This window comes from Euleptes europaea, chromosome 16 (assembly GCF_029931775.1).
Source record: "Euleptes europaea isolate rEulEur1 chromosome 16, rEulEur1.hap1, whole genome shotgun sequence".
NCBI lineage: Eukaryota > Metazoa > Chordata > Lepidosauria > Squamata > Sphaerodactylidae > Euleptes > Euleptes europaea.
Window position 1 is genome coordinate 44,022,856 of NC_079327.1, and position 232,527 is coordinate 44,255,382.

General features: G+C 43.5%; 1 protein-coding gene and 1 non-coding gene across 7 annotated transcripts; one reads left to right on the forward strand and one right to left on the reverse strand.

The window, feature by feature from the left end:
• The first annotated feature begins 40,979 nt into the window (after positions 1-40,979).
• On the forward strand, positions 40,980-201,882 carry GLRA2 (glycine receptor alpha 2). 6 transcript variants are annotated; one of them, XM_056861773.1, is made up of 10 exons: positions 40,980-41,511; positions 43,576-43,709; positions 66,552-66,619; positions 79,989-80,212; positions 94,730-94,812; positions 95,981-96,118; positions 101,068-101,282; positions 164,433-164,582; positions 165,380-165,499; positions 201,489-201,882. In XM_056861773.1, the coding sequence occupies exons 1-10, from the start codon at positions 41,444-41,446 to the stop codon at positions 201,765-201,767; spliced, it is 1,479 nt and encodes a 492-aa protein (XP_056717751.1). In that variant the 5' UTR covers positions 40,980-41,443; the 3' UTR covers positions 201,768-201,882. The 6 variants fall into 6 exon arrangements, with proteins under 6 accessions (XP_056717751.1, XP_056717750.1, XP_056717752.1 ...); XM_056861772.1 differs by lacking the exon at positions 66,552-66,619 and adding an exon at positions 66,718-66,785 and having other exon boundaries at positions 40,989-41,511; XM_056861776.1 differs by lacking the exon at positions 40,980-41,511 and adding an exon at positions 66,718-66,785 and having other exon boundaries at positions 43,641-43,709.
• Positions 174,971-175,084, reverse strand: LOC130488529 (small nucleolar RNA SNORA5). The gene has a single exon (XR_008933820.1). It is a non-coding gene; the product is annotated as a small nucleolar RNA SNORA5 (small nucleolar RNA).
• Positions 201,883-232,527: the final 30,645 nt, after the last annotated feature.

Here is a 232,527-nt window from a genome sequence, read left to right on the forward strand (position 1 = left end):
GCACAAGGACACAAAGAAAAAATTAACAAGCCAAGAAAAACAGATTGAAACAATACAAGCGGATCAGATGGCGGCAAAAAATCAAATGGCAATGATGGAGATGAGAGTGAAAGAGACCAACCTTCGTATACGCAATTTTCCAGATATGATGGGAGATAATAAAGAATCTGCAATACCAAATTTGGCCTACTTATTTCAGATAGATGAACAAGAATTAAAACAAGCCATTAATAGAATATACAGGATACCACTACCTGCTAGAATGAGAAGATCTAAGCCAAGAGATTTGATGATAGTGTTCTATGACACCAGAGTTAAAGACAAGATTATGAAGATTCATTATGAAAATCCAGTGTCAGCAGGAGACTCCTCTCTTATACTACTGAAGGATATTCCAAGGCATCTACTTTCACAGAGGAATAACTACAAAGACTTTGTGTCTATACTGAAAGCTAATGGCATCAAATATCGTTGGATTATGCCACAAGGTTTGGCTTTCACCTATAAGGAAGTGAAAACGACAATTCTATCCCAAGCAGATGTGGGGAAATTTTTGAGAAAATATAAAATGGACCTTAAAGAATTACCTGGAGAGAAGGAGGAAGAAGAAGAGGAAGAAGAAGAGGTACAGGGTGCAGAAGGTGGTACTAAATTATAGACTTTTTATTTTGCTAAAAAATACTACATTATGGCAAAAGCAATTTCTTGGAATGTAAATGGACTGAATGAGAAAACTAAAAGGGCCAGAATCTTCAAATATCTACAGAAATATAAATACTCCCTAATTTGCCTACAAGAAACCCATATAGCTTCAAAGCATAAAAAATACTTGGAGAAACAGGTGCTTGGACAAGCATTTATTGCTTCTGCTAAAACTAAAACAAAGGGAGTGGTAATCTATGCCCACCCCAGTCTCTGTCCAGAACTAGTATATAAAGACAATGAAGGAAGAATTGTAATTATCAGAACTAAAATATTGGGACAAAGGACAATAGTGGTTGGAATCTATGCACCCAATGAAGGGAAAAAATCCTTCTATGAAAAATTACATGACCTGATAACCCAGTACGCACAAGACCAAATTTTATTGATGGGCGACTTCAATGGAATTATTCTCCCATCTCTGGACAAAAAATCAAAAGCAAAAGATATCAATGATGGATGCTTGCCTAAAACTTTCTTTGCCATGGCTTCAGAATTAGAATTACAAGACATTTGGAGAACAATGAATACAACAGCTAAAGAATACACCTTTTATTCAGCAAGACACGATTCACACTCCAGAATCGATATGATATGGGCCAGTAAATCAATTTTCACGCAACTACGTAAAATTCATATTTTACCTAGAACTTTTTCTGATCACAATCCTGTTATCTTTGATTGGAACAATAAACAAGCATTTAGATGGCGAATGAACGATAAACTTTTAAAAGACAACAAGATACAAAAGGAATTACAGGTTTTAATGAAAGACTTTTTTGAAATTAACCTTAATGGGGAAACTTCTTTAAATACAGTTTGGGACGCATTCAAAGCTGTTCTGAGAGGTTTTATGATACAGAAACACTCGGCCTGGAAGAAGACTCAATTGCAATTTACAAACAACATACTTTGGAATTTACAAAATTTGGAGCAGAAATTGGTAATGGTAACACAGGAAGAGGAGAGAAGAGAAATTCAAATACAGATTTCTGCATCTAAACACCAATTAAATTTGGTAATAATGGAGGAAATGAATAAAAATCTGAAACTTGCTAAACAAAAGTATTTTGAATATGCAAATAAACCAGGAAAATTTTTAGCAACACAACTGAAGGACTCATTTCAAAAGAAGATTATAACAAAAATCCAAACTGCTAAAGGACCAGTTTATTCAACTTCAGAAATTCAGAAAGAATTTGTTTCATTTTACTCTAAGTTATATCAGAAAGAAAATATTCCAAAACAGAAAATAGATAAATTTCTAAACTCAATACAGATGAAAGCTTTGTCAATGACCCAGAGAGAATGTATTGACTGCTTATAAATACTTGGTGGATCTAAAAACTAGAGGAGGTTTAGCACTGCCTAACTTTCAACTCTATGCTGAAGCGGTAGCTTTAGTATGGCTAAAAGACTGGATGGATTTGTCAAATGTACGTTTGCTAGACTTGGAAGGTTATAATAACTTAAGTGGATGGCATGGTTATTTGTGGTATGATAAAATTAAGTTACAAGCAACATTCCGTAATCATATAATCAGGTCCTCTCTACTTCGTATTTGGATGAGATATAAACACATTTTGGAACCAGAAACACCGATGTGGATATCGCCCCAAGAAATGCTAACTTTGCGCCCACTTAGACCAGACAAATTTATTACTTATCAAGATCTAATTAATTGGGAAGGAAAGAAATGCTCACTAAAAGACTTTCAACTGCTTAAGGATGATTTACAATGGCTTCAATATTACCAAATCAAATCAGTTTTTGTACAAGATGCAAAAAAAGGTTTCTCTAAAGAAAAATCTCCTTTTCAAAGGATTCTACTAGACAATAATACAAAGCTGATTTCTAAAATGTATAATCTCCTTTTAACAATATACTGTGAGCAGGACACGATTAAACCAACTATGATCGATTGGGCTCAAAATGTGGGACATGATATTGTTTTAAATAAATGGGAAAGATTATGGTCTAAAGATTTAAAAGGAATAAAAGCACAGTCAGTGCGAGAAAACATCTATAAAATGATGTATAGATGGTATCTAACACCCAAGAAAATTGCAAAGATTTATAAAACGATGTCCCCTACTTGTTGGAAATGTAACAAAGAAATTGGTTCCTTTTATCACATGTGGTGGACCTGTGACAAAGCCAAAGACTTCTGGGACATGATTTATAACGAACTGAGATTAATACTACAAAAGAATATATCCAAAACACCAGAAATGATGTTATTGAGTATGATTCCAGACGACTTAGCAACACAAAGAACCTTTTTGATATATGCCACAACAGCTGCGAGACTGCTTTATGCAGCGAAATGGAAAGGGCTAGAAACTCCAGAGAAAAAAGACTGGATTGTTAAAATGTTTGAAGTGGCAGAAATGGCAAAACTCACAGCTATTCTAAATGAAGAAAATGACGTTCGGTTTTTGGGGGAATGGGGGGCGTGGATGCATTATTGTAAATATGAGTTAAAATTGGGAAGAATGGAAGAATATTTTCTAATCTGATCCAGAGGATTATTTTTGATTTTTTTTTTGAATAAGCATAATTATATTTACTAACAGATTATGGTTTTTTATATATGGTATCGATATTTTATCAAGTTTAGATTACCTATGACGGGAGGAACTTTTTATTAAGAGGCAGATAGAGGTGATGGGGAAGTCAAAAAATTTTCCATTTCTTTTTTTCTTTTTTCTTTTCTCTTTTTAATTATATGATATGGAATTATAACAACTTTAGGTTAGAATTGAAATTCGATATTGTTATAGATGTTGTTTAATGCAATGGAAAATTTCTATCATAAAACCCAATAAAATTTATATATATAAAAAAAGAAAGCATGCGTGCCAGCTGACTGTGTGTGAGTGCATGATGCTGTGTTAGACACGCAGCCATCCAGAGAACTCAGAAGAATAGCTTGGTGATCACAATATCTGATCATTGACCAATTGGGGGGATTATTGCAACTGATGAGTGTCACGATAGTGAGAGGACATTGACGAACAGTTCTGCTCTTAACCAAGGCTTGACTGAACTGCCTAGTGCTGGCCCAAAGAGGCAGAGCTCTGTTCCCTTAGAACCATCCCCCATAAGAACACAGTTCCGGTTAACGTAGGGGGTTACCGCACTTTGTATTCCCAGCAATGTATTAAGAGTTTGAAAATGTTATAAAAAAACATCGCTTTAAAAGGGTTTTTGGATACCACGGCTTATAAATGGTTGGAAGACGTCTTCACAGCTAAAGGGGCCGAACAAAGTGCGAACAGTATTTTTTAATAACGTTTTCAAACTCTTAATACATCGCTGGGAATACAAGTGCGGTAACCCCCGTAGTTGTATTTATCATGATACATGTTCTCTATTTTACAAATACTTTTTAACACAACCAGAATAAAGAAATCCACTAAATGAACTGTCTGGTCTAAGTTTTTTTTAAAAAAAAAACAACCCATAGAATTTAATTCAATAAACAGATACTAAAGCAAGATCTCTTGTGCTCTTACTTAGTTACACGATCCTTATGGTATTTGGGTCTTCTGCAAGTGAACATATATCGTGAGTGCCTACTATTAGTCTCTTGTCCTGGTTCTTCTTCATTCTGCTGATCTCCTTCAGCAGATTTAGTGTCTGGAGGTATCTCTCTTCTTCAGGCAGCACTTCTTGTTGTTCTCCAAATTGTTCAGGGATATGTATCTGTTCTGAACTAGTTGTTTTCTGTTCCTTCTGCCCACCTTGTGGAATGACTTTATATGATCTGTGTGCTACTTCAACTTTCACTGTTCCTTTCGTCCATAGTGTGTGGTTCATTCCTTCTAGTTGGTTTATAACAGGTGTGCCAGGAGCCAGGGGTGGTAAGTCTTTTGCAGATGTATTATAAAAAACATTCTTGTCATCTCTGACTGTGGATCATTTCCTCTTTACAAAGTCCTCCACCTGCTGGCTGAAGGAGGTCTCCTCTCATAGGCAGCAGAGTTTTTGTCCTCTGGACCGTTAACACTTGTGCTGAACTGGTCAGACAGCCCTGTGAGGGAATATTTCTGTGTGCCAAGAACATCAGCCTGAGAGCAGTATCTGCAATAACTGCCTTCAATAGCAATTTTTGGCAGTTTCCACTGCTGATTCCATGTTACCATTACATTGTGGGTAGGCTGGAGATGAAGTATGGTGGTCAAACTCCCACTTTGTTACAAATAATTTAAAGTCTTCTGAGGAGGTACATTGTCAGAAAATACTATGTCTGGAAGGCCATACCTTGCAAAGAAAGCCTTCAGTTTATCAATAACTGTTTTAGTGTCTGACAAAGCATCAACTTCCCAAAAGCTGGATTAATACAGTGACTACAAGCACAATTCTAAAGGGGGGGTTAATCAGCATAGGAGCTGGCATGACCCCATGGCAATGTGCCCATTTATCCTGGGATAAGGGGCACTTACGCTGGCATGGGGGGCATTCACACCAGTGCCAGTAAGCCATGCCTGGAGCAAAATCCTGGAAGTGGGAGCCCGAGCCTGCATGTGTGTGTGTGGGCATTCCAGGGGGCAGAGCTAACCCTTTATGCCCTGGAAACATCCACTTGAGTTGCAGCGTTGCTACAGTATGCCACCTTTTTGGGTGGCGTAGCCTTGCTGTTTTCTATGGGGGAGGTTTCCCCCATATTTCATTTTAAATGTTTTATTTTCTCTGCAGTGGCCAGGAAGCTTCTGTGGAGGCACCTCAGCTGCGCTGCTCCTGGCTGCCGCACACCCACTCCCTCTTTCAGGATTGGGCTGCCCATACTGTTGTTCCCTAAAATTCCAACCCAATTCCCTAAGTCAACTCCAACCCAACCTTTTCCTATGGTCTGGTGGACACCTCATGTGCAGGAAAGTCTCCTGTTATTGATTGTTACAGGACTGACAAGTATTACATCTTGCTATCATGGATCATAGTTGTGAATTAATACCTGACCAATAAGTGTACAAGGAGCCCCGTGGCGTAGAGTGTTAAGCTGCAGTACTGCTGTCAAAAGCTCTGCTCACGACCTGAGTTTGATCCCAACGGAAGTTGGTTTTAGGTAGCCGGCTCAAGGTTGACTCATCCTTCCATCCTTCCGAGGTTGGTAAAATGAGTACCCAGCTTGCTGGGGGTAAAGGGAAGATGACTGGGGAAGGCACTGACAAACCACCCTGTAAACAAAGTCTGCCTAGTAAACGTCGGGATGTGACGTCACCCCATGGGTCAAGAATGAACCGTTGCTTGCACAGAGGACCTTTACCTTACACAAGTATACTTTACCTTACACAAGTGTACTCCCTTGCCCTGCTAAGGTAATTTTCAGTGCCCTGGTGTGAAGCATGGATTTTTTGCATAGACTCCTTATGTAAGGAAGCTGGTACAACGGCTTTCTGCCCTCAAAAAATGATTCCATCCTGTACCCTCAGCTCATCTTTTAGTTGAACGTATGGCTCTGCTCCTGCTGTTACCTGATGTTTGTCTTCAGGCCATCCTTTTAGTACTGTTGTCTGGACAGCTTGAAACTGTACATCCTTATCTGTGACTCTTGAATTTCCCAGAGTTTCTTTGCTGAAACGGGGAGATAGTGTAGCATCTTCATGGATTCAATGTCCTGATCCTACCATTGCCACCATGTAGCACTGTGCAAAAGAAAAGAAAAAAAATCCAGTAAATTTTGGGTTTCGGTTTATCCAATTTTTTTTTTGAAAACCTGAAATAAGCTGAATACTCATACTGGTAAATGGGTATTTTTGGCTTTATTTCCGGGTTTCCTGGAAAAATTAGGGTCCAGTATAGTATATATACAGTTTTAGAAAATGAAGTGAGAGCAATGGGGAGAAACAAATCACCAGGAGCAGACAGGATATCAATAGAGCTATTCCAAGCCACAGAAATGGAGTCCATCAAAATCTTGACAAGAATATGCCAACAGATATGGAAAACAAAACAATGGTCCACAGACTGGAAACGATCAATTTACATTCCAATTCCCAAGAAAGGAGGCGTCAAAAAGTGCAGCAACTATCGGACCATTGCATTAATTTCTCACGCAAGTAAAGTGATGCTCAAAATCTTACAGCAAAAGCTGTTACCATATATGGAATGAGAAATGCCTGATGTTCAAGCTGGATTCAGGAAAGGCACTAGAGATCATACTGCAAATATACGCTGGATACTGGAACATAAGAGAATTTCAGAAGAAAATCAGCTTGTGTTTCATAGATTACAGCAAAGCTTTTGACTGTGTGGATAAAAAAAGCTATGGCTGGTTTTAAAGGAAATGGGTGTGCCACTACATCTGATCGTTTTGATGCACAATCTGTACTCTGGACAAGAGGCCACAATTAGAACAGAATATGGAGAAACAGAATGGTTTCCAATTGGCAAAGGTGTCAGACAAGGATGTTTTTTATCTCCCTATCTCTTCAATCTATATGCAGAACATATAATTAGGAAAGCTGGATTAGGTTTAGATGAAGGTGGAGTGAAAATTGAAGGGAGGAACATTAATAATTTGAGATATGCTGATGACACTACATTATTGGCAGAAAATAGTGAAGATTTGAAACAACTACTGCTGAAAGTTAAAAAAGTGCCAAAGCAGGACTACAGCTGAACATCAAGAAAACAAAAGTAATGACTACAGGAGAATTACACAACTTTAAGGTTGACAATGAGGAAATTGAAATTGTTCAAGACTTTCTATTCCTTGGCTCCACCATCAACCCAAAGGGAGACTGCAGCCAAGAAATCAGAAGGAGAGTGAGACTGGGAAGGGCAGCCATGAAGGAGCTAGAGAAGATTTTGAAGTGTCAGGATGTGTCACTGGCCACCAAGATTAGGTTAATTAATGCCATTGTATTCCCTATTACTATGTATGGGTGTGAAAGCTGGACAATGAAGAAAGCTGATAGGAAGAAAGTAGACTCCTTTGAAATGTGGTGTTGGAGGAGAGTGTTACAGATACCACGGACTGCCAAAAAAACAAATCAGTGGGTTACAGATCAAATCAAGCCTGAACTGACCCTAGACTAAAATGACTAAACTGAGGCTATCGTATTTTGGTCACATTACGAGAAGGCAAGAGTCACCAGAAAAGACAGTCATGCTAGGAAAAGTGGAGGGCAGCAGGAAAAGAGGAAGACCCAACAAGAGATGGATTGACTCAATAAAGGAAGCTACAGCCCTCAATTTGCAAGACCTGAGCAAGGCTGTCAAAGATAGGACATTTTGGAGGACATTGACTCATAGGGTCGCCGTGAGTCAGAAGCGACTTGACAGCACTTAACACACACACACACACACACACACACACACACACACACACACACACACACACACACACACAGAGTATATATGGGATTTTTAAAAGGAGCTTTGGGGGTATTTTTCAAGGTAGAGTCACCAGATTTTCAGGGTAGTTGCAAGGGACTCTCCTTGCATGAACCCCAAAGTTTGGTAAAGTTTGGGAGATGGGGTCCAATTTTATGGGCCCCCAAAGGAGTCGCCCCCCTCCTTCATAGAAAAGCATGATAAACTCAGTTTTCCATGATTGCTTGCAATGGGACAATACAAAGCTATTGGTATTTCCCATGATTCTTGTGGGCGAAAGAGGCCTTTACAGACTATGAAAAGTAACTTTTTTAAAAATTCTCCCGGGGGGGGGCATTTTTTGAGGTAGAGTCACCAAATTTACAGCATAGCTGCAAAGGACTCTCCTTGCATTAACCCCAAAGTTTGGTAAAGTTTGGGACAGGGGATCCAATTTTACGGGGTCCCGAAAGGGTAGCCCCCCCTCCATAGAAAAGCGTGGTAAAGTTTACCCTTTGGGGCCACTGTCCCAAACTTTACCAAACTTTGGGGTTCATGCAAGGAGAGTCCCTTGCAGCTATGCTGCTAATTTGGTGACCCTACGTCAAAAAATGCCCCCCCCCCCCCACGAGCTCATAAAAGAATTCCCACAGGGGAAAGCCAAAGCCGAATAATTATTCATCTTTTTGGTGATCAGCTATCCGGCTTAGGCTTGATTCCCAGTTTTAATATTCAACTTAAATTAAACCCAAAAGAGCCAAAAAGGCCTTTTCCAGGTTTATTTTCAGTTTGGGTTTACCGATATGCACAGCCCTACCACCATGTTATGATAGTGAGAGGGCATCAACAAACAGTTGTACTCCATTGAACAGTTGTACGTTATTGATCTGCCCAGTGTATGTCCAGAGAGGTAGAGCACTGCACCCTTAGAACCCTTCCCCCAGAACACAGTTCCTGTTAACATAGTTCCATTTATCAATTATTTAATACAATGAGTATGATTCAGTTGAACCTGCAGGAGCTTATGCACCCCTACTTCATGGTCAAGAAACTTTGCTCATCCCAGCTTGGTGGCTGACACAATTAGGTAAGGGTATCTTGTGATTATTCAGAGCATACTTTTTCCTCCAAACAGATTGGAGATAAGGAAAGGGGGAAATGAAAACTCAGCAAATGAGTTATAGTCAGTTTACAGGCTCATAACAGTATTAGTTTATTGCTAGGGCAACCATTGTACTGTGGCTTTCATTAAGAAGGGCTCGTGATCCAAAGCCCACTAAAATATTCACTTCACAGTGGACTTGCAAAATCCAAGTCTGATTATTATAACTTTACCTCTCGAGGAACCAGTAATATATTTTATAGAGCTCAGTAGTGCAAGGGACTTCTATTAACATGTTGTGTATTGCTTAACTATCACAGTCCGTACTTTGCAGTGCCAGGCCTGCAATAATCAAATAGCGGCAACACATTTAAATGCCAAATTCTGGAAATGCATATTAGTCTTCAAGATATATCCAGATGCTTCACTGAAGACTGGTATTCTTTCATTAGGAACGCCATGCCCTAAAGTCTTCTGATCAGTGCACTGAGAATTGTGCTCCCAAGCAGAGAATCGAAATGTTGCTTATATATAGCTTGTTAACATTTTATGAGTCTAGTTGCCTAGTTCCATTTTTGCATACTACTATAGAGGCTGAAGCAAGCCATAATATTTGAGGGATTCTAAATCTGGTTAAAAACATCAATACATTTCACGGGTATTTTATTTTCCAAATGCCCGGGGTGGGGGTGGGGAGGCTGTCATATCTAGTGTTTCTACCTAGTAACCCTTAAGACCCAGCCACCCTCACACTTGATGTCAGAAACAACTGACTCTACAAGGTTTGTGTGTGTGTGTGTGTGTGTAAAGTGCCTTCAAGTTGCAGCCGACTTATGGCGACCCCTTTTTGGGGTTTTCAAGGCAAGAGACTAACAGAGGTGGTTTTGCCAGTGCCTTCCTCTGCACAGCAACCCTGGTATTCCTTGGTGGTCTCCCATCCAAATACTAACCAGGGCTGACCCTGCTTAGCTTCCGAGATCTGATGAGATCGGGCTGTACCATGCTGCCTTCCCTCCCTACAAGGGTCGGGATGGAGTTATTGGGAATCAGGATCTAGAGGCAAGGAGCCTTGCAATGATTTCAGCTAAATATCAGTTCATTATCTGTGCTCAGGGTAGCCTGATGGGAGCAAAAGAAGAAGAAGAGTTGGTTTTTATATGACGACTTTTTCTACCACTCAACTAGGGTTGCCAGATCCCTCTTTGCTACCAGTGGGAGTTTTGGGGGCGGAGCCTGAGGAAGGCAGTGTTTGAGGGGAGGGACTTCAATGCCATAGAGTCCAATTACCAAAGTGGCTATTTTCTCCAGCGGAACCGAAATCTATTGGCTGGAGATCAGTTGTAATAGCAGGAGCTCTCTAGCTAGTACCTGGAGGTTCAAAACAAATCCTCGTGCTTAAATATGTGGAATTAAGAAAGTGAAACAAGCACTGATGGCAAAAACAAAACCAATTATATTGATTCAGAAAGTCATCTCAAAGACACTACATATCAGTAGAATACAATATATAAATGCAAAAAGAAAGTCCCCAAAAAATGTGAACAAAGCCACATATAATTCCTAGCCTATGACATAGGAATCCTGAGCCAAGTGAAGTTGTAATCCCGGCGAAAGTCCAAGCTCCCAGCGAATACTTGCGAGGTGTGTCCTGCAATGTCCGGGAGGTGCGTTCCGCAGCAGCTGGAAAAGCACAATCTTCTACCAGGAGCAAACAAGATTCACATAAGGAAAGTGAACCTGCTAAATCCCAAGATGGGGACCTGGTGTAACACCCATTTCGCCATAGTTTTTTCCATCAGGAAAATTTTCTTTAGTGGCATAAGATGAATGTCTATCTCACAATTCCAAAAGTACGTGACTTGCAGCTCAAACGGATAGCTGAATTAATATAATTGGTTTAGTTTTTGCCATCAGTGCTTGTTTCACTTTGCTTAGTACCTGGAGGTTGGCAACCCTACACTTATGGAAGAATCAAACCGGCTTACAATCACCTTCCCTCCCCCTCCCCACAACAGACACCCTGTGAGGTAGGTGAGGCTGAGAGAGGGTGATTAGCTGAAGGTCCCCCAGCTGGCTTCATGTGTAGGAGTGGGAAATCTAACCCGGTTCTCCAGATCAGAGTCCACCACTCCAAGCAACCGCTCTTAACCACTACTCCACACAGTGGAGTTGTTCAGCCCTTGTACAGAATGTAGTTCAATCTTTCAAGCAGCTAAGGCACAACCTAAATACACTTTTGTGCAAGAGAGCTTTGATATAGTTATTTACAGATGCACATTGAAAACAGCACATTGCTTACTGTTATATCTTTCAGTGCTCCTATGGAAAAGTAGGGGATCATTAATGAATCATAGATAAATAATGGCTCTATAGCCTGATAAAACGTTAGCTCAGGAGTCAGCAAGTTAGGCTGCCTCTGGAACCCCTGTAATTTAAGCACTTATTTCTTTGATGGTGATGGAATACCGATTATGATTATGGGCATTGCTGGGCAGTTTGTTAAGGCCTTGAATTTCGAAAGGTTAGACAAGCATGGTCAGGAAGACACTCTGTGAATATAAAGAATATTGGTAGTTTCTCATTGGGAGCAATCATTCAGAAAGGAGAGTGCTTCTGAGTAATTAAAGCAAAATGGGGTAGATGAGTAGGGTTGCCAACTGCCAGGTAGTAGCAGGAGATCTCTTGCTAATTCAACAGATCTCCAGCCAATAGAGATCAGATCACCTGCAGAAAAATGGCCGCTTTGGCAATTGAACTCTATGGCATTGAAGTCCCTCCCCTCCCCAAACCCCGCCCTCTTCAGGCTCCGCCCCCAAAATCTCCCGCCGGTTGCAAAGAGGGACCTGGCAATTCTATAGATGAGTCATAGTATCAGATATTCAAAACGAGTTGCATCCTTCCTCAAAGACAGACTCTGTGATCCAAAATGGAACCTAAGAAATTTGGGGCAGTGTGGACAATGGGGTACAGTATATAAGGTTGCTTGATAAAGAACAACTGAACTCACTTGTAGGCTACCTGTGAGCAGTGGGATGTGCTTGCCTGACTCATTTGAAAAGTGTGAACCACACTACTCAGGTGTGGTGATGGCAGAACTCCCTGACCAGGGCCCAATTTGGAATGGCCTTTTATAAAACAATTTGGTGTGTGATGTTCAATTAATGGTAAAAAAATAATCATTTTACCTTCAAGTCCATTATGAGCTAGGCCTGTCATGCTCTTGATGACATCATTGGGAACATGACAATATGGCCTCAAGGCATCCCATCCCTCAGCAATCACTCTGCACCCTGTGAGTCCTCCTGCCATCCACTCCTACTCCCAATAGACATGATAGCAGCAGGCAGGCCCACAATATTTGGACCACTGCAGTTTCTGGATGCGCCCATGCATAATTTCAATCAGTGTCTAGACACACTGGAAATCACAGGAGATGTAGTTCCTAAGCTACTTGATGTTCCTAAAAGGAATATGAGTACCTATGAAAACTATACTTGCCATATCCTTGGCCTTTCTGCAAACATACTAAATTGCCATCCTCCAAAATTAGGGTTGCCAGGTCCCCCTTTGCCATTGGCGGGAGATTTTGGGGGCAGATCCTGAGGAGGGGGGGTTGGGGAGGGGAGGGACTTCAATGCCATAGAATCCAGTTGCCAAAGCGGCCATTTTCTCCAGGTGAACTGATCTCTATCGGCTGGGGATCAGTTGTAATAGCAGGAGATCTCCAGCTAGTACCTGGAGGTTGGCAACCCTATCCAAAATAGTAGGTAAAGAACAAAAATTATAATATGCCACTAGGGCTGTCGATTCGGTTCCATCCGACATGAAAAACAGCCGAATTTTCCCCGATTCGGCGGTTTCCAGTTTGGATAGAGCCGAAGTAAAAAAAGGTGGGAAAACCACACGCCGAACTCAGCGAGTTCGGGCGGACGCTGGATAAATTCGTACAAATTCGGCACCTCCGAATCAGCATTCTCCCGCGGCCAACGGTGGCCCAAGCTGGGTCTTCTTCTGGCCAATCAGAGCAGGGATTCTCCCTTTTGAATTGGCCAGAAGAGTATAAAAACACCCGTCCGTCCAGAGTCTGTATTCATTTCCTTACATTTTGGTGGTGCTGCTCTTGAGAGATCCTGAGCTGAGCTGCTGCTTCTTACTGGAATAGGATTGGGTTTACTTCTCCTCCCTGCTCCTGCTGGAAGGCATCCACACAGTTTGATTTTTGGGGGTTTTCTCTATACCTTTTCTCCTGTGTGTGTGTGTGTGGGGGAAAAGCAGATTCTGTGTGTGCGTGTGGGGAAGCAGTTTCTGTGGTTGGGGGGGAACCCAAAGGGGGGCTGTTGCCTGTTCTGCCGGGTGTGTGTGTGCCCGCTCGCTTCTGTGGGAGTGTGCGTTCTGCCTTTTTCTGCCCATTGCCACCCTTGCCTGGAGTTGAGTCAGTGCAGCGGTGTGGCGTGAGTCTCCCTCTGCTCGGCACTCGCGCCTCCTCCTCCTTGGTTCGTTTATTTGGGGTTGAGCCGAGAGCCGTACTGGTTTGAAGGGGGGGCTTTGCCTGTTCTGCCGGGGGGGTGCCCAGTCGCCTCTGCGGGAGTGTGCGTTCTGCCTTTTTTGCCTGTTGCCACCCTCGCCTGGAGTTGAGTGCAGCTGTGCAGCCGTTCCTGTTGTTTCTAATGGGCTAGCCTGTCATTCGTTTTAGTACATCCCATGTCAGTGAGTCTCTCTCTGTCTGGCCCGTTCTTCTCCTTCATTTGTATTTGCGTCTTCTGGTTCAGGAGGGGGTTGTTCTTGCTGGGGGGCTCGATTGCCTCTGTGGAGTGTGATTTTGGGGGGGGTTACCTGTCCTGGGGGGGGGGCTGATTGCCTCTTTGTGAGTGTGATTGTTGCTGTGGAAGGTTTGAATCCAGCAGCATGAAATCTATCAATACTGAAGATACGGAATTTGCGCAGGTCGCACTTATGCTAGTAGCGTCATAAGATGCACTTTGGCTGTGTTGAAATGAAAAGATATGTTACCCATGCTAGTTACGCTGTTTACTTACACTTTGAGCGTTGTAGGATGCACTTTCAGCGTAGTTACATCGGCTCTTAGAAGCCACGGACTGGCTTCTACTGTGTGTGTGTGTGTGTGTGTGTGTGTGTGTGTGTGTGTGAAGCCAAAGGGGGGGTGACCTGTCCTGGTGGGGGGGCTTGATCTCCTCTTTGTGAGTGTGATTGTTGCTGTTTTCACTGGTTGTCACCTTCGCCTGGAGGTCAGTGTGGGTCGGTGAGTCTCTCTCTGGCTGCCCCAGAAACAATGGGAGGTTTTGCCTTGGATTTGCCGCTCTGTAGATGCACGTTAAGGATTGCCGGCTCCTCTTCATTCCAATGGGAGGATGGGGGGGACCCCTTCCAGACCCCATAACTCGGGACCCCCTGACCCAATCTTCACCAAACATGGGGGTTCTTGCAAGTTGGGTCCCTCCAAGCTACCCTGAAAGTTTGGGACCTCTACCTCCAAAAATGCCCCCCAGAGCCGTGGAAAGCTGCTAATGTGTTTTTAATGGCTTTAAATTGTCGAATTTATTTGCGAACACCGAATTTCATGCCGAATTCCATGGATCCAAATAGGGGGAGTTCGGGCTCCGGCATTTCCTGAATAAAAACGGGCTGAATTTTGCAGAATCCGAATTTTACTGAATTTTTTTTCAACAGTCCTATATGCCACATGACCCAGTGCCTCTAGTGTTTCTACCTAGTAACCCTTAAGACCCAACCACACTCATGCTAACAAAAATTAGAACATATTTTTCCCCAGACTGTCTTCCCATGTGAAATGAGCAGATCCATAAAACCGAGTGAACATATAATGTGACTCTAAGCCACACAACTTTCCAGGAGTGGTTGTACCAAATGCTGTCTGTCTGAAGACAGGGGATGCTGAAAACTTTACAAAAAACATCCAAACTTTCCTCGCTTGCAACGCCTGTCTTTGTTCAATCAAACACCTCATATGATCACCTCAGCAATTTGCTCTCAATCCAAAACAAACAGGAGGTTTGCATATGCACACGTTCAGCACGGCATCTGGCAGAGCAGTTGCTGCTTATGCATGCTCATCGTTGACTGCCTTGCTTGATTTATGTATGCCCCAGAGTCATCGTGGTCATCCAGCATTTTAAATCAACACGGCTAGAGTGCATGCGCCCCTTTTGTGCCTGTGCAGTCTGGAGCGTTCTTCATTATGCTCACGCCTGCTCAGAACTGACGGGATTGAACTATACTTGCCAGGCTGCAGTGTGAGAATGCAGAAGTCCAATTAATACAATGCACTTCGCTTTGTGAATCAGACAGGGAGGCAAAATGGACATGGCTTGAGCACTAGACAGAAAAGCCACGATTCCTCCACTTCCCACTCAGAAGAATCAAGGCAACTCAATAAGAGGCAGATTCTTGTGCTAGTGTTCCTGTCATCAAGCAGCCTTTATAAAGCATTGTCCTCAATGGGCATTTTCTGCTCTCTCTTTTTTGCAGCATCACTCAAGAACAGTGCCTGTTTTTGATGCTGCTTGATGAGTTTGTGAGAAATGTGTACTTTGGGCTGAGCCCTATTTCACGTAGCATGAGTATCCTCTCCTGGTTTTTAAAATGTTAACGCTAATCTTAATCAGGCACTACAGCCTTTGCCAATGCACAGCCATTTCTATGTGAGGATGATTAACTGAGTTACTGCTTTTTGTCTGCAATACAAATGGACAGAGTTGCCTGAAATGAGATTCAGTGGCACATCTTCCATTCATTTTAATGGGGGTTGTGCATGAAAAAATGGATTGACTGGGCCCAGATCATAAACTTAGAACATGGCTGGATTTTACTGGCTTTTAACTGACTGTAACTAATTGGTACCTCCACAGGGTAGAATTACTTAATTGGAAAGCTACAGTAAGGCACTTTGGTATGATAATGCTGTATGGATGTTTGGATACACTATTTGGATTTACAAATACGAGCAATAATTTTTAACAGATATCAATGAAGGGGGAATTCTGGCTATAATGTTAGAAAATATTACGATTATTTTTTTTTGAAAACTCAGAGGACTGAGTTGAAAGCATAGTACTGAAACATATGCTGTTTCATCAGCACTGTATCTTAGCCCAGGAAAGCTGTACTGCCAAATTGCCCCTCATGCTATTCCATCTGGTTTGGAGTCTTGCAGAATACCAGTAGTACATTTTAGTGCAATCAGAGACAGAGTTACACCCTTCTGTTATTTATTATGAATGAGGAATTGGTTTGTATAGATTAGCATGAACATGTTGTGTAAAAAAAAATGTGGTGTTGAGAAGAAATGGTGAAATGTATTGCTAAAATAAAAGCTGGCTTTGGAGGGAACGTTCGTAATTACTTCTGGCAATTCCCCTAAGGAGAAAATGAGAAGTTTGCATAGATTATTGTTCCCATCCCCTCCGCTAGGTACACCCCATCAGAAAGTTCTCCTGTATGATCTCTATTGATATGAACGGGAGCTGGGTGAAAGCACAGCTAAGTGGACTTCTTGGTGGAAAAGAGAGCTCCGCAGACCATCTTTTAATCTATTCTAGACTTTGCAATGATGAGGATCTCAACCAGATGCCATCACAGAGGTAGAAAGTATAAATTGTTCGCTCCCTAACACCATGTCACCCATCTGAGAATACTGAAGAATATTTACTAGGGTTAATGCACTCCTCTTGTTTGTAAATTGCTTTGAATTGGTTTTTTTTAATTTGAAAAACACCAAATAAATTTACAACATAAATAAAATAGTCCAGCCTGTGAAAAGCAAAGCCAACTTTGTCCCACTGTCTGACAAATTCACCTTTGCAGTCCATGCCAAATAGTTTTTTGAAATGTCTGGTGCCAGAAACATATGTCAAGGTTTCTGACATACACAGAAACCTACTGCCAGTGCAATTATGAGCAGAGATACATCCTTCCAAGCCCATTCATTTCAATGGATTTAGAAGAGCGTAACTCTGCTTCAGGTTGCACTGTATGTGTATCATAGTGGAAACAAGAGGAGGAACCACAAGGACTTGTGAGGAGCATCTCATTTTCCCACCCCCACTATTTCCTTTCCTTGAAAGGCCCTGTAGTCTTTAGCCCCCTTTTCTGTTTTCTTTCCCAACCACCAGTGCCATCCCCCTGTCTTCAGCTTTTCCTCCTTCCTTCCTCTTGGCAGCCAGGGAAACTCTGACCTATCTGTGTGGTGATGGCTGCCAGGCCTGTGCTCAGTTGCACCATGGGTACCCACAAGGAGTTGTGGAGGGCACTTCACTTTCCCCTGTATCCCCCTCCCCACACCTTTTCCTCTTTCCCTTTTCCTGGCAGCCCCAATATCCTCCCCAGTTCTCTGCTTCCTTTTCTTCTTCCCACCCCAACCAACATTTTATCTGCCCCCCCCCATTTTCTGCTATATTTATTATTTATTTAGTTCCTTTAAGCTATGCCTTTCTCCATGATGGAGAACCAAGGCGGCTAAAATCATTACTTTGTAGGGCTAAACCAAGTAACTCAGTCAACAGCAAAGAAACAAGCTGTTGTATTTAGTAGATTTCACTCAAGAACAGATTCTGCTAATAGCATTGTAGCTGAAAAGTCTAATGTAATGATTTAGTTTACCAAAATATATATTGAAACAATCTGTTCTTTTCAAATAAAAACAACTGTGAAACAGCTGAAACGGTGAGTGGAGATTTAACCTCCCCTCCCCAAATGAGCTGTAGGTAAAACAGATGGTGCAGACCAATTTATGGGGATTATAAAGCAGAAACTAATCCTTTCTTAGGCAATGGATCAATAACCCCTTCCTGGAGCAATGGATTAGTTTTTAATATTGTCAAGAGGAACTTATTTACCAAACTGGAGCTGATGAAGATTTACCAGCAGGTGGCGCTACAAAGCAAATATGCCATTCAATAATTAAATGTCCTTTTAAGAGTTGTCCTGTGATGTAGCTGGTGAAAAGCATCCTTCAAGCGATTATGGAACAAAGATTAGCATGGGGTGTTATCTGCATGGCAGCCCATTTACTACCAAATTGGGGGAAGTAATACAAACCAGACTGAAAACTGACCTTTACAAATTAAAGGATATAAAATGTTTATGCCCCCCCCCCCACTTCTACAGCAGTCCGGAACATGCAATCAAAACTACGTGTGAAAAATGTACGTAAATAAACCATAAAGTGCATAGGCCACTCAAAACCAGTGATAAGATGAACCTTTTCCTGATTTTGACATGTTTGGCCTGGAAGCACCCTTCTGGACCAAAAGGCAGAACACACACAAACACACAAATGCTACTACAGATCAGCTCTCCTCTGTCGCAGCACACAAGAGCCGATTGTGTCTGAAAACTATGATACTGAGGCTTTTCGTGGAAAAGTCAAAACAAATTTGATAGGATTAATAATAATTGCTTTCCTAGCTGAGGTACAAACCTATAGTTCAGATTTTGTTAGGAAACAGAAAAATATCATTTCTCTTGTGTGTGTGTGTGTGTGTATGTGTGTGTATGTATATATATATATATATATATATATATATATATATACACACACACACACAAAATATATATATATATATATATATATATATATATATATATATATATATATAGTATTTTAAATTACGAAGACTGTCAGTAATTCTGCTTTTTTTAGTTGTTATTATTGTCATTGGTTTTTTTCTAATAAAATTAGAAGAAGAAAAAAAAGAAAGAAAAATATCATTTCTCTGATTTATTTCCTGCTCAAACCTTAAGGGCGCTGAGCAGGTTTTTGAAAGATCAATAAGTTTTAACAACAGTAAATATTAAAATGTACAGTTAAAATAAAACCCTTGAATATCCCAGGCTATGAATAAAATGACTAAACTGGGGCGATCATATTTTGGTCACATTATGAGAAGACAAGAGTCACTGGAGAAGACAATCATGATAGGAAAAGTTGAGAGCAGCAGGAAAAGAGGAAGACCCAACAAGAGATGGATGGACTCACTAAAGGAAGCCACAGCCCTCAGTTTGCAAGATCAGAGCAAGGCTGTCAAAGATAGGACATTTTGGAGCACATTGATTCATAGGGTCTCCATGAGTCGGAAGAATGAAGAGGAGTTAAGTTCTGGAAATGGTACGTATAACACCAAGAAGTTCTCCTGCATACATTGCACTTGAAAGAACTGTATAAGAGTACACTGGTCCTCTTGTGCAAATCACCTTCGTTTAAACAAAGGTGGTATAGGACTCAGTAGTTTGTGGCTCTGGGCAAGAGGAACCAGTGAGAATAGGGTTGCCAGGTCCCTCTTTGCCAGCAGCGGGAGGTTTTTGGGCAGGTCCCTCTTCGCAACCGGTGGGAGGTTTTTGGGGTGGAGCCTGAGGAGGGCAGGGTTTGGGGAGGGGAGGGACTTCAATATCATAGAGTCCAATTGCCAAAGTGGCCATTTTCTCCAGGTGAGCTGATTTCTGTCAGCTGGAGATCAGTTGTAATAGCAGGAGATCTCCACCCACTACCTGGAGGTTGGTAACCCTATTTTGGGGATGGAGCCTGAGGAGGGTGGAGTTTTGGGAGGGGAGGGTCTTCAATGTCATAGAGTCCAATTGCCAAAGTGGCCATTTTCTCTAGGTAAACTGATCTCTATCAGCTGGAGTTCAGTTGAAATAGCAGGAGAACTCCTGCTACTACTTGGAGTTTGGCAACCCTAAGTGAGAATGCTTCTTTGTGGGGCCCATTTGTTTAATGCAGCCCATGTGGTAGACTCAAGAATATCCTCCCCATTGGGCTATACAATAGTAATAAGATTTAGGAGAGAGCGAGCAGTCCTTTAAGCATATGTCCAAAGTGTCCATATCGTTTAGGGCTTTCCAGGTTGAAGAGAAACATAGAATTGTATACTGGAGCCATCACGGTCCACGCAAGGGTATTTTCTGCACTACCAGGTTGCTGCTGTTAAGCAATGACTAAAATATAGGAATCATTTTATTGTTCGGTGGCAATCAAGGTGTGGGGGAAGATTTGCTTTGGGTGGGATAGGCCTGTGCCCGCACAGAAACTTGTCGTGGCCTGCGTGGGCCAATGACGTATCAGTGTGCAATTGGAGCAACTTCTTGGCAGACTATAGCAAGCCCTGTAATTTGCATAACTGCAAATATCAGTATGTGGCTTGCCACAGCATTCAACTGTGGAAGGAAGGGAGGAGAAAACGAAATGAATTGGGTGTGTTCATATGCTCCAGTGCCCCAATTCTTAAAAAAATAAAAATGCAGATACTAAAACCAAGAGATTTATATTACCCATGCCAGCAAGGCAAGCAATACAGGCCTGTCTTGTTCTGGGTCAATACTCATATAATACTATCAGTAGGGTTGCCAGGTGCCCACTGGTGGCGGGCAAACCCCCGGCAATTGCCCCCTCTGCCCGCCGACCACCTGAGGGTCGATGGGCAAACGTGCGTGCGTGCATACCATGTGCAGCACTTCCGGTTTAGAACCGGACGTTCTGCCTCACGAGGGGCCTTTACCTCTTAGTTTGAGTGGTAAAGGGCCGCTTTACCACTCAAACGAAGTGGTAAAGGCCCTTTGCGAGGCGACACTTCCGGCTCTAAACCGGAAGAGCCTCACACATGGTTCTAAACCGGAAGTGCTGCGCACACGCGAAATCTTCCCGCCGGAGGAAAAGAGGGACCTGGCAACCCTAACTATCAGCCTCCTACCGCTTATGAGTGATGTAGTGCTATGGAGCACATGCTGTGGTGGCAAGAATGCCTTTTGAATCAGAGTCATGCACAGAAGGTTTCCGTCTTGTCTTATCTCCATCCCTTTGCCTGAAACCTTTGAACAATGGCACGGCGAGTGTGACTATCTGCCCATGCTGCCAGCAGGATGATGCTACTGACCCAACCTAATGTGCTGGGACATAGTTTTAGCTCATAATCCGGGTGCACTGTGATAGGATGAAATCATACCCATTGGCACTGCACGGAGTGCATTAACAAATCTTATTTTGTAGCAGGATGCTTCTTAAAATCTAGGCCTAAAAGCAGAATTCCAGCATGGTACAGAAGGCTGGAGCACTGATGCAAAAGACGAAGCCCTCATCCTGGTGCGAGGAGGTCTCCCAGTGCTGGCGGAGCAGCTGTTCTTGGTGCTGTCCAGCTTCTCTCCAAATCATGCACTGAACAACAGTGATGGCAAGAAGGGGCCCAGGACCCCTCACACACCCACCCTTGTGGCCATGATATGGGCCTTATGCATGGCAGGAGACTGCCATAGCTCTGCACCACTTATGTTGCGATTTTTATATGAGTTCATAATTTTATCTAACCCTTCCTGCTAGGGGTTCCAGGTGGCATACATGGTTCTCCCCTCACAGACAACAGCCCCATAAAGTAAATTACACTGATTGCTTTAAATCGTAAGAGATCTGATCAAGTAGCCCTTCTTTCACTAGATGCTGAAAAGGCTTTTGACAAAACATACTAGAAATTTATCTTTGCTACATTGACTACATTCAGTTTTATTCATTAATTTTTGAAATGGATTAGAATTCTTCATTTGCCAGATCCAGGATGCTGACTGACATATTTTCTGTGTCATTCCCTCTTAAGAGGAGTTCTAGACAGGGTTGTCCCCTTTCTCTTCAGTTTTTATTTATACTTGGAACCTCTGGCTTGTGCCATTAGACAAAATAATAATATTCATATCTTTGTTAGACAAAATAATATTCATGGCTCTCAGGAATTTGTAATTATTCTTTATGCAGATGATCTTTTATTATTTATTTTGGAACCTCAGTCTTCTATTCCTGCATTAACAAAATGATTAATACCTGTGGAGACATGACTGGATGTTCAATTAATTGGGCAAAATCTGAGTTGATGCCACCGGGAGACAATATATCACTGAGAATATTTGCTTGTGGACATTTTTGGTGGCACCCAAATGTCATTATTTATCTTGGAATACTGATTCCTAGAGATATTATTCATATAATTATGCTAAATTTTAACAAGCTGATTGCTTATATATCTTTGGATTTGGACAGATGAGCAACTTTAAATTTAGCTTTATGGGGCAAAGTAAATACACTCAAAATTTATATTATACTTAGGAGTATTTATATTTTACATGCAATTCCTTTCTATATACCTTGCAGATATGTTCATAAAATTAATCCTTTGTTTCAGAAATTTATGTAGCAAAGATAAATTTCCTTACTGCCTCGGATTTCTTTCCGTTTAATGAAAGAGGACTTTGTTTCCCTGGTCTTTGTTTATATCATCAGGCATACTTGTTAACTTGTACTGATTATTGGGATTAGTCCTTGCAGTAGGACTATCCATCTTTTGGAGACCGCTTGTCTCATGCCCCTCTCTAGGTGGAATGCATTCGGATCTACTTATGGTAGAGTGGAGTCCATTCCTCCTGCAAGAGGTATAGCAAGGACAGTTTCTTAGAGTATTTGGCTTAGGGAGGGCTTTAATCTGATTCTATATGAGCAGTGGCTTTTGTTTGCTGGCTGGTCTATTCTTTCAGGTGCTGAGCCTGCGAGGGGCAAACATTTCACTTGTCCAAGCTGCCATTTAGGCAGAAACCACTGCAGACTGGCAGGGGAGGAGATGAAGCGTTTCCTTCTACCAATGCCAATGCCAGGCAGCTTCTATTAGGATCAGTAAAGAACATTTCAGGTCGTTTATGCATGGGTACTTTCACTCACGTTCACCACCCCCCGTCTGTCTCAGTTGTTCCTTGGAGTTATGCATGAGTTTTCTGTCCGTTAGAGATGACTTTGCTGCCAGCCCTCACAAATCCTGGTACTTCCACAGCCTTCTGTGGAGAAGTTTACATCGGGACCACAAAACGTAGCATACAAACAAGGATAAAAGAACATGAAAGATACTGCAGACTGGGCCAACCTGAGAAATCAGCAGTGGCTGAACATGGACTGACACAAACAGGACACAGGGTCTTATTCCAAGACACTAAAAGACTGGACAATTCTACCAACTATTTTGTCAGATTGCACAGAGAAGCCATTGAAATTCATAAACATCAGCACAACTTTAACAGAAGAGAGTTTAAGAATGAATAAGGCTTGGCTTCCTGTTCTGAAAACCTCCAGACTAACAAAGGCAACAGTCAACAATAGCCATGCAGATTAGCTTTGGATTTCACACATTAACAGATCACTTCAGGATACAATAGTTCCATATTAACATACCACACCCTCATTAGCACATTATCTTGATACTTACAGGACAATGATTAGCACATTACTTTTGCAGGACAGTACTCAGCTCAAACCCAACCTCTTTCTGACTATATGTTACTCTTCCTACACCCTTGACACTGAGAGACACTGTCCTTCAGTGTTACTCCTCTGAAGATGCCTGCCACAGTTGCTGGCGAAACGTCAGGAAAGAAAATTCCAAGACCACGGTTACACAGCCCCGATAACCTACAAGAACCAATTTTATCCAAGTTGGATGGTGGAGGAAGTTACATCTGGAAAATAACTGAGTAAATCTTATAGAAGCTGTATAATTCTCCCATAGCAAGGCTAGGTAGCTTTTAACCAAGCCAGCCTATATATGGGGAGCTGATACTTTTGGGACAGATTTCCTTCAGCCTATCTCCACCCATATAGTTTTGTGGCTCTGAGATTCTGTGCAGCAACAAAATGTAAGCCATCTGGATCAAAGTAATCACTGGAAATGAAGTCAAGAATGATGACAAAGTTCTTCTTGTAGACACATTTTGGAATCCAATATGCACTTGGCAAAATATCTTAATAGCCTAAGAACAAAGAACTTGTTATTAGCTGCATAATCAGGCCTACAGTTATACAGTTCCTTTCTGATATGATTTCCTGTCATTTGTTCTTTCACATCTTGATTCAGAAATTTTAAAACTGAATGCATGCCCATCAGAATTCCCATTTAGGCATCAAAGTTTCACTTTTTAACGATGCCTCTCCATGGTTATGGTCCCGCACTAACAGAGCCCAAGAGATTTGATGGGAATATGTTCATTTGTAATGAGATTATTGTGAGTTTAGATCATGATGTAGAAATGATGAAAAGCGACGGCTCAGATTGTGCTGAGAAGCAATACAACACTTTGCCTAGTGCAATACTGCCCAAATAAAACTGGTCTTGTGTAAAATTCACACCACTTTTAACAAACAATTAGTGTTGGTTACAAGGCTTTGGAAGCTGTTGAGTAAAACACGTTCAGTGGGTCTTGCTAGCACAGGAATCACCCCCTACCTTAATTCCGGTAACTTTAAGGAAGTTAACAAGAAAGTACATTACAAATGGGTAAAACATGTTCAATGGGCCACTTTGGAATATGGTGTCTCCCCTACAGAATGTGCCCACGTCTCCCATGGGTTTTTCACCCGCTGAAGGCACACAAGCAAGAGGCTGTACATGTGGCAGTGATGTCTTTTCCTTGTCTCTGCCACTTTTGTACCTAGTGTCATAATGGTGAACAAAAATGTGTTGGTGGCTGCAGGCCGCCCCTTGTGCATTTGTGCTCTGTCACAGTGAGGAAGAGGGCAGAGAATCAAATGAGTACGGCAGCAAGGACAAGCAGTACCAACTGCTGATACTATTATTGTGAGGAAGAGCAGCATGTAACTGCTGCTGTTTTTGGAGAATACCCTACTGATCTGCACATTCTCTTCCCTATAGGGGAGTAAAAAGGTAAAGATAAAGTGGTAGAGGCTTAGAGAATCTCCCTAGTCCACTATTGTTTGATATACTTGCTGATTTTGTGTAGACAAGACAGTCAAGTTATCCATTGGTATTCTGAAGATCTAGATATCAAGGAAAAACATCTGACCCAAGCAAGAGATTTATTACCTGTCTGTTCCCCTACTGCCTTTCCACATCTATCATCCATAATACAGAATAACATTCCCACAACGACAAAGTGAGCCACATGACTGGAGGAATAGAGCCTTCACTTTTCACAATAGTGTTTCACAAGTCTGGGGCCTTTGAGAAAACATGAGGGTTTGAATAATGTGGAAATCTTATCCCACTCTTCACAACCAATCCCTCCAGGATTCTCTAAGCTCTCAAGGTTTGAGCAGGCTGATATCTCATCCCCCCCTTTCCCCTATACCTTCTTATAAAGGCTCTGCTGTTTTCAATGCTCTGTCCCTTCTATAATGTATTTTTCCTCATTTAGCCATTTTTATTTAGCAAGTCATATTTTTATGGATATCTGGAGATTCCCCAAATGTAGAGGCCCTTACCTTGTTTCTGTTTTCATCCTGTGCATAGCGGCCAGCCGTTTTACTATTAGATAAAGTGACAATCATTGTTATCTAATTCTGAATCAAGCCCTCAAGTGTGGATCAAAAAATCCACACAATGGAGCCATGGACAGATAGGAGGCATTTTCCTACAATTCTGAGTGAAGCCTCAGGTTTGCAGAAAAATCTGAAAAAGGTGGTTTCAAAAAAGTAAAAGATTTAAGAAATAAATGCGCACTGAGATTTTTTGAGACAACATTACAATATCTCAGATGCCATTTTGGGTGCTGGTAGGCAACCGTAACAATATTGGCAGCCTTAGTTTTGGTCAGTCAAAGGTGCGGAAGACTGTGAGGCCAAAGCAGCTTTGGAAAGGGCCCCTCCCCTGCCACATCCTCTGCTGGAGGAAGGACTTGCTTGGGCCCTGCTCAGTGGTAGCCACTGCACATCTTGGCTGTGCAACATGCTATCACACAACTTGCACAACTTGGCCAGCCCCAGTGGTGCCTACTAGGAAACGTCTTGCTGCATGTGTTGGCCGAAATGACCATGCACACTGGCTGGACTTTTCCCTCTGGCCATAATAGCCAATCCAGCTTGGGAGAGGTGACTAAAAAGGTAAACGACAGCAGTGAGGGAAGGAAGCAAAGAAGGGGGAGAGAAGGAGGAGAAGCTGAAGGGGGGAGAAAAAAAGTTATGTGGGTGGGAGAGAAAAAGGGGGCAAGGCTGTGGAGGGAGGAAGGGAAAGTTGGGGGGCATATAATGGTAGGTTGGTTGGTTGGTAGGAAAGACAGAAGGAAGCAGAGAAAGAAGAAACAGTGCGGGGATGCCCTTTAGCCCTGGCCCCTTTTCTGGGGCTGGTTTTGCGTGCAGGAGTGCTGTGAGGAAACATGAAAGTGCCACACTTGGTTCCATTGCCCATAACCCCCCTCCCCAGCTCTCCTTTTGGTCTTCTATTCTTGCGCCCTGCATAATGCTGCTGCTGGATTGGTGGTGAATGGGCAATTGTGTCAAAGAAGAGCAGCCTGAGTTGCCATTCCAACCAATATACTCTAGGCCCAGTTCTCACCATGGAATGATTGCTGCTGTTCCCCTTTCCCACCACAATGCTGTCTGTCTGAAGTGCCTAGGGTTGCCAGCTCTGGGTTGGGAAATACCTGGAGATTTGGGGGGCAGAGCCTGAGGAGGGTGGGGTTTGGGGAGGGGCTTCAATGCCATAGAGTCCAATTGCCAAAGCGACCATTTTCTCCAGGTGAACTGATCTCTATCAGCTGGAGATCAGTTGTAATAGCAGGAGATCTCCAGCTAGTACCTGAGGGTTGAAGGAAAAGATCCAAACAGCACTCACAAGGTAATATAAAGAGGAAATAAATTTATGAAAGTGCAGGTAAGTGCAAAAAGTGAACATATATACATACAAGAATCAAGAAGATACACATCCAAAATTTTTCATATGATAAGCAAAATTAGTCCAACAAGGTATGCAATGTAGCAAAGGAAATAAATATCCATTGAATCACATATAACACCATATATTGTCTATAAAAGACTTTCCTGTGCTTCTAAGTAGCTGGACTAAAGATGTCTGAGGCAAGGACCACAGCGAAGAGATGCCGAGAAGAGGTGCCAGAAGGTTGGCAACCCTAGAAGTGCCTGACATGGTACATGTGTAGTCTGAGGGAGAGGGAAGGAGCTAGTGGTGGATGGTTACAAGCAATGAAGGCCAGGAGGAGCTTTCAAGTTACTTCATTCCAGGTCTGTGCACAGCAGAGACAGGGAAGGCTGCCTTTGGAGTGGGAGTGGACCCTTCTTTGCTGCTTTGGGCACTATAGCCCTAATATTAGCAGTCTAGTTTGGGATGTTCTGGTTTACAGTGTCTCCTTACAGTGCATGGATTCCTATTGGGGGTGAACAATGCCAACTGCTGACATTAGGCCTGTCCCATATTGTCTCAAGAATAGAATAGAATAGAATCATAAAGTTGGAAGGGACCACCGGGGTCATCTAGTCCAACCCCCTGCACAATTCAGGAAATTTACAACTACTTCCCCTCCACACCCCCAGTGACCCCAACTCCATGCCCAGAAGATGGCAAAAACACCCTCCAGGATCCCTGGCCAATCTGGAAAATTGCTTCCTGACCCCAAAGTGGCGATTGGCTCTACCCTGGGCATGCAAGAAAGGGCCACAAGAGCCAAACACTGATGCAAACCTTCCTGCCCTTCCTCTCATGATCTGCCTAAGATCATAGAATCAGCATTGCTGACAGATGGCCATCTAGCCTCTGCTTTAAAATCTCCAGAGAAGGAGAGCCCACCCTCTCCCAAGGAAGCCTGTTCCACTGAGGAACCGCTCTAACTGTTAGAAAGGTCGTCCTAATGTTTAGCTGGAAACTCACTTGAAATTTCAACCCGTTGGTTCTGGTCCAACCTTCTGGGGCAACAGAAAACAACTCGGCACCATCCTCCATATGACATTCCTTCAGATACTTGAAGATGGTTATCACATCACCTCTCAGACAGACTCTTGTTTCCATTCCCTGAGTATCAATCTGCAGCTGCAAATAGCTGTAAGCAACATGTAGTGGTCGTCTAGAACTTGGTACAACGACAAAGGAGGAACTATCAAGGTTTTACATGATTAGCCATTGCCTGATCCCAAAACAAGCTATTATTTAAAACAGGATGTGACTTGAATGGCCTTACAAATAGAACTGTAGTTAATACTTTTGATCCCCACCCCCACCCTACAATCTGGGTGGGTGAATTTATATTAATTTTAGATTATTTTGCTCAATTACCCTTTTTATCATACAGTTCAACAAGCAGGCCAGACTCAATGTTTTTTCTATCCCTAGCTCAACTCACCGTCACATTGAATTACCTTCAAGTCCTCTACATTTTTTACTACATTTATTAATGGCTGTCTGTGTAAATGGCATTATTTTTTTTTCCAATTTGTGTTTGCATCCAAGGGCTGCTGTTGGCTTCTGCTGTTGCTTGGTACTGCTGGTAAACATCTGTCTGATTGCTGAAACCAAACTGCTCATTTGAAATGTTGTATTTGGAGGATTTGTTACATATGCGCCAACTGTCCTTATTTACTAGGGACAGTTCTGTTAAATCTCTGCCCATTTTGTCCTGATATTTATCTTTGGGGAAAACTTTGTTTACAATTGCATCATCGTGTCTTTCTTCAAGGGTTGACTTCCCTCTGCAGGGTGTGTAGAGTTTAAATTTTTGAGTGAGAAAGTGGTTGTACCTTGTCTCTAATGTGCATGTATGTAACTGCATTAAGACACCATGTTGTTGACCTCCTGTCATTTCACACACCAGTGAGGCACATTTTGAACTATTAATAATAACAGACTACAGGGCATTTTGGTTTTCTTGCAAATTTATAAGTTCAAAAACAAAACATTTTAAAAAATACTGCAGGAAAGGCACTTGCTGAAAGAGCCAGCTTGGTGTAGTGGTTAAGAGTGGTGGTTTGGAGCGGTGGAATCTGATCTGGAGAACCGGGTTTGATTCCCCCACTCCCTCCACATGAGCAGCGGACGCTAATCTGGTGAACTGGATTTGTTTCCCCACTCCTACACATGAAGCCAGCTGGGTGATCTTGGCCTAGTTACATTCTCTCAGCCCCACCTACCTCCCAGGGAGTCTGTCATGGGAAGGGTACTGTAAGCCAGTGTGATTCTTCCTTAAGTGGTAGAGAAAGTCAGCATATAAAAACCAACTCCTCCTCCTCCTCCTCTTCTTCTTCTGGAATACAGCATGCTGCAAATGGAACACAATCATCAGTAAAATGTAAAATGTAATGAGGGTTAGGAACTGGTTCTTGGTGTGACCAGGAATGTCCCTCTGTATTTTCATTTGTGACATGTTGGAGGGATGTCATTGTTGAAGAAGCAGACACTACCTATTTTCTAAAACAAGAGGCTCAAAGCTGTCTGGTATCCGGAAGTTGTGCCCCAGTCTCAGAATTGTGGGGCTGATAGTGGCTACTCCATGGGGAAGTAAATGGTATGTATCTGTGCATGTTCCCATCTTCTTTTCTTTGTTAATGCTGCATGCAATGTTTAAAAGTTGAGTGCGTCCTCACTATGAGAACACTTTCCATGCACAGGCCCTAAATCATGTATGCTCAGATTAAACTCTGTGGCTAGATATTCTTTGAATATCTCAGTGGGTAATTTGTTTTTCGTCTGTTGGGGGATTGGCAAGAAGCATTAACCTTCCCTTCAGTTTATCAAAATCTTATGAAAATTGAATCTTATGAAAATCAGCATTGACCTGTTCATCCTGCCCTTCCTTGAAGGAACTCAGGGCAACTTACATGGCTCTCCAGTCCTCTGTTTTATCCTCCTAACAGCCCTGTGAGATAGGTTAGACTGACACAGCGGGTGATTTGCCCACGGACACTTAGTGAGTTTTGGGACTGAATGGGGATTTGGACCCATGTCTCTCTGCTTATAGCTGGACCACACTGCTTGTAGCTGGCAGAGAACTGCTTAAATAGAGGCCATTGCCAAAATGGAGATAGGAATAGTTATGCCCCACCACTGAAGTTACTTTTGTATTGTAGCCCCCTGAGCTTGGATATAATTTGTAAGAAATAATTTTAGTTGGCATGACAGATGAGAGGTGCACTTAAAACATCACTCTAAGTCATTGAAATGCATGGCAAATGATTACAACAATTTTGTCCAGTATGAACGACCAACTGTCATAAGCATATTGTAACAAGGCCTTTCCTTACACTGACAGTTCCATCCTAAGCAGAGTTACACCCTAAAAGACAAGGGTTTTTTGAAAGGTGTAACTCTCCTTAGGATGGCACTGTGAGAGTACAATCTATGTGCAGAGGGCCAAGCTTAAAGGATCCCCAAGGCTTAGGATCAACCAGCCCCTCCTTGCTCAATATGTTTTATAGACTCTATGGGTTTTCTTATCAGAAGAGTAAGAAATATTGTATTTTATGTCTAACTTGAAAATATCAGATGTACCATCATTTCCAGGATAATGATAAAATTCACAACAAAACTGAAATGTGTAGCTTCACTTGGTAACTTGGGTCTTGTTAATTTATACATATGCAATATTTCCTCCAGGCTTTATGCATATATAAGGAGTTTAAGTGGGGAAATGTGTTCCTATAAATGTGCAATATGGCACTTTACATCTCCTGGCAAGCCCTGCTTCTGACAGAGACTGCCAGACCAAACACTGCTTGGATCCTGCAAACAACTTTTGGCAATGCAAACTTTATTAGGAGAATGAAGAATGGATGGGAGTCACTGTTTGAACAGAGAACTACCAAGATGTGGACATAAAAGTCTGATAGCTTGTGGGGAGGGCAACCCATGAGCCCAGGGTTTTGCACAGGTCACTGCTGAACCCAAATCTCTGGTCTATATGATTGATAATAGGAGAATTTACAAGGATGTTAGTTCACTTGTTCTCAAATATAGGATTTTTGGATACACACCAATTGTGGCATCTAAAGGATCACAAAGCCCATCAGCTAGAGAGTAAAAGAAATTGGAAACAAGCTAGGGCAACGGGAATGTCAAAAAGCACTAGTGATGCATTCCAGACACAAGGGCCCTCTAAATAATACTTTAGATTAGCGGAAATTGCTTTTCTATAGCTGGTGTCTGTACAGTTGGAGTAATATTAAAATGACCAACCACTGAGCAGGGGCCAAAATCATGAGGCCAGCATCATGACCAACCACAGGAAAAGGCCAAATGATGGGTCATGTAATGTGTCTGCAATCCCCTCCTAGTGAAGTGCTGATTCTTCAATCACGACTTTGTACATCATATCCTCACTTATATACTTAGTTCATATGAACGATGACTCTCGCTGCATGGAGCCACTCATAGAAAAGGTATGTCTCACCTGGCTAGGGTAACATGTAAAAGATCCCACTGCTGCGAGCACACTAGCACTAGTCCACTAGTGTATCAGTGTAGGCTAATCTGGGGACTGACCCACTAGAAAAGGACTCGTCAGGCACAGTTTTGGATTGACAAAGAAGATTTTGTTTTTACCATAGATGCCACATTCTTAAGGGTGTGATGGTTTTAAATCTAGATAAGATGTTATTTACTTAAAATTGCATTACTAAACTATGGGGTGATGTTAGGAATCTATGAATCAACCTACGTGTGATGAGGCTTTGTGTAGTATGTGAAGGAGCAGAAGTGCTATTGTGCTAGGAAGAAAATGAGCTCTTCATTCGTCCCTAATCTAGTGCCAGCCAGAAGCAAGCTCAGCTCCAGTGAAAATGAAAGCCTTCTTTGGACAAGTCCAAGATGGGACAATGTAGAATGATTTCCTAATGAGAAGCGTGCAAAGGTGCCCATATCTGACCAGCTGAAGGAAATAGCTGGTGCAGAAGTAATAGGAAAAATGTCTCTGTGACAGTGAATTTAATATTACCTATGACTCAACTGGGGCTTTGCAAATTCTTAAATGTTGTTCTTAAAATATCTAGTTTCCTTATGAATATTTAATTTTTTTAAAAAACCATACACTGAATATATCACTTTTGACTTCAGTATTCTCTTTTCTACCTCCAAATCCTCATGTGTGACAAACAGCAATTAAATAGGAATACTTTTGTTGTTTATGGGATGTTACAGCAATGCATAACAAAATATTTAAAAATCTGCCATCAACGTGATAACTACATAATCTGAAATAAACACCTGAACATTACATTGAAGTCCTAAAAGTAGAAACCCAGAAAGGAGACGGGGCTCTCTGGTATATTGCATACTACTCCCCTTAAATGAGGTGCAAGGCTATAGAATTTTAAAACGAAGGATCACAGACATTGGGGAACAAACCCTCTTGCTAGAGCCACAAGTTCCTGCTCACCACTACCCTATGGTATTCATATGACCCCGAGCTCCCTACCTGGTTACTTCTACACTCTGACCTCCCCTTCTCTCAGACGCCTTTTTATGCAAGCCTGCCTAAATATCCTTCCCACGGCCTGGACCAGGGGCAGATATGCCAAGGTCCCCTATGTTAAAAGGCTATGCTCTTGTGCCACCGGCCAAGCCAAAACAGTGGCCCACGTTTTGCTACATTGTGAGCACGGCTCACCTTTTCGAGAACAGATCATCGAACCCCTCCTGAAAGATTGCCTTGGCGGCACCGATAAGGAGCTAGTCAGATTTCTCCTAAGTGATAGTCACTCTCAGGTTACTGCAGGAGTTGCCAACTTCCTGGGACTTATTTTTAAACTACTTTAAACCACGTATATGATTCTAAGGAAGAGTCTTACTCAAGTTTTTTAAAACCTCCTTTTATCCTAATATGTATTTATTTATTTTATGCCAATAAAGATTTTTGATATTGATATTGTATATTGCATAGAGAGAGTTCCAGGGGCAAAAGCCGTGCTTGTTTGCCCAGTGTCATGAGCTCCTGATTCTCCAAGAATAAGGTTGCCGATGGGGAGGAGCTTTCAGAGGCAGCAAAGTATGATGATGAGACTTCCAAGGACCTGATACAATAATCCCACTCCCATGGTGATAGCCCATCGGCTATCCGGGAGAATGAGGATCTTGGGGTAGGGGAACGTCAGCAAATAATCCCTCAGAAGAGACTCATTCCTCAGATGGTGAGCTGATACCGTAATTCACCACATAATGGTCACAGTTTTTCTGCCAATTTTTTTTTGCAAAAAACTGGGGTTATGGAGTTCACCATCATTATTTATTTATTATTATTATTTATTTATTACATTTTTACCCCGCTCTCCCCAACCTGAAGGTCGGGTCCAGAGCGGCTTCCACAGTCTAAAAACACAATAAAACACTAACCCATTAAAATAGTTTAGAATAATTTAAAATATCCCAATAATGCTCCTCAATGGCACCAAAACTCCAGAGACAGAAATATGTAATAAAATTTAATCTAACCACACCCTTTTTTTTGTTTTATAATTTTTATTACATTTTATAACACCAAACAAAACAATACAATAATAAAAAAGATTACAATAAAAAAATAAAAAATAAATACAAAAAATACAAAAGAGTATCTTTATATACTAATTATTACTTTCATGTTTACCAAACCATAGAATCCAAAAAGATACCCCTTCATCCTCCCTAAGGTGGTATAGAAGGGGTGGTGCTCAGCAGCGGGGAAAGGGGGGGAAAGGACTAGGGAGGCCAGTAATTATAATGAGAACCGTTGCTGGCCTCAACCATAAGCCCGGCGGAATAGCTCCGTCTTGCAGGCCCTGTGGTGAAGCTTTTTAAAAATCATTGATTACAGCCAGTAATATATCTCATTACTTTCTAACCAAGTAAGAACAGGATAGAAACTAATATATTGAATCAGTTGTAGCAAGCACAATTTCTATTTTATGCATGTATATTATTGATTGAGATACTGCTTATTGCAAACGGATGCAAAACTTCCCTCCCTCCCTTTTCTTCCTTCTGTACCCCATAAAAACACAATAAAAACTAAAAATAAAAAATCATTGATTACTAAACTGTCCCAGATCGCATCGCTCCCCTCCTGCCCCCCAGGGTGCAAGCCCCAATGAGCCCCAATGAGCAAGCCCCAAGGAGCCACATCCTCCTCCAGCACTCCGCTGCCCAGCTCCCCTGTGCCAGGCGATGAAGGCACGGTAAGTCCTCTTGCTGCCTCTCCCTCCTTCCGGCCTGCCGTGCGGGAAGCGTGGCTGCAATGCCCAGGTGCCAGGCTGCAGCAGCCGGCTTTCCCCTTCGCCCCTCCCAGCTTGCGTTGCTTCCCTCCTGACCCCAGGGCACACCTGTTGCGAGTCCCAACTAGCTGGGTCCTCCACCAGCACTCTGCTGCCCAGTTGCCCTGTGCCGGGCAACAAAGGCACCGTAGGACCTCAAGCTTCAGCGTTTGCAACGTGGGTGGGACTGGAGCAGCCACGGACAACAGAGGGGGTTACCGCATTATGTATTCCCAGCGATGTATTAAGAGTTTGAAAATGTTATAAAAAACACCGCTTTAAAAGGGTTTTTGGATGCCACGGCTAAAAAATGGTTGGAAGACGTCTTCACAGCTAAAGGGGCCAAACAAAGTGCGAACAGTATTTTTTATAACAGTTTCAAACTCTTAATACATCGCTGGGAATACATAGAAAGTGCGGACAGAATTGGTTCTTGTAGGTTATCCGGGCTGTGTGACCGTGGTCTTGGTATTTTCTTTCCTGACGTTTCGCCAGCAGCTGTGGCAGGCATCTTCAGAGGAGGAACACTGAAGGACAGGGTCTCTGAAGATTGTTCAGTGTTACTCCTCTGAAGATGCCTGCCACAGCTGCTGGCGAAACGTCAGGAAAGAAAATACCAAGACCACGGTCACACAGCCCAGATAACCTACAAGAACCAATGAACTCTGACCGTGAAAGCCTTCAACAATATTGCGAACAGTATTTTTAATAATATTTTCAAACTCTTAATACATCGCTGGGAATACATAATGTGGTAACCCCCAGAGGCTCCAGGGAAAGTCCCAGGTCGCTGCGACGATTACGCAATGAAAGGTCACAAACCAAATTTTGGAGTGAAAAAACGGTGCAACGATTATGTGATGGTGGTGACGATTATGCGGTGAATTATGGTACCGTCTAATGCTTTTGGGAAGGGGGAGAGGAACTCTTGGAAGTGAAATAATTGATCCTTAGGAATATAGATAAATGGTTCTGCAATGGACATTTCGCCCCATGTAGTGCTTTGCATGCCTGGTTGTGAAGGTTGTGGCAAGCTGAAATCTAGATAGACCAGAAGTTAGGGTTGGGAGGAGCCATTGGTAATGGGGAATGTTGGCATCAATGATGTCGGGCCATGCAGTTATGAGGATGAGGATTGACCACTGATCTGATCCAACATGGGTGTTCTTATCTTCTTACCTCTGACAATTTCAACCACAGAATGCATTAGTTTGCCCAACATTACAGCACTAGTTCTATTGGTGAGCCAGCATGAAAACCTACATCTTCTGAATACATGTTCTGTGCTTCACCTACTGTGTCTATAATCAAGTATATTCTGAAGTTCTGTTCTAGAAGGTAACAAACAAACAGGGACAGTTTCTTCAGCAGGCAGAGTTTCTTCACAGCACAAATCAGGGGAACGAAAGCACACAGGGACTCTGCTGGCATATCTCAGAGATACTCAGCCTATCTCTGAGATATGCCAGCAGAGCTCCCCAGCAGCAGCCCCGCAGAGCAACACTGTTGTAAGCTGCTGCACCGGCGGGAAAAGGGGTGGACTCAGGGCAGGGCATGCAACCAACCACTCCCTCCTGAAAGGCAACTAACCCCCTCCCCACACCCAATCACAGCCTCCCCCAGAACTACATAAATACCAGCCAGGATGGCCCATAGTTCAGTAGGTAGGGTGAGCAGCACCAGACTCTGTCTCAAAGGTCTCTGTTGTGCATACTTAGAGTGCACAGTGTTGCACTCTGGTATCAGGAGAGGCACAGTGAAAGCACTTAGCACCACCAAGGGAGCACTTAGCTCTAATACCCAAAGGGGAGAGCAAAGTCCACACTGTGTGGCTAGTGTGTCCTATTTCAGTACCTTCAGGTATTGAAATACTCCATCTCTGGATGCTCAACCCAAAGGGATGACCAAACACAGACAAGTGAACAGCGGCACATTGCCCCTGCCTCTCCCATCTTCCTCGCGACAGCCTTGGAGCCACTTCAGCAATGCTGGCTCCCACTCCCAAGGCTAGCGGTGAGTGCTTATGGGTCTACCCGACACTATGCCTCATGCCATGCAGTGGGGCATACTCCTAGGGAAGGGTACTGAGGAGAGTTGCCTACGATGGGGGGTGGGGGAAGGATGCTGGCAGTGGCAGCCCTGTACTGGACTGTTAGCACATTCTTTTGCCAGGGCACCACCACCACCACCACCCCACCCCCAGGAAGGGCAAACTATGGTTTGGGGTGCCCTGTAGTGTTCCACTGTGGTCTGTGGATCAGCTGAAGCAACCTTGGGACCAATTGCCTTGCAAGATCGAGGCCAACGGTTGCGTGATATGAAGTTTCAGTCAGAGAGTTAATTTTTATTAATTTTTATTTTTAACATATTGTCTAATGTTTAGGGGGGGCACTTCATCAGGGGCCCACAGGGCCCACTTGCCATCGGGCAAGCTGACACAATGGCCAGTCCACCACTGGTTGTGGATCACTTCCTCACGGGATCAGTAGGTGTCATTTGGATGGCTTCAGCAAGCATGTCAGAGGGGTTTCCTGGCAAGTGGAGCTCCCCCATGGGGGTGGAACTGCAGACCCTGCCAGAGCCCCAGAGGCATGGCTGTGGCGGTCACAGCCTCTGATGTTTCCCATTGCTGCACATGTTTCTGTTTCACATCTCTGCAGGTGCTGATTCAACAGCGAGATATGGGAGCATGACCAGTGTAGTTCCCGCCATACTGGACAGAGGGAGTTGGCAAACCAATATGTCAGACCTCTTCATTATTTCCTGCTCAATGAAGTCTGGGCTGTTCTGCAACTGGGGCCCTGTCTGTTCATTTGTGAGTGGATGAGACCAGCTCCATTCCTCTCCTTGCCCCCCCCTCCATCTCTGATTTCTCTTTAGGGCTGCCCCTTCAAATGTCCAGGAGGGTGAGCTCTGACTCAAGCACAGCCATTCAGGGATCTCAGTTGTTGGTCTTTCTGGTGCCACTGCAGTTCTGGTTTGCTCAGCTGCAAAATATAGCAGAGGTCCAGTGGCACCTTGAAGGCGGACCCCATATATTGGTCCCACCCTTTCCCAAACACACACGCTACTGTGTGCAGCCAGCATGGGGAATAGGCTGGTGGGTGGGCCAGGGTGTGTGTGGCTACACTGGCACAAGAGGAGTGGTTTCTGGGTCCCACACTCCCCACAGCACTGCTGGCATCTGAAGAAGAAGAAGAAGAAGAGTTGGTTTTTATATGCTGACTTTCTCTACCACTTAAGGAGGAATCAAACCAGCTTGCAGTCACCTTCCCTTCCCTTCCCCACAACAGACACCCTGTGAGGTAGGTGGGGCCGAGAGAGTGTGACTAGCCCAAGGTCAGCAAGCTGGCTTCATGCATAGGAGTGGGGAAACAAATCCAGTTCACCAGATTAGCCTCTGGCGCTCATGTGTAGGAGTGGGGAATCAAACCCAGTTCTCTAGATCAGTTTCCACAACTCCAACCCACCACTCTTGACCACTACACCACTCTGGCTCTCAGATAAGCCCATGCATCTTGGCAGTGCAGTTGCAAGGGGCCCATGGTGGATGCAAGGGAGCTGCTGCCATGGGTGCAGAACTGCAGGGTTGTGGAAACACACCCCTGGCAAAATGATGGATCTCCAGTGTGGCCCATTGGCTGGGCCATCCCATTCCCCCTTTTGTGGCTTGCAGGGCCAAAACATCAGCTCCAGGGCTTTTGCCCACCTCTTACCTCTCCCCAGGTGCTGTGGTTGCAGGGTACAGGATCTTTTATACCAGCTTTTACTGGAATAAACCTCCTTGGAAAACTCTCAAATAAAGAAGCATTGTTTCCAAGTTATATGGTTTTATTAAAAAATAGTTGAAACACACACAACAACAAAATCACACACCCGATACACACAAGAGCCTAAGAAAAAAAAGGAAAGACGGGTTTGACAGAAGAACGTGAGGGGTTGAGTGCGATATTTACCTATCCAGAAGAATGTGACATCCAAATGTTAGCAGCACTGAGCGACAAAGAAACGGACAAGCGTCTCTTGGAAATAAAAGAACACACAAGTAAGGGGTGGGTGTCGGATCCCAGAAAAACATGCACACATCTGAATAGCGAAAAAACTGCATGAGGTAACTGGCAAAACAATGGACTTTGCCTGGGACAAAAGGTTTAATTACTTCTCTGGTGGCTGAGATATTGAAGTATGAAAGGGCATGAAGTAATGGCAACATGGAAGAATACCTCCGTTTGCCTGATTAAGTACTGGCAATGACTCTAGTATAGAGTTTTAGATATATGAAAATGTTGTCGAAGTTTTCCCAGGATGGAAGGGAGTGGATAGGAGAAGCTGGCTTAGTCTACTCTGCATGTAAGATGGAACTGGAGGGCAAATTAGATATGCAAAAAGATGAGTCAGAGGTAGCTGAACAGTTCCCAGATTGCTGATGGGATTAAGGTGCTGGCTATCAGTTCCCGGCATTTGCTCAGAGCACTTAATTAAGGATGCAAGGGAAGCTCAGTTTCCTCCCTATTGTTTCCAGCTTTTTCCAGCTTGAGGCCAGAGGAATGCAAACAACCCATCTCTGCCTGACAGCTCCCAAAGATTGCACAAGTCACCAGGATGGAGTCCAGAGCCCTGGATTCTTTGGTTCACCTTGGCATAGCAGTGCCCTAATTTCCCTGGCAGCTTTGCTCCCATATGCCCTCATGGAATACCAGGTTGCTCGGACAGGCCAATGTTTTTTTTTTTACTTTGTCAAGGGAGGGTGTGTGTGTGTGGCTAGGGGTAGGGATGGATGGACAGTCAGCCCCTTGTTGGGGAATGGGTGGGTGTCCTGTCCTCTACACAGTTGCATTTACCCTACAGGCTGGGTGTGTGGGGGGGTACTCAGGCCACATGCCTCTGTTGGGGTTATGTTGTTGCTGGGTATTTCCTCCCCATCCCCTGGTTCTCCATGTAGGGGGGGGGAGAGGTGTTGAGGGGTAATGGCCAGACTGGCGGGCAGTGATTAGCTGCACCTTTGTGTGCCACTCACAAGGGTGTCATTGGCTCCCATTGTTTGACTGGTGGGTGTTGCTGGGGTGGCTGTGGACTCCAGCATGCTTGCTGTGACATCTGTGCCTTGCAGAGTATCACAAGTTGTTATTTCCCCCCTGTGAAATGCCCATAAGGAATGGACCATTGGTGCTACGTTTGCCCTGGCAGCTGGCTGCCATCGCCACAGCACCCCTTAGGACTGTGCTGCCCAAGTGTTGAAATGCCAGACAGCTATTCTGAGGAAGTCTCATGGCATGGCTGGGGGTGTGTGGATTTTCAGACTCGAAGCAGAACATGTGGAGTCTTTTGGTTAGCTGGTTGAAACATCCAACCCTGTTGGGTCTGTCCTGCTTGGTCTTGCACAATATTGTCCTTTCCATCTGAAAAAAACAAAAAGAACTAATTGAATTGGTTGGAATTACATGATTGTGTATAGGAAGCAATGTTTCAAAAGGAAAGAGGTGCTGCATCACGTTCCCATCATACAGGTGGAGTACTCTTCCTTCCTTTCCCACTACCCCAAAAGTTGTCCTTTGTGCTTTCCCTCGGAGAAGATCCAGTTTATACTCTGTGTTTCTGATGAGTTCATATTTCTATCTGTTACTGCCATCAATCTTCTTATTCTTTCTTCTTATTTCCTCCCCTTTTTCATATAAATAAGAGGTGTCTTATTTCACAACAGATTAGGTGAGGATGGCTGGCCTCCTGCCAACCCACACCCCCAAACAAGAGTTATTATGAAATTTTCCTACCCACATCTAGGGAGCTTTTTGGTCCTCCACTTTCACATCAGGCATAGCCAGACTGAGAAAGGCATGCAATCAAGCAGGCACTTCTCATCACTTTCAAGTCAACCCCTTAGGAAGCCAAGCTTCTCCTTCAGTTGTGCTCCTTTCATTCTGGCGGTCTTAACCCTGGCGGAAACTGCAATGAAGTGGAGGGAGTGTAATTAACTGATGTCTTAATCTTATGGATTCCCACCAGTACCCATGAAGCTGCCTCATACGAAGTCAATCCATTGGTCTATCAAGGTCAGCATTGTTTACTCTGACCCCAGGAAGAGGTTTTTCATCTCACCTGCTATTTGGACCTTTTAGCTGGAGATGCTAGGAATTGAACCAGGGACTACTGAGCCACAACCCCTCCCCTGAAATAATGATTGCATTTTATGATTTTATGTTTTATGATTGCATTTTATGATTTTATGTTTTATGATCCCTTTTTGTAACAATTGTAATAATTTTTATGCCAATAAAGGGCTAGGAATGAATGAATGAATGAATGAATGAATGAATGCATATTTTAAATTTTGCAATTACTATTTCGATTCCCTTTATTCTCTTTTGCTCAGCGCCTGAAGTTTCCCCTCCACCCTGTTGTGCCCCCTGCTTCTTCCTTCCCATTCCCCCTATCCTCCGCAAACCCACCGAGTAAAGCAGCAGATATCTGTAAAAACATGCCCTCAATGCGATCATGTGTGTCCTCAGCATTACTGAAGCCATTTGGGTTTACGTACTTGCTGATCTGTGGCAAGCAGATGGGTTTAAAAACAGGGGATGGGACGGGAGAGTTGAGTCCCTGTTTCTGGAGGAGGAAACGTCTCTGAACTCCAGTCACGTTTGATGGAGCCACTGAAGCATGCGCACAAGCTGAGCACGGAGCTGTCCAAGTGCTGAAATTTACAGGCAGTGTAACATCACAGCTCTTTCCTCTCATTCCGGCACAGAGAGCGTAGCTTTTTCTAGAACCCAACACCAATCATTCCCTTACGATATTTACAACGTGCTGATAAGGGGTGGTGGTGGTGGTGGTGGAGGTGGGAGAGGCCAAAAGCCCTCCCCATTTTAAGGACGATTCCTACAAATACCAATCTTTAACCCCAAGGGAAATAAAACCAGCTCCTGAAGACAAACCAACGTGGCAGCGTTATCCCCTTTTGCATGATGTTAAGGTAGAGAAGCATTTGGGATTGGGGGGGAGGAGGGGATTCGGCATTTGTGCAAAAGCAGGGAATAATCAGTTCAGATGCTTTGCATCTTTTGTGTTGGCTGCTTGGGATGAGCCTGGGTTTAAGCTAACAATGATTCCAAGGACTGGTACTTCTGATTTTTTACCATCTTCAATGGGTACAAATGCAGGTCTTCTCTTTCTGCTTTTAAAGAAATTTAAATTATTGCTGGATTTGGGAATTTAGACAAGACATAGTACTTTCTCTCCCCTCCCCCTTGGTTGACTCTGGGATCGTTTCTGGGATATTTTTTCCACATTCAACGCAGAAAACAGGAGGAATGAACCGGCAGCTAGTGAACATTTTGACAGCCTTGTTTGCCTTTTTCTTAGAGACACACTACTTCAGGTAGGTGAACCCCTAATGCTCTGTAAACTGCTGTTAAAAGTATAGAAATGAGACTTATATAATAGATGAGTTATTTTGCTGAGTCTATGAATGTTTCATTTTTAATTTGTATAGGCACAGCTTTTCCATGCGAAAAGAGCCGTTGCTTGGTAACACTCTTAAAAATGCTGCACAAGTTTGTGCAATAGTGACACGGGGACGATTTCCTCTAGGGTGAAATGCTTATACATTATAAAACTTAAAATATTTTCCCCTATCAATGCCATTGAAATATTTCAATTAGTATCTCATGTTCCTGTGGGATAGTGGAATCAGTTTGTCAGAAAACCGAAATTTTTGTCTGAGAATATACACTCAAGATCACTTAAAGTGTATTAGTTACCATTTAATGTTCATTAGCCACCCCATTGTACTCACCATCAGATTAACTCAAGGGTAGGGAAAGGGTGGGTTTCCACACTCATTTGTATGTGAAATAGTAATTCTGATGTACATTAGTAGCTGTGAATAAGGAATCTGAGGGTGGCAATCACTCTGGATTAACTACCACAGAGGATAAGAGTGTGGTGCAGGAGAGGAAGATGTTTACTTGTTGGGGGAGGGAATCTAAAATGAAGGCTGATCATTTCAAGCAATATCTCTAGGACAGTTTAATGTATGCAGGTCCTACCAGTTCAGTTAAACTCTCTAGAGATGAAAAAAGCGAAAAAGTTTGATCGAGAAATTGGCATTTTAGCTGGGTTTCAATATATGATTGTTTCTTTGGGGTACATGCGTATTACAGGTAGAAAGAATATGTAGAACAAGCATGAAATATTAAATATATTAACAAGTTGAAACGTGCATATAAGTCACAGCTGGTGCATCTCAGTGAAACTATTGGTGTTTTTTGAAAGATTATTCCTTACCAGTGTAATAGGTGGTTATCAAGTTTAACTATTGGATATTCCTTCTCTTTACTAGGATATGCCAACTCTTTCATTCTAATTGTTTAAATGTATTGTCATATTCTATTCAACAATATTTAATCTAAGTAGGGAATGTTATAAAGGTACATGAGGTTGGAACATGTTGCTGTTTCATAGTGCCGGGACAAAGCGGACTGTCTTGCTGACAATCTAATATGTATATATTCTCTATATTTTATATATTAATATGTCAGTTCCTTTGATCTGTCTTCTTGCTTGATCAAGTTTATGACTTATTTAAAACAGCATAAGAACACAGCATTTTATAACAAGAATCTTTGAGAGGGTTACTTTTGATCCCTATTAGATGGATTGTTTAAGAAGGCACCAAATAAAGTAAATAGTTTTGACACAATGGAATATTTTAAAGTCTGTGAGACAGTGTTAATTTCCTTATGAATAAAATTTGTTCATTTCAAGTGCCTCTTGTTCTTTGTCTTGGGGGAAAATGCCTAACATTCTGTGTGCACAATGCTATGACAGCATGGGAGCACAATTACTACCTAATAAGATTTAAATTGATATGAATGTTATGAGAAGGAGCCATTATCCTTGCTTGATGCAGGCTGATAGAAAATTAAAATCCTCACATCTCTCTGTATCCCAGAGGAAATAAACAGAATTGATGAAGAATCAAGTCACTTAATTAATGCCTATTAAGATTTTATAGCTTTGGTGCTTGGATATTGTTTTGGACACTAACAGAGCCAAGGTTTCTGATTGCAACATGATAAGTTTTTGCCACTCAGTCTTCTGGAGCCACTATCAATCCAACATGTAGTGCAGAGTCATTTTATAATCGACTGCATGTGACACATAGTACTATGGGATGCTGCAATAATAATACCTTGGATAGGATAATAAATTGAAACCCTGGACTGAACACACCTCCTAAAAATCTTTCACATTTCTGATCTGATTTCTTGAACAAAGTGCCATGCTTTTGAAAAATTATATAGGTATATCCAGAACATAGTTATTCATGTAACCAGTGTCTGAATTTTTGGAAACTGGTGTTTGTTTCTGCCATACAAAATACCAATGTGAATATAATGGAAGCTGAATAATTGCTAATGCTAGCTAATAATGTGTTTAGGACGTCTTTCTGTAAAGAACATGATTCCAGATCTGGGAAATCCCCTTCACAGACACTGTCTCCTTCAGATTTTTTGGACAAATTAATGGGACGGACATCAGGTTATGATGCACGAATAAGGCCAAATTTTAAAGGTAAGCCCATTTATATTAATTAGGAGTCAGTAATATACAATTTGGGTTAAATGTACATGAAGATTCTGAAGTGTATTCATTTAGTCTTTTCTGTGGCTTGTTCTCAGAAGCATGTTTATCGCACAATTATTCAAACGATTCTCTGCATATGTTGAGAAGCCATCACAGACTAAATAACACAGAAACACTGCACACACAATACTTTTCAGTGGAGTCAGTTTAAACATTCAGGTATAAGGTATCAAGCCTGCTTCATACTTGCACCTTTTATTTTCCTACACTTTGTTGCCATACTCTTGAGGACTGTTGTATGTGAACTTAGCTTCATTGAAAAGCATAGTATCTGAGGTGGCGAGGTATGCTCTACATGCAGTGTTAGGTCTGTGATGTCTCATTCCTACAGGGACTCTGTCACTTGTTGCTGCAGTCATCAAATGATGAACATGTTTTGTGAACCAGCCGCAAGTATTAAGTACTCAAGTGATGTGATACCAAGGGGTTGGCATGCTGTTAGATCTGGTTTTAGGTCAGTGGAGTTCTACTGGTTTCAGCAGATAATGCTACTAATGGTACTAATCTAAAGCTGAGACAATCCATTTAACTCACATGGAAATATGTTGGTCCATAACCATGCACTATAAATGACTATTTCATTACATTCTAAAAAACTGGATACCATACCAGGATGTGTGTTTAGACACCCTTAAATTTAAATTACAGATTAATTTGCAGAAGTCTATAACAGGACTCTGTCAAGTCCACTTGGAAGCTGGTGATTGTAAGCATATGAGTGCTAAATCAGGGTGTAAAATGTATCCATGAAACACCTGGAAAGAGGATTTCATTCATCACTTATTGACAATGTGAATTAATATTGTACTCAGTAATATTTTCTAGTGTTGTTATAATTTAGATCTTTATCATTTAGATTTGGCCATTCCAGGTGTGATGCATTTGGGAATGAATCTGTTTCAGTGTCCACTGTTTCATCTCCAGAGCTGTAGATATCATCAAATTGAAAAAATGGTGTTTCCTCTCATTTTGGTTCTCTTAGTATATGCCTTAATCATATGAACTACAGACGATTGCTCTTCTGTATCTACTGAACTGATTCCTCTTCTAAGGAGGTCTAAACTAAATACATTGTTCTCCTGAAAAAGTAGCTGTGAAGTGTGTTTTTCTGCTTCTCAAGTCTGTTCCCTTCCTGAATTCTTCATTCTGATGTTCAGCATATTTGGTTTCCTTTTACTTCTAGATTGTTCCCCACTAATTCTTTTAAGGAACACTATTGAGAGACAGTTAAGTGATTGTTACAAAAATACAGGGATAAAATATGTACATCTATAGAAAATTAAATTATGTTTTAAGTGAAGAGCTGATTTTTCACACAGGACTTTGGGAATGGATTTGGAGTCACAGATGATGAGAAGAAGACATGTGATATTTATCCATTAACCAGAATCTCTGTGTGGCTTGCAGATTTCATATTTATAGAGGATGCAGGCAAAGGCTTAAATGTGTGTGTTCTTAAATAATCATTGTGGGCATGTTTAACTTTTTTGTTTATATTCCTTATTATAATAGGATTAAACATATTTCTTATTAAAGATGGAAGTATTCAAAACCAATGGTAAAACAAGATAATTCTGAGTTTTTCATTGATACCTATAAACATTTTCACCTCATATTCTGCTTTGCAGATTTTAAAGGGTGTTTTCATAGTGGAAAAAAAGAAGTATTTCTTCCCCTCTTTTCATTCAAAATGCCAAAACATAAAAGGCAGTGTTTTTAATCGTATTGTTACTCTAAGAGCATTCATGTTCTTCACTGAACAAAAACAGTCTCGTAATTCCAAAACTTACATGCTCCTTTATCAACAGAACTCGATATAATGAAAGGTATCACTTTATTTCTGTACCTAAGAGGGTAACAGCTGTCCATACTTAATCTTTAGAAGGCATGAATGGCAGAGGAAATAGTGTTCATTTTAAATCTCTAATAATTGTGAACTTGTCATCAAGACTGTGATACAAAGTATATGCATGCCTGCTGTCACATAGATCTTGCTTTACTTATACACTTCTAGTGCAATCTATAGGGTAGCAGGTGTACATTAGCATTTAGAATGTTTAATTACTGCTTAATGAAGGAATGTTACATTACATTAAAACTGAACAGTTAAATAGAAATATTCTCAGTAGGGTTGCCAACTGTCAGACGGGGCCTGGATTTCTCTCGGAATTGCAACTGATCTCCAGACTACAGAGATCTGTTCCCCTGGAGAAAATGGCTGCTTTAGAGGGTGGACTCTATGGCATTACATCCCTCTGAGGTCCTCCCCCTCCCCATGCCCCACCTTCCCCAGGCTCTACTCCCAAGCCAGATGGGGTTAGTATTTAGGCATAGGGCAAATTAATAACCATTTCGAATATCATTTTGTAAAAAAAAAGAAGCTGGTTGATGTTTATATATTCACCCATTGTTTGCTTTTTGTCAATAGCAGTTACATGATGCTGTTATTATGCCAAACCCATCACAGTTTTCTCCAAAAAAATATGTTAGTCTACACAACCCACTAAAACTACATCAGCCCATGCTAATGCGACTTCATAAGTCATGAAAGGCCCGAATCAATACAGCTTTTGCAGAACCTACCCCAGTCTCAGATCTGCTTAGAAGTCTGTTAAGCCCCATTTACAGTGGGTAGCCGTGTTAGTCTGTTTGCAGTAGTCAAAAAGGGCAAGAGTCCAGTAGCACCTTAAAGACTAACAAAAATATTTTTCTGGTAGGGTATGAGCTTTCGTGAGCCACAGCTCACTTCTTCAGATACAGCTAGAATGTGAATCCATCGGTCTTTAAGTAGAGGAACAGTATGTAAATGAGAATAGCAGGCTTGATGGGATTAGGTGTGATATGCAGAAGAGTCTGTGATGTCCAGGGGAGAGATGGGTGTGGAGAAATCAGCATTGGTAATGGGCCATGAATGCAAGGTCTTTATTCAGCCCAGGTAAATGCATTGACTTTAGTTTGAATATCAACTGTAATTCAGCAGTTTAATAACTCACATGTTCAGTGCAGGTACCCCCAGACCTCATCAGGTCCTTCTATATAGCTTCCATCATCTTCTACTGCCTTCTAATTTATTCTTGGACAAAAGCAATCTTCTGTGCCCAGGACCCCTCCCTCACCTACAGAAAGTCCTCCGTAGTTGTTCCATACCATTTCCCCCCATTTGGGAAACATTTCTTATAACGCAAAAAGCAAAATAAAAGGACTCCACAGTGGCACCATTTAGCCACAGCCCTAAAGAACTATGGCCTCTCTGTTTTTAAAAAAAATAAAGGTCAAACCTTTTGCTTGAGTCTTATGACTCTGTTAATGGCAGAGCCTTCCCCTGGTGCAGAGATCCTTATGCTAATTGAACATGCCTCTTTGGGTTGTGCAAGGGTTGACAGGTCGCCCCTGACCACTAGTGGGGGATGGAGGTAGGTGATTGCCAGATCTAGGTTAGGAAACTCCTGGGGATTTGGGGGTGGAGCCTGGGAGGAAAGGGACCTCAGTGGGGTAGAATGCCACAGAGTCCACCTTCCAAAGCAGCCATTTTCTCCAGGGGAACTGATCTCTGTAGTCTGGAGATGAGCTGTAATTCTGGAGATCCCCAAGTCCCACTTGGAGACTGGCATCCCCAGCTGATGCAAGGCCCTTTGCCATTAGTAGAATGGAGTTGTAGGCTACAACCCCATTTTCTTAAACATTCTGAGGCACTTTAGGCAATCCTAAAACAGGCCTACTCAGAAGTAATTTTCATTGTTATTCAGTGTAGTTTACTTCCAGGAAAGTGGTGGAGTGGAGCCTAATTTGTCCAGTATGGTTAAACAAGAAAATATTTTTGCACTGCCAACACTTCCAGTGTTTGCTGCTTGCCGGTATGGCCTGGAAGCTGAATCCTGTGCATTGTGTCTGTGTGAGGTAGCGGACTTTCCACCCAGTGGCGAAATACATCCTCAAATCTCACTAGGTTTCCGTCTGGTGGTGTGTGGAGTTCACGATACCATAGATCCTACAACATGCTTGAGGCACTTTTATAGTGGCCATTTTTGGACTGTTTTCAAGCTCTCAATAGCTGTCCCAGTTTATACCACATTTAGTTTAGGAGTCATAATGAAGTACATAAACTGATCTAGTTCCACTGAAGTATTTTCACAATAGAACTAAGTAGCAGCCCCTCCAATTGCTGTCAAAGCAAAGGATATATTCTGCTTGATTCTGAACGTAACGTCCTACTCACTACTTCAGGAGGAAAACAGGTGACCGGAACAACAGGATTAAACCTTTCCGACATATTTTCAAGTCTATCTTTGCACTCCTAAGGACTAGAAACATATTTTTCTTAAAGAAAATATTGAGATACTGAAGTTTCTGCATTCTACGTCCAATCCCAGTTTCTATGTTTGTGCAGTGTAGTCAGTTCAGATTCAACGGCCTCTATTGGTCAGTCTTCAAATATGAAATTTATAATGGTATCAACTATCAAAATATTGACAATTATGTCATGTAATCTATCAAACAGCTCTGATTTCTGTAATAAAACATCATATTAGTTTTTACCAATAAATCTTTACCATTCACTTTTAAACTGAATAATATCCTCTGTTCTACAGCTGCTCTAGCGTAATTTAGATTTTTTCCTTTACATGGTTTACCAAGAGTACATAACAAATGCTGCTATATAATGACAGCCATGTCCCTCAGATGACAAAGCAGACATTCTGATTGTCATGTTTACCCCAGCTTCTTTCATTTTTTCTTATCAGAAACAGTGTAACAGGGCACCTATTCTGCAGAATTACATCCAGACAGATGGATTTCAATTGGAGGTGAAAGGGTAATGAAGTGGTATGGATGTAATATAGCATGGATTTCTACTGGCATATATTTGCATGACGATCTTGCTTCCATTATGAACATATGATGCTGCCTTATAGTCAGACCATTGGTTCATTTTGCCTAGCACAGTCTACTTTTCTGACTGGCTACTGTTGTCTAAATTCCCAAGCAGATATCTTAACTAATCTCTCTAACTGTGATCCTTTTCCACTGGAAACAGTAAGGATCAAACCCCGAACCCTTCTGCATGTAAAGCATATGCTCTACTATTGAGCTGTGAGCTTTAAATTTTATGACATGCTGAAAGTTTTCTTTGCTGGTATTGCTCTGTCTTTTTTGGGGGGGTATTTTCCAAAACAAGGCTAAATCTCAGCACCAATCATCTTCCTTCACATCAAAAGCTGCCAGAATACATCTATTTGACAGTCATTTAGTGGCGATTTGCATTAAGATGCTCTCTGACTAGATTCTACAAGCTGGTGAAAAGCAATGCAAAGATCCAGAGTAAATTGGCAGCTAGTATTTCCTAGTATGAGAAATTCAGGATATGAAAGAAAAATGAATGCAATCCTCCCTGAAGTGAGGAAGTCTCTTAGTCTATGCAGAGGGAAATAATACCATGCAAGAGAGGAAACAGGTATATTCTTGAGACAGTAGGGTGAACCTGAATGGATGTAAATTAAGCATATTGATCAGAATTGGGTTAATTGGCATATATTCAGAGGATTTAAGTTTAGTTAACACAGCTAGATTTTTACACTACTTTTCGGCACACTTGTTTGTGGTGGCTGCTACTCCTTTTCCAGTGTAAGGCTTTAGGCTTCAGGTAGAGTAAGTCTGTACAGATATAATAAAAGGCAGTTCATGTGGCTCAATATTGCACTACAAATGCAATATTCTGTTTGGGAACCAGTACAAGACATGATGGACGGGCTTGCACATGCATGTCCATCAGCCAATTGGTTTATTACTTGATATCTCAGAGCTGAAGGCGAGAATTGCTTCCATGGGAAAATAATGTGCTTGCAGAGGCGTAGTGTGGAGTGATACAAAAGCCGGGTGTGGGTTTGATGTATGATGGCTGTTTTGTGTGTTCAGATCATTGTGATGCTCAAGTCTTTAAACTCATACAGATGAACAGGGTGAGCTCCTTCACCCTGGGCTGGGTTGGACATCTGTATCATTCTGGCAAGTGGTAAAATAGGATGCTGCCACATTTCAGGTGTAGGTGTGAAATGAAATACATGGTAGAATATATGGGACAATGGTTCTCTCTGCCTACCTTGTGAGTGAAGTGTGAAATCACCTTCAAACCCTGCATTTTGTTCCTTAGCCTTGAAGGTCAATGCAAGGATTCAGTTATGGTGCAAAAGCTAAGGAGGAATTGGATGCTATGCCTGTTTAACACTATGACCTTTTTCCTGAGGGAAAAAATGCTTTTCGTTATTGCATGTCAGTGCTTGTCATAGTTGCATGTCAATGCAATAGGTGCTGCTTTTACATCATTGCATTACTATGTGCTGCACCTGTTGAATTTCTGTCTTTTATGCAACTGTCCACTGCACAAAGCCTGAGTTAAGAGTAAGGGTGGTGACAACAAGTAAGATTCTGCAATTTCCAAGGGAAGCAAACAATTGCTAAAGATGTTTGTCATGTGATCAGCATCTAATCTGACCAATGAGCAGAAGTCTGGGCCTTACATTCTCCTCCTCATAACTGGGCGAAACAGAAAGCCCCGGGCCAACACATGGATTTGGATCTGCATGGAGGCTGATGGTTGTTCTTAGAAATTCTTACTGAAGCAGTTATGGAGAGATTGGCTGGGATCGTGATAATTGCTCAGAGCACATGGCTCTTCTGAGCATTAGGGTTGCCAGGTCCCTCTTCATCATTGGCTGGAGAATTTTGGGGCAGAGCCTGAGAAGGTCAGGGTTTGGAGAGGGGAGGGACTTCAATGCCACAGAGTCCAATTGCCAAAGCGGCCATTTTCTCCAAGTGAACTGATCTCTATCACCTGGAGATCAGTTATAATAGCTGGAGATCTTCAGATAGTACCTGGAGGTTGGCAACCCTGCTGAGTATGATTACCCAATACGGTGCCAAACCTCAGGTTACCAGCTCTGATATGGGAAAATTCCTGGAGATTTGGGAGTGGTGCCTAGAGGGGAGAATTTGGGGGGGATTTACCTACAATCTATGATATGCCATTGAGTTTGCTCTCTGAAGCTGCCATTTTCTCTAGTGGAACTCATCTGTGTAGTCAGGAGATCAGTTGTAATTCTGGAAGAACTGCAGGCCCCGTTTGAAGATTGGCAATGCTGCCCACATCCCAAATTACAGGAAAGTGGGTAAGACTGTAAGGCCACTGTTCAATGATGCTTGTGGTTCGCTGATGGTTCCAACCTTGAAACATCTGCCACAGAAGGACAAGCAAGTTGCAAGCCTCCCTTAGGTGTGGTCCTCGTTCCCTAGATGGAAGTAAAAGGCCTGTCCTCTCCAACATCCCACTACCCTTCTCTACAAACTTTGTGCACTCATCCCAGCACTCAGGCAGTTGTCAGGAGAAGAACAAACTGGCTTCAGAGAAAAGAGAGTAAAATCACCATCACCACAGCAACCAGTTGGCCACAGTGGGGTGGTGGAGGTTTGACATCCCTTTCTCCTTGGCCAGCCTCCATGTGCCTCAGCAATCTCACTCTTTCACCAGAACAGCTGTGCCTCATGCTGGGGGAAGGAGACAGCAACTAAGCAGAAAGAGAAGTTAAGGGTGCACAGTCTTCTCAAGATAGGGTTGCCAGGTGCCCGGTGGTGGCGAGCAAACCCCCGGCCATTTGCCCCTCTGCCCGCTGACCAGCTGAGGGTCAGCGGACAAATGTGCATGCGTGTGTGCACGTGCACATGCATGCCGCAGTACAGAACTTGGGCGGGGCCAAGGAAGTGAAGGAGGATGGCGCAGGTGCGGCAGAGCCTTGCCCCAGCCCCCGCACGTGTTGGGCACCATTATGCGCCGCCGCGGGGAAGGACAGGTGCCACCATGGCTTCCCCACCACCCGCCAACCCCACTATACTCCAGCCACTGCGCCCAGCCACCCCGATGCTCAGCTGGCTGGCCCAGCCCCACTCACCACCTGGGCCACCAAATCAGCTCCCCAGGTGAGTGAAGGTCCGCACATCCGGTTGTAAACCGGAAGTAGCGCACGCGAGATCCCCAAGCTCTGCCCCCAAAGCCTGCCGCTGGAGGAGAGGGTGGACCTGGCAACCCTATCTCAAGAGGAGAGGCTTCACAACGCTCCTGGCTGGCTCACAGCAAGAGCAGGCTTCAGCCATAGGAAGCCAGAGTACCATTTACTTCCCTCACTGCCTTTGTACTCTCTCCCTTGCATGAAGCAGAGTAACACCGGCCACCTCGCTGTCACCTGAGCCAAAAGCCTCCTGCCAGGGAGAGAAAGAAAACAGCAAGAGAAGTAAAGGGCCACAGGCTTCCCTCTGCAGGAGTATATTGTGAGCCAGTCAACAGTGTTGACTTGGAGCCTTCCTAAGGAATGCTCATATCCCAAATGGAGTAGGATCCTGCAGAGGGAACCATAGCACCCTTTCTTCTGCTCCCTTCTTGCTCTCTTCCCCTCATCGCAGATATACAAGGGCTGGCTCAGTGGCGGATCTACTATGAAACTAATGAAGCTAAAGCTTTAGGGCTCCTAGTTTTTTTTAAAGTGTTTGTTATTAAAATAAGGCTATTTTAGTGATAGAATCATAAGCCAATGGGTTGAAGTACTTAATACTGACCTTAGAATATGCTCTAATATCCATTTTGTATGGCCTCAAAATGTCCCTGAAATTTCAAAATTTTCTCAGGGCTTGCAGTGCCCGAACCCCTAGCTGTATGGGCTTGCGGAGCTTGCCAGTATCTATGCATAGCAAAAACAACCTATTATAATGTAAATCAAGTTGCCGAATCTAAGTTATAAGGTCTATTGTTATTATTACCCTCCTGGACAAACCTAAGGAGGAAAAAAATCAGTTCCTAACCTCCAGGGCTGGCCTGGAGAAAAAAATCCTCTGTTGCCATCCTCCAGGAATGACCTAGAGAAAAAAGTGTTTGCCAATCTCAAGGGCTTCTCTAGACTGAAAATCAGTGGTTGCCAACCTCCAAGGCTTGTATTTTAACAAAAACAACCTGTTGTAATTTTTACCAGGTTTTCATATCAAAGTTGCACATTTAATGATGATATTTCTACGCTATGTATACTTACTACAACTATAATGCTAAACAAAAACCAACTCAATATTATACATACAAAATCTCACACATACATGCAATACAAATACCACATAATAGGACTGTCGATTCGGTTCCATCCGAACTGAAAAACAGCCGAATTTGCCCCGATTCAGCGGTTTCTAGTTCGGATAGAACCGAAGTAAAAAAAGGCAGGAAAAAGACAAGCCGAACTTGGGCGGACGCTGGATAAATTCGTACTACTTCGCCCCTGAATCAGCATTTTCCAGCGGCCAGTAGGTAGCCAAGCTGGGTCTTCTTCTGGCCAATCAGTCACGGATGAGTGTGTGAGCCCGGCCACTGTGCGGCCCAGGGAAAGAAAGAGAGTGTCTCTCTCTGTGTGTGAGAGAGATCCCCGGGTGTGTGTGCGTGGTCCCGGGTTGCTGTGCGGCCCGGGGGGGGGGGGGAGAGAGAGGCCATTTATGCACGGGAGGTTTTGCCTTGGATTTGCTGCTCTCTAGATGCACATTTTCCCAATCCAAATTCTCAAAACTCAACAATAAGCTCCCATGCAGAATTTTGTGAATCTGGACGGGGAAAATGTGCATCTAGAGAGCGGCAAATCCAAGGCAAAACCTCCTGTGCATAAATGGCCAGAGAGTCTGTGTGTGTGAGTCTGTATTCCTTCCATTGCTGCTGCTCCTGTGCTGCTCCTGTGCTGATTGTGAGAGATCCTGAGCTGAGGTGACCTGCTGCTGCTTGCTGGAATCAGATTGGATTACTCCTCCGGACCCCTGCTTCTGCTGGAAAAGAAGACATCTACAGTTTGACCCATTTTGGGGCTTTTCTCTATAACTTTTTTTCCTGTGTGTGTGTATGTGTGTGGGGGGAGATTCTGTGGGGGGGAAGCCAAAGGGGGGAGGTTCTGCTTGGGGAGGGTTGATTGCCTCTGCGCTAGTGTTTTTTTGCTGTTTTCACTGGTTGCCACCTTTGCTTGGAGGTCAGTGTGGGACGGTGAGTCTCTCTCTCTGGCTGCCCCGTTGTTCTCCTTCGTTTGGAATTTGCGTCTTCTTGTCACGGGGGGGCTGTTATGTTTGGGTGGGTTAATTGTCTCTGTGGGCCATGTCCGTAGAATCCAAGCTTTTGCCTTCTTTTGCGCGATGGGGGGAGGGAATGGCATGTAGCGGGCGTGCATGTGTGTATGCACCAGTGGTGTCGTGTGCCATACAATGCAGCATCCTACTTATTCCCCCCCTCCCCAGCCCCCCGCAGGTGTCCCTGCTCAGGATCTCTCCTTTCCCCTGACAGTGACAGCTCAGCCACGTTGTCTCCTCCCTCAACTCCCCCCACCCCGGTCTTTGTTGTTTTTGGGTGGCCCCGGGGCTGAGGAAGCGATAACAGGAGGAAGTGAAATGTAGAGGAAAGGGCAGGCAGTCCTGATCCTCTGGCCTGCTTACTCGAAAGTAGGAACTGCGGTGGGGCTTTGCTCCCAAGGTAAAGCAGAGCGAATTGTAAACAATGCCCCTTTTATCAGTCCACAACAATGGGAGGTTTTGCCTTGGATTATCCGCTCTCTAGATGCACATTTCCCCCATCCAAATTCTAAAATCTCAACAATAAGGCAGAGTTTTGAGAATTCAGATGGGGAAAATGTGCATCTAGAGAGCAGCAAATCCAAAGCAAAACCTCCCATGCGTAAATAGCCAACGAGAAACAATGGGAGGTTTTGCCATGGATTTGCTGCTCTCTAGATGTACATTAAGGATTGCCTACTCCCATTCATTCCAATGGGCGGATGGGGGGACCCCTTCCAGACCCCATAACGTGGGACCCCCTGACCCAATCTTAACCAAAGTTGGGGGTTCTTGCAAGTAGGGTCCCTCCAAGCTACCCAGAATGTTTGGGACCTCTACCTCCAAAAATGCCCCCCCCCGGAGCCACGGAAAGCCGCAAATGTGCTTTAAATGGCTTTATTCAGCTGAATTTATTCGGGAATGCCGAATTTCATGCAGAATTCCACGGATCCAAATAGGGGGAGTTCAGACTTTGGCATTTCCCAAATAAACATGGGCTGAATTTTGTCAAATCCAAATTTTACCGAATTTTTTTTTCAACAGCCCTACCACAAAATAGATCAGTCATCATACAAAATCTCAAGGTCAGAGGGTACAGTCTCCATATTTGACAAGTGAAGTCCATGAAACATATCACTATAACTGTTTTGAACGTTCCACCAGTAAGGAAAGAAAAAAGCTCTGGGCGAACTGGGAATATAACTCGAGAATCCATGTGCATCTTCTGAGGAAGAAATCTTTGAAACAGGAACAACCAACCGGTAACCTGTAAATAAAATAAAATAAAATAAAATAACTTTACACATGGACATGTCTGGAAAAAACGATAGTAGACATAAACACTTACCTTGAGAAGTTATAGTGATATGTTTCATGGTCTTCACTTGTCACATATGGAGACTGTACCCTCTGACCTTGAGACTTTGTATGATGACTGATCTATTATGTGGTATTTGTATTGCAAGTATGTGGGAGATTTTGTATGTATAATATTGAGTTGGTTTATGTTTAGCATTATAGTTGTAGTAAGTATACATAGTGTAGAAATATCATCATTAAATGTGCAACTTTGATATGAAAACCTGGTAAAAATTACAACTGGTTGTTTTAGTTAAAATACAAGCCCTGGAGGTTGGCAACCACTGATTTTCAGTCTAGAGAAGCCCTTGAGATTGGCAAACACTTTTTTCTCTTGGTCATTCCTGGAGGGTGGCAACAGAGGATTTTTTTCTCCAGGCCAGCCCTGGAGGTTAGGAACTGAATTTTTTCCTCCTTAGGTTTGTCCAGGAGGGTAATAATAACAATAGACCTTATAACTTAGATTCGGCAACTTGATTTACATTATAATAGGTTGTTTTTGCTATAACACTATCGTTCTAACAACCTAGGTTCTTCTTTTTGAGGTGAATATCTATGCATAGCCTACATTTTGGCAACTGGATCCTCAAATCCTTTGTTGGTGCATGGCTTAATAGTTCTATAGCTCTGCCCTTAGGCTAGAGCCAATCAGAACCATAGAAAGACACCTGAATTCTCAATTCAGGCTGCACTCATCTCGCTTATGAATTTAACCCCCCAAAATCAGATTTTCACCTCTTTATCCTAATGAGCCCCTCTGATGACCTTCTACCTCTCTATTAGAGAATGAACCAGTACGTCTGCCATAGAACAACCTGACTGAAGAAGATAACAGCGGTTGCCCAGACCTCGTTGCTGGTGGGAAGGGGCTCCACTGTATGGCCCATTTTCAAGGACTCCTCCCCACCACTTTGTTCTCCATCACTTGGGCCTTGTTGGATGTTGCCCTATTGTTGCTAGTTGCAAAGCGGGGGCATAACAGTTCAAGCTTCAGGGTAACAAAAATGTAGGTCTGCCACTGGGCTGGCTAAGCTTCAATAGTGTGTGTGTTAGGGGAAGACAACTCTACGTGCTCATGGATCCTCTGAAAAGGTTATGATTATGTGTGTATGGTGGGATGGTGCACAGAGCACTCAATTGCTATGTGTCCCTTTTGGTTGATGGTAACTATGAATGTAGCTCTCCAGGAGTAGTGGAGTGAGTACCACAGCTTTAAGAGACTAAGAAGGGTGTAACTCTTTGGAATGCACTGTAAATATTTGAACAGAGATCTCAGTTATATATTCAAAGAAAAGATGTGGTACAACCCACCTGAGAGCACATTATATTTGAATGATGGTGGGAAATCACATGTTTGAATGTCCTCCTCATAAAAAGTAATTTTGCATGTATAAAAACTAGCCGATTGAGAAGAAAGCTAGGCTAGAATTCTTTCCTGTGACATGCTGGCTTTACACAGGAGTGGGGTTTTTTAGTATTTTTCATGCAAACATGCAGCCTTTCACCAGTACGCTGAAGCAATACAGCCTCAGGAAAATGTAAACATAACATATATGAATGTATAGTTCAGCCCTTATAATGCAATTATTATGCATGATTATATTTCCATATAAACAGCGCTCTCTTTTCTTTGTATAACCATTGATACCCCCCAGGCTTTTTGGATAAATGAGGTTGAACTATATATAGTGTCTTCACTGCCAGAAATGCAGTGACAGGGCTGTTCTTTCATGTTCTAGAATGACAACGTGCCCCAAGTTGCTCCTTCTGATGCAAAAGGGCATGTAAATGTTACCATTATCTACATATTAGCAAGCTGCAATTTGGCCGAGTAAGGACTGCAGTTATGAAGAAATCATGTCTGATGATTATTAATCTCTGGGTGTAATGTCATTTTCATGCTGAGTCAATGGGTTTAAATCTAGGTAATAAACACACTGGACTAGGTCACTTATTTATAATTTACCCTGACAACAGCTTCAGATAATGGCTTTTGTACTTTAACTTTCTGGCATCGGGAGTCAGATTTTTTTGCCATGTTGAAGCCTACTACTTAGTAGTTTGCCTGTTACTCAGAGAAAGAATTGATAACATAAAATACTCAGTGAGGGAAAGACAAAACAAAGTATTATATGGCAAGTCAATAACAGGGGGGAAAGTTGTTGCATGAAAACAGTTTCTTAATGAACTGAGGGGCAGCATACCAAGTGAATTTAAAAAAGCATTCCTTTATTTTTAAGAACACTGAAATGTATATTGAAAATCGATCTCTGAACGTGAATCTGAACTGGACAATTATAGTTCTGATTTATAGTCCAGATGTACATATTCATAGGTCTGGACTTCCAGCTCGCATGGTGGAGAAAAGTGTGCTCCCTTCTTTTCAACCATTCAAATATGAGCAGTGATGGAAGAGAGGCGTGTCCCCCCTTCCATGAACATAATGAGCAATGAACAGATTGGAGAAAAAAATCCATCCCCTTTCCTCTCCACATGAATTGGAACACCCAGAATGTTTTAATCAGCCCTTATTTCCTAAGACTATGTTTAAAAAAATCCTGAAAGAAACATAACAAATATTGGCAGAATTTAAATTTCCTCTGTGCACAGAGATATCCAGTCACAGGTATCAACTGGATACCATATTACCACGGCAGTGTAAAAAACATTTCTCCTGGTCAGGCTCCATCTTACAAAAGGGATCATGCAAAATCACTTCACATTGTTATTTCCAATACCAGCTAAATCTGACCACTGGTAAATAAGGGCAATCATACATTTTTTTTGAAAAAGTTTTAAATATTTCAAACTTATTCAGAGTCTGAGAGAAAGTTCCCCAATGAGTAGAAGGCACATATTATCTTTTCAGCTCTTGAAACTAGAATTTAAATTTCAGTTGCCAGTGAAAAGATGGCAGGAGAGTTCAGTGCTGGTAGATCCCACATAGATACATCAGAGTATCAGCAGTGATGTTTTTTCATCTGGAGAGAAGTTCAGACTGACACAGTAGGAGTATATATTGTCAATAAGAAAGCAGGAGGAATCGCGAAACAGTGTGAGACAAAAAGAAGGTCAAGGCATGTCTCTTACAGAAATCACTAAGCATTGCAAATCTTGCATGCACTTGAGAACAGAATTTGATGCGATAATCTGTACAACTATATTCATCTAGGCTCTTTCATTTTCTATCACCAACTAAACATAACAGTAATAGATAAATGAAATATGAAAATTTGAGCAATGGCTAATTTGAACACATTTCCCTCCTTTATATATCCTATTGAGTTTAAAATTTGCTAGATATGAGGCACAATCCAGCCAAAGAGAAGCACTCGTTCTAATTTATTACAATGGGAGAGATTTGTGTTCGCATAAGTGGGAAGAAAGGTCTTTAATTGGAATAGATAGTACCCCAGTTTTGCGGATACTTTCCTGAAAAACACTGGCTGGCATTTCCCTTTTTTACAGGAGCCTTTGTGGGTTAAATTGTATGGATTAGTTGCAGTAGTAGTTGGCCCAGCCTTACAGGTAGTGATAGTGCTGGAGAGCCTGCACATACAGCAAAGTGAGGGGGTAGTATCTGTAGGCAAACAAGCCTATGTGTACAGATTTTGAGACCTCAAGGTTTGTACAGGACAGGCCTTATTTGGGTTGTGTTTGGTGCTGTGGTTGCAGTCTCTCTTTCTGTGTTAGAGTTCTCCCTTGGCAAGTTTCTTTCGCATCTAAGCACAATAAAGAGATCTGTTGTCGAAGCTACAGAGCCTCCTGTGAGTTGACTACAAAGCAGACTGAAGAGGTGAATTGGAAGCAGGGTAGATAGACTCCCTACCCACCATGCCTCAGAGAATGCTAAAGTATTCTGAGGTAACCGAGTAGACTGTACCACTCCAGAGGGCAGAGGAACACCCTTTCTGAATGCTTCCCATATAAGAACACATGCCATAATAAAAAAGAACAAGTAGCACATCAAAGAGAAAGGTCTTGGCCCAGCCCGCACTGTGCTAATATTCTACTTGTAAGGGGCTATGTGGGAACATTCACAGACATGACTTCCCACATGTAGTTTTAAGTATTATAGACCATTCTACCATCTCAGAACTCTTGTTCAGCGTGCCTTTCCCAACATAGGACAGTGTATGAGGAGCAGGTGTTGGGACAAGTGTCTTTGGGTCCAGGTCTCTTCAGATGGGGGAAGAGCTTGTAGTCTAATGTCTTCACCAGCAGTGTTTGGGCACACATCTGTTGGCTATTCAAGTCTCCATGCATGGTCCAGCTACTTCCTGCCACCTCTAGGGTTGCCAATCTCCAGTTGGGGCCTGGAGATCTAGAACTGATCTCCAGACTACCTGACTCACTCACTCACTTGCTTATTTATTTATTGTTTAAGACATTTATTCCACTTCTTCTGGAGAAAATGGCTGCTTTGGAAGATGGACTGCATGGCATTATACCCTACTGAGCCCCCCTCCCTAAACCCCACTCTCCCAGGCTCCACCCTCAAATCTCCAGGTATTTGAAAACCCAGGGTTGACAACCCTACACCTCTCCATTATTCCTTGCATACCAGAGAGTTGCTGCTGTTTCTGTTACCTTTTCAGTGCCACTATGCTAAACACATGAGAAGTAGTTGACGCAGTAGTAGGTTGGGATACATGGTCCTAGCAGTGATGTCATAAAACCTTTCTGTGGTGGTGATGGGAAAGGAAAGGGTTTTTTGTAACACATGAGAAGATTCAGAGCCAAACAGGCCCAAATTATATATGATCACAAATAGCAGACATTTGGTGACAGATGATTTTTAAGGTAATATGATAGAGCCATCGGTACCTGCAATATTCATACCCATTTCTTTTGTTCCACTGTCATTTCTGGCTAAAGAGATTACCTGCAATACACATAAAGAGGGATATTAGTGGATGGGTGCACACCACCATGTCTGTATCATAACAGCTCTCTGGGGATAAAAATATCACCAGTCTCACTAGTTTTACTTATATCACCAGTCTCACTAGCTTTCCAGGAAGTCCTGTATTCTTTCTATGTAATAATAATTAGGTCTATGCTACAAGGGTGTGTGTGCTTCTTGATGCTGTTGGAAATGTATATACATTATTTTTGATAGATTGCAATTAAGTGGTCAAAAGGATTCCTTCATACAGAGTGAAGGTAGTTGATGATCTGATTGGCTGGGATCACTACTGGATGACTGAGGCCAGAAGCATTATGCTAATTATTTCAATCAGTTTCATTTGCCACCAAAGCTTTCTTTCAGATTTCTGTAATCCTAGTTCTGTTATGTTGTTTATTAGATGTCTCATCCTGTTGATTGAACACTGTGTAATCCGCCTTGAGTCTCAGTGAGAAAGGCTGACTATAAATGAAAAATGGGGGCCAGACGTGCCCAGATTGGACACAATGTTATTTGGATGCTCCCCTTTACTCCAGGAGGTTCCTGCTGCCAGTGTGGGGGAAAATCCATGTGTGGATGCAAGCCATGGTACTATATGTTGTTTGCTGCAAGAGCAGAAAACCATAATGTGGGAATTCTGTGCCACTTCCCCTACATGATAAATGAATTGGGCCCAGACTAAGTTTTCTATTTTCACAAGGTACTTTTTTCAATGGAACACAATGTTCCCACCTCTCCCTTCCCATTGCTGCCCAATTATCCCCTCCAAATACTGCTCTCAGGAGACAGGGGACTCTTGGAAGTAGCATGAGACCCAAAATGGGAAATGAACTTGCAATAGAAGTAATATGGCTAGAAATACTGGGCCCAGAGGGTTACTTAAAAGTGTGGGGTGTATTATTGCCTATCTGATCAAACCCTTGATGCTGATCTTGAGATGGAGAAGGAAATAAGGGAGGTGACTAAAACAGATAATGTTCTGATGCTGGGAGACTTTAACTACCCTCACATTTACTAGGTAAAGATGTGCCTCAATCAGCTGTAGAAATGAGATTCCTAGACATTATAAATTACTCTGCATAGAAACAGTTCGTCACAGATCCAATGAGAGGAGTGGTGATTTTGGACTTTGTTTTGAGCAGGACTCAAGACCTAGTGAGATCTGTAAAGATTGTTGCACCTGTTGGTAACAGTGACCACAATACTACTAAGTTCAGCATTCACGTCAATGGAAAGTTACCCCTAAAGTCCAAAATTGTAATGTTTTATTTCAAAAGAGGGAAGTTTACAAAAATGAGGAGAATAATTAAAAGGAAGCTGAAAGGGAAACACAAGAAGGTCAAATCCCTAGAGGATGCTTGGAAGCTTTTAAAACCACACTAATTGAAGCCCAGTTAGAATGATTTTCCCAGGTTAGGAAATGTTCTTCCAAGTCATGTCTACATGGTAAACAACACAAGTCAAGGAAGCTATAAAAAGAAAAGAGGCTTATTTTAAAAGGTGAAAGGTCTGCCCCAACGAATTGAACAGAAGGGACCACAGACTCTGGCAAAAGGAAGTCAATAAGCAGGCATGAATTTGAGAGGCAAGTTGCTAAAAGCGTTAAGACAAACAATAAACATTTATTTAAATATATTTGGAGCAGGAAACAAGCCAGAGAAGCAGCTGGGTCTTTGAATGAGTAAGGAACGAAGGCATTGCTAAAGGAAGATGAATTTTTTGCATCTCTGTTCACTGTGGAAAGTTTATGGCATGTACCCACACCACTATCTTCAGGACAGATGACAGATGAAGTTCTAGACCTATTGAGGAAATTAAAAACCAATAAGTCTCCCAGTCCTGATGGCATACACCCAAGAGTTCTCAGGCAAATCAAATGTAAGATGATTAGGGGGTTGGAGCAGCTTCCCTTTGAGGAAAGGCTGAAGATTCTGGGGCTTTTCAGTTTAGAAAAGAGATGACTAAGGGAGAACATGGTAGAGGTTTATAAAATTAGGCATGGGGTGGCGAATTGACAAAGAGAATTATTTCTCCCTCTCCCAAAATCCTAGAATTTGAGATCATCCACTGAAGATGATGGACAGTAGATTCAGGACAGACAAAAGGAAATACTTATTTAAACAGTGTGTGATTAAAATGTGGAATTTGCTGCCAAAGGATGTGGTGATAGCCACAGGCACAGACAGCTTTAAAAGGGGATACAATAGATTCATGGAGGAGAGGTCTATCAGAGGCTTCTAGCTATGGTGACTGAAGGGAACATCTACATTTAGAGGCAGTAAATCTTTGAATAGCAGTGCCCGGAGGTAACATCGGGGAAGGCCTCAGCCTCTATGCCCTGCTGTTGGATCTCCAGAGGAACTGGTTGGCCACTTTGTGAGACAGGATGCTGAATAGATGGACCACAGGTCTGATCAAGGAGGGCTCTTCTTATGTTCTTCTGCAGCAGGAAAAGGGAATTGGTGGAAATTACGCCACCCCTTCCATTAGTGGAATATTTAGTCTGGATGAAACCCAACGTTTCACCTCATCCATATATATGTTGGTGATTCGGAGTAGGACATTGGGAGGTAGGATCTTTGTCCATTTGGAGCTATCAGTTGGGAATGATCTTATTCTGTGTTGCAATGCTTCTGTCAGTATTAACTTTTCTACAAAATGGAAGCAGTTCCTTGGCAACAACCACCAATAATGTCTCCTCTAGTAAATGTGATATGCATGAATCGTGCTCTGATTTTCCATAGCTTCTGTTAACTTTAGTCAGGGGCATGTGGGAGAAATTGTTGGTAAATTGAGCCCACAACGAGAATGTAGATCAGCCGCTACTGCTGTTATCATGAGTCATTAGATATATAGTATGCTATTTATAAGTTGAATTCAATTCAGGAAGATATTGGTTTGAGCTTGATAAAGCAGAATAATAATTTCAGGGGTTATTAGAGCACTCAAGGAAATTGGATACCCACAAAACAGTGTCGTATAATGACTACATTTGTGAGGTCCTACAATTCTGAGTCATTGTTTGTATTTAGTGAGTGCTCCCAAATTGCTATCAGTAACTAGTGATATGTACCTAAGGAGTATAAGGCAAAATCCAACCAAAGTTAAGAACTAAAAAGTCCCATGTTTGCGTTATGGATAATTCTTCCAAAAATGATGCTCAACAAGGAGGACTTTCTACTTTTTATGATGCACAATATTCTATGAAGCAGAATGATATCCTAACACTGCCACATGGAATTATACTATAGCAAGATAAAAATAAGCCTTCAGTTAAAAAGATATTTTTGATCGGTATTGATTTGGAGGGCTTGTTTGTCACAAACATTGTTCCTTTTCATCATCTTATTCTAATCACACCATCCTGTTCTCACAGCCACCTTTTCTGCATAGTGTGGTTCGTTGACTTCATATTGGCCAGCTATATTAACACTTCATTAATGCAAGCTGTCATCATTGCTGCGGTGGCGTCAGTTGGGGAGCTTTAACTTCCTCTGAAGCCCAAATCTGGTTTCTGTATTTAATCTCATTTTCTGTGTCTTTGTTTTTAACATTGTCAGTTTTATTCTTGTCCTGGATCTAGTGTAGGACAAGCTGCGATTCCAGATCTCTCTCTCTCTCTCTCTCTGTGTGTGGTTGTGTGTGTAAAGTGCCGTCAAGTTGCTGCTGACTTATGGCGACCCAGTAGATTATTATCAAATAGTTTAATTGTGGCCAGAACATGGGGTTTACCTACCCTCCCCCCTCAAAGGCAGGCAATTTGGAGATTGAATAAGGTAGAAGAAAATTTGGAGACTGAATAAGGTAAAAGAAAAGTGCCTAAATTTTAACCCAAGTTACTTTTAACAGCCCAAATTTAATGCCTCAGTTTTTGCTCAATCTTTTAGGATGACTTTGATTTAAGCGTCAGGTAGGGCTGTGCAAAAATAATAATAATTCAGGTTAGGGTTTATTGGGCCCAATTTTTTTTGGTAAAGCCAGAGTAAGCTGAATCCCCATACTGGTAAATATGGGTATTTTGGCTTTATTTCCAGGTTTACCCGAACAAAAATTGGGTCCACTATAGTCTATGGGGATTTTTTTTTAAAGCTCCTGTGGGGGCATTTTTGGAGGTAGAGCCACCAAACTTGCAGGGTAGCCGCAACAGACTCTCCTTAGACAGACACTGAAGTTTGGTGAACATTGGGACAGGGGGTCCAATTTTATGCCCCTGCAAAGAGATCACCCCCATCCTGCAGGCATTTGTGAGGTGATGAAGAGGGACCTGGCAACCCTGGTCCATCTGCTTCACTCTCTGTCTCTTTCAGCATCTAAAACTACACTTCCTTTTACACCGACTGCCCACCTAGTCCCTCTAGCTAGCCACTCCCAAACCCTGATGGACACTTAAACAAAGATATGTTCAGACAGTCAAGTCCCATTGAGGATACATTTACAATCATCAAGGTGTGCTACCATTCTCTTTGTCATGTTGGATAGGCTGAGGCACCATGATCGGTAGGGTTTCCAGCTCTGGGTTGGGAAATACCTGAAGATTTTTGGAACAGAGCCTGAGGAGGACAGGGTTTGTGGAGGGGAAGGACTTCAATGCCATAGAGTCCAATTGCCAATGTGGCAATTTTTTCCAGGGGAACTGATCTCTGTTGGCTGGAGATCAGTTGTAATAGCAGGAGATCTCCAGCTAGTACCTGGAGGTTGGCAACCCTAATGACTGGAGGCCATCTCTATTGGCTGGAGATCAGTTGTAATAGCAGGAGATCTCCAGCTAGTACCTGGAGGTTGGCAACCCTAATGACTGGAGGCCAAGCTCACAAAAATACCTTAGTTTGTGGATTAATATAGGCTGTTACCGCACTAGGTATTCCCAGCAATGTATCAAGAGTTTGGAAATCTTATAAAAAATTCTGTTCGCACTTTCTATGTATTCCCACTGATGTATTAAGAGTTTGAAACTGTTATAAAAAATACTGTTCACACTTTGTTTGGCCCCTTTAGCTGTGAAGACGTCTTCCAACCATTTATTAGCTGTGGAACCCAAAACCCTTTTAAAGCGATGTTTTTTATAACATTTTCAAACTCTTAATACATCGCTGGGAATACCTAGTGCGGTAACAGCCATAGTTGAGTTGGTGGGAAGGCCATTGTCTTTTTATGGCTTCATTTTGTACAGCCTTGTTAATTCAAGAGGTCACTTCAACAGGTCAGCGGATGTGCTTTGAGGATCAGTACTAATCACAGCGTCTTGAAGTATTATGCCTTGCTGTGGGATAGGAAATAGTTTTGTTTTATTGGAATTCTACTTTTGCACACCAGGTTCATAGCAGAATGATATAATTTTGACATATAATAATGTTGACTAGCAAGTGGTGAGTACATAGGTAAGTCAGTAGCAACCCTAACCTACTTAACAGTCCCTCCCTCATACTTTTCTGAGATTTCGATACTCTTGTGTTGTTCTAGGACACCAGCCCTGTGCAGCAACTCACAGGGAAGTAACAAACCGATGGTCATCTGCACAGTAGGGAGTGCACTAGGGAGTGTATGACAAGCACCACTCTAGAACAGATGTAGTTTGTCCAGCAAGTAGCAGAGATGTAGTCATTTTAGGACCTCCCTTCCCCCCCCCCACACCCATGTGCATCCTTCCTTGCCTGCTTATGACACCCACACCCACCCTGCGCATGCTCACAGCCACCTACACATCCTTTCCTCAACAGCGCTGGGCAGTGTGTGTGGCTACAAGGGCCACTGTTGCGACCATCAGGAGCCCCACTTGCATCACCTGCACCCTTCCATGGTGATGCCGGGCAGCCCAGGCAGCCAGCACCACAGGTGGAGGAGGGCCTGAAAGCAAGGAGGCCAGGGAAGGGTGCACAGGTAGGTGGTGGAGGAGGTGTGCAGGTGGGAGAGAGTGGCAGTGGGCCCTACAAGAATCTCTGGGTCCTGGCAGATACCCCACAGGGTATGCTGGCGCTGCCCCTGAATATGCTGTTCAGTATTATGAAACATTGACCACTAATAACAATTGGAACTGTGGGGTGGAAGTATTTGCTTTGTTCAGCAGACATGTGTGATGTTAGAAGTAATCTGTGAGATAACATATATGCTCCTCTGTCAGGATGTGTGCTATATGAGTTCAGCTGGGTCCAGTGATATTAGCACTTGTCATAAACTCATAAACAGAAGTACATTAGTTAACTCAGACATGGAAAATAAATTTGTCAATATTATATGATCAATGTGAATATTGTCGGTCGCTGAATCTCACTTTTTGCTATTTCCAGCAAGAACTGTTTTCAGTTGTTTTTATTTTGCAAAAAAATAATTACAGTAGATGTTGGCGGAGCAGAACTTTGCTATGACCTCTATTGCAACACTCTTATTGCATTCCACAGGTCCTCCAGTAAACGTTACTTGCAATATTTTTATCAACAGTTTTGGATCAGTCACAGAAACCACAATGGTAAGTGTGGCACTGCCACCGGCACAGAAACAACAATCCTTAATATATGTCATAAACACAACCTGTCAATCTTTTTCTATTTATTGTTCAACTTGCAGGTCCTCCTGTAAATGTTACCTGCAACATATTTATCAACAGCTTTGGTTCAATAGCAGAAACTACAATGGTGAGTGGGAATGACCATTGAAGCCATCTTGTGAAGGGGTGTGATGTAATGGAAATATTCTTGATGCGGTGCCTCAGCTGCTAGGGAAACTGGAAATGTACACTATCAACTTCAAGACAGCCATAGAGAATGTTACAGTGTGTTACAATATGGTTTAGTAAGCTGCTTGCTTTGAATTCTAGCCATGATTTAAGACCAATGATGCCCATCCTCTTGGGCTAATGCACCCCATCAAACCCACAATATGACAGTGTGCCTCTAGTGTGCAGTATAGTACTTACACACATTCTTCTGCTACGGTATAGTGGGATAAGAAATAAAAAGTAGTGCATCATAGGAGAAGCAGTTGAGTGGCCATAGCCAGGCCTCTTCCTGTTCCCCTCTGTGTGGCACAACCATCTACTGCCCGTGCTACTTGCGGCATCCATGCTAAAGGCTGGCTACTGGTGACTTCAAGGCACATTTTATGGCAATCAAAGTTATTGAGGGGAGGTGTTGTGTCTCGGTTGGATCCTTCCATAGACCAGGCTATTCTGCATCCTGCATTAGAACATTGTGCAAGAAAAGAAAAACGAAATTTAAAGATGTTCTGCTTATACAAGAAGTTGTTCAAGAACATGTATAACTTCTTATTCAAGCAGAAGCATGAATCTGTCAATTGTAGTGTGGCATAACCTCTTCCACAAACCTCTGTACAAGTATTCGCAGAGCAGTGCTAGTGGCTAATTTCCTTCTGCGCACTTGATCCAATCCGATATAGAAGTATCATAATTTAGAATAAAAAAAATTAACATATGCTAAAACATACTTCTAGTATGTATTCCATAATTTTCTAAATGGTGAAATCAATATGCAAATTAGTTTTTTAAAGAACAAATGAAACCATTAGGTAAAGTTAGGTAGCCTTAAGCCTTTAGAAGAAGAAGAGTTGGTTTTTATATGCTGATTTTCTTTACCTTTTAAGGAGAATCAAACCGGCTTACAATCTCCTTCCCTTCCTCTCCCCACAACAGACACTTTGTGAAGTAGGTGAGGCTGAGAGAGCTCTAAGAGAACTGTGACTAGCCCAAGGTCACCCACCTGGCTTCATGTGGAGGAGTGGGGAATCAAACCCAGTTCTCCAGATTAGAGCCCACCGCTCTTAACAACTATGCTACGCTGGCTATTAGGACTATTTTCATATGGTGATAACTTCATTCCAGAGGAGTTTATTTCTGAGGGATGGCTATTGAAAAGACTATTCTATGGTGAGTCACCATGTCATGAGTGACAAATGAGGGTATCATGTGATAGCTGACACCCTCACATGATTTAAAAAAACATCCATTCTTAAGACACTAACAGCAAAAAGTCTGAATTTATCTGGTTCGTGTTGCTGCACGACATACCCAAATAGTTACTTGGAATGGCAATATTTTTAAGGGTGTCAGGGAACTATTTTGACCAGCATCTTCTGCAACTTTGCAAGACTTCTTTGGCCACACCCAGTCCTGGCCATTTAACTTATAGGGAAAGTTGCTGGTGGATCACTGCCCCAGGGGGCCACTGGCATCCAGGAACAAGCATAGACAAACAGCAATAGGTAATGCCAGTGCCACCAGGATGCTTGGGGTCAAACTAGACATTCTTATAATTAAAGAGTCATTGGGCTCCCTGCAGCCACACAGCAGGTATAGGAAATGGCTTCTAAAAAGGGGGGAGCCCAAATTGGCTCAGAAAGCTGCCACAGGAGGAAGGAAAGCTCCTGCCTCCCCACCCACCCACCCCAGCCATTTTCCCATACCAAAACAGTGCCGAGGAGGAGTTATTTTCCTGTTCTGCTGTGCCACATGCGCAAAATATGAAGAAATAACCTCAGTTCTAAATATTGTTGAAGGCTTTCACGGTCAGAGTTCGTTGGTTCTTGTAGGTTATCCGGGCTGTGTGACCGTGGTCTTGAAAGAAAATACCAAGACCACGGTCACACCGCCCAGATAACCTACAAGAACCAACCTCAGTTCTGTTTCAGCACAGAAAAATGGCTCAGGGAGGGAAGGCAGGAGCCCTCCCTCCTCCCATGGTGGTGTTCTGAGCCCAATTTGGTTCTGTCTTTCAGAAGCCAGCCCCTCTTGATTGCAGGGAACATGAGTTAGGTCGGGGAAACCTGGATCCAACGCTTTAAAAACAAGCTCATCTAGTTTGGTCCTTAGTCTGAACCCATGAGGGCAACAATGGCCCCTGTCAGACCAGCAGTTGCTCCTCCTGCATGTCTATCAATTGCTGGGAATGTAGAAGGAAGGGATGGGTGAGCTGACCCACACTCTTGGCAACGCTGGCTGGGTCTGAGCTGAGAGGCCCCTGAAGTGCTGGTTTGTATCACCAGAGGGATGACTCAACTTGGCAGTCTCCTTGGACATTTTAACTTCCTGGTGCACCTTTCAAATCCTGCGTAGCATAGCAAGTTGACACAGAAACCACTTGGCCCAATCTTGGAATCTTTAGTATTGAGCTGCACATATATATGTAATTTTTGCATGAGATTTGAATGATTTTAAATTGCTGAGGGTGAGTTCCAAGATACATAGAGGAGCAACTGTGAACCTGTAAAATGCTGAGCACCAAAGTAGGATTTTGCCACCTTCCTACTTAATACCTGCATTAAATGAAAATATACTTTTGTGCCAATTTAAAATGAATTGTATTTCTATGACAAAATCTAGCGTACATAGGGTTGACAACCTCCAGGTACTAGCATAGAGATCAGTTCACCTGGAGAAAATGGTTGCTTTGGCAATTGGACTCTATGGCATTGAAGTCTCTCCCATCCCCAAACCCTGCCCCCTCAGGCTCCACCCCAAAAACCTCCCGCCAGTTGCGAAGAAGGACCTGGCAACCCTAAGTTTGCAGAACTTGTGTCAAACCCATTTTTTTTTTAAAAAAATTAAAGCCTGTTTTTGCCATTTGACCTTATGGAGTCCCCATATTAAGAAGAAGAAGAGTTGGTTTTTATATGTGTCAGACTCAGACATCTGTCCCTAGCATCCCATAAGCAAACTCATCCAGACAGGCAGATCTGAAGCAGTAAGACTTTATTGGGAGCAAAAGACAGATTAAAGAACTGACTGCCTACAGGCAGGTGAGGCTGGTAATGGCGAAACATAGGCAGGTTAGATGCTTAAAGGCACTACAAGCTGAAAAGGTAAATATCACTAGGCAACCCCAAGATAAGCATTTCCCAGAAAGTCAGACTAAACAATACCACAGCTGCAGAAAACAGGACGAGCGAAACTGTACACAGATGTTCATAGGCATGAGAACCAAGGACTTAACGTGTAGCCAGAACTCACGTCAGGCCCTTACTTCAGCTAAAAGGCAAAAGGCCTGACAATATGCCAACTTTCTCTACCACTTAAGGGAGACTCAAACCAGCTTACAATCACCTTCCCCTCCCCACAACAGACACCATCTTCATAGACCTTTAATGGCATAACAATTATTACAAAAGAATGGGATCATAAAACTTAATAACAATAATTGAAAAGTAGATAAAATAAGGAACAATATGATCAAAGATCAGGACTTCCAAGATTTTGCACAACAGACACCCTGTGAGGTAGGTGGGGCTGAGAGAATGTGACTTGCCCAAGGTCACCCAGCTGGCTTCATGTGGAGGAGTGGGGAAGCCAACCCAGTTCACCAGATTAGTGTCCTCCACTCATGTGGAGGAGCTGGGAATCAAACCCGGTTCTTCAGATCAGACTCCACCGCTCCACACCACCGCTCTTAACCACTACACCACGCTGGCTCCAAGTACTGTATGTATGTAACACTAATATATGCTACTGTAAATGACAAGGAACAATAAACATTTTAACAGTAGGGGTATAATCAGTGAAACCCAGTTTAATCCTATTGCCATCAATGAGACTATCATGTTTCAGATTAATCTGGGCTGTGGATCAGGCTCCCAATCCATATGATACCTTTTACTAGCACCAACCAAATGACACATAACAGTGTGTGAGAGAGGCTGCCATTCTTTCATAAATAAGGTAGTAAATGTGCATAAGATAAGGTAGTAAATGTGCATCAAGATGTGTTTTCAGTAGGTAGGTATTGCCTGGAAAAATTGGTGTCCTGAATCACACATTTTCACTCATTAATCCCTTAACACATTCACAGTGGTTATATCTGTAGGGTTCGGGGGAAAATGAAGTCCTGACAGAACAGATGTGCAGTTTAGTTGATTTGAATGTCAGTTTAAATTATGCTTGGTTACCAGCTTTTATGCAAGATAACAGCACTGTTAAAAGAGCAAGTTCCTTTTTACTATAAGTGCTAAAAAAGAGAGGTCCCAGATGTAAAGGATAAAGAAACAGAATAGTGTCAAGTAGGCATCGATCAAAGGAGTTTTTATTCTTTTGCTGCTATTTCAAGCCAATGCCATAGATTTAGCATTGATTGCTTGCATATTCTCCCGTGGCCACTGAAGTGTATTCAAAAGCTTATAGCCACATGATACAGCAACAAGAGGCCCTTTCTCTGAAATGCTATTCAAACATTGTTCACAAGAACATTTTCTAGGAGGTTGAGAGTATGAATTATCTTTTCTCGGAGCATGGGGTAAAGTGACCCCTTTTCACCCATCCACAACGGCTATTGTCTCCTAGATCTCAGAGGGAACTAGAGATCAGAAATTACCTTGTTGTGGTGGGACATCACTCAAGACCCATTAAGACCTGCCCTGTTGTAGCCTGGTTTTGAGGTGCGAAACAAGACTTTGCTGGCCCGAAGCTTCAGTTACAGTCACTCAATAGCAGGTAGCAGGAGCTACACCAAAGGAGCAACACCAAAGGTACATGTGGCAGAGAAGGGGGAAGGCTAGGTATGTTCTGAAGAGTTCCCAGGGAAAGTAATCTGACCAAGCCCAGAGCTTAAACAAGCCCTTACCTGAAGCAGGGCTCGCGGACTGCTGGAGCACCTTCCTCTCCTAGTGCTCAGGCCAAGTTGCAAAGAATATGAAGAGGTAGAAGTGCGGCTAAAAGTTTCACATTAATTTGCTCTTGATTGTTCTTAAATTGTGCCCTCTGTTTTCTCCTCTGAGTCTGAAAATGATAGGTCAGGGATGCCAAGTAGCCTGATTTAGGGTTCAAGCTAACTTTTCTGGATTCAGAGCCTTGAAACTTACAACTCATTCCTGAACCCTGCAGCAGCCGTGGACGGTGTGGACGGGGCACTGCCTCAGCCCCTCCAAAGAGGATTTGGGGCTACTGGAGGAGGGGGGGGAAACCTTTTAAAAAATAAAAATGCCAAAATGAGGGAAATAGCCCCATTGAAAACAGCAATGCGCTGCACCAACAAAAAGCTGGCGCAGCACTGCTGTTTCTGAAGGGGGGCATTCCCAGACTGAAAGGGGTTAGGAGGCTGCCTACTGGCAGCCCTGCCCTCCAGAATGCCTCGGGGAATGCCTCCCAGGATGGGAGGCTGAGACGACGTCCAAGGGCCACTCTGCTGAAACAATCCTGGGGGGCCGCCACAAGTTGCACTTTGCTGGCATCCATGCCAGTTTGCATGGCGCAAGTTGCACAGATGCCGGCATAGGGCCCTCTGGCTCAGGAATGGGCTGTTACTCTCCTTCTTCTTGGAGTTGTTCATGGAGTTCCACAGAGAATACATCCAGCATATCTGGGGGTCTGCAGACCTCCTGAGTAGATGGCTGTGACCCGAAGTCAGAGGTTTGGATCCAGCCATGGAAAGCAGTTTTCTCATCTTTCTCATCTTTCCACTTCTGCTGCAGTCCCCATAGGACTCCCCCTGCTGTTTATGGTGGTCCTCCTGTCCCTCTCATTTCAGAGGGAACTTGGGGCTGCGGTGGGAAGGGGGGTTGCAAAAGGTTGTGCTCAGCAGACATACAGACATCCACCACGAAAATGCTCTCCTGGATCCAAGCCAATGTCTGAAGAGTCATTAATAGAGAGGTTCACAAGAAAATAGAAAACCCAAGTTCCCTGGCAATTAGTTGTAGATGCTTGAATATAGGATGCTGTGGACACAGTATGCTATTGCAAAAGCAGAAATGCAAAAAAGAACCAATCTAAAATCTATTGTGACTTTTTCCCAATACATGAAACTTCATACTAAAGAAATATTTTGGGAATGTCACCTAATTTGAATTATGCACTGCATCCTTAAAGAACTGTCCTGTAATCAGCTTCTCTGAAGAAATCTCTGTGAACCTAGCCATAGGTTTCTGCAGGGGTATCCTAGAACCTTCTGCTGATCTTCCTGTGGAGAGAGAAGGAATGGCACCATATGAAATAATGAAAATCCTGCATGTCACTAACTTTACAAGATGGCATTCAATGAAAATATTTGCACGACCCAACACTGATTGCATTAATCAGAGTCCTCCATTGCTTTGATGAAGTCCCCCATTGCGTTTTATTGTCTACCAAATATGTTAATGTGTGCCTTTTCAATGTTCATTACTGCATTTCTGCTAACAAAAGAAGGCTAAATATTGAAGTAGTTCAAACAAAGACTGCTGGCTGCCTGTTTGCTTTGTTCGTAGTACCTGACAGCACTGAAGGAGCGCTGCTCAGTTCAGTGCTGTTCCTGTGTCTCATGTGAGCTTCCTTAAAGTTGTTGTCACCTCTTTAATAAGTAGCTTTGAAACATGTTTATGAAATGCTTCTAAAGGCAGACATCAATTACTGCTCATCTGCTTTGCTTTCTTAAGTAACTTTAATTATGTGATAAACAGAATTACATCTTTGTGCAATGTGCAATCATGACTTTCTGGAAGTTACAATGTCCTTACAGAATGCTCTTGACAGGTTGGATGTAAAAGGATGAACTTCACAGCATAGTTTATGGCTACCCATTGGATTGCCAGTCAGTAGAAAAGTATCCATAGCCAGTCAGTAGAAAAGTATCCATAGTACAATTCTGAACAGTTATGCCCCTCTAAACCCATTGACTTCAATGGACTTCAAAGGGTATAATTCTGCTTTTGAATGGACTGTGTGACTCAGAGAGCCAGAATGTCCAATAGCTATTGGATATTTCCATTTTTTTTTCAGAATACAGGTTAGAGGAAAGTGTATTTGTAAATATTTGCAAAACTTTAACACAGAGATCTATAACTCCATCCCTGTAAAATTACTGGAGAACCCAACTTTAAGTATAAGTGGGAGAAGATGTTAGGCACAACTATGATTGATTTGGACTGGAAAACAGTTTTTTACCACAGGTCCAGACAATGCTACATGTATTAATATGAGAGGAAATTATCACAACATATTGTTTGTGCTATTTAACCCTGCACAGATTACATAGGATATATATATGTTTCACCATTCAGATCTCAGCAGATTTATTAAACAGTGATTGAGCTGTCCTCTTGTTCAGGAATACTGGAAGAAAATAATTTTAGACATCAATTGAATGACAGAAATTAAATTACTAACAAATCCTAAGAACCTTTGGTTAATTCTTATTAAAGAGTGTATTTACTTTTTCCCCATTGTATGGTTTTAGATCTTTTAACTGTCACCAAAATGGTTATTGCAAATATGGTGAAATTCTAAAAACCTAAACTTATACTAAATATATTGTGACTGAGACTGTAGGATGAATACTATCATTTTGTTTTGCATTTTATTTAAACTTATAATTAAAAATAAATTTTAAAACTTCCCTCTTCCTTCCTGGAGCCTTTCTCCAGAAGTCTTGATCTAACAGTCAAATGTCATCCATCAGAGAAAAGCTCCTTACTGAGTTGAAGGGAGTGGTAGGATCCAGCCTTATGTCATGGTCTCCAAATCCACCCAAAAGTGTGGTTGTTAATCAGTCTCTTAGGCCTTTTTTGCATGGGTTGTTTTCATGGCAAGAACCCCCCCCCCCAACTGCTTCGGGGCTTCGTTTTCATTTTGCACATCATTCCCAACCTTTAGAAGTCACTTAGAAGTCACTTTGCTCTCTCTCTCCCTGTGTTTTCTGGATGGGGGAGAGAGCAAAGTGACTTCTAAAGGTCAGAAAAGACATGCAGACTGAAAATGAAGGCCCAATGTATTTGGGGGGTGATTGCAATGGAAATAACCCATGCATAAAAGGCCTTAGACAAAATTCCAATTGGGAATTTTCCATAATTTGCCTTAATACATAGAATTGGATCACACACACTTACTATTTTGAAAAGTAAACTACTAAAGCTACCTTACACTGGGTGGTCTCAAAATGTGTATTTCCCAGTAGGCAAAAGTCTCAGTTCAGAGAGGCAAAGCTTGAAATATCGATTTAGGTGTAGAGTTTGGTGGTGGGGTTATAGAAGTTAGAGGGCTGGACATTGTAGTTTGTATTGTGAGATGTAGGTTTAAGTAATGAGCCTATAGCTGCATTGGTTACTTATTTTTAAATTTAAAAAAGTGAGAAAAAAGTATTAAGTCAAAATATGATACAGGATTTGTATCAAGGTTTCATAGGAAGAGATTGTGAGTCCACCTCAACAGGATGCAGTAATTTAAATATGACTCGACTGTTGTGATAACTTGAACTAATGTTAGAAAATATGTGGGAAATTGCAGATTGTTTATTCCATGCATAAAAACTTTCATTTCAGAAGTAAAGATTATTCCCCCCTCTTAAATATGAAATTATATTTCTGGCTCATTTTTATGCAGCCATTTTTATTTGCAGTAGACTTTGCAAGCATGTCAACTGGTCTTTTAAGACGAGGTGATGTAAATGTCCACAATTTTTTAAAAAATAAATTGAACCAAAAGAGACTGCAATAACATTTTTGGGTAGGGGATTTGACACACAGTTCATCATATTTTGAATTAATCTGATTTTTAAAACTTAGGTTCAGCTTCTTTTGGGGGGGGGGTTACATTTTGATCCTTGCCTTGTTTCTTTCCACACCAAAGAAAAGGCAAAGATGTTTTCAAATTGCTGTGTTAGTATTTTCTTTTATTTATTACATGAAAGTTAGATGACAAACAAATGCCAAAACCAATTAGATCAATGGCTGTTAAAATAATCTGATGTTACACAGTGCTAAGAAAAAAAGCATTTCCAAAGTATCAAAATGAAAAAAGGCATTTTATATTACATCCAGCTTTACTATAGTATGTGAGATATACATGCTTCCCAAACTGTTACATTTTGTTTATTCCCTTGAAGTTAATCTCCCTTTTTAACCAGGAGTAATAATTTTTGCCTATTCCAGAAAAATCAAGACACAGGGCGAAAACGCATGGTCGCTTTAGTCTCCTTTATTCCCTCTTTCAGCCAGGATTCAGCCAGGATCGAACGCACGTTTGGCGAAACGCATGCGTTTGATCCTGGCTGAATCCTGACTGAAGCAGGGAATAAAGGAGGCTAAAGCGACCATGCGTTTTTGCCCACAGTGCCAAACTAAGACGATTTACACCCTTGAAATCAATGGACTTTGTAGGGCATAACCCTGTTTAAGATAATTGCCACGATGTCCTTTAAACCATTCTCCCAGTTTTTGTTCCTTTTTAAAGGGCTGCAGATACGTAATACATTAACTAGCTTTCACACAAATAAACATATGAGCATTGATTTCTCAGCACTTCTGAAAGCTATCTGAATTTAGATAGGTTTACAGTCGAAGCTACCCTATGTTTAACCACAATCTTCATGCTTTATGGGATGATCTCATTGATTTCAGAAGGTTTCAAATAAGAATTTGAGAAAATACAAATGCCAGGGATCAACCAAGACCAGGGGTTTCTCCCCACTTGTCCCATAATTCTTCTTTCTACTCTTGTATTAGAACAATGGGTGACCTCTTGCATCTGAGCTCCCTCTCTGCAAAGACTTTCCTTTCCAGGACGACTTTTAATCTGTCGATTGTACACATGTTTGGGGGTTGTTTTAAAATGTTTTCAAAAATTCTTAAATGGACCACGTTTAAAAAACATTGTAGCTTTTTGCTGATTTCCCTCACTATCAGGGTTTTGCTCTTTTAATTGTAGTTTTTATATTTTGCAAAATGGTAGGTTTTATATTTTGCAAAAGTGTGAGAGACAGAGAGATGTTGTATGATTGCAAGCTATTTAAATGGCTTCATTCTGAATGGGCCACAGGACAGAAATTTAAGTAACAAAGAAAGAAATATTGCATTACCTAGTGATCCTGTATGACAACTGTTGACCAGTCATCTGCCAAATATTCAAAAGTGAGAAAATAAAGATAAGAAATTTAAGGCATAATCTAGAGACCTTTTAGCAGGCTATGCAGCTCCATTGAAATCAGTAGTAGCCTTTGGGGCAAACTACATTTATTTAGATACTTATACTCTAGTTTTCTCCCCATTAGGGACCCATAGTAGTTTATATAATTCTCCTCCCCTCCAGTGTATCCTCTGAACAACAACCCTGTGAGGTAGGCTGAGAAAGATTGAGTGGCCCAAGGACACCCAGCAAGCTTCCATGAGTGGGAATTTAACCTGGTCTCCCTGGTCCTGGTCCCACACTCTGAGTGCATTCCTGGGAGGGGGCCCCTCAAAGCTCCATAGAAGCTGGTGAGACCCCGTGCCAGCATAAGTGCCTGTTGAACCCGAGATAACGGGCACTTACAGTGTCCTAGGTAGCACACATGCTGGTGCCTGGGTGCCCCAGAGCGGCGCTGGCCTCCGCCCCAGCTGTGTCAGAACCTAAATCATGAAAGCGGCAGTCCTCACCGGTGGGCATCCCAAGGGGTGGAGGTGATGTTAGTCAACTTCCGAACCCCTTTTGCCCCAGGAATGCCCCCTTGAGGTGTGGCATGACTGACCACCTTTTTCGGTGGTGCAGCCTCGCTGTTTGCAGTGGGGGGGGGGTTTCCCCCTTTCTTCTTTCTTTTTTCTTTTTCAAAAACCTTTTTGTTCCTCCGTGGCGGCCAGGAATCCTCTGAGGAGGTGGCATGGCTGCACCGCTCCTGGCCGTTGTGGATCTACCCTCCCTCCCCACAGGAATGGGCTGTCCAACCACTACATCACACTGGCACTACAGGTGGCAAGTCTCCCCCCCCCCCATGAAAAGCAGCTTAGGTAGCTGCAGTTTTGAGTGGTGGCATATATATGAGCAAAGCCTTTTAGTTGCCTGCCATTCCCCTATCAAAACCATACCTTCAAACTTCTTCCCTTTCCCTCTAGGGTTCTGGACACAATTGTTCACACATTACAGTGAACACACATACATCCTTCATGAAAGAACCAGTCCCTGTAAACATTAGAAATAAACCTAGGGACCAATTCTTGGACAAAATTTTAACTTGTACAGTCCGCTGTGCATGCATTGAATGTAATGTAAAAGTTACTCAACACATGTACAAAGAAAAATCAAGTGTGCACTGTACATGGATTGAAGTGTACCCTGTACATATAATCACTGTAACATGTCTAGTATACAGGGTAAGTATGTAGTATTACATAGCCAATTAGATATGGATACAGATGTAAGCCCTTGAGTGCAAATAGAAATCCCAGTTGCCCATAGTATAAATATGGATGAAAGATGGAACGTGTCTCCATTGCCCAAGCAAGGGGACTGTTGCTTCCTAACTTGCTACATTGTGCTGCCAGGATTTTTGCTTGGTTTCAGTGCATACAAGGTTTATTCCCTCATTCAGCTCACAGCATACTTAATTATGATGGATTAGTTGAGACTAGCAAAGAAGGCAAGGGGTCAGCTGCTCTATCGTAGCACCCAAATTGCCACCAAGAAAATGCTTCCTTCTTGCCTATGAGTCCAAGTACTCAAACTACACTCTGAACTAGAGTAGAAGTGTGAGGTGGAAATCTTAGCCTGGCAGTTGGACTTAAGCTAAACAAAAAGCCAATTTATTAAGGAAGGGAAGTGAGCTAGTAGAGTAGCAATTCTGGTAAAACCCTGGATCTTCACAATAGTTAATGCTATGGTTGAATTTAATATAAGATGTGCCTATCGTTTTGGTTTGGAAAATGTAGCTCTTGACTCTTGGGGCTGTGTGGTTGTTTTCAAAGAACCAGTTTACATTTCCATTTTATGGATTTGCCATCTCATTTTCATAAGAGGAGCCACTTAGATGAAACAGCACCCATTTTGAATGGTAAAAAAGAAAAGAAAACAATGCCCCTGTAGTTGGGAGCCAAGGGAGAATTTGGCCACTACTAGTCTCCACTGACGTCCGTTGCTGGCTAGACCCACACTTTCCAGTTGGGCATCTCTGCACCAAGCTCTCTCCAAGCTCAAATCAAGTCCCGCCCCTTTAAATGCTGCTTTGTAATTGACTTACTTTGCAGTGCTCACTGTGAGAGAAGATTCCCCACCCCAAAACCCAATTGCCGCATAAAAAAGCATTTTAAGAACAACAACAACAAAAAAAACCCGGAGCAATCTGAAAGAGGGGGGGGGGAGAAATCCAACCCTCGGTTTTAAAAAGCCTTTCCTTTGCTCAGAAAGAGCCCCAAGGGAGCAGGAAGTGTTTGAATCCTTGCCTCTTTACATGCTGCTTTGTGATTGGCTGTGAGAGATGCCAGTCTTCCTGTGGCCCAGGCTTTGCCTTCTGCAGGGAATTTTGAGCTGGGCTAAGTTCAGGTTAGAGGGAAAAGGCAGATTAACAGAGGAATGGGAAGACCCGGCCATTGCTAGGGCTGGCAGCGATGTCATTTCGAATGGATGGAAAACACGGGCAGAATGCCAAGGAACAACCGAGTCAGACAGGGGGCGGACATGAGTTCAGGTACCTATGCATAAATGACCAAAGGATCTGAGAAAGATGGCACTGCTTCCCCTGTCGGAAGACATGGAGGGGGCTATCCCTTGCCACCTCCTGTCCTTGAATGGACTCTTGCAGTAGGATGAAAGGACAATTAAGCTAATCTGTTCGAGGCTGAGACACCTCCCTGACTTCCAGCAGTCATTTACATAGCCATGAACCCTCTTGGTGTGGCTCTCTAACTTCCAAGCAGATGTGACATTCAAAAGAACCCATTATGACACAATTCATTTTCATTTGTTCCATATGGGTGCTGTTCCACACAAATGATTCCCCAAAAGAAATTGAGGTGAAAGAAAGAAAGAAATGTCTGAATCATCTCCATAATGTCTGTCTTCAAAGGTAAAGGTGACACCCGATAACTCTGTCATCAGTATTAGTCTCAGAGTCTGAAAGTACTATGACATCTAACCTGGACCAGAGGTTTAATGACCTATGTGCATGACATTTCTGTAGGACTACAGAGTGAACATTTTTTTGAGGCAGCAGTGGAACGACTCACGTCTTGCCTACAGTGAATACCCTGATGACTCCTTGGATTTGGACCCATCTATGTTGGACTCTATTTGGAAACCTGATTTATTCTTTGCCAATGAAAAGGGAGCCAACTTCCATGATGTTACCACAGACAACAAGCTGCTGAGAATTTCCAAGAATGGGAAAGTGCTATATAGTATCAGGTAAACCTGCTCCTATATATGTACGTGTTATGCCTGGTTTTTTTTTTAATGTGGCTTATATCATAGAACATAACATAATATACTATTTTTGTTTCTCTTATTTATACTTTAATGAGGCCTAAACACAGCAGGGTGTCGAAAAGTCTGCTTCCTTCACCTTGCGAAATTCATACACTTCTCAAAATAGACAATAAAATGGAAAAACAAAACTCACTAGCTTTGATGAAAAACATGAAAAGATCCAGTAACCTCATAATGATTTGCATCAGTTATTCACATCTGCATAAATTGAAACCACTCTTTTAATAACTACACTGGGTAGCCCCTCTCGTTCTCCTGTGAGAGATGAATTTTGATTGCAAAGGGGAAACGTGATTTTAGAATGTCGGAAGATCATCCTAAATAGGCTTCCTTTCTTTAGTGGAACATTGATTTATTTTAGTTTCTTATTTAAAACATTTTTATGTTGCCTTTTCACCCAATCAAGGTCCAAAAGGTGGCGAACATCAAAATATTAAATTATCTGAGCAATTAAAATATATTTAAAATTATAAAATAATTCAATTAAAAACATATAAACCTGATCCTCTCAAGGTCTACTCAGTGGTAAGTCCCCTTGACACCGTTGCTGCTGCTTACTTCCATAGAAGTGTACACAGGATTATAGTATTGATGTGATTCAGATGGCCCCAGTGGGTTTCCTAACTTGTACTAGCTTTATGCATCTTATATATGCAATGCATAGCAGCATGTGTTACATGAGGCAGGCTTTGGCTAACTTAGCATATGCTATCACAGTACACTTTGATGAGAATCAATTAACCAGGACACATGCAAAAATCAGAATGATAAAGAGCCTTAAAATAGTAACGCAGAAGCACACATTGTCCAAATGATCTACAAAGAATACATTTCATAGGATAGTTAGCATGCTTCATTGGGTTATTAATGGATTAATATTTGCAATGAGCCTTGAAGATGAAAAGTCCACTTAGTGTTAACAGAGAAAATTAATCATAATTTCTAAATTCCTCCCTCTCTGGCTATGTTTCCCCTCCTTTTCACTAGCTACTTAATTGTTTGGTGAACTGTTTGCAGCCATTATGTGAGATTGCACACATTTGTCTGAAGTGCATTAAGGATTTAAGGTTTTCCCCACAAAGAATTGCTGCTTTGCAGTGCAGTCCCATAGGGATCTGTGTCCACTCCTCCCTCACCCCTGAAATAACAAATTTGCTATCACTCTTTTGATCCATTCTCCTCTTTGAATTCACTTCAATCTCTGAATATTCCCTTGCATATGAGAACAAAACAAATTAATATAAGTTCAAGGTGATGTGCCTGAGTTATTGTATTAATTCCCAATGACAATAACACAGTAGGAGAATTCACACACCAGAACAAAGGATTGCAACAACGTTTATAACTTCTGGTCCGGGGTGTTACACATACGTAGATATACAAAGACCCAATAATGGACACATTTGGATTGGCATAACCTATCAGTGTGGTTTTGAGGTGTGGATCTAGGTGGCTACATGATCTGTAATGGAGAAACGAAACTTAACATTCCTACCTGACACCCCTAAATCACTGCCTTGGGCCTCATTAGGGCAGCTAGCTGTACCTGGCCTGCAAGGCTGATCTCACTGGCACCTGATTCATAATGGCTGCTAGTTTATGCTAACTCAGTGATCACACAGAAGTGAATAGGAACCAAAGAATAACACTTGACCCCTTATACATGGGGTATTGCCATTATATATATATGTGTGCAGAATATGGTATTGTGCTAGATGCTAACCCTTATGCCCCGGGCTTAGCATCTTTATAAGTGTGAGTATGCGGACTGAGTATAAAAGCATACATTTCCAATAATAATGAAGATTATAGGCATTACAAAGGTAGGGTTGCTAACCTCCAGGTTGTGGTTGGAGATCTCTTTAGATTACAACTGATCTCCCAGTGACAGATATCAGTTCATATGGAGAAAATGGCGGTTTTGGAAGGTGGATGCATGACATTATACTCCAAGGAAGTCCCTCCCCTCCCCAAACTCCACCCTCCTGAGTATACACCCCACCTAAATCTCCAGGTATTTTCCAACCTGGAGCTGGCAGCCCTAATTCAGGGGCTAGTATCTCAGCATGTAAACCAGTGGATGTATGGTAACAAGAGTAGGGATGCCAGCCTCCAGGAGGGATCTGGGAATCCCCCAGAATTACTTCTGAGTAGGCCTGTTTAGGATTGCCTAAAGTGTCTCAGAATGTTTAAAAAATGGGGTTGTATCCTACAGCTCCATTCTACTAATGGAAAAGAGCCTTGCATTGGTTATGGATGCCAGCCTCCAGGTGGGACCTAGGGAGCTCCCAGAATTACAGCTCATCTCCAGACCACATAGATCAGTTCCCCTGAAGAAAACGGCTACTTTGAAGGGTGGACTCTATGGCATTGTACCCCGCTGAGGTCCCATTCTTCCCCAGGCTCCACCACCACATCACCAGGAGTTTCCCAACCTGGATCTGCCAACCCTACCCTCCCCCCATCTCCCACCAGTAGCCAGGGGGGACCTGCCAACCCTATACAAGAGAGGACAAGTGTCCCTCTCTTCTGTCCTAAATACAATGCAGTATGGGAAAAGGACATGCAATGTTGAGATTCTTACAATCTCCCCCCCCCCCCGCAAAAAAAGAGAAGTAGCCTAAAGCAAATCTCCATCTGCTTCCTCCTTTGTAAAATGGACACAATACTCTATACAGGATGATATTATGTAGAATTAGGCTAAAAAGCCAATACTGATGTATGCTTACTTGGAAGTAAGCCTCATTGTGCAACTTTTGGATCAACAGTCATAGGTGGGTTTGGGCTGTTAGACATTATGACTGCAAGCTATGCACACTAACCTGGAAGCAAGTCTTTTTGAATTCAGTGTGACTTAATTCTAAGCAAACTAAAACTGCATCAGGCTGTGTAAGTAGTATGTAAGTTATGAGTAAAAATAATTCTTATGTATTATTTTTAAAAGGTTCTCTGAATTCAGATCTAAAGAATGGGCTGGAAACATCCCACATATCATTGGACCTTATAGCTGTATAGTGAGTTTAGAATATGAAATAATTATGACATTTTATTATATTGTTGGCCATTTTACTTAATGGGAACTTATTTTTGCGGTAATAACATATACACATGTTCTTAGCTTACCTTCAGAAAGGCAAAGCAACAAAATGCCATAATAATTACCAGATATGATAATTTTCCACTGGCAAATCTCAGTAGCAGAACAAGAAATAAGAATATAGAAAGAGTCTCGAACTAGCAGCCTACCATTGCACACAATAAACATGCTGTCACTTAACAAGTACTGTTATCACCTGTTTAAACTCAGGAAGAAACAGAATGCTTCTGTTTGCTTGAGTGACATCAGACATATCTTACTCGAGGCAACAGTGCAGCTGGGTGCTATTTGGAACACAGATGGATAATTTTCTTGACATTTGTCCATGTTGCAAAAGTAATATTTCGGGATGTCATATTAGATTTGCAAAATTGAGAAGCTTGAATGAGAGTTAACCTGAAACAGAGTAAGCATAAATCATGTTTCGCATGGAATCAAAAGCTTATCGTCTCCCAGTTGTATTCTGTTGAGCAGCAATGCATCCTTAATGGAGATTGAGCATGAAGCGTCAGTATTGGCATCTCTGGCCAGAAAGATTTTACCCTAAAAGCTCTCCAAACTAATCCAGAGTAGTACTGGGGCTTCCCTGATGGTTTAAATATGTCAGGAGCAGAAGAGCCACACACACACTCATCTGCAGTGATCCATAAATTTGTTATTAGGATGATCATCTAGTTCATACACCGAGGGAATTTGTTTTCTTCCTTGGGTGAGTATTTGCATGAGTAAGGCGTCTCTGGAAAAGTTTGCCCAAACATTCATTTAGGTTTTCTAATGCACAGTGAGGAATTCTCTAATCGTGATTATGAGATTCTTTAATGCTATTAGCCACAGGAAAAAAATAACCTTTTTTAGTTAATGACCCTAAGGGCCAGCTGTACATGATCTCCATGTAATGGTATGAGTCTGCCTTCAGGGGCCGGGGATACTTGTAAACGAAAATGGAACACAAAAGGCTAAACCTTGTCCCGTTCGCACCTTACCTTAACATTGACTCCCTAACCTCCATTTTCTTTACCTGTAAATGGGAAGGCTCATGGAAATTCATTCTAGTTATTTGTGACTATTATTTGTGTCCATTATCTCCTTTCTTGGGTTGTCAGTCACTTCTAGGGTTGCCAACTGCCAGGTAGTGGCTGGAGATCTCCTGCTATTACAATGGATCTCCAGCCAATAGAGATCAGTTCACCCGGAGAAAATGGCCGCTTTGGCAATTGGACTCTATGGCATTGAAGTCCCTCCCCTCCCTGAACCCCGCCCTCTTCAGGCTCCACCCCAAGAACCTCCCGCTGATAGCGAAGAGAAACCTGGCAACCCTAGTCACTTCCCTGTGCCAAATCTGCTTTATAATATGGGATTACGCATAATATGGGATCTTTTTTTCTTTTCTGACTCAAATATAGTAAGACCCTGAGAATTTCACCCCAAGCGAGTGGGGGAAATAGTTAGTGCTTGAGTAGCCTGAAAAACAAATATAATAGAGGAAACAAAGATGTGCAATACCCCTCCTGAAATCACCTGCACTGCATGACTTGTACCGCGCAACAGCGAATATCTTTCAGATTTGCGGTATACTTGTGGCTCTGGGTTGTTGTTTTCCCCATGCTTCACATTGATGACTGTAATATTCTATAATCTAATGTTGGGATTTAAGAGGATTTGGCATTCCCTAGTTATGCTGCTTTATCAAGGCAGAGATTAGCAAAGCGAGAGGGCAGAGGTCATTATGATGGCTGAAAGTCATTTGTTTCCGTGGAAAATGCCTCTTTTGCATGTGTTTCTCTCTCGTTGCAGTTATGCCCTGATGATTCTGACAGGTTGCCTTCTTTTTTTGAAAGTACATCAGATCCTGCTCTCCCCAGAGACCCCTTCCTTAAAAAAAAATCCCAGCACTAGAAACAATGATTCAGTTACCCTCATCAAAATTATATGAAATTCCTTGTTCTTTGGAAATAGTTTCTCAGAATATTGAAGGCAGAATGATGAAAGAATGAGAAAATATATAAAGTGCTAATTGGAGGCAAATACCTTAAACCAAGACTGCCATTTTTGTAGGTATTATAGGACTGGTTCACAACACTGTTCCATTGCTATGTTTACTATATCCTTGGGACAGATTCACATGTGCGCATTCATCATTCAGTGGCTGATAGAAAGCCACAGATCAAGCACCGTTGCGAACATGCTTATCTGTGAAATCAGTTCATATATTCAGCTGCCAGTCAGCAAGGTTCCCAGCTCATGAGAGCCAGCATTGTGTAGTGGTTACAGTTAATTAACTTCATTTATACCCCACTTTTCTCCCCAGTAGGGACCCTGACTGGCTTACAACAGTCTCCATTTTATTCTCCCAACAACCCTGTGTGGTAGGTTAAGTTGACAGTGCGTGACTGGTCCAAAGTCACCCAGTGAGTTTCCTTGGCAGAGTGGTAATTTGAACCTGTGTCTCCTGGATCCTAGGTCAGCACTCTAACCACTACGCCATGCTGGCTTGGACTGGGATCTGGGAGACCCAGGATTGAATCGCTACTCTACCATGGAAGCTTGCTGTGCGACCTTGGGCAAGTCACACACTCTCAGCCTAACCTACAATGTTGGAAGATGCTGTAAGTTTCTTATGGGGGATAAAAGCAGGGTATACATTTCTAAATAAATATATAAGGCTTAGCCCATAAATGTGTGTCCATAACATAATTTTCTCTACTAACTGTTAGTTTAAAATATCAGCTAAAAGGTAAAGGTCCCCTGTGCAAGCACCGGGTCGTTCCTGACCTATGGGGTGATGTCACATCCTGACGTTTACTAGGCAGACTTTGTTTGCGGGGTGGTTTGCCAGTGCCTTCCCCAGTCATCTGCCCTTTACCCCCAGCAAGCCGGGTACTCGTTTGACCAACCTCGGAAGGATGGAAGGCTGAGTCAACCTTGAGCCGGCTACCTGAAACCGACTTCCGTTGGGATCAAACTCAGAGCTTGGACTGCAGTACTGCAGCTTACCACTCTGCGCCACGGGGCTGCTATATCAGTTTACTCTGTAAGAAAGCAATTTATGTAAAGTGAAATAAAAGTTCTCCATGGTGTTATATTTGCAACTTATCACAAGTTGTTAGAATGAGATGAAGATGCATGTGAGAATCAGCCCCAATTTAAGTGCAGAGAAGAAATCAAATGATTCACATACAGGTGTAAACCCTAAAAAACTGTGAACTGATGCCAGTACAAAGTGTTGCTTTTGAAGTCCAGAGAGCCGGAATTAAAGTTCCGTCTGCAGTGTTATATCTCTATGATGACTCATTTACACATGCCAGTCATCTGATGTAGCAGCTATCAAGGGAGGAAGGTGCATGCATAGAGCAGCCCGTAGTGGCCTGATCTGATGAGCTGCTGTCCTCCGGCTGAGTCAGAGGCTCAAAACTGTGGATTAAGAGTCCCAGCTCTTGGAGTAATAGTTTGGAGTAAGAGTCATGGGTTTGTCCACTGAGACTTGCCATCAGTCGTGGCTCAGCAGGAACTGTTGCTGTTTCCCCCTCTACAGTGTGGCTCTGCTGCACAGAGGGCTTTTTCCAGTTTGGAGACAGTAAATGGAGGAGCTCTAGGGGCTCAACCCGAAGCTACCTCAGCAGTATTTATAAGAAGATGGAAAAGCACCATTAGGATTCCCCCCTCTCAAATACTGAAATGCCCAATTATAACCATTCATACCATGTCAAGTATACCATCAAGAGCTCATTCACCTGCACAATCTCTAACTGGACCGTGTTCCCGCAGTGCCCTTTACATTGGCCAAACTGGACAGTCTCTGCACAAAAGAGTAAATGGATGCCAACCAAACATTAAAAATGAAAACCCTCAGAAATGAGTGATGGAGTGCTTCAGCCTCCCTCGATATTCAGTAATAGACTTAAAAGTTGCAACACTTTACCAGAAGAGTTTCAGAGGAAGTCTCCAGGGAGAAGCTTCTGAGCTGAAATTCATGTGCATCTTATTCTGTCAAACATAGACTTCAGTAGGGACCTTTTACTGTAAAAGTAAAGGTCCCTTGTAGGTTTATGTGCACTATTCAGATTCTGTTTTCTAATTCATGACATTTGATTGAATTGCGTACTATTTTTGACTGCATCTTGTTTTCTTCTGTGCTATGCCGTGTTAGGTAACGCGTCTAAGGAAGGTGGCTTCTGGACTTTCTTTGTAATGTGTCCTCTCCCCTGCTTTTTTGCTAGGGAGAGGACACATTACAAAGAAAGTCCAGAAGCCACCTTCCTTAGACGCGTTACCTAACACGGCATAGCACAGAAGAAAACAAGATGCAGTCAAAAATAGTACGCAATTCAATCAAATGTCATGAATTTTTTGCTTTTTTGCTAGGATTGCCAACATCTAGGTGGCACCTGGAGATCTCCTACTATTACAATTGATCTCCAGATGACCAAGGTCGGTTCTCCTGGAGAAAATGGCTGCTTTGGAGGGTGTACTCTGTGGCATTATACCCTGCTAAGGTCCCTCCCCCAAAATGCTTCTCTCCCTAGGCTCCCTCCCCCCAAAGTCTCCAGGTATTTCCCAGCCCAGAGCTGATAACCCTACTTGCTGTTTGTAACTTTGGATATATGTATCTTTGCCTACTGAATGGAGCAGCTCTTGCATCTGATGAAGTAGACTTTGGCTCATGAAAGCTTATGCCACAACTGTGTAGTTTTGGTTGCAGCAGACTAACATGGCTTCCACAAAGGAATTTGATTCATACATGGACCATGTATATCTCTTAGTTTTGACTTCATATATGGAGAGCTTAAAAACTAACTGAGCATCCCAGGTTTACCGACTGTATTCTTTGCTTCGTTAACGGAGCCTGCAGTGTTTTAAATCACATCTCTTATTGCAAGGCAGGAAAAATAAATTAATGAAAATAGCAGCTTGCCTTCTGAACTCAAAATGCCTGTGTTTTAAATCTGTCCAGCATCATCTCTATCAAAAATGAGCATGCCATATTTAATTAAAAATGGGGGGAATGTTGGCAGAACCTATATATAATTTTGTATGCAGAAAGGGCTGTTCTTGGCTGGAAAGGCTTTAAAAAATTGGCAGACTCTTCCTTATGGAAATCAGTGCTAATAGGATTTTGGAGAATGCTTACTGGAGAGAGGCCAAGGTACACATCTGCGTACACAAGAGCCCAACAGGCAGTCGTTGCATCTGGTATGAGAGGGTTATGACCCATGGTGATCCACATACTATGTGAAATATTCCTCTTGGCACTATAGTACTGCACTATAGCACTGCTATCACAATGCGGTGGTTAAGTACTCCAGAGTGTCTGATTTGTAAATGAGCACTATCAGACTAAACAAACAGAAGCAGATTGTTTCCAAGACTTGAACAGTAACAGCAGTGCTCTGCTTAGCAGTCAGAGATCCTTTTTGTAATGGTGTGCTGAGCTCTGGGTGGGTGCCCGCACTTCAAGGATGCTAACCAGTTTTAAAGATTTCACAGGAGAGCTACAAAGGGGCAAAACCTTATGCGGATGAGAAGAAAGGAGGGGCTATTTCTAATCTATAGACATGGAGCTAAAGGCAGGTAGCAAGCCAGTGTTCATATATGGGCAGTGCAATCCTAAGGGTGATGTGGCGGCCAGCAGTTGATGTAACAGTGGAACTGCTAGTCTGGGTTTGGTTAATGAGTGGCCGGTAGTAAAAAGAGTTCGTAGTTGGGTTTTTGAGGCAGCAACCATGTCACCATCCATAGCAACTGTGCTGTAGCATACCAGGGGCTGGCAAGCTCGAGGGCCCAGCCCAGAGCTCATCACAGCCCGGGGGCAGGAAGGGGCATGGCCAGGGATGCTGACTCCCTGTTGGCAGCATCCCACCGAGGGTTGCCAACCTCCAGGTACTAGCAGGAGATCTCCTGCTATTACAACTGATCGCCAGCTGATAGAGATCAGTTCACCTGGGGAAAATGGCCGCTTTGGCATCTGGACTATAGGGCATGGAAGTCCCTCCCCTCCCCAAACCCTGCCTTTCTCAGGCTCCGCCCCAAAAACCTCCTGCCGGTGGTGAAGGAGAACCTGGGAACCCTAGGTTTGGTGCCGGGGAGGGGGCTTGGCTATCACAGGGTTGGGAGACAATTGGTCGTGCCTGCATTTGACACCCTCAGCTGCTTCAGGCCTCATGGGCATGGCCGCAGTGGGGCGGGGGGCACTTGATTTTTTTAGTACAATTAGAGCTGATGGGCTACATCATGTTTTTAGAGCTGATGGGCTACATCATGCTGGTGCAGGGGCTTACACCTCAGTTGCACTGATGGGCCACCGGTGTGGCACTGCACCAATGCCCAAGAGCAGTAGAGAGGAGCTGGGGGCTTATGCCAGCGTAACTAGCCCTTACGCCAGTGTATCTCAGAGCTACACTGGTGTAAAGGTCAGTCAGCTCCCTGGGGAAACACCCTCCCCCCCCAGGACTGGACTGTTAAAAGTATATCAGATAGAAGAATGGGAACACTTGGGAATAGTACAAGAAGTGGTAGGTTTCAATGACCAGGTAAGGGTTCAGGCCAAACTCGACATGACATTTTTAAACCAGCCTGATCCGGGAAACCCAAACCCAACCCGCTTTCACTGCAGCAACACAGCAGCAGTGGGGAACTAATTTTTAAAGCACTACAGAGTGTGATTGGGAGCACATTGCAGGAGGGCTTCTGCCTTCCCCTGGTCACTTTCCTGAGCTGAAACAGCCCATGGGATGTGCAGCATACTGCACTTACAAGTCCCAAATGGGGCAAATAACACCCCCCCGGGGCCATTTTGGTTCCTTGAGGGAAGCAGACGCTCCTCCTCCCCTCGCACCATGTTCCCAATCCAAATCAGGCTCTTTTGGTGATTTTAAAAAGTGTTCCTTGCAGCTGCTGGGATGCTCTATGGAAAGAAAGATGGTCTGGCAATCCTGAAATTAACTTGTTTGAAAAAATCACATCTAGTAGTTAACTGAGCACTGGAACAAACTCCTTTAGGGAAGTTGTGGAATTTCTTACCATGTAGGTCTGCAGGCAAAGGCAAAACAAAAATTCCACAGAGATGCTTTAGGTGCAGAATGCTTTGCCTCAGACGGGGAGAATAGGCGCACTCGAAACTCATTGGGTCACACCTCGTAATCTGTTATGCCAAACAAGATGCGCTCAGTTTGTGATCCACCAAAACAGATGCTGTTTGCCAACCCGCCTTGGGCAGGATGGAATTTTTATCACCTGGTTTGAAAGGATTGATTTTATCGTACTATTGTGACTTGTGAATGGATAGAGCTTTGAAGAAGGTGACCGTCTGAGACAAACAGGGAGGACTTCCATGGACCCAGAACCACCAAGAGGGAATGACTAGGGTACAAAATTCTAGGATATCAGAACTGGGCAAGGTGCCTTTGTGTGATAGCAGCAGCATACTTGTTTTAATCAAGCATCTTGTATGTGTCCTCATAAATGTCAAAGGGCCCCAGAGAGAGTCTTACCTGGGCCGTGTCCGCACTCACCATTTGCACCGCCTTCTCACGTGCGTTTTCCCTGCATGTCCGCACCTCATGTCACGCAAAGGATGTTGGAAGCGGCCTCAGCGCACGATTTCTCCGCGTTAACAGAAATCGCATATAAAAAATTTAAAAAGCCGTTTTTCCCACCCGAAGCCTGGAGTGCGATCTGAAAATCCACTTTATTTCTCTCCTCGCTGCCATCCCACAATCCCTCAGGCCGAAAACTGGCCAATCACATTTTTTCCTAATATCCATGCGGAGTGTGCCACGCATGCGCATTTCTCGGGACGAGGGCTCCACTGTGATGGCGGGGGTGCTGGCCCTCCCTTCTTTCAAACTTTACTGCACTCAAGATCGCTGGGTGCGAAGGGAGAAGACCCGGATTTTTTCTCAAAAAATCGGGTCTTCTCCCTTTGATAGGGCGATAGATGGGTACAGAATTTTAAAATCATTTTGGAATCTGCGGTGGTGAGCGCGTTTCTGTTGCGGTGTTATTTGCTAGTGCGTCAACGGGCCTGGTGTCTCTCAGAAGCCTTGCATGGAATTCTTGACTAGACAAGGGTTTCCCATTAATTGTAATTTTGTATTGTAGACAATTGTGTGTGTGTAAAATGCCGTCAAGTTGCAGCCGACTTATGGCAACCCCATAGAGTTTTCAAGGCAAGAGACTAACAGAGGTGGTTTGCCATTGCCTCCCCTCTGCACAACAGCCCTGGCATTCCTTGGTGGTTTCCCATCCAGTTGCTAACCAGGGCTGACCCTGCTTAGCTTCTGAGATCTGATGTGGTCAGGCTAGCTTGGGCCAACCAGGTCAGGGCACTGGAGACAATGAATGAAATATAAAGAGCACAAGATGGTTGATGGCATTGTACTGCGTGCAGAGATTTTTAATGCATCATATTAAAAACAGGTTTTTAAAAAATTGTAGCTGGAATAACCAAACAATATCAAATGTCCAGTATCAGAACTTCTCTCCTTATAAAGTAAGGGTAATGCAAACAACAACAACAAAAATGTCACTCTGGAAGAGGAAGCTTAATCACTTCAATTGTTCACCATTAACTGCACTCATATTTAAATTTACTTTCATGGACTTTCTAAAAACATAATGGAAACGTCATTGAATTCCTTGGCATATCACATCAAGTTACAGTATATCTTTTCAAAAGAAAATCATCACGTAGTCTCTGTCACTGCACAAAATTAAGGGTAGCTGTGTGAATATCAGGGCTGCCGGGTCTCCTGGGACGGCGGTTTCGCCACCCCCCACTGGGGCCAAAACCTCCTTGTGGCAGGAAAAATCCATGCAATCCTTCATAGGGTTGCACAGGAGATACGCCACCTAAAAGGAGTGTGCACAGAAGTGCGCCGTCCGGACACCGGCGCAAGGCTGGGCTGGCGTCCCTGTGCCGCGTTGCCAGAGCAGCGTGGGGAGAACGGCATCTGGGCCTCCCCGCCGGCGCCGGGCCACTCTGTGCGGTGCAGCCCCTTTTTCGCCTCCTGAGCTCTTTTGCCGAAAGAGCTCAGGAATGCGCTGTCAATGTCTTATGTACCGCATCGTCACTTCCAGGAGAACCCTGGTCAGGGCACTGGAGACAATGAATGAAATAGAAAGAGCACAAGAGGGTTGACTGCATTGTACCGCGTGCGGAGATTTGTAATGCATCTTATTAAAAACAGTTTTTTAAACATTTGTAGCTAGAATAACCGAACAATATCAAATGTCCAGTCTCAGAACTTCTCTCCTTATAAAGAACCCTGGAAGTGAGATAGGGTGGCTGTAAGCATCACCAGAAACTCTATGGCTGCACCACCACCACCCCTGGTTGCTTTAGCACTTAGAAAGGTGCAGGAGAGAACCAGAGTGCCTTAGTCTGCCATGCTGTGAGCCGCATCACAATCAGGCCCTCACAGCATTTTAAAATTACTTTAAAATAGTTGCACATCTTTGGGTTGGACTTGTAGAGATAGTCATGATTAATTTGACCCGAATGAGTGCCCTGCTCAGGGCTGTTCAGTGGGGCTTGCTTTCAAGAAAAGGTTGTTAGGACTGCAGTGTTATTTATTTTTACAGCCTTTATTGCCCATATTTCTCCAAAGGGCTCAGATGTTTCCAATAAGCACATTCCTTGGAGACTGGGGAACCTTTTCAGTGCTTTACCTTTGAAAATAAATAGCCTGGGAAAGGCCAGAGCCCATGAGGAGGAGGAAGGGGAAATGCACTGTCTCAACTGTGTTATAAATATGGGTCTAAGAAACATGTTAGTTTTGTAGTACCACTGATGTATGGTTTCCCAAAGCAAATCCAACTACAGGATGTTCGGCCTCTGACCTATATGCTGCAAGAATGTAAGAAAAATTAAGTCAAGATCAGTTCGAGCCTGGGTAATGATTATACATAAACCACAACACATTTAAAATAAAACCTTTTCCACCCCCTTGTCACAGTGTTAATGTTTTATTTTAGTTCTGACCTCTGCATAACAATGTCACACATATCGTGGAATCCCTTGCACACATTTTAAATGCCTTGAGCATACAACTAACCTCTAAGGAATGTATCATGTAAGGAAAATTCCAGATGGGAAGCTGTGTTTATCTGAGGCTGCAAGATAAAACAGGAGTCCGGTAGCACCTTAGAGACCTTATAGAATTTATTCCAGCCTAAAGTTCCCTAAATCAGAGCCTACTTTATGTCTTTCAGAAATAAAAACATTCACGGGATATGAGTAACAAAAAGTATGTTTATTTAGTTTTGTATTGATTTTTCAAATTGAGATTCTTTGGTTTACCGTGTCTGTTGCTTTATGGGCAACTGGGTAAACCAGATATACGACCATATAGTTTATAACACCAGACAAATTAAATTTTATTGCTGTATCAGCCTTTGCATTATAAAAGTCTCACTGAATTGTCAGCTTTTTTTTTGCGTTAGTTAAAATCGGAAGGACTTTCATTTTCTAATAACCTTTGTATAGTACTATATAAGATGGGCCACTGTGATGCGTGAACCATTATGAATGTAAGGTTCTGTTCTGGTTTCGATTTAACAGAGACATTCAAGTAACAGATTTGACTTATGTTCTGGTTTGCAAAAGAATATAGATTCTATCCAGTTTTTGAACCAGGGTCAAATTTGGTTTAATTCCTATCCTATTTTAAAAATTCCATTTGTATTATAGTGGCCATAGTCTAAGGCTTGTGTACTTGACTGTCTTATGTGTTTAAGGTGAGAAAGAGTGAGATTGACAGCGCATTCCTGACTTCTGAGGACAGAAGTCCTCAGGTGGCCAGGAATGGGCTGCGCCGGCATTGGGCCCCCCTGTGCCGGCGTCCGGGCTACTTATGCCGGCGTTAGTGGCTCCAATGCTGGCGGGGAGGCCCGGATGCCAGTCTTCAGCCGCTGCCATGGCAGCACCAGCCAGAGACACTGACGTCACCCCATGGGTCAGGAATGACCCAGAGCTTGCACAGGGGACCTTGACCTTTTTTTAAATGTGTGATACAGGGTTAAAAACAGTATTTTAAGGATTGTAAAGAAATTACATATAGTACAATTCCTAGAGCACATGAATTGTCCTATGTGTAATTTCTTTACAATTTTTTAAAATATTGTTTTTAACCCTGTATCACACATATCTATGTTAATACCTTGTGTTCTTCATTGTCAGAAAAAGACCAACCCTTAAGATAAGCAGAATCTGGCATACTGACCTTGTTTCACTACCAGAACGAGTAGATGAAGAGCCTTTGTTATTTAATATCTTGTTGGCCCATTTCTGTCTGTAATTCCATGCATACTAAATATAGTGCAATCTTTCTGTGTACCTTTAGGCTAACGCTAACCTTATCTTGTCCCATGGACCTGAAGAACTTTCCCATGGATGTACAAACGTGCACAATGCAACTAGAGAGCTGTAAGTAATCAGCTGCTCCTTTTTTGTATCTGTGAACTTTTTACTGCTTGAGATGTCCATATTTAATATCGCTTTTATGCTGCAGCAACCTCATGCTTAGTGACATTGTGCTGCCAGCGTGTTCTTTTCTGCTGATACAGCAAGTTTGGGGATTATATGGCTGCATTTTAAATTTGTAAAACAACCTGAATTTAACAACGTTAAATTTATCAGCGTTAAATTCAGCCCATCTCACATTTGGTAGTTGCGTCAATAATAGAGCATTTTCAAATGACAGAACTAGTTTGACTTTTGAGAGCAATGGGCTCCAGCCATAGCTCTGTGTTAAAATACACACTTTTTGTTCACAATATCTCAGCTTCAATCCTGTTTGTTGTTTTATATATTCTAATGCTATAAATAATTTCAGGTACATATCCAGAAAATCACAGGATACATTTTAGGCATCAAAGAAGTAAAATCCCTGAACTATCTTCAGTTAAAACAACTTCAGGAAACAGAGTCAGGACAGATCCCTCTGCCTGAGTGTGGAGAGCTGATGTAACTCTAAGTAGAAAGTACTAGGCTAGAGAGAACCACAGTCAGATTCAGCATAAGATAGCTTGTGTATTTGTTCATATGAAGTGTGTTGCATGTTCTTTGTCTTGTTCATCCAGTCAGCCATCAACAAGTGTTACACTGAGTTCTGTTCAGTGAAGCTGTAGCTTGCCAGCCGCACATTTATACAATAACATTATCACATTATCAGATGATACAGTAGTCACATGAATCTTGCTCCTGAAATGTGTGGCTGGCGGCTTCCAGTCCAAGTGAAAGGAACACAACATAACATCTCCTGAGTACTAGATGTAAGATGATGTGAGTGGAGAATACATTCCATAACAGATAGCACATTTCCCCAAAATTTCAAGATATTATCACAGGAATCTGTGCAGTTACAGCCAATGCTTTCCAGATGTATATCAGAGTTACACATTCATTAGTATAACGACATATTTTCTAAACAATGGCAGTTGGTAAAGCATTGTCTAAGAGGTAATTTAATTCATTTGCCGTTTTTCTTTTCCCATTCAAAAGGAAGCATGCTTGCACTGCCAAAGTTTTCCCCTTTTGGCTTCAGAGGTTGCCACTCCATTATTATCTAATGAAATGCATTTGCTTCTTCTAGTTGGCTACACCATGAATGATTTGATCTTTGAGTGGATGAGTGATGGCCCAGTGCAAGTAGCAGAAGGGTTAACTCTGCCACAGTTTATTTTGAAAGAAGAGAAGGAACTTGGCTATTGCACAAAGCATTACAATACTGGTGAGCATTTGTTTTTACCATTTTAAATTAGCAACCGTTGCCACAAATGACAGGAGACATTATAAATTGGGGTAAGTTGTTATATAAGAGTCTCCCTACCATATCTGTAGGTTTTCCTAGCTGATTAGCATCAAATGCGATGCTTTTCTGCTTCGTGGCATGGTTTGCAAACTGTCAGAACCAAAAAGAAACCAAACATTATTATTTCTAAATGACATGATTGCTTGTTATAATTTTTGAACACTTAATGACAGAGTTTTTGAAACTAGCAGATAAGACAGATAACACTTCTTTACTCAAAAAGTAGTTAAACTGTGGCATTCACTGACAGTGGAGGCAGTGATGGCCACGAGCATCGATAGATAGAGAAGAGGTACATCAACGGCTACTAGCCATGGTGACTGGAGGGAGCCTCCATATACAGAGGCTGCAAAACTTTAAATACCAGTTCTGGGAGGCAGCAGAAATGTAGGCCCTTGGCTTCTATGCCTAGTTTGTTTGGCCCTCCTGGGCAACTGGTTGGCTGCTGTGTCTACTGGACTAGATGGGCCACTGGTGTGATCAGGCACTCTGTTCTTATGTCCTGAAGAAAGTGGACCTGTATCTGGCCTGTCTCCAGATGGAAGGTAGGAAAATCACATGAATGAATGCCTCTCAAGTTCACAAGTTCACAAGGTTGGAAGAGACCACGAGGGCCATCCAGTCCAACCCCCTGCCATGCAGGATCCTACAATCAAAGCACTCCCAACAGATGGCCATCCCGCCTCTGCTTAAAGACCTCCAAAGATGGGGACTCCACCACCCTTCAAGGCAGCACATTCCACCATCGAACAGCCCTCACAGTCAGAAAGTTCTTCCTAATGTTTAGGTGGGATCGCTTTTCTCTTAGTTTAAATCCATTACTCCGTGTCCTAGTCTCTGGAGATACAGAGAACAAGCTAGTTCCCTCATCAACATGACATCCCTTCAAATACTTAAACATGGCTATCATGTCACCCCTTAACCTTCTCTTCTCCAGACTAAACAAACCCATCTCCTTAAGTCTCTCTTCATAGGGCATGGATTCCAGACCTTTGACCATTCTGGTCGCCCTCCTCTGGACACGCTCCAACTTGTCAACATCCTTCTTAAATTGTGGAGCCCAAAACTGGACACAGTATTCCAAGTGAGGTCTGACCAATGCACAATACAGTGGTAGTATTACTTCCCTTGATCTAGACACAATATTCCTATTGATGCAGCCCAGAATTGCATTGGCCTTCTTAGCCGCCATATCACACTGTTGACTCATGTTCAGTTTGTAGTCCACTAAGACTCCCAGATCTCTTTCACATGTACTGTTGTCAAGCCAACTATCTCCCATCCTGTACCTGTGCCTTATGTTGTTTCTGCCTAGGTGAAGTACCTTACACTTCTCCCTATTGAAATCCATTTTATTGCTTATGGCCCAGCTCTCCAGTCTATCAAGGTCATTCTGAACTCTGATCCTGTCCTCTGGGGTATTAACTACCCCTCCCAACTTGGTGTCATCTGCAAATTTGATTAGCATATCCTCTATTCCATCATCCAAGTCATTTATAAAAATATTAAATAGTACCGGTCCCAGGACAGACCTCTGTGGCACCCCACTGGTCACTCCTCTCCAGGATGAAGTTGTGCCATTAATGATCACCCTTTGGGTTCAGTTGGTCAACCAATTACCAATCCACCTAATAGTAGCAGTGTCCAGCCCACATTTTTCTAGCTTTGCTTCAAGAAGTTCATGAGGGACTTTATCAAAGGCTTTACTGAAATCAAGGTACACTACATCTACAGCATTCCCTTCATCTACCATACTTGTCGCTCTTTCAAAAAAAGATATGAGATTAGTTTGGCATGACCTGTTTTTGAGAAACCCGTGTTGACTGTCAGTGATCACGTCATTTCTTTCTAAGTGCTTACAGACCGTCTGTTTAATTATCTGCTCTAGTATCTTTCCTGGAATCTTTCTAGTCTCTTTCCTCTCCATTAAACAAAAGTCTCCAAACACAGAACATTAATTGCTCAGGAAAGAATTGTAGCACAGTCTATTCTCTGACATGTTTTTCATGGAAGAGAATTCAATCACGTGATCTCCCTACAGCACTTTTTCAGTGCAACCCTAAACAGGGTTATACCTTTCTAAGTCTGTTGAAGTCAGTAGCTTTAGAGTGGTGTAACTCTGCTTGGGATTTTACTGTAAGTGTAAATTCAGGAGGTGCGAGTGCATTGCCTCAATTGTTGATCATTAGAACAACGTAGAGATGCTCTGCAAAAGCTAATAACATGCAAATTTTCAGCTATGCTAATACATTTAGTCAGAGGCAGGCAATGCCAAACCACCTCTGAACGTCTCTTGCCTTGAAAACCCTATGGGGTTGCCATAAGTCAGGTGTGACTTGACGGCACACAAAAAAAAAACTGTGGAGAAAATGGATAGAGAGAACTTGTGGTGGTAACCACTGTCACCACCTCTGTCTGTCTTGGGCAGCTGGCTTCCAGCAGCAGCAGCTCCTGCCTACCTTGTACGTGGTGAAAGTCACTCTTGCTAGGTCCTGGTGGGGGAACGAGATGGCAAGAAGTTGGCAGTGATTCTGGGGATCCATCCTGGACTTTTGCCTAGGGCCCTAACTACCCTTGTACTGCTGTCATTTTCAGAGTTTGTAATAAGGTCTCCTAAATAAAGTATAGACTGCTGCTAGAAGGCAACAGCTTAAACCAGATCTTTCACATTTTATATACTGTGAATTTTAATGGGAATAAGAATATTTGAAATAAATGAAAATTAATGTGGCTCATACTGCTGCATGTGACACCTCTTGGGCTGATTGGCAGTGCTAGAAGTAGCCAGTGGTATCTTATATTCTAATAGCAAAGACGGCCAAATCTTTGGATACTTAAATCTGGTGACTGGAATGGTGAACGGGCAAGATAGATCTTTCTACAAACCTGAAATAGGTCCCAGGTTTCTGAAAAAAATATGAAATTTAAAAAAAAAAAAAACACCATAGGGTTTTTTTAAAAACCTGAACATGATAAAAGGAGTTCCTTTAGCTTTAAGCAATGGGTTCCCTCAGAGGCTGTTGCTAAGCAACCTTAGAAGTGATTGCCCTTTGGTTGAATAGCTTCTTATTGCAATCCAAGTTTTACTTGCAAGTTCCAGTAACCTGGCAACCCTAGGCAGAAAGAAGGTAGGTTGATGAAAGGCTGAAAAGAAGAGAATGAGGCAGAGGAGAAGATATGGGGGTTTCCTGGAGAGCAGAAAGAGGAAATAGTATGGAGAAAGGGATACAGGCAGGGTTGCCAACCTCCAGGTGGTGGCTGGAGAACTCCCACTATTACAACTGATGTCCGGGCGACAGAGATCACTTCCCCTGGAGAAAATGGCTGCTTTGGCAATTGGACTCTATGGCATTGAAGTCCCTCCCCTCTCCAAACCCCGCCTTCCTCAGGCTCCACCCCAAAGTCTCCAGGTATTTCCCAACCCAGAGCTGGCAACCCTAAATACAGGGGGAGCTGTAGTGCCACACCACAAATACTTGAGGGTTTCTTACAATGCAAGTGGGCCTGGCTCAATAGCCAGCACCACACAACTAAGCCACAGTTTTCCTAGGTAGAGTCCTGGCCAGGGGGGGAAGGGAAAGCTTAATAAAGAGGGGCAGATAAAGGTAGGTTGGCTGTTGGTGGGAAGGAGATAGAGTTGCCAACTCCAGGTTAGGAAATACCTGGAGATGTGGGGGGGTAGACCCTGGGGAGGGTGGGGTTTGAGGAGGGCAGGGGCCTCAGAGGGGTATAATGCCATAGACTCCACCCTCCAAAGTAGCCATTTCCTTCAGGGGAACAAGTGTTGCCAACCTCCAGGTGAGGGCTGGAGATCTCCCAGAATTATAACTGCTGTCCAGATGACAGAGATCAGTTCCCCTGGAGAAAATAGCTGCTTTGGGGTTGGAGTCTATGGTATTATACAATGCTGAAGTTGCTTCTTCTCCATATCTCACCCTCCCAAGTCTCAACCTTCAAATCGCCAAGAATTTCCCAACCTGGAACTGGCAACCGTAAGGGGGAACTGATCTCTGTAGTTGGGACATCTGTTGTGACTCTAGGAGATCTCCACACACACCCTTGGAAGTTGGCAACCTGGAAGGAGAGAAGGGAGCAGGAAAAGGGGAGAGGCTATGGGGGTTTTCAGGAAAGGGGAATAACAAATAGTGGGGGAGGGGGAAATGAGATATCTCCCATAAGTCCTTGTGGGTTCCCACTTGTAACAGTATTGATACCAATCTTCATTCCTTTCTATCATAGTCCTTCTTTGGGATCCCCCTAATTTCCATGATCTCATCCTTCCCCTACCTATGCATATGAAGTAAGAGGACTGCTTCTCTATTGTTTGCGTGTCCTAACAATACCCAATGAGGCTTACTTCAGTTTTTCTTTGACTTGGGGCACTCTATTTTCATAAATGTTGAGCTCCTTGCTCAACTGAAAGGGCAATAAAAAAGGAGAGATCCTTGAAATTTCACAGTACCTTTCAACAGCAACTCTTTTCTGCTTCCAGAACACTCCCATCGCTGAAAGAATTTCAGCTTCCTTAATAAAGAAAACAAAAGTTCTCATGTTTTCTCTGTATTTTCCAATATTATAATTTTTCAGTCCTCTTTCTATTTTTGAAGGACAGAATCAAAATGTTAGAGTCAGTTGTGCCAAATGATTCATGTCTCAAGTGATTAACAAGCGGTCAGCTCCATCAAAGTAAAATGTCAGCTGAAGTTAAAACTTATACAGTACATTCATGTGCTTCATAAAGGAATGAATCTAGAATGAATAATCTCAGAAGCTTCAAAAGCCATGTGCCTCAGGCAGTTATTTTATGCTCATAATAAAATAATATTAAAATGTACAAAATGATTTATAAAAGCAATTTCATGTTCTAGGAAAATTTACATGCATTGAAGTAAAGTTTCATTTGGAGCGTCAGATGGGATATTATTTAATCCAGATGTACATTCCTAGCCTGCTGATCGTCATTTTGTCCTGGGTTTCCTTCTGGATCAACATGGATGCTGCTCCAGCCAGAGTTGCCTTGGGCATCACCACAGTCCTGACAATGACCACTCAGAGTTCAGGCTCCAGAGCTTCTCTTCCAAAAGTAAGGATCATCCATTTAACTCATTAACTACTGGAAGGCAGTTGAAAACTACCTCCTATCAGCTTTTGCGTCATAATCCTTAAAGTGTGCATGCATTTCAGCTAGGCTTGCCAACTGCCCGGTGGGGGGCAGGCAAAAGCCCGCCAATCCACCAGGCTGCCCACTGACCCTTAGTTGGTTGGCAGGCAAAAGAAGGCCAGCAAAAGGGGGGCAGTGATCGGCACACATAACCTGTGTGATGCGCTGACATCACTTCCAGGTTTACCCGGAAGAGACACAGACTCTCTAGCAATTGCCTCTGCAACTCTATGAATGATTGCTAGAGTGTCCCCGGTGCTTCCAGGTAAACCCAGAAGTGATGGCAGGTCACGTGCATGCCCCAATGGCGGCCACCAGCCACACCCCCATAAAGCTCCCGCTGGTGGCGAGGAGCAACCTGGCAACCCTAATTTCAATATCTAGTCAAATGCTCTTCTCTGGAGGAGCTCTGAATTTGGCAACAGGCATGAATGTAGGTTTGTCTTAAAAACCTTTGTGATGGTGTATATGGAAGGAGCAGTCTAGGGTTACAATACCTACTAACAAGCAATTAGGTTTTATGTAATTGATTTTAGTCAATACTTGTATTAATGTTTTGTACTTAACAAAAATATTCAAATATTGGTGCATACAAATGGTGCAGCTTAGAGGATGGGGGATAATTTTCCTTTCTCTTTTCATCACTGTAAAATTAGTGGATGATCAATAAACTTTAAAGATGCATGTGTCTAGCAGGGCTACAAGAAGCTAGAGCTGTTACATCAGCCCCAAGCATCTGCCCTATTTTAGGATGTTGTCAAATCAAGCAAGTTGGTAGGGCAACCATAAAATAGGTGTGATTCTCTGCTGGTGTCATATTGGGTAAATCAGTTTGGAGCTTCGCAGACAACAAATCTGGGCCTGGAAGCTCTTCCTCCCAATGTGCTTCTAGAAATCTTATTGTTTATTATTATTATTATTATTATTATTATTATTATTATTATTATTATTACTTTATTGTTTTTGAATTGTATAGTTTTCTAACAAATGCCAAGGCTCTGCGATGGGAAGAGCCTATAGCAACTGTGGGACTGTCTGGTTGCCCTTTGGTTCTGTGCCAGTGAGATGCCCACCTGGCTCAGCCATGGTGAAATTCTGGCCCAAGGAATGATGTCACCCACTGGGCCATAGTCTGACTCAGAAGCAGAAAGTGAGGATAATGAGCTTGGTGTAGAGGAATGGAGAGGAGCAAGCAAGGTGAGAAAGATTTGAAAAGGATGAACAGGGCAGGGGAAGGCAATAGCTGTGGCACTGGGGTGAGGTGGGGCTCCCTCTCTGCTCTAACCAAGTCAAGTCGAGGGGAAATAAGCCACCGACCAAGACAGGTAAAGGAGAGGGCTAGATGGAGTTCCCTGTTGTGATGAAATATGGACGTTATCCTAGCCCTCTTATTTCCCTTGGTGCCCCTGAGTTTCCCACAGAGTGGCCAGCAGAAAGGCTAGTCTAGCAGAGGGACAGAAAACTAAAGGGCTTGCCTGTGTATGTGTACTTGATTGCTGCATGCATTTCTGAACTCCTGGAGTCATGTGTTCCATCATGGAAGCTGATCTGTTCTGCTCTCCCTTGGTGCAGTGAAAAAACAAACATAATGAAATGTGCAAAATACCAGCCTTCTGGTTGACTGCTTCCTTGACTTCTGTTTAGGGATGCACATGACCTAAAATTTGCCAGGAGCATATACTAGATAGATCTTGTGCACTTTATTGTACTTACTTGGAAGTAAGGTTGATAGAAATCAGTGGAACTATCTTCCGTGTAAACCAAGGGATTTAGGATTAGGGGGGTTGTATTTAAGAAAATGTCTCCTTTCAGCAAAGAGGGATACATGCTACTGTACTGTTCACTAACCTTCCCAACAAGGCTTTCAAGCTTGGACAGGTAGTTCCCAGCTTGATTTATTTATGTTTTGACATGTTGCAGTCTGCTCTAATGGAGCATGTTGGGAGAAACTTTGAAAAGTGCTCAGACTTTGTTGATGCTGCTCTTCTGGTGGTAAAATGAAAGCATTATTAGTTAGATTTATGAACAACACATGCCATTAACACAAGAAGCTGGTCAAAATTCCCTAATTTCAGTCAAGTTGACCTGAAAAATATTAGATCATATATGTGGCTTATGACATGCTAGACTCACTGATGTTCTTTGTTAAAGACATTGAAGAAAAGTTGGTTTTTATACCCCGCTTTTCTCTACCCTTAAGGAGTCTCAAAGCGGCTTATAATCACCTTCCCTTCCCCTCTCCACAACTGGCACCTTGTGAGGTAGGTGGGTCTGAGAGAGTTGTGAGAGAACTGTGACTGGCCCAAGGTCATCCAGCAGGCTTCATGTGGAGGAGTGTGGAATCAAACCCGGTTTACCAGATTAGAGTCTGCAGCTCATATGGGGGAGTGGGGAATCAAATCTGGTTCTTCAGATTATAGTCCGCTGCTCTTAACCACTATACCACATTGGCTACTATTATGGAATCAAGAACATAAGAAGACCAGTGGTCCATCTAGTCCAGTATCCGGTCTCAGACAGTGGCCAACCAGCTGGCTTGTAAACCATTTTAAGGCTTAGAGTTTCCTTGGATGTGCAGTTTTATAGTCCTTTTCACAAAAAAAATTCTTGAAAATAAAATACATGTGGGGGAAAGGGGAGATTGCAAGCCTCAAAACACGCACATTCACTTGAGGGTGTATATTAGGTCCTGCACACATAGCAGTGTTGCTGGGCTCTTTCAGAGTGATCAGGACTTGGTTTTTTCAGGGTTCATGATCTCATGGAGTGGTGTGCATATATGTAACTTGTTTGTATGTAAGACCTTACACGTCCTCAAGCTACTCCCTCTCAGCCTAACCTACTTCACAGGGTTGCTGTTGTGGGAATAAAATGGAGGCGAGGAGAATGATATTGTAAGGTGATTTGGACAAGAAAAGAAAATTATAAATATCTCAAGAAAATCTAAATAAATAGAGTGTCATCCATGGGGGTGGTACTTGCCACTGTGGTGCTGTTTTCCCTTAGGCACATTCAGTCTCCATACAGACTGTTTCTTATGTGAGAAGACTGAGTTTGGTAGCCAAACTACAGCCACTGGGATGGTGTTCAAGAGGACTAGATGGTTAAATTAACCTTAAACTAGTTTCTTTTCATAATGGTGAGCGTCTTTCTTTCTTTCTTTCTTTCTTTCTTTCTTTCTTTCTTTCTTTCTTTCTTTCTTTCTTTCTTTCTTTCTTTCTTTCTTTCCTTCTTTCTTTCTTTCCATTAGGTTAACACAGTCAATTAAAACCAATTATATAGATATCTGATTAGGGTTAAAATTCATTTTAATTGCATAAAGCACATGCATGCTAATTCCCCTCTCCTTTTGGCCATGGATTGCAGTGTCTTGCAGTGTCTTTTTCTGTTCACTCTATCTACCTGGTTTCCTTTATCCAGCAGTAGGCTTAATTTTCACCTTGTCTTAAATTCCTGTAACAAAGAGACAGATAAATAAAGAGGCAAACTCCTTTGAAGAGTGTGTATATGTGTGTAAAGATAGATATAGACAAGTGATGCTGAGATTTTGGGTCTGGTTTCCATGGAAATGCTAGCTGGCATTAATAGCAACAGGTGTGCAGTATAATTATAGGCATCTGCTCTCAGCCTGAGAAAACATTAATTCAGTAAATGCCACAAAACATTTTCTATAGCATGTGTAACCATCTCTCTGTTTCTGTGTCCAGTTCATTTGCATGGACGTTGAGAAACATTCGGTGCTACTTTAAAAAAAAAAACAGCATTTGTCTTAAATGGACACTTAAAAGCAATTGTATAATTAGTAATTATTTTTGCAATCTGTAGTAGTGCTGCTAACTTCTGCCACTCAAGGTTCAATACCTTCTGCTTTGCTTCTTCCTATGCCTGGAACATCTTCGATTTCTCTGTTTTTTAGACTGCCTTCAAGTTTCTTCGGGAAAAAGACCAATTGCTTTAATAAAAAGTGGTACAAATTACAGCTACCTTTTTTGGTAGGCTGAGAGGCGAGTGATTTGGCCATGATACATTAAGCATCCCTGAACCTTTCCCCTCATAATCTGGTCATTGTCACAGTTCATTTTCTAAGTGGTCATAGCTTCAGTTTATTGATTCCTCCTTCACCATCTAGCTTCCTCTCAACCATCTCTATCCAATGCTTATGGAAGAATGTAGGGGGGTGTTAACTAAATCTATAATCCCCTCCCCTGGTTGCTTTCTAAAATATATGTCACCTTCCATTCCACAAAACAATGGAAAATAAACATTAAAACCGGATGAACACCGTAGCTGTGCCAGCGTGGTGCAGTGTTTAAGAGCAGTGGTTGGGAGCAGAGGACTCTAATCTGGAGAACCGTGTTTGACTCCCCACATCTCCACGTGAGCGGCAGAGGCTAATCTGGTGAACAGGATTTGTTTCCTTGCCCCTACACATGAAGCCAGCTGGGTGACCTTGGGCTAGTCACACTCTCTCAGTCCCTCCTACCTCACAGGGTGTCTGTTGTGGGGAGAGGAAGGGAAGGTGATTGTAAGCCGAACTGATTCTTCTTTAAGTGGTAGAGAAAGTCGGTATATAAAAACCAACTCTTCCTCTTCTTCTTCTAGCTGTTGAGGGGAATTGCTTACCAAAGGGGGGAAGGGAGCTTCTATAATTCAACCACCAGTCTCTATCACTGGCAGTGCATTCTGGAGCCTGGGGGCCGAGTGGGCTTAGGAGGTGCCCAGACCCCAATGCCGGCATCCATGCCACTTGCGCCATGCAAACTGGCACGGATGCCGGCATAGTGCCACTTGCACAGCCCCCCCCCCAGGACTGCCGCAGCAGTGCAGCCCTTAGATGCCAGCTTGGCCTCCCGCTGGCGTCCTGTCAGTGCAAGTCCTCGTGCCGATGTCCCAGGAGGCATTCCCGAGGCATTCCGGGAAAGGGGGGGCGGAGCTGCCAGTAGGCAGATTCCTAACCCCTTTCAGGACAGAAATGCCCCCTTATGCTTCAGCAGTGCTGCGCCAGATTGTTGGTACAGTATCACTCCCCCCCTTTTAAACTTTCTAGTTAAAAAATGCCCCCTTTCCCCCCTGCAGCGGCCACGAAATCTCCTTGGAGGCGCTGCGGTGCCGCCGCAGCCATGCCATCCCCAGCCGCTGCAGGGCTCAGGAATGAACTGCGATTGTCAGTTCCCTAATTCTTCCCCATCCCTGCACTATGTTTTGAAAGACAATCTAGGCAATATGTGGCAGATGTGTCATCAGTTTCTTGGTCAGTTTTATTTTAAAAACCAAAATGCAACTGCTGGAGCAGTGGTTTGGGGTGGGAGCACACAAAACCTCCTCTCAGTCCAAACCAGGCTCATCCACGAGGGGAAAGGACACAGCGTCTACATATCTTTTCCCCTGTGGGTGGGAAAGAAGCTAGGGAGGGCAGATATTGATTGGAAACAAACAGTCCAAGAGAAAAAGGCTTCATATCCCTTCCGCCTGCTTCTGTTTCGATCAGATCCACAGCTTCCCAGTAGCTTTCTTTAAAATCAACCCATCATGCACATCTAAGTGTTTGGGTTGGTTCCCTATTGGTTCTAGTTGCTGTTCTGTGGAAGTTAACTGTTTATTAACATAGTAACCATTTTTAAGTTCTGGGCTGGAAGCTGTGCTGGAGACCTCTTGGGAAACCATTTATTAAATTGTGTTGCTTAAGAAGATGTGTACCAATATGTTATGATCTGTTGTTGAGAAACTTTAATAGTGACTTTAGGAAGGCTTTAGTTTTCACTAGACATGCTTCTGTGGTGGTTGTTTTTTTGTTTTTTGTAAGCATGGTATAAACACAAGTCTGAAAATTTTCTATGGCGTCACTCAAAATGCTGTTCCCTTTTTGTGCTGTATTAGAATAATAAAGTTCTGCCTCCTCCTTCCCGTCTCCAAAAGTGTAACAAATATGTCTTTGCATTAAAGAAGTCCCATGTGGGCCACATCTGGAATATAGTTCTCATAGCTGCTGCTCAGTGATTGTATTGGTTCTTCGTGGGCTATGCTAAGAAGCTATCAGTCCTCGTAAACTACACACTTTATTAATGGAGTTTGAACAGACGGAGATCTGTCTTTTTGGAATGTCTTCATCTGGCCCATAAGGAAGAAATGGGGCATTGTGCAGATATAACACCGAAGTGCTCCCCAAGCAACACCTGGAATGCAGTGACCAACCCCAAACCACATTTGACAGCCTCTTCAAACAAAGGGATGCTGTTACCTAATCTGATACTTTCATATTATTTTGTAACATGTTAAGGAGTTTTAGGAAGAGACAGTTGGAAAATGAATATGGCATGATATGAAGACATAAATGATGCTATCCAAGCACCTGAATATTTTTGTTTTGCTTGATAAAGGTAGGAACATAGAACAATTTGTTTTTTAATTAGTCTTTGATCCATAAACAGCTCCCTGCAGGAGTCAGAATGGTTTCCATTGACAAATAACTTTTGATTGAATAGTTCCATCTTTTTAAGCTGTTTTTGTGGTCTGCCACTAGACTAAAGGCTGTTGTATAGTTATTTTAGGCTGCTTGCGGTTGTTTTAATGGGTTGTATAAATATTGATAGTTTTATAGTTGTTTTATGATTTATTGCATTTGTTTTTTACTTTATAGTCCTACTTGGACAGGTATCTGGAGAGGTGGCATATACATTTGTTCAGCAGGGTGGTCTAGAATGAGAAAAAGGTAATTCTCCTTTGAAATGACATATTCCTAGTTTCTGTTTCATTCTGAAGTTTAAAACGTGATGATCCTCTAGTTACATTCATACAGAGATAGTGATAGATGCACGTTTAGGAACTATTGCCAGTTTTGTGAATTTTCTGGGTAGCTCTCTGAATAGTTATTTAAATGATAATAAAACTGTGTGCAACATCTTCTCAACCTATTCTTTAACATATTGTGTGATTCGATTGCAAAGAAACCTTTTCTACACGATGCTGTCAAGGCTTTTAAGACTCCTGAAATAATATTTGGATGTCAAAAAAGGTCAGCAATGGCACTCTTATAAATGCTTAAGCATTTTTAAATCTCTTTTTTGAAAGTTAGGCTTCTACAGTGCAATTGCATTTATGTTGGACTGCTGTGAGTAGACTACCAATGACTGCACACAGGTATGAGGCTTTGACGTTTACGTCATTCTCTAGTCTTGTCATTGTGTCCTCTGTCACTATTGTTTCCTTTTCTACATTTGTATTGCTTTGATGAGTGGGACCATTTAGCCTCTTTAGCCATATCAATGTCATTTGTTTTAAGGGATAGAGACTGAGCAGAACATCCCCCCCCCATATTCATTCCTGTCAGGTACAAAACAAAACATGGTTGTACTTCTTATTTACAAAATATTGTTTTATGGACCATTGTTACCCATGGTGTCTGCATTTCTTTTGGATAAAGGCTTTTGAATATAACAGTGGGATCCCTGCAGAATAAAATTGCCTTATTTTATGGCAATATTCTAAAATAAAACTGGTTTAGTGGTACCAAATGTGTTCCATACAATGCAAAATATAGAAAAAGCTCTACTTTATTATATTTATTCTAAATCTGAATGCATTGTACTATAGACAATATAATTGCCTCTGTTGACTTGCTCGAAATCTTTTCTGGTTTGCTATAAATAAGCTGGTGCTATTATCTTGAGTTTTCTGGGTCACAACCAACCCATTTAATTTTCAACCATCATCTTTGTTTTAGGTACAATTATGAACGGAATGACATAAATCAGTGTAAGGTTTGCTATTGACTTCAGTCGGATAGGTGTTGCCTTCTCACAGATAATGATTGATTCTCTGGTGGTTGTCATGACAAAACCTATGTTTCAAAAAATATAAAAATTTACACTACTACAGTATTTATTTATTTACATGTTTATTTCCTACCTTTCTTCCTAATGGGGACCCAAAGCAGATTACATCATTCTTCTCTCGTTTATTTTATCCTCACAACAACCCTGTGAGGCAGATTAAGCTGAGAGAAGGTGACTGGCCCAGTCACCTAGCAAGCTTACATGGCAGAGCAGGGATTTGAGCCTGGGTCTCCCAGAACCCAGTCCCAGCTTTTTAAACCATCTCTGATCATTGAGTCAACATTGTCATTTCTGTAGTTCTCTGTATTTCAAAGCTAGATCCAATTTATGATCATGTCTCTTTCTCACAATTAACATCTTAGTTGTTGTTGGGATATTGCAAGCAGTTCATGTAGATTCCTCAAAATAGCCTCCTATGACACAATTATGTGATTTAAAGATATTCACTTGGATCCAGACTAGAGTTTCCTTGTCTCCCAGGAACAGGGTTTCATGTGCCATTTGAGGTTGCTGAGGGAAGGGAGAAGCGAGAAAGTTGTACTCCATAAGTAGAAATCCTATGCCTGAAGAAAAACTAGTCTGGACCCAAGTACAGCTGGGGAAAATGAAGGGTCATCTTGTGTGAGCTCTTCCTGCTTCCACCTCTGTAGGATCCAACACTTGGTTGAAAGGAAATGTGCACTGTGAAGTTAATGTATTCATTCCATGGACTAAAGTGCCAAATGAAATTATTAAAACTAATTGGATCACTTGCTTGTTCATTACTATATGCACATGTGTGAACTATGAGCTTCACTTAAAATGCGAGAATCATGAATTCATGTAAAGTGCTGAGGCATTTGACCCATTCAATTTAGTAATATCTACAAGCCCGAGCAGACTTTCTTCATGTTTGGTGGACTTGTTCCAGAATGAAGGGGGATTTTTTTTGGGTAGAAAAGCTTTATAATCAAATAGTTCAATGATTCAATGTGCAACCCCTGTGCATGCAATGAAAACCCTCTTCCAAGACTAGAAAATATTATATTCGCTAGAGTCTCCCAACCCTGGCAGAGGGTTTCCAGGATCTGTGTGCAGGCTTTTGAGGAAAGACAAGGAAGATGCTCTTTCCTTTCCACTTGCACATCCATGGCACACCAACCCCACATTTTTCCATGGCTGAAACTGAAACTTGATTGAATTGTCATTTGTTTCCCTCTTCTATTCAGTAACTAAATGGAGGGACATGGTCTCTGCGTATTGGGCTGGTACTTCTACAATTTCTTCTGGCTATTAAAAAATGAATCATCAATTTCTTGGATATACTCCATTTGAGAACCAGAACATACAGAACTGCTGCCTTTGAGGAAAGTTCATGATTGCTATGTGTTGGGGATTTTTATTATCCTCCATTTAGAATTATTTTGATAACTGCCTCTGTTTTTGCCTAACTTGACAATTTTTTGTTATCCATCTTTCTTTTTTACTTCCATGTTCTTCTGCTGCCATTTGATTGTGATCGTGGTAAATCTCAATGTAGCGCTTCAGTCTGGGAAGACTTTTACTTAGGACTTGAAGCCCCAGTATGGGAAAACTGCCCCAGTGGATTTTATGTTCTATTAGTGGATTGAATGCTAGGAATCTGATGAGGTGTGTAGTGTGCAACTGGGTTCACAGATGAATAGTGGCTGATTTACTGGATTAATATTTTGTTGTCATTGCACAAACAAAGCTGTGACTGAAGGGAGAGAATGAACATGTACGCAGTTGGCAGGGTAAGGTTATTTTAAAAACATTCTGTTTTATGAAGAACACAACTCATCCAGCTAGTAGGGAGAGATGGATACGATGTGTTGGATCTATTGCAGAATTTCTGCTTGTGCTAGAGCTCTTGTGCAAGCAGAAATACAAGAAATACAAGAAAAAGACTGGGTAGCTGCTTGTGCCAAGTTAAACTTATTGTATCCCACTTGTGTTTCTGCTTGCAGATTTTGTGCAACCAGTTTCTGGGCACTGAAATATATAGGAAGGAAAGTGCTAGGTGTTGCACAAAACTTTGTGCAAGTGGAACTGTACTAAGTCTGTTTGTGTTTCTACTTGCGCATCGCTGGATCCAAGCTATTGTTTTTATGGTGGCTAAGTAAAGATAATAACCTATGCTGCAAAAAGCAAATAAGCTATAATTCAAGGAGCAGCACGAGGGCTCAGTAAAGTACAATTTGTCCTACAATACAATGTTTATTAAATTTCATAAACATATGTTAATACTAATACTAAACTAATTCTAAACTACTTCTAAACCAATCTCTAAATATACAATTCTTTAAGGTGTGAATTCACCACATACAGTTCAAAGTGCAATTTAACATATAGGAAGCACCAATCCTGTTAAACAACGTAGGCAAGAAACAATATTAATCCGAGAGTACGCGCCCTCTAGATTTTGGCAGCGTTTCGTAAAAGTCTTCTTCAGCTCATAAATTAATATCGTTGTTCGATATTTCACTGTGTGGGTAAATGGAAATTTCTTGTAGTCCACAGACTTCTTTGAGTAAAGATACCTTCGCGGTGGTATTTGCCTTACATATATGGCCCAATGCCAAGTAACCACATGATTCAATCCAGATAATAAGCAGTTCTTATTCGACCTCCGAGCGTTGAAGGATGTATCCTGTTGGTGGCCAGGTTGACACTTGGAGTGTCTTCTTTTACATTTAAAGCTGCTACTTGGAGAGGAACAAGTCACTTGTAGTTCCTTCCATCAGTTTTTTCCAGTCCTTTGATTTGCCACCTTCCTTCACCTGCTGTGAGGAGCTGAATTCCAGGAAGGCTGAACAGCAGATGGGATGGAGGGGGGCAAAAGGGAAAAACAGGTGGGCAAAGCTGCAGCCTTCTACTTCATGACTGAACAGGAGATTGGAAGGCTTCCAGGGATCCCCTGCTTGCAGCCTGACAACCCTAGTTGTTTAATTCAATGCTACCTTTAAAGGTAAAGGTAGTCCCCTGTGCAAGCACTGGGTCATTAGTGACCCATGGGGTGACGTCACATCATGACATTTACTAGGCAAACTAAATTTACAGGGTGGTTTGCCATTGCCTTCCCCAGTCATCTTCCCTTTACCCCCAGAAAGCTGGGTACTTATTTCACCGACCTCGGAAGGATGGAAGGCTGAGTCAGCCCTGAGCCAGATACCTGAAACCGACTTCTGTCGGGATCGAACTCAGGTCATAAGCTGTAGTACTGTGGCTTTCTACTCTGCACCATGGGGCTCCTGAATGCTACCTTTAGATTAATATTTATTGTATTACCAGAGATTTTATGCTCTGCAATGTGTAAGTGCAAAAAAGCAAGAGCAATGACTTAACCCTGTTGGGAGTTCCCCTTCTCTGACACTCTCATGTGGCCTCAAGCACTCTTTGGGTTATCCTACTTGTCTTTCAGAGTGCATTCTTACAGCTTTTAGTAATTCTCCAAGGGTAAGTGGCACCATTGTTTCGCCTAAAGTGCCATGAATCTTTTCTGAGAACAGCTATATCCAGCATTTATCATTCTTTAACGTTAATTTCCAGTCTTCGCCACATCAGTTACTTATGGGGAAATGTTGTAATTAATATTTTATGTAAAGGAATGTTCTTCTAACCCCTTGGTTCTTTGAAAACCACTTTCATATTTGGGATTTTAAGGTCCCAGATACCTGCATTCCAAACGTTGCTATAGTAAAACAAATAACATCGCTAAATCGGGAAGGGGGGGCTCACTTCATCAGTATATAGAGTAATATACCCAGTCATTTATAGTGGTTACAGTGTCAGACGATGATCTGGGAGACCCGGATTAAAATCTCTGCTCTGCCTTAGAAGCTCACTGGGTGATTTGTGTCACTTACACATTCACTCACTCTCAGCATGACCCATCTTTTGGGTAGGGTGCCCACAGGCTTGGAGAAGTGTCCTGTCCTTTTAATAGAGGTTTAGTGGGTAGGTGAACCTTTTCATGGCATGAAGGTACATAATATCACCAAGCAATTAACATCATATTAAGACTTTATTAAAGGGACAGGGCCTTTTTTCCCTCCGAGCAGTTGGCAAACCTGGATGGAATTTTTGTGTGGATAACATGGAGGAGTTGGAAATGATGGTGTAAGGCACTTTGGGTTTCCATTAGGGATAAAAGAAGGATATAAATATCTAAATGGATAAATAATACCCTCAATGCAGTGGTAGGGCTGTCAATTCGGTTCGGTCCGAACTGAAAATCAACCGAATTTCCCCTGATTCGGTGATTTTCAGTTCGGACGGATCCGAACTCAAATCTGGCGGGCAACCGGGGGGGGGGGCGAATTCAGCGAGTTCGGGAGTTCGCGAATAAATTCAGCCAATTCGGCCCCCCTTCAGGGGAGCCTGCTGAAAGGCGCGGGCTGCCCTTTAAACTGATCTGTGCCTCCCAGCTGGGAGGCTCAGATCAGTTTAAAGGGCAGCCAGCCTCCCTTCAGCGGGCTCCCCTGAAGGGAGGCGGGCTGTCATTTAAACTCATTTGCGCCTCCCGGCCGGGAGGCACAGATGAGTTTAAATGACAGCCCGCCCCCCTTCAAGGGAGCCCGCTGAAGGGAGGCGGGCTGTCATTTAAACTCATCTGCGCCTCCCGGCCAGGAGGTACAGATGAGTTTAAATGACAGCCCGCCCCCCTTCAGGGGAGCCCGCTGAAGGGAGGCGGGCTGTCATTTAAACTCATCTGCGCCTTCCGGCCGGGAGGCGCAGATGAGTTTAAATGACAGCCACGCCTCTCCAGCGGGCTCCGCTGGAGTGGCGCGGCTGTCATTTAAACTCATCTGCGCCTCCCAGCTGGGAGGCTCAGATGAGTTTAAAGGGCAGCCCGCCCCCCTTCAGCGGAGCCCGCTGAAGGGGGGCGGGCTGCCCTTTAAACTGATCTGCGCCTCCCAGATGGGAGGCTCAGATCAGTTTAAAGGGCCCCCGCGCGCCTTCAGGGAATCCCTGAAGGCGCACTTCGGCCGAATTTTCCCCCGAACTCCGGATCCCCCCGAATTACCGGGGATCCGAAGCAGGGGAGTTCGGACTTCGGCAGGTACCGACCCCACAAGGGTCAAATTCGGCCGAATCCGAACTGTACCGAATTTTTTTTTTGACAGCCCTATGCAGTGGCCCTCCCCCAACTTGGCCATAGTCTTTGTTTTCTATTTTGTTCACACAGTTGGGGTTTAACAACCAGGGTTTCCAGCTTCTGAGATCACTGTTGCAGCCCTGCCTTGAACAGCAGATTGATCTAAAGCAATTAGCAGGAGAGAAACATGAACTTCCCCAGCTCCTTCTTGCTTAACAAGTCTCTGTTGCAGCCAGACACACCTGCAGAAGCTACTTGACCAAGGAACTGACATTTGCCATGATTCCAGTGTATATTTCCTAGAATAATAATGCTAGGATGAGTCCACCTGAAAATACTACCATCTGATCTAGAAGCTCTTACCTGTAGAGGCACCACTCCTGAGGCTTCAGAAACCTACCTAGGCAGTTGTAATGCTCACTGTTAATACTATAGCAAGCCTCACAGTCCTTAAACTATGGTATGGCTCGGGTTGTATATCCTAGCCAGAGAAGAATCTCATCCTCCACCACCTTCTCTTCTCCCTTCCCTCATCCCCATTTATCTGTCTGCTGTGGTTGCAGTGGTAGGTAACCATGGCAGGCAGCAAAGAAGTAGTTGGATAGGAAGACAGAGGTTGAGAATCTGGTTTTTGGCAAAATAACTTGGTTTACTGAGCCCGGTTCCAAATTCAGCTAGTGGGGGTTCGAGCATCAGTACGTGAAGTGTGTAGAATTTGGCTCCCTTGCTTTTCTTAAGAACTTCTCCAGTGGATTAAATAAAGTCTCTTTTAGTCCAACATCCTGTCTCTAATGACAGCAAGCCAGAGATAACTACAGACTCCACATGATCACTTACTACTTCACTTTGTCCCTTAGCTATCTGGCTGCAGTCCTGTTTCATCAAGGTTTCCTTACAGGTCAAAGAGTCGGTAACTGCTACAAAGGGGTTGTCAAGAAAGTACTGTTAGAAATGCAACCACAATCATTTTATAGTCATTATCTACATTCATTACCAGGCAAATGAAATTATTTGATGATGATCTCTTTAACAGACATAAACCAATGGGACAGCAGATCCCCTTTGGCCATAGATCTAAATAGAGTTCTGGATATGCCTGAGGTTTCTAAAGCAAAAGATCTATATCTGGAGCCAAGTTCTTGCTCAGGCAACTCTGAAAAGTAATATATTATTTGTAAGATAGTTGAATGTGTAGACAAGAAATATTGTCTTTTCTTTATCTGGGTATGTCTGAAATAGTGTTCCAGAACCTCTCCTTGTTTTCATACTGTATCAGTTGCTTTCTTTCTTTCCTTTTGTACATAACAAGAAACAAGGGCAATATATTATTGTTGTGTTGTTATCTGCAGCTTATTTATCTGTTCTTTGATGGTTTGTATTTGGCACAAAAGATGTTCATATTTTTCTAGGATGACTGGGGCAAAGATGGATGTTTTATCCTCTTGGCAAAACCGTGAATACTCCATCTGTGTGAAAAATCCTTCTCAAATAGTACCTGCCGCTGAGCAAATTGGTTAATGTAAAAGTCACCAAGTGAACATGGCTCTAAGAGTTCATTAGCTTCACAGCTTCTATACTTTAATGAGGTTTTTGTAAAAGCTGTTCACAGTTTACAGAGATTGTTGTGCGCGCTTATCTAATTTGAAGGCATTGGGGATGTGTAATGAACTATAACATGGGTTCATTTGGTCAATTTTGCTCAAGATTTGGATGATTAGGACTGCCATCCTCCAGATGTAGTTGCCTCTCAGTAAAAGAATGGCAAGCCTAATAATAATTGTTGAGCTCAGTGCAGTTCAAAAGCATTTTGACTGAGTTATTTTCCAGTCAGCTGGGGAGTACACTATTTAAATCTTTGTTGCTTGCAATAATCAGTAGAAAGATAGTAATGCTATTCAACTGTACTGCTAGTCAGAGACTCATTACAGAGTTAGATGGACCAATGATCTGACATTAACCCTATGCATTGTCCTCCTTTCTTCATGGTGTGTGCAAGCAGAGGACTGTGATTATAGTTGTGGGCCCCACCCTTTCTTGGGCATACAGTGCCTACACATAGAACATACAGGAGGGGTCATGGCTCAGTGGTAGAACATCTGCTTTGCATGCAGAAAATACCAGGTTCAATCCCCAGCTTCTTCAGTTAAAAAGATTGGGTGGTAGGAGATGTGAAAGACCCTTGGAGATGTGAGATGCTTCGAGAGCCACTGTCAGTCAGAGTAGACAATACAGACTTTGATTGATCAAGGGTCTGATTTAGTATAAGGCAGCTTCATGCATTCATATGTATACTAACATGCCTTCATGCCCATGCTTCCAATATACAGACAATCAGTGTACATCATGCAGCCCAGTGGTCACCTCATGTGAATGTGTAATCTTTGTAGTGACTTCCATCCTTTCACATACTATATGTTACTCTCTAAAGCAACATTTTTCTCTGTGCACTTGCAAAAGCTCCTTATAGGAACAGATGTGATTATCAAGTGGACATGGTCTGAGAACAGAGGATACCCCCCAACTCTAACAGTGTGGCAAAACTGAAGCATGCCATACCTCAACACGTTCATTGTAGTGCAGTAGAAAATTATTACCAAATGCTGGCCCCGCTCAGATCCTGAGAAATGCTGTATAAACATTCAGAGAGCAAACCGATTAAAAAGGAGATAGGAAGATGAGAACTGGCAGTAGACACATTCACTAATAAAACTCTCAGGCCTTCTGTTCACTCAGCAAGTGTCATATTAACAATATCTGAGATTCAGGTTAGATTCATACAGCATATAGTTGTCACTTAGGGTTTCCAGATAACAACCTGGTGAGCATGCATGTTTCTTTTAAAGACCCCAGTGAACTGGAAATGTGTGGTGATCATGACTTGCAGTTGCTTTCCTCAGCCCTTTCCCTTGTATGCAGTAGGAAAAATGTCACATCCTATCTGCTGCTGCTGCATGTGAAGGAGAGCAGCAAAGGATGGGGCAGAGGGAAAGATGGAAAGTATCCAGTAGGAGAAGCTGTATATGCTGCATCTCCCATTGGGGAGTTTAAAAGTGCACATGCATCCTCTAAGCCATTGCCTATTGCTATTGGAAATGAAACTGTGGGATTATGGCGCCTAGGGTTGCCAACCTCCAGGTTATTATTAAATCAGGGCGTTTGCCCAAGCCATTGTTATAAGAAATATTGCAATGGTACTGAAACACGGAGCTGGAAAGTGAAGATTTCTAAAAGCTGTAGTCTGATTGGCTAAGGCTAACCAGCTGACTCGGAAGCAAGTGCATCTTTTTTGCGGCGTGTAGGATCCATGCAGTTGTAGTGAGTCTACTGTTTGGAATACTTTGACAAGTTTTCTTACAATATAGTTGAAACCAATTATGGGATGTTTTGTCCCGCTAGACAAGATGGGACTGTAAGAGTATAATCTATCACTGGAGTAATTTTCTGTGCGTTTGCATTATCCTGTAATGTTGTACAACGGTTTTTCATAATATTGTTTGATATACATTATAAGAATGTTTCTCACACAATGGTATGGTGGTTTACCTCGTATCTCGTATATATATATATTAAGGTTTTTCCTCATAAGTGGTAAAGTATATTTGAATTAAGTGTATTGGTGGCTGCGTACCGAATAATTCCTTAACCGGTGTTGCATAACTTTTTGTTTAGTACTCTCCAGTTGCTTGTAACTGTCAGGTACTAGCTGGAGATCTCCTGCTATTACAACTGATTTTCAGCTGATAGAGATCCGTTCACCTGGAGAAAATGGCCACTTTGGCAATTAGACTCTATGGCATTGAAGACCCTCCCCTCTTCCAAACCCCACCCTCCCCTGGCTCCGCCCCACAAACCTCCCTCCAGTGGCGAAGAGGGACCTGGCAACCATAATTGCGCCACAATAAAAGTGCTTATGCGAAGGTGTTTCTGATGTGGTCAGAACTTTTCTCTGTGTTGGCACTAATGCTCTTTTTCAGGTGGTAGCCATAAGTCGGCTGCGACTTGAGGGCACTTTACACACACACACACAAACATTTGGCAGAATTTTTTTGGGGGGGAGAAACCCCATTAGCTGGATAGTACTGTATGAAGCCAACCATCTCTACTTCAGTATTTTTGTACCTTTTCATCTCCTGAGAATCAGCATCAGTAGTCTTGAAAATTTCTGGCCATCCCTTAAGTAGCACTGAGGTGTCAACACAATGACTTTATCACACGCATTTTTCAGGCTGGACCTACAAAGCAATTTCATCTGCTGCAGTGCAAAACAGTCTACCACTATAAAATGCTTGTACAATTCTGCCCCAATTGCTAAGACAAATGCTTTTCCATTTTTCTTAAAAGATAGATGCATGTTAACCATGACAATTAAATTTCTGGCACTGACAGGCTGCTCGCACAAAGCAAGGAAATAGAGAAAAAGGGAATGACAGAAGGAAATGTAAGGGATTGGCAGAAGGAACTGTAATGAAATAGAAAATAATAATTACAATCAATTATCTTTCAGTCAAAATAATATCTGTTGTGGTCTACATACACCCTGACAATAGAATATTTGCAATGAAATGAATGTACCAGAGAAAGTACTTTTGTTATTTATTTGACTATGATTTTAATATTTATTTTAAATGTAAAGAATAGAAAACGATCCATATCAGCCAGTGCTGATGGTCATATCTCCAAATGCCACCAGAAAGGCAAGTGAGTAGATAACCTCATTGCTAGGTACAAGCCCTGCAGATTGTTGAAAGGTGGCTAGGGTGGAGGTATTTTTAAAATGTCTGCATATTCTTAAAAAAAAAACACAAGGAAGGGGAGTTTATTTACATGCAAATAAGTTATAAATCCTGCACTCGAACTACCAGTATGTATACTGTTCTGACAACAAGGTCAAACCAGTGCGCTATTTTGAGAAGAGCTTTTCCCCTTTTGACTCTGGATATCCCAGTGCCCCAAGGGCAACTATATAGCTGAAATAAATAGTGTGAAACTTGGCCAGGAACTCCTCTAATCTAACACGATTTTTATGTATTTTTTGTTAGGGAGGACTGGTAAGGAATTAAATAGTATTAAATGCTGGTTGGACTGTTTCTAAACTTGTAGTTAGCAAGGTTTTCAATGTTTTGTCCATACATGTCTCAAGCATGTGCAAATACAAAGGCTATTCACATATTGTAAATTATAAGATAAAATGCTCCAAGGAAAGCGAGGAAGGGGAACCTTCCTGATTCAGTACGCTGGTGCACACTGGGAAGTAAAACATGCAGAGGGTGGCTGTAGTGATGGTGCAACTCTTGCAAATAATGAGTTTAAAAATGAAATTAACTTTTCTTGTGGTGCCCGTTTTCTTTTGAGTCGAACATCCCATGCTCTCAAACTGGTGACCCCCCCCCCAATTTAAAATGATCTCTATTTTGACTGCACGTGTTTGGTTGTCCATGGATCCTGTCATCAGGATACGTTCAGTAAATGGATAGAGTTGTTCTTCCGGTCAAGATGACGAAGGGAGTAGTTGCATTATAATTACCTCCCCTTATCTCTCCTTTTGCTTGGGGAAACAACTGCCTTTTAAGATTTATTTTAGGCTGCTGGCGGCAGTAAATCTCGGCAGGCAGTCCTTGAATTTTGAGCTTGTTTTTTTAAAAAAAATTTTTTTTATTGGTTTTTATAATATAAATTTTCCATGTTAACAAACAACAATAAAAGTAATATAGAAAATTAAGTCATAAGTAATGTTGTTATAGTTATTTAAGTACTTAATAAAATAAAAAAAACAAAGGAAAATTTGTTGACTTCCCCATCACCTCCGTCCGCCTCTTAATAAAGTATTCTATCCCATCGTGATATGGTCTGATCTTAATTACTCTTATATCTCAGTTAAATTTCAATCACAATATTCTGTTAATATAATTAATTACACTTCTTTATATTAGCAATGTCATCTAGATCAGATTACTTGAATTTTGAGCTTGTTGACGGTCGGATATGGGGGCAGTGAAGAGAGGCAGAAAGAGAAGGAGAACTTCAAACTCTCCAATTCCAACCCCCACCAAAGCTTCTAAATCTTCCAAGTTATCCAAAATTCCTAAAGACCCAAGACAGCAACGAGTTGATGAATTGTTGTGTTGTGATTTGGTGAGTGGGACTGCACGTGTTGCTGTAGCACCTGTGCAGTTGGCACAGCAGACAGCATTGTAGCATTTGGGAGCCAGTTGATAATGCATAGATGGGTCCCTGCCGAAAACATCGCACAGTTATGGAACCATAACGTGGCACTGGTACCACAGTGTAAGAAGATGTATGTGGAAAATATTTGTGACCCAGTTTCGAAACTCAGTAAATGTTCAGTGCTCCACCCCCAGAAGGGTTGGGACTCAGGCGGGCAAAACAGGCAAGTCAGAAAACAAAAAGCTAGAGACACCCCCCTCCAAAAATTCTGGAGAGCCCACAGGCAAATTTGAGACTCGGAGAGGCAAAAGGGGTATGCTAAGCAGAGACAACAGAATGAGCAAAGCTCCCTAGTACTTTTTTCATCGGCTCTTCTGAGACAAGGCAGGTCAGAAGTGTACAGGGTTTTTTTTTTTTCTGGAGTGATGTTTTTGCCCACACAAGCCACTGTTCCCAAGTGGAGTGTGAGAACAGGCACAGATTATTTGTGATTCAGTTTTGTTTATTTAATTCATTTAAAGCCTCTCTAACCGAGACTCAAGGCAAATTGCAAAATGTAAAAAACAAGTCAGACCACATAAAACATTTGGGACAACCCCAGAATTAGAAAGCAATCCAAACAGAAAACTCTTTAAGGCATTACTTGCCATAAACAATGCAGAAATTGGATTATAAAGGTCGTTTATAAAAACAAGATGATACATACGATAAATGCTGCAATAGACTACAATTCTATTCCCTGATGAAAGTGCCTGCCTGGACTGTTCTACTATATTGCAATCCTAATCCCTTCATAAAAATGCCCTCCTGAACATTTCTGTTTTGCACATTCTGCAGAATGACATAAGTATGGGAGACTTCCTAACCTCTTCAGGCAGGTTATTCCATAAGGTGGGACAACTGATAATGCCTGTATACAGGCAGTTGCTGATCCTACCCACTTGTAGCATGGCACCCTCAGAAGGCTTTGCTCAGATGAGCGAAAATTTTGTGGTGGAGCCTAGTGGGAGAATTCCTGAGGTATGTGGGTCAAACAGTGCATTCCTAAGGAGAGTTACTCCAGTCTAAGCCCATTCATTTCAATGGGCTTAGACTGGAGTAATTCTCCTTAGGAATGCACTGAAAATCCATTAAGTGGTTTGTGAGTGATGGCCAATACCTTGGACAGTACACAGTAACTTATTAGTAACCAGTGGAGTGACTGCAGAATAGGGTGTGATATGCATGCACCTCCTAGCTCCAGATAGCAACCGAACTGCATTGTTCTATACCAGTGCATTAAAATAGTCTAGCATTGATATTACTATGGTATGGATCCATGTAGCCAGATCAACCAGGTCAAGTTAGGAAGCCATCTTCCAGGCTAAATGAGGATGGAAGAAAGCATTTTTGCTGGTGCATTAACTTCCTTCTCCAGGTCCAGTATAACCCCAGGTCTCTTCACTGAGTCAAAGAGTGCCAGTCAGACCCCATCAAAGGTTGTAAGTACAATGTCCTTCAAACCTGCAGCCCTTCCAACCAGCATCACCTCCATCTCATCAGTGTTCAGTTTCAACTTGTTCATCCTTAGCCATTTAACCAGAGCAGCCAGGGTCCAGACCTCTGTCGCATCACTGGGCAATTTGAATAAACAAAGATAGAGCTGGATGTCATCAGCATATTGATGACAGTCTAATCCAGAACCACAAATGATTTCTCCTAAGGGTTTTACGTGGAGATGGAATATCATTTGCTTCATTTGCTGCCTTTCTCCCCTATGGAGACTTAAAGCAGCCTATAGTGTTCTCCTCGCCTCCATTTTATCCTGACAAGAACCCAGCGAGGTAGGTTTGGCTAAGAGTGTGTGACTGGCACAAGGTAACCTAGCAAGCTTTCATGGCAGAGTGGGGATTCAGACCCGAGTCACCTAGATCTTAGTCCAACACTTTAATCACTACACTGCACATAGGCCATTTGTGGTTATTTTAGCGTTCTCACAAGTCACAAACCAAAACAACAACAACAACATCCCCTGTTAGATCAGGCTGAGGCCTGAAACTGACCAACACGTGCTGTGAAACTGACCAAATAAGCAGCCACATAGGTCTTGTGGAATTATTTTAGCATTCTCGCTAGTTGCAAATAAGCAGCTTCATAATATTCCAGCTTCGAGGAGAGGGATTGGATGAAGGGGAAAGACAAGTGGGAGGAAGAAGCGAGAATGGGTGTGCAGAGAAAACCCCGAATTGACAAGCATGCACAGGACCAGCTTGAAATTTGGGATCAAGACAGACATTAAACTCGGGGTGAAACAGCAACCAGAAAACGCGGGGGAATTGTGAGGGCAGAGCAAGGTGACTTCTAAAGGTCAGAAAATACATGCATAATTGAAACAAAGCCCTGAATTATTCAGGGCTTGACAGTGACAGGAACACCCGTGCATAAAAGACCTTAGATTTGACAGTGAAATCTTCCAAATGTGAACTAAATTCAGATCATCCTGTGAGTGTACTGGATGAATGTTAAACATTTAGTACAGATTCCCATAAATACTTCTGGTATGATTATTTATCCATTTATTCCATTTATTCATTGTGTGAACTGGTATACAGCCAAATGCACAAAACAAGACACGTGTGTGGATGCTCCTCATTAAAGGCAGAACAGCTTTCATTAGAAGGAAAGGTTGGCAACTCTTTGCTTTTAAGCTAAAAGCAACAAAAGACCATTTATTGAAGCAATGTAAACACCTTTTTCTTAAGAAATGCATCCTTGTCTAGTCCTGCACAACAGGTTATTGATTTTTTTGTCCTGTTTTTTCTCAAGTCAATATTATTGCTCCACCCTCATTTCTAAAGCCATAAATCATCAGGAATTTAGGTGTTCCTATAGTGGTTTGTTGTTCTTAAATTAATTTCACTACTTAGAAGAGCACGGGGAAAGTCCCATATTTGCTTTACATTGTACTAAGTCTTAATAGGTGGAAAATTCTGTTACTGAAATAAACAAAAGTGGATGTTAAACCTTATTTGACAAATAAACATGCAGGGAGTTGTTTCAAACAATAGTCTACTGTTCCTGGAAGTTTGCCATGAAAAACTTGTATTTTGGGAACACAATACTTCTATGTCACCAAACTAAGTTTAGTGGGGACCCCAAATACTTTAATATTAACATCTAAGAATATGAATGTAGCCACTGAGACAGAAAACCCAGCTAAAATCAATTTGGGTTTAAAAGCCAGCTGAAGATGACTATTAAGAGATCCTCAGCATCTTTTGCAGTAAATACTGAAAGTGATCAGAGGGATTTCAAATGCCTGTATTAGGAGTTTTGGACCCAACAGCTGACAGACTACAGATTGTCAAAGTAAGAACTCACCAATTTCATGATGTGACTTGGATCTAAAAATAATATATGCAATGTAAGACATACATACAAGGTTTGTTCCAGCTCCCTCTGTGTGTTTATCTCACTCCAATTTCACACATTTTCATTTCTGCGAGAGTGGAGTTGCCAAGAGACCATAAAAGGTGCTTTTTTCCTTTGGCTTTCCAGCTGTGACTAAAAGGCAAAAGGAGCCTGAACTCTTTTGTTACTTCTTCTTCTCAAGGGAAGCTGAAGACAGCTTTTGTGGCTCCAATTGATGTGGACAGTTTCAGTATGTTTCAGAAAACTGGAAGGTAGTGCTCCTCTGTCCCAATGATATGCACTGATGTGTCAGACTACGAGACCGATTAATACTTTTTTGGAAGTGCCTTCATGGGTGCTTTCACACATGCAGGAATGCCATGCCTGGGGTGATCCAGATCTCGTTGACTATTGTTGTTTGTCTTGCTTTATCTGTTCCTAATAAAGATCAGGAGCACATCAGCAAGGTCCTCTGTTACATTATCTAAGCCAGGCGCCCCCAGGTCTGATCTGTTTTCTAGTCATTGTGGACCCACAGGCAAGCAGCTCCAAGAAAAGGGGAAGTGAGATCAAATAAACACACATACACAGTGCTCTTTTGGAAATGAATGGCCACAGTTTTTATTGATCACAACAGAATGGAGCATTGGCGGAAAACCATGGGGCGGATCCAAGCTATCGGGTCACCACCCTGTAACCCAATATATATATCGAAAGCATCGATAAACAGCCCAACCACCTGTGGGCACAGCACCGGAGTAGCGCTTAGATGGCCCCACTGGACAGGCATCTCTGTGTGGAGCCAGCGCCACCTGGGATTGGAGCACCCAATATAGGTCCCCGAGCTGGGCAACGCTGTTGTACTCCATCCCAAGACCCCTTATGGGGGTCCCCACAAACGGGAAGGAAAAGCACATCTTCCCTTCTTGGATCAGACACCATGCAAAACCCGCCAAAGAGCAGGGCAGCCGCCCTGCTCCCTAAGCAAACAGGACGGCTGCTGGGCAGCGCCGACTTTAAATCGGCACGGGGAGGGGTGATGTCAGGACACCCCGCCCAGCCGCTGCGAAGGGAGGGGGAGAACCGCGAGGTCAGCATGGCCTCGCAAGATGGCAACGGGCAACAGCCCAGTCCCGAGGAGCCTCTCCCTTTCCCTGCATCCTGCCCAGTAAGTCAACAACGGGGGGACCTGTTAAGTCAAGTCCCCCTTTTTTCTCGCAATCACACTGACAAGAACAGAGAAGGCTGAAAAACCTCTTCCACTCACTATAAACAGGGGTGAGTGCTAATCAGTTCTTCCTACATTTTTATGTTGTGTTCTTGAAGGAAAGGGGAAAGTATTGCTAGGTAGCAGTAGTGGTAATGGATTTTTGCATGAGTTGAGATGGACCAATATCCTCTTCTACCAAGAATACCCCTCTGGGGTTGGGGGTGTCACATTCCTGCCCTGGGCTGTGTGTTCCCACATGCGTGTTGCATGTTTGACTGCATGTAAAAGTGAATGAATGAATTTATTTACAGCAAAAGCCAGAATAAAATGACCAAATACGACCTGTGAGAGATTAGGATCTCTCTTGTTTAAAAATATCACAATTTAAAAATGGTTAAAACCAATAATTTACTGGATAAAAATTAGCCAGTTCCAGTGTTAACCTTTCCCGTACAAATCTTAATTGCAGCAGAGCAAAATTTGGCAACTTGAGAGAGACAAAAAGAGTCCCCGTCCCAAAGAAGAAGTTTCATTACCTCTTCCTCTGATTCCATTAAATTCATAAGTGGAAGGATCAGCTTCTGCCAAATACCCTCATAATAGCCACATCTGAGGAGCACAACTCTGGTCACAGTTTCAATTAATTTGCATGGGACAGATGTTAAGCTAACTGGCCTGTAATTTACTGGTTCCCCTCTGAACTCCTTTTTAAAAAGTGGTGTAACATTGGCTACTCCACAGTCTTCTGGTACATGGCTGAATTTATGGCTAAGTTACATCTACATGCTAGTAGATCAACAATCTCACATTTAAGTTCCCTAAGAACTCTTGGTAGGGTTACCAACCTCCAGGTACCAGCTGGAGATCTCCTGCTATTACAAATGATCTCCAGCTGATCGAGATCAGTTCACCTGGAGAAAATGGCCGCTTTGGCAATTGGACTGTATGGCATTGAAGTCCCTCCCCTCCCCAAACCCCGCCCTCCTCAGGCTCCGCCCAAAAAGCCTCCCGCCAGTGGTGAAGAGGGACCTGGCAATCCTAGGGATAAGTGGGCGACAATGTGGCAAATGAAGTTCTGTGTTGGTCATGCACACAAGAACAAAAATATTGCAACTTCAAGTATTTGCTAATAAGGTCTGAACTTGTTGAGATTGAGAGGGGAAAAGACCTTGGGGTCATAGTAGATAGCTCAGTGAAAGTGCCAATCCAGTGTGCAGCAGAAATGAAAAAGGAAAATTCTGTGTGGGGATTATTAGGCAAGGGATTGAAAACAAAACAGCCAATATTATAATACTCCTATAAGGATCTATGACACAGCCTCATTTGGAATACTGCGTGTAGTTCTGGTCACTATATCTCAAACCGGGCATGTCCTCTTAGGAGGCAGCGTGACCTCGCTGCCAGTGTAAGTGTGTCTAATCACGCCACAAGACGCACTTATGCTGGTGGCGACGGCGGTTCCGCCGGCACCTGAGCACTGCAGAGCTGCACCTCGCCCCTCCGCTGGTGCGGTCTCTCCGTGGCGCAGGCCATGGCGGAGAATTGCCGCACCGGCATGGGGGGATGTTCCCAGGGCATTCCCAGGCTGGGCTGGGGGAAGAGCCACCAGTCGGCTGCTTCCTGTCCCCATTCGCCCCATTACACTGAGCCGGGAACAGCGTTGCTGCGCCTGCTTTTTAGCAGGTGCAGCCTCACTGTTTTCAATGGGGTGAAAACCGCAAAACATTTTTTTTTTGGGTTTATCGGCGTATGGGGAACGGTGTTAGGAGATGGCTTGCCTGCGCCTTCTCCCCCGCCGTTCCCGTATGCCAATTCTCGGGAATGCGCAGAAAAAGGACATCACAGAGCTGGAAAAGGTGGAGAAGAGGGCAACCAAGATGATTAGGGGGTTGGAGCACCTTTCCTACGAGGAAAGGCTGAAGATTCTGGGACTTTTCAGTTTAGAAAAGAGATGACTAAGAGGGGACATAAAAGACATAAAAGAGATGACTAAAGGGGGGACATAAAGAGGTTTATAAAATTATCCATGGAGTAGAGACTTAACAAAGAGAATTTTTTCTCCCTCTCCCAAAATACTAGAATTCAAAGACATCCAAATGAAACTGATGGGCAGTATATTCAGGAAGGACAAAAGGAAATACTTCTTTATGCAAGAAGTGATAAAAATGTGGAATTCACTTCCAGAGACCACAGGTATAAATGGCTTTAAAAGAGGATTAGACAGATTCATGGAAGTATGTAAATAGTGTGGCCTATGTCATCCACAGAAACATCAATCTGCTGGAATCATCTCATGAAGCAGATTCTTGTCCATGGCAGCTTTTGCCACAATAAGTCTGTAAATCTTTGAGGTGCTCAAGGATTCTGGAGTACTTCTGTTGATACTGACAGAGTATTTGTTTACTGGCCCAGAGAAGCTCCTTCCTCCTTGATCTGTTAAATGAGGCACTTTGCCACGGCACCAAGAAGTTACGCCAGATGCCAAGGGAGCATAATGCTATCTCACTTGTCCTAGCAGGATCAAAAGCATTCATTCACATTACATTGCACTCCTGAGTTAAGATGAATGTGATATTGTAGGCAGTAATCACTAACCACAAATCATAGGGATGGTGACATTTACTTAAGGGAAGAAATGGAGATGGGAGATTTTGCTGTTCCGCATGAATGAGAACGAGTCTGTTAATGACAGTGAGGATGATGAGAAGTGAACTGCAGGGAGCAGTTCTCCAGAAAATTTAAGGTCAGGTTAGAGAAGACCTAATCCTCCTTTTGAAGTGGCTGTCAAGGCAGCATTTCACGCATTTACTCCCTTCTCATAAGTACCACGGCAGAGGAGGAACTGAAGGGGGAATCCACAAAGTTTGGTAGTCTCTTATTCTAAAAAGGCAACTCTCACCCAAGAGAACTCAGGTTCTTCATGACAGGAACTTGTTCCTGTTCAGTTCAAGGCCAATAACAGGACATCCCTTTCATAGCCCAACCAATTTCTCACACTGTAGTTTGCACTAGAGATGTGAATTTATTTCTGAACTAATGAAAAGTGAACTGAAAGCCTCATTTGTTATGTTCACTGAAAACTAATAGAAACACCAATAAATGGAATGACTGCTATTTGTTTTATTCAGTTCCCTGGTGTCTGAAAGCTGGCATGGAGAGTTCAAGGATGTCAGAGGGAAGGGGGAAGTGTCAGGGGAGCTAAAGAGATACGAAACAGATATCAAATCTTTCCAGGCACCAAAGTTTGTGAGGGTGCAGAACCCTCATCCCCAACTGTCTACTGTTGCAGACAGAAGGAAGAAAGGAGTCTACCAGCCAACACAGAACTGGGCCCTTTTAAGGCTGCCCAGCCCTCCCCCCAGATGAGAGATGACTTATGGGCCGACAATGTGGGGGCAGGCAAAATGGTAGCAAATGCTACCTTAGGGTTGCCAACCTCCAGGTACTAGCTGGAGATCTCCTGCTATGACAACTGATCTCCAGCCGATAGAGATCAGTTCACCTGGAAAAAATGGCCGCTTTGGCAGTTGGACTCTATGGCATTGAAGTCCCTCCTTAAACCCCACCTTCCTCAGGCTCTACCTGAAAAACCTCCCGCCGGTGGCAAAGAGGGACCTGGCAACCCTATGCTAGCCTGAAGCAAGGAAGGGCAGGAGCTTGCTACTCTAGGCCTCCTGAGAGGGGTGGAGTGAAAGGGAGCATGTGCAGTCTTTGAGGCTGCAGATAAATTGGGAGGGTAGGGTTGCCAGCTCTGAGTCGGGAAATACCTGGAGATTCGGGGCAGGGAGTTCAGCAGGGTACAGTGCTATAGAGGTCACCCTCCAAAGCAGCCATTTTCTCCAGGGGAGCTGACTTCTATTGCCTGGAGAACAATTGTAATAGCGGGAGATCTCCAGGCTCTACCTGAGGGTTGGGAGCCCTATTGAAGAGTGCAGGCTGATAAGGCAATACTACTTTCTTTCTCCTGAGCTCAGAGAAGGAGAGACTTAGAGATGAGGATCCTAGTGTGCCTTAAATCTTTTCCCCCTCAGGGGAAGTGGAAAACCATTAAAGGAGGCCTGTGTGACTACTGGGGAGGGAAGGGCCACTAGACCCTCCTACAAAGGCAAACAGATTTTGCAACTGCAGATTTTTCCTGCCAGGTCACTTTTCCCACAGTTTCTCCATTAATCCTTGCAGCCTTTGAGACTTGGACAGCACTTTCTTGATACGACATAAACAACACTCACAGCTTCCTGAGAATTAGGCCGAAACTCCATAGGAGGCGGCGGGACCTCGCCGCCAGCGTAAGTGTGTGTGATCACGGATTTACACGCACTTACGCTGGCGGGGAGGCCAGTCCCACCGGCGGCTGAGCGCCGTGGGACCGCGCCTCGCCCCTCCACCGGTGCAGCCTTTCCGTGGCACAGGCCATGGCGTAGAGTGGCCGCACCGGAGCAGGGGAGAGAAGTGCCCTGGGCGCCGGCGGTGAGAACAGCGTTGCTGCGCCTGCTTTTGAGCAGGCACAGCCTCGCTGTTTTCAATGGGGCGAAAGGCCCCATTAAAGCAACACAAAAAAAGCCGAAGGGAAAGGGATGGATGTTCCAGAAAAAAGGGGATTAGATTAAAATGTTAGAGCTGGAGGAGATGGAGACTAATTCTTGGGATAATGGGAGATTTGGATGAATTACAGTGAACATATATAATATCTGGGGAAAATGGAAGGTTACCTTTTACTCTGATTCAAAATGTAAAATTTTATTTGATATGAAATCTTAGTATGAGATTAATATTAGGATCAGAATACAATAACGATGGATAGTTATACTTTATTAAGATGTAGATGCAGGTGGGGGGAAGCCTATTTGTTTTATGTTTATTTCTAATCAAGACAACAATTGATGTATTTGTGACATTGGTATTGTTTTTGAATTGTTGTTGATACTATGAAGAATTTATAGTTTTAAAAAACCAATAAAATTTATTTTAAAAAAAAGCAAAACAAAAAAAGCCACGAGACAGCTTTTCTTTGTTTTCCAGCGTACACGAAACGGCTTAGGAAGAGGCGCCGCTGCACCTCTTCCCTGCCGTCTCCATACGCCATCGGCTCAGGAATGGGCTGTCGTTCCCCAAGTTTCCATGTTCATTTGAGCTAGTGTTACTTTTGACACTGGCTGTTACCATGCTAGGTCTGGTGCTAGGGTTGCCGGGTCTGGGTTGGGAAACACCTGGACATTTTGAGGGCAGAGCCTGAGGAGGGTGGGGTTTGGAGAGGGGAGAGACTTCAATGCCATAGAGTCTAATTGCCAAAGCGACCATATTCTCCAGGTGAACAGATCTCTATCAGCTAAAGATCAGTTGTAATAGCAGGAGATCTCCAGCCACCACCTGGAGGTTGTAGTCAAAGACGGCTACAAGTGCTACTTAGAAGTTTTGGCAATTGAAAATAAAAGCACCAGCAAAATTACACACAATGAGGTAACTACGATGCAAATGCTATTAGAAAAATATATTCAGAAGTGATTCTTACTAACGCAACCTTAGTTGAGCAAAACAACACAATGATTTTTTACAAGTTGCATTTGCACTTTATGTGTATGGACTCTAAAAGAACTGAGCAATTGTGCCTAACATTTACTTACTTTGTAACGCTTTTGCGTCTTCACATTGGGTCTTTTTTAGACTACTTGTAAAAAATCATTGTGCTGTTTTGCTCAACTAAGGTTGTGTTAGTAAGAATCACTTCTGAATATATTTTTCTAATGGCATTTGCATTGCAGTTACCTCACTGTGTGTAATTTTGCTGGTGCTTTTATTTTGAATTACCACCTGGAGGTTGGCAACCCTATCTGGTGCTTTGCTATTAGTTAGTGTGTGATCCCCCCCCCAACACACACACCTATTCCCTAAATTTCCTTCATAAGTTTGTCAGTCGCTATGTCTACGTGTATTAGCAGACCGCACAGATTGATGAGGATGTTTGCGTGTGAATCTCGCTGGTTTCCATGAGGCTGACTCAGGTAAATGTGCTTAGGATTGCATCATTTCAGTGTAGTGTTATTCCAGTCCAAACTTGAAATCGGTGGGTTTAGACTGAAGCAACTAGGATTGCACTGTCAGAAACATAACACTTTGCAAAAGGGGGGCTCACAAGATGGGGACTGTAACTATGAACTAGGCTTCCCATTTTACCTACTGCGGCTCTCCTCATTAACTCTCTCCTCATTAACAGCTCTCCTCGTTAACTGCTATAGGTTTAGCTTTTATTCAAACAATGATTCCAAGAATACCCTTTTTAATTAAGTAGCAAACAGGTTTTTCTAAATAAATGCTTTTTAAACATCCGGCGACAATTTAGGGGTGTGCGGGCTGGAGATCTCCCAAAATTACAACTCATCCCTAGACTACATATTTATTTCACTTCTCCTGGAGAAAACGACTGCTTTGGAAGGTGGACTGCATGGCATTATACCCTACCGAGGTCCCTCCCTTCTCTATACCCCACTTTCCCTGGCTCCACCCTCAGATCTCCAGGTACTTAAAAAATAGGATTGCCAGGTGGGTGGTCTTGGCGGGCAATTGCCCACCAATCCACCCAGCCGCTCCGGAGTAGCGTGTGCGGCTGTGCGCACGTGATGACATCACTTCCAGTTTTACTTCCGGAAGCACCGCATTGCCATGGCTGCTTTAGCACTCATACCCCCAAAACTGGCTGCAGCGATGCGGCACTTCTGGAAGTAAAACCAGAAATGACGGCATTGTGTGCGCATGGCTGCCCCAGCCCTGCCCGTTAAAACCTCCGATCAAGAGGTGGGACATGGCAACCTTATTCTGAACCTGGAGTTGGCAACCCTACATTATAAGATCTATTTCCCCCATGAGTCACAAATTGTTAGATTAGAGTGCTCTGATTATTATTATATTTTTTGGTGAGACATTACTAATTGCATGCAAGTAATGAAAATGCTGATTAATTATATCGCTTTGCAAATGATAATTACTGTAGGGTAACCTGTTATTAAATTAAATTATTTTGTTATAAATGCCAGGTCAGAAATGTTCCTGAAAACTGTTTTAATTGTACTAATCTTGTTTGAGCTCTGTAGTTAATTAAATAAGTGTTCTGGCTTAAAACATAGTCATCTACATGAAAACAACAACAAAAAGAGTCTGTGGGCACCTTAAAAAATCACAGATGCATAAGCTTTTGTGAACTAGAGCCAATGAAATCTCATGCTTCAATAAACCTGTTAGTTTTTTTAAGTGCTACTGGATTCATTTTCATCTTAGCCCTTTTCGGTTAACACATTTCCAGCACTCCTCTCGTGTATACCGGTAGGGATGCACAATCATCACAATACACACATGCACAGAAATAACATAAGGAAGACCTTGGGTATATTCCTAATTCCTGATACTAATATTCTATATAGTTTTAGGAAATATAATGAGAGCTTCCTTTGCAGCTGGTTTGGCAATTTGAAACTAAAATGAAAATACTTGGAAAGGAAAAAACCAAGTTGTGCAGGATTTTGAGCAACATTCCCCTCTGTGGACTGCAGCAACTGCACCAGTCTTACAATTCCCCTCGTATGCAATGTGGATTAAAAGGAGCTTGCATGGTTACCTTGTGGCTTATGCAGATTTGAGTCAGATAAATTCATGCCAAAGGTGAATGTTTTTACATGGCAAAATAAGTAGATCTCTCATAAGGATTCCAAATTGTTTGTTACCTTTTTGTGGGAAAGCAAGTAAGGCGACAGTGTTATGCACACTTACCTGGGAGTAAGTTGTATTGAACTCAATGAGGTCCATTTCTGAGCAGACCTGCTTAGAAATGCACTGTAAATTACTATGAAATATCCTATATTTACTTTTTTAATAACCATAGCTAATTTGAAGGCTGCCCTGGCCTGGATGGTCCAGGCTAGCTCGATCTTGTCAGATCTCAGAAGCTAAGCAAGGTCAACCCTGGTCAGCCTACCTGGATGGAAGGCCACCAAGGAATTCCAGGGTTGTTAAGCAGAGGCAGGCAATGGCAAACTATTTCAGTTTATCTTTTGCCTTAAAACCCTGCGGGGTCACCATAAGTCAACTACAACTTGATGGCATTTTCCACCACAATTTCAAGACTTATGGCCAGAACAGACATGCATAAAGTAAGATGTTCCCACCCTCTACAAGTTTTTGAGGGTACCTCAGGGAAGTGCAAGCTGCTCCCTAGCCCTCTGCCTTGACAATCCAGAATATCCCCTCCCCACAATTTGTTTTATCTGGTTCATTTTTTTTCTGGGTCTGACGATGGGATCTGTTTATTTGCTTGATTTTTCTCTAGCCGTGCTGTAGATTCACAGTGACAGGTAAGTAAATGTCATCTTATGTGGAATGAAGAAATTCAGCAGGTTATGTGTCAGAGTTCACCAACAAGGCAAACACGTCAATATAGCTTTGTTTAGTAATGAAGGTTGAAATAGTGATGAAGTTTCTAGCATCTGGTAAGAAATCAAGAAACATCAAGCTCATTAAAAAAAAATTGGAAGCCCTCCTAAAAATCCATCCCCTCTGTCTGTGTTGGTAGTTTCAATACAGGGAGGGAAGGCAGCATAGTATAGGCTAATTTTGTCGGATCTTGGAAGCTACTTGGAAGGGAGATCTCCAAGGAAGATTGCAGAGGAAGGCAATGGGAAACCACCTCTGTTTCTCACTCACCTTGAAAGCCCCTTGCTGGCGTTGTCATAAGTCAGCTGTGACTTGATGGCGCTTGAAACGCATACACAGTTTCAAAACCTACTTTATGAATTCAGAGTTTCTATGGGTGCTTTACATAGCGCTAAACAGAAATAGTGGGCTTTTCATTAACCTTTCTTGGCAGGGATGAAAAGCATTGTTCACCCCTTGCAGTGATTTTCGGCAATCAGTTCAAAAGAGAGCAAATGTGTTTAGGGTACAAATGGAGCTGCCACAGTGCAACAAAGCAGCGAGGATTGGTATGGATGCATCTGCAAGAAAGACTGCATTTCTGCTTGCTGACCCAGGGTTAATTGGGAGGGAATGCCGACGCGCTAACAAAGTTATACGACATTTTATTAGTTAACAACTTTATTATAACACAACTTTATTAAACATCAGTTTTATTAACAATTAACTATAAGGATTGGAAAGAAATTGGAATATAATGGCCACAACTTGGAACTGGCAACAGCTGCGACCCCCGTGGCGCAGCATGTACGATGTGTCAGGTACCAGGGCCTACCCCAATGCAGCCCTGTGTGACCACCAGCCCACAGCAAGCCCGCTGCAAGCAATCGGGGCGACGGGCCCTCTAAGGCACCAGGACGAACACCACTGGGTGTATTGCCCACCGCTTGGGAAAAGGCAGACAACCTACCCTCCCTTTAGGTCATGTCCTTGAAGCCTCTCCCAAAACCCCCCTTATTGGGATTCCCATAGTTGAGAAAGCGACCCGTCCTGGCCGCTTTTCCCCAAGTTGACACATCTCCATGCCTATCTGCCAAAAAGCTGCACTGGGCCCATTCCCCGCACAGACCAGAGCAGCTTCTGCCACATCGCGCAGCTGAAGCCAATTCCCCAGGCCCCCCGCAAATGTTCTGCAGCCACCAATCCATGACCCGACTGGAGAGGTGAATCCAACCCATGGTATAATGCTGCCATATGGAAGGAAATGTCCCTTTGACGTGTTACCATTCCTCCCAGTCTGCCCACAGTTCTGGAAAAAGTGTTGGTGACTTCCTCCATGCCACCTTTATGCACTTGACGTTGCAGGCACCTCTCCAGGGCCTCCTTACCAGCAAAACCGACCATCTGACTACCCTGCCCAGGTATGTCGCCGCCTCAGCCGCCAAGCCCCTAGCAGGCTTCCCGTGCTGCAAAGCTCCATGCTCCAGTTGCAGCAACACCGGCATTAATGAATGCCACCACATGCCCTGTTGGCCCTGCCGGTAAATCCAGGCTGCTCGTTCCAGGCCCCGCAGGCCCCTTTCGGCCCCACCGGTAACTCCAGACTCCTGGCTGCCTGTTCCAGGCCACGCATGCTCTGTTGGGCCCGCCAGTAACTCCAGACAGTACGCTCCAGGCTACGCATGCCCCGTTGGCCTTGTTAGTAACTCCGGACTACACGTTCTAGGCCAAATTCCTATCCCCCATCCAGCCTTCATGGCATACCGTTCGTTCAAGAAAAGATGCTGTGGCTGACAACCCACGCCGTCCGACAGTATCGTGAAATGGAAACTCATAAACACAATTAAGAGAAACTCATAAACACAATTAAGAGAAACTGGCCAGGCCGAACATACTGTTTTGTACGTCGCTGGCCACCAGCAACCACTGGTTTGTAAGCATTGACGCCATGGCATAACGACCCTTCCATAAGGCTACGCAGTGTCCCCGCAATCCACCACATCCGGCAGAGTCCTGAAACTCATGAACACAAATAAAAAAGAACCCGGTCAGGCCGGGCGGAATCTTTTTATGCTACTGAACAATGGAATCTTGTAAGCTCATGAACGACAAGGCCTCTGGCTTATATGCGGACTGTTGACCGATAGGTCCCGGCAGCCCGATGCTGCCCACTGTCCGGAATGTCCTGAAGGTCATAAACACGATCAAAAGAGACCCCAGTCAGGCCAGGCATAAAACTTTGCTTGCAGATGAACGCCACGGCCCAATGGCTTGTATGCGTTCCGCTGACAGATCATCCCGTATCAACCGGCAATGTCCTGAAACTCATAAACATAATTAAAAGAGAACCCAGTCAGGCCAGACATAGTCTTTGTATGCCGATGAATGTCACCTCACAATAGCTTATATGCATTCTGCTGACAGGCTGGCCCCCGCTGCCAGCGTGGTCGCTCTTGAGTGAAAAGAGCATCACCCATATTCTGCTGCAGAAACTACATGCCACTGATAGTGGACCGGAACACGGCCTCTTGCACCCTAGGCATGCAGTTAAACGACACCCCGTGTCGCACTGCCATGGAGGATATGTGTGCGTCCTTCAGAATAGGTGCCCTCCCGGACCCACCATACCGGGACTGTGCAGTTGGTTCTCCCACCCTGAGCGCCCTGAAGAAGGTCATGGTCCCTGCTGCCTTAAGCAAATGACCTGCGTGCTCTCGAGAGATAGAAAATTAAACTTGGCAATTATGGCTAAAGTAACCAGCCGACTGCCATTTCCGGCGGCTGGAGTGTTTTGTGGCCGGCCCCTAACTGCTCGCTTTACCTTGAATGACGTACATGCTGGCATGCCATAGCAAGCCCCTTGGTGGCCCGCCTTGGCCGGAATGACGCGCATGGGTCCAAGAACCCGTGTGTTCCAGCAAGGGACGATAAGGCCGCCGTGTGACTCTGATGGTCCTGCTGGCGTACTCTGAATCTTTCTTTTAGGTTACTCTGATGGTCCTGCCAGCATGCCCTGAATCTTTTAAGTGGGCTAAATATTGAAGTGCGTTATTTGTGTAACTGACCGTTGGCAACATACGGAGTAGCAAGGCCTTGAATTGTGCGGCAGCTCAGACATATGCCCGGTCATATGCTCAGCCCGCGGCAGAGGAATTAAAGCCCGGCATGCCGGTCATGATGATGTGCCATCAAGCACCCAGCAGGGGAAATTGGAGCCCCGCATGCCGTTCATAGTGATGTGCCCTCACCATAAAAGTGTGTTGCAGAAGGGGAATTCCATCGTACTTCTCGAGAAATTGTAACCAGATTCTAGTACTGCAACAAACTTAGTGTGTCCCTTAATGGTTTGGACGCACTGAAGCGATGGTATGGTGCTTTGACCCCTCGATGGTATGGTGCTTTGACCCCTCAGGCGGAACCTCTCACGGCCAAATGTCCGAAGGCTGTCAGGCTGGTCTGTGGCCAACAAACAGGAAATCGACTAAGTAGTGGGTGACTGAACCGCCCCTTGAAACTGAAGACCCAATAAATAGAGATCATCCGTGTGTCCGGGAGTAATTTGAAAGCCCATCTAGCGACGCATTTTGCTAGCAGGGCAGCGTGGCCACTCGCGCGCACCCTATCTAGAACATATAATTAATAATTGTAATGGGTAAATATTATGGTGGCCTTTCAAAAGCAGATTATTAGAAGCCATCAAGTGAACATTGACCAGTAGTAAGTAAGGTACATTGACCAGTAGTAAGGGCCAGGAATTATTTTATGGAAAAGACCAATGATATAGCAGAGCTATGAGGTCACACTATGCAATGAAGATGAGTTTGGCTTCTGATTACCCCTCCCATACTGCCTGATGTAACGATACCATTGTGCATGGGTGAGACCAATTATTCGGCAAGTGGAATCTTAAGGAAAGGCAATGGATGGTTTATGCCACTAATGGGCAGTTAGACCCTTTGGGAAGGTTGTTCAAGAATCTTGATTAACAGACAAGTCTTTAAGATAAGTGACATCTTCAGCAACCTACATGTCAATCACACTGGTTTGAAAATCACAGTTTCTCTTTGATGGCTTACTAGAGTGCCAGAAAGAGAAAGCCACATTTTATTCATTAACTTCTGTCATTTTTTGTCCAAATATTGATGTTGCAAATGAATAGAATTGTGAACACATTCCAAATCTCAAAGCAATCTTTTACTTTCTCTCAACTCTAATACCTCCATTGCATTTTAATTAATATTTTTGGATGTATACCTTGATTAGATTGCAACTGTAGGGAAGGCAGCATGGTATAGCCTGATCTTGTCAGGTCTTGGAAGCTAAGCAGGTGTGCCGCTCCCGGCAGCTTGAGGATGAGCCTGCAACCGAGGGAGAGGCCCAGCTCCAGTCAGCCTGTTGGGTGGTGTCAAGAGAGGGAAGGCAGGGAAGAGGGAAATAGGGAACCACCACCGGAGACGCTAGAAGACGAGGCCATCGGGGGATCGGGCGATGGCCGATCCCCCTGTGAGGTGTGAGGTGTTGAGGGGGAGGGTACAGGAAAGCCAAAGTACACTGTGGGGAGGCGTGCAAGAGGACGCGCCGAGGGCCCGAGCAGAGTTTGAGATATGTGTAATGGGGAACCCCGCCTCTGAAGGTGAAGAAGGAGGGGGAAGGGGAAGTAGCCGAGTAACTACCGGTAATTGGCGGGTAGCCCAGGTGGTGGGAGGATGAGCATAAGAGGTGGACTGAGGACACAAGCCGAGGAGGAGATGGGTCTGAGGGACCACCAGAGAGTTTGCTGGTTGGGCCCTACAGTGACAGGTGAAGATGGGGGGTGAGCGGTCCCCTAACCTGACATCTGAGGCATTGAGGAGGTTCGCCTGTTGGAGGTGGGGCCAGCTGTCAGGAGGGAACTACAGACGGGACTCAACCTGGACACCGAAATTGGTAGTGAGTCAGAGGGAGAGGCTCACAGCAGGGTTGGTTCTTAGATGGGAGACCACTAACAAAGACTCTACAGAGGAAGGCAATGGCAAAACATATATGCTTTGCACTTGCCTTGAAAGCCCCTTGCTGGGGTTGCCATAAGTCAGTTGCAATTTGATGCTACTTACACATATATATAGGAGCCCCATGGTGCAGAGTGGTAAGCTGAAGTACGGCAGTCCAAGCTCTGCTCATGACCTGAGTTCGATCCTGACGGAAGTCGGTTTCAGGTAGCCAGCTCAAGGTTGACTCAACCGTCCATCCTTCCGAGGTCGGTCAAATGAATACCCAGCTTGCTGGGGGTAAAGGGACGATGACTGGGGAAGGCACTGGCAAACCACCCCGCAAACAAAGTCTGCCTTGGAAACGTCGGGATGTGACATCACCCCATGGGTCAGGAATGACCCGGTGCTTGCACAGGGGACCTTTACCTTTACCTTTTTGTGTGTGTGTTAAGTGCTGTCAAGTTGCTTCCGACTCATGGAGACCCTATGAATGAAAGTCCTCCAAAATGCCCTATTTTTTACACACATATATAAGACAGCAACCCACTCCAGTTATAAAATAACTCACACTTCCATCTGTTTCATTGTATCGGTCACTCAAGCTGTGAAACAAACCATGAAGAAATCAACATAGAATGGAATAATAAACATTTTAATAATAAAATACCTTCAAAGAAGAGTAACTGTTCAAACTGGGCTGTTCTTTCATGTTTCCAAAACAACTTTTGTTGGCTGTCAATACACCCCAAACCACCATTCAATGTTGTGGGTTTGTAGTAGTAGATGTTTTCTGCTTTACCACAGTTTGACATCATGTGTCCAAGAAGCATTTAGCAAATTAATTTTTCCAGAGTTTACTAGTAGGGCTGTCAATTCGGTTCGGCCCGAACTGAAAATCAGCCGAATTTCCCTTGATTCGGCGGTTTTTAGTTCGGACGGATCCGAACTCAAAACTGGCGGGCAACCGGGTGGGCCGAATTCAGCGAGTTCGGGAGTTCGGCGAATAAATTCGGCCAATTCGGCCGTCAGTAAGCAGCATTCTCCTCCCCCGGCCAATCGGTGGCCAAGCTGGGTCTTCTTCTGGCCAATCAGTCAGGATTGAGTGCTGGAGGAATCAGCTGATGTGCGGCCGGCCGGGGAAAGAGAGAGAGAGAGGGAAATCCTCATGTGTGTGTGAGGGGGTGCTTGTGCACATTCGCTCCTTTCCGTGGCTGCAGGGGGCGCATTTTTTGGGGTACCGACCCCAAACTTTCAGGGGATATTCAGACAGGTTTTTTTAAGAGACCACCCAAGTTTTGTAAACATTGGGTCAGGGGGTCCCGAGATATGGGCTCCCCCCCTTTTTTCTTTCCATGGCTGCAGAGGGCGCATTTTTGGGTGTGCCGACCCCAAACTTTCAGCGGAGCATCAGACTAGGCTTCTTAAGATACCCCCCAAGTTTTGTAAACATTGGGTCAGGGGCCCCCGAGATATGGGCTCCACCCCTTTTTCCTCTCCCCCCTTTTCCATTTTCGTGGCTGCAGGGGGCGCTTTTTTGGGGGTTCAGCCCCCAAACTTTTGTCATAGCTTCAGAGAATCCCTCTTAAGAGACCACCCAAGTTTTGTAAAGATGGGTTCAGTGGGGGCTGAAATATTGGCTCCCCCCCTTTTCTCTTTCCATGGCTGCAGGGGGCGCATTTTTGGGTGTGCCGATCCCAGACTTTCGGCGGAGCTTCAGTCAAGGCTTTTTAAGAGACCACCCAAGTTTTGTAAACATTGGGTCAGGGCCCCCCGAGATATGGGCTTTCCCCTTTCCCCTATTGGGATGAATGGATCACCCTCGAGAGATGCATACATATGGATCTTATATTGGATACAAATGGAATCATATTGGATTACCCAGCCTCCCAGCCCCTCCTGCTGGAACAGAAGACAGCCACAGTAAGACCCCTTTGGGGGCTTTAATCTATATTTTTTCTTTTCTGTGTGTGTGTGGGGGGGAAAGCAGAGTCTGTGTGTGTGTGTGGGGAGGGAGCAGTTTCTGTGGGTGGGGGGGGGAAGCCAAAGGGGGCTTTTGCCGGTTCTGCCTGGGGTGTGTGTTCCCCCTCCAGTCTCTCTCTCCCTGGTTTGAGGGGGGCTTCATTTTTATTCTTCAGGTTTTTCCTCATTCATAAGATCAGTTAGGTTATTGATGCTTGCTCAAAACTGGTTTTCAAATGGTGACTTAAAGAATGCATCTGCCTGGTCCCAAGTCCAATGCAAAAGGAGACATTCCACCCCCTCCTGCTCATTATGCATAGCTAGCTGCCTCTGTCCCTTTCCATGGTATGCAAACTCCCAGGTGTCAGGTGTTGCTATGCACTGTTGCAAAGGTTTTGCATTGCGTGCTTGTGTTGCTTTGCAGTTGTATTGTTTTGCAAAATTCTTCACACCTGCCCCGCCCTTTGCATATTTGCAAAGGGGTTGCTCTGCAGTTGTGTTGCTTTGCAAAGTTCTTAGCACCTGCCCCGCCCTTGCTCTCATCAGCTGTTTGTCGGGCCGGGAGCTTTGTGCGTGGGCGGCAAGCTCTGCGGAGAGATCCACATTAAGGGTGGGGGGGACCCCTTTCAGGGCCCATATCTCAGCCCCCCCTGACCCAATCTTTACAAAACTTGGGGAGTCTTTCAATATACGTCCTTTGAAGCTCTGCTGAAAGTTTGGGACCTCTAAGCCCAAAAATGCCCCCCCCCAGAGCCGCGGAAAGGCGCGGTTGTGTTTTTAATGGCTTTATTCGGCCGAATTTTTTTCCCGAACTTTGAATTCCCGCCGAATTGAACGGATCCGAAGTGGGGGAGTTCGGACTTCGGCACGTACCGAACCCACAAGGGCCAAATTCGGCCGAATCCGAACTGTACCGAATTTTTTTTTTTTGACAGCCCTATTTACTAGTCTCTGGGAACAAATCTCAGTGGAGTACAGTAAACTGTAAACAGGCTGTTTTGCCAGATTTATCTAGGGCAGTGGTTCTCAACCATTGGTATGTATACCACTGGTGTGATGCAGAAGTAGTCTAGGTGGGTCACAGGGTTTTCATAACAATTACTAAGAATTAACTCTCCCTTAATCCCCACCTGCAATTACATAAAGGTGAACCAATTACAGATGAAACCTCAATCGACAACTCCAACAAAAACACCAGATGAAATGTACCTTTAGGGGAGGAGAGTCAAATTATGTTTGGCTGATATTCTTGCTTGGTAAGATCACATGATATTGTGGTGTATTTATAAATATGTTGCTGTTGCTATTATTATTTCCTGAGGGAATGAACCATGCAAAATAAGACATAAAATTATTCATGAGTGTATTGAGTGCTGTAACAGTAACCCTGACCCCAGGACCTCATTAAAAGCCTTTCTGAAATGTTCTCAGATTGTTGCTTTGGTTTGCACATTAAAAGAAAAATGATGTATCATTATTTCTTGACAGTCTAAAGAAAGAACAGATGGGGGCCTCTCATATACAATTTTATTCTATGAGATAGTGCCAAGAAATTTCACAGTATAGGATCATACCAGCTGTGCATTTCTCAGCTCACAGTTTAGCAGAAGATGAATGGGCTAGAATCCAAAGGGGGACACGCGATGTTCTGTGTATGTACCTGGGCTTTTCAGCCTCACTGCGATCCACTGTAGCCTCTTGACACTCTCCAAAAAGCCACCCCTGAAGGTCAGTGACCTGGAGAAGCATCCCATGCTGTTTGGGAGATTGCCACCAGAAATAGAAACTGGCAGCCCAAATAGGTGTGCACAGAAGCTCCTTAGGCTGCATAATAGGTTCTTTACTTCCTGACCAGCAATTAAGGGCTGCCAGGTCTTGATATCTGTCAGAAAGTATAAGAAAATATACACAGGTGTGTGAAATAAAGGTGTGCTTTATTGTTCAGAGAACTACCCTTTCCCATATGCAAATAGAGTAGAATAGTTACTGTGTCTTCCAAATCACCTTGTGATGTCTTGATGAAACGCTGTAGTGTTATAGCTCAATGATGCATTGCCAACTATACTGCTGTTCAAAATCCAGCATATTTGAACAGAGCTTCGTTGGAGTACAGCTTCTTTTGAGTAACTCACATTCCCAAGATAAGTATTCTGCATTTTTTGCTACAGACTCCATGGAAATGCAGTTGCCAAAGCAGTGAATGAGAGACAGTCACCTCCTCATCAGCTTTTATCCATCATTTGGACTTATGACAGACTTATGTATTACATTTATTTCTGCGATTCCTTTTTGGCCAAAGTTTTTTTTTAACAGAACACACTTACCAAAGCTGCTATTTAAAAGGGAAAGAAGAAAGGACCTTTTGAACTCTTTGCCCTTGGGCTACTTTCCACTGGAAATCACTATCCTGAAGATTTTTGGCCCATCTGGGAAAGCCTAAGAATACTCACAGGTTTTCCCCAATGGAGGTAAAAGCAACCTGGGGTGCCAATCTTCAATAGGAAATCAGGCAAGAGGAAAGGTGTAAACAACCTATTTCCTCACCCCTTACCACAGCCCTAGAACTGCTGTTTTATAAAGCAACCCCAGCTGATGAAAAAGATCATGGAAATAAGTGTAACATGTCTTTTAACATGCCTTTTGACTTTCACTGTCTTCTTGGTGTTTGTAAATAGAAATACATGATATTCATACATTTTAGCTTGACACTATAGGCCGGGTGACAGGATAATGTTGTGCATGGAAAATCTGTACTGAACCAGACTGGGGTACTTATTGGGATTTGGAAAATTCCTTCAAGGATCAGAAAGGCTTCAAGAATGCTGTCAGCCATACCGTACATTCACACAGGGCTCAAAGGTGTGTACATCACAGCTTGGAGAAACTGGAGAAAATTTTAGTAGCAGCATATAACTTCTTTGGTCTAATCACAAACAGCAAAAATCAACTGTATATATACATATTAGCCAACAGCTCCAGGCAATTTTTTTTTCCTAATTTTAGGTACTGCTTACTTGGTTCAATGAACTGGATCACTTTTAATGGTTCACTTAGTTGGGACTACTATAAAAAGGATGAAAGAAAATGTATTTTCTTAATTTACTTGAGTCACCTGCATAAGAGCTATAATTCTGAAATTCAGAAACTGTGGCAAAAGCAATAAAAATGTGCAAACACGCAAACAGTCACTAATTAACTGGATAATTCAAATTCTTCTTTTTAAAAAAGCTTCATTTAACATTTCTAACATGTAAAGACAGTCTGGAGCTGGCCCTATACACCTCATCAGGCATCAGAATTGGTGGCTGGTGCAACGTCCCATGGATTGTTGACTAGATATGGCATGGGGACCAGGGAAACAGAGGACAAGTAAGACTTGGAAATCTCCTGAGGACGGGGGTAGGGAGAGTGGGCAGTGCTTGTAGCAGCTGCAAAAGGCTATTTAAAACTTTGCAGTCAGTGATAAAGAAGGACATGTCAGACTGAGTATCCTGGCCTGCATGCTCACTCTCTCTCTCTCTCTTACACACACACATGTATACAGATTGCTTCCATTTTTTATCTCCTTGTATTTATCTTGTTAGATTTGGGCTTGAAAGCACCAATGTACGGGGACTCATCCTTAAACCAGCACTGTTGTATTAGATTTGGTGCTGTACTTTGTATAAATGAGCATGTTATCTTTCTGTGATGGATGTCTCCCAATTGAGTTCTGTCAAGAAAACGTGTTACAGTCAGGCACCCGTCAAGTTTTATTTATTGTTAAGCTTTGAAAGATGACCATGTCAGGTGCCTGGCTCTTTTATGAAATGGTAAGATTGTTCACAAAGACAAAAGAAACTACTGTATGCAGGCCTGTTCTAGCTTTTTCTGGCTTTCTTTCATTCCTAAAGAATATCTGGCACATAATATGGGGCATGTCATTTTGTCGATTGAATGCCATTTTAATTGACATAAAATAGTTGATTGATCATGCTAACATGTTGGCTGCAATGTATCAGGGTGAATAAGTGCAGCTAACCAATTTTTCTGTCACAAGCTGACTGTTTGCAGTAACTATCCAGCAGATACCCAGGCTTACCCAGCCTTCTGGATAAGAACCACTGTGGGTTTTCTGGAAATGTAGAATTGGGAAATTTACTGATGTCCTAAACTGAGCATGATCTGATTTGGCATATTTATTTATACTTGCATTGCATAATTTTAAATGTATGTTACATTAATTTTACATCCCAATGCAAACAAATACTTAAACTTAAATGTTCAATTATGATTTTAAAAAAATCTAGTTCAGTTAAATGTTATATGCAAACAAACTCAAAGCTTATTGGAATAATACTTGTGAAAAATAAAATGCAATATAGCATGTATTTCCCTTACATTGTTTAACTTTAAGGGGGGAGGGGAATGAAGGCATTTGTTCACATACCGGTAATTGTTTTAGCACATCCCAAGAATTATGCGTGATATGATATGGATGTGATTGTCCCCTCATCTGTTTCAACAGAATCTGACTCTCGTCCATTGAGGTCAGTGGGAAACCTCATATCTTGAACTGCTTATTAGTTGCATATCAGGTTGGTAATTACAACATCCCTCCCACCATGGGATATATAAATAATATTTTTGGTTTGATTTTGATTTGATCTGCACAGCCAGTTAGGAAGATTCATAGCTCGATTTTCTGCTCTGTTTTGGGATTGTGGGTGAAAATGTGGGTTTAGATCTCAGATCCGTTATGAATCCTGCTACATGGTTGTGGGCGAAAAAATATCTCTCAACATAACCCTCTCAAGACTGTTGTTAGAATCAAAGTGATTGTGAGTATAAAAGGATAACATTGTGTATCCTTGCAGAAAGAGCAGGATACAAAATCAGTCAGTAAAGATGGGCAGCCAAACCATCTTTTGAAACCTTCAGGAACGCAGAATCTGAAACATGAATTGGCCGTAGTTCACTAGATCACTCACAATGCCAGAATGCCCATGAATATGAAGAAGAAATACCTTGTGGAAGAAAATAGCTGAATAAATCTTTAAATGCTGCCATTTTGTTTTTGATTTCAAAATAATTGTACAAGCCCTCGATTTTAATTCATGTCCTTTCCTGGATTCATCTTTACTCAGCAATCTTCACCTTATAAGTACCAAGGTGGCTCCAGCCAACCCCCCTTTTTTCTTCCCGATACTTAGCCAAGTGGCTCGCTTGAGAGTCTCTCCGCTCCGTAGCTGCTGTGTCTCCTCCGTTTGCTTCCCAAAGATGGAGTAACTGGTTGACTCAGACCCTATAAGCCCGTTTCCTTGGCCGGCCCCTCCTTATACGAATGAACAGGGACTGGCTCTCTTTTCCCGCGGCCCACCACCAAAATTCACCCCTCCCTTCACTTCTTTGAAGGCGGGATGGGCGGTCTTTGTATTAAATCTTGCAGGCACTGTCTTCGAGGTCATTACATGCTGGCTATGTCAAACTATTTATCTTAGCCCTCTTGTGTTTTCTGTTCAGAGAAGCTCTGAGTCTTTTCTTCCTCCATATTGTTAGCTGCTTAGTAACTTTGATCATTCATATTTGACACAAGAGAATGGCCGGGGTGGGGGTACTGCACGATACTCCTAGTGAGAAGCTGGTTCCTGCAATGGAGGCATATTGCATAAAAAGAGAGTAAGAAAAAGCACCTGAACAACTGCCCTAACTTTGAAGAGGTGGCCAAGGAGCACATGAGTGAATGAAAGCAAAGAGTGCACCTAACAACACAGTTGCAAAAACAGGGTTGCCAGCTCCGGGTTGGAAAGTACCTGGAGATTTTGGGGGTGGAGCCTGGGGAGGGCGGGGTTTGGAGAGGGGAGGAACTTCAATGCCATAGAGTCCAATTTGGAATAGTATATTATATATGTTTGTACTTATGAGCCTGGTGCTGTAATTATTTGGTTTCTACCACCTGGAGGTTGGCAACCCTATGTAAAAAGGAAGAGAACAGAAACAGCCAGTCTTTTTCAGGTCTTCACTATTACAAGACTTTGACCCTTCTTGGTAGACTGTGTTACTTGACTGTTCTATGACTTGCCTCTGAATTTCAACTGTAACATAGAGCAGCTATAACTGGAGTAGGGTTGCCAACTGCCAGGTAGTAGCTGGAGATCTCCTGCTAATTCAACTGATCTCCAGCCAATAGAGATCAAATCACCTGGAGAAAAATGGCCGCTTTGGCAATTGATCTCTATGGCATTGAAGTCCCTCCCCTCCCCAAACCCTGCCCTCCTCAGGCTCCACCCCAGAAATCTCCCGCAGGTGGAGAAGATGGACCCTAAGTTGGAGTGATGGACGATTCTTTTCCTGGTTATGAAAATTCACTTCAGAATTTGTGACTGTGGAAGGTTTCGGCGAGATGCCCGGGCTCAGACTCACCTGCCAAGCCCCATTTTGGTGGCCCAAACAGGCAAAGGGGCTGAGCCGGCGTTGCAAGGCTTCTGGGTCCAGCGGGGCCTGTTGGGCTGGTGCACAGCCCAGAGAGCCCTCCTTGGGGCCTCTGCTGCAGCTGCAAATGGCGCATGCATGGGGAGCGGCCAGCAAAAGGAACACTGGGCTGTAGGGTTTCCCGATCCCTCTTCACCATCGGAGGGAGGTTTTTGGGGCAGAGCCTAAGGAGGGCGGGGTTTGGGGGGGAGGTACTTTAATGCCATAGAGTCCAATTGCGAAAGCAGCCACTTTCTCCAGGTGAACTGATCTTAGAGGTTAGGAAATCAGTACAGGAGCTAAATCAGATTTAAAGTGCAAAAATATCTTTATACGCTACTGTGTCTAACCTTATACATCAATATACTGAATCACATATAAAATGTATACAACACACAAATACAACAATAAAACAAGCATACAGTCAACCACTTCAAAGGCGAAGGAAGAAAGGGAACAGTTCATATATGACATGTCTCAGAGAGTACAAACGTCATTCTTCTGCACTCTTCTCAATGCAGGTAGGTAGGAGAATATCAATATTCAATGAGGAAAAAATTAATGGAGGATACGGCCGTTTCGAATTCTTTGAATATGAATTCTTCATCAGTCCGTCAATAAAGTTCCTCTTATATTGCACACCTTAATAGTATTTCAAAGTGCTGGATACATATTGCTTCCCAGAAGGGGTAAGATTCAAAAGTGTAGCCCACCCCCTGGATTTAAACGAGCCAGTCAGGCTCTGCCAGGGCTTGGGGGCGGGCCTTACTGTGTGCCAGACCTGGGTGTTTTCACTGAGGTCCAGCAGCACAGCATTTAAACAGGCATCCAGCTTCAGATTGTCCTGCCCACCCTTCCCTTGTTTACATTGTTGTGTTATTAATTTTGCCCCAACTTCGTTGGTTTGGCCGATGGGCATGGGGGCCGGATCCAGTTGGGGGAAAGCTGGCCAGTGTGCCCTCTTTTCCTCACTCTGATAGTCCCGATCAGGGATTTCGAGGGAGGCCTGTGCCAAGCCCAAGGGTTACCCCAGACTTGTGTAATGTAACCGAGCAGGGTCGGCCCAGCACTCAAAACACTCTCTTAAAAAAAAAAAAAACATAAAGAGATTTATTTTAAAGAACAGGGTCAAAAGACAATTAAAACAAACAAGACAGGCAAAGGCACGCTGGCAAACATATAATAAAAAAGGTCTTATTTGTCTAACTATTTTTTTTCTTTTTTAAATATTTTTTTATTATTTCCCTCATTTAACACATCCATATAAAAATCAACATTTAACACTAAAAGTTAATAAGAATAATAAGAAATCTATAATAAACATATAGTGGCGTCCCCCTCACTCTCTTCCATCCAAAAATAAATTGTATATACTTTTGTTGACTAAACTAATTCCCATATTATTTAGTGAATATATATTTATTTTATCTTATCTTAACTAGTATTATTCATTCAATACCTTAATATAATCATGATACAGGATATTTATGAGCGATTAAATCAAAGAATATCCTTTAAATGGTCCCATCAAAAATTGATTTTCACAATAAATTCTCCACGCCTCCCATTCCCCCAACAATTGTACATTATCGTTCTGATTTATCAGAGCCGTACGTTTCGCCATCTCCGTCAATTCCAGCATCTTATTTATCCAGTCTTTTTTAGTCGTCAATCTCGTCAATCTTCCACTTAGCTGCATATATCACACGTGCAGCCGTGGTGGCATAATTACTTGTCTAACTATTCACTATATTCAGAGCAGTTCTATGGAGCCAGGATGACTTTAGGCCTCCAGCAATACAGGAACTAGAAAAAAACTGCAATAGTCAAAAGGCACCCTCCCACCTGGGACACGAGTAACTTATCGATTTCTTGAACTCATGATCCCATTCTTCCAATCACCAGGTCACGCTGAATGAACCTTCGAGATGGCTCAAACCAGTTCTGGCCAGAACATTCTCTGCGTGGAGATGAGTGAACTCACCCCCCACCCAACTTCTCATGGCAGTATCAGTCTGCTTAATTCGATTGGGATGTCGAGTGTCCTTGAAGCTAACAGCCAGCTTACAAGCTGCAGGTGTGAGCCATTACTACAGGCTTCCTAGGAAACTATAGAGACTAAAACTTTAACACTGACTCAAGAGGAAAGGAATGCAGTTGTCAGTAGCCAAATAGTTTTCCTTTCTTCACAGCCTGATATGTAAAGGGGCAAGCCCAACTTGGGGGCTGCCAAGGACTTGCCCAGCTCGGGGGCAAGCAGGATGGCCTCCTTCCGAGTGGCAGGGAACCACACAGCTGGCTTCCGTCCATGTGGATTCCAGATACTGCCAACTCACACTGCTCCCAGCAAGCAGGCTGGGAGGTCAGCTACACTGGCCTGCAATGGGCTGGCCGATGTACATGATCACACCCCAATGCCATCCCAATGCCTATTTGCTGTACACAATAAAGTTGTGGCCATTTTACATCCAGCTACTGCCTCTGTTGTTGATTCAAGAGTTGGGTCCAGGGTTAAATGGTGGGGGGGTGTCTCTGCTGCAGGGTAAAGGTTCAGGGTTCGGGGGTGTCATGTACAAAGCTCAGCCTGCTCCTACTCTGGGTCAGCAAACATATGTCCAAACCTTTTCCTGCTTAGTAAATGGTAGAAGTCAATCCATCCCATCCAATCACATGAAGGTTTACAAACACTGCAGGATATTTATTTAAAAGAATAATTCTTTTTTGGTTACTGAATAAAAGTCTTATCTATTGCTGTAAAGGGTACCTTAGATTTGTAAAAGATGATACACAGAGTTGTGCATGAGGTTATGATAGACTGTGTGGCAAAATGTGCCATGATATCTGTGTTATACCACCTTTCACTGAGACAGCTCAAACGAACTCTATGTAGGGCAAAAACGCACGGTCGCTTTATCCTCCTTTAATCCCTGTTTTAGCCAGGATTAAACACACATTAGGCAAAATGCATGCTTTCGATCCTGGCTGAATCCTGGCTGAAACAGGGATTAAAGGAGGATAAAGTGACCATGCGTTTTCACCCTATATGGATGGCTGACCAATTTTTTTTATCACATAGACCAATGAACTAGTCATACAATCTATTCTGTGTGGTATAGCGATTAACAGTGTTGGATTCGGATCTGGAAAATCCAGGTTTGAATGCCTGCTCTGCTATGGGCCAGTCACAATCTCTCAGCCTAACCAACCTCACTGGGTTGTGGTGAGGATAAAATGGAGGAGCGGAGAACGATGTCAGCGGCTTTGGCTCCCCATTGGGGAAGTATAAATGAATTAAATAATAAATAAATAAATAAATAATATCTGACATGAACACATGAAGCTGCCTTATACCGAATCAGACTTTTGGTCCATTAAAGTCAATATTATCTACTCAGAATGGCAGCGGCTTTCCAGGTAGAGGTCTTTTACATCACCTACTAGCCTAGTCCCTTTAACTGGAGATGCTGGGGATTGAACCTGGGACCTTCTGCATGCCAAGCAGATGCTCTGCCACTGAGCCATGGCCCCTCCCCATGCGGCTGCTGATTTACCTAAAGTGAATTGAACAGAAACACTGTCTTTGCTTATGGTGAAGCGTTTAGAGAATCCCCTTGCACAGCCCTCCAGGGCAAGCTAGTTGTTTCCTCTTGCTTACAACAAGCCATGGCTGCTATGAACAAAGGTGGCCATGTAAAGGATGACAGTGCATGCAGATTTTGACACCCCCTGCCAACTTGCATGCAGGGGAGTACTGTGCTCAAAGTCACTACACTCAGGTTTGTATGTATGATCATTCCTCACATGACAAGTTCTCCTCATGGTAGCAGAAGCGTGATTTCAGTGTGAGCAACAGACGACCATATACCATGGGAATCAGTCCAGTAAAAGGTTTCAGAATCTGCTTGTTTACTTTGAATGCAAACCATTCAGCACTGATTCTGCAGTAGATGAATTTAAATCGATGAGAGTTGCACAGAAAACAGTGTTTATTGAACGGCCCTTTGCCTGAATCAATTATATTGTAACGTTTGGAGATTATATAAAATCTGGGTTACTCTAAAGGAAGGAACTAAATGCCTTATCAGATCAAAACAGAAACCCCTGTATTCTCTGAAGTCTACCTATCAGTTCTAAAACATTTCCTCAAGCCATTACTATCTTCTTCCTTTCTAAGACCTTCTTGCCTTAAAACGTCAAATTAGTGTTATGGGAGTGAACAAAAGTTAATGTTAAAAGTGGTACAACTTGCAATTTTGGAAGTATGGGTTGGCAGAATGAGGGGGAGAAAAAGTAAATATGCCTGGTGATTGACATGAAATCCTATACAATGGATTTCTTGCCTCTTAGGCATGGTTGTTTTGCTATGAAAATAGTAAACTGGAATGGGAACACAGCCATTATTTTGGGTCAACCCATTTGATGCCACCTCTATTAATGTCAGTGTGGTGTAGTGGTGGTCAAGAGCGGCGGACTCTAATCTGGAGAACCAGGTTCGATTCCCCACTCCTCCACATGCAGCCTGCTGGGTGCCCTTGGGCCGGTCACAGTTCTCATAGAACATTCTCAGCCCACACAGAGGCAGGCAATGGCAAACCACCTCTGAACGTCTCTTGCCTTGAAAACCCTGTGGGGTCTCCATAAGTCAGCTGTGACTTGAGGGCACTTTTTACCACTTATTAATGCAGTGTGAATTGATATCCTAGATTTGGAAAGCCCAGGCTCCTCCGATCTTATCAGATCTCAGAAGCGAAGCAGGATTCAAGGAATACCAGAGTCGCTACGCAAAGGCAGGCAATGGCAGACCACCTCTGAACATTTGTTGCCTTGAAAACCCTATGGAGGGTGGTCACCATACGTTGGCTACAACTTGACAGCAAAAAAAAAAGTATAGGTACCATATAGTGTGTGTAAAGTGCCTTCAAGTCGCAGCCGACTTATGGCGACCCCTTTTGGGGTTTTCATGGCAAGAGACGAACAGAGGTGGTTTGCCAGTGCCTTCCTCTGCACAGCAACCCTGGTCTTCGTTGGTGGTCTCCCATCCAAATACTAACCAGGGCTGACCCTGCTGAGCTTCTGAGATCTGACAAGATCAGGCTAGCCTGGGCCATCCAGGTCAGGGCACCTTATAGTAGGAATTCATAATTCAAATACAATTCTCAATGAAGAAAAAATGTAATATTGTTTGTCTAGCAAAAGAAAATGTATTTTTGATCAAGGGTATGTTTTTGTTTACTTCAGTATGTTGTATAGTTTATGGATAGAATACAGTTAAAGAAAAGAATGGCTCCTCTAAATGCTGGTCCCCAAAATGAGAAGATTATTTCCAGGCCTCAGAATTACAAGATGGGAAAGAACATAGTGCATAGTATACCAGTTTTAATAGCTTCTCTTGTGCCAACACAGAATTTTCAACATAACTTGCAGAAAACAAATTCCATTAGAGTTCAAAATACTACTGGTGAGAAGCAGCACTGTTGGGTGATCTTCTTTTGCATAGTGAATCCCTCAGATTCCATCTTCCTCTGGATGTCATATTTGGCTGGGCATGATAACAATAGAGGGAAGGTGGCATAGTGTAGCCTGATCTCATCAGGTTTCGGAAACTAATCAGGGTCAGTACTTGGAAGGGAGATCTCCAAAGAAGACTCTGCAGAGGAAGGCAATGGCAAACCACCTCTGCTTCTCACTTGCCTTGAAAGCCCCTTGCTGGGTTTGCTAGAAGTCGGCTGCAACTTGATGGTACTTTACACACACATGGTAGCAAGGTGCCGAAACAAAAATCATCATCATAGCAAATATTCAAATGATTTCATAATCTTATAACTAAGTTTGCTTAGCATGGAGTACCAACTAGTTTAGTGCTCTGCAGTTAGTCTCTCTGAATACTTTTAAAGTGTGTGTGAGGGTCCAAATGATTGTTTTACCTCAAATTGCATTTTTTGATATGAACGCCACAAGTATTTTCAGTCCTTCCCCATGAGCAGATGCAGGTAAAAAGGCTCATCTACTTCACAGCTAGGAGAGATCTTGACAATATAGAGGTACTTTCCAACCTTCTTGGAGGAAAATACTTCAATTGCTGTTTACAAAAGTTTCTTCAGAAAATGTAGAAAGGTAATAGGACATTTATGATTTGTGTCTTTCAAAACCTTCAGGAGATTTATTATTTTGCAGCTGCTAGTGAAGGTCCTCTTGACTTAGGTGTCTTGGTTCAAGACCTGCTGCTTGTGCACGTCCAGACATCTTTGACACAGCCATCAAAAACAGGGCATTCACTTGGATTCTTTCATTTGAGAAGGAATAGGGACCAATTGGCCCTTGTCATTGCAGTTGCAAGATAATTCATAGAGACTTTGGTTCTGGAAAGTGGCCACAGTTTAACCATCAATCAATTATAAGACTGATCAAGGGATGCCTTTAACACATTCCACATTCAGGATCCCTTCTACAAGCCCAATGCCCTGTCCAGCAGGGTGCTTGCCTGCTCCATTTAAGGCTTCAGCTCTGAAAAGGGGATAGGGTTTGAGCTTCACCACCACCACCCTTTCCACCAGGCTTCTTTACTCCCTGGAGCCAAGATGAGTGATTAGTCTTTGGCCTCTCTCTGGCTTATAAAGGACAGCCTGAAGAGAGGGTGGGTGGGTCCACCCACAGCTTCCTGGTTCTCGTAAGAGGGTGGACCTTCCCCTGAAAGCTGGAGAACTGATTGGTTGGTAGATCCAGCCCCATATGTTTTTGAAATGCATTCTACTCTTCTTTGAAAGAGAGTATGTAGAGATCTATAGTTCAGTCTTCTGGCTGCATGATCCCATGCTGGATGTGCTGGATGCTATCAGGGCCCAAGCATTGGAAGGAAGGAAACATGTACATTTTTAGGGTTGTCAACCTCCAGGTACTAGTTGGAGATTTCCTGCTATTACAACTGATCTCCAGCCGATAAAGATCAGTTCAACTGGAGAAAATGGCCGCTTTGGCCATTGATCTCTATGGCATTGAAGTTCCTCCCCTCCCCAAACCCCGTCCTCAGGTTCCACCCTAAAAACCTTCCGCCAGTGGCGAAGAGGTACCTGGCAACCCTATACATTTTGCCACAGTCCAGGAAGGTCTAGGCTGCAACTGCATTACTATTATATGCCTATTTATCTCATTTTACAAATCTTGTTACACCAAGCCTAATTCTTTTGTTGTCAGGAGCAGCCTATAAGAAAATTAAGCACCATGAAAAATAAGAATCACAGCAGTGGCCACAGTCCTAGAATAAATATTTCAGAAGTGAGTGTGATGCTTTGCAGACAATCCTACTATTGACATAATCTTTCCAAATCTATGTGAAAAATCTGAATGCTAATCTTAAAATATTGGATCTGGTTGACACTACAGCATGGCTAGGACCTATTACAGACTCACTAGGACAAAAAATGGCCCAGGAAAGCCATTTGTGCCATTGAAAAATGTTACATACCTCAAAGAGGCCATTAATCTTCATCTTATTCCAGTCACTTCAAACATCAGCTACCCTTTGGTGAAAAAGGCTAAAAAACTTGGTTAACGTCTTCTGCTAGGAAAAGACAGAGACTATTGTTTTTGGTTGTGGACTTTTCAGCACAGCTACAGTACAGTGATTGGATTTGCATTTCCCTGCACCTTTCCCAGCATGGAAACTCAAAGCGCTATTTGGAAGCAAAGCAAGAGTCGGTGAGGTTATCAGCATGGCTTAGTAGCCAGACAATAATAGATCCTGTAAATTGGAAAGCGTTTATCAGCAGAAAGACAACACTGGAAAAATATTGTGCACTGATGTGTAGTGACTTGTAGCTGCAGTTCAGTATGCCGGTCAAGAGGGCTTCACTTTCAGAAGCTTCAGTGATAACCTGTATGTGAAATACTTTGCAGAGGCTTTCAGAGGCTTTAGTGATGGCCCATATTAAAAATACAATGGAAACAATGAACCTTATTGAAATTTGTGCAAAATTTGATCCAGTCATAACAGAGCATATGTACAGAATAAAAATGATGAAATCAACGGCCATTACTTTGGGGAAATTATTCAGAATAGTCTCATATGTCTGCTTTCACCGGAAGTTACCAAGCACATTCTGAGCAGCAGAAAAGAAAAAAGAAAAAGAAAAAAAAGATACTCTGTTATGTTTTACAGTGCTAAGGCTGCCACTCACATGGAACAAATGTTCAAAGTGTCTCATCAGGGCAGAAAGAACCGAGCACCTGGAAAGTCAATATACAAGAAAGGTTTCTAAGGTTCATCCCAGATCAAAACTCCAAAGTTGCTAGGCATACAGGAACAATTCTTATAGAACTACAGAGACTAGAAAGTCCTCTTCAGGCAGTGAGAGATCAAGGTTATGGCAATGGCTTGAACATGAAAAGCAAGCACTGTGGGGTGCAGCAAAGAATTCTGGATTTGAACAGAAGAGTGCTTATTCTTTTACTCTAGTGGTCAATGATGCTGCTTCATCTGTCTAAGGATGCACCATGGTTTTTCTTTGATAAAAATGTGTTTTTATCATGTTTAAAGAATCACATCATCAATGTGACTGGGACTTTTTTCTGAAATCAGATGGCCAATCAAGACTGAAGCAATCTGCCCATTCAGATATCAGCTTGGAAAAGTACACGTCATTGTCATGGGCGTCAGTACCAAGTCTGACTTTGATTTTATGACAATAGATGTAATAAATGGGAATAAATGACTGTAATTGACAATAGATGAGGGTGAAATACTGGGAAACAGCTACAGAACTTGTAGGTCTTGGGTGCCTTTGCATTATGGTTCACTTTTACCTGCCAGATGCTGTTAATGTTTTAGGAAATACCAAAAGGTTTTTAAAAGACTATCCTTGTAGTGCAGGTTTCCAGAAAGCTGTAAGGGAAATACGAATGTTGGCATCAAAAATGAAAACTGAATCAGTGTCTTACCTCTGTATGCTTCAGGAAAGAAGTATTCTATTCAGCTATGTGGGAGAAGTTGCATCTTCTAGAGACTGGGGGGGAAATCCAAGTTGCTTTCCTGTATTGGATATGGCAATTAACATGGAAGATATTGTAAATATTTCCAGTTCTTACATGATGTCAAGAAACTGGAAAAGGTTCCCAGAGAAGTTCTGAAGCCCTGTACAGATTCGTATGAACATCTTGTGGATGGCAAGAAGCTTCAAGATGTAGATGGATTGTAACTTTCTGATGACCTTACAATATTAACTTCCACCATGAAACCAAAGGTGACAGCTTTTCTAACTCTGGAATATCAAGTCAGATAGGATTTTAATTCTGGAATAGGAAGTCAGATAGGATTTTGCCCTAGTACTCCCATTGCACATATGTCTGACTGTGTCAGTCACACTTGCTCCAGGTGAAACAAACTTTTCAAAACTTAAAATCATAAATAACTTTACTTTACTGTCTAAAGAGCAGTTGTTAAGACATACAGTGGGTTCAGTTTGAAGATGACTGTGCTAATGACATAGATTTGTTTGTGTTTCGACGGGGTACCAATGCTGGATAAAGTGACTGTGGTCCAGGTGGCTGAACTTATGTTCTTTGTGTCTTAGCCCAAGTTGATTGTGTTAATTGCAAAATCCAGAATCTGTGTAGTGGATACGTGGGAAGATTGTGTGTGTTCTCAATGTGAATTTTAAGTAGACTTTGTATGTTTGTTTATTTATTTACGAACATAATCGTGTCTTATAAAAGAAATAAAAACTATATTTAAAATTTATATTTAAATTTGCTGCAGGTGGACCCAGGTGAAACACTCAGTTCCACAGTCCAGAGGAGGGCCTGTCCCCAGAGCCCTAGGGCCTGATTGGCACATTTGAACTCCTGGGCAGGCCGAGGGAGAGGCTACATGGCAGGAAAGGTCCCGCCAGGACCACCAATGCTGCCTCCCAGGCCTCCCAGCCAGCCGCAATTTCAATGTGGCATGCCTGCCACCCCCACTGCCCCTCCATGGCCCTGCCAAGCCCAGTGCCCAGCCCAATGAGGCCCTGCGCTGGCTCCAGCCACCCCCACCCCCAACTCAGGCCCACAAAACGGGACTTTTCCAGTGAGTTGGAGCCCACGCATCCCAGAAAACTAGATTATTTTCCACAAGTTCATATTGTGTTATTCAAGAAATAACAAGAGAAGGGAGTAAAGTAACAAAATATCTTGGGGTAACAGAATACCTTGAAATGGTCCTATCCCAGACCAAAATCGACCTAGTCAGCATTCTTTAAAATAATAAACTAGCAAGCACTTGGTGGTCTAAGAAAAAAATGACCAATGGTCCACCATAGAGCCATGGAAAACTTTCTTGTGCTGTGCTAAAACGGGGGTGGGGGATAACATTTTGATGAAATCAGGCCTTAGTCTACAAACTTTCCTCATTATCTGTTGCTAAAACATTTACACAGCATTCCAGTAATGTACATGCCTATAAAGCAATTGGTTAACAGCCACTAGCTCTCTAAAAATGCTGGAGGGCTGTTCTGTAACATAAAGTAAAATAAATGCCAAATTGGTTAGGAAAACATCATAAGTACTTCTTGTGATTTTTGAATGAGTATTCCCAGAATATCTTCTAAAACATACTCATGAGGAAGAACATGTGCTTTGCCTGAATGGACTTCTTCTTTTTCTAATTAAATTTTATTAAATATTGACGACAAGAGTCACTGGAAAAGACAGTCATGCTAGGAAAAGTTGAGGGCAGCAGGAAAAGAGAAAGACCCAACAAGAGATGGATCGACTCAATAAAGGAAGCCACAGCCTTTAATTTGCAAGATCTGAGCAAGGCTGTCAACGATAGGACATTTTGGAGGACTTTCATTCATAGGGTCGCCATGAGTCGGAAGCGACTTGACAGCACTTAACACACACACAAATATTGAAAAATATAGAATCTACAAGCTTAACTCCAATATAATCAAGTAGTTTACAAAATTAACTCCATTTGATGAATACAGAGGTCCATAAACAATCTAATGACACAGAACAATTACCTTTCCGCAATATAGTAGGCTCCATAATTATAAAAACTTCTTTAACTTTCTCTAGTCATTGAATTCCTGAATATCTGGTACCATGTTTAACTTCCAATTCTGGGCAAAAACAAATCTTAAAGTTGTGATAAGTTTTAAAAGAATTTCCTGATATTTTGCAGGAAATCTAGATTCACAGTTCAATAGAAAGATTTCTGGATTTGAGGGCACCTTAAACCTTTCCACAGTTTTTTTCACTTATATTATTCCAATAATTCATAGCATGTAGACAGTGCCACCATATATGGAGAAAATCTGCCAGATGAAAACGACAATACCAACAACTGCAAGAGACATTATACATTTTTGCAAGCTTCTTGGAAGTACGATAAATTTGATGAATCATATTAAGCAAGTTTCCCTTACAATTCAAGGATACAGTGAAAGATAAACAATACAGAGCATATTTCCAAAGATCCCCAGACACCTTATATCCACGATCACAATTCCATTTAAGTAGAAAATGAGGATCATAGCTTACACATAAATTTAACTGAATCAATATCTCATAGATTTTAGTGTAGAATTCAATGGACTTCTTCATGGTGAGCAAGAAGTTTAAGCCATAGAAGAAAATACATAGGCAAGTTGCTATCTATACTGATTCATCTCGGCATGCTGCAAAAATAATGGAACTCTTACTGTGCCACTAAGTCAGAATGGAGGCTTTGTAAAGTCATTGACTGTCAGCATATTCCCGAATCTATATGTGAGGCACAAATAGGTAGAATTCACTGTTGTTGCTTCCGGAGTTGGTGATGTGAGGCAAACAACTCCCCTACACTTTTGAAAACCCCTACTAAAGGCCATGTATAATAGGCATTGCACTGCCCCAGTATGTCAGGTCCTGGGTGGGGCTAGGGGGCTGGGTAGTCGTGCGGTCCAAGGTCGGGTCAGTGGAGATCAAAACAGGAGTCCAAACATGTCCAGAAGAAGAGTTGTGAATCAAGCCGAGGGTCAGAGTTCCAGGAATTCAAGCTGGTTGGAGAAAGGGTCAGAAGCCGAAGTGGATGCGAAGCAGTCCGGAAACTGAATCGTTGCTTCCACAGAGGAACTTCCCAACAGCCTGGAATATATGGTTCTCTGGTGGTGCACTCCTTTGTCCCACTAATAACCTAGCCTGGCTCCTGTCAGTATTCAGGGCTTTGGGATATTTTTCACGGTGGATTTTGCTTCGGTTTCGAATCGGAGCAAACAATAAACCGATTTAAATAGCTTTTTCATGGCAGCGCAGATTCTCCCCCCATCCCGAGGCATTTTCAATTTTATCTGCGCTGCTTACGTCTGCTGCCGCTCATGACTCACCGCTCCAAATCCGCCTAATCCCGCCCACTCTTCCCATGATCCTGTGTGTGTGTGTTTGGGGGGGGGCATCTGAGAGCAGCAAATCCAAGCCAAAACTCCCATCACCCTTCTGAAGAGGGGCAGCCAGTCTGCTCTGGGTCTCCCTCCAGCCGGTGCGATCCTATGTGTGTGTGTGTTGGAGGTGGGCATCCTGAGAGCGGCAAATCCAAGCCAAAACCCCCATCACCCTTCTGAAGAGGGGCAGCCAGTCTGCTTTGGGTCTCCCTCCTGCCGATGCGATGCTGTTAGAGTGGCAACTCCCCCAGCCAATCACTGTTCTTGGGGGAGAAGAAAGGAGACGTCCGGGGGAGCGAAGCAAACATTTTTTCATGGGCATCCGAGCAACAAAACGCTCTTCTACTGGAAAGTACGGCTCAGAAGTGGTTTGGATTGCCTCTCTTTTAACCCGGCTTATTTTGCTCAGTGGGGGAAAACACGGATCTGCAGTGAATAACCAAAATTTGCCTCCGATGCAAATCAGCATCGAAACAGCAGCAAATCTCCATGAAGAATACTGTTCGCCTATACTCCCGTGCATTCCTGCATTAGGTGTTTAAATCTTTGCGTGGTCTTTCCCTCAGCCTGGCTACAGGCGGGGGTGATTCTACCAGCTGCAGCTGTCTCTCCTCCTCATTACTCATGCTAGGAGCGGGGGCTTCAGCCTTTGATAGAGACCATTTGCTAACTTCCGAGGAGGTAGAGGGCCCAGCCTCTGCCTCTGCTGCCAACTCATCCGGGAGCTCTGTCTGTTCAGTGTCCTGGTCCCTGCTGACCATGACACAGTATTATTTCAGTTTATTTTACAGCTTTCCTCACAGAAGACTTGCTAGCAATTCCCTGGAGTACTTTGGTCATTTAAAAACTAAATACAGCACAGACCTATGTCACATTGATGGGACGCTCTTTCAGCATATCTGGTCCTGATAAGGTCTGTGTAAACTCAGCTGAAGCTGTGCTCAGCCTGTGAGCATAAACTGAAGCAGAGCCAAAGTGGGTTGCAGCATGCATAATCTAATTGTGTGAAATTGGTCTGTTCAGGGATAGGGCAGTGGGCAACACCCTGCTATAATCCCCAGCTGAGACTTTTTGGCAAAAATCAAAGTAGAGAGATTCCATACAAGGTGCTTATCTATCACTTCTTCCTGCAATGTCTGCATGTGTAATGATTTCTTATTAATCTTTACAGTAATTGTAGAAGGCTTTCACGGTCAGAGTTCAATGTGCTAGAAATGAACCTAGTAAAAACATTACCACTAAAACAAAGTAAACACCAGAAATTATGGCAGCCACCCTAAGAGCACTTTCCTTGGAGTAAGCCTCACCGAATAAAATGGGACTTACTTCTGAGTAGACATCTTTAGGATTCCTGTTTCTTCAACTTTTGAAATCAGACCTGGCTGTCTTTTTGATACCCAAGAAGCAGAAAAGGACCTCCCCCCCCCCAAAAAAAACCCACCTTGAAACCATACAGCAACAGTATGTGAAGATCTGTGAAATATTAATAAAGAAGAAACTGTAGATCAAGTCAAAGTAGAATAAATCAGGGGGGACAGATGGGTGAATTTAGTTCACAAACCAATTAAAATTCCATGTTTTCCTTTGTTAGTCTAATTTAGTTGAAGACCTTGTCTCCCCCCTTATCAAATGTACAGTTAAAGCTTGCTGTGTATTTTAACGTCATATGTTTTCATAGGTTGTGAAAAATAAGGAGGAAATACTTAACTGGTTCAGTGCAGACATCATGTTTGGGTGTGATGAACAGGCAGAAGAAAGTGGAATGGGGTGACAACCACTGGTCCCAACATATGTCGAGTAAAGCTTATGCACATATTCATATTTAGGGATTATGCATGTAGAGAGGAGGGGAGAGAGAGTGACATCCACACAGGCCATTTGTTTCTGATTGGGATAGGATTTACTTCCTGATATATAAATCTCTTATTATTATTTTCTTAATGTTTTATGTTCAAGCTCCTCAAATGTATGACAAAATTAATGACAATTTTTAAGGGGTGCCAAGTGGGTTGTTACAATAGTTACAGTGGCACCGGGACCTTCCACAGACTTTAGATGTCCTAATAGGGTAAGTGTGGGATAAATATGGGTGGATGCAGTGAAATGAAACACTTTTTCTTCCCCCTTTCCCAGTGCAGAAAATCTGCCAGGTAAGACTTCCCCATAAGAACTCACATTTCCTTTGGGTTTTGGTCCTGTAGCAAGGACCATTTCTATCTCTGATGCCATTCCTGATATCTACAGTCTAGAGATGCTCACACTGACCCTCCCTCATCCTGATTAAATTCTGGTCAGGTAACAATATAATATGAAATGTTGTGAGACAGATACAAACACTGAACCAGCAAATCCAGCTTTGCTATCTTAGCAGCTGAAGGTCAATATGAGAATTACCTTCCATAAGAAATTATATAGACAATACTTATTTTGTTGACACCTGTGGGAGTTCTGCTGATGGTTGCTATGGATGCAGGATTTCATACCGAGGATATCAATGTTTCATGTACTACAAGGCACTCAGAACAATACTATATTTTCTTTCCGCATAAATCTGTAAGGTCTTCTATTGAGGAGACTGCTTGTACAGCATTGGGAAACTGGAATGGGCACATCTATGGGGCAGTTTTTTCAAAAAGATATACACAAGACACAGGATACCAATGTATTGTACATATAGATCAGCTGCCCACCTGCTTTGGAGATGGAAGAAATCATAGGATGCTTAAAGACAAGTAGGGGCTGTTTTGCGTATGCACGTATTGCTGAGATTGAGTGTGGATAGGTGTTGTGCCCCTTATTCCACATACAAATTTACATGGGAAGCAGCTGTTTCCAGTTATCCTTAAAATGATACACCTTTGAAAAGCAGGATCACAGACTTATATGGAAAGCAACTCGGAGCCAGATGTTTTACCATTCTTCAAGGCAATATGATGGATTTAAAAGAATTTTGCCAACACAGCAATTGTGCATATGCCTTTCAGGGCAGTACAATTTTTATATGGCAGGACGTCTGAAGCTAGGGGTTCCTTTTTATTTTGCCATTAGTGACTTTTTTCATGCTAGAAGAGGATTTGCTCAGTCAAAAATGTTGATCTTTGTGACCACACTTTCAACCATGAGATGACTCAGAACATCGTCTTGGTGTTCATGTGGATACATTTAAAGGATGGAAGGCAGAAGGGACAGAAAACGACAATGCACAAAGTATGAAGTCACCACAAAACATATCCAGAAAGACCAACAACAATTGGCAAGTGCAGCTCTATTAGAGACACCACAACATATCATGTGTTTAAAGTTGGACATAGTATGATTGTATCCTGTCCGTTCTTTTACTCCCCTTCCTATTCTTCATGAAGCTGCTACCCCACATGGCTATGCAGATCCCATGTATGCCAGCCTAGCCCTTTTTGGTGGTCAGAGGGAACGCCTGCTTTCTTTTTCACAAGTGGAAAAGCTGGTTGGATTCAACCTTTGGTGTTACCGTGTTCGCTGTAGATAAGCAGTAACTCTTTTGAAAAGTGCAGAATCATTTAAAAATAAATAAGCATATTTGGGCACTGTGTGAATTGATATCCATAGTTGTTGGAAGGTTCTTATTATAAATGTTTTCCCAAGCTGGATGAAAGACCGTTGAAAAACAAAATACAAGCACTTTTTGATATCTCTGTGGCCATTTACGAAGAGTCAGTTTTGATGCTCGCTCCAAGCTCTTTTTAAAAATGCGACCTTTAAAATGCCTATTCATGGTCCCGATGCAAAAGGAGAAAATCCACCTTCCCCCACTCGCCTGCTCCTTCACTCCTTCATTTTGCGATTTTTTATGGTTCTCTCAGTAAATGCTTTAGTGCCGGGGTGGAGCAAACAAAAGGCCACGTTAAAGGGGCTCTTGATAAATGTGAAGCTGGTATGTGCCAGCTTCGCAGTCATTTCCTGAATGATGGTTCAGCGTGAAAAACTCAAAAAAAATATGCGGGGCAATTCAGCCTGGAACACACTGCAAATTAGCAAGCACAAATGGCCTGTGCCTCCTGTTTGAATAGGGCTCGTGCTATGACCCTGGAAGAGAAGATGCTATTACTGCTTACCTTTTGCTCCTCCCATTATCTACTGCTATTCTATTTCCATTTTCTTTTCAGTGAGCTCTCAAGGAAATCAGCTAGAGTTGCCAGCTCTGGGTCGGGAAATACCTGGAGATTTGGGGGGTGGAGCCTGGGGAGGGCAGGGTTTGGAGAGGTGAGAGACCTTGGGAGGTATAATGCCCTACAGCCAACTCTCCAAAGGAGTCATTTTCTCCAGGGGAACTTATCTTGATTGCCTGGAGATCAGTTGGGATAGGGAGAGATCTCCAGGTACCACCTGGAGGTTGGCAACCCTAAAGTCACTGAAGTATTAATGCAAGCCTGTATACTCTCCAGCTTCACTAAAGGGCATGTCCCAGCAAAAGTTAAGTTATTTTAGTTATCCCATTCTATACATTATGGTAGATTTAGGTGATAACACTCTGGCCCATACGCCTTCAGGCTTTATGTGTGGGCGATCATATTGTCCCCTATGTGAAGGAAATACCATTTGTTTGGGTTTCTGTTCTTTTTTTGTGAGTGTTTCAAAGGGCCTTTCATCTTTCCGTGATTTTTCAGCCCGTATTGCATGCACATTTCTATTGCCTTAATGTTGTCTTTCCTGGTGCTGTTATTCCTCCCCCACCCCTGCCCAGCCTCAGGCTCCTTTACCTACTAAAATGAGTTGATTCTTCCAGCTGTGGTGACAATCGTGATTTTCACTGATGTCACACTACTTCATTGGCAGTGTAGTATTGTACACATGTTAGTTATGTGCGTTTAGCATCATGGATTTCATGAACTAAATTATGCTCTTGTTCAAAGGGAGGGTGCAGATCAGACCAAGGAGTGGGAAGGTGAAAACGGCTCCGAGAAGCAGCAACAGCTCAAGGGTAAAAGGGATCCCAAACAGCAGTGAAACAACATGCTTGTTTGATGGGGGCAGCATTTGCAGGCAAATCTTTGAAATGAATATGGAAGTGAAAGAACGTCCAGCATAGCCCTAGTTCAATTGTGGGTGATACCTGGTAAAGATACAAGAATTGTGTTTTCGCTTGTCTGTGTTTTCTGCCTTCACCTCATGTCATTCCCCATGACTGGAGTGTTTATTTCCATCCTTTTTTATTTCCTTTGTCTCATAGGTCTCCTATGTAAAAGCGATTGACATCTGGATGGCGGTGTGTCTTCTCTTTGTGTTTGCTGCACTGCTTGAATATGCAGCAGTGAATTTTGTGTCAAGGCAACACAAAGAATTTCTGAGGCTTCGCCGAAGGCAAAGGAGGCAAAATAAGGTATGGCATTTCCCTCCCAGTGTGATCATGGAGGTCTTTCCACATAATTGATACACCCTTCAGTACACCTGATAACAGAACACCCATGCCTTTATCTCCTCGATTTCTTTTATTCAACGTCAAGAGTGAAAATCTAAAAATAGGGCATCTTGGCCAGCATTGTCTTGTTTATCTTAGTTTGAGCCAAACCCAATATGCCTTTCACATTTGTGTAATAAACCCAAGTACTCATTTCATAGACAGATATTCAGATTTGAAGGCTCTCCATGCAAATTCATGACATTTATCAATTTTCAGGTTTGTTGTGAATATCCATTTCATCTTTAAGTTAAACATCCTGCAGCTACCAAACCTTCTGATTTATTTCTTTTCTAGTATTGTTTTCTTCTAGCAACGGTGGTAGCTAGCCTTAGATTCTGCTTTAACAGACATGGTAGGAATTTCTACTTGGTAGCTCAAGTAACTTTGGTAATATTGGGCTGGAACTATTTCTTCACTCGCCTGGAGTCCTCCTAATTCATTCAGAATTGTTTTTCTCTCAACTTTCCTACTATCACCTGTCTTTCTCAACAAGGAACAATATTTGTAAAGCCATCCGCTCCATATTATTTCAGCTCTGCTTTGCTTCAATTTGACTTTCACAGTAAATTCCAACTGATTTCCATCTGAATTGCTTCTCACGGCACATCCTGATGTTCCTCTCTAACTGTGCCATTCTTATTTTTGTTTTGTTTTGTTTATCATTGCATCATTTCCATTCTTGCTGCTGCTATCTGTTCTGACAAATCTGGGAACAGGCACAGACTGTGACTGTTGGGAATGAAAGTGTCGAGTCGGTACGGCGCGTGAATGGCTTGAGGATAAAAGAGTCATCAACATACGGGACAGTGAATCAGATCTGCAATCCCAGTTTCAGGGTAAAACTACAGAAAACAACAAAGACGTTGTATGAAAATGATGTCATACATTGGCAATGTGGCCAATATTTATGACATCACCTATAGCAAACTCTTGTATCGGACAGAATACTGTTTGGAGCATGTGAGCATCCTGCTATATGTTTCTAACCCCTGTACCCTGTGCCCCCTCTTCGTTTTCTATTAGTATTTTTCATCATAATGCCACTGCCCTATTCACCATAGGTAAGCATATACATGATAAGCTTACTCTAGCTTTTGCAATGGTGGTATGCTGCTAACATTTGTAATTTTAAGAAAAACACTGCCCCTGTAGTAAGAATGGCCCAACATGGGGGCAATGTAACGTGGGTGTAGGTTTAGCAACATTCACTTAATATCCAAGAACCAATTTACATATTTTTCCCAGAATTACACAAGTGAAAGAATCATTCATGGGCCAGTCACAGTTCTCTCCAAACTCTTTCCGCCTCACCTACCTCCCAAGGTGTCTGTAGTGGGGAGAAGAAGGGAAGGTGATTGTAAGCCAGTTTGAGACTCCTTAAAGGTAGAGAAAATTGGGATATAAAAAACAGCTCTTCTTCTGCACTCCCACCAAAAGCAAAATCAATAAAAGAGAAAATATATTCTTGCTCATGGCCAGAATCATGTGCTACCATGTACCCTAGAAAGGTTCAAAATATCCATGTGGCAAATTCCTTCACAACATGAATGATTCCTTTGTATATTTTCTTTTATTTGGAGGCATTTCCTGAGACTGCATTTTGTAAAAACACAGACACATGGACATAGTAACAATTTGTTGGATAGTCAGGAGCAGGAAGCTGACCACCCTGCAAAGAAATGCTATAAACCCCTGCATTTTTAGTTGCTGATGTGTGGGCATACAAGAAACATCCTTAGGTGCATACCAGTAATATAATAATACAATGTTACCAAAAAAAGTTGTCATAGCAAAGTGTGTGGCATTTATTGGCACACCCAGTGTATTTGCAGCATCAGGGTACTTGCAAAAGTGATCCCTCATTCTGTGAAACAGAAACTTTGAAATGGTGTTTACTTTCAGTCTTTAGCCTTTACAGTTTTCTTTTTGAGAACAATCTCAGTCTTGTGTGTGGAAGAAGAATCTAGAGCAGAATTTCTAGAAAAAGAAGTATCAGAAGAAAAATGCAATTTCAAAGTTTCTGTTATACAGAACGAGTGAGCACTTAAGGTGGGCATACTCTATCATCACTTAAGGAGGGCATACACAACTTGGGGCCCATCCAGCTGTACTCAGCCACATAGGGCAGCCCACAAAAATAAACCTCCCCTAGCATTGTGGCTAAGGGATTAACAGTAGAATTCCAAAACAGAGTTAAATCCTTATTAACTTATTTAAGTTAGTCGATGAATTAGAAAGGCCCAGGTTCAAATCTTCCATTTGTCATGAACTCACTAAATAATAGAAAAGAGCAAGAGTCCAGTAGCACCTTAAAGACCAACAAAAAATTCTGGCGGAGTATGAGGTTTCGTGAGCCACAGATCATGAAAGCTCATACCCTGCCAGAAATTTAGTTGGTCTTTAAGGTTGTACTGGACTCTTGCTCTTTCCTATTGCTAGTGACAGACTAACACGGCTGCCCATCGTGATCTGTCACTAAATAATCTTACTCAATACCTCTCTCTCTCTCAGCCTCACCCCTGTCTATGCTATAGGGATAACAATACTGACCTACTTTACAGGGTTCTTGAAAGGCATCTAGCATGATTCCAGGACTTTGGACTTTCCAAAGCACCCTATTAATGCTAAGGTTATTATTATTCCCTGCCTGGAATTGTAAAAGTGGGCAGGGGATCATATAAAACTACCTTATCCTAAGTCAGGCCATTGGTCTGTCTCACTTTTCATTGCCTGCTCTGACAGCAGCTCTTAGGCAGAGAAAGGCATACACCCTGAACCTGGGACTTTTTGCATACAAAACAGGTGCTCTGTCACTAAGCCACCACCTTCAACCTACCAAACAGGAAACAATGGCTGCTGAGCTGTGCTAGGCTTGGGGAGTTCCAGTTTGTACAGGCCAGCTTTGTGTTTCTGATCCATGGCACTGAAAAACAGCTTCCAAAGATCAACCCCGGTGAGCTCTAGCACAATTTCCACCCTTGGAAAAAACGACTGTGAATGGAAAAAAACAAAAAAATCAGCAATACCATTAGGATTGCCAAGCATGGCCTGGCAACCAGCAGGAGATGGTGGGGACTTACAGTTGGAGGGGGGGATTGGTGTCCCCAATGATGTCACTTCTGGTACAACACAGAAGTCATGTCACTGCACTGGGAGTGATGCCCTAGCAATTGCCCAAAGCTCTATGGTTGAACCATAGAGTTTAGGGCAAATTGTGACAGCATCACCCAACATGATGAGATCACTTCCAGGTCATATTGGAAGTGCTGTGGTTACACCAGGTATGCCAATCAGGCTACTCCCATTTCACCAAGAAATTTCCTCCCACCACCCAACTGAACAGTGGCAGGAATTGGTCTTTTCTGACCAATGTTTTAATTGTTGTTTTTATGTCTTTGTCCATATTTTAGCTCTGTTTTTAATTGTTTTAATTATTTGTGTGTGTGTGTGTGTTTTGGAGGGAGTGGTTTTAAAGGTTTTTAAATGTGGTTTTTATTATGTATGTTTTAATGTGTTAGCCAACTTGGTGGCCCTTATGAGGGCAGAAATGTGGGATATAAATTCTGTAAAATAAAAATAAAATACAAAAGAGTGGGAGGTTTCCCACTGTACCAAGAGAGCTGGCAACCCTACATGCCATATGAATGCAGAGCAAAATGAGGTTGTCTGAATCTGCTTCCGTTAAGCTGGAAGGCTCAGAATATGGCCAAGCAGTACAGATCTACAGCTTGTGGGAAGCATCAATAATTCTGTACTGAAGGAAGAATGCTTGATTTCGGATGCATTGCTCATTAAGCTGTGCTGGCAGCTAACCTACAAAATCTGGTATCCCTCAGTGATACAGGATGAAATTGAATCAAAATGAGAACTCCGGGTATACTGAAACGCTCACTATCAAAACAAAACTTCTTCTTGAGCTCATCCCTAATTTATTGTGGGCTCAATTTTTTATGGCTCTGACAAGGTCAGTAAAATAATAATAATAATAATAAAAAAAATGCTCGCTTCCAAGACAAGTCACTTCCAGGGATTTTCTGCATTATCGGGGAAATGTAAGTTTTTGTGATCTGTTGCAATAGAAAGCCAGTTTATGCTGCAAAGTCTTTATTCTGTCTTGCCCTAAATAATTCAGAAGGCTATTGTCACATGCTGCTAGTTAAGCAGGATGCCATGCATTCCCCCAAAGGCTGAGCATCCTCACAACAGGGAGAGCTGGCCTTTTGTTATTAGAGTTGACAATGTTTATTCCCATGTTAATGCTTGTGTTGCATTAATACCACAGACGGATCAGATCAAGAGGGCTGGAGCAAACTAGGTAGGAGACAGAATTAATTGGTTTATTTATTTTATTTATTTACACACCATTGCTATAGTATGCTGACTGGAAGAAACTGTACAATGGAACAGACGTTCCAGTCAACAGACAACATGCAACAGAAGCACAGTTACCTCTTCTGTTTGTTTTTAAATTCTAGATAAATTGTCTCAAAAATTTGGAATAATCTGATGAACACATATTGTCAGTCAGGGTTGAGTTGAAAAACATGGCTTCCCAGATTGCCTTTGGGAGCCTACTCCACACTGCTCTAGTCCCCAGTGGCTGTGGCATTTCTAGGAGCTGAAGAGAATTATTATGAGTCAGTCAGCCACCCCAGTCCAGAGCAACAACAACAAAACTTGAGAATTTATTAATTAAGATGTTAATAAATTAATAACTTATTAATAACTTATAATTATTAATTTATTAAGAGCCCCGTGGCGCAGAGTGGTAAGCTGCAGTACTGCAGTCCAAGCTCTGCGCACGACCTGAGTTCGATCCAGATGGAAGTCGGTTTCAGGTAGCCGGCTCAAGGTTGACTCAGCCTTCCATCCTTCCGAGGTCGGTCAAATGAGTACCCAGTTTGCTGGGGGTAAAGGGAAGATGACTGGGGAAGGCACTGGCAAACCATCCCGCAAACAAAGTCTGCCTTGGAAACGTCGGGATGTGATGTCACCCCATGGGTCAGGAATGACCTGTTGATTGCACAGGGGACCTTTACCTTTTTAAATTAATAATGCTTTTCTCCCACAGCTCTGTGTAATAGAATGAGAGTGTGTGACTGGACCAAGGTCACCCAGTGAGCCTCCATGGCAGAGCAGGGATTCCGAATCGTCTCCCAGATCCAAGACTGATACTTGAGCCACTATACCACAGTAGATTTTAGCTATTATAAATATCTGCTAGTTCAGCCTCAGCCAGCTGCTCTGGTATTCAGACCCCAAAGTTGGTTGCCAGCAAGTCCAGTGCTGCTCCCTCCAAAGTCTTGACTTAAGTTAAAGGTAAAGATCCCCTGTGCAAGCACCGGGTCATTCTTGACACATGGGGTGATGTCACATCCCGACACTTTCTAGGCAGACTTTGTTTACGGGGTGGTTTGCCAGTGCCTTCCCCAGTCATCTTCCCTTTACCCTCAGCAAGCTGGGTACTCATTTGACCAACCTCAGAAGGATGGAAGGCTGAGTCAACCCTGAGCTGGCTACCTGAAACCAACTTCTGATGGGATCAAACTCAGGTTGTGAGCAAAGCTTTGGACTGCAGTACTAAAGCTTACCACTATGTGCCACGGGGCTCCTTGACTTAAGTTACCTCTTATTTTTCACATCTCTGCTATATAATGAATTAGAGGGTGGAAGAGAGAAAGAAAATGCTTCACTTTTGCCATATTTCCTGTAATCTCTGAATTTATGCTAAAATTGGGTTGCCAGCTGAGGACTGGCAACTGATGAGAGACTCTGGGGGACAGGGACGATGAAATTGGTGTTGCAATGAAACTACAACATCACTTCCAGGTTTGCACCAGAAGTGGCATTGTGACGTTGATGTAGGTTGCCAGGCCCCTCTTCGCCACCGGCAGGAGGTTTTGGGGGCAGAGCCTGAGGAGGGCGGGGTTTGGGGAGGGACTTTGATGCCATACAGTTCAATTGCCAAAGGGGCCATTTTCTCCAGGTGAACTGATCTCTATCGGCAGGAGATCAGTTGTAACAGCGGGAGATCTCCAGCTAGTACCTGGAGGTTGGCTGATGCAATGTCAATGGTTGCTAGCTCCGGTTTGGGAAATACCTGGAGATTTTAGGTGTGGAGCCTGAGGAGGGTGGGGTTTAGAGAAAGGAGGAATGTCAATGGAGGATAATGCCATAGAGTCCACTTTCCGAAGCGGCCATTTTCTCCAAGTGAACTGATCTCTGTCACCTGGAGATTGTATTATAACTAAATAACTAGTATAGCTAAATAGTGGGAGATCTCCAGCCACCACCTGGAGGTTGGCAACCCTACCATTAGGGTTGCCAGGTCCCTCTTTGCTACCGGTGGCTGGTTTTTGGGGCAGAGCCTGAGGAGGGCGGGGTTTGGGGAGCGACTTCGATGCCATACAGTTCAATTGCCAAAGGGGCCATTTTCGCCAGGTGAACTGATCTCTATCAGCTGGAGATCAGTTGTAATAGCGGGAGATCTCCGGCTACTACCCGGAGGTTGGCAACCTGACCTACCAGTCCCCCACATTTTGCTCCCACTGATCTATGGAGCAGCAGAGGGAGCCTGAGGGTGCCGAATGCAAGGCCTTCCCTCCGAAGACCTGTCACATTAGTTCAGGAAGAGCAAAAGGGCTTCCACATTTTTGAAAGCAGATAAAACAGTTAAAGCAATTCAGAAGATAAGAAGAGTTGTTTTTTATATGCCAACATTCTCTACCACTTAAGGGAGACTCAAACTGGCTTACAATCACCTTCCCTTCCCCACTACAGACACCCTGTGAAGTAGGTGGGGCTGAGAGAGTGTGACTAGCCCAAGGTCACCCAACTAGCTTCATGTTTAGGAGTGGGGAAACAAATCCAGTTCACCAGATCAGCATCTGCCACTCATGTGGAGGAGTGGGGAATCAAACCTGGTTCTCCAGATCACCATTCCAAACCACCGCTCTTAACCACTATACCACGCTGGTGGTAGACAGGAAAAGAATGACGGAAAGTTCCCTTCTCTTTGCTCATGTGTCTTTCTAATCTATCCCCCATTACTTGTTGTTTATAAGAGAAGCACAACAGAAAGGCAGAGATATCTGATTGCCAAAAGTGTTAATTCCTAACTGACACTGATGGTCTGAACAAAGCTACAGCAAGGGCTTAAACAGCCAGTTCAATAACCCTCAGTCCAGTCATATTGCTAATGGTGTCTTTTTATGTGCAAATCATCAATTCCCTGGGTCAGCTGGTAGATTTTTCCTGCTGGGTTTTAGCGTCCAGAAATGTTAGCCTACCGCAAACCCGGTGCACTGAAATTTCAAGATGGTGCTACCCTAGGCAGGTGATTGCAGGCACTTTTTCTTCCTGCCTTCCTCCTACCTCCAGTCTGAAAAGATAAGCAGCAGGAGCTTCTCCTATCTCGCAAGGAGACGACAAAAGCATGGGCCTATTTACAAAGGAATGGCTTTATTGCTGAATTTCCACTGAAATGAAATTCTCATTTCTCAAATGAAATTTCTCATTTCCTCATCCTTTTGTCTGTAAGAATACTCATTTCCCCCCTGTCTGGGATTGTGTTAAAAACATTCCATTCGACTGTCCCCTGGGGAATGTTCCTGCTCCCCGCATCCTTGAATATAGCACTTTGTGGTAAAACGTGCACTGTTTGTTTTATGTAACTTGCCACATCATGTGAATAATGGAAGTGCCGGAGGAAAACCCTTTTTGCAGGGTTATTTTTAGCACTTGCAATGCAAGCTCAAGCACACACATTTCATTGTGAAAAAGGAGAGCCCAGGTCTGACTGAGCTTATTCCCCCTTCCCATTTTAAAATATGCTCTCTTAATGGAATAAAGTAGAATATAGTTCTGTTAAAGACCCAGAGATCTGTGGGTCATTTTTCTTCTAAAAGGAAGATTTATTGGTACTTGGCTGTGTAGCTACAGAGAAAAGTTAACAGACTGGGGACATAGTGACTCTCCCTTTAGTCTACTGTCCCAATGGGGATTGGATCTACTTTCTGCATGAGTAAGAATATTCCTACTCCTTATTCAGTTGCTTCCAGGGACAGGGGAACCCCTAATTCACACACGTGAATGCTTCCATGTACTTCAGTGGAGAGAAACATCTCCATGAGCACACCCCTCACTATGCACTGAGCAGCTTGTCATTGAAGGGAGGAGAGAAGCTATTTCATGGTACAGTGATTATTTATGCATGGCACATTATAGAGTAACCCAAGCAAAAGGCCACTCCCAAAAGCTTATACTTATATCAGGGGATCCCAAACTTTTTCAACCTGTGGGCACCTTTGGAATTCTGACACAGGGTGGTGGACGCCACCACAAAATGGCGGCAATGGGAGGCGGAGCCAACTGCAAAATGGCTGCCACCGAGACAGAACTAATCCCAGAATGTCCGAGAGTTAAGTTATGCATAAATCTGATAGTAGCTCTTCGAAATTTCAGGCAGAAGCTCTCTTTAATGGAATGCCTTTCAAAACGAACATACTGTTTAAAATGCTCTTGCATATACACAAAACAAATATACCTATTGGGCTAGCAAAGAAACCTTCATCTGGTAGTATATATCTTTGCTTTGCATGCATCTAACACATTTGATAAACCTACAAGGTCATCATAAATCAGCTGCAACTTGACAGCACTGACCACCACCAATATAGGTATGCAAAAGGAAATGGAAAAAATGCTTCTTCTCCTGGCTGTTCCCTTTTCATGAGCCCTTCTCTCATGAGCCCAGCCTGATTTATCCTGCACTGTTACTTGTAACAGTGACAGTTCGTGCTGAGCGGGTGGTGACAGCTCCTTGTACATGTGGGCAGTAAGAGAGAGAGAGTCTGGCTAGATCTTTGATGGATTTAATTTCAGTCAGCTCTGTGTCAACCATTCTACCACGGCCTCCAGATACCTGGCCAGATTGTCTGGGGCAGCATCCGGGCAGCCCCCCATCAACAGATATAGCTGGGTGTCATCAATGTACTGGTGACATCCCAGCCCCAAAACTCCAGACCAGCTGGGCGAGGGGGTGCTTATAGATGTTAAACAACATTGGTGAGAGTCCCTGGGGGACTCTACATGCCAGCGGGCACCGCGGATACATCTTCTCACCTTGTACCACCCTCTGACCCCAACTTTGCAGGAATGAGATCAGCCACTTCAAGGCAATCCCATGAATCCCAGTGTCGGTGAGACAGTGGGTCAAAAGATCGTGGTTGACCACATCAGATGCTGCTGTTAGATCTAACAAAACCAGCAGCGCTGATCCACCTCCAGAGATCATCTGTGATGGTGACCAGCACTGTCTCCGTCTCGGGGCCAGGTCGGAAACCGGCCTGGAATGGGTCCAAGGCCGATGTATCCTCCAGGAAACCCTGGAGTTGATCAGCAGCTGCTCTCTCAACTACCTTACCCTACCTTACCCAGGAAAGGCAAGTTGGTCACTGGCGGTAGTTGGCTGGATCATTAGGACCCAAACAACATTTTCTTTAAGAGAGGCCTTACCACTGCCTTCATTATCCCAAAAAGGTTCCCTTAGGGATAAGTTAATAATACTTTCGGGAGGGGTGCTTGCACCACCTGTGATGGTCACGGGTCTAGGAGGCAAATGGTAGGAGTCACAGCAGCCAGGACCCTGTCAACATCAGCCCAGGAGAGCCAACTGAATTGGTCCAGAACAGGACCTGAAGATGGCCAAGGCGCCTCCACTTCCCTAATTGTATCAATATTGGCTGGGAGATCCTGGCGGAGCAGCAAGATTTTGTCCACACACAAAAAAAAGCTCGAAAAAGCCTCGAAAAAGCTCGAGGTGGGGGGGAACTCAAAAAAAGCAAACAGCTGGATCACTACATTTTTGGGAGGCCACATAAAATTCCTTTTCCTTCATCGTCATCTCATACGATTTCATAAATGTCCTAAAAGATGTTCTTGCAGCTTCGTCACGAGTTCGCCACCAAATTTGCTCTAGTCATCTAAGCTCCAATTTCATCCTCCATGGTGTACCATGGGGCTAGTTTGGCACGGGAGCAAAGAGGATGTCAGGGGGCGATCTCATCAATGGCTTTGGATAGATGGCTATACCAATCATCAACCAGCTCATCCAGCGAATTGCCGGGGGCATTGGATCCCACAGAGCGTTCTGGAAACCAAGTGGATCCATCAGTTTCCGTGGGCGAGCATAAATCAGCTCATCACCCAAGCAGGGATGGGGCAGGACATCCAGCTGGGCCTTCGGGGAAAAGTGGTCTGACCACAGCACTCTGCCAGTAGAGACCAGACTCACATCCACCCCTGCTTGGTGTGTGGGACCTGAAACAATCTGTGAGAGTCCCAGTGTTGCTATGGAAGACACCAGAGCCAATGCCTGTGAGGACGCCTTCATCAAACAGCATAGACATTGAAATTCCCCAGAACTATCACCCTATGGAACTCCAAGGCTCACCCTGCAACTGCCTACAACAGGCTTGACAAGGTATCTGCTGGCGTGCTAGGTGGCCGGTATACCAGAGAGATAGCCAAACTCTCATCAGTGTCCCACACCAGAGCAACATAATCAATACCAGAGATCTTTGGGACAGGGAGTGCCCTAAAGGAGAAAGCCTCCCAGATGAGTATCACCACCCCTCTCCCCCCCAACCCTGTGTCCGGGACTGACACTGAGAACCCTGGGCGGGGGGTAGTTCTTTGAAGGCCACTGTCTCCCTCTTTCTCGCCCAGGTCTCGGTCACGCATGCCAGGTCCGCTTCTTGCACTGCAAAATAATCTTGCATTGTGTTGGTCTTATTAGTAATGGACCTAGCATTACACAATTTCAGTGTCGGAGCAAGGTAAATAATCCTAGCCCCACCACTATCATGCCTCAGGATGGGATGGAGGTTGGAAGGATGCCATTTCTGAATGATGCTATACAAATTCCTCCTGTCACTATGGAGGTTGTTTTCCAAGGTTTTTTTTTCTCTCTCCTTCTCAATTTCTTAAGGGCTGAGTTTGGGGCTCAGGGCAGGGGTTTACTCTCTGCAGGTGGGCAAACAGCAAGCCTAGCTGTGGTAAGGCTGAGGTACCATGTGCTCGGCTGGCTTTCTGTTTACCCAGTGAGAAAAGTATCAGACCAAGGGCCCCAGGTAATCATACCTCGGTTAGGAGATGTATCCTTCCAGCTTAATCCCACAACAGAGAAGAGAAATACTGATTACAAACCCATTTGTCTTTGGCTCCCTGGGGACCTTTTAATGTTCTGGGAGCCCTGCCTCACCCACCCTCTTTTGCCAAAACTTGTAATTTGGATAATTCTTGAGTGCTAGTATGATGTATGTTTGTTTTTGCTATGTTTGTGTGTTTTGCCATCCATTTCATTTGTTTTTAGTCACTGATTTTCAGCCACCTATTTTTTAATGAATTAAAACGACATTGCTTTTTGTGTGGTGTCAAGTGTGACTATCGTATTTGTCCATTTTCCAGAAATGGCTGGCATTATGCACTGTTGTAGATGTTTATCTCCTTAGGGAGAACGAGACTTTCTCTTCCTGTTATGCAAATTCAATCCATACTGCTCTATTCTCAGTGACAGTGGATATTATTTTCTATAATGCAAGCTGTGTGTTCCCAACCCACACCATACAGAATTGCCTTTGACTTGCAAAAAGGCTTTGCTTTGGGAAACCATTGGTTAGATATGAAACAATCCAGATAACATAGCGTATAATAGAATAGGTTAAAAGAAAGAAGTTGAAACTGTTTCCCCCCCACACGCACACAGACCAGGGCCGAATCTAGGGGGACAAGGGGAACGGGTACCCCGGGCAGCAGGCAGAGAGGGGTGGCAGCAGGAGGTGGGGGAGGCTCAATAGCCTGGAATGGCTTGTTCTGCAGCACACGCCCACCCCCTTTCTCCCAACTAGGCTGCTGCTAGGAGGTAGGGGAGGCTCAATTGCCTAGCAGAGATGGCTTGTTCTGCAGCACACAAGCCCGTTCCCCTGATTAAGCTGCTGCTAGGAGGTGGGGGAGGCTCAGTTGCCCAGCAGAGTTGGCTCATTCTGCAGTGCATGTGTCCCATTCCCCCAATTAGGCTGCTGCTAGGAGGGGGGAAGGAAGAGGTAGACCCTGGGTCTCAGCAGGGTGTTGTAGTCCTTGGTAAGGCAGAAGCTGCCACTGTTAGTCAGGCGAGACTATGGCAAGCAACGAGGAGAGGAAGCTAAAGGTTTTTGAGGAGATGTTCAAGTTCTATGCAGTGGGAGAAATAGACCCCCAGGTAACTTCCCTTGGCCTTGCTAATCTCCCTCCTTCCACCAGCCGAGGCACCCTCTGCTCTTCCACCTGCAGGACCTTCCAACTCCTTGTCTTCCTGCCCCCCCTTTCAAGGACTGTGTGTTGACAATGGCTGTGGTAGGCTTTGGGCATGTGAGACTTGTGGGCAGGGGGGCTTGGGGCGCGTTCTAAACACTCAAAGTGAGAGGAGAGTTTGGGGGGCTGGTGACCGTTAATGTTTTGGAATGCCTGATGCATCCCTCTTTCCCACCCACACACCCCACCTTGTGCTCTGCGGAGACACTGCAAGCCCTGGAGCAGCCTGGAGTTGAATGGGGTGGAGGGGAAGAGGATGGGCTCTTATCTCCCCCCCCCACACACACACACCACTTAAAAACTGGGAACTGTGTTATGCTTGGTTTTGCCAAAGGTCATGAGTAGACCTGTCCTCGCATCTGATAGGCTTGGCCTTCCCCAAAGATTATGATTTTACACATAGGGATGGAGAGGAGAACAAGAATGGATGGCCTGTTCATGTACATTATGTGCCATCAAGTCATTTTTGACTTATGAAACAATTACCTCCAAAAATCTTCTGGTTAACAGCCTTGCTCAGGGCTGTGGCTTCCTTTATTGAGTCAATCCATTTCATGGTGGGTCTTCTTCTTTTCCTACTGTCTTCTTTTCCTACTGCCTGGAATGCTTCATAACTTGTGAACGGCTACTGAATGCATCCATTTCTTAAAGCTATAGGTGCTCCTTTTGTCATTTGGGGTTTTTAAACTACTAATATTTGTGGTGGGTTTTTTTCCAGATTTTTCTGCAAACCTGGGATGTTTTTCAGGTTTGCAGAAAGATCCCTCTTGTGTGTTCACAACTCCAGCCTCCAGATTTAAGTATCCTCAGATTTGACCAGGTTGAGAACTAGAATACACAATGATGATGGTTATGATGATGAGGAGGAGGAGGAAGGTTCTCCAATTCTAAGACTCCATGAGGCACAGGTACTGGGCAACAGGCTTTTGGGTTTAAAGGCCCATTAACATGGCCATTTGTATTGATTGAAAACAGATAGCTAGGATGGTTCTTGTAAATTTATGAAAGGTGATGCTTGAGAATATAAAGAGGCAGGTACCAGATAATCAATACTGTTTTGATGTGAAAGTCATACAAGAGTTGTGGGCAAATGTTAGAAGAGGCATACCTTTCAGGTATCCTTGACAAGTAGCCTCAGTATGCAGGTGATTGAGCTGTGTGGTTAATTTGCAGTTTAATCGCATGTATCCACTTGGGATGAGATTCATATTTCTAGCCCAACAGTCGAGTGCTACACAGCATGAGAGATTTTTTTTAAAAATGTAGAACTTGATACAAATGCCGAAGTGATCCTCATCAGGAAGAGAAAGGGCTGCACTTCAGTTCACTGGGTTTGACGTACAATTTGCTCATAAACAGCAGGGAACACACCACAACTGTACTTTGCCATTTTCCAAATGATGAAAAGAGCCCACCTGCTGGGTGCAAAATATTCCCATTCTTTTCTGTGCCTGGAAAAGAGTACAAAATTGAAAATAGGGTATGAGCCGCTAGAAAAAAGCCAGAAAACAAAGTACGGCATTGGTTTCTTGAAGGCCAAAAGGAGCACATTGTAAAAGCACCTTCCTAAATGAAAATGCTTGCACATGGAGTGTTTTTCCCCCCTTTTAACTGGCATTATTTACCCAGAACAGTACATTTGCACAGTGCCCAGCCCTTTGCCCATGCCACCATCATCCCCTTCATTATTCTCTTCTCTGATTATTTCATGTAAAAAGCAGGCGCAGCACTGCCGTTCCCGGCTCTGGTGTACCGGGCCGAACCGGGATAGGGAGCCACCTAACTAGCAGCTCCTCCTCCCAGGCCTGCCCCCCTGCGCCGGTGCCCAAGCAGCGGTGTAATCTCGTGGTTACACACACGCTGGCTGTGGGGAGAGGTCGCCTCCTAAGCGGTTTCGGGGGCCCCCCCCAGGAATGGGCTGTAAATATATCACACCACCCTTTTAAAATCTGAAAGCTATAGGTGCTTTCTCCAGGCTGAGAGGTCTTCTGTAATGGTGTACATGTACAGTGATGCATCTTGGTGCAAACATTACTAGTGTGGTCTAAATGCTTCTTAATCAGTTTTAAGTGGTGCTTTCTCACACTCAGCTCACAAGAGGTTGGACCAGTAGGAAATAATGATACAATGTATTATTATAGCAAAGATATGCTAGGGTAACTCCTAGAGTTTATAACATCTTCCTAACACACAGTTCTCTTGTTTGATGGTTGTCTGACCAGGTGACAGCCAGCAAAAACAGTTTTTGCCATCACTGTGCTATAGTAAGAAGTTAGAAATGTTGTACTGGCAACCAGGTCGTTAACAGCTTTTTTTCTGGTAGAGCAAAGTACTGAAATGACACCTTCCTACACCCTCACCACACCATATATCCTTTAGTGGGATGTTTTGTCAAAGAAAAAAATTATAGGGAAAACTTGATTTTTAAAAACTCTGGTTAATCTGCCTTTACTCAGTGAGACATCAACTGTTTAACATGCAATTGAGTAATCAATACATCTAATTCCCAACATGGCCAGACCTGTGAATACTTAAATCCAGAGATTGGAGCCATGAACAGACAAGACATATTTTTCTTCAAACCTGAGGAAAGCCCCAGGTTTGCAGAAAAATTTGAAAGCTAAAAACAAAACAAAAGGAGGGTCTGTAGCTTTAACAAATGGATGCACCCAGTGGCCATTGTTAGGCAACCACACAGTATTTCCAGGCTTCCAGGCTTGGTTTCTGTTAGTAAAAGGCAAACAGAGGGGGAGGGCTTTTTCCAGGATTGTTTTGTCTCCCCTGATTATCTGCCATAGGCCCAATTAAAGGAGGCAGATCTCTTGCAAAGTTAGGCTTCTGACAGAAGCATTTTAACTACATTTTAACTACATTTTTCTCTGTGTGTGAGTGAAAAAGGATTGTAACTACTGCATTTTGTTTCCAGAGATGTCAACCAAAGTAAATTTGCAATATGATCTCTAGTGCTTCTTCTTTTTCTGAATCCAGCTTGAACACCAGGCATTTCTTATTCCATTTCTTATTCCATATATGGTAACAGTCTTTGTTGTAAGATTTTGAGCATCACTTTACTTGCGTGAGAAATTAATGTGATGGTCCAATAGTTGCTGCAATCTTTGATGTCTCCTTTCTTGGGAATTGGAATGTAAATTGATCGTTTCCAGTCTGTAGGCCATTGTTTTGTTTTCCCTATTTGTTGGCATTTTGTCAAGATTTTGATGGACCCCAGTTCTGTGGCTTGGAATAGCTCTACTGATATCCCATCTACTCCAGGTGATTTGTTTCTCCCAGTTGCACTCAGTGCAGCTTTCACTTCACTTTCTAAAAGTGTAGGTTCTTCTTCAAAAGATTCTTCTTGGAAGGAATCTGTCATCCTTTCATCTCTTCTTATAGTTCTTTAGTGTATTGTTCCCACCTTTTCTTTATTTTGCCTGTTCAGTTAATGTATTTCCATGTTGATCATTCAGCATGCCTAACTGTACTTTTAATTCCCTTCCCCCCCCCCCAGTCCAGATCTGGGCTGGCGAGCCCGCTCCAAGCTCACCAGCCATGGCAGCCACACCCCCCCCCCCGTTTAAATTTTTAAAAAAATTAATACCATGGACCAGAGATAGAGGACACAGACGAAACCAATTAATTATATTATTTTTTAATTTACTTTTTTACTTAAAATACAAACATGCTTAAATAGCTCTACTGATATCCCGTCTACTCCAGGTGATTTGTTTCTCCCAGTTGCACTCAGTGCAGCTTTCACTTCACTTTCTAAAAGTGTAGATTCTTCTTCAAAAGATTCTTCTTGGAAGGAATACATTCTTACTGTATTTTCTTTTATTTAACAGTATTATTGTTTTAAGCAAGTTTTTATTTTAAGTAAACAATGATATTGTTAATTGCCTGTGTCTTCTACAAAGTTTATATCTCTGGGACCTGGCACTGAATTTTATTATACAAATGGCCCGGCCCGACCAAGTGGCACTTATGTCATATCTGGCCCTCGTAACAAATGAGTTCGACACCCCTATTCTAGGACTTGCTGAAAGTGAAAGTGAAACTGGACTAAGTGCTCAGATTCCCAACACTGCCCCCCGCGCACACACTCAGTTTGGCTCTGCCTAGCTGGACCCTGTTATTCTCTCCAGATCTAGCATTGGTTCATAATCTTTAATTTTGAAGGGATTTGTTTTAAGAAAACAAAGTGTTGTTGAAGTTGAATTCTGACAGTTTCTCAGTAATGAATTTTACATCCCACGTCCTCTTCCTGTGGTATACTTGCCCGCCCTGAGCCCCTATCAATTACAGCCCTACTGGCAAGATAGTAGAAATGCTAGAACTTCCAACAGGCTGGAGGCTTACAATGTCCAACAACAAGCCCAGTGTGTATTCAATGAGATGCCATTACAAATAATAAAATATTGCTTTTCCAACTAGCTACATTAGTAGATCATACTGAGCCCCGTGGCGCAGAGCGGTAAGCTGCAGCACTGCAGTCCAAGCTCTGCTCAAGACCTGAGTTAGATCCCAACGGAAGTTGGTTTCAGGTAGCCGGCTCAAGGTTGACTCGGCCTTCCATCCTTCCGAGGTCGGTAACATGAGTACCCATCTTGCTGGGGGTAAAGGGAAGATGACTGGGGAAGACACTGGCAAACCACCCCATAAACAAAGTCTGCCTAGTAAACATCGGGATGTGACGTCACCCCATGGGTCAGGAATGACCCGGTGCTTGCATAGGGGACCTTTACCTTTACTGAGCTATAGCCTCATGGAGAAGCTGGGAAATTCAGACAGCCCCAGAAGAGGACTGGCAGTTATGACAAATTGCTCTGGAGGCAAAAAATTGTGTGTGTGTGTGCACCAGTGTTTTAGACTGCCTCAGTCCACTCCAGGACGTAGTGTGGGCAAGAAGAGAGAAAAAGGAAGCTGTTGCTGCAGCTCCGCACAGAAAAACAACCTGACATTAAACTGTGCTGCTGTTTAAAACTATACTGCCTCCTTATTCTAATGCGTAGCATTAAAGACACAGACTGCCAATGCAGGAATAATAAAGAAAACTCAACAAACTGGAAGACTACAATTTTTTAAAAAAGAACAGAAACTAAAAGAAATCATACAGCAGGATTTTTTTTTGTTTGCAGAGTTCAGCAGTCTTCCCCAAAGAGCACCGTTTGGACAAAATTTACTCGCCCCTATTAGCAACAGAACCATCATAAAAGCTTTTCAGTTGAAATGCTTGCATTGCTGCTTCCACAGATTACATGTTATTGCTTTGGCTTATTCCCCATTCTGTAGAACTGCATCCATTGTGAAAACTTTCTTGCACAAGAGCTTCATTCAGGGATACAGAATATCTTTCTGTATCTGGCAATATGTTTCTGCATCTGGAAATTTTGCAGTGGTAATTTTTTTAAATGAGGGTTGTTGTGTTTTTTTTCTTTCTTTTTCGCTGCTTTTCAAGTAGCAATTCTGTTTTCAACATGTTTCCCAAGCTCATGGATTTTCAGTCCATGAGGGCCAAACTAGACGCTCTAGCATCCGCTTCTCTCTTTCCCCCCTCCTTCCATTTCTTTGTTATGTTTTAAATGTTATTGAGGAAGGGGGCATGGTTAGGGTTGCCAACCTCCAGGTGGTATCTGAAGATCTCCCACTATTACAACTGATCTTCGGGGGACAGAAATCAGTTCCCCTGGAGAAAATGGCCGCTTTGGCAATTGGACTCTCTGGTATTGAAGTCCCTCCCCTCTCCAAACCCCGCCCTCCTCAGGCTCCATCCCCAAAATATCCAGATATTTCCCAGCCCGGAGCTGGCAACCCTACCCATGGTAGCTCTCAGCAGCCCTGACTTGAGCTTCCAACAGTTTATAGCATTCTGGAGCTGGGGTAGGTTGTCCAACTCTGGCATGGAAAGTTCCTGGAGAGTTGGAAGGCATTGCTTGGGGATGACGGAGTTTGGGGGCAGGGGAGGGAGCTCATCAGGGATGCAATGCTATGGAGTCCTTCCACCAAAGCTGCCTCCAGCTGAACTGACTGTTGTGGTCTGTAGATGAGACGTTATTCCAGGATAACTCCAGCCACCACATGAGTATAATATATGAAGAGATGTGTTTGGTACTTGGTTATGTTTGGATTTAACCCTTCTACGTTGTTGTTTTTCTTAGTGAAATCCCTTTAACATAGAGTTGTTGTTCTTTCCCTTTGGTAACCACCTGGAGATTGGCAAACCTAAGTGGGGGGCGTAGGCTTGAGGAATGTGTACCCTACAGTAAAGGATGCTCTAAGGTTTGAAGAGCTCTTTCTACTTTGAAGCTAGAATGCTTGAAAAAGTATTTGTTGGGATTTGAGGAACAGCACTTTCCCTGTACCAATCTCACATTCTTAAATTCAAAGGAGGGCGAAGCCCTAATAGATCACAGCTTTCTGGAATTGTTGCGGGAGGGGAATTAGGGTTGGAATGTATGTGAAGAATGCATTCCCCAAGACTAATACCCCACCCAAAAAAAAAAACCCTCTTTCTTGGAGTATAAGGAAGGAAAGATAACAAATGAAATCCTTCTTGCGTTGTACTACTCAGGTTTAAGCCCAGATGAGCAGCTTCCTGCTAATCTAATTCTGAAGGAGCGACACCAGTTGAGCTATAGCACTACACCACTAAAAATGAAGGCTAGATATGCATGCAAATGTTCAATCACCTGTGCAGCTCACCAGGATCATGCTCCTATGCTGTTTCACTGTTGCGTATACCATGCTGTTCTCATAGCCCCCCTCTTGAACATTTGTGCTCCGGTCCTCTCCTAGTTTGTTTGGTTTATTGCTTATTAGCAAAGCCATAAGCAAATACATAAGCAAATACCCATAAACTTATAAAATACCTCTCCTAGTAGAGATCCATGACAAGATCCACACAAATAGCATCAGAACACAGCCATGTGAGTACAACTGTCTTGTTTTGTGTGTGTGTGTGTGTGTGTGTTAGTGCTTCCTCCACATTGTTTACAACAATTTTAATCACACTAATGCAAACTCCCGGGAAAATAAAAAAAAAAGGCCGGTTACACTACAAATGAAATCTACTCTTTTATTATTAATAATAACTGGAAGGAGTATCACATCTAGTCCATTTGTGGAAACAACAGGTGTATATTAAAACAATATTACAATGGGCCTCTTGTTCTCAGCTTTCATACCAAGGTTTAAAAGAACCCCCCCTATCTGCTTGAGCTAAACAAACTCACCGATTATTATTCACGGCTAGGCTGGAAGGAGGTTTATCTATTCTGAGTACTTGGTAGGGATGTCACCTTTTAGCGATGTCTTGCTTTTACAAATGAGGCAGACAATGCTGCCTTGAAATGGGTAGCCCAATTATGCAGCAGCTGCCGTGTCTCTCCCCAGCGTGGCAGAACTGATCCAGAGTGGTGCTATTTACATGTAGGCAAGTCAGCGCAACACACAGGTTAATGGGGTGTTTGGCACCTTCCTTAAATTGACAAGGATATAATTAATTTTACTATTTAAAAAGTGCTGCGTCCATGAGGGAAGCTCAGGGGTGTGTACAAGAGGAAAGAGCCATTTTTCATATCCATTGTATGGCAGATTGAGAAACAGATAAATTAAGTAAACCTCATAGTAGACACAATGAGGTACAATGTAGACACATTGTAGGAACACAATGAGGTGGCCCCCTTCCTCTGGGATAGGAGGGCAAGCCGGATGGGTGGCCCCTCTCCTCTGGGGTTAGGAGAGTGGGCTGTTGGTGGCTCCCTTCCTCTGGGACCTAGGAGGAAAAGCCCACTACAGGGGCACTCTGTGGCTTCCCTTCTCTGGGGTCAGGAGGGCAAGCCGGGACCTTGTACTGGTGATGGCCAGAGATACCTTCTATGTAAAGATCTGTGGACCACCGTATGGTGTCAGACACCATAAGCCTGAGAATCAGCTTGGCGTATCTCTTGCCAATGCCACAGGCATGCAGCACGGGGATCTTTCTTTGGATCCCAGGCACCCAGGGCTCCAATCAGCAGGGACCTGTGGACCTGGACCTCGTAGCTGTGCCGCCTGAGCGCATCTGCCAGGGGAGCGGACTTATGGTGCTTTCTTTCCCTGGCCTCTTCCATGGCAGCTTTCCAGATTTTGAAGGAGATGGTGATGTCCACTAACGCGAGCCTCTTCTTTTCTTCATTGCGGACCACAGCCTCGGGCCTCAGCTGGCTCCTGGCCCCTGGCACTGTTCCGTCTAGAATGAGGGTGCCCTTGGAGGCAGGGGTGGCTTTGACCAGGTGCTGCAAAACCATTTCGTGCCGGAGCTTCCAGGGGGTGGAATAGGGATGACAGCCGCGGAGGACGTGGGGCAGAGGCTCTCTTTGGGGCAGCCATAATGCCGGCACCGCTTGTCCCGTTTCCAGTGGCCATTTCCGCACTAATTGTTTACAATGTTTAATGAACTGTTTTATCTTTTTGCGTCTGCGCTACTTCTTCTCCATTTGGTATTGGAAATGTTTTGCAATCGTTTAATGTCAGTGTTATCGCTTCTATGACAATGTATTTCTTTTCTCCATTTCAAAGACGGCTATTCCTGAGGTGCGGACAAGTTGGAGACACTGTTCATTTCTCTGCCTCTCTTTTGTCCATGCCTGCCCATCTCCCTTCTCCCTCACTCCTTTCCCCCTCTCCCCCAGGCAGCAATTTCCCAGCATTTAATTTTTTTTCCCAATGCATGTAGCCTAGCAAAGTAAAGGTGGAGTATTAGGAAACCCCCCCCCCCGGTTGTATTGCTCCACATCTCTTTGCAGTGCATGGGTCATTTTCTTTTATTTTGGGAAAGTGCTTCTTGCAACTCAGCTTGGGGTTGTGGAGAGCAAGAGAGAGGGCGAGAGAGAGCAAAGCGAGGCTAGGCTTTTAAAGCAACAGCCACGGCCATGGGGAAGGAAGGGGTGGGGAGCCTAAACATGGCCTTCGCCGTCCCCATCCAGCCAACCCCCACAAGCCAGATGGGGGGAATGGGGGGGACTGAGGGAAACCCAGGGGCCACACTTACCTGTCGGAGATGCTAGGCTGGGGCCAAGCAATGGCCGATCTGTCCCCTCCATACTCTGCCTTGTCGCCCAGGGTAAGCAATGACCCCACCCTCTCACAGCAGGCAGCCCACCAGTCACACAGGCTGCCTAGCTGGGAAGGGAGCCAGCAGAACGCCGTCAGCCAAGAAGTGTGGCACCAGGTGGCAGAGAGGGAAGGGGCAGAAATGAGCTGCTCACGAGGAGCCCTGGCACAGGTGGTAGAGCCAGACCATGCCTTGAGGGAGCTGGGAAGCTAAAGGGAATTGGGATAAAGGGAAGCAGCTGGTGGAAAGGGCAGGGACTGGAAGGGAACAAGGGGCTGGAAACTGGGGAAGGGATAAAAGGAGAAGAGAAAGGGCCAGCTGAGGAGGAGGATGGATGAGAGCCTGAAGGCCAGAGAGATTGCTTGGTGAAGCCCCAGGGGCAGAAGGGACACCAGGAGCGCTTATCCAGCATCCCCTGCCCAGTCTGAGTCTGGCCCAAAGGGGACCTGGGGAAGGCTACAGGATGGAGGCAAAGAGGAAGAGCCCTGGAGGTAGCGCCCAGGTGCACAACCCCGTCACAAATGACACAAATATCACATTTAGAAGAGAGTGCAGACAGGATTACACTAACAGAAAGCAATGTTGCATTGGAAGGCATGCAGACCAAACATTTGAAAGTACCGCCAAACCTCGTAGATAGACCACAAGGATACTGTAGAGTAAGTTATTGGTGTAGAAAAAGCCGCTGTAAGACTCTCTGCATATGGGGAAAGGAAAGACTGAAAAGAACAAAAAATAATCAGGTTAATTCCCTGTAAAACACCAGCTGTGTCCTAGGTTTATCCTGTCCCATGGAAGTCAGGGGGATCCATTTAGTGTAATCTTTACTGGCAAGCCCGGTTTCCTTTCTCCCTACCCAGCAACTGGCACTCAAGGGCCATTTATGCTTTGTTAGTAGTTGAGTGATCCCTGCGGGACTGCTCCACGGCTACTTTTTACTTATTCATGATTTTCACATCCCTCAGCATTCGCTTCGCATTTGCCGTGCCTTTGTCCTTCATTTCTAGGGACCTTTTTTTATATATATAACAAATGTAAATCCAGCCTTGATCCCAAAGCGAAGCTAATCGAGGCAATTTCCATGAATAGTCTTAATTCTGAGTTTCTTTTCCCCCACCCATTCTCAGTTGTCCTTCCCTCATCCAACCACTCCTCCTCCAGTGCAGGAAGGAGTCAAGGGCAGGAAAGAGAGAGGTTCTTCCCCACAGCCCCTGCAGCAGGCGCTGCATTTTCCTAACCAATCGGCCAGACAACAGCCTCCATTGCAATAGTCTCTGCCGCTCTGGAAACCCCCTCCTGCTCGCTTCTCAAGAGGCTGCTGATTCTGCTGCTTTCACCACCCCCTTGCCCTGTCCAACCTGAAGCTGCAGCGCTGTGAGAAATCAGTTCCATCTAGCCCCCAAATCACTTCCATCTAGCCCCCAAGAGCAGGCAGTTAAAACAGAGCACCTCCTTTTTCTGGTTCAGGGAGATGAGTGCAGCAGTCAAGGCAGAGGACTGAACTTTTTTGGGTTTTTTTTTGTCTGCTAGTGCAGGACTTTTTAGTGGGTTTTAGAACAAATCGAGCCTGAACTGACCCTAGAAGCTAAAATGACTAAACTGAGGCTGTCGTACTTTGGACGTATTATGAGAAGACAAGAGTCACTGGAAAAGACAGTCATGCTAGGAAAAGCTGAAGGCAGCAGGAAAAGAGGAAGACCCAACAAGAGATGGATTGACCCTATAAAGGAAGCCACGGCCCTCAATTTGCAAGATCTGAGCAAGGCTGTTAAGTGTAGGACTCTTTGGAGGACATTGATTCATAGGGTCGCTATGAGTCGGAAACAACTTGACAGCACTTAACACACGCAGTGCAGGACTACCGAGAGAACAGGGGCTACTCAGCTCAGTTACAATAAAAACATGCAGGGGGACGGGCTCGCCCGGACGGCCAACTTCCCTTCCTCATTGCAAGCTGCTGTCTTTCATCTTTATAGTCCCTCCCCCTCCCCCGCAACAATCTCTAGATGAATGCAGTTGGGTTAGAAAAAGTTTCTCCTATAGGCTGGGTGAGGTTCTTGTCCCATATGGTTGCTGTGAGCCTCAGAAAAGGAACAAAAAGAGGGGAGAATCTAACTTTGCCTGCGATCCCATGCGCCAACATGTTTTTGTTGGGGTTTTTTAGAGATTTTGTGATTTATTGCTAGTGTACATCCCTAAAAAGGGGGGTGGCAAGCCATGTAACAATGACAACATCGGTGACCACTCCCCCACTAGTTCAGAAGCTTGGCATTTTCGCAGGGGACGCATAATTGATCACAAGGTACTACTGGAATTTCTTTGGGGCAAAAAGCCCCCACAAATAACATTTTTGAGAATTCGGATCAGAAGAATGTGCATCTGCTGAGCGGAAACCCCAGCGTAAATTTCCCCTGCATAAATGGCCAGTAGGAAGGGGAAAGAAATGCTCCAGTTGGTCTGACTCAGATGATAATGTTTCAAAGCACCATTGATTGATATGTTCAAGTCGCTGTCCAACTTCAAGGTGACAGATTTCATTTTTACACCCTATGATGTTCATTTACTCTTTTCGAACATCTTCCTTACTCCCCTCCTGGCTGTTTGTTTGCTTTAAGAACTGCAAGGGAAGGGGATCAACATCACACATTTCAATCAATTTAAAAAGATGACATGGAAGCAGATGTATGGGGAAAGATGTCCAAAAACGTCCAGCACAGAACAAATGTTGGGACCTTCCAGATGGTTTATTAGCTGCACTCTAGTTTGTGTGTCGGACGGACGTCTCTTAGTCCTATTCACAGTTCCTAGTGACACACGACTTTCCCAGTTGAATCACAAAACAAGTCAAAACCCACATCAAGTTCTTATTTTTGTAATGTCAAGGATCTGTCAGTCGTAGTTCAGGCAATTCACTTTTTTGTTTTTTCCCCACACGCAGCTTGCATTCTCCCGTGTTTTGATTGTATTATATTCATTTGGTGGGAATCAATAATGCAGCCTTTTCTATGGACAGCAGGGGGAGGCACACAGGAGTATTGTGAATTTGAGGCCGGCTATCTTTATTGACCCAGAAAATGATGTCTAACTTCCACGTTGCAAATAAAAGTGTACAGGCTTATACAAAGAAGGCCTGTGGTGGCTTTCAGAACAATTCGAACTTGTACTTTTGAAGTACTTATGCTATTGCTAGATACAGGTTATACATCTTTGCCTTGCCTGCCTCTCTTGTTTGCTGTTTGATCTCCAATTTCTCTTGTGGCTCCTGTTGTAAACTTTCACCATAAGTAAAATCACGGGGCTTTTTTGTTCCATTCGTTTCTATTATGTTGTGACAGTGGCATACGTCTTTTCCCCCGATAAGGTATTTGCTGTTTGTTTCATGTGTCATTCTGTGGGAGTCTGCCAATGGGTTTACTATGCGGCAGGGTTGTATTTCCTTCCGAAGTTCGAGAGTCGTATTCAAGTGCAGTTTCTCTTATGGCTTTACAAACTTAACCCTGTTTCATGTCATTCCCAAAGGAATGCCCTGATCCAACTAGGGGGCCATTGCATATGTATCCTTTGCTGGACCTCTAACTGCACATGCGAATGGGTGCTGCTCGATGGTCTTTCCAACTGCTGTAAAGGCCAGTGCCTTTTTTGTCCTGTTACAAAATTAGCAGTAGCACTCACCAGATTTTCAGGTGTGTGTATGTGAAGTTTTCACGCATGTGTGTAACTATATTCGGATTGGGATTCTTTTGAGGGTGTATGTGTTGTTGTTTTTCCCTAGAAAGTATCAGTCTTAATGCATGGTTCAGAAATAAAATAATAAAAGAACATGCAGATTGTAGCATTTATCAGTATACAGCCAACAAGGCAGCAAGAAAGGGGGCCAGCTCACATGTGCATTATTACTTACTTCTCAACCTGGCATGTTGTAAAGTGGCTGTGGGATATATTAACATAAGCTTAAATCCTGACTTGTTTTCATAATGCATCTGTTTTTTTTAAAACACAGTATCACTAGGCTCACTTTTAGGAGTAGTTCCAGTTTAATGAAGGACCATATATACTGAAGCCACATTTGTCCCTGTGCTGTAGCGGTTCACATGTGATTGGTATGTGTACTGTACATATGCCACACAATTTTCTGGAACATGTGCAGGAAATAGTCTTGTATGAAGCAACAGTTCATACTTAGTCATACTCAGTTGTAGTAACTGGAATTTTATCTTGGTTCCAGCCTCTAACATTGCTTAAGTTAAAAAAAATGGTCCATCTTAGCTTTCGTGTCCTCTCCAACTTAGCTCACCCTTGCGCACTGCCTTTCCTTGCCACACTTCCTTTCTTTGGGGATAATTCCAAGTCTACATTTTGCATGGGCAACACACTTTGTTGGTGATCAAACATTTATCCAGTCATTGTGTCGTACTAAGCAGGCATTAAAAGGCATGCTAAGTTGTACATCTAGTGTTCACGGTTTTGAGCTGATTATTTACTTTGTGCTTTGCTTAAAAGAAACAGCCTGCAAAATGTCCCTTCTTGTAAAATTTTACCTCTTCGCTTTACAATCTGCTGTTCAAGCTCTAACCTCTCTGCTTGCTCTATTTCTCTCAGTGCCGTCACTGATTTGCTCTGATATTGCAGTGGGGGTTGCAGAAAGGCAAATGCAGAGATGTCAAAGCCTTTCTGACTCTCATTAGCATTGCTACTCTGATGTCACGGCAGGGAGGAGCAGCCCACAGATGGGCATGTGAGGGCTGAGAGGATCCGAGAATATGCATTTTATTATTAATTCTTCATTTTCAAATATCAGCCTTTAGAACATCTTGAAAAAAGCATGTGGTCAGACTGCTTCCTTACATTTCTTGTTCTAATACCTAATAAGAAAAGTCTGTCTCTCTCTCTCTAAAAAAAACCACCAAATCCTTGTCTGTGAACACTGTAGTTCCCATACAGCCTTTCCTACAATTTGTCAGTGTGGTCATATATGTTTAGGGTTGCCAACCTCCTTGTACTAGCTGGAGATCTCCTGCTATTATTACTGATCTCCAGATGCTAGAGATCGGTTCCCCTGGAGAAAATGGCCGCTTTGGCAATTGGACTCTATGGCATTGAAGTCCTTCCCCTCTCCAAACCCCGCCCTCCTCAGGCTCCGCCCCAAAAACCTCCCACGGGTAGCAAAGAGGGACCTGGCAATCCAAAGAGCAACCAAAATGATTAGGGGACTAGAGCAACTGTCCTATGGGGAGCGGTTAAGACGCTTAGGGCTGTTTAGCTTGGAAAGAAGGCGGCTGAGAGGAGACATGATAGAGGTCTATAAAATTATGCATGGTTTGGAGAGAGTGGACAGGGAGAAGTTTTTCTCCTTCTCCCATAATACTAGAACGCAAGGTCATCTGCTGAAGCTGGAGGGTGAGAGATTCAAAACAGATAAAAGGAAGTATTTTTTCACACAACACATAGTTAAATTGAGGAACTCCCTGCCCCAGGATGTGGTGATGGCTGCTAGCTTGGAGGGCTTTAAGAGGGGAGTGGTCATATTCATGGAGGAAAGGGGTATTCATGGCTATTAGTTAGAATGGATGCTATTCATGCTGCATATCTATTCTCTCTAGTATCAGAAGAGCATGCCTATTAAATTAGGTGCTGTGAAACACAGGCAGGACAATGCTGTTGCGGTCGTCTTGTTTGTGGCTTCCTAGAGACACCTGGTTGGCCACTGTGTGAACAGACTGCTGGACCTGATGGGTCTTCGTCTGATCCAGCAGGGCCTTTCTTATGTTCTTATGTTCTATATATGTTATACAAGCACTTAGATATAGTTGGTGGCTCCACAAGTTTCCATTCTGCTGCAATGCGCATACATGCCACTATCAACAGATTCATTACCATTTCTACACTAGATGTTTCTACATGCTCCTCAATATAACAGGTGGTGCACGAATTTGACTTTTAGTTTATACCTTGTTGGTGCAGAGTGGCTGAACCAATGTCAAAGCCTTTCATTGAAATTACACAGATGCATAGGTTGCTAATGTATGTGATCAGGCAATAGCACCTAGAGATTTCTCATTAAACAAGCCCTGTGAAGATAACGTTAAAACATATGGATGCTTGGAATGGGTACAATGTGCAGCCTTTAGCTGATGTGCATGTACTCATGTAAGACTGGCATCCAGTTTTAAATTTAGGACTGATATGAACAGGGTAGATGAAACTGCAGTTTCTTTTATGACTAAATCTGTTTGCATCTTTCCCACAATGCAATGATTCATTAATTCCCCCATATTTTGCATAGTTAATAAAAAATACAGAATCCTTACTATACAAAAGTAAAGTTTAATACAAATATCTATCTTTTTGTTCAATATTTGATGGATACATAGCAGAATCCTCTGCATTATGCTTTTTCATTACCTAGATAAATCATTTTTCATATGCTGCTCTGCAAACAGTTTATGAGTTTCTAGTTAGTTCAAGACAGTGTAAGAGGAGAGAGGAATGAGACATGGAAAAAAGGTGTGGGAATTGAAAAAAAATTAATAATTAAACATGTGAGACCAGGTAAGATAATGCCATATCAGACCAACTAAAGTAGTGTAGTTATGACGCACCCCCTTTTTAAAGGTAAAGGTCCCCTGTGCAAGCACCAGGTCATTCTTGACCCATGGGGTGATGTCACATCCCAACGTTTTCTAGGCAGACTTTGTTTGCGGGGTGGTTTGCCAGTGCCTTCCCCAGTCATCTTCCCTTTACCCCCAGCAGGCTGGGTCCTCATTTTACCGACCTTGGAAGGATGGAAGGCTGAGTCAACCTTCAGCCGGCTACCTGAAACTTTCATCGTTTCGGCGTTTGACCCCTTGTTCGTCACAGTAGTGCCTTTGCACAAAGTTCGAACTTTCGTCGGGATCGAACTCAGGTCGCGAGCAGAGCTTTGGACTGCAATACTGCAGCTGGCCACTCTGCGCTACGGGACCCCCCTTTTACCCTCTTTAATACCCCACTCTCTCAGCCTGGCTGTGTATGCGGAGGGAAAGCGTTAGCCTGAGTGTATTTGTGAGGAGATTATTTTCCTTCTGCTCTAGTCCCACACCTTGGGTTACCTCAGAGAAAAATTTGACACAAGAGGCTTCTTAACTTTAACAAACAGAACAGGGAAGTTTATTGAACAGAACTCACAAGATGGATTTTTAAGGGAAAGGCAGAATTGGAGGGGAAACTCAAAATCACACACACACATATGTACACAAGATTCCTTCAGAGAGAGATAGCTTAGTTCAGATGTTACTGAGGTTGTCTTTAACTTAGATGTCTTCTTAAATGGAGTTCCTTCGGTTCCTAGTTTACACGCTTAGTTCTGTTCCTCAGAGCTCAGGTTCAGTTTCGCAGACTCTGTTCCCAGCCTGGCTAACAGGAGTGAAGGGAGTTTGGATCCCTGTCTCCTCAGAAGACTTTCAGAAGTATTGGGAAATATCCAAAAATCCCTCTTCCAGTTCTCACTAAACTACCCCACACCAGTGGCGGTAATCCTCCCCACCACCCTGCATCCGGAATAGCTCTGCCTCAGAGACTAATTCCCCTTTGTGACCTGAGAATGGACCCTTTTCCACCCAATTCGCACTCCTGTCACTCCACAGGTTGTGTGATCTACTGTCTTAGGCTTTGCAGAACCCTTTCGATTCACAGAGCACAGTCATGCTTCTTCTCAGTCTCACTACCAAGCTCAGAATCCTTTCTCTCCCTCAGAGTTCAATTTTTTGGTTCTGCCCACTTTTGGTCTCTGAGCGTTTGACCCCTTGTTCGTCACAGTAGTGCATTTGCACCATGCCAATTAAGGGTGGCACCGGGGATCTTGAAAATGGTCTAAGTATTGAGAAAACCTGGGTTGGGCTCAAAAGTCCATTATAGGAAGTTCCTTCTTCCTCCCGCCTCTGCCCCCCGCCTGAAGAAACATTTCAGAGAGCTCAGTGGGCTGCAGAAAGAGGTGCAAAAGTCTCTTCCAGTGGCAGGAAACGCCCTTTGGATTCAGCCTTCTGGTTGTAGAATCTCAACCCAACCCTGGAAAACTGCATTACATTTAAGTGCTTTCCTCAACTCTTGGTCCAATCTTGCATCATGTGGATGGTATAATCCACATAGAAGCATAAACCAATGAGGAAAACATTTCCCAGGCATGCAATAGGACTGAGAGGGCAAATTTATTTTTATTAGATCAATGAAAGCCAAAGATGCAAACCACTGGCTATGAGCTTACAAATAACTCTTGTAATAACAGCATAATACCAGGATCTGTAGTGCTAACACATGTTTAGAAATAACTCTTTTTTTTTAATTAACCCACACATGCTGTTCAGTTCTAGCATATTGGTAGCCTGAAAAAGGGGGGGGGACTGAGAACAACCACATACACCAGTCATGCAAGTGCTTTTTTTAAAAAAAGTATAAGCTTGTGTGAACTGGAACCCACTTCGTGCTGTTTAAGGTTCCATAACATTTCTGTCTTGTTTTTTGTAACATACTAAGAAGGTGATTCCTTTTGAATTTGCTGTCATGTTAACAGTAATGGTTCAAAGGGAGGGTCACAAAGACTATCCTTGTCCCCACCACAGAGCAGCACTGTGGGGAAAGAGAGCAGGTGGTCCCTAACTAGTGGACACTGGGAGGCAGCACTGGAACTGCTGGGGCCGCAGCTGCAGCACAATACAGCTGTGTAACGGCTGAGAGGCTGGTGGAACCCAGGGCCAACAAGCGACACCATCATCCTCTGCACACACCAGGCTCCTAGTGTTTCATTTGATTCCCCCCTCAGGACTTGTGAGAGTCGTCCCTCCAAAAAAGGTGCTGATACTCAGTAGTGATGAGTACCACCACAAAAAAGCCCTGGTTCTACTAGCCATTTAGGAGCTGCTGCAGCTGTGGTCTCAGAAGCTCTGTCACCGCTGTATCCACCTGTAAGGGCACGGCTTCCCCCTCATCAGCACTTGGTGGTCCCTATCTGCCTAAAAGAATTACCATTCCCAAGGGATGGAGTAGATCTCCTAAAATCAGCCAAGTCCCATAGCTGAAGAGAATAGGAGCTGACAGGAGAGGGCAGAGCAGGTTATTTGAGTCTTTTTCTCTCTCCCTCTTGCACTATTGGCTGCTTCCAAAAAATGATGTTGTTGCTGCTGCTTTTGAAGTCACCCACTGGTCCTCAACATTCATTGATAAAGACTTGCTGTAGGCTGAGGTCAAGCCTAGACTTTTTGAAGAGGGTTGTGAGACTGTCTGCCTACCTATTATCACTCTGGGGCTAAAATGTGTGCAAGTGTATCACAAATTCACAATATACGCATAAGAGAGCCAGATCTGTTTGTATGATAGACAGCTATAATGTGCCTTAACAAATGATGACACGTGAAATTACACCTATCTATGCATAGCCAAAAGGTACAAAAATTCGCATCATATAGCCACAAAATTATAGCAGGAACGGGAGACGCTGTAAGCTGTATGCTAGATTGTAAGAGGTTTGCATAGGAATACGTGCAATTTGAAACCCAAGAAACAGTAAAGAACGGAAAACAACTGAAGAAGTAATCAATATGAAACGGCTTGAGTGCCTCTGGAGGATAATGTCCTTCTTGTACATGTTCTTGGACTGGCTAGCACATTTTTTGGGACTGATTTGGTTTCAACTATAGGCACAGTGCCATCAGTGGATATTTGTATTTTGGTCCATTTATAAGTTGTCATTAGGCAGAACAGCCAGCTACAAGTATAAGAATATGTTCCATGTAGTTGAAAAGGGCAAGAGTCCAGTAGCACCTTAAAGACTAACAAAAATATTTTCTGGTAGGGTATGAGCTTTCGTGAGCCACAGCTCACTTCTTCAGATGAAGTGAGCTGTGGCTCACTTTCTGAAGAAGTGAGCTGTGGCTCACGAAAGCTCATACCCTCCCAGAAAATATTTTTGTTAGTCTTTAAGGTGCTACTGGACTCTTGCCCTTTTCTACTGCTGCAGACAGACTAACACGGCGACCCACTGTGAATTATCTTAATATGTTTCATGTAATTGTATTTGTATGTGTGCACTCGGGGGTATGTCAGGGGTTGTTCTTGTATTTTGTTATACACATGTTAAATATATTTTGTAACATTTGCTATAATTTTGTGGCTATACTATGCGAATTTTTGTACCTTAACAAATAATGACACACACCAGTGAACAATGGTAATAAGGGTGAAATTTGATCACTGTGTCTGACATTGCAGGCTTAAAACTTATGGCGTAATAGACTGTAATGGGCCACAGTACCATTTGCTTTTAATACCTGGGTAGGAATTTCCATGTCATCACTTTGGTAACAATCCCTGCTGCTCCAGTAGGGTTGCCAGGTGCCCGCTGGTGGAGGGCAAACCCCCGGCCATTTACCCCTCTGCCTGCCGACCACCTGAGGGTCGGTGGGCAGACGTGCACGCCCGCATCACTTCCGGTTTAGAACCGGAGGTTCCGCCTCGCGAGGGGCCTTTACCTCTTAGTTTGAGTGGTAAAGGGCTGCTTTACCACTCAAACTAAGGTAAAGGCCCCTTGTGAAGAGGCACTTCTGGTTCTAAATCGGAAGTGTCGCTCGTGCGTCGGCGCGCACTCGCAATTACAAAGAAAAGCCTCCCGCCGGAGGAGAGGAGGCACCTGGCAACCCTATGCTCCAGCCCTAAATCCTCCTGACATGGATCTCAACAAGCAAGCACAGGCGGAGACCAAAAGCCATCGTGCATTTTCATCCAGCCAGCCTTAATTTGTGTTGGGTCCATGAGGGGGGAAGGGGGTGGAGGTTTCACTCCTCAGCTCAGTTGCACCAACCGAAGCCAACTCCCCCGCTTAGCTTAGCTTAGCAGAATTTTAAAAGAAAAAAGAAAATGTTTTGTAGACCGCCTTTTAGAGACATAGTTTATATTGTTTATTATTATTCTATACGTTTGAATTAAGGATGCAATCTACCTAGAACGTATCCTGGGCAAACTCGTTTACATGGATCCAAGCTGCGCAGGAGAACAGTAGTGTTTCATTCACTGGCTGAGGCATCTTGCTCAGGATGACAGAGTGCAGATTATGTATATTACTACTGAGTTTCGGATTTTGTACTTGCATGTGTACAGAAAACATTCTGAAACCTAAGGGGAACACTTTACTGAAGTTCTTTGGCAAAAAGCATTGCATTTGCAATTTTTGTCCTTGAAATTTAATAAAACCATATACTCGTTTAAATTGTTTGCTCTCTATAGCAGTGCAAATTGGAAGGAGTGAACCATAAAACATGGGCTATATTGAATGCACTCAATGCAAAATCATCATTCTTTTCAAAATTGAGTCAATATTGAGAATGAGTCATTTGATTTGAGACTGTGCATTGCAGAGCACACTGTATTGAAAGGTGTGGTACGATGCCAGAAATTAGATAATCCAATATCCTGGGGCATGCATGGGGGTGCATTAGTTATGTTTTATGGCTTGGATAATGATCACTAAGCTCTCATTGGATGAGATGAAATAACAGCAAAAGAAACAAAATGTAAATTATTAATTACTATGGTAATTAGCAATAAGAATGGTTTTATCTGCACTGAGAGGTGATATAGCTATGTGCTAAAACACATCCGACGCTGGTAAAAAGGAAGGAGGGATTGCCTCTGACCGCTCAAAAGATTCTGCCGGGGATCATGGGACCTGCCTGGGCAAAAGCCATGTGCAACCTGTGGAAGTTAGGAGGAGAATTGGACCAGATTGAGCAAAATACATTGCTGGATCCATTCAAAGACACAAAAGTTGAGCTAGGATTGCCTAGTGATGCATATTTGTTTCTGGGATCAGTTAACAGTGCTAGTCCTTACTTTACAGCCTTTCATTACATGAGACCCATTTGCCTGAAGGACTGACCATTCCTTTAAATCAACTCATGTGCCACCTAAAGTCCCTGCAAGCGGCTCGTAGCAGTGGCTTCTACTCACCAGATACCCATTATGCTAAGAAAACCCCTTCCAGAATACCTTCCAAAGTTTCTGGTTAACTTACTGAGTGTGAGGGAAAGAAGCAATTATGACAGCATTGATCAAAACTCTTAATATTGTAGATGAAAATGGTTTTTAAAAAGCAAAATAGGAAGGTGCAGTCAGAGCCTACAAGGCAATATCCCAGAGGGCTGTGCACAGCAACCAATGTGTGTATAAACTGTATGCACATAGACTCTTTTTGAACATTCCTGATCCTGGGGACAGAGCCTATACATCTACTTTTTGTACACATGTAGACACAGCACCCACATTTGAACAAACACACAAAGGAGGGTGTGCGCTTGCTCCTACTCCTTTACATGTGTTGATTTGTCTCTGCATATGCTGTGTTCATAGGTCTTCTGTGTAATGTGTCGAACTGGTTTAACAATCATTCATTCTCCATAGGAAACCCTATGAAGAGGGGATAAAGATCTGTTACCAATTTCTTAAGAGTCCTTGCCACAATTCCTGGGATTATTTAGAGGAAGCCATTAGTTAAGCTGGTATACAGTTACATCAAGTTGGAAATGTGCATATGTTCTTTGAGGAATTTCAAAAGTGGTTTCCAAATGTGCCTTGTGAGGAGATCCTGGAAGGGTATGTGGGGGAGATGAGCACACATATGGCATTCTCTCTGGATTGACACCATAGTATAATTCACCAGGAACTCCTGTGGAGAGCAGAAGCTCATTACATTTGGGAAGAGCTGGCCAGCCAGACAAGTACCTCATATAATAGACTATACACATATTTAAAAGATTCCAAATTCATTCAAAACACAAAACACTGGCTGCTGAGAATCTGTTCTCTTGTAATTAACCTCCTGACCTAGGTTTGCATTCCCTCTGCATACAGTGCGAAGCATCGCAGAAAGCATCCTGGGAACACTGCTGTACTGCATTCTTGTTGAGGTGCCATTAAAGGTTTCCCAAAAGCCCTGTTGCTCCAAATTCAGTTCTTTGTAAATTAACTAGGCACATTTCACTTCTGTGTGGTGGGAAGAATAAAACTAATATCCACTTCTCTATAATTTTTCAGAACTAACCTTGTCCAACAGAAAATTATTTCAGTTTACTTACCTATATTAGCAATGTTATAAATCAGGGGTGGGGAACATCAGGCCCACGGACCGTATAAGGCCCACGAAATCATTTGGTCTGGTGCTTCGTGGCTCCTGGCAGATCTCTAGCTCAGAAGGATCTAAGACTGGTGATCCGCCCCCTCCCGTGGACAGGAGTAGCCTCTATTCAAGGCAGATGTGAGTTTGTTTTGACGAGAAAATGAACATTTTTCTCCTTTGCAGAACAGTTGTTAGCTATGGAGCTGCTAGGACAGCCCAAGAAACTGTGTTAACCCTTTCCCACCCAGGCCATGGAAAAACGTATTCCCTCTGAACTACAAGAGGGCTGGGGGTGGAAGTGGCGACAATGGAGGGGCAGGGCCAGAATATGCGGGGGTGGGGGTTTTAGCCAGTGTGTCCTCATTTCATCCCTGCAGGTGGAAGTAGCAGGAGCCGTATGTAGAATCCAGCCCCAACCATGCAGAGCAGGAGCAACTCCAGCGTGCTGCTGTGCCACCAGGTGGGCGAGTGTGCCACCGGTTGGTTGGATGCCTGCCTGCTTGGGGCTTGGTCGGCTAATTTTTAAGTTGATAATTTTGTATGGCCCACAAATGATGTTATAAATATCCAAATGGCCCTTGACGGAAAAAAGGTTCCCCAGCCCTGTTATAGTCAGGGCACATCTATACTACAAACTTAAACTGGTTTAAGAGCTATTAAGAGCTTAAGAACATAAGAAAAGCCATGTCCATCAAAGACCAAGGCCCATCAAGTCCAGCAGTCTGTTCACACAGTGGCCAACCAGGTGCCTCTAGGAAGCCCACAAGCAAGACGACTACAGCAGCATCCTGCCTGTGTTTCACAGCACCTAATATAATTGGCATGCTCCTCTGATACTGGAGAGAATAGGTATGCATCATGACTAGTATTCATTTTGACTAGTAGCCATGGATAGCCCTATCCTCCATGAACATGTCCACTCCCCTCTTAAAGCCTTCCAAGTTGGCAGCATCACCACATCCTGGGGCAGGGAGTTCCACAATTTAACTATGCGATGTGTGAAGAAATACATCCTTTTATCTGTTTTGAATCTCTCATCCTCCAGCTTCAGCAGATGACCCTGCATTCTGGTATTACAAGAGAGGAAGAAAGGCTTCTCCCTGTCCACTCTCTCCAAACCATGCATAATTTTATAGACCTCTATCATATCTTCCCTTAACCACATTCTTTCTAAGCTAAACAGCCCTAAGCATTTGAACCACTCCTCATAGGGCAGTTGCTCTAGCCTATTTCCTTCTCCTCAGAGAATCTGGACAACTGTAGTTCAAGAAAATGAAAATGTTCATAAAAATAGACTCTGTGAGCTTCCAGCCAAAATGGCTTGTTTGTATATCAAGAATGAATGTCTTTTGTGTCACTGATACTTGAGGTGCTGTGGTACTAAACTGGGGCTACTAGAATCTGCAAACAGAGGATTCTAGTAACCTACACCCAGCACAATTTTTAGGATTCTGTGGGAGAAGGCATGACAGTTAAACCATTTATCATTACTATTATTAGTATTTGTCTTTTGTCCTAACTGAAAGAGCTGAAGAGATAGTCCTCTTTTATTTTCCTAATAATTAGGGTTGCCAACCTCCAGGTGGTGGCTGGCGATCTCCCGCTATTACAACTGATCTCCAGCCGCGAGAGATTAGTTCCCCTGGAGAAAATGGCCGCTTTGGCAATTGGACTCTATGGCATTGAAGTCCCTCCCCTCCCCAAACCCCACCCTCCCCAGGCTGCCCCCAAAAAACTTCCCGCTGGTGGTGAAGAGGGACTTGGCAACCCTACTAATAATCCAGACTAGATTAAGAAACAGTCACTGTGTTAATCACCCAGTGAGCTCATGACTAACTAGAAATTGGAACCAAACACTTGTCTGTTGGTTGCGTCACATGCTCTAATAGTGAACTGGGTATAATTGGATGCTTTTTGTTTACTTAAACAAAAAGTAGTTTCAGCGGGTAGCCATGTTGGTATGCAGTAGAACAGTTAGCTTTGAGCCCAGTAGCACCTTAGAGACCAACAAGGTATTCAAGGTATAAGATTTCGAGGGCCAAAGCTCCCTTCGTCTGATGAATCTAACTGTTCATGTAAAAAATGTATACCAAGTCACATGGCACTTTGCAAAGCAGTGCTAACTCCTAAAACCATGATGCTTATCAATCGATTTGCCCAAAGCTTGATGTTCTCAATGGCAAAATTATAATGGAAATTTGTACAAGCATCTGATTATTTCTTATTTCTACTTCTCATGCTTTAGGAAGAAGATGCTACTCGTGATAGTCGGTTTAATTTTGGCTATGGGATGGGTCACTGTCTACAGGTCAAAGATGGTGCTGCAGTCAAGGCCACGCCTCCAAATCCTCCACTGCCCCCACCACCAAAGGATTCAGATTCCATCAAAAAGAAGTTTGTCGACCGTGCCAAAAGGATTGATACAATATCCCGTGCTGCATTCCCACTTGCCTTTCTCATCTTCAACATATTTTACTGGATTACATACAAAATTATACGCCATGAGGATATTCACAAAAAATAACTCTGTACGAGCTGGGAACCTCTAGCCAAAGTGACTCACTTGTAAATAGAGAGTGAAATGTCTTTTCTGTCATTGGGACTGAGGTTTTGTTGTCTTGTGATAACTAAAAAGGGGGGAAATAGAAAAAAAACAGAAAAGTATCAATAACAATTGCACAAAACAAGACATTGTGGGATCATAAACGTGAGGATTTCCTTATGTGCTCTCAACATGGTTCTTCCAGACTCTTGCCAAGATCATATAAAACCTAAACAGGGCCAAATTTTTCCAAACTACAGTGTCTCTAAGACATATTTGAAAAATACCTAAGCAAATCTGTCATAGGACTGACTGTAATGGCTGCAGCGCAGTGAGTTGTAAGAGGACCAAACTTTTTTCAGGGTTATGCTGCCTTTCTATATGAAACAAGCCTACTAAGCTACATTCCATTAATGTCTGTAGTTAGTTAGTGGTTCACCCGGAAGTCCCTTTGTGGATTGTAAATTATTTCTACTAACCAGGGGGGTGGAGATTTATACTTTAATATCCTTGTGGGTGTGCATTTAATATTCTTGCTTTCCTAGGACAGTTACTTTTGAGGTCTGACTTGTGTAGGCCGTGATTCATTTGATCGCTTCCACTTGTAGGAACGACCTGCAAAATGGCTCGTTTTATCTTGGTTCAAAGACAGTGCACTTATTTCAATTCATTTTTGCCTGGGTCTTTTAAAAAAAATTATTATTACATGCAGCATAAGGTGCCAAACTGTAATTTACCTATTGTATTACCCTGTACTGCACTATTGATTAAGAACTCATTTCCTGGCATAGCTCAATTTCGCATTGACTTTCTATTACTGCTCTCATTGTAGCTGCAAGTTGATAGCTGTGTAGGTAAACATACCTTGTTTACAGACCTCTAATTTATACCTTTCCTAAAAAGTGGCTATCATTTTAAATATCATTGACTAACTGAAGAGTTTTAAAATTGTACTGTGATTTTCATAACCTGTTAACCTTGAGTGCCAGAGCTATGTGGTCCAAATCCTTGCTATGTGTTTTAAAGTAGAAATTAAAAACAAAATAAAAATAAAAGCCAAACAAAAACCGGAGGTATTTTTGCGTACGCAGACAACCTGTAAGTTTAAAAACAAAATTAACATTACAATTTTACACTTGCTGTAAAAGGGTTTATTATAAAAAAAAAAAGGTAATGATGTTTCAATAAAGCTTAATGTATGATTGATTTTTGTGCATCTTGCTTTCACTGCGGCTCATGCTCGTTGCGTGGCAAAGCCATGTGCTGAGCCACCAGAGAAAAAGAGCATTGAATAGCAAGCAGAATTCTTCCCTCAGCTTATGAATTCCAAAATACACTAGAGCACATACAATTTACAAATAGGACCTTTAAGGCCTTTTATGCATTGCTGTTTTCCTCGCCGTCACCGTTCCGATGACCTTGGGTCTTTGTGTTGAGTATGCATGCTGTTTCCGACTGTCAGAGGTCGCCTCGCTGCCCCCTCCATTTCCCCACGTTTTCAGAGGCCTGTTTTATCTTGAATTTGAAAATACAGGCAAAATGTGGGGGAAATGTAGGGGGGAGACAAGGCGACCTCTGACAGTCGGAAACAGCATGCATAATCAACACAAAGACAACACAAAGTCGTCAGAGAGGAGACCACGAGGGAAACAGCCATGCATAAAAGGTCGAAATTTAAATGGGCTTTATGTCACTTGAACAGTAATTGCTTCTTCCCCAAAAAGATTCTGGAAATTATAATTTGATGAAAGATAACTCAACATATTTTCTGTCTTCCTGATTTCTCTGCTGCCATATAGCTAGAATCAGTATTACAGTAGTTCTTTTGGCTGTTTTTGTATTTTTGGTAAATTATTTCTTGACACATTGTTTAGAACCCCTCATCTGATTAAACTTACGATAGCCATCCGTTACAGTCTTAAATTCCCTATCAGCTATATCTAGGGTTTCCAACTCTGGATTGGGAAATTTCTGGAGATTTGGGGGGGGGGGGGCGCCTGGGGAAGGGAAGGTTTTGTGGAGGAGCTTAGTAGGGTGTAATGCCATAGAGTCCACCCTCCACAGTAGCCACTTTCTTTAGGGGAACTGATTTCTGTCATATAGAAATCAGTTGTAATTCCAGGAGATCTCCAGAGCTGGAGTGTGGCAACCCTAGCCAAATCACCACTATTTATTCATTTAAAATTAAATGCATTCATGGATCTTGTTTCCTTTTGTCCATGCACCATGGAGCAGCAATCAAATGATAATGAATTATCAGTCAATGCATATATTTACCTTGTCCGCTCGTGTTAGCACTGGAGCAGGAATTTATGTGGTATGGTACAAATAAGATTCTAATGTTCATGTTACAAAGGTGAGAAAATGACTCACTGAAATATCTCTGGAGGCCTGGCTGTAGCCAAAAAGAAGAAATGGAGAATGTTGTCCTTGGGAAATGCCAGTTGTACTTTAAATGTGCCAGGAGCAGAGCCACATAAAGGAAAACCAGTTTCCTCTGAGGATACAAAACAGAACAAGTGCACCCAAGGGACTTGACCTAACGAGAGAGTAAAAGGGACGATGGTGGCTGGGTCAGCATCACAGACTCTCTCAGGAAACGGTATTGCTCCGAGATATGCTAACAGCAAAGGGAGGCCTGCTATCTGGGGATATTAAGGCTGTCTCATTGAGTGCTTCTGAAGTGACTGCTCAAGTGGATTATCAGAAAAACGAAATCTAATTCAAGCAGATCTTAAGGCAGCTATGTTAAATGCTGAGGCAGCTTCTTTTAAGGCACACAGGGAGGAAATCAAAGAAAAACAAACTCATTTTAAAGTTCAGCCTTAACGGTATTCTCTTCATTTACTAAACCTGACACAAAGGATAGAGCAGAATGATCAAGCTGCTTCCCTCCAAAATGCTACCTGACATGTCGATGCTTCAGAGGCAAATCTAGTTAAATAGAGGGTGGTTTTTTTTTTAAGGATACAGATTTCAGAAAACATAACTCCCTAAATGAGCAGAACTTGTCTTTAATGGTGAAAATCCTTACTGGGGTTGTTTAATCTTGGTTACATCTAATGATTCTTGCAACTGTCAAGGTCTTGCTAGGTAGATTTGGGAATAAAGTATAACGGCAATACTTTCATGCTTCTGTGGTCATGAGATCCAACATAGTTAAGCACACATAGTGGTATCCTAAACAGAGTTACACCCTTCTAATCTGTGATGGATTCATGGACACAGTATCATCTAGGTTGGCCCTAGTCCTTTGAAGTCAATATGCTTCGAATTGTTTAAATTTGCTTAGCAGTGTAATTTTTCACTACTGTTAATGACCCACTACTTAGTTTAAATAGGCATGCTTATTGGCATACTGGGTCATGCTAATACATTTGATGTCAACTGAAATTGTGAGAGTCAGATACTGATAGTACTTCTTAATGGGTTGGATCTAGCGTTCTCAGGTCCCCCCAGCCACTGGCAGAACTTCTTGGAGGCAGGGCTGGGGGTGGTGATCCCCACACATGGCACGATGATGTCACTTCCGGGTTTACCTCAGAAGCAGTGCCATTGTGCAGGATACTCTAGCACTGTTGTCCTCCAAAAACTCTATGGAAACCTTAGAGTTGGGGGGGGGATGCTAGAGCGTCCCCGCCATGATGCCGGTGTTTCCAGGATAAATCCAGAAGCGACATCATTGTGCCGTGCATGGGGATCACTTCCCCTTCTTCAGCAGGCCTGCTTCTGCCTGCCAACCAGCTGAGGATTGGTGAGCAGCCCAATAGGAACCCTAGTTGGATCTAGACTAAGTTTTCTGCTCATGCAAGACACTTTTGTCGGTGGAACAGAATATTCCTGCCTCTCCCCTATACACACATACACTGCAGTCCACTGATCTATCTGAAATGCCGTTACTGCCCTGCTGTAGGCACCTTGCCTGGGTGGGCAGGCGCACCAGGGCCTCTCTCTCTCCCCCCTCCCTCTTTTGGCAGCTGGTCTGGATGGGCAGATGTGCTGAGGCCCCTGCTAGGAGCCGCAGAGTCCGCTGGTGGGCCCCCGACAGTTTGAGGTAAGTGTGCTTTTTTATTTTGGGTGAGAATTCAAACCCCACACACGGACACACATTTATTAAAAAAAAAAAAACTTCGGATTTTTCTGCAGACCCAGGGGGTCCCCATGATGCCGGTGCATAGGGGAGAGGCAGGGTCCTCTGGGCCTGCAGAAAAACCTGTTAAGGGGAAGTGTGCTCCCTATCTGCAAATTTAAGTACCCACAGGCAGAGGGCACACTTTAGAATTAGATATATGGGTAGGTGTTTCTATAACAGATTAACAGCATATTCCTGAAAGAAATGCCCGCGCCGGGCTTAGGAAGCAACCCAGCAGCATTGCCTCCTAAGGAGGTTTCGGCACTGCCGAAATCTCTACCTCATAGGGTTGCACAGGAGATACGCCAGCAAAAAACTGGTGTATCTCGACAAAATTAAAAGGGGGCTAATGTTGGCCCCGCCCCCCGGCTGGTGCCGTTATGCCCTGGGAAAGCCTCCCGGGGCACCAGAACGCCTCCCGGTGTCCGGGCGTGCACGCCGGCGCTGGGGCCACTCACACCGGCGTGCGCCTTCCAGGCGCCGGCGGTGTGGGCGTGCACTGTTGCTGGCCTCCTAAAGGCATTTGAGGAATGCACTGTAATACTTGGCATGTGGTTGCATTCGCTTAGTTCCAGATGTTGCAGAAAGAGATAAAAGTAGTGGTATTTGTTTAGCATCTAGTTATTCTCCTGATCACAAGAAGTGTAGAGCGTTCGCCTGAGCCATTAGCTTTCATGCCTTGATTCAGTGAGGTGATGCCTACCCTTGTCTGTGAAAGGAGGCCAGTTTGTGAAGGAAAGCCTTGAGGCAGATTACACCCACAACACATTTCATTAATTGCGTCAGACACCACCGTCAATCCATCTGTAGACTTGTTACTTTATGCTGACAATACTCTTGACAAGGCTAGATGGCTGTTTTTAACAGCAGCGCTTCAGAACAGTTGGATTTCTTCTAGACACTTACAAGGGTGGGTAGGGACTGTGTACAATTCCCTGCTTAGATCAGTAGCCACAATGGTCTCGTGTCAGCCGTCTTGCCGTTAGAAAAAGATTGAAGGTAAGCTGTCTCTTGAAGGTAAGCTGTCACAAGGAAGGCCATTGGAATCAGTCTCCACATGATAAATGCAACGTGCATAGAGAAAGCTAATGTGTTTGTGCCTTGTGGACACTTCAGACAGCATATTTCTCAGTGCCAGACATTTCTCTGGTAAAACTATTCTGTGTGTGGGAGGGGGGGTCACCCACCTTTTCTTTAATGAGAGTTACTTCTAAGTAATGAAATGTATGTCATGTTACTCCCTGCTGCATGTTACCAAGTTGTAATAATATGGTGTAATAAGAGGACCAGAAATGAAACTATCAGCTAAGCAGCACAGATAAAATTCCTATGAAATAGGAGCTCTTTAAAAGTACCTAGAACATATCTTTTCACTGTCTTTTCCTGAGCCTTCGAGGGGATGTCTAAACTATAGGGCTGTTGAATTTTAAAAAATTCGGTATAGTTCGGATTCGGCCGAATTCAGCCCGTTTAGATTCGGGATATGCCGAAGTCCGAACTCCCCCACTTCGGATCCGTTCAATTCGGCGGGAATTCAAAGTTCGGAAAAAAAATTTGGCCGAATAAAGCCATTAAAAACACAATTGCGCCTTTCCGCAGCTCTGGGGGGGCATTTTTGGGGTTAGAGGTCCCAAACTTTCAGCAGAGCTTCAAAGGACGTTTATTGAAAGACTCCCCAAGTTTTGTAAAGATTGGGTGAGGGAGGGCTGAGATATGGGCCCTGAAAGGGGTCCCCCCCACCCTTAATGTGCATCTCTCAGCAGAGCTTGCCGCCCATGCACAAAGCTCCCAGCCCGGACAACAGTTTGCAAAACAACTGCAAAGCAACACAACCTTGTAAAACAACACCTTTGCAACAGGGAAAACCAGAAGACACACAACTGAAACCTCCCTCCTCAAACCAGGGAGCGAGAGACTCGAGGGGAAACACACACCCCAGGCAGAACCGACGAAAGCCCCCTTTGGCTTCCCCCCCACCCACAGAAACTGCTCCCTCCCCACACACACACAGACTCTGCTTTCCCCCACACACACACACATACACAGGAGAAAAATTATAGATTAAAGCCCCCAAAGGGGTCTTACTGTGGCTGTCTTCTGTTCCATCAGGAGGGGCTGGGGAGGACTTGTAATCCAAGATGATTCCAATTAGGCACGGGTCGTTTTGCTCTGGAGAAGATGCACACAGGATCGGCTGATCCATTCATCCCAATAGGGAAAAGGGGAAAGGGGAAAGGGGAAAGCCCATATCTCGGGACCCCCTGACCCAATGTTCACAAAACTTGGGTGGTCTCTTAAGAACACTGGTCTGAAACTCCGCTCAAAGTTTGAGATCTGCACCCCCAAAAATGCGCCCCCTGCAGCCACGGAAAGAGAAAAGGGGGGAGGCGATATTTCTGCCCCCACTGAACCCATCTTTACAAAACTTGGGTGGTATCTTAAGAATAATTGTCTAAAGCTATGCTGAAAGTTTGGGGGCTATATCCCCAAAAAAGCACCCCCTGCAGCCACATAAATGGAAAAGGGGGGGAGGGAAAAGGGGGAGAGCCCATATCTCGAGACCCCCTGACCCAATGTTTACAAAACTTGGGGGGTATCTTAAGAAGCTTCATCTGAAGCTCCACTGAATGTTTGGGGGGTCTGTACCCCCAAAAATGCGCCCCCTGAAGCCATGGAAAGAAAAAGGGGGGAGCCCATATCTCGGGACCCCCTGACCCAATGTTTACAAAACTTGGGGGGTATCTTAAGAAGCTTCATCTGAAGCTCCACTGAAAGTTTTGTGTCTGTACCCCCAAAAATACGCCCCCTGCAGCCACAGAAAGGAGCAAATGTGCACAAGCACTCCCCACACACACACGAGGATTTCGCTCTCTCTCTCTCCCTGGCCGGGCCGCACATCAGCTGATTCCTCCAGTACTCAATCCTGACTGATTGGCCAGAAGAAGACCCAGCTTGGCCACTGATTGGCCGGGGGAGGAGAATGCTGCTTACTGACGGTTATGCTGCTTACTGACGGCCCCGAATTTGCCGGATTTATTCGCGAACTCCTGAACTCGCTGGATTCGCCCCCCCCCCCCCGGTTGCCCACCAGTTTTGAGTTCGGTTCCTCCCGAACTAAAAACCACCGAATCAGGGGAAATTCGGCTTATTTTCAGTTCGGGCCGAACCGAATCAACAGCCCTACTAAACTACTCTGTAGCTTACAAGGTACCTGTTGGAGACAGGGTCTGAGAAAGCATAACAGTTACAAATAGGATTGAGAACTACCTGGAGATTTTGGGGATGAAGCCTGAGGAGGACAGGGTTTGGGAAGGGGAGGGGCTTCAATGGGGTAGAATGCCATAGGGTCCTCCATCCAAGGCAGCCATTTTCTCCAGCGGAACTGATTACTGTCACCTGGAGATCAGTTGTAATCCCAGGAGATCTCAGCAACCACCTGGAGGTTGGCAATCCTAGTTACCAACTCAGACATGGAACAGGACAGCTTTTAACTTTTAACTGTTTTTTGACAGGCACAGCACCCAAATCCTTCCTGTCTTCAACATATCTAAAGACCCTAAAGGCCACCCTGCCTAACCTGCAGACCTCCTAACTAGGGTTGCCAGGTCCCTCTTTGCCACCGGCGGGAGATTTTGGGGGCGGAGCCTGAGGAGGGTGGGGTTTGAAGAGGGGAGGGGCTTCAGTGCCATAGAGTTCAATTGCCAAAGCGGCCATTTTTCTCCAGGTGATCTGATCCCTATTGGCTGGAGATCAGTTGAATTAGCAGGAGATCTCCTGCTACTACTTGGAAGTTGGCAACCCTACTCCTACCCCTTCCCCCAAAATCTGACATCCTTCAACTTTCAGTTGGCCAGCAGATAAACACCAGACCCCTCCTTTTTTACTTTCCTTTTTTTCAGCATCCCAATCTACCATCTGAAAGTTATTGGCAAAGGCTCCCAGAGGGCAGAACTTGAAACCATCTGTCACACAGTAGAATAGGGTTTCTTTAATATTATGGTTAGATTTTGCTCAATGTTTTTAGGGATACGCCTGAGGAAAATATCTATATTAGTAGATAGAGAATTATAATAGTTGGATGTTATCATCTCTCTCTCTCTCTCTCTCTCTCTCTCTTTCTCACACACACACACACACACACACACACACACACACACAAAGACTGTGTTAATTTGTTTGTTTTATTTCTCTTTGTCCTGTATCAATTACTCTCTTTCTCTTTATTCCCATATTATTTTGTCAGTATAAAGTTGTCTGCTCACATATTGTTCTTCAGTGCCAGACCTCTCCTGTTGATCAAATTTAAGAATCACTGTAAGATTTTCCATAGATCTACCCAAATGACAGTACAGTAGTGTGTAAGGCAATGTCTGGATTTAATACAAACAATCTTTAATACAACTCTATCCAATGAGGCTTATCAGACTTTTTTACCACTGTCTGACAAGCTCGACCTTGTAAAAGAGGGGGAGAGAGGATCAGGTCACCCTGGATGCCCATGGAGCTGGGCAAGTCATGTGACTTGTATTCATATGCTATTTGAATTGAGACAGAACCCCTGTGAGGATCAAATGGGCAGGGGTAACCATATACTTCAGCTCTTGGAAGAAGAACAGGCTCCAAAAACCTAATAAGATATTAGAACAATTAGAAAACATTGGGTAGATTTTCAAACCATCGATTTCTGTGGAAACTCAGAAGGGGACAGTTTTTCCGCACGCTCGACTGACTCCTGGTTTTCTTGGGAGTCGATCCACAAGCATTGGACTCAATTTAGGCATGGTTGTTCTGCACATTTGCTGCCACCGTGTTTCACAGTTGTGGAGTCAGTTCATTTTCTTCCGCAAGTGCCTTAAATAAGGAGAATTTTCAAGGGAGGGGGCTGTCGTCATTGATGGCGTCATCAGTGTCATCACAGCACCCACTCTTTTAAAAAGTATTGATCTATCACCAGAGCATTGTAACAATAAATTTAGGAAGTTCTCTGAAATCCAGGCTTTCATTTTTTTTAAAAAGTAAGCCTGTAGCTCCTTTCCTTGCAGAGATAGGACTTTTTCCTTACATGGCTGTGAGGGATAGAGCTTTACTTTTTAAAAAATGAAAGCTTGGAATTTAGAGAACCTCACAAGCCTATTGTTACAGTGCTCAGGTTGTAACATAGCTGCAATATATTGATATTTTAATGCCTTTAAAAAAGAAAAGAAAAATCACTCTTTAGGGGGGAGGGGAGGGAGTGGTTTGATCATAACAGTCCAATAATTGAACAGTGGACTGGAGGTGTGTGGGAGTAGGAGAGATAAAGGAAACTGACAGAAACATTACACACAAGGGAAAAACCTATTCAAAATCATCTTCCAGAAGAACATAGCTCTAAAAGGAACTAGAAAAGAAAAAAAACTACAGAGCTTTTCAGCACGCTCATTTTCCTGACTTGTAAGTTCCTGTTTCTTAGGGCATTTTTTTTCTAGTTTTGCACATGTATTGCTCCCTCTAGTAATTGATTTGATATCACGCAGCTTTAAGTCCAGCAGAAAAACCTGTAGTTTAAATCTGCAGAGAGATACACTGGACTTAAAACTATGTGATATTGAATTGACCACTAGAGGGAGCAAAACAGATGTGGGACAGAAAACACACACACACACAAGAAACAGGAACTTAGAAGCAATAGAAATGAAAATGCAGAAACACCCTGAGAAAAAACACACACAAAAAGTGAAGTGAAAACTAAAGGCACAAAAATGCATGCAGAAATCATGGGATAAACTGAAGCAGTATGGGGCCAGAACAAATGAAAAAACCCTATTTGGAAAAACCCACAGAAGACTGAAGCAGAGACACAGAGAGATTCTACAGTAAAATGGAAAAGTCAAGGGACAAGTCAAGAGTTAAATCTGTAACTTCTCTCTCTTTCTCAGCCCTGACCTGAAACCTTTTAAAATAATGGATGTCTCTTCTGAAATACCATTCTGGGAAAAGAATATTAAACAATAAAATTCACTTTTTACATGGCAATGGTAAGAATTACTTGGAAGGCGTAGAGTGCAGCAGAATGGATGAAACATTTGGGTAATGCAATATGAATGAGAAAATCTGAGTATCAAATGTTCACAATGATGAAAGGTGCCTCGTGGAAAAAGGAATTATAATGCCAAGGTATAATCAAAAAGACTATTGTCTAAAATCTGCAAAAATTCTTTAAAAATTCACACAGTTTATTCTAAAACTTGCTAAACAAGAGATGTTATATCAGGAATAAAAATCTGTAATGGAGAAGTCTGCCACTGTGTGGTTGAAAATGCAGATGGTGAAACAGCAGCATTGAATAATATAACTGAATGCCACATGTAAAGTTTTTCTCATGGGAGAAAAGTAAGAAAAGGTGGCTCTTGCATCACCAAATCCCCCTGGTAATCAAATTAACCCTTCTGTCAGCGAAATGAATGCATTAGGAGCTGATAAAGACACTCAGTGGTTCAAGGCTGTTAACAAACAGTGGAAGCTAATTCCCTCCTGCGTAACAATGGATAAAGACTGTGACCCTGTGCTGTTATGCAATCATAATGGGATTTATGTCAGTGTAAAATAGCATCATATTTCTGCCAACTGATTATCTTTCATCAGCTGGAACAGGCCTCAAGTGTGAACTCAAGAAATTCCAAAATATTGGGACAATGCTTCATTTTGACATCAGTATTTAAATTCAACACTATTTAGTGTTGAAATTACTAAGCCTACTGCAGTTCTAATACTGATGCTTCCAAATCCTTTGACCAAAAAAATCAAGTGTATACTAGCCCAATGTAATAATATGACTTAATCAATTGGATAGTCTCAGTCAATTGGAAGTTCAGTTCTTTCCCTCGCTCACACACACAGAAGCTGGGTTTTAAGATTTAGCTGGCTAGTAGATCATTTGACCTTTTTATAGTCTGTAGTGCTGATTCGGTGTACTTAGGCAGATCATGAGACTGAGAACAGGAAGGGATGAGTCAGTGCTTGGCTCTCGTAGCCCTTTCTTACATGCTCAGGGTGACGCCAATCACCACTTTGGGGTCAGGAAAGAATTTTCCTCCAGGCCAGGTTGGCCACGGATCCTGGAGGTTTTTGCCTTCATCTGTGCATAAAGCAGAGGTCTCTGGGGGAGTGGGGAGGGGAGATATTTGTGAATTTCCTGCAGTGTGCAGGAAGTTGGACTAGATGAGCCTTGAGTAGGGCTGTCAAAAAAAAAATTCGGTACAGTTCGGATTCGGCCGAATTTAAACCTTGTGGGGTCGGTACGGTCCGAAGTCCGAACTCCCCCGCTTCGGATCCCCGGTAATTCGGGGGGATCCAGAGTTCGGGGGAAAATTCGGCCGAAGCGCGCCTTCAGGGATTCCCTGAAGGCGCGCGGGGGCCCTTTAAACTGATCTGAGCCTCCCAGCTGGGAGGCGCAGATCAGTTTAAAGGGCAGCCCGCCCCCCTTCAGCGGGCTCCACTGGAGAGGCGCGGCTGTCATTTAAAGTCATCTGCGCCTCCCGGGCGGGAGGCGCAGATGACTTTAAATGACAGCCGCGCCTCTCCAGTGGAGCCCGCTGAAGGGGGGCGGGCTGCCCTTTAAACTCATCTGCGCCTCCCGGGCGGGAGGTGCAGATGACTTTAAAGGGCAGCCGCGCCTCTCCAGCGGAGCCCGCTGGAGAGGCGCAGCTGCCCTTTAAACTCATCTGCGCCAGGCGCAGATGAGTTTAAAGAACAGCCCGCCCCCCTTCAGCGGGCTTCCCTGAAGGGGGGCGGGCTGTCATTTAAACTCATCTGTGCCTCCCGGCCAGGAGGCGCAGATGACTTTAAATGACAGCCGCGCCTCTCCAGCGGAGCCCGCTGGAGAGGCGCAGCTGCCCTTTAAACTCATCTGCGCCAGGCGCAGATGACTTTAAATGACAGCCCGCCCCCCTTCAGCGAGCTTCCCTGAAGGGGGGCGGGCTGTCATTTAAACTCATCTGTGCCTCCCGGCCGGGAGACACAGATGAGTTTAAATGACAGCCCGCCCCCCTTCAGCGGGCTTCCCTGAAGGGGGGCGGGCTGTCATTTAAACTCATCTGTGCCTCCTGGGCGGGAGGCGCAGATGACTTTAAAGGACAGCCGCGCCTCTCCAGCGGAGCCCGCTGGAGAGGCGCAGCTGCCCTTTAAACTCATCTGCGCCAGGCGCAGATGAGTTTAAATGACAGCCCGCCCCCCTTCAGCAGGCTTCCCTGAAGGGGGGCGGGCTGTCATTTAAACTCATCTGTGCCTCCCGGGCGGGAGGCGCAGATGAGTTTAAAGGGCAGCCCGCCCCCCTTCAGCGGAGCCCGCTGAAGGGAGGCGGGCTGCCTTTTAAACTGATCTGAGCCTCCCAGCTGGGAGGCGCAGATCAGTTTAAAGGGCAGCCCGCGCCTTTCAGCGGGCTGCCCTGAAGGGGGGGCCGAATTGGCCGAATTTATTCGCGAACTCCCGAACTCGCTGAATTCGCCCCCCCCCTTGCCCGCCAGAGTTGAGTTCGGATCCGTCCGAACTTAAAATCACCGAATCAGGGGAAATTCGGTTGATTTTCAGTTCGGACCGAACCGAATTGACAGCCCTAGCCTTGAGGTCCCTTCCAGCTACGTGTTTCTATGATTGCTGTGTGATCAGCAGGACAGTAATTGCCAAGCTTGACAAATAAAAGAAAAAAGAGTTTGCATTTGGCCAATTCCATTGGTTGGACAGGCTTTTCACTCCCTATTTCGCTTCTGTTACATTTATATGCCATTTTTTTGCCAAGGACTCAAAGAAGCATTATCTCCTCATAAAAACTCTGCGGAAGGTTAGGCTGAGGCATGTTGACTTCTCAATAAGTTCTAAACCTAGGTTTCCGACATGGAAACCCAATAGCTTGCTTACTGCACCATGCCTTTTGAAAAGCCTGGTGAGTGCCAAGGGAAGTACTGGCTGGCACCATGTTGGGAAACCCTGATCTAGAACTAGGGTTGCCAACCTCAAGGTGGGGCTTGGAGATGTCCTGGTATTGCAACTGATCTCCAGAGTACAGAGATCAGTTCCCCTAGTGATAGGGTTGCCAACCTCCAGGTGGTTATATATAACTCTATGATAAGTGTATTTGAATGATCCACAAAGGCTACAAGGCCAATGTTACATGAAAATTACACTGGTACTACAAAAAGTACGAAAAGTACAGTCACGTTCATTCCAAAAAATACAATCTTCTCTGAAGGATGGTGCACAGTGATGATGCCTAGGGAGACGATCGTTTCACAGTTCTTCATCAGTCCCGTTCCTGTACCTTTGAGTGACAGTGCAATCCCTAAAAAATTAACCGTATTGCAGGGGGAGAGGTTTGCATCAGGAAATATGTTTCTCACTGAAATGAATGAAAATTATTCTCATATTGGTTTGTTAACACAACTAGCTATAATATTGATGTTTTTTTAAAAAGCCAACTAAAGCAATTGCAGCAGATAGGACACCAGCGTGGGTACTGTTAACAGGGCCAGTGTGTGTGTTCACTGCTGATGTCACTTCCCTACATCACAGAGCAGCTTTACAGATTGCATAGATATTTATCAGCGTTCAAAACAAATGTCATGATGAAACAGCTCAGAAAGGCAAAGCGGGAGCTGACTGCATTTCAGAACATAATAGGCTCTTTGAATGTAAAGAAACAGACTCGGAGACTGTTTGTGCCGCACTTGGCCATGCCAGAGAAATAAACACCGGCCGGAATAAAGAACATTTGGAAAGCAAACAAGGCTCAAGGGTAAAAGAAGGAAGTGTACAATGAAACAAACAGACATAGAAGACAGCCTTCTCAAGGGCACAGCAGACATGTAATTATAAAAATGATACAGTAAAATGCATTTATTCCATCCTTGTGTGGTTTTCCCCCACCCCAGACAGCCTTTAGACCTTGTTAAGGTTCTCTTGGGGGAGATTTTATGAAAAATGTCCTCCCCACTGTAAAGTCCCTGCTATAGTTAATCAGCTCTGCTACACACATTTAGAACAGAATATTGCTTGTATTAATTTTAGATTAATTTTAGATTTGGTAATTGCTATATATAATCACTATATACAGAGAGCCAGTTAAGAGTGATGGACTCTAATCTGGAGAAAGACCAGGTAGTAAGTGATGTGAAAGACCTCTGTCTGAGACCCTGGAGAGCTGCTGCCAGTCCGAGTAGACACTAGTGACCTTGATTCATTACAAGGCAGCTTCATGTGTGCAACCCATCTCTCAGTTCCTAGTCATCCCATATGGTTTAGTGAAAGTTGTAAAAAAAGATGCAACTATAGATGGGTCTTCTTTTTTGGAACATAATATGCAGGTGCTTCTCCATTCATATCTCTTCTCCCAGACAATGAGCACATTCATGGGAAACAGCCCAACAACTTGAAGCAACCTGCTTGGCTCCCAGGACGTTCAGGTTTTCTTGCTTGAGAGGAAGGAGATAGAGAGCACCCTACCCAACAACTTCCACTGCAAAACCACCAATGGGATGAGATCTGAGGTAAAGAAGCACAGGGATAATAACTTGGGGATGTGTGTGTGTAAAGTAGTAAGTTGCTTTGAGGATCTTACAGTTGAAAAGCGAGGTATATATCAAATAAAAAATTAAATAAATGCATTTGTCTAATCAACCCTTTGGATTTCTAAAAAATGTAAAGACAACTTGCTTTACTAAAAATTACACTTTGTCATGTACATCAATAATTGAGTTATTACTGAGTATTTTTTTTAACATGAAGAACTAATATATCAATTCTATATTCCATCTGGTAGTCCCTGAAATTTATGCAGGCGGACATGTGTGCACTCGCACAGAAATCAAAATTACAGCCATTATAGCTATAGCAATACAATTGGTTATGACATTATGCCAGTGTGCAGTTTCTGTGCTCCATCCTGGTGCTGCAAACAGCGCGGTGCCAAAAAAATTCTTCCAGAAAATCCCAGTGGGAATTTAAAATACCTGCTGTAGCCAAATTTAAATTAGACATAGGATGAGTTTCAATTACCGTTTCCCCATTCTAATTCCAGTAACTCTTTTACCTTAGATATATTAAATAGGTATTCTGAAGGGTCTGTTACATGATGGCTACCACAATAACTATTCTCTGGATTAACCGTTTTCTGGAAGTATAGTAAAGTCCACATTGTGTTGGACTCCACAATTGCCTGTCGGGGACTGTATTGTGTGATGACTGAAGAACCCACTCTATGATGAGAAGAATCCACCCAAATTTAGATTTAAGATTATAATATGTCAACTGACATTTTAATCCTGAAGCAAAAATAACTAGAAAAAAGAGAAATATTTTAAAGAAATATACTGCTAGAAAACCTATAGCTGGTAAGGTATGGTTTGCATGAAGGTCACAGAGGTTTTTCCTACCTGTAATATACCGGTACTTTTGTTCATTGTGAATTCTCATGGTAATGGCAATATTATTCTTTCTGATGCACTGGTGTTAATATAATTAATGATTTGATTATGTTATTCCTTCAGAAGATGATTTATAGATTAATCCTTGGTGTAACTCTGCTATGGACTGCACTGTAAGCACCAACATTCCCGGTCAAATGAGATCCCAGGACCTCTACCCTTTGTGGTAAAACCAAAGTCACCAGTGGGCACGTTGTGACATTTTTTCGCATGTTCACATGTGGAAACGTTATAATTTAAACAGGCAGTACAGACAGGCAAATATTGTCCCTGCTGAATCCTTCAGAAGTGAAATGTTTCTACCTTTAAAGAAAGAGTGGTAATCACAAAAAAAAAACCTCCTGGCAAATCTGAACTTTGCCAGGATTTTAATACATTCTGCTGGGAAGGTATTTAAAAGGCAAGCACTGGTCCATTTTAGCCCCTCTTCCCTTCTGCCTGATTCAGTTGAATGGCAAACAAAATCTTAGCTCGGTATAAAGGACTCCAGCAATTACACCTTCAGCTGACTGTAGAGCCCTAGAGTTTGTTATACTTTTTATTGTGGCGTGGAAATAGGTCCCCAAACTGCATCAGCAGAGCAAACGTTTCTCAGAGACTACACATAAAATTGCCATCCCGTTTTTAAGGAGAGCACATATTGTTCTTCTACAGTTCCAGCCTTGATCCCTGAGGCTTCCATCTGGCCTGGCCTTTCCTTTTCTTGAGCCATGTGGTTATTAGGGCAACCAAGGAATCAGTCCCTGTTTACTGGAAATGTTGAATGTCATTTGCCTTTTTGGAGGTAGAACAGGACAGGATTTCCATTTTAGGCAATGACTATTCTGCACATCCTCATGCTCAGTCAATTCCAAAGTGCTCCTAGGCCCATCATGAGCATGGACTGCAAAAGCAGGGGCAATTCAGATAATACTGCCAACCCTTACATTGTTGGGTCACTGGATCCACATAAATGTTAATGCGATGTTTATGGCTCAGAATTCACTGCCACATGGCCTGCAAGCTGCTTCATGCTGGCTGTAAGCTCTGTGGGGATGGTAAATTGAGCTGCTTGGGAAATCAGGACAGTCACTTGATCTCTTGCAGGTTTAACTCTGTCTTACTGCACTGCGCCTATTACTTTCCTTACACACTGTATATAGAGCTTGTGAAATTTAATCACAAGGCAATGGGACTTGTGGTCTTAGTAAGTCCCACTGAGTCCAGAGATATTTATTCTCAAGTAAGTATGTCTGGGATTGCAACTGTCTTATCCTATGTGTTTACTCAACAGTAATACCTACTGAATTTAACAGTGCAATCTTAAACAGATTTACACCCTTCTAAACCCATTGACTTCAGTGGAGTTAGAATGGTCCAATGCTAAACTTCTTAAATTGGTAGAATCCTGCTGAAGTCTACTCAGTGAGACTTACTCCTTGGAAAGTGTTCAAGCACCTTTCCAAGTGAGAAGCTTTCCCTCCACCCATACTAGGAATATGTTATACTTATGCAGCATTCTCCGAATTATCTGTTGCATGAGCATCTATGTAGCTTCTTCCCCCATTATTGTTCCCACAAGAGGGAAGGGAAACACTGCTTTTTTCCAGCAGTTGTCCAAAATTTCACATGATCACCGAGAACATCATATTTGTTTTATGTGAGAGTTACCACAGTGTATTTAGCACCTGTTTTTGACTGGGATTGTTAAATTCATTGCTGATACAGTGCTCCCTCTCCCACATACCCATGCTGTTCTTTAAATGACCTGGGAGATCTTAGAATTTGAATGTTCAAATCTACTGGTAAACTAAACTAAGTTGTTCGAAAGTGTTTCAATAGTGACATAAAACCTTTCCTTCTTATGGTATATGAAGAGCACAACTGAAGCAGAACAAATGGGGCATGTGCTCAATGCATTCAAGATAATGGTGGGGGGGGGAGGGCCTAGAGTGTTTGGCCTGGATATGTGAAATCTATGTCCAAAAAAGCCCAGCAAAGCCCACACATCTATTTCAGCTACTGCTAACTTCTCTGCCAGTTGGCGGTAACTTTTTCTGTTTACTGAATGCCGCAGGCTTGGATGAAAAGAGGTAATCCCCACAGTGTGTTGAAGGATTTCTGTGCAAATCAGCAGCAATTCAAATGCATGAAGTTATCTTTCTTTAATTGTTTTACAATCTGGTGTATTATCATTCAAAGCCATCAACAAAATCACCACTAAAAGCTAAGAGTTGTTTTGTAGGCATATCAAGTAGGTTGAAGAGAGTAATCTGGCTGAGTTTTATAATCGCCCATCCAGTACGGTTGGGAGAGACAGATGTACTTTCTCCGGTCTGGTCTTGGGACTCCCCCCACCAGAGAAGCTTCCAGAGTTCCACTCTACGGTTTCAATCTTCTCACATCGTCGGGCTCTCCTTTTAGCTCATTTAAATGCCTTTCCATCCATGGTCATGTTGGGCAGATATACCGGGATACCTTTTCCGGACCGTCTCTGCCCATGTAACAAGGGGCGAAATTGAATCATTGGACCATTTGATGCTCAGCTGTCCTCGCTGGTCTCAAGATAGAGATGCTCTTATTGCTCCAATCCTCACCAGCTTGAACCTCCCTCTACATGCCTGGGTGTTGCCTTTTTTGCTTGGCGACTCAACTAATGGTGCCGCCACATCGAATGTTGCCCGCTTTTTGGCCAGAGTGGCTGCTCTTAAGAAGAACAACTCTCAACACCTACCTCTGGCAACCTTTAGTCAGTTTGCTCCACCCCCAGTTTATTTTAGTTAGGAATTTTACCTATTGGGCTGATGCCTAATTTTTAGCATTGTTAACTTAAGATTGTATTATACTATGTATTATGCTTCCCATCCCCCCTCGTCTTCCCCTCCCTTCCTTTCTTCCTCCCTTGGTCCAAGACTGTCGTCATAGACCTAATAATAAATAATAAAATAATCACCCAGAAGAAGCTTCATCCATGTTTGTTTATTTATTTAGACATTTATACTGCTGTTTTCTAACTACTCAAGACTGGATGTAACTCATAGAAACATAGAATTGGAAGGTGTCACCAGGGTCATCTAATCCAGCCCCCTGCACAATGCAGGAAATTCACAAGTACTTCCCCCCCCACCCTCAGTGACCCCTACTCCACTCCCAGAAGATGGCCAAAAAAAAAAAAAAACCCTCCACAGTATCCCTGGTTTATCTGGCCTGGAGGAAAATTTCTTCCTGACCCCAAAGTGGTGATTGGCGCTACCCTGGGCATGCAAGAAAGGGCCACAAGAGCCAAAAACTGATGCATACCTTCCTGCCCTCCCTCTCATAATCTGCCTACGGTCATAGAATCAGCATTGCTGACAGATGGCCATCTAGCCTCTGCTTTAAAACCTCCAGGGAAGGAGAGCCCACCACCTCCTGAGGAAGCCAGTTCCACTGAGGAACTGCTCTAACTGTCAGAAAGTTCTTCCTAATGTTTAGCCGAAAACTTTGATTTAATTGCAACCCGTGGGTTCTAGTCCAACCCTCTGGGCAACAGAAAACAAACTCCTAGGGCTGGAGGCTACTTCCTTGCAGCAGCTCTGAGTACCTAGCATGGGACTCTGGGATTTGCAGCTGGTGCACAGCAGAGACTACACAAATGCTAACAAATGTGCTGATATCTTGTGTGAATATATAGATAGGTGTGTGCGTCTGCATGCACACACACATGCACTGTACAAATGGCATGCCTTAAGAGATTTAAAGAAGATACGAATTGCAATGGGACATGTGGGCAATGTCATTTCATACCAACAAAGAAAGGACTCCTGCAGGGTGAAGTACGCTATGAGTAAGTGAACTGATTGGGAAGTCCCATAGAAATGTTTAGTTTAGGATGCAGTGAACTGAAACCAAAGCACTTTCTTTCTTCTGTCTGCTCAATGGTTAGGTAGATGAGATACAGTCTAATTGCTGTATGAAATTGCTTGTCATGATAGTAGAAATTACAGGAAATTGAGGTTTGGGCAAATTAGACATTTACCAGTAGCATTTTAGAGCCTATCTGGCTCATTAAAAATTTAAATAGGACGAGAAGTGTTCACCTAAGGGTGAAATTCCATTCAGAGCCCACACAGAAGGTTCATCTATGCCCCAAATTAGCTGCCCCACCCCCAGAGCTATTGCTGGGCCCAGCCACAGTAAGGGCTGTGGGTGGGCTGGAGGATGGCCCTCCTTTGCTGATGTGGCCAGATGGTGAAGGCTGGCTGTTGCTGAAGATCTGCAGGACTGTTGTGGACTGTTGCCATCTACTGCCTTGCTACAGTTCCTTGGGCAAAAAAATGCCAGCCAAAGAGCCACCACGTTCAGCCACTCTTTCCTTGCCACCTCTTGACAAGACCCAAAAGGGAGCAGCCAGTGCTGATGCCACCATGAGAGCGGCTGCCCAGAGCCTGGACCTGAGCACATGGCACCCAAGGGACACAACAGCATTGCAGAGCTGGAGAGAACTGGATGACAAGTAGGGTTGCCAACCTCCAGGAGGTAGCAGGAGATCTCCTGCTATTACAACTGATCCGCAGCCAATAGAGATCAGTTCACCTGGAGAAAATGGCCACTTTGACAATTGAATTCTATGGCATCAAAGTCCCTCCCCTCCGCAACCCTCCTCAGGCTTTGCCCCAAAAACCTCTCGCCAGTGACGAAGAGGGACCTGGCAACCCTATCTTAAATTGGGCTCAAGGCAGCTTCCAACATTATGTATCACAAAGAGTTATTTAAAACATGAATAAATCATGAATTTAAAACACAAAACAACATACAGGGTAAAAAAGGCCATCAATTCATACCTGCTAATAAATATTTTCCGAAAAATGAGGAGGAGCCCATAGCAGCTATGATAGAAGGCCAATGATCTCGTATAATAATAATGATCCTCCGGGAGTAGAGATCAGAGATCAGGGAAGTCTGGAGAAAAGGGAATTAACCACGGAAGGGCCAAGAAAGGGAAGGAAAAGGAGTGGAGGAGGAAAAAGAGGGAAGAAGGGTAGGAGGGAGGAAAGGGAAGGGAGGCCAAACTGTTCTATTAACTGTTGCTGCCTTAACCGTATGCCTGATAGAACATCTCTATCTTGCAGGCCCTCCTGAACTGAGCTAAGTCCTGCAGGGCCCGGACCTCATTGGACAGAGAGTTCCACCTGGCTGGGGGCAGAGCTGAAAAAGCTCTGTCCCTGGTTGAGGACAACTGGACATACTAGGGGCCAAGGACCACCATTAAGTTGTTACTTGATTTGTGTAGAACTTTCTGAGGGGCATATCAGGAGATGTGGTCCTGCAGATACAAAGGTCCCAGACAGTTTGGGGCTTTGAAGGTACCAAAACCTTGAACTTGATCCAGTACTCAATCTGGAGCCAGTGCAGCTGGAGGAGCACAGGTTGAATATATTCTCTCCAAGGGGTCCCTGTCAGGACCCATGTTGCTGTGTCCTGGACCAGCTGAAGCTTCCAGGTCACCCTCAAGGGCAGCCCTGTGTAGAGTGAGTTACAGTTATCCAGTCTGTATGTGTGTGTGTAAAGTGCCTTCAAGTGGCAGACGACTTATGGCGACCCGTTTTGGGGTTTTCATGGCAAGAGACTGTTGGATGTAAATATACACTTTCCTTTGTGATCAGATTTATTATTACAAAGTAGAGACGACGCCAGGTTTAAGAAGCAAAGGGAGAAAAAAGCTTTTTTTCATTTTGCCAGGCAAAAGAGGAAGACATTTCAGCCCTTTTCGGGTTCAAAAGTGAAAGTTTCCTAACAGACTTCGCCTAGTTTTCATATTTATACTTTTCCAGAGTTTTTTGTTCTAAGAGGATTTGAATATTTCCTCCTCTCTAATCCACCCTAACTCTGATCTCATTTTGTGGTCACATGTATATGATCTCATCTGTTATTTGGTGATATCCTGTACCAGATACGAAAGATCACCTGCTTTGTTCAGTTTAAGTTAGACAGGACTATTTTTTACTGACTTATATAAATAACCACAGCTTACAAATATAATAGAAAAATAACATTTTTCCAATATGCTAGAATTAAATTAATTAAAATCTTACACATCCCACAAGACTAACAGAGGTGGTCTGCCAGTGCCTTCCTCTGCACAGCAACCCTGGTATTCCTTGGTGGTCTCCCGTCCAAATACTAACCAGGGCTGACCCTGCTTAGCTTCTGAGATCTGACGAGATCAGGCTAGCCTGGGCCATCCAGGTCAGGGCAATTAAGTCTAGAGGTGACCATTGCATGGATCACTGTGCCCAGGTCAGGAAGGGACAGATAGGGGGTCAGGTGACAGAATGATTGGTAGGTGTAAAATACATGATTGATGAAGATCACTGATTTAGGATACATGTAGCTACCTTATGAGTCAGACCATTGGTTCAGCTGTATCAGTATTGTCTGACTGGCAGGGGTTGTCCAAGCTCTATGGCAGAGAAAGTTCCTTTCCAACTTCTGCTCCTGAGATTCTTTAACTGGTGAAATAATGTACTATCTACTTTAAAAAAACACACACCTAATCAGGGATTTTTTTTTTAAAGGCACTACCTTGACAAAATGTAACCAACTCAAGTATGCTCTTTTATATCTATCACTATATAAAATAGGAGCCCCGTGGTGCAGAGTGGTAAGCTGCAGTACTGCAGTCAAAAGCTCTGCTCACAACCTGAGTTCGATCCCGACGGAAGTCGGTTGCAGGTAGCCGGCTCAAGGTTGACTCAGCCTTCCATCCTTCCGAGGTCGGTCAAATGAGGACCCAGCTTGCTGGGGGTAAAGGGAAGATGACTGGGGAAGGCACTGGCAAACCACCCCGCAAAACAAAGTCTGCCTAGAAAACGTCGGGATGTGACGTCTCCCTATGGGTCAGGAATGACCTGGTGCTTGAACAGGGGACCTTTACCTTTACCTTATATAAAATAGTGCAAAATAATTGCTATCATAATTTGAACCAAGAACATACCATGATTTCAAATAAAATTTGAGATGCCTCAAATACAGCTGAATAGGGGAGAAATGCTTATCAAAGCAGATGTACAAGTAGACTGATTATGTTCCCTAAATAGGACTGTGCAGGCTGGAGGAGAAATTATCATCTGTTGAACTCATTTCTCATTCTAGGAAAAAAATAAACCCCTTTCTAATCTATTTTGTTTAAATAAAATCCTGGAGTGTGAAGCACAGCGTGTGGCTTTATAGTCCCCATACGCGGATCTACCTTGGTGGGGCAACATGCTCCTTGTCCTTGCACTCCACCTTTCTAAAGATCTGCTGTATCTTTGCTCCCTCACCTTGTGGTTGCTTCCACTACTTCCAGTCAATTGCAGTTGGTTAGGGGTTGCACCCTGTGGTTCCTGAGCTCCCTGCAAATGCTGCCAGTGTTGGTGGCAGCATTGGAAGCTCATGAGAACCTCACTGCAGAGTAGCAATGGACTGGCCATGGCCCGGGGGAAAAATCACAGTGGCCCCCAGAACCATTGCCCCCTGTAAATGCTGCTTCTGCCACCCTTCCCAGAGGGGCCCCCGCCTTGTTCCCACTTTTTGATGCCTCAGCCTAGCTCTGTCATAACTGCCAGGCTGCAGCAGTTCTGCCCCTAGCATCTCTGCTAGCAGAGCCAGTGATTGAGATAATTTGATTTTTATGTTATTTTTAAAAACTTTTTAAAAACTTTTTAAAAATATTTTAAAGTATTTTTAAAAATAAAAATCTTCAAGGCAGCATACGAATCTTCTAAAGCTCAACATGAAATACCAATATTAACACAAACTAAAATACACATAAAGAACAGGCATAGCCAATAAGTCTTAACTGCCTTCAAGAGTTCAGGGAGACAGAATGGTATCAGCATGTTTATCTGTCTGGAAAATAAATATCCCATTTTTCTGTGGGGTGGCCAGCTCTACCTTCAATTAGGGTTGCCAGGTCCCTCTTCGCCACCCGTGGGAGGTTTTTGGGGCAGAGCCTGGGGTTTGGGGAGGGGAGGGACTTCAACGCTATAGAGTTCAATTGCCAAAGAGGCCATTTTCTCCAGGTGAGCTGATCTCTATTGGCTGGAGATCAGTTGTAATAGCATATCAACTAGTATCTGGAGGTTGGCAACCCTACTGCCAATGTTCCTTCAACAGAATCATTACAAAACCAGGATCCTATCTTAGGGAAAGTCTCCTTTAGAGATGATGGGGTGGGACAACTGTTAAAGATGAACCCACTGAGTCCAGCGGAACATCTGTAAATATATCAATGTTTTTAATTCTTGAACTGGTAGGAGCTATCATTAAGAAGGGGAGCAGCAGGTTCCCAGTTTTACAATTCTAATATTCCTGTCTAGTGTCCTCATCTCCCCCATCCCACATACTACCATTGTATAGACCTTCCAGTCCATTGTCCCCCCTCAGCAACTTAGTGTTTGGCTATAGGTTGAACATTCATGGGACGTTTTGCATATTTTGGTGCTAACCGTAGGGCTCCTGGAGTGTTCTAAATTATTTATGTGCTCTTTTAACCTTAGCTCAAGCTTCAACACTTTTTTCAGGCTTGGGAATATTGAGTCAGAATATGCCTTTTGACTTAAACATAGTTTTTGGAAAAATAACAGTTTCACTCAGCTTGGTGTCTGCCAGGAAAGAACATGGCATGCATCCATAGCAGGTTCTATAAACCTAATATTCTGCACTTGATAGAAGGTGAAGGGACACTTTAAGGCTCTGATTTTCAGATACGCTGTGTAATCATTCTGCATACGGTACATTTGTATTATCTCGAGGAAGAGAACTTAGCAAACTATATGTTACAAATGGGAGCACAGGGGAGAGGAATTTATGTGGCACTGTCCCCCCCCCATTTATATTTTGTCCCCTCCTGATTGTCTTGATTTTTCTGCCTGCCCTCCCACTCACCCACACTTTACTGAATCCGCTGTTGCCAGCTCCCCGCCATGCATCCAGCTCCCATTTCCCCACATCTTCAATCTTGCTAGCCCCTAATGTCCGAGGATGCGTAAATAACGAGAGCCGACACCAGAGCTGGGATAATAAAAGGGCCAACTTTATTTAATCGTTCAAGAGGGATCTGCAGCGCACAAAACCAAAACATCCCCAATAACTGACTGCAGTGCGGGCCATTGCGGGGATGCTGAAGAGTCAGGCCTCCTCTTGCTTTTGCATCCCCGTTCTTAGGGCAAGACCCACCCTGGCTCTGAGCTCCGAGCCATCACATGTGGTACGGCTCCTGCTCTTCCTTGCCAAGCCTTTTTAGTGCTCGAGGGAGATGTGCCGCGTCCAATCCATCCTAGCCGCGAGGTCTATAGGTAAAGGATAGCGGCACCCCTCAAGGAGTTCCTGTCCTAGGTCCCTGCCAGGCACCGAGGCCCCAGTCCTGGTTTGAGGGTTACTCCTTCATCTTCCAAACTGATGCCTCAGGATGCTCACCAGAGTTGTAACATGAATCATGAAGCAACCTTTTTCCCGCACTGCTCCCGCCACAGGGGGCGGATCAGCCTAATGCTTGGTCCGCCTCAGCCTCCACTTACCCTCTAGGCTGCCAGGAGGCCCCGCTGCAGATCCCCCAAGATGATGTCATAGCCGGCATCCGAAAGGTGGACACCATCAGGTCTGTATAGGTGTGGAAAGCAATGCTTGATTTCCGGATGCGCAATATGCAAGCCATCCCCCGAGACTACCGCATGCCGTATTTCACCATTCACCTTTGCCCGAGCCCTTTCCAAGTGCCCTGGGGCCAATGCACCCTTCCAGACCCGTCTCTGGAGCATGTCTGACCAAACCAACCGTACCCCGGGCACCAGTGGCTTGGCAGAGGCGACGCACAAAGGCACGACCCGGCGTAACTACCCTGCATGCGAAATTCAAATGGCCCACCAATGATTGGAGCTCACGCAGCATGACTTTTCTTGCCCGCATAGCCCCGAGCACGAGGCCCCAGAGCTGAACTAGCTTTTGGACTGGCAGTCTCAAAAGCTGCCCCACGGTATCCAGTTGGATTCCTAGATAGGTCAGCTTGGTGGATGGGCCCTCGGTCTTTTCATGGGCTAGGGGCACTCCCAACTCCCCGCACAATGCATGAAATCACTGCAGAGCTCCAGACACTGAGGTGACTCTGCAGGGCCTGCAAAAAGGAAATCATCTAGATAATGTGTTACGCTGGGTTGACCAGAAAGCACCTTAACTGCCCACTCCAGCATGGAACTGAATTTCTCAAACGCCGAGCAAGATATGGAACACTCCATAGGCAATGCCTTATCAAAATAGAATTTGCTTTGAAAGGAGAAACCCAGGAGATCGAAATCAAGTGGATGGATGGGGAGAAGGCGGAACGCAGACTTAATGTCACACTTCCCCAACAGCGCACCCTCCCCAAAGGTGCGTATCAAACACACTGCATTGTCAAAGGATGAATATTTGACAAAACAAAGTTCCTGGGGAATGGCATCATTCACCGATCCACCCTTCGGGAATGATAGAGGATGTATCAGCCTAAATTCCCCAGGAGCCTTCTTTGGGACTAGTGGTGAGATACGCAGATCTTTTAGGGGCAGGGCACTGAATGTCCTCCATCCCAGTTATTGACTTCAGATTCCTGGCCATGCTATGCACCCTAGAGCCCACCGCTGGGATCCGAAAACCATATGTAAAACCATCAATCAAATACCGCTCGTCCAAATCCTTCGGGTAGGCAGTTAAAAGGCGCCTGAGTTCAGGGACTTTAATTGGACTGGGCGCCTTTTGGAGCAGCGCCTGTGGCAGCCCCCCCACCTCCTTTCTGCCCCCAGCCCTGGTCTCCTCGACCCCGCCTATTGGGTCGGCCTTTGGGGCAGGAAGTGATGGGGTGGGGTTCCCTACAGATGGGGCATTCATGCCTGTATCTGCATGGGCGATGATCACAGCGGCCGGTGGAACTGAAATCCCAGCAAAGCAAGCGGGGTTGAACCGCCTGGCCCCCCGGGGGCCTGGAGCTTGGGGCGTGATTAATAAGGTGTCCACCGTGGGACCTCTCACCCTGCACTGCCCTTGCAGGCATCATGCACTGCATCCACAACTCACCCTGTGAAACGCCCCAAGCAAGGGCCGGGTTACGAGCTGCTCGCAGTCTAACGTTCTCATCGTATTGGAGCCACGCTTGACCCATGAACTCGTTATAAGCATGATTAATGGTTATAAGCATGATTAATGATGTCTAAAGACTTGACCAACACTGAGGCCTTAGATGGCTGTTCACGCACAATCATCCCTGGTAGATAAGGTAATCTACCAACCAGTTGGGCCAAGTGCAGTCCACTTTCTTCCTTCGCCACTTATCATCATCCCTATTCCCTTCCTTGTCCATCCCTTTTGTCTCCTCATCCCCATTCAGCAGTGAAAAGATATCCACATATTTCCCCCTAAGTATTTTGTCTATGAGAGCCTGGGGAAGGTGGGATCCTAACGGCAGCCCCATCTCCCCATGTGTTATCAACTGAGGCTGAGGACCCTGGCCTAGTGTAGCTGCAGCAGGAAGCAGCACAGCCACCGGAGTGGGCCCTGTGGCTTCCCCATCCAGCATCCCCCTGAGGTCAGTGGCTTACTGTCCTTGCTGTCCTTGCCACACCTGGTTGATCACTGACATTTGATCATGGGCAGTGGCCGCAGGCTGACAAGAAGGCCACCGCCCCAGCCTGGAGAGCTGCGGGGCCCCTAAGGCAGGCAATGCCTCACTTGACTGGTAAGGGGGTGGCAAGTCCATTGCCTGATTGTTTACTGATGATTCCCCAGTAGATGTTGTGGCCCATGACTGTGTGCGCACTAGGGACTCACCTGTTTCTGAGAGCCTGGGTGGCGTGCAGCTCTCCCTTGCCATTGCAGCGGCAGAATCACTGCCCTCCCTGGGTTCCCTGGCACTCCCCCACTCCAGCGTATCCATACGCCCTGCAATCGCATCCATACGTCCTGCAATCACGGACACAATCTGATAAATGGATTCCAAATCATGAGCCCCCTGAGGTGAGGCCCCACCCCGAGCAGCCGGGGCCCCCTGCCCCATGTTTCCTTGCACCCCACCCGCTGCTTGAAAATTACTGCCCCGCTTCCCTTTCTGGGTGGCCGTGCTTGTGGCTTGTATGTACCGGGCCATGTGGCCAGCAGCCTGCCCCTCCAGTACTTTTTGGGTGGGCCTCCGTGCCCTCTTAGGCCGTTTAGCCTGTGAGGGCTGTGCACCCTTCCTTGGTCCCATTGCTAGTAGAAGCAGGAGGTAGAGGCTTCAGAAAAGAACGAAGGGAGGCTTCTGTTCCAGAAGCGTGCGTGAGAGAGAAACAAAAGCGAGGCCACAAGCCACTGAACAATGGGGGCAGTAGGACGCTCACGCCGGGCCACCAATTCGCAACCCGGCTTCCTAAACGCACGCTAACGGAACAAAGGATATGACTCCTGAAAGCGCACGTAGACAAAAGGAAACAAAAGGAGCGAAAAGGCGCGCGCACGCGGCAGGGAACAAAAGGAGGACTGTGTCCGGAGAGGAGAAAGCAGGAGATGCTGGGACCCTCTGCGCACAAGCAGATGCTTGCCCCCCACCCTTGGAAGGATTGTGAGTACCAAACGGACAGCCCCTGCCCGTCTCCCTCTTCCCAGATACTCAGCCACATGTCCGGGTGTGAGTTCCTCCGCTCCTCCGTCCGCCTGTCTGCTCCGTCCGCTTCAAAAGAGGGAGGAAATCTCCACCCCGGCGCTATTAAGCCCTTTCCCCAGGCCCACCTTCTTCCTACGTCAGGCCAGAAGACACAGCCAAAATGCGCCCTTCCCCTCACTTCATTGAAGGTGGGGTGGGGGCGGTCTTCTTCTCACCCCTCTGCTGCCCCGTTATCTCCTTTTACCCCCTCTCTTCTCCACTATAGGTAAATACCCCTTCCTTTCCCCCCAAATAGCATTCTTCTGCATGAAAAATTTGCACCATACCATGCTGAGACATGGCTTACTCGGAGCAGTTGGAAGAGCTAAACCTGGGCTGAGTCAGGGGGTGGAACATGGATTTTATTTAAAAAACAACCAACACACACTTTTCACCCACATAAATTGAACATTGATGCTAAGTGTCTTGGCGCTGAGGTGATGGTTATCCATGTGTCCTAACTACCAGCAGACCTGAGGGCCAGAAGCGGGTGGCGTAGTCAGATAGCAGTCCGAGGGTCAATACCAGGCTGTTCTAGGTCTGGATCCAAAGTGTCAATATCAAAAGCGAGGTCCAAGTGCCAAGTCAAAGTCCATTCCATGGTCAAGGCCACGAGAGTCTTGGGAATGATCAGAGGACCAAGACCACACAGGGTAGTAGTAACAAGTTTTTCCCATGTCAGCCTGGATGCAAGTGTCTGCTTAAATAAGCCTAAGAGGAACCAGCTGCTTAAATAAGCCTAAGAAAAACGGAAACATTCATTGATGCTCACTATTCCTACGTCCTTCCTCCATGGTGGCAGAGAAAGAACTGATGGAAGAGCACTAACCCTCTCCCTCATCATGTGCCCATTTCAGGGGGAAGAGCCATTAAGCTCAGGCACAGAGCGAAGGGAAGGGAAGCACTCAGAAACCATGAAGACGATCTATGACATCTTACGATTTGAATGTTATGCCTCTGTTGATACCCCCCAAGATTGCATTAGCGTTTTTTGTTGCTGCTTCACACTGGCTGCTCATATTTAACTTACGGTCCACCACTGCTACCCGGAAGTGTATCCCCTATCCAGTATGCACGTCCCTCATTTTTGTTACCCAGATGTAGAACTCGGCACTTATCCTTGTTGAATTGCACCTTGTTCCCATCTGCCCACCTTTCCAGTATGTTCAGATCTCGCTGAATTCTATCTCTATTTTCTGGTGCGTTTGCTGCTCCTTCCAATTTGGTGTAAGCTGCAAATTTCATGAGTAGTCCCTCAACATCCTTATCCAGATCATTTATAAAAATATTGAAAAGTACAGGGCCCAGAACCGGGCCCAGCATATTTATACTATGTCTCATTTTCTGATTTGCTCTCATGTCTTTTTAGCATGCAAGTATGGTTACAGGAAAAACATTAAAGAACTAACATTAAAGAACTGTACTGTCTGCTACTGAAGGAATGGACCAGATGCCTCTGGTAGCTATCGTTTACAGCCTCCTTTGGAGAAAAGAGCATGCACAGACCTTTCAGCAAGGTTATATTATAGCGCTTTGCAAAGTACAAATTGCAGCAATCAGTGACTAGCTTTCTGTATACCAGTCTTACTGCCATAGGGAAGAGGCCGATTCAAGATGCCACATGACCCCATTTTATCCTCCGTATCATTTCCTCACCATTTCCTCCTTTGCCACTGTAATGCTGTTCAATAATGCAGAGATAATTTTATTGCTTGATGCCATGTTTTGCTTTTAGAAACAGGGAAGGAGACAGCAGTGTGCTTTCCTGCCTTGTCTTCATAATTTGGAGCATGCACTTCTCATCTATTGTTCTTCCAGTACTTCAGGAAATAGAAGACCTTTTTTCCCCCGGCAGACATCGCTCATCTGTCATCACTGTCATATTCTGGGCTTAATCAAACTGTCTCCGTTAGCAATATTTTGATGTTTTTGGTGCAACTCTGAGCTTTTGCTCTGTTTGCGTAGGCACACATGCCTACAAAATACTAGTCAAACGGACAGAGCACCCTCTTTCTAACTAACTGATAATAGATGCCGTCAGAGCTGATTGTACCCAAGCACATTCCTAAACTGCAACCCTGTCCAAGTTACACCAGCCCAGTAATGATAGAATTGCTTACTAAATCCCTTGTGCAGACATAACACCAATCCATAATGGTGAGGAAGTCAGTGTAAATGCTATGTCATCATAACCACACTGACTGAAAAGAAGCAGGCTTAGAGGTATGGTGGGAAGATGGGCAGCCCATTCCTGAGCTCTGGGGCTGAAAGAGTTCAGGAGGCAAGCGTGTCCCCGCGCCGTCATCCCGGGGGGCGTTCCAGGGATGGAGCTGCCAGTAGGCAGCTTCCTGACCCCATTCAGGCTAGGAACGCCCCCTCCAGAAACAGCCTTGCGGCGCCAGGTTTTTCCTGGCGCAGCCTTGCTGTTTTCAACGGGGGAAAATGCCCCATTTTCAAAATTTACACTTCAGAAAGGCTTTTTAAAGCCTTTTGGAGGCAGGGGAACCA

Coding starts and splice junctions, on each gene's coding strand:
- GLRA2 (XM_056861773.1), top strand. CDS start 41,444: ATGAACCGGCAGCTAGTGAACATTTTGACAGCCTTGTTTGCCTTTTTC. Junction 96,119..101,067: donor CACAAAGCATTACAATACTG/GTGAGCATTTGT, acceptor TTCATGTTCTAG/GAAAATTTACATGCATTGAA. Junction 101,283..164,432: donor CCAGAGCTTCTCTTCCAAAA/GTAAGGATCATC, acceptor TTTGTCTCATAG/GTCTCCTATGTAAAAGCGAT.